Source organism: Kogia breviceps, chromosome 8, assembly GCF_026419965.1.
Source record: "Kogia breviceps isolate mKogBre1 chromosome 8, mKogBre1 haplotype 1, whole genome shotgun sequence".
Classification (NCBI taxonomy): Eukaryota; Metazoa; Chordata; class Mammalia; order Artiodactyla; family Physeteridae; genus Kogia; species Kogia breviceps.
This window is the reverse complement of record NC_081317.1, coordinates 41,220,492-41,508,849: the sequence shown is the minus strand read 5'-3', so window position 1 is coordinate 41,508,849 and position 288,358 is coordinate 41,220,492. Positions and strand designations below refer to the sequence as shown.

General features: G+C 41.2%; 5 protein-coding genes, 1 long non-coding RNA gene, 1 other non-coding gene and 1 pseudogene across 8 annotated transcripts; 1 reads left to right on the top strand and 7 right to left on the bottom strand.

The window, feature by feature from the left end:
- Nucleotides 1–10,689: 10,689 nt before the first annotated feature.
- On the bottom strand, nucleotides 10,690–12,376 carry CCL19 (C-C motif chemokine ligand 19). The gene is made up of 4 exons (XM_059070912.2): nucleotides 12,139–12,376; nucleotides 11,327–11,453; nucleotides 11,006–11,099; nucleotides 10,690–10,915 (listed from the first exon to the last, which is right to left on the bottom strand). The coding sequence occupies exons 1-4, from the start codon at nucleotides 12,374–12,376 to the stop codon at nucleotides 10,895–10,897; spliced, it is 480 nt and encodes a 159-aa protein (XP_058926895.2). The 3' UTR covers nucleotides 10,690–10,894.
- Nucleotides 12,377–28,407: 16,031 nt separating this feature from the next.
- On the bottom strand, nucleotides 28,408–29,612 carry CCL21 (C-C motif chemokine ligand 21). The gene is made up of 4 exons (XM_059072321.2): nucleotides 29,409–29,612; nucleotides 29,188–29,308; nucleotides 28,910–29,092; nucleotides 28,408–28,826 (listed from the first exon to the last, which is right to left on the bottom strand). Exons 1-4 carry the CDS (start codon nucleotides 29,473–29,475, stop codon nucleotides 28,802–28,804), a joined length of 396 nt encoding a protein of 131 aa, XP_058928304.1. The 5' UTR covers nucleotides 29,476–29,612; the 3' UTR covers nucleotides 28,408–28,801.
- A 3,498-nt stretch (nucleotides 29,613–33,110) lies between these two features.
- On the bottom strand, nucleotides 33,111–33,508 carry LOC131761465 (small ribosomal subunit protein eS12 pseudogene; annotated as a pseudogene).
- A 17,488-nt stretch (nucleotides 33,509–50,996) lies between these two features.
- Nucleotides 50,997–51,069, bottom strand: TRNAA-UGC (transfer RNA alanine (anticodon UGC)). Its single transcript has one exon. It is a non-coding gene; the product is annotated as a tRNA-Ala (tRNA).
- A 1,635-nt stretch (nucleotides 51,070–52,704) lies between these two features.
- LOC131760796 (protein SPATA31F1) lies at nucleotides 52,705–59,016 on the bottom strand. The gene is given in 7 exon segments (XM_059070911.2): nucleotides 52,705–53,868; nucleotides 53,870–54,159; nucleotides 54,162–54,425; nucleotides 54,428–56,613; nucleotides 57,640–57,700; nucleotides 58,249–58,294; nucleotides 58,873–59,016. Coding segments are annotated over 7 exon segments (4,155 nt in total).
- An 11,118-nt stretch (nucleotides 59,017–70,134) lies between these two features.
- On the bottom strand, nucleotides 70,135–95,560 carry LOC131760794 (zinc finger C2HC domain-containing protein 1A-like). Its single transcript, XM_067041063.1, is given in 2 exon segments — nucleotides 70,135–70,941; nucleotides 95,354–95,560. Coding segments are annotated over 2 exon segments (1,014 nt in total).
- A 140-nt stretch (nucleotides 95,561–95,700) lies between these two features.
- LOC131761473 (uncharacterized) lies at nucleotides 95,701–179,251 on the top strand. The gene is made up of 3 exons (XR_010841948.1): nucleotides 95,701–95,862; nucleotides 99,677–99,740; nucleotides 178,842–179,251. It is a non-coding gene; the product is annotated as an uncharacterized lncRNA (long non-coding RNA).
- On the bottom strand, nucleotides 121,016–206,546 carry RASEF (RAS and EF-hand domain containing). 2 transcript variants are annotated; one of them, XM_059072288.2, is made up of 17 exons: nucleotides 205,830–206,546; nucleotides 176,482–176,628; nucleotides 173,067–173,157; nucleotides 169,379–169,474; nucleotides 165,608–165,685; nucleotides 163,144–163,259; nucleotides 161,034–161,102; nucleotides 159,374–159,458; nucleotides 158,372–158,460; nucleotides 150,767–151,001; nucleotides 150,321–150,458; nucleotides 150,057–150,204; nucleotides 148,477–148,558; nucleotides 147,165–147,279; nucleotides 133,688–133,807; nucleotides 130,686–130,762; nucleotides 121,016–124,322 (listed from the first exon to the last, which is right to left on the bottom strand). In XM_059072288.2, exons 1-17 carry the CDS (start codon nucleotides 206,258–206,260, stop codon nucleotides 124,217–124,219), a joined length of 2,223 nt encoding a protein of 740 aa, XP_058928271.1. In that variant the 5' UTR covers nucleotides 206,261–206,546; the 3' UTR covers nucleotides 121,016–124,216. The 2 variants fall into 2 exon arrangements, with proteins under 2 accessions (XP_058928271.1, XP_066897383.1); XM_067041282.1 differs by lacking the exon at nucleotides 161,034–161,102.
- Between the last annotated feature and the right edge of the window lie 81,812 nt (nucleotides 206,547–288,358).

Sequence of the window (288,358 nt, the reverse complement as noted above, 5' to 3'; positions counted from 1 at the left end):
AGTTCAAAGCTTTTCATGAGCTTTGATGTTAGGAGAAAGAGGCCCTCTGTTTTGGATCACTCACTATACAAATGTGGACTTGAGGCTTCCAGTGGCCATATTTTCTGCTGCTAGAAGATCACCTGTCTATAACAGGAATGAGGCTCCACATAAAAAGAATTAGGGAGAAGTCAAGTTAAAAGATGGAGATAACATCATTTGAATGCCCGGGTCCAACCAGTGCTGAAGTAGACCAAATCTTAATCTAGTTATGTGATATGACAAATTTAACTTTTTGCTTAAGCTACTTTAAGTTGGGTTTTTGTCATTTGCAATAGAAAGAGCCCTAGATAATGATCATTGTATTATTATCCCCATTTGACAGATGAGGAAACTAAGATCCAGAAAGATTAATTTACCCAATGTTTCACCACTTATAAATGGCAGAACATTGGTACATATTTGGAGCAAAACTCTGATATACTACCCATATATGTCTGTCCATCTGTTGGTTCAATCCATCCATCTATCCATCCATCCCAGTTATTTATTTATCTGACCATCCTTCAACGCTAAGACACCAAAGGCAATAAGACTTGCCAACTCCAGTTTGAGGCTGGGTTTGGATCAGAGGTTAGCAAACTTTTTTGTTAAAGGTTCAGCTAATAAATAAGGTTTTGCAGGCCATACTGTCTCTGTAGTCACTCCTCAGCTTTGCTGTTGTAGCCCCAAAGCAGCCATAGACAATATGTAAATGAACAGGCATGGCTATATTCCAATAAAGTTTTATTTACAAAAACAGGCAGCAGGCTGGCTGGGCCATAGTTTGCCAATCACTGATCTGGATCAGTGGGGAAGACACATACGTTCTGTCATTGTTGGGAACATGAGTAGGGAATGGAAACGTATATTCCTTGCATTTGCTGTTACTAATGTAGTGGAAACAACAGGGTTTTTATATTCAAACTCTTGTATTTGAATCCGGTTTTAGAACCCTGGACAGTCGAGGGAATGGGATCTGTAAAATGGGAATAATATGTATCTTGTGAGGTAGTCCATGTGCCTTACTCACAGTGGGTGCATTCAGTGGTAGTTAGGTCCATCCCCTTTTCTCATTCATCACCTCCCATATATTACCAGCATCAGGAGGCCTCTCTCTTTTTAGGGTGTCCTGGGATGCAGTGAGGATCGTTCAATCTTCTGAGTTCAGGAGCCCAACTTCTAAGAATGCGCTTTCATACAAGTTATATAGATTAAGCTCTTGCAAACTCCAAATTTCTCTTGTTAGTAGCTCTACCCCAACTCTTGTCTGTACTGTTCCACAACTGTAACCACTCCAGTGCCCAGAAAAACAAAAGGCTCTCTAGTCAACAGGCCCCATTAGACTGAGAGGCAGTTTAGGTACCTTCTTTTATTAAGTCCACCATTCATGATATTACCCTGTTCCCCAGGTGGCTTTTTAACCTATTTCTTCCAAACAAATACTCTTCTCTAGGAGGAAAGATTATGTCCATGTGTGTCTTTGTGTCTGTGTGCCCATGACGGTTTGTGTGTAATTGTGTATGTGTGTCTATATGTCCCCTTGTGTCTGTACTGTGATTATATGCTTAAATGTCTGTGGTGTGTCCTTGGTAGATGTGAGTGATTGGCTGTGTGATTGATTATATACCTGTGTATGTGTGTGTGGGTATGGACGTATGTATGCGGGTAAGGGTGTCCCCACTTTTGTGTTTGTGTGTATATGTGTGTTCTGTTTAATCCATCCCATTGTGGCTCTCAACCTCACAAGGCCTGCAGGGGGCATCAAGTGCATAGGGAAAGGGGATGCGAGGCTCCTGGCCTGTGCTCCAACCTCATGGGGCCTGCAGAGGGCATCTAGTGTCTAGAGAAAAATGGGTTGTGTGGCTTGTGGAAGTGGGGCTCTGGTCTCAGGAGCCTGGGCTCTCTTATCCCAGAAAGGAGCTGGAAATGATCAAGAAGCCTGATGACTCAGCTTCTGAAAGTCCCTGATCCTAGGAGGGGGTCTGCTTCACCCCGCAAATCCTTCTCCAAACCCTCTGTCCATATCCGGAGGGTCCCAGCCCAGCCTGCAGGGCAGAGCTTGTCCCTTTAGTCTGAGTGTGGGTAGGATATTGTGCAACACTTCTGGAGGTGACTGGACATCAGGATGGGGGGAAGTCTTGAGCAACAGTACACCCTCCTTCTCTGCCTCCTGCCTTCAGCAGCTTGAAGGACTGCCTCCGCCACTGCCAGGATTTCCTGAACACCCCCTCTCCTTCATTTTCTGCAGTTTGGGCCACTCTGGACCGTAGGGTTTCTGGGCCTGGACTGAGCTTTCTCAGGAGACATGCAGGAAACAAGGGCCTCTGAAACCAAGCAGAAGGTGACCTGTGTCGCTGGTGATGAGCCTGGGGGGTAGGGGGGGAAGAGGGAAGGCAAGGGAGGCTACATGTAACAGGGAGCTGTGCAGAGCTTTGAGGATGGGTGAGGCAGGAGGTAGGACATTCCAGGTGGAATGAATAGCAAGCACAGAGGCTCAGGAGGGACAGGGCTTTGTGATTAATCCTGATGTGGGTGAGGCAGCGGAATGCAAGTGGTGTGAGAAGCTATGTATGTGGGGGTAATCCCTGGGGTACTTGGGGCACCTCCTGGTGATGCCATGCCCAGTGGTCAAAGTTCATGGAAGACCCCTGTAACCTTAATCAGGCAGGACCATCAGGGACCAGTATTCCCTGGGCATGAAGGTTTGGGTCCCTGAGCAGGCATAGAATGTCAACCAGCTGAAGTGCCAGTTGGAGGTAAAGGGAATGGATCATAGAGGAAGTGTGGCAAACAGAATTTAAGATTCCTCCCTTATGGTGTGCATGTCCTGTATAATCTCCTCACTTTGAGGGGATCCCCTTGGCCTCTTGGCCTGTGAATATGATGGGATATCGATGATGTGGTTAGGTTATGCTATATGGCAAAAATGAAGGGGCTTTGCAGATGTAATTAAGGACCCCAAATCAGTTGACTTTGAGTTAATCAAAAGGGAGATTACCCTGGCTGGGCCTGACCTAATCAGTTGAGCCCTTTAAAAAAGTGTCTAGGGCTAAGAAATAAAAAGCAGCAGCAGATGCTCTCATGTTGCCCTTGGAGAAGCAAACTGCCATGTTGTGAAGAGGGCCATGGAGCAGGGAGTTGCAGGCAGCTCTAGGAACTCAGGGCTTCAGTCCTGAGTTGGGTCCTGTTGACACTGTGTGTCAACACACAGTGAATTTGGAAGAGGACTCAGAGCCTGAGATGAGATGGCAGCTTGGCTGACACCTGAGATTAGCCTGGTGTGGCCCTGAGCAGAGGACCCAGTTAACCTGTACCCAGACTGTTGACCCACAGAAACTGTGAGATAATAAATTTGGATTGTTCGAAGCTTTAACAAAAAAGTTCAAAGCTGCTGAATTTGTGGTGATTTGTTACACAGCAATAGAAAACTAATATAAGAAAGAAGTAATAAATTCTAGTTAAGCTCCAGGATTAGTTTCAGAACTACTGACTACAGCTTTTATTCATATTTCCTTCCTGGCTCTGAAATGTCTCCATTTCTTCAACTGACTCCTCTTTTCTTTCATCCTCCTTTATTCCATTCTTGAATATAGGTTGTTGTGGAAATATTACTACTACTCACCAAGATTCTGGTTTGCTTCTCCTCCTGGCAGCTGCTCCCTTGAAGTTAGGCATGGAGGTATGACCCACTTTGGCCAATGAAATGTGTGCAGAAATGGCATGTGCCATTTGTGGATAGAAGCATTTAAGGAAGGGTTCCCCTTGCTGTCTTGCCTGGCTGGAGTCATCATGGAAACATGTGTTGAGATGAAAGAATATGCCAAGAGATCAAAGCAGCCTGGAATGTTGAGCCACTACATAGAGTACAGCTGTGCTAGAGATTGCCTAGACCCACAGCAGGCTTGGTATGTGTGCAGCATAGAATTTTGTTGTGTTTAGCCACTCAGATTTAGGTGTCATTTGTTATTGCAGCATCCCCCAACCTATCCTGACCAATCAGGTGTGCTGCTGGTGGTCACCAGGTGTTGTAGAATAGAGAGATGAGATTACAACAAAACTAGAGGAGGAATGGATGTCATTCTGAGTTCTTGGATTTAGATTTGCCTTTTGCTATGGGCTGAACTGTGTCCCCTAGAATTCATATGTTGAAGCCCTAACCCTCAGTGTGACTGTATCTAGAGATAGGGTATTTAGGAAGTAATTTAGGTTAAATGAGATCATAAGGGTAGTGCTCTAGTCTTATAGGACTGTGGCCTTCAAAGAAGAGGAAGAGAGAGAGAGATCTCTGCCATGTGAGGACCTAGTAAGAAGGTGGTCATCTACATGCCAGGAAGAGAGCTCTCAATAGAAACCTACCATGCTGGCACCCTGATGTTGAACTTCTAACCTCCAGAACTGTGAGAAAATAAATTTCTGTTATTTAAGCCACTCAGTCCACGGTATTTTATTACGGCAGCCCAAGCCAAGACAGGTGTGGTAATTGCTAAGTCTCTGAAGAGGCTCTTTTTGGGGAGCAGTGAATCTTTTTGGTTGTATAAACAAAAGTGATCTTATGTTAGGTGACACCCTTAAAATGTTAAGTCTAGGGTTTGGTAAGAAGGATGCATGTTGATGTTGGACAGCCGTAGGGTGGACTATCAAGGTATTTATCTCTTTTTTTCACTGCCCACAATCTTAACCCCTTTATGTGTTTGAGGAATTTCCTATTATATTAGTTTTACTTACCAGTAGATCTTGCCTTCAATTGTAGAATCCCCAAAGGATTACATTCAGCTCCCTGAATCCCAAGAAAATATCTATCTTGCTTAGTATTGTATCATCAGCACCCAGAACAGTGCCTGGCGTGAATAACTATTTCTGGGTTCCAGACAGTGATGTAGCATCACTTTAGACACAAGGGTTTGCCAGGGCTGGGACTCTATGTTATGGCAACCCAAAGACCACTGGGGACCCTATGTTAACAGATGCTCTGACACTTAGGGCTGCCATGCCAAGAGGTGCCATTTACATAGACTACATGGAAAATGGTGTTCCTGGAGTGGTGCATCGCTGCTGTCCTGCCTGACAGGCTTGGGTGTTCCTGACAGTGATAGGCTTTCCCAAGAGGAATGGTGGCCTGATAGTAATGGGGGGACCTTGACGTGAATGGGGCTCCTTTCAGCAGTGGGGACACCAATAGGTGTTGGGATGTCCTGCCAGGATTCCTGAATTGATGGAGAGCTTTACAGTGTTGGGTCCCTGGTAGGAAGGGGTGTCTTCCTCTTGGGGGAGGATCCTTGAAATGATGGTCTGACAGGTATGAGGTCGCAAGGTGATTGAGGTTTTGATGGTAATGAGTCCAGATGTCCAGTGAGTGTGATTCTGAGATCCAGAACTCTGGGTGGGGGATGGGTGGGGGGGTGGGTCCTGTTGTCTGATAGGGCAGTGTCGAAGCTGCTGGGGTTACACCCATCCTACTTCGGCCAGGTTGGAGCCCAGGGCAGCTCAGGTCTTATGCTTCCCCTCCGGAGCCATGGAAGACTCAAAGGCCCTAGGAATAGAAGTGGGCTGGGAGGTCTGACTCCCCCATCTACTCTGATCCTCAGAGGTTCTACCCCATGCTTGGCCCCTCAGGAGATGGAAGCAGCCCTCAGAAGCAGGTCTTTCAGGATATGATCCCACCCTTGCTGTCCCCAGAAGCTCTGCCCTGCAGGGGCCCCAGCCAGGCTGGCTCAGAGGCCCCCTGAGAGGCCCACTCCTTCCAGAAGTCCTGCCCACAGAACCCCTAGTCCTTCCCCTATCCCTACCCTCCAGATCCCAGACCTGCCCTCCGTTCTTCCTTTCCTTTCAACATTACCAGGTCCTGGTCTCTGCTATTCCCCTGGGAATGGAGGTAAGAAGGTGGGCATAGTTGTAGGCTGAGCCCCTTCTCCACTGCTCCACTCCCGGAAAAACTGAGGCCTGAGCAGACCTTGAGAACCTGTGCCCACTTCCTCCTGGAGGCTCTGGGGAAGCAGGCTCCCCTTCTGCTGGAGAGGCCGGCCCAGGAGGCCTCCAAGGGGCATATCTGTGTCTGAGCTCAAGCACTGGTGTCCTGCCTGAGACCTTCAGCTTCTTCTCTTGTTTTTTCCCAGCTCTTCCTAGGAAGCCAAGCCTTTCTACCCCATCTGGACATCCCAGCCCCCAGCCCTCAGCCTAAGTGCTACCCATCAGGCAGACAGACTGCAGTCTCAGCTTTGCCACTCACCAGTTGAGTGGACTTGGGAGATCACTCTACCTCTCTGTGCCTAAATTTCCTCATACATAGAATGGGACTAGTGCTTCCCACCTCATAGGGTTGTTTGAGGATGCAATGATAATGCACATAAAGGACTCGGCTTGGGGCCTGGCACATGCTCAGCACCTCAAAGGAACAGTTGTCCCTCTTCTCTGAGGGCTACTTCCTCAGACCTGCACCTGCTGTACTATTTCCCATTTTTATTTAGGAGGTGGATCAACTCAGAGAGGTGGTATGTGTGGTAGCTAAGAGTCAGATTCTGGAGCCCGTCTGCCCAGCCAGGACCCCCAGCTCTGCCACTTTACTGGCCATCCAGCCTGGGTAAGTTATTTAACCTCTGCACCTCAGTTTCCTCAGCTGTAACATAAGAATGATAATAGCACTTAAAGCAGTGCCCAGCACCTAGTAAGCACTAGTGGTGATATAGCTATTACTATAGAGCTAAGTCCTCCCACGTGGACAAAGTCTCAGGGGCCATCACGAAAGATCTCTGACCAGAAAAGTGCTTGTTTCTTCTGACAGAGGGCCTCTTGGAGGAAACTCCCCACTTGGGAGTCCTGCTCCCTTGTGAAGCTCTTATTCCCAAGGTTTTTCTGGCTGTTTCTGAGTTTCCCGGAGGCCAGAGAAGGGAGTATGTGGTGGAGACTTGCTGAGAAATTGAACATGAGATGATGAAAATCTGATCAAAACCGTATGGAGCTGTCTCTGACCAAACACTTAGCCATGTAACCGAGACAGCCCCTACCCCGACAACTGGATGTGCTCCAGGTGTGAGCGGTGGTGGGGTAATCTTGGGAAAGGGTCATGTTCAATTCCATTTTCTGTTACTCAAATGTACAAGGCCTACTTACTAGGCCTTGTTCTGTGCCAGGCCCTGGTCAGAGCAATGTTGGCAATGGCAGTTCCCTGGGAACTCTATCAGGGAGGCTTTTTTTGTGGGGGGCCGAGAGGCTTGTGTGATCTCAGTTCCCTGACCAGGGATTTAATTGGGGCCCCAGCAGTGGAAGCGCCAAGTCCTAACCACTGAACCATCAGGGAATTCCCCCGTGGACAGAAAGCTTTTTGTCCACCAGAGAGGTGGAGGTGGACAAAAAGGCTGGGAGCTCCCTAAGTAGGGATGTCAGGTCCCTTTAGGGAGATGTTGGCTGCTGGGACCACAGGACTTCAGGTAGGGAGGTGTCACTCAGCTGCCCGCCTTAAACCTGTAGCAAGTGCCGTGTGCCAGAGAGAGGAAGGTGTCTACTTAGAGGCAGGCAGCAAGGCCCCCATATCCTGGTTAGGGAGCTAGGAGTCCACCCACACCCCTCAGAGAGCGGGCAGCTTCATCATTGTCAGGTGGGCAGGCCCGTCAGAACTTGGAATAAATAAAGACTCAGCACTTGTCAGTGAATCATAGTGAAACAGGGCAGGTGTTGATTAGATGAAATCAGAGTGCTGAGAATGTTTAAGTGGATCAGGACAAGTCACAGATTGCTGGGCTAAGCCCTCCTGTGTCTGGCAGGGACATAAGGGAAAAAGACCTAGTGTCTGGGAGGGTTGGTGGCTGGGGGTGGGAAAAACAGGGAAGGAGAAAGCCGGGAGGAAAGGCACTGGCCAGAGAAGAGGTGGGGAGGGCTCAGGCTTCTCAGAAATTCTTCACCCTCCAGGCCTCCAGGGTCCAGCAGGGGGCTGTTCCAGCCACTTCACCAGCACCTGGATTATTTTCTTTCTTCCTGAACCTCGGCTTCCCCTTTATTCCCAGAGGGTGGTCCCTGGGGCCCCGGGAAGTGAAGACTTTCCTTTCTTTCTATTTTTAAAATAAATAAATAAATAAATTTATTTATTTATTTTTGGCTGCATTGGGTCTTCTTTGCTGCGCGCGGGCTTTCTCTAGTTGCAGCGAGTGGCGGCTACTCTGTTGCAGTGCAAGGGCTTCTCATTGCGGTGGCTTTTCTTTGTTGTGGAGCATGGGCTCTAGGTGTGCGGGCTTCAGTAGTTGTGGCACGTGGACTCAGTAGTTCTGGCTCGTGGGCTCTAGAGCACAGGCTCAGTAGTTGTGGCACACAGGGTTAGTTGCTCCGTGGCATGTGGGATCTTCCTGGACCAGGGCTCAAACCTGTGTCCCCTGCATTGGCAGGCGGATTCTTAACCACTGCGCCACCAGGGAAGTCTGAGTGGGGACCTTTCTGAGTGTGCATGACTTTGGGGAGACTGTGTGAATGCTGGGGAGGGTTAGCCTAAGACCCAAAGATTTAGGAATTAAGTCTTTGTTTGGAGGGACTCTTAAAAATGAAGCCCTCCATCCCCCACCTGACAGATGGGGGAAATAAGGTCTTGGAGGGGGCAGTGAGGAAGGGACTTCCCCAGAGTTGCACAGTCAGGGGCAGAAACAGGATTGGGGGATTGGGGACCAGGCAATGAGCTCATGACCTGTTCCTGCATCCCTGCCCCCCAACCTGTGGCAGTGTCAGGGAGGTGGTGTCCAGGTGCCTCTCTCCTGGTAGCACCTCCTCAGGGCTCCCACCCTCACCTTCTCTACTCCATCTGTGTGTTTCTGCAAGTATCCAGAGGGTGGGTTTGTGTCTGCCTCTGTGGCAGGCTGAACTTTGTTTGGTTTCACTGGGGACCCAGAAGGATTTGAGGGGATGTACCCCCCCTCACACTTGTGTTTGTCTTCTGCCTGCTGCGGTGCAGGGCACAGGTCCAAAGACTGTCCACAGCTGTGACATCTGGAACTCCATGGTTGGCTGACTTAATGGATGGATGAGTTGGTGGGGGGTGGGTGGATGGGTGGGTGGAGGTCTAATGGATGCAGAGACAGCTAGATGGATGGCTGCATGCATGCATGAATGGATAGGTAATTTCCCCCAGGTAGCAGAGCCAAATTTCCTGGCTATACCAGTTGTTCTTGCAAACTATCCCCATTCCACCCACTCCTGTGACTCCAAGACCTGATTTATCTGGGGTTCTAGACACCTTGTCCTAGGAGCAGAGGTGAGGAAGAAGCTGCCATGCTCTCAGCTCAGTGAGGAGGTGCTGGCACAACCCCTCACTGCTGCTTCCCTTCCAAGTTTGCCCAAGCCTGCCCAGGCCTGCTTTTGTTACCAGATAAGGTATATGGTGTAGTGGTGGCCCCTGTTCCCAGGTGATGATGCTCAGTCTGGTGTACTAGCTGTCATCCCAACCCCAGGGGCACAGACTTGCTGCTCCCAGCTGGACAGGCCCTTAGGGGACATAGTTGGGCAACCAGCCAGCTTTCCCAGAGGACTTCCCGAGCATGAGGAGTTCATTCCTCCCAGAGCAGTCTTGTGAGATGTCCCAAGAGTCGAGGGCTTTTGTCTCCCAGAGCTGAGACTCCTTCCCTGTGACTCCTCTGGTCTCAGTGTTGCCTTGGCTCTGGAGCCCATGTGGCTACGAGGTGGTGGGGGTCCCCCCATGCTGAATCTCCCCAGCTCCCTGGCTGTTCCTTTTTCCTTCCTCTCCCACTCTGACCTCTGGCTCCCAGGTCTGTCTGTCAGTATCTCTGAGAAGCATGGCGCCAGGATTGCCATGTGGACCCAGATGGGGCTGGACCTGGCCCAGAGTGACTGGGCGAGAGAAGAGGGCTGGCCTGGAGGTCAGATTCTATATGGACAGATGGGCCCTCACCTCTGGCTGCTGGCCCTTTTCTTACATATTTATCTGCTCTCAAGACAAATATTTATCGAGTGACTACCTTTTGCCAGCCGTGTACTTCCTACCAGGGAGACAGTGGAAACCAAAATAGACAAGATCCCTGTTCAGGAAGGCTGACAAACTAACAATTATAACTCAGCATCTTGAGAGCTGCAAGAGGAGAGGAGCAGAGGGCCCTGGGAGCTTGGGAGGGAGGGAGGCTGCCTAACCCAGCTTGGAGTCAGGGAAGGCTTCCTGGAGGAGGAGTCATCCAGACCCAGATGGGAAGCCAGGCAGGCAGAAGAGAGAGAAGTGTTCCAGACAGAGGGAATGGCTTGGGTGGATGGGTTCTTTCCCCCCAGGCAACAGAGTTGGGCCTCCTGGCCCTCCCCCAGACATGAGAGCTGGTTCCCAACAACTCCCTTCCCTGCCCCCAGTGACACCAGATCCCTGAGACACCTGGATGCTTGAGCACAGAGGCCTGAGAGAGTTTGGGTCATTCAGAGGACGGGCACAGGTTTAGTGTTGCTGAGCCGTGGAGTGTGATAGGGCTGTGAGGAGACATGAGGTGGGGCCCTGATCATGGGAGCTGATCCTGAGAACACAGCGTATTAGGTGGAGGTCGATGAGGACGTTGCTTGGGCTGCAGGGTGGAAACTAACCCGGCCATGCTACCTCACCCTTCCTATCACAGTCCTGGACAGACAGCAAACAGACAGCAGACAGATGGATTCGTGGGTACTAGCTGGGCTTTATTGGAAACACTGCAGTCTGGGCATGGAGAAGTTGTGCTTTCACCACACTCATCCACACTCACACTCACACCCACACCCACAGTCACACTCCTGCCCCGCCCCAGCTGGGTCAGGTCTGGTGCAGGGGAGCAGGAGGCCTGGTCCTCCCTTCTGGTCCTTGATGCCCCAGGGCTTCAGTGATTCACGTTCTTTCCCTCAGACACAGGGCTCCCTCTGGGGCTATCATGGGCTACCTGCTGTAGCGCTTTCCCTGGGGGAGGAAGGAGAGGCAAGGTCATGAGCTGGGGTCTTGGGCAGGGGCTTGGAGGGAGGAGGCGGGGCTGGGGAGGGCCAGGCTTGCCTTGGCTGAGCTCTTCTGCAGTCTCCTGATGATGCGGCCCACCCAGGGCTGGTCTGGGGGTGCACAGAGCTGGTGACCTCTCAGCGTGGTGAACCTGGAGACAGAGGTCAGAGGTCAGAGAAAATAGAGCCCTGGAACCCAGCTTCCTGGCAGGCCCTGGTGTGAGGGGCAGCGGCTGGGGACCACACCCAGGAACCTGTTTCAGGGGCTTCATTGCAGAGGTTGGGCTTGGCAAGGAGGAGAGAGATAAGAAGGTGGGGGTGGGTTTCCCCAGGGGCTGATGGGGGAGGTGAGGTTAGTCAGGCTTGTCCCGCAACTCACACGACGGCAGACACCCTGCAGCCATTGTTGATGAGCAGGTAGCGATAGGCTCGCACCAGGAATCCAGGGATGGGGCGCTGGGCCACAGACAGGCAGCAGTCTTCAGCGTCGTTGGCATCTCCCAGAGCTGGGGTAGGATTAGTGTCAGGACACAGGGACACTGAGCAGCGGAGGCCACAGCTCTCACTGGTATTAAGGATACCTGTCTGCGTGTGGTGGCAGCTAGACCTGATTGATATTCGCTAAATATATTGAGGCACTTCTAAGCAGTTGGGCAAACGACCGCTGTCCTGAGCCCCACAAATGCCTTCCTGCTGCCCTGACCACCCCAACCTCTCTCCCAAGTCCTTTCAACTTCCCCACACAAATGAAGAGTTCATGCTGGTTACAGTGTCAGTGGGGGGGAAGGATGTGGGGTAGGGAACGGGTTGGGGTGGATAACAGGAGGGTGGCATTAGCAGAACTTAGGAGTTGTTAAATTTTTTGACCCTTCTTAGACCAGTGTCTCCCATTCTCTCCACCTTAAGAAAATATATACTGTTCTCTCCTGCCTGGGAAACTGAGGCAGCAGGAAATAGAGCCTGAAGAGAGGGGGATAGTCATAGGCCCTGGATACACCAAGAAACAGATACACATCGGAATTCAGGGGCCCAGGTACACCGCCACTCACAGGCACACACACGGGGCACAACCCAGGTTCACTGAAACATGCAATCGTAACTCACAGAGTCCCTCACGTCCAGCGTCAAGCAGCCTGAGCCCTAGACACCCCTGTTACTTGCCCCCCACCCTAAGCCTCCCCTCAGCCTTACCAGGGGAGGTCCAGAGAATCAGCAGGCTGAGGGCTAGTAGTGCAGCTGCATGGGATGCCATGGAGGATGAGCGGAGACTGACTGCCAGCAAGCTGTGAGCGTGAGTGACTCTGGGCAGAGTCTGTGTGAAGCCAAGGGCTGGCTGGGAGTGGGTGAGAGTGCTGCGAAGTGCGGCGTGTGAAGGGGTCTGGGAACGTGAGAGTGGACGAAGTTGGAGGAAGCTGCCACTGCCACCCATTTATGGCCCGGAACTTTCACTTTCTCTGCTCAGAAATTCCCCTTCAAGTCCGTTCCGTGGATTCCCCTCTGCCCCCCTCTTTCTGACGGAAACTGACCCTGCCCTCCCTCGTTTCTTCTCTTCTGCTTTCCTTGGCTTCAGCTCTAAGAACCTAACCAGCCTGCAGTCTGGCCAAGAGAAGGGGACCTTGTGCTGTCAGCTCCAGAGAGAGAGTCTGCACTATCACCTCCCTGGTGGCATTTGTGTCATCAGTCACAGGGCTGGCCTCTAGAGGTGATGGTTAGGATGGAGGGGCCAGAGTGAGGAGCTGTGTGCCCTTCCCTAGGTTTATCCCTTATCCTCACTCTCTTCTCTGTGGTTCTTCTCTTTGGTGCTGGCTGTGATGAAGAAGACTCCCTGGTGCCCTCAGAACAACCGTGGACCCTGGGGTAGCCTCCTCAGGTCATTACAGTGCCTGCCCATCCATGGTCTGGGAACCAGTCTCTCCCTTGGGACAAGCAGAGTTGAGAAGGAATGTTCCTTGGAAGGAGGCCCACAACCTCTTCCCACATCTCAGGCCTCTGGGATTCAACCTTCTGACTCAGCAGCACTGTCCCTTTCTCGAGTTACCATTTTCATATGCCCAACACCTGGTCAACAGAACAGCTGGAGGGAGCCTGGCCTGGCATAACTCCCTTCATCTTTCCCTTCCTCTGGATCCTGGGAACCAAGAGGGGATTTCTAAGGAGAGGGGGCTGGCCAGCTCATATTCACACAAATCCCCAAATTTCAAGGAATAGACAGACGGGGGAGGGGACAAGTGATTTCCCATCCTTATGAGAAAAACTGGAGATAGATCAGAAGAGAAGTCCTCAGAAGAGAAATTAATATGTGGGCCACCCATTCACCCATCCCTACCCAAGCCCTAAACCCTCTTTTGGATGGGAGAGTGTTTCACTCATAAGTTTCTGACTTATTTTTCTTTCCATCCATTAATAATAATAGTAGTAATAGTACTTCTGATTGGTTTACTAGGTGCTAGACTTCATACCAAGGACTTGACCACTGTTACCTTGCTTAACTTTCCCCAAAAAACTAGGAAGTAGTTTTTCTAAAAAAAAAAAAATAAATAAATTTATTTATTTATTTTTGGCTGCATTGGGTCTTCGTTGCTGTGTGCAGGGTTCTCATTGTGGAGGCTTCTCTTGTTGCGGAGCATAGGTGCGTGGACTTCAGTACTTGTGGCTCACGGGCTCTAGAGCGCAGGTTCAGTAGTTGTGGCGCACGGGCTTAGTTGCTCCGTGGCACGTGGGATCTTCCCGGTCCAGGGCTCAAACCCTTGTCCCCTGCATTGGCAGGCAGATTCTTAACCACTGTGCCACCAGGGAAGCTCTAGGAAGTAGTTTTTATTATTATCATATTATTATCTCTTTTAACACATAAGGAATGAGGCTCAGAGCACAAGGTCACAAAGCAAATAAGTGTCTTGAACCCAGGCATCTTTAAGATTTACACTCTTTCCTACCATCCCACACTGCCTGTCTGACATTGATCACAGAACAGCACAGGGGAGTGAGGCTCTACACATAGCATACCTAGGTTGGGATTTAGATTACATTACTTGCTAGCTGTGTGACCATGTGCAAAGTATCTAGTTTCTGTGTCTTAGTGTCCTTATCTGTAAAAGAGGAATGGTAATACCTTTTAATTCTTAGGATTAAATGAGGTAATCTGAGAAAAACCCTTAGTTTAGAGGCTGGTACACAGTAAACACTCAATATTAACCATTATTCTATCTTTTATTCAGATGTCTGTCAATGCATCTATCTCTCCATCTTTCCATGGATCCTTTTCTTTATGGTGGTTCTGATTATTCTCTGTTGCCCCACCCCCGTCCATTCTCCACTCTTCTCTGCCCTGCTCTGTTCTCTAGAAGGGTGACCTCTACAGACAATATTACTCAGGATCCCTTATCCTTTAGCTTCTGTTTGGGCTTGGCCATGGGAGGCAGCAGCAGGAGATCAATGGTAGGAGAGAGAGGTTGGGGTATTAATTCTCCAAATCCTTCATCTTGCTATAGTTCAGACAGTGAATAATTTACTCTGTGGAGGTTGTTCTTAAAGAGTGGTCTTCGGGAGCTTCCCTGGTGGCGCAGTGGTTAAGAATCCGCCTGCCAGTGCAGGGGACACTGGTTTGAGCCCTGGTCCGGCAAGATCCCACATGCTGTGGAGCAACTAAGGCCGTGCGCCACAACTACTGAGCCCATGCTGTAGAGCCCATGAGCCACAACTACTGAGCCCACGTGCCACAACTACTGAAGCCCATGCACCTAGAGCCCGTGCTCCACAACAAAGAAAAGCCAACTCAATGAGAAGCCGACGTGCTTCAACGAAGAGTAGCCCCTGCACACTGCAACTAGAGAAAAGCCTGCACACAGAAACGAAGAGCCAATGCAGCCAAAAAAAAAAAAAAAAAAAAATTAATTAATTAAAAGAAAGAGTGGTCCTCGGACAGCAGCATCAACATCACCTGGGAGCTTGTTAGAAATGCAAATTCTCGGGTCCTACTCCAGACCTACTGGAGCAATCCATATTTTAATACACCCTTGATGACTCTGATACATGCTAAAGTTTGAGAACCACTGATCTACAGTTAGATTCTTTTGGGCTGCTTCCTCTCCGTGGGTTTAATCTCTGAGGCTCCCGAAACACTGTTCCTTCCTCTGGCCCCTTCAGGCCTTGGTATGGTAATGGTTTCCCACTATTGCTGAACCCTGAGTACCTCACTCTTCTGTGTTGGTTCCTTAATCTTGACCTCCACCTCTTTAATAGCCCCTTTATTAAAATCTTTCTGGTTAGACTTTTTTTGAGTGTACCATCTGTTTCCTGCCAGGATCCTAACTGATACAGTAAATGGTACCAGAAGACATCCCAGGAAATAGATTTCCAAAATGGGATCCTGGGATTGCATTGCTCATATATTTGCTGTGTGCACAAACCTCCTTGCACTGGGAAAGAGGACACGAGTAATCCAGAACATGAAGAAGCACCACCATCACTTAAGACTATCACTAAGTGAGGTGCAGTGTGGGATGCTGATGGAGGGAAAGACATTAGGAGATAAAATGCCTCAGGTTCTTAATTGCTATGGATGCAAATGGTGATTTCAAATGGTCATTACATATATTGTTGGGTGGGCTGCCTGTTTCTGATTGTGCTGGCACAATTACATAAGTAAAAGAAAAGTTTAAGAACAAGAAATTCTAATTCAAGTTATGGGTAGAGATTCAGACAACTTTTATGGAATTTTTTTTTAATTGAAGTACAGTTGATTTACAACGTTGTGTTAGTTTCTGATGTACGGCAAAGTGATTCAGTTACATATATATCTATATATCTATTCTTTTTCAGATTCTTTTCCATTATAGGTTATTACAAGGTATTGAATATAGTTCCCTGTGCTCTACAGTAGGCCCTTGTTGTTTATTTATTCTACACATAGTAGTGTGTATCTGTTAATCCCAAGCTCCTAATTTATCCCTCTCTTCCTAATTTATCCCCCTTCACTATGGAATTCTTAAGTCATCTTTAATTTATGTGATCCATGGCCACATGGCAGATATGGCTATGGATCAAGCCCCAAAACTGCTTGTATGTGTGGTAGAGTTGCAACACCAGGTAAATGCACAACCCCACCATGTTCCTAACACTAGAATAAGTGCACTCTTGGGAAGGAAAAGGACTCTGAGACTTGGAATGGGGACATTTAGGCAGAGATGAACAAAGCTGAGAATTTTGGACCTTTAAATTCCCTTACACCTTCCTTGCTGGCAGCAGAACACTCCTCCCCCTGCAAACCATGAATGATCCAGCCTTCCCATCCATTAAAAAATGTTTTTAATAACTCCCTGGCAAAAGGCATGCAGGGGTCCTCTTCAGGACCCACCCTCACCACCCTTCATAGGGTGCGAGTTTGATTCTAACAGAGCCTGGATGGGAATATACAAGATATGCTCCAAGAAAAATAGCATGTACACTGAAGGAGTTGCAAGAACTTGTCAACTGTATTGGGAGAATCTCGGTGACCAGTGAGGACAAATTTATTGATATGTATGCCCTTATCCAGGATTTGGGTATTACTGTATTAGCTGAGCACCTGGGAATGGTGTTAATAATCTGTTGAGCTGGTTACTGGAAGCCTGGACTCAACAGTGGCCTATGATCAATGAGGCTGAGGTGCTAGAACCTCACTGACATATTGTAGAACAGTCTTCCTCAGAATTTGAGGTGCATATGATTCACTGGGGGGGGGTGTCTTATTAAACTGCAGATTCTGATTAAGTAAGTCTGGGTGAAGTCCAAGATGTTGTGTTTCTAACAAACTTCTAAGTGATGCTGATGCTCCTGGTCCTCAGAATATACCTTGAGTAGCAAAACAGAGGAAAGAGTGCAAAAGTTACAGAGATGGGAATGTTGGAGGCCCCTCTTATGTGCAGCCACTAACTCTGAAGGGCCCAGGAAGATAATTCCTTCTCCAAGCCCATAAGAAAAGCACTGGTGATGGGAACACTAACTATGAAAAGCACTGTAGTGGTTTCTTTTTTATTTATCTACCTATCTATCTATTTATTTATTTATTTTTGGCTGTGTTGGGTCTTCGTTTCTGTGCGAGGGCTTTCTCTAGTTGTGGCGAGCGGGGACCACTCTTCATCGCGGTGCGCGGGCCTCTCACTGTCGTGGCCTCTCGTTGCGGTCTTTTTTTAAAAAAAATAAATTTATTTATTTTTTAAAATTTATTTTTGGCTGTGTTGGGTCTTTGTTGCTGCGTGCGGGCTTTCTCTAGTTGCGGCGAGCGGGGGCTGCTCTTTGTTGCGGTGCGGGAGCTTCTCATTGCGGTGGCTTCTCTTGCTGTGAAGCACGGGCTCTAGGCACGTGGGTTTCAGTAGTTGTGGCTCGCGGGCTCTAGAGCACAGGCTCAGTAGTTGTGGCGCATGGACTTAGTTGCTCTGCGGCATGTGGGACAGCAGCATCAGCATCGCCCTTGTGCCCTGCATTGGCAGGAGGATTCTTAACCACTGCGCCACCAGGGAAGCCCTGTAGTGGTTTCTTTAGTAGGCAGGAGATGAGGATGGGAGATGTTCTCTTGGGACTGGGCAATCTCATTTCAAGGAGAATAATGGAATCTTTGAGTGGTAGAGTCTAGATGCTCACCTTCTGAGCAATAAGATGAATGAAATTACTAAATAAGCTGCATGGATAAGTGGTAATCATTGTGCTTTGCCCATAAGGATCTGTGGTGGTAGCTAATTGATCATAGTTTTCCTAGGAATGAAACAGATGGACAACTTACTGACCCATATAAATGTAAAATGTCTAGGCCTGGTAGGGACAAACTTGATTCAAGTTGTATTGGGGATTTACAGTGTTTTACCCAGTTCCTCGACTTAAATCAGTTCCCCAGACCTGAAGCCCCTTGATTGGATGGTGTTTTTTTTTTTTTTTTTTTTTTTTTTGCGGTATGCGGGCCTCTCACTGTTGTGGCCTCTCTGGTTGCGGAGCACAGGCCCCAGACGCGCAGGCTCAGCGGCCATGGCTCACGGGCCCAGCCGCTCCGCGGCATGTGAGATCTTCCCAGACCGGGGCACGAACCTGCATCCCCTGCATCGGCAGGCGGACTCTCATCCACTGCGCCTCCAGGGAAGCCCTTGAGTCTTTTCACAGGTGGACTCTATAGATCTTTCTTCTAGTCAGTGGCTCTCAAAGTGTGGTCCCTGGACCAGCAGCATGAGCATCAGCCGGGAACTTGGCAGAAATGCAAATTATTGGGCTCTGCTTCAACTCCATTGAATCAGAAACTCTGGGAGTGGCCTAGCAATCTGTATTTTAACAAGCCTTTCTGGTGATTTTGATGTATGCTAAAATTGGAGAATCACTTCTCTAAGCCTCCCCTAGAGAGATCTGTAGCCGTTTGCCAGGGTGACTATGAATGGTGAACAGAAAATATTCAGATCTTTGGGGGATTATTAGATACTGTCTCATGTTAATACTAGTCTTGGGGACCCAAAACCCCACTGTGGTCCACTAGTCAGAGTAAGGGTTTATGGAGTTCAGGTGATAGAAGGATTTTGGTTCAGGTCCATCTCACAGTGAATCTGTAAGACCCATCCAGTGGTTATTTCTCTAGTTTCAGAATGTATAGTGGGAATAACTATACTTAGTAATTAGCAGGATCTCCACACTGGTTGCTTGACCATGGAGTGAGGAAAATTATGGTAGGAAGGGCCAAGTGGAAGTCCTTTGAACTGTGCCTGTCCCACCATGTTCCCCTCTACAATAGTAAACTTTAAGCAATGCTTTGTTGCTAGAGAATGTGCATAGAATAGAGCACCTTCAAAGACTTAAAGATGCTTCAGCCCTTGGTACAGCATATTACAGCTAATAATCTAGCACATGCCTTCTTTCTTTACCAGTCACTTAAAGACCATTGAAATCCATTCGTTTTCAACTATGACAGAAATATACCTTCACTGTTTTACCTCAGGGATATTATCAGCTTTCCTGCTCTGATTATCATAAGATAATCTGGATATCTCACAGAATATCAAAGTAGTCCTTTAAACTGATGACATTATGTTTACCGGCACACAAGAAATAGCAGTCGCCCTAATTGCCTCAGTAAGACCTATGTATGTCAGAGGGAGAGAAAGAAATATTCCAAAAATTCAGGACCCTGCAACATAGGTAAAATTTCTAGGCTATTAGAGGTAGGGAGAAGCTGAAAAACAGTGATCTGGGGAATGTTGCACATTTACCCTGAAGAGGCACAATGCTTAAAGAGCTGTTTGGATTTTAGAGGCAACATACATCATAGTTAGGTGTAGTACAGCAAAATATTTATTGGATATGGCATAAAGCTGACAGTTTTGAATGGGGCCCAGAGCAAGGAAGGGGTCTGCAGCAGGTCTAGGCTCTGGGGAAAGTTGCCTGGCTACTTGGGCCTTATGACTCATAAATCCAGGGAATTTCAGATTGTCTATGGCAGAGAAGGGTGTGACAGGAGCCCCAGAAGGAGCATTACAGGAAAGACCCTTAGGGTGTTGAGTAAGGACATAACTCTTCTGGTAACAATTATTTACTCCTTGAAAATCAGTCCTGATTTGCCACTGGGCCCTGGTTTAAAACTCAGACTAGAGATCACCCAGTGACAATGCAACCTAGGGTGTTATCTATAGCAAGTCATATAGTTGGATGTGCATGACCAGCGTTCCACTGTCAAAGGAACATTGTACATTTGAGACCAGGCCTTAGAAATTTCAGAAGTCATGAGTAAAAGCATGGGAGGTGACTCAGATTCCTACTTTTATTGTTTTCTGCTTCTTCTTTTGATCGTAATTATGCCTTCATGGAGAAGTTTTCTATAAACAGTTAACAGAGAGAGGAAGTGAATGGTCTTGATTTTCAGATGGGTCTCTAAGGTATGCTGGCATCAGTCAAAAGTAGACAGTTGCTTATATTCAGGGATGGCCCTGAAAGACAGTGGTGAAGGGAAGTCCTCTCAGTGGGCAGAATTTCAGGCAGTACATTTAATGTCCACTTTGTCCAGAAGGAGAGATGGCCTGAAGTTTGGAGCTATACAAATTCATGTGCAGTGGCTGCCCACAACAACCCTGCCCTCACCTCTGTAAATTGACCCTTCACTAAATTCTTTTCTATTAAGACTTTCGGGTCATACCATTTATTTCCCTCCAAGATCTTATATGATACAAGAGTACAGTGCAGAGCTGGCATAAAGATTTCAAATAAATTTCAATACTGTCTTCCTGGAAAGCCTGTTGGGAAAGATCCTGAGAATCAGCAGCAAAGGGTGAAATAATGAAATAATAATAACCAAGGGATTTACACAACATTCATTCAATAAACATTTATTGAGGACGTCTTATGTTCCAGACACTGTTCTTGGCACTGGGACACAGCAGTTAATGAAACAGAAAGACATTCCTGCTCTTGCGGAGTTTTTATTTCTTTTTTTAAAAAAATATTTAATTATTTAGGCTGAGCCGGGTCTTAGTTGCGGCACACGGGATCTTTGTTGCTGCATGCGGGATCTTTTAGTTGTGGCATGCGGGCTTCTTAATTGCGGCATTCAGACTTCTTAGTTGAGGCATGCACGCGGGATCTAATTCCCGGACCAGGAATCGAACCCAGACCCCCTACATTGGGAGTGTGGAGTCTACCCACTGGACCACCAGGGAAATCCCTGGAGTTTTTATTCTTATCAAGGAGACAGGCAATAAGCAAACAAGAAAAAAAATAGTATGTCAGATGGCAGTAAGTGCTATGAAAAAAAATAAAGAAGGCTAGAGGGATAGGGAGTATTGGGGAGGGTGGTCATGGAAGTCTTGTCTGATTACATTTGAGCAGAGAGCTGATCTGAAGAACGTGAGGGAGAGAGCCATGTGGAGATCTGGGGAAGATGCTTTAGACGAGAAAATAGCAAGTATGAAGGTCTTGAGGCAAAAGTGTATTTGAGGAATAGAAAGGAGGCCAATGTTACGAGAGGGAAGTAGCAAAGAGTAGAGTGGTAGGAGATACAATCAGATAACAACATGGGACAGATAGTGTAGGGCTTTGTAGGCCATTGCAGGGTTTATGTTCTACTCTGAATGAGTTGGGGGACCTTTGGAGGGTTTTGAACAGTGACATGATCTGGCATGTGTTAAAGTCTCCCTGTGGCTGTAGGATGGAAGATAGACCAAAGTGGTGCAAAAATGGAAGCCTGGAGACCAGCTTGGAGGCAATTGCAATAATCCAGGGAGGACATGAGGTTGCTGAGAGTTGGTGAGAAGTGGTCAGATTCTGGAAATATTTTGAATGTAGAGCCAGTGGGCTCTGCTGAGGGGTTCAGCATAGGATATGAGAGAAAGAAGAGAGAGAGACAGAGAAAATACTTCAATGTTTTTGGCTTGAGCAATGTGATTGTTGGAGTTATATTTACCAAGATGTGGACGACTGTAGAGGAGTGGGTTTGTGAGAAGGTCAGGAGCCTTGTTTTTTTAAAATTTTTATTGAAATATAGTTGATTTAGAATGCTGTGTTAGTCTCAGGTATACAGCAAAGTGATTCAGTTGTATATATACAGGGGACCGCTGGTCCCGCTGGTCCTTTTTAGATTCTGTTCCGTTACAGGTTAATACAAGATATTGAGTATAGTTCCCTGTGCTATACAAGTTCTCGTTAGTTATCTATTTTATATATAGTAGCATGTATATTTTAATCCCAAACTCTTAATTTATCTCTCCCTCCAGGAGCCTTGTTTTGACTTTTTAAGATGAAGCTGCATTTTGGACATACAAGTGGAGATGTTAAGTAGGTAGTTGGTAGTATGAGTCTAGAGTTCAGGGGAGAGATTCGAGCTGAAGATAAAAGTTTGGGAGCATATGGATGGTATTTAAAACCATAAGACAATGAGGTCATCAAGGAAGTGAGTGTAGATAGAAGGGGTCAAGTTCCAAGGCCTGAAGCTCCCTAACACTGACAGATCAGGGAGAAGAAGAGGAATCGGGGAAGGTGACAGCCGTTAGGTGTTCTGATGGTACCTTCTATTATCGCAAAAAGGGGGAGGGCATAGGCCCTATGGGTGGAAGTTTTAAGGCACCAACTCCCTAGCCATTGGTTTAAATGATCCAGTGGTGGGGTGGTGGAGACCAGGGAGGTGGGTTTGAAACAGTTTCTGACCACACCCATAGAGCCCTCAGTGTGCTACCTGCTTTACCTAGTTCACCCTCTTCTCAGCCTTGTGGCCTTCGTGGGGTTCCTGGTTCAGTGTGAGCTTTGGACAAATCTCCCAGCTCAGGGCAGTTCAGCTCATCTTGGCACCACACTCTCCCAAGGAGCCCGCTCAGCCTTCATGCTCCCTGGTCTGATCAAATCCATGCCCCAGGGGTCGGAGATCTTGGGTGGAGGGCACTTTAGCCATTGAGGCAGGTAAGGCAGCAGCGAGGCCGGGAAAGTCAACCAAGGCCATGGTAGGAGTGGGATTACCGGGGAGTAAACGATTGTGGAGAGCATCTCGATTAGATGCTTAATAAATGTTTGTTGAATGGATGAATGTGCGTATCAGGAGCTGTGTCCGTGGGGCTGAGCGTGACTGGTGTGCCCGTCACCCGCGTGTGTGTGTGTGTGTGTGTGTGTGTGTGTGTGTGTGTGTGTGTGAGAGAGAGAGAGAGAGAGAGAGAGAGAGAGAGAGAGAGAGAGAGAGAGAGAGAGAGCGCGCTGTGGCTCTGTGTCCACGTATGTGCCTGATGTGTCTCCCCTCCCAGGCCTGCAGAGGGCGCACCAGCCTGGGAAGGGAGGCTCTGGAGTGGGCGCCGCTCTGGCTGAGGGGTGGGTGGGCGCTGGCGGGTGGGGGGTGCTCTAGCAAGGGCGGGGTGCGGCCCCGACCCTGCGGGCTGCTCAGAGAGACTGAGAAGGGCGTTGGGCCCAAAGTCCGTGGGCCTGGCACGGCCTCTGGTGCTGTCCCCGCTCCAGGCCCCCGCTGGTCTCGAGGCCGAGGGTCCGGCCCCGGGTCCCAGCGCGCGGGTCCTGGCACACGGGCGGAACGTGCAGAGGGGAGACTCAGGCTGCGGGTAGGACCCGCAGCCCCAGGACCTGGGGTTGGCGTGGGCCTGGGAAGCCCCCGGGCGGCGATTACCCCGGGCCGAGCACAGCGACTGTCCCGCCACATCTCTGCCACGCGGGCCCCTGAATCCGTGGGTACTCGGCTGGCCAGGCTGGGACGCATGGGCGGCCGGAGGCCGGTGTTTTTCCGTGAGTATTTGTCTTCCCCACCCCAAGTATTCCCAACTTATCCTGAGGCCAGGGCGCCCAACGTGGAAGACAGGAAGCAATGTTTGTCTTAAAGGCTGAAGGAAGTTCACATTACCTCCAGGACTTGCTTCGCAGCATAAATAACCCGCACCCGATTGATTCCTTACGGTGCCAACTCTAAAAAAGGTTTCTTTCAACCTTAAGGTTGAAACCATAGGCTCTCAAGGTTTATTGAAAGCCTAACTGCTTGCCCGGCGCGATGCTCGGTGCCGGAGGATGAAGTGCTTTCACCTGGACAGGGGCGGAAAACGAGTTTGTCCTGCTCATCAGTGGACATAAGAAAATTTTAGACGCCTGGTCTAGCATGAGACACATTTGAGGACAAATAATAAAGGGGGAAAAAAATCCCAGAAAGATGAAGGAAATGAGAACACTAGTGTTCAACCCACAAGCCTGTTTGCCTTTGGAGGACCGAGGACCGCGACGACGATGCTGCCTCCTAGTGGCGGAGCCGGGCAATGAGGCCAAGTGGAGTTTAACATCCCGTCCCGCTGTGGGTATTCTGAACCGAAATTGACGCCGGCTGCTCAGGTAATCACAGGTGGAGTTCGGTTATTAACTTAATATTAGATTGAAATTTATTATTAGCACAATCCATGACTCTAAAGCAAAAGTCTTCAAGAACATGGCAGCAGGGTTTCCCCGGGGTGTTTTTGTTTGCCAGAAACTGGGAAATGGATTTCTTGAAGAAAATGACGTTTTCAGCTTCCTGACATAGCTAACACAATCTCTGTAGGGGGACTGCAGAATAGCCACCGCTAGAAGGATACCAAATATAGGCATTAGAAAAAGGCTTGGCAATTTCAGCATCCATAAAAGTGGTAATTCATTGGTCAAGATTGATGGCAAAGGAAAGAAACATTGATGATTTTTAGCAAAATAGCATCACTTTGTCCCCAGATACAAGGATAAATAACACCTGGACATGCAAAGAAAAAGAACTTCACAAAAGAGGTCAGTTGAAGGTGAAGACATCTTCACAGGTAAATGATTAAAGCTAGGAAACATTAATTTTGAGCTTTCATAAATAGCAAGTATAGACCCAGTCCCTCTGACCTTCCTGTGCCATAAAGCTGGGCAGAGGATGCCAAATATGTCAGTGGTGCTGTGCTGGTAGCCCCATAGTACCCCATTTTTGAAGATGTCAAAAGAAAGATCCTGTCATTGGTGATCATGTCCCTCTAATGACTGATGAGTAAAGAATGAAATAGTGGCTAGCAAAAGTGTGGCCCAGGTAACATGGAGGGAGAAGAGTGTTAAGAAATCTGGTTACTCAGTTTGGAATTAGTTTCCAGTTCATATGACTGAGGTTGTTAAGACATTTCTATTAGCTGTAATTCTGGGAGCTCTTACTAGCCCCATCCATCCTTTACATTTGTGTCAGAGGCCCTTAAAGGATTTACAAAGAAGGAGTGAGCCAGGGGAAGCAGAAGCCTTCAGACTTTGAGGCAACACTGACAAGAAGGAGCTGGCCCACCATTTTGTAAATGTGTGTGGGTATGTTATCATTTCATGGAAGAGATAGTGCTAAAATCATTTGAAAACATGGTATTAGTAATTTTCTGAATGGCACTGAGGGTGACATTGTTAGAAGATAGTAATTACTGTTAAAGGAAATTCCAGGGGTTACAATGAGTTTTCATGTTTGTGGGATGATGGTTTGGTAAATTTGGGGGATGACTGATTGTTGGAATTTTTTTCTTTTCACATTTCTAGTAAAAGCCATTAATTGTCTTACTGTTGAACACTGGCAGACTAGTATTCAGTAAAATATTTCTTTTTACTGTATGCATGAGCATCAGTTTGGAAGTCCTCCAACTTTATAATTCCATTTCATGTTTTGTACTTATTTTTACTGAAATATTTACTTATCTAAACAGCAATCTTCTGGAAAGTTACTTTTATCTCCCCTCCTGTTTGGGTCTTTGTGATCCGATGCCTTTACAAGTGTATACACACACCAGAAACATTTACTTTATTTATTTTATTTTTATTATTTTTTTGGCTGTGCTGGGTCTTTGTTGTGGAGCGCGGGCTTAGTTGCCCCACGGCATTTGGGATCTTAGTTCCCCCGCGGCATTTGGGATCTTAGTTCCCCGACCAGGGATCGAACCCACATCCCCTTCATTGGAAAGGGGATTCTTAACTACTGGACCACCAGGGAAGTCCTTAGAAACACTTACTTTAGTTTTAGTTGGGGCTCAAGAAGGAGTGAAAATAAATGCATGTGTTTAATTTGCCATCTTTACCCTGAACTCCTTGTCTTTGAATTCGGTGGTGTTGATATTTCCCCCTGTGGTTTGTGTTTTATGGTTTTATGTTTAAGAAGTTCTTTTTCTACCTCAGGGTTATAACCACCCTCACCTATATTGTCTTCTATAACGTATATTTTAAACATTAGGTCTTTAATCCTATGATGAAGTGTTTGAAAAATACTGAGGCTATGATAATGGGAAGGTAGAGGTATTTTAAAAAAAGGAAGAACAATTTGAATCTTTAAGAAAAACAAAAAGCTGAGTGACAAAAGGAAAGTAAGCACAGTACGCTACTTTGCTCTGCAGTGAACAACATTTACATGGTCATCATAATGTAAATTCTGATCATTGTCTAAATTTAGTGGTATAGCTATATTTAGAGGATAGGGTGACAGGAGAAGAGGGTTAGTAAGAGAGCTAAATCTCCACTTTTTATAATAGGAAGTCAATAGGTAACTTTAAAAAAATATTTATTCGGTTGCACTGGGTCTTAGTTGCAGCAGGTGGGCTCCTTAGTTGTGGCTCACCAGCTCTTTAGTTGTGGCATATGAACTCTTAGTTGCGGCATGCATGTGGGATCTAGTTCCCTAACCAGGGATCGAACTTGGGCCCCCTGCATTGGGAGCGTGGAGTCTTAACCATTGCACCACCAGGGAAGTCCCTCAGTTGATAACTTTAAAAATAGGTAAATGAAGAAACAGACGTATGAACAAAGTATTTAGACATGTGGCACTAAGTCCTAGAGGAAGTAGCTTAAGAGTTAAAAGTTGCAGGAAATGGTTGTTCAGAATAAGCCTTTTGGTATTTCTGATTTTTTTTAACCATGAGTATGTATTATTTGATTTTGTTGAATTATGGATCTTACAGAAAGAAGAGAGAACAGGACAGTATTGTCAAAGATGAAGGCAGAAAAGGAGAGTAGGGACTCATTCTCTGATAAGATAGGTATTATATTGCATGCTAATCAGGGCAGGGCTTGAGGCAAATACCAGCTATGCAGTGTGGCAGGATAATTTAGTGAAATACGAAGTTTTGTTTTGTTTTGCCTATGTTTTCCTCTTTTTCTCTTTTTGCTGATGATTTTCTTTTCTCTTTAGAGCAAGCGAGGGTTTTGGTAGGGCTGAGAGTAGTAGCATCCTGATATTAGAGTCCCTTCTGCCTTTGTAAAAGTCTAAAGCAAACCTGGGAAGAGGTTATACCTTGGAGGGACTGGGAAGAGGGAGGGTTTTGGAGAGAGTTCTTTAAGACTGTGGAGGGTATTGGTGTGTATGTCCAGCCAGTATAGGCAGTGGGCTTTAATCCTTGACTGGGGTGAAGCAAGCAAGCCACCTGAGTAGATGGCTCTGGAGAAATGTCTGGGGAAGCTAGGTCCAAGTCCGGAGGCTCTCACAGCTGAGCTCCTATGGCTCAAATGTGGCACAGAGCTAAGAGTTTGAGAGTCCAGGACCTGGGGAGTCATACCTGCTGGGAACACAGGGGCCACAGCATTCACTGGTGAGCTGATGTCCAATGATGGGATGGTGTAGAGGGCATGTAGGAAGCCTCTCCTGTGCCTTGCTGTTTCTTTGACCTTTGCACAGCCCTTGGCAGATGGGATCCCAAGAATGCCAGCGCTCCGGTGCAGGGGCTTGGAGTAGGTTCATTGAAAGAACATTTTCTTTTATTTTTTTGGCCATGCCATGCGGCTTGCAGGATTTTAGTTCCCTGACCAGGGATTGAACCCGGGCCCTGGCAGTGAAAGTGCCGAGTCTTAACCCCTGGACTGCCAGGGAACTCCTGAAAGAACATTTTAAAGTGCAGTAAATCTTGAACATCTGAGTTTGTAGACTAAGATCACACCTGCTGCATGATGATAGGTAGGGAGCAGCCCCTGTCTCCACTGGACTCAGAAGGAGCAGAAAGCAAATATTTTAACGACCATAATAAGCGGTAAGTGCTGTGACATGCTCAGGCCCCGGTGGAAGGAGAAGGTGGTGGCAGCCACCTCTAGTTCCTTGCCCCTCTCCCAGGATCTGTTTCCTTCTTTCCCACATGGCCTGGCCCCATGTAATGGTCCTCTCTCTCCTAGCCTAAGGGCAAAGCAGGGAATTGGAGGATCTCTGCTCTGGGGAGGAAGAGGTAGAGGAGAGACAGACTGGAGTCTTCTTGGAGAGGAGACTAATTTACATCTGAGTTCTGGGGTTCCAAATTCCTGCCATTGGAGACTTATTCCTTGGCCTCAAGAGGTTAAAGGGGCTAAAGTGCCCCAGGCCCCACCTAGGGGAGAAAGGAGAAAAGAGAAAAGGGAAGGGGAGGACGCTTTCCCAACTGGAAGGAAGCTGAGGGAGGAATAGAGAACTCAGGAATAAAGAGCACATAGCCCCATCAAACAATAAGGAGAGACCATAGACCTTGCTTCACTGGTCAGGGTAGAAGGGAGTCCTCTGGGGTCTTTGGGAGGAGATGGGGGCTCTCGAGGGCTCCCAGCGCTGGAACTCTGCGTAGGGTAGGTTTCAGTAGAACTTGTGTTCACCTGTGTTACAGGCAGGCCCAGGCTCCCGCCTCCCTCCAGTAGACCCCAAGGAAAGGGGAGGCAGTCCCCGGTGAAGCTGGGAGTGAAAGAACGCTGGGCGGAACCAGGGAAGGGATCTCTTCAGGGTCTCAGAGGCCTGTGGAGCTGTTGGGGACGTGTGCCTGGGATCCACTGTCTCTTCATTGGCAGGGATTTCTCAGAGGCCAGGGGCAGCCCAGGTCCCACCCTGCCTGTCAGCCTCCCTTTTACTGCCCACAGGTCTGGGCACCTGGGAAGCAAGGAAACTCTTGGGGTGGGTGAGGATATAGAATTTGCCAGCCTGAGCTCTTGGCCGGGACCCCAGAGTGTGTGACTCCACCCTGTGGTGGTGACAGTGGCTTCTCTGTGGACACGAACACATAGGAACAGATACTTGGGAAGAAGGTCAGAATGGCTGTTTATTCAGTTAGGTATAAATCATATTTACAAAGAAGAGGTGGGTGCAGTGTGGAGCATGGTCAGGTCCAGGGCCCTGGGTGACCCTTCCTCAGAGGGGACAGTCCTGCTGCCACCTCTCATATTTCCTGTGGGACTTTCTCTTCTCTGCCTCTCTAGGCCTGGCCTGATGTGGGCAGCTCAGCCGTGCAGGGTAGGGCGGGTATACAGAAGGGGTGGTTGAAGCTGGAGAAGGGGTGAGGCAAGGCCAGCATGGGGTGGCTGCTCTGGTCCCCCTGAGTCCTCCCTCTTTCCTAGCCCACTTCTTGTCGCTTGGGCTGGGGCTCCAAGCCCTGATGAGACTGATGGGGACCTCCTGGGCTCCGGGCTCGTCACTGGGCTATGGCCCTTTTGGGGTCTCAGTCCTGGGAGGGCAGAAGAGGGTTTTGAGGGGATGATCAAGGCTCCCCTTCACTTCCCACCCCCCCAGTCCCTTTAGCTTCCTTACCTCTTACAGCCTTTGGAGCCCTTTCCCTTCTTGCCAGACTTGGGGGCCCCCTTGTCCTTCTTACAGTCCTGGGTTGGTTTCCATGGAGCTGGTGGCTTGTCCAGACGCTGCATCAGCTGCTGCACCCAGGCCTTTTTAGGGTCTGCACATAGCTCTGGCTGAGAGCGTTTCCGAGGCGAGAACCTAGGGTTTGGGGGTTAGCAAGCCTGTCTTAGTCTTGCCCATCATGCCCTCCCACTCAGCTGCCAGCCTGCACCCACCCCCTTGTACCCACTTACAGGATAGCTGGGATGGGGCATCCCAGGCTTGGTTCCTGCTTCCGGTAGCTGCGGACAACGTGGGTGGGAATCTTCCTTAGGCTGTACTTGAGGCAACAGTCCTGTGCTCCTCCATCACTGCCTGCAGGTGGGGTTCACAGGGAGTGAGGGGCTGCTTGGAGGCTTCTACCCAGGCCTCTCCACCCCCTTGCCCCCATCCTAGGCAACTCCCTCCTTGATACCTTGGGTCTGGGGGGCGCAGAAGGCCAGGACTAGGACAAGGATGCTCAGAATGAGCGACTGAGCCATGGCCACGGTAGAGCTCAGGCGAAGTGGACAGCTCCAAACTGGGGGTCCGTGTGTGGGCTGGGACTGGTGTGCCGCCTATTTATGCAGGCAGACACTTTCACTTCCCCCATCCCCAGCTACTCTGTCCAGGCAAGTATAGGGATCTCCCTCCTTTTCCTTCCTGAAAGACAGATCCTGTCCTGGCAACCAGCCTCACTGGTATGCGGAAATGAAAACTTCACACAGCCATTCAGTCCCCCAAGCTGCCTGAGTCTACCTCCTCAATATTCGTTGAATCTGAGAGGCTCTCCTTCTTTTTAAAAAAAATTTAAATTTTTTTTTTTAATTTTAATTTTTTTTGGCTGTGCCAGGTGGCATGCGGGATCTTAGTTCCCTGACCAGGGATCGAACCTGTGCCCCCTGCAGTGGAAGCGTGGAGTCTTGTTAACCACTGGACCACCAGGGAAGTCCCTGAAAGGCCCTCCTATCCCCAGCCACTGTCTTGGTGCAGGCCTTACCACCTCTCCTCTGGAACACTGTGATGATTGCCTCCTTGTTTCACTCCAGGCTCCACACTCTCCTGTTCCTTCAAGCAGGCTGAGGACTGTTCCTAAAATACAAATCTGACTAATGAACTGTAAGAGTTCTTTGTACATTCTGGATAATAGACCCTTATCAAATATATGATTTGCAAATACTTCCTCCCATTCTGTGGGTTGTCTTTTCACTCTCTTTTAAAATTTTCATTGGAGGACAGTTGCTTTACAATGTTGTGTTATTTTCTACTGTACAGCAAAATGAATCAGCTATACATATACATATATTCCCCTTTTTTTGGATTTCCTTCCCATTTAGGTCACCACAGTGCATTAAGTAGAGTTCCCTGTGCTATACAGTACATTCTCATTAGTTGTCTATTTTGTACATAGAATCAATAGTGTATTTGTGTCAATCCCAATCTCCCAATTCCTCCCACCCACCTCCCTTTGCACCTTGGTATCCATACATTTGTTCTCTACATTTCTGTCTCTATTTCTGCTTTGCAAATAAGATGGTCTATACCATTTTTCTAGATTCCACATATATGTGTTAATATATGATATTTGTTTTTCTCTTTCTGACTTACTTCACTCTGTATGACACTCTCTGGGTCCATCCACGTCTCTACAAATGACCCAATTTTGTTCCTTTTTAGGGCTGAGTAATATTCCATTGTATATATGTACCACATCTTCTTTATTCATTCCTCTGTCGATGGACATTTAGGTTGCTTCCATATCCTGGCTATTGTAAATGGTGCAATGAACATTTGGGTGCATGTGTCTTTTTGAATTATGGTTTTCTCAGGGTATATGCCCAGTAGTGGGATTGCTGGGTCATATGGTAGTTCTATTTTTAGTTTTTTAAGGAACCTCCATACTGTTTTCCATAGTGGTGTATCAGTTTACATTCCCACCAACAGTACATGAGGATTCCCTTTCCTCCACACCCTCTCCAGCATTTATCATTTGTAGATTTTTTGTTGATGGCCATTCTGACTCGTGTGAGGTGATACCTCATTGTAGTTTTGATTTGCATTTCCCTAATAATTAGTGATGTTGAGCATCTTTTCGTGTGTTTGTTGGCCATGTGTATGCCTTCTTTGGAGAAATGTCTATTTAGGTCTTCTGCCCATTTTTGGATTGGGTTGCTTGTTTTTTTGATATTGAGCTGCATGAGCTGCTTGTATATTTTGGAGATTAATCCTTTGTTGGTTGCTTCATTTGCAAATATTTTCTCCCATTCTAAGGGTTGTCTTTTCGTCTTGTTTATGGTTCCCTTTGCTGTGCAAAAGCTTTTAAGTTTCATTAGATCCCATTTGTTTGTTTTTGTTTTTATTTTCATTACTCTGGGAGGTGGGTCTAAAAAGATCTTGCTGTGATTTATGTCCGAGTGTTCTGCCTATGTTTTCCTCTAAGAGTTTTTATAGTGTTTATATAGTGTCATTTAGGTCTTGAATCCATTTTGAGTTTATTTTTGTGTGTGGTGTTAGGGAGCGTTCTAATTTCATTTTTTTACATGTAGCTGTCCAATTTTCCCAGCACCACTTAATTGAAGAGTCTGTCTTTTCTACATTGTATATTTTTGCCTCCCTTGTCATAGACTAGGTGACAATAGGTGTGTGGGTTTATCTCTGGGCTTTCTATCCTGTTCCATTGATCTGTATTTCTGTTTTTGTGCCAGTACCATACTATCTTGATTACTATAGCTTTGTAGTATAGTCTGAAGTCAGGGAGCCTGATTCCTCCAGCTCTATCTTTTTACTCTCTTGATAGTGTCCTGTGATGCACAAAATTTTAAAATTCAGTTTATCTATTTTTCTTCAGTTGCCTGTGTTTTTAGTGTCATATTTAAGAAAACATTGCCAAATCCAAGGCCATGAAGATTTCCCCTTATGTTTTTTCCCCCAGCTTTACTGAGGTATAATTGACAAAATTGTATATATTTAAAATATACAACGTGATGATTTGATATATGTATACATTGTGAAATAATTACCACAATCAAGTTAATTAACACCTCCATCACTTCACATAGTTATACCTTTTCCTTTTTTTTTGTAGTGAGAATGCTTGAGATCTACTTTCTTAGCAAATTTCAAGTACACAATACAGTATTATTAACTACAATCACCGTGCTGTACGTTTGATCCTCAGAACGTAATCATTTTATAACTGAAAGTTTGTACCCTTTGATAGACATCTCCCCATTTTCCCCACCCCCAGCCCCTGGAAACCACCATTCTACTCTCTATTTCTATGTGTTTGGACCTTTTTTTTTAATTCCACATGTAAGTGATACCATACAGTAATTGTGTTTCTCTGATTTATTTCACTTAGCATAATGCCCTCCAGGTTCATCCATGTTGTCCCAAATGGCAGGGTTTCCTTCTTTTTCTTATGGCTGCATAATATTCTATTGTGTGTATATATATTTCTCACATCTTCTTTATCCATTCATCTATTATATTAACAGACACTTAGGCTGTTTCCATATCTTGGCTCTTGTGAATAATGAGGCAAGGAACAAGGGAGTATAGATATCACTTTGAGGTAGTGATTTCATTTCCTTTGGATATATGCCCAGAAGTGGGATTGCTGGATCATATGGTATTTCTTTTTTAATTTTTTTGAGGAACTTCCGTACTGTTTTCCATTATGGCTGTAACAATATACATTTTCAGCAATAATGCAAAAGTGTTCCCATTTTCTCCACACCTTTTCCAGCATTTCTTATCTCTTATCTTTTTGATAATAGCTATCCTAACAGGTGTGATGTGATATCTCTGTGGTTTTGATGTTCATTTCCCTGATGATTATTGACGTTGAACATCTTTTCATATACCCATTTGCTGTTTGTATGTCTTCTTTGGAAAACTATTCAGGTCATTTCCCCAGTTTTTAGTCAGATTTTTTGTTTGTTTTGCTATTGAGTTGTAGGAGTTCCTTATATATTTTAGGTATTAACCCCTTATCAGATATATGGTTTATAGATATTTTCTCCTATTTCCTGTGTCCCTAGGTTGCCTTTTCTTTTTGTTGATTATTTCTTTTGCTGTGTAGAAACTTGCTTATTTATTTATTTATTTATTTTAAAGAGCCAAGTCTTTAATTTGTTCATTTCTTGCATTAGAAGTACTTCTTGATGACATCCTTGACCTGAGAATCTTTGCCATAGTCCTTAACTACCACACAACTGCAACCAGCCACTTTACAGGGTTTTCCCTCTCTGTCAGTTTTACAGAGTCCTACCCACTCCCCTAGTTCCTCGCTTTCATCAACCTTAATTAGGTTGATTTGATGTTTAGCGTGGAGGGCCTCCACCAACTTGACTTACACAGGCTAATCACAGTTGGATACAGTCACTCAAAGATGGGCTTGGCACTGATCTAACACTTTGCAGCTTTGCAAATTCCATGTGCTAGGCCATTGTGGATGAGGGTGGTCTTCAGCACCTCTTGCAAAACAGTATTAACGTCCATTGCACCTCCAGCACCATTGCCTTCCTCGGCCATGGTGGTGGGTAATGGGTGGAACTGAATCTTGAATGTACCCCAACCTCCACCTGTGAGCTACTCAGCGGAGGCAGGGAAAGAGTATACAGAAGCTTTTTAGTTTGATGTACTCCTACTTGTTTATTTCTGCCTTTGTTGTCATATCCAAAAATATCATTGCCAAGACTGATGCCAAGGAGATTTTCTCCTGTGTTTTCTTCTAGGAGTTTTATGGTTTCAAGTCTTACATTTAAGTTTTTAATTTGAATTTTTGTGAGTGGTGTACAGTAGGGGTCCAGTATCATTCTCGTACACGTGGCTATCCATTTTTTTCAACACCATTTTTTTTCTTAATTTATTTAATTTATTTTCTTTTTGGCTGAGTTGGGTCTTCATTGCTGTGCATGGGCTTTGTCTAGTTGCAGTGAGTGGGGGCTACTCTTTGTTGTGGTGCACAGGCTTCTCCTTGCAGTGGCTTCTCTTGTTGCAGAGCATGGGCTCTAGGCACATGGGCTTCCGTAGGTGTGGCACACAGGCTCAGTAGTTGTGGCACATGGGCTTAGTTGCTCCACAGCATGTGGGATCTTCCTGGACAAGGGATCGAACCCCTGTCCCCTGCATCAGCAGGCAGATTCCTAACCACTGTGCCACTAGGGAAGCCCCAACACCATTTTTTGAAAAGACTATCCTTTCCGCATTTTGTGCTCTTGATCCCCTTTCAAAGATTGGCTGACCGTATATGCATGGGTTTATTTCTGGGCTCTGTAATCTATTCCACTGGTCTATGTGTCTGTTTTCATGTCAGTACCATACTGTTTTGATTACTATAGCTTAGTAATATAGTGAAACCAGGAAGCATGATGCCTCCAGCTTGGTTTTTCTTTTTCTTTTTAAAATAAATTAATTAATGTTTATTTATGGCTGCATTGGGTCTTTGTTGCTGTGTGTGGGCTTTCTCTGGTTGTGGTGAGTGAGGGCTACTCTGTGTTGTGGTGCACAGGCTTCTTATTGCAGTGGCTTCTCTTGTTGCAGAGCACGGGATGTAGGCGCGTGGGCTTCAGTAGTGTGGCACACGGGCTCAGTAGTTGTGGCATGCGAGCTCTAGAGCACAGGCTCAGTAGTTGTGGCACATGGGCTTGGTTGCTCCGTGGCATGTGGGATCTTCTGGGGCCAGGGCTCAAACCCATGTCCCCTGCATTGGCCGGTGGATTCTTAACCACTGCGCCAGCAGGGAAGCCCCTTGGTTTTTCTTTCTCAAAATTACTCTGGCTATTGGGGGTCTTTTGTGGTTTTACATGAATTTTAGGATTTTTTCTATTTCTGTGAAAAAATGCAATTGGAATGTTGATAGTGATTGCATTGAATTTGTAGATCACTTTGAGTAGTTATGGACATTTTAGCAATATTAATATGCCAATCCAAGAGCACAGGATATCCTTCCATTTATTTGTGTCTTCAATTTCTTTCATCAGTGTCTTACAGTTTTCAGTGTATAGGTCTTTCACCTCCTTTAAATTTATTCCTAAGGGACTTCCCTGGTGGTGCAGTGGTTGAGAGTCTGCCTGCCAATGCAGGGGACACAGGTTCGTGCCCCAGTCTGGGAATATCCCACATGCCATGGAGCGGCTAGGCCTGTGAGCCATGGCCGCTGAGCCTGCGTGTCCGGAGACTGTGCTCCACAATGGGAGAGGCCACAACAGTGAGAGGCCTGCATACCGCAAAAAAAAAAAAAAATTCCTAAGTATTTTATTGTTATTGATGCTGTTGTAAATGGGATTGTTTCTTAATTTTTTTCCAGATAGTTTGCTGTTAGTATATAGAAATGCAACTGGTTTTTGTATGTTGATTTTGTATTCTGCAAATTTACTGAATTTGTTTCTTAGTTCTAAGAGTTTTTTGGTGAAGTCTTTGGGATTTTATGTACATATATAAGTTTTCTTGCCTAATTGCTCTGGCTAAGACTTCTAGTCCTAAGTTGAATAGAAGTGGTGATAATAAACACTCATCTTTTGTTCTTAATCGTATGAGAAAAGCTTTCAGCTTTTCACATTTGAGTATGATGTTAGCTGAAGGCTTGTCATACATGGCTTTTATTATGTTGAAGTACGTTCCTTCTATACCCACTTTATTGAGAGTTTTTATCATAAATTGGTGTTAAAACTTGTCAAATGCTTTTTCTCCATCTATTGAGATGATCATATGATTTTTATTCTTCAGTTTGTTAATGTGATGTATCGCATTGATTGATTTGTGGATGTTGAACCATCCTCATATCCCTGGAATAAATCCACTTGATTGCCATGTATGACTCTTTTAATCTCCTGTTGACTTTGGTTTGCTAGTATCTTGTTGAGACTTTTTACATCTATGTTCATCAGGGATATTGACCTGTACTTTTACTTTCTTGTAGTGTCCTTGTCTGGCTTTGGTATCAGGGTAATGCTGCCCTCATAAAATGAGTTAGGGAATGTTTCCTCCCCTTCAATTTTTTGGAAGAGTTTGAGAAGGATTGATGCTAATTCTTCTTTAAATGTTTGGAAGAAAAAATATATTTGGTAGAATTCACTAGTGAAATCATCTGGTCCTGGGTTTTTCTTTGTTGGGATGTTTTCATTACTGATTCAATCTCCTTACTTTTTATAGATCTATTTAGATTTTCTATTTATTCTTGAGTAAGTTTTGATAATTTTTGTGTTTCTGAACTTTATCCATTTCATCTAGATTACTCAATTTGTTGATGTACAGTTGTTCATAGTATCCTCTAATAACACATTTCAAGTCTATGAAATTGTAGTAATGCCCCCAGTTTCATTTCTGATTTTACTAATTTGAATCTTCTTTCTTTTTCCTTAGTCAGTCTAATCTCAAGTGTGTCAGTTTTGTTGATCTTTTCAAAGAACCATCTTTTTGTTTTGTTGATTTTTCTCTTTTTTGTATTCTCTATCTCATTTGTCGCTGCTTTAATCTGTATTAGTTCCTTCTTTCTGCTATTTTTGGGTTTGGTTTTATTGACTTTTTCTAGTCTCTTAAAGTGTACAGTTAGGTTATTGGTTTGAAATCTTTTTGTTTATTTATCTATCTATCTATTTATTTATTTATTCATTTGGCTGCTTTGGGTCTTAGTTGTGGCACACAGGGTCTTTGCTGAGGCGTGCAGGATCTTTTTGTTGCAGCTTGGGCTTTTCATTGCAGTGCGCAGGCTTCTCTCTAGTTGTGGCGTGTGGGTTTTCTCTCTCTTGCTTGTGGTGTGCAGGCTCCAGGGCATGTGGGCTCTGTAGTTGTGGCACTCGGGGTCCAGAGCATGTGGGCTCTGTGGTTTGTGGCGCGCGGACTCTCTTGTTGAGGCTCACGAGCTCAGGCTTCTCTTTAGTTGTGACGTGTGGGTTTTCTGTCTCTGGCTTGTGGTGTACAGGCTCCAGGGCACGTGGGCTCTGTAGTTGTGGCACTCGGGGTCCAGAGCATGTGGGCTCTGTGGTTTGTGGCAGGTGGACTCTCTCGTTGAGGCTCACAAGCTCAGGCTTCTCTCTAGTTGTGGCGTGTGGGTTTTCTGTCTCTGGCTTGTGGTGTACAGGCTCCAGGGCATGTGGGCTCTGTAGTTGTGGCACTCAGGGTCCAGAGCATGTGGGCTCTGTGGTTTGTGGCAGGTGGACTCTCTCGTTGAGGTGCATGAGCTCAGTAGTTGTGGCGCATGGGCTTAGTTGACCTGTGGCATGTGGGATCTTAGTTCCCTGACCAGGGAATTGAACCCAAATCCCCTGCCTTGGAAGGTGGATTCTTTACCACTGGACCACCACGGAAGTACCTGAAATCTTCTTTTTAAATGTAGACATTTACAGCTATAAATTTTCCTTGTAGCACTGCTTCCACTGAATCTCAAAAGTTTCAGTATATTATGTTTTTGTTTTCATTTGTCTCAAAGTATTTTCTTTCTTTTTTAAAAAGATTTATTTATTTATTATTTATTTATTTATTTTATTTTTTTGCTGCATTGGGTCTTAGTTGTGGCATTCAGGATCTTAATTGTGGTGTGCAGGCTTCTCTCTAATTGTGGTGTGTGGGTTTTTCTCTCTCTAGTTGTGGCTCACAGGCTCCAGGGTGAGTGAGCACTGTAGTTGTGGTGCGCGGGCTCTAGTTGAGGTGCGCAAGCTCAGTAGCCCTGTGGCATGTGGGATCTTAGTTCCCTGACCAGGGATCAAACCTTTGTCCGCTGCATTTTAAGGTGGATTCTTTACCACTGGACCACCAGGGAAGTCCCTGAAATCTTTTTAAAATGTAGACATTTACAGCTATAAATTTTCCTGTTAGCACTGCTTTCACTGGATCTCAGGAGTTTTGGTATATTATGTTTTTGTTTTCATTTGTCTCATAGTATTTTCTAATTTGCCTTGTGATTTCTTCTTTGATGCATCGTTTGAGTGTGTTGTTCAATTTCCATATATTTGTGAATTTTTCACGTTTCCTTTTGTTCTGATACCTAGTTTTATTCTATTGTGATCAGAAAAGATACTCTGTATGATTTCAGTCTTAAAATTTTATTTAAACTTGTTTTGTGGCCTATCATATCGTCTATCCTAGAGAACGTTCCACATGAACTTCAGAAGAATACGTATTCTGTTGTTGGGCAGAGTGTTTTTGGTGTGTATATCTATTAGGTCTAATTCATTTATAGTGTTGCTCAAGTTCTCTATTTCCTTCTTGATCTTCTGTCTGGTTATTCTATCTATTATTATTATCATTTTTTCTTTTTGGTATGCAGGCCTCTTACTGTTGTGGCCTCTCCCATTGCAGAGCGCAGGCTCTGGACGTGCAGGCTCAGTGTCCATGGTTCATGGGCCCAGCTGCTCCGCAGCATGTGGGATCTTCCTGGACTGGGGCATGAACCCGTGTCCCCTTCATCGGCAGGCAGATTCTCAACCACTGTGCCACCGGGGAAGCCCCTCTATCCATTATTGAAAGTGAGATATTAAATTCTAAAACTATTATTGTAGAACTGTCAACTCTCCTCTTTGATTCTGTCAATTTTTGCTTTATATATTATGAGGCTTGGCTGTCAGTTGTTTATAATTGTTGTATCTTGCTGTATCAAACATTTTATCAATATATAATGTCCTTTTGGTCTCTTATAACCTTTTTTGACAAAAAGTGTATTTTGTCTGACAGTAATATAGCTACCACAGCTCTCTTTTGGTCACTGGTTGCATGGGATATTTTTTTCCATCCTTTTACTTTAAAGCTCTGTATTTGTATCTCAAGTTAGTCTCTTATAGATAGCATATAGATGGATCATGCTTTTTTAAAAAATCCATTCTGATAATCTCTGCCTTTTAATTAAAGAGTTGAACTCATTTACTTTATTTTTTCATGTTTTTTTTCTTCCAGTTTCACTGAGATATAATTGACATACAGCACTATAGAAGTTTAAGGTATACAGCATAATGACTTACATCATGAAATGATTACCACAAATAGTTTAGTAGATACCCATCATCTCATATAGATCCAAAATTAAAGAAATAGAAAAAATTTTTTTTCTTTGTGATGAGAACTCTTAGGATTTACTCTTAACAACTTTTATATACAAAATATAGTAGTGTTAATGCAGTTTTGTGATGTACAACATAGTTAATATAATTATAATTAATATAATTATGTTGTACATCACATCCCTAGTACTTATAACTGAAATTTTGTACTTTTTGAATACCCTCATCCAATCCCCCCTTCCCACACCCCCACCTCTGGTAATCACAAATCCAGTCTCTTTTTCTATGAGTTTGTTTCTGAATTACAACTGACTACAACACTATGTTAGTTCTTGGTGCAGGAACTATTTCTATACATTTCAAAATGATCACCACAATAAGTCTAGTTACCATCTGTCACCATACAAAATAATACATAATTATTGATTATATTGACACTGTACATTTCATACTCATGACTCATTTATTTAAATCACTTATAAGGAAGGATTTATTTCTGTCATTTAGCTATTTGTTTTCTGTATGTCTTATATGATTTTGTTCCTCATTTCCTCCATTACTGCCTTTCTTTGTATTCAGTTGATTTTTTTAGTGTACCATTTTGATTCCCTTCTTTTTCCTTTTCTGTATTTTTTAAGTTATTTTCTTAGTAGTTACCTTGGAGATTACAATTAGCATCTTAAACTTATAATAATCTAGTTTTTTTTTTTTTTGCGGTATGTGGGCCTCTCACTGTTGTGGCTTCTCCTGTTGTGGAGCACAGGCTCCGGACACGCAGGCTCAGCGGCCATGGCTCATGGGCCCAGCCACTCCATGGCATGTGGGATCTTCCCAGACCAGGGCATGAACCCATGTCCCCTGCATCGGCAGGCGGACTCTCAACCACTGCACCACCAGGGAAGCCCAAGTTTGAATAATACCAACTTTGTTCCAATAGTACAAACAAATATTACTCTGCTCCTATACATCTTAGTTCTACCTCCTTTATATTGTTATTGTCACAGATTACATCTTTATATATTGTGTACCCCTTAACATCAATTTATAATTATTATTTATGCCTTTTAATTCTCAGAAGAAAAAGAGAGGAGTTATAAACCAAAAATATAATATACTATCTTTTATATTTACCTATGTTGTTATCTTTGTCAGAGGTCTTTATTTTTTTTGTATTGCTTCAAGTTACCATTTATTGTCCCGTCCTTTCATCCTGAAGGATTCCCTTTAGAATTTCTCATAGGCAAGTCTACTGGTAATGAACTTCCTATACTTTTGTTTATCTGGAAATGTCTTAATTTTTCCTTAATTCTTGAAGGATGGTTTTTCCAGATACAGAATTCTTGTTTGATAGTTTTTTCTTTCAAGATTTTAAATATATCATCCCACTGCTTTCTGGCCTCCATAGTTTCAGAGAAGAAATCAACTGTTAATATTACTGAGAATACCTTGTATGTAGTAAGTCACTTCTCTCTTGCTGCTTTCAAAATTTCAAGATTATCTTTGGGTTTCAACAAATTGGCTATAATGTGTTTTGGTATGGATCTCTTTGAGTTTATTCTGCTTAGAATTTTTTGAACTTCTTGGATATGTATATTCATGCCTTCATCAGATTTGAGTATCAGCCATTATTTCTTCAAATACTTTTTTTCTGCTCTGTTCTCTCTCTCATGGGACTCTTGTGGTGAGGTATGTTAGATGATATCCCATAGGTCTCTCAGACTTTGTTCATTTTTCTTTATCTTTTTATCCTGCTTCTCAGACTCAATAACTTTAATTGCCTTATCTTCAGGTATGCTGATTCTTTCTTCTGCCTTCTCAAATTTGTTGTTGAACTCCCTCAGTGAATTTTTTCACTTTGGTTATTGTATTTTTGGCTCTAGAATTTAGTTGTTTGCGCATGGTTTCCTTCAGCTCTTTGAGCATATTTAAGACAGTTAATTTAAAGTCTTCACCTAATATGTCCAATGTGTGGGCTTCCTTAGGGATGGTTTTTGTCAACTTCTTTTTTTTCCTGTGAATGGGTCATACTTCCCTCTTTCTTTGTATGCTTTGTTAATTTTTTGTTGAGAACTATACATTCTGAGTATTAAAATGTGGTGTCTTCGGAAATCTGATTCTTCTGCTCCTTAGGGGTTTCAGATATTTACTTGTTAAGGGCTGTAGCTGTCCATTTTGACTTTTCCAAATAAGTTTTGACAAGTGTATTCTTTGTTGTGTGTGGTCTCTGAGGTTTCTGTTCTCCTACTTCTGTGGTCAGCCAATGACCTGATAAAGATTTCTCCCTCCCTCTCCCACAAAAGAGTTATGTCCCCTTAAATATTCTGATATATACCACTGTGAAAGCTACTGCAGCCCAGGAGGGCTAAAAACAAGGCAAGCGTCTGCACCTATCTCTCAGGGAACCCCCAGACCAACCAAAAGGTAAAACCCCCAATATTTGGAGGACAAGCTTCTCTGCCACCAGCCAGCCACTCCGGGAATGTGGGCTGCCGTCCCCACAGCATTGACTGGTAGATAGTTTATGCATGATGTTCTCTTATGAAAGATCAACATCCTCTGCCTTCATCAAGCACTCTCCTGATTGTTATGTGCCCAGTTAGGTTCCAGAACTCTGAAATAGGTGATTCCAATTGCTCTTTTCAGCTCAGCGGTTGCTTCGGTGGAGGGACTGACCCTAGAGCTTTCTAGTCTGACATTTTGCATGCTGTCATTCCTGTATTTAATTTCTAACATTTTAAATCTTTTATCCATTTGGAATTTTAAAAAAATTATTTATTTATTTATTTTTGGCTTCATTGGGTCTTTGTTGCTGCGCAGGCTTTCTTTAGTTACAGCGAGTGGGGGCTACTCTTTGTTGTAGTGCATGGGCTTCTCATTGTGGTGGCTTCTTTTGTTGTGGAGCATGTGCTCTAGGCACGCAGGCTTCAATAGTTGTGGCACGCGGGCTCAGTAGTTGTGGCTCATGGGCTTTAGAGCGCAGGCTCAGTAGTTGTGGCACACAGGCTTAGTTGCTCTGAGGCAAGTGGGATCTTCCTGGACCAGGGCTTGGACCTGTGTCCCCTGCATTGGCAGGCGGATTCTTAACCACTGTGCCACCAGGGAAGCCCTCCATTTGGAATTTATGCTGGGGTGTAGTGTGTGAGGATTATCACATCTTGACTTAGAATCTATATTTAAAACTAGTGTAGAACCTCAGAGTTGTGATCACCAGGTTAGGACTAGGAAATCTATCTCGTTCCCAGAGTGCTAAACCCAGCATGCCCCTCACCCCCAGGCTCATCCCAGCTTTATGGAAATGGGAGACCATAGAGAGATATAGAGAGGACAGATTGGGAGGGATGCAGTCAGGACAGCATGGGCCAGGTATAAGATAGTGATAGAAAGATTGTGCCCATAATAGGGGTGTTGCTGTTGGGGAAGGATGGGATGCAGAGGGGATGGGGATTGGAGATGGGGATATTGTTGGGATGGGGATGAGGATGTGGTATGGGTCTTCCCAAGGCCCACAGAACAGAGGGGCTGGAATCTGAGTGAATTAGAAGAGAGATAATTGAGATCTTGAGTCTGCGGTTTTACAATAGGCTGAGACCTTAAGCAGGGCAGGGAGTGCCCCAGTTGGCAAGAGGCTGGCATTCCTGGAACAGGACCAGGAAAAAACAAGGAGATAAGATTTCTTGCGTCTTTTACCTGGTCTTATGGCAAATCCTGGCATGAGAAAGCTTTTAATTCCCATCTCTAAAATCTCCCCTTCCACACCTGCCCTACCTTTTGTGGAAGTGGCTAAGTAAGTAGTGAACAGCCTATCTCTGAAGAGTTCCCAGAGAGGTGGGATAGCATGGGCTTCAGGGGACATGTATATGATTCCAGAGTCATATCGTATTAGATTGTTTACACTGTTTCCAAACTTGGCTGCACTTCAGAATCACTCAAGGAGCTTATTAAAAATACAGAATTAGAGGCAGCACCCCAGACCATCTTAAACAGAATCTCAGAATAGGGCCAAAGGATCTGTATTTTTACCAAGCTGTATATATTTATCTGTATTTTTACCAAGCTGTCCAGGTACTTCCAAGAATTTGGTAGGGTGGGGCTGGGAGAGCCACCTGGGCCTATTTGGCTCCCCATCCCAAATTCCAGATGGGCACAGAGCCAGTGGAAGGGAACAGAGGTGGTCTGGGGGAAGAGGAAGCTGGGATGATGTACCCCCGATCTTCCTGAGGGGAGGACTTTCTGCCCTGGCACAGCTTGTGGAAAAAGGGAGAACATGACAGGGAAGACATGGGGACTATGAAGTTTCCTCTTCTAAAATCTCAGGTTCCTTCTCTCTCCCAGGACTTATTGCCCCATTCCCCTTGTTTATGCCATCATGAGGGCCTCTTGTTTGTTAGATGGTGTCCACAGCCCCTTTAGGTCCCATCCTCAACTGCCTTTCCTCAATTTGGGAAGCTCTTCCTAGGATCTACCCTAAGTCCCTACCTCTGAACTTGAGCCTGTAGTGGTAGACTGGCCTCAGGGAAATGTTCCATACTGGAGGTATTGGGACCTCCTTACTTGCTCCTGAGGCTTAGAACCTAAGTTAGGGGCCCTAAAGGAAGGGAAGGAAAGAGTGGGGACTTTGCCGGAGGTAGATACCTGGCTGGACATAAAGTCAGGGCTAGAAATAGCTACTCTCAAAGCAGGAAGATGACAGAAAATCCCTGCCATACACTAGGGTGCAGGTGTCTGAGCCTATGGAGGTGGGGGCATGAGAGGGAGGCACCAAGAGAACCTGGAAGGAAGTTCAGCTTAGATGTAGATGCAGTCTCCAGGAAAGGACCTGAGATGGTGAGAGGAGTTGTTATCCTTATCCTTCTCTGGGGCCCCAGGTCTGTCATCTAGCCATTCCTCTGCCCTCGGTTGCTGCCTTGGGCTCGTCTCACCTCACAGTCCCACCCCACCTTAAGTTTGGTGTAGGGGTCTGGAGCTTGCAGCCCTGAACCAAGCCCCTTTCTTAGTCCTCAGGCCAGCCGGCATGTAGACGGTAAGGAAGGGGACGCAGAGACTCGGATAGCTACACATCTGACCTGTGAGTATCCACCTAAGTGTTCCAGTCTGTTGGGTGAAGGCTTTGCCTTGGTGTGAACTCTTGAGAGAGCCTAGGTAGTGTTTGACAGTCTCTGTGGTGGGCGAGGTACAGAGGAATGCTACACCGGAGGTCCTGGTGCCGAGGGTGAGAGGTGAGGGAGGTGCACGTGGCTCACTTCAGCTTTACCTCTGCTGATGAGCACAGAGTGAACACACCCTAACGCCAGATTGAGACCCTGGAGCCGGGGAGAGGAGGTGTGCTAATCCACCCCTACTCACCCCCAGTGTCGGCAGACCCACTACCTCTTTAGGACGGGCACCTGGGCCAGGCTCTGGGATAGAGGTTCCAGGTGCGGGTGTTGCAGGAGTCGGGAATTGCCCATATTGGGAAGAGGCCACATTCCCTTCAGCTCCAGGCCCTGGGCCCATTTGTTCCTGCCTGGTGGGGTTTTCAGGGCAACAGAAGCTCCCAGCTTGGCAGGCAGGAGCAGGAATTTCAGCTGAGAAGCTGTGCTAGAACAGGGCTTGGGGTGAGCTGGGCCCCTGTATGCTTGTATGTGTAACAAGGGTCAAAGGGCCTGGGTGCCTTGGTGCTCCTGGGTTCCCAGCTGAGCACTGAGCCCGCCAGGGACAAGCTGCCCTGATGACTGTGCAGCTGTTACTGAGGGAGCTACTGCTTCCTGGACTGCAGATGACCCATTACCTTCATAAGTGTGTGATATCTGTGTGCCCAGCGTAGTTGCAGACGTTACTCGATGTGTGGCTACCTCGGGACAGGGTTAGAATTAGGGCTATGCTTGGAACAGCACTGACATAGTGGTTACGAATTGGAGGTAGGTAGTGGTAAGCATGGGGCTGGAATCATGATGATGTTAAAGTAGGATTTGGAATTGTGTTTATGGTTCCTGTTGATAAGAGCTAGTGCATCTTGTAGATCTCACCAGTAGCTGGAGAATCTGCTTATCTACATGGTGAGAATTGAAAGATTCTATAAAAGTCTGCTTTCTTTTCCAGCGCTCTGAAGTGTGGGTGGAGTAGGGATGTCCTATCTGAGTTGATCTGGCACCATTTCCCTGTTAAAAAGGCAATGACAGGCCCAAAATGGAATCACTTGTGCTAAAAGGAAGACTTAATACCTGACCTTATTGCAGTTACAACCTTCTCCAAGAATGTAATCCAAACTGATCAGTGTGGAAATTTCTGGTCTGCACCAGTGAGGTAATCCTTTCCATCCCCCAAAGGAAGATGAGGTAACCTGGCACATAGATCTCCTTCATCCCCTATAGATAGATTACCTAACCCTGAAATAATCTTTTTTTGTTTTTGACTTCCTTGTCATACTCTTTTTTTTTTTTTTGGTACGCAGGCCTCTCGCCACTGTGGCCTCTCCCGTTGTGGAGCACAGGCTCTTTACACGCAGGCTCAGCGGCCATGGATCATGGGCCCAGCCGCTCCGTGGCATGTGGGATCCTCCCGGACCGGGACACGAACCCGTGTCCCCTGAATTGGCAGGTGGACTCTCAACAACTGTGCCACCCGGGAAGCCCCCTTGTCATACTCTTAAAAACCTCTCTTTTTCTATAGCCTTTTAGAGCTCCCCTCTACTTGCTAAACGGGATGCTGCCCAATTCATGAACTGTTCAATAAAGCTAACTCGATCTTAAAAAAAAAAAGAGCTAGTGCATCTTAGATTAGGTTTGTGTTAGTGTTGGAGTAGGGTACTGTTTGAGTTTAAAATTGGGATCAAAATGGGTCAAGGAGATAAATTTTGTGTTGGGGGTCAGTTTTAAGCTTCTAAGATAGTCTGGAGAGGGACTTAACCTTATGCATATTGTGTGATATTGATCTGGTTTAGACGAGAGGTTTTGGACATTTTCTGGCCTCTGCACTTGAGAGTTATAAATGGCTATATGATCCCTGAAGCTGCGATCGACTAGAGGGAAGTCGGCATCTAGCTACTGGGGATAGGGAACATCGCAGTTTTCTATCCCGAACTTACCTGGTCATGTAGACGTTTTTTGGGTAATACCCACCAGCATTACCTTTATGAGGTACAGTTATTCTGAGGGTCTCACTTGAAGGACTGGCTTTAGAGTTGTTTGTGAATGGGGTTGGAGTTGAGATTAGGGTTAGGGTTGAAAGGCACGGACTGCAGTTGAAGTTTGGGGTAGAGCGACACATGTGGTCATGCCCTGTATCAAGGGGTCCTTCCTGAGGAGTCAGGAGCTGGTTCTTCACAGTTTCCTGAGGGGGATTTTGACAGAGTAGGTCTGTCTGGTTTACTCTTCCTTTAGATTCTGTTTCTGCTGCATCAGAGAGACTGAGGATCAGGAGCCTGCAGTAAACTGGGGACGCTCCCGGGGGTACGGATGGGAGTGCAGGTGAAGGACGGGGCTGCTGAAGAGGGCAGGGGACTCATTTGCTGACCGTGGCGTTCCTTTAAAAGCACACAGCCTAGTTGTTGAGACCAGGGGTGTGGGCGTGGATCCAAGACTGTCCTTATTAAAGGACAGGCAATGGGACAGAAACTACAAACCAGAGTTTAGAGGTGGATAAACAGGCCTGGGCTGAGGTGGCCTAGAAGTTTTATCAGGGAGAAAGGCTGGGAAGGATGGATTGGGAATGCATTTGTGTTTGTGGGCCTGCAAGACGGGCTGTGTCTGTCTGCATGTGTGTGGTGCCAGAGTCTGCTGGGGCATGTCTGACTCAGGGTGTTCATGAGTCTATGTAGGTGTGTTTCCTGAACATGTCTCTGGGTACTGAGTTAGCTTCTGAGTGGCACTGTTGACTTTATGTCCTCCTGTGTATGTGTCTGTGTGGCTAGGTGTCTGTACACATGTGTCTTTGACTGTGTGTGAGACTCTGCTCTGGCCTCTCACTTTCCCCTGACCCTCTCCCCTGATGCGCCCCAGCTGCCAGCACTATTTACTGCAAGAGATTGGCTCCTTTTCCCTTCCCACCGTCTGGATTCCCATGTGTCCGGCTGCCTGCCCAGGGCCCTGCCCCTGAGGCCTCTGTGTGGGGCTTGACCTTGGGAATGATACGCTCTGGAAAGCCCCCAATGTGCTCTTTGCCTGGCTGTGGACCCAGAGAAGTTACAGTGGAGGAGGGGGCCAAGGCGGGAAAGGGGGGGCAGTTGGCAGCATGCACCCCTTCTTCTGGAAACAGAGATCTCCTTCAGGCCCCCTCTTTCCTCCCCATGCTCTCATCCAGGTCAAGTATTCAGGGTCCTGGCCTCACTGTCTCTGCGCATGGGAATGGACAGTCCTGTACAAGCCCCGTTAGGCATCTGGTCCCCTGCGTCCCCTCAGCACCTTACGTGCCTGCCTTGTGCTCATTCCGCATATCCCCACCCACACTCACAGCTGTCCTCCCTTATTTCCTGTCCCTGCCGTAGACACAGGAACCGCTCTTGTCCTTCATTCTACGACAGCCCAGGCCTGTGCCATGGAGCAGGTGGAGCAACAGGCTTTGGATGAATGGTGAAGAGCAGAGGCTCTCCCGTGAGAGGCTTTCACAGGTGCAGGAAGCAGCATCCCCTTGGGCTTTACTCCTGTGCCTATCCTGTGTTTGTTGCCCTCCCTGTGTGGGCTGCAGTGAGGAGGTACAGTAACAAAGCAGCCACTGTCCCTATTTGCTGGGACTTAGTGTTTAACAAGAGAAGTGATTTTGTGGAGAAGCCATTCTCCTGCACAGCAGGAACTCAGTTGCCTGAAACGCTCTCTGTAGAATTCTTTTTCTTTTTTTTTCTTTTTCTTTTTTTCTTTTTTTTTTTTTTTTGCGGTATGCGGGCCTCTCACTGCTGTGGCCTCTCCCGTTGCGGAGCATAGGCTCCAGACGCGCAGGCTCAGCGGCCAGAGCTCACGGGCCCAGCCGCTCCGTGGCATGTGGGATCCTCCCGGACCGGGGCACGAACCTGCGTCCCCTGCATCGGCAGGTGGACTCTCAACCACTGCGCCACCACGGAAGCCCTGTAGAATTCTTAAATTATCTCTACAGAGACCAAGAGAAGGGCTCCAGAAGGTCAGAGCCATTCGCCATGACCGTATGGTATCTCAGAGGGCAGAGGCGAACTCCAGAGTTCCCAGGCAAACATTGCTATATCCCTAGCATCTACCAGCAGTTCTGGAGTAGTGAATACCTGATTTTGTTCCCTGCCGTGAGAGTTTTCATTCTGATTTTACTTCTTGAGCCGAGGGGGAGCTGGAAGGTGGGGCTTGTGCTAGGGCTATAGGATGGGATGAGCAAGGCTTCATCCTTCTACCACATCCTGCATGAATCATAGGCTCTGACCCTGTCTTCTCTCAGCTCTTGATTTTGCTGAGAACTGAGAATCCTGAAGGTCTTGGTTCCAGCTCATCTCTCTGCCCCTAGCCCTTTGTTGCAAAACTTGGTCAGCAGCAAAAGCCAATGCTGGCACATGGCAGGTAGGATACATGGGAAGGACCCGCTCCACCTAAGCCAGGATGTGTGCACATTAACCTCAGCTTCCCACGTGACGCTGCTGTGACCCTTCTGAGTCAATTCCCTTCATTCCGGGCCTCCCTCTCCTCTCCTTGCTCTGTGGCTCTCTGCCCAGCTCCCACCAGGCACGGAGGATGTGCCTGCCACAAGACCTCCTATGATCTTTGGGGATGCTTTAGGAAAACACTGGAGGGTGTGGCTCAGCAGGCCTGGGCCTCGTGCCTCCTCACCTTGGGGGGCCACAGCAGGGCCTGAACTCCCATGTGTTAGGCACAGAATCACCCTTCAGAGGAGGGGCACAGTCATGGTTCTTTGCATCCTGGCTTTTCTGCATCCTGCTAGCGGGGCACATTGTGCTAAGTGCTGGGTCCTATCAGAGGAAGAGTCCTGCCCCACCTCCTGGTTTGATGGTATGTTGAGCCATCCTGGATTTCCTTAGGAATCAGTGAGGCAGGGGCATCCCACAGTCCCCCATACCATACCACGAGGAAGCTACAGCACTTCCTGCCCTTACTGCAGCTTTTGGCTCCTCTGTGGTAGGTCAGAAGGTGGAAGTGCAGACGTGTCACCTTCTGAGAGAAATGAGGTGTCCAAAACAGAGGTCCCTTCCATCCACTCAGGGCAGCCTCTTTGTCTTTCTGTTTCCCAGTTCTCTCCATCTACCCCCAGACATCCCTCGTCTCTGGATGGACACTAGGATGCCACATCTGACCTCTTTCTCAGTCTCAAGCCCCATCCTCTTCATGCTCTGTGTATCTAGAGCTTTTTCTGACATATCTTCACCTATATTGCAAGAACACCTGCTTCACACATGTGATCACCAACTTCAACTATTTTTTTTTTGCCCACCTGGGCTCACATGCTGCTACTGACTTCTTAGGCCCTAAAACAACCTCTTGCCATGGTAACTTCCAGCATTCCTCTTCATCTCTGGCTTTGGCTCTCTGTAGCAGCCCTCCCCCCCAGCCACGATCCTTCCCAGTTCCTCATTCACCCCTTTAAGTATTTGCCCTGTTTTCTTAATTGTAGGGAAACTGTTCTTTTCATGATACACCAAGTCCCTCCTCATTACTGATTACTGATTTTAGCCAAGGCCAACCCCTGAGCCTGGGGACTCCATCCTATTCTGTTACTTCTGCACCATGACATTGCTCTAGCAGTTCCCCCTTTCTCTCCTGTATGATCAGTTTATTCCTGTTGACTGGATCTTTTCCATCAACATCCAACAAGCTATATGTCCTACCTTTAAAAAGCCCTCTTGATGCTATCTCCTCATTTTTCTGCACCTCTGTGGAACAAAACTCCCTAAAGCAGTTGATTACACTTGCTATCACCAGTTGCTCTTACTCTCTGTCTTGGATCCACTCCAGTTATGCCTTTACCTCCATCTCTGACCTTAGTCTGTTCTTCTCAAGGCTATGAATGATCTCTGTGTTGTTAAATCTAATGATCAACTCTGAGTCCTCATCTTACTTGGCGGATTGGCAACTTTTCATGCAGTTGATCACTTTCTTCTTGAAACACCTTCCTCTCTTGGCTTCCAGTATGCCACACTCTCCTGGTTTTCCTCCTACCTCACTGGCTACTACTTCTCAGTCTCTGCTTATTGGTTTCCACTTTTTTCTCCAATTTCTTAATGTTGGGGTGTCCCAAAGCCTGGTCCTAGATCTGGTCTTCATTTGCAGTCATGGCCTTGGTGATCTTATCCAGTCTCATGGTTTTACATCTCCATTTATCTATCTATCTATCTATCTATCTACCTATCTATCTATCTATCTTATTCTTATTCTCCTAATTCTTCTCCCCCCCATTTTTCCCCTCCCCTTCCTCACCCCTTCCTCCATTTCTTCGTCATCATCATCATTATGTAATCTTTCTTTCTGTCTAATCATCTACAGCCAGGACCTTCCCTGAGGACCATCAAGCTTCTTTGTTGAGAAGAGACTGTTGGAAGTATGGTCTCAGGCAGAAGCTGGGAGATTAGTCATGATACTACTGCAGTAGTCATAGCAGCAGAGAGAGTGAGAAGTGGTCATGTTCTGAATTCATTTCATAAGGTAGAGACAACAGGATGGATTGGATGTGGATGGTTAGGAAAAAAATGTGAAGGATGACACCGATATTTTTGTTCAGAACAACTGGAAAAATAGAGTTGCTATTAACTGATGTTGTGAATACTGTGACTGGAGCATGTATGTGTAATTAGATGATGGTTGGAATAGGGAATCAGGAGTTCACTGTTCTACGGAGGTGAATTTTGGACATTCAAGTATTTATGTTGATTAGACAATTTGGGCAGGTGAGACTGTCTAGCACATCAAATCATGAACTCTATGGTGTAAGTCCTGTGTCTTTGTTGTGTTTACTGTAGTACCTTGCATATAGTAAGTAAGTAAATATTTTAATTGAATATAAGACACTTCTCAAGGTTTTTTTTTTTTTTAAGTTTTTTTCTTCCAGTTTTTTTGGGCCATGCCAAGCGGCTTGTGGGATCTTAGTTCCCTAACCAAGGATTGAACCTGTGCCCTCTGCAGTGCAAGTGCAGAGTCCTAACCACTGGACCGCCAGGGAATTCCCCTTTCTTCCAGTTTTGAGATATAATTGACGTTCGGCACTGTATAAGTTTAAGGTGTACAGCATAATCAAGGTTCTTTTTATTGTGACCCTTCTGGGGTCCTCATCAGCTGAGTACCTCAGTAATCCTGTGGCAGTATTCCCTATTCCATAGAACTCATCATCCGAATGTAATGATTTGTCTGCCTCCCCAGCCCCGACTTTGTATTCAAGTACTATTAAGGTATTATTATGCACCAGCTGCTATCCTAAGCCCTGGGGATATAACACACTATTGTATTACTCAGGCAAGAATGAGATACTTATGGATGAGAAACCTAACAAGCAGAGGCAGTAAGCACAGGAAAAAGGGGGCAAAATTGAGATATATCGAGATTAGAACACAGTGACTGACTTCATGTTTGGGCTGAGCAAAAACAAGGATTTATAGTTACACCAATCCCTGACATTGGGAAACAGATTTGTTGGGTGGAGGGTGAGTGTTCAGAAATGTTGAATTAATTTGCATTGCCTTTGGACGATAAGGCTCAACTCACTCCTTTACATCACACAATGGACAACAGATTAAAACTCAGTTTATTCCTCTCCATCCTCTAAAAGCACTTGGGTATCAGGTTGGCTTCCTGGCTCAACTTCTTTTGAGTACATAGCAAACAAGCCTTTCCTCTTATCATGGCTTCTTCAGGAACATGTCAGCTTCTTTTTTAAAAAATATTTATTTATTTTGGCTGTGCTGGATCTTAGTTGCAGCACACGGGATCTTCGTGGCAGCATGCGTGTTTCTTAGTTGTGGCATATGGACTTCTTAGTTGCGGCATGCAGACTCTTACTTGCAGCATGCGGGATCTACTTCCCCGACCAGGGATTGAACCTGGGCTACCTGCATTGGAAGCGCGGAATCTTACCCACTGGACAACCAGGGAAGTCCCAGGAACATGTCAGCTTCTATCTCAGGGACTCAGACCCCCATCTACATGGTCTTCCTCTCTGCTTCTGTCCCTGCCTACCCTTGGGTGTGGGGGACAAGCCCCTCTCCATGTCCTACTGTGATCTTCATTCCAGGTGTCATTCATTCCATGCAGCTGTTAGGCAGTGGAAGTGGGATATAGGCAAGAGAGCTACAGCAGCCTCCTAGGTGAGTTCTCCAGAAAGATCTAACCAATAACCAACAGGATGCAGAAAGGGGAGAGTCTACCATTTGCTTTTGACGTTAGTCATATTAGCTATATACTGTTGGTAAAAAAAAAAAGCACCTCCTCAAGGTTGGAAAACTGTCACTCCCCTCCAGATTGTGGGCATATATAGAAGTCATCAGTGAATTTTGCCTGTGGGATTCCTGGCCACTCCTTCTTGACAGTACTATCCTCATGTCCACATTGCTCCTCTGGGCCCAAGGACGCCATAATAGAAGTCAAGCCTGACCTTTACCTACCGTGTACCTTAGACAAAGGCCTTCCTTCTCTGCTCCAGTTCCTTTATCCACAGTCCAGTGAGGGGAGTTGTTGTGTGGAGTGCTACCCAGCTTAAGTGTGAGTTAAAACTCCTTCCCTAGATAAGAAGGACATTTACCTCCCTTATGCCTTCCCTGAACACACCACAGTAGAGAGAAGGAGCAGACAGACACCTCTCTGCTTAGAGATATAGAGTATATTTTGGGTGGCACTCTGCCCACCTGTACATTAATGAAAATGACAGTAGCAGTCCTATTCTAGGGATGCAGACATTGAGGAGACTACAGAGTCTTTCGAATGCGCTGGGTCTTCTTGAGCAGACCAATATTTCCATCCGAGGTGAGAGTGAGGGTGGGTCCCCTGGTTGGATGGCACAAGCCACTCGAGGACAGTGCCGAGGGCAGCGGCGGGGGATGCCCAGGACTGAGGCAGAGTGGAGTTGATGGGAGTGGGAGCGGTGCCGGAGCTTACTGTCTGGGGAGTGGGGACCATCCAAGAAGGCCAGGCCCACCTGCTTCTCAGTAGGCGGAAACCTGGCCTTTGGGTCCTCTCTTGTCTTCTCTGTCTTAGTTCACCCCTTGGAACTTATGGCTGGAGCCAGGCTCTTTGCTACATTTTCTTTTCTTGTGTTAGCCACTTTCTCACATGTGGAGGACATGGATTCCTCACGCCCTTTGCCTTTTGTTTTGGGTTTAATACAGTGTAGAAAAGATTTCATCTGATTTCTCAAGCCAGATTTTGGAAGGCTGGGCCTCTTGTGAGTATAGCCTGGCATCATCTGCCCCTGCAAAACCTGACCTTGTAAAGTTTGGCCCTGCAATGGCTCACCTGGAATGAGTTGGCCCAGGAAAGGCTGGCCCTGTGACGCCTGGGGCACCACAGGCTGGGCATTCTCAGGAGCCCTTGCTGGTTTGAGGATGACATTGAGCTTGGCTTGACTGTCTTGCAGGTCATTCTTCTCTGAGTCTTTCCGCCCAGGGACTCCAGGAGGTATCTCTGGGAATTTAAGCTGAGGGTGATGCTGGGGACTGTGCTGACAGGGAGCATCAGGGTGAAAGCGATGTCTCCGTCGCCAGGGGCTGCAGGGTGTCCTGTTCAGAAGCATCCCTTCTGGCCTCTGGGCTTCAGCGGAGTGGCTTTTTTCTCTTGTGGAGGGGACTGCAAACCTGGCATCCCCTTCTCCGTGGTCCCCTGCCACTTTGGGTTTGCCTGGCTCCTCTCTCTTTTCTGCCAGTGTGGGGTCTTGGGCTGAGTCCTTGCTCTTGTCAGGGCTTTGGGGCTCCTCTAGGCTGGGGTTGTTCACACCGGCCTCCAGCTGAACACAAAGCACCTGGGTCTCTGTCATTGTCCCCACTGGGTAGTGAGATCTTGGAGGCCCAGTGGACAGAATCATGGGGTACTGCCCTGGAACTGGGTTGCTTCTGTTTCTGATGCACTGCCTTTAACTCAGTGGCCAGTTGTTGTTTGAGGTGGAGCCATTCTGGATCCAGGGCACGTGGCATATCTGGTGGGATGGGGAGTTCCTGGAGCAATGTTCTTCCGTGGTTGTTTAGACTCCCAAGAGACTCCTGTGTCCATATGTTCTCTGGCATTGCTACAGTTTGTTCCCTGGACTCCCTTGCCTTTAGGGGAATTCCCAATTTATCTCTAGGATCTTCTTTCTCAGATGGAAATTTAGTTTGGCCAAGATGGGTTCCCCGAGTGAGTAGGGCTTTGCAGGCTCTGTCTGGCTTTCTAGAGGCACCATCTTGATTATTCCTTCCATCTGCACTTCAGCCTGGAACTCACCTGCAATGTCTGCACAAGTCTCGTTGGCATCTTGAAAGCCTGGCCCAGGACTTAGACTCTGCTCTTCAGGTAAGGTCATCTGAGTCAGAGGTTCTACTGGAAATTCAACAGGCCAGGCATCATCTCTGTTTTCATAGCTTGGGAAGTTATTGCTGGGGCCATGGCCCTGGAGAGAGCCACATAATAAAGAGCAGGCATCCCTGACAAGAAGGCCAGATACTTGTGCCGTAAAGTTGTCTCCAGTTTTTCAACGGCTCCCTCGGACAGGGCTTGGGGCAGCTTAGGATGTTCAGTGATAGCATCTGGTGAGGCTTGCTGCTGCTGGTCAAGGGCCGTTGGCATCCAGGGTGTAATTTTCTGTTGTTTGTCTGGATCATTTGCTGCCTGTAGTTCTAGGGGCTTGCTTTCTGGGGTTCAGGTAAAGGGAGCCACTTCCAGGCCCCCAGGAATTCTGCACTCCCAGGAGCCACATACATAGACAGGAACCTTGCCCTGGTGAATCTGCCCACATTTGGAGTCGATGTGGCTCTGCAATATTGCCTTGGCCTGGTCAAACAAGTGTGGCATAGGGACTGACACTGGGTCCTTGATGGCTGGGAATGGGTTGCCAACGCCAGTGCCCTCTAGAGCTGTAGGTCGGGGGACGTTCACATTGTCTAGGACTGTGCTGCTCCAGGAGAGAGTCTGCTCGTCAGCGGGGGACAGGAGCAAATGGATGGACTGCTGGATCTTCTGGGGCAGGCCCCAGCAATGGTGAATCAACTGTCTCTGGAGTTGGAATTCCAGCTTCCTCCTGGCATGCTCTGGGAAGAAGGGTAGTTCCCTTGTGAGGACTGAGATGGGCTGCCCTGGCCAGGAAGTTTTCACAGTCTCAGAAGACTGGGCTTTGTTGCAGGGCTTATCCTTCACGGGGCTCTGGGTGTGCTGATCTCTCTGGAAAACATCTGGCAAGCCCCACTGAAGCTGGAGCTGCCGCTGCAGCAGGTACCACTCCAAGGCTTCACACTCATCTAGGGTCAGAAACGGGATATTGATCTGAGCTTGTCGGTGCTCAGGTGGAGCAATCCGATTTGGGGAAGATGGAGAAGAGGGTGGAGCTGACTGGGGTGGAGTTTTAGGCATCAGAGGGAGGAAGGAGAGCTTCTTGAAGAGAAAAGGAGCCTTCAAGGGGGGCTTGGACATGCTCTCGTTCATGGAGAGGCCTTTAGAACCCAAGAAAGTGTCAACCCAGGACTCACTGTGCAGAGAAGGGAGGCCACAGAATAGCTGGCTATATTTCGGCTGCACATGGCCCACTGAGTCGTTAGCCTGTTGCCCAGGCATTAGATAAAGGCCCCTTAATTCTTTAAGGGCTGGAGAGAGCAAGGCTAGAGCCATATTGTCTGGGATTTGCTGGTAGTAGTGTCTTTGTTCTGGGTCAATAATGGACTATTTAGAAACCCAGAAGTCCTGGCTGGGCTGGCCGGCCATACATGAACCCCAGTTCTGGTATGAAACGGTCCCAAATTTCTCAATAGAGAACTGAGAAGTATCATTCTGGATGAAAGAAACTGGTTGGTTATGTACAGGGTGGTAAAATAATGGCGGATCTGGTATAAGCTGCCTCAGGGACTCTTCCACATGTCTGGGAAGCCCCCACCTCTGGAAGTGCATCAGTCCTTTTACATGTACCTCAAGAAGCCTCCAGACTTCAGTACTGAGGAATAACAGGTGGGCAGGGAGGACAGTGACCATATGTAAGGCCATAGCATATGTCAGGGTTGTGATTTCTCGGTTCAGGGTCAGCAGAGAGACCTGAGAATTCAAGGGCTGCTGGCCTTGGTTCCCACAGACAAGGTTGGGGTTGCTCTGCATCATCTCCTGCAGGTTCACTGAAACCTTAGGTTCCTCAAACCTTGAAGAAAACGTAGTCTCTGGGCCCCTGGGCACCTCTGGTACTTGAAATCCCTGCCTTAGCTTGAGGTGTTCAGCCCAGTAATCACGGATGCTAGCTGCACCAGTTGACTGGGCAGCTGACTGGGTTAAGGATTTCTCTGACACTGTGAGGGTTGCAGATGGAAGTGAAGGGTCTTTGGAGTGTGGGGAACGGTGCTCCAGACTCTGCTCAGAAGACACTTTAGACGTGGACAAAATCTCTAGGTAAGAGCAGCCCTGCGACGGCCTCCTTGAAGTGGGGGAGATCAGGGTGTTCTCACCCACCACCACCTGCTGAATCTCCAGAGCCATGGCATCGCAGGTTTGGCAGCAGGAATCTGCATACAGGAGCTGCCGCACGCTCCCCTCCTGAGGAAGCCAGCCCTGGCTGGGAGGGAAACATGGCAACTGTTTGTTACTGATGGAGTGACATCTGCCTCTTTGCAAGTGTGTGGCCTGGAGATTGTTCCTGCCCTCCCCTAGTCCTGTAAACCCTGAGGCCTGGATCTGCTGGGTGTTTACTCATGTACTTTTTTTTTTTTTTTCTTAGGGAAATGCCATTTGGCAAGTTATGGCGGGCTGGGCTGAGGGCCTGGGGCTTATTGGGCGAGGTCTCAGACAACAGCGGGGAGGGAGCACAGGGCCTTGAGAGACTGGGAGGTGGGTGAGTTCCCTGCTGACCTGTGTTGAGAAGCTGAACTAGAAGGAACCAGGTAGATGGGGGAGCCAATGGTTAGCTGATGGGGCAGCACCAGGAACATCACCAGGTAGAATCTGGAGTCATTCTCTTTTGGGGCTTAGGTCGCAGCCTGGTATTCAGTATTTCTAAACTGTAGAAAAGGAGATCCTTTTGGGAATTCTGTGTTCTGGGGATTAAAGGGTGTACACAACATCTCTTGAGAGTCCCTCCCCATTCTCTAGAGATCTAGAGAAGAAGGGTATAATATATGACAAGCTCCTGTCTGAGGGCTGTCCCAGGAACTGGCCCCCCTGGAGACAGAACCAGAGGAGGTAATGTCAGCAGGGTCCAGGGGGCTGCCCTTGAAAGGTTGTAGCTGTAAAGAGAATATGAAAATGATGACAATTAATCACTTAATTATCCATCCTCCTGACTGTAAAACTTGTCTTGTGGCTGAGTGCAAACCCATGCAGAGTCTTTTATGAACTATGCACTAGTGAAATTCTGAATTCCAGGGCCACTGTGAGCCTAGCACAGAGCAGAACTAGGAAACTCCTCTTTCCTGAAATATCTGATCCCCCTCTGCCCTGGCAACACTCTCAACCAGTGCTCCAGGCTCCACTGTCTGGCTCCCTCTCAGCCACTATCCTTCTCCCCAACCCTGCCCCAGGCCAAGCAGAGAAATGATCACAGACCAGGCTGGGAGTTGGGAGACTGCAAAGAGCAAGAGATCACCTTCTCATGAGAGAGGGCAGTTCCCACGGCTTCTCAGCTTCTTCCCGGGAAAGTCTCCTAGCTGAGAAACCAGGAGACAGTGTTACATGGAGCAGGAGTGGATCCAGGGACATCCTATAGGAAGCTGAAGGCCTTTGTATGAGAGGAGACCGCAAACTCCAACAGTTAGTGCTGTAAGGCACGTCTGTGTACCACTTAACCAGGTATGATGTGCTTTCCTGCACCTGCTCTCATTTGATCTTCACAACTACACTGTGAGTGAGGCAGGATCATCAGATGCTCATTTCATGGTAACAAGAGTGAAAGATGAAGTGACTTCCACAGGGAAGTGGAAACTAGTAAACATAAAACTAGTAAATGACACAATTAAGGACTTCTTCCCTGCTCCCTCACTCTTTATTCCTAGGGGTAAGGTAGAGAATTCTGGAACATTCCCAGACTCTGATTTCCCACCCAAAACAGTTCTCTGGCAGATTTTGTCAACTTGGAGAACTGAAGCCTTCAGTGGTTAGAGCACCTGGCTCCTGACACCAGGGGTCATCGAGGGACAGGGTTCACGGGAATCTCACCCACAGTGGAGGGGAGTCAGAGCAGAGACTGGGACTTTACCTCTTGATGCTGCATCTCTAGCCCTTTGTTTGACTTTTCGGTGACGCTTAAGGATCAAAGAGAATGTGAAGCTGGGACATGATTTTCTTTTTCATGTCTGAAGTGAAACAAAGGAAATATACATTTTCCAGTCCCTTTGCATATATCTGTCTGTATGTTATACACTCTCCTATATTGCCTTCCTGTACTCCACCTTTTCACCTGAATATTTCATTTTTCTATTTATTGTGTGCTTACTTCAGGGCTCTCCACATTCCATACCTCTTGCCCCCTTTCCCAGGACAATATTTTCAGGGGGTTTAGTGTGATACAGGAGGAATAATGGAACTGATTAAATGGTTAGTGGTTCTCAGCCAAGGACTTTTGCTTACTAAGTCCACCTATCAGAAAAATCTGCCATTTTGGGAGGTCAGAAGAGATCCAGTGAGGTAGATTCCATTTTACCTAGGACTCAACCCAAGCCAGATAGAGAGATTTCTTGATTTTTCAATTAGAATACACTGCAGGGATGGCCTGGCAAAGAATTATTTCTAGGCTCTGAGAAAGAGAATTACTATAAAGAGTAATTGAATGTATCTTATCTGAGGCTTGATTAGTTCAGCCATGGTCATAGTGTTTCCCTACCCGGCAGCAGCTCCTTTTAGGTTCCAGTGTTAATCCATGGTAACTCTTTTTCACTTGCCAGATAATTAGGATAATAATGAAGATGGAGCCATAGGTATATAAGGGATACCCCAAATCCCACAAAACAGAAGTCAGGCTCAGCATGGTCTAAACCTCATTAGCATGAGAAGACCAACCATCCCTATATGTAGGCATTCAGGGTCCTGGTGCCTAATGACTCCCAATGCTATGCCTTGTGGCCTCCGCCTCACAGATGACAGAACCAGGCCACCAGACTGCACCACAAAGCCCTCCTGTTTCACAAGGCAGTTGTGGTGTCAAAGACCTTTACCCGTCTAGGGAAGCTCACTGGTGACTCAGTCTGTAGATGAGGGTATCTGGTTGTCTGTAAGGACTGAAGGTGCCGCTCACAGGCAGTGTCTGTGCTCCCACTTTGTCTTCATTCTCCACACCCTCTACCAGCCTGACAGCTCGGCTCCTCCTCTGCAACAGTTGTCTGGTCACCCATCCCCCGAAAACTGAGGAAGAGTGGCTGGAACAGAGGAACCTCTATAAACTCCTCCACCTGTACTGGAAATATATGTGCGAAGCACACAGGAGTTTAGGGATGGCAGAGTCTGGTATGGCTTGGGAATGGAGAACTTTGATGTTACAGGCAGTGGGTGATGGGAAACCAGAGGTGCATGAAGGGGACCATAGCTGATGTGGTAGGGAAAGGCCAAGGTGGAAACATCTTTAAATTTAAATATGTGGCGGAAGGGAAGCCTCTATTCTGTGTGGTGGGAAGAGAATGTAAACACTGCCTTCAATGGAGGCCCGTGAATCTGGTTCACTTCTGGAGGACTATCCAAAGTTTTGTGTTCCAAAGCACCTCTACCCACGTGACAGCATTCCGCTTGCTCAGGAAGATCACTTCCTACAGAGATAAGTGGCCACTTCCAACTAAGGATCACATGTATCTACTCTGGATATATGCTGTTTACCTGAGGAGTTTTTTTTTTTTTTAACCTGGATTTTGCTAACTTTTAGGAATGACAGATGTTTTCCAACCAGCCCCAGGATCCATCACTCCTACACCTTGACTATTGATTTAGACATTATGTTACCTGCTTGGCTGTCTGTGGATATTGTGATATGACTCCAATATCTCAAAATTTCTGAATTTCCTTGAGAGTCTTTCCCTGGTAAAAGTGGTCTCCCAGCCAAAAAATGCTTGGCCTCAATACCTCTGAAGTTACTACTTGGTCCTTCCTCCAGCATCCAGTCCTCCACCCATCTGGCATGGTGAGCCATCAATCTGTGCTCAGTCCTAAGCTGGGCAGTGTCAAGGGTACAAAGATATTTTAGTCATGTTGCCTTCCTACTTTCAAGACACTTCACTATCTGGTTTCCAAAAGAAGACTAATCCACACAAAGTAAAAGCCAGCAATGTAGAACAAATGGAATCATTTATTCAATTGTGAGGCCCAGGTCACAAACATCCCATTCTTGAGGGGAAAAAGCATCGATGGATGGTCAGAGAAGGCTCCTGGGTAGAGTGACATTGGAGTTGAATGTTTAAGGGCAGGCTGTGGGTGAAAGGAGTGTGTGTAGGAGAGAAACTTACTAGCAGATGCATGGGCCATGGAGTTCATTTGGCAGTAAGAAATGCAATCTACCTCTAGCAGAGGTGCAGGTGGGTGGTCTGGATTGGATTGAGGGGAAAGGTTGGAGGAGCAGGGACGAGGTCTTTTGATGGAGGCATTTATTTTATTTCAATAACTAAAAGTAATTTTTTTTTTTTTTTTTTTGCCGTATGTGGGCCTCTCACTGTTGCGGCCTCTCCTGTTGCGGAGCACAGGCTCCAGACGCGCAGGCTCAGCGACCATGGCTCACGGGCCCAGCCACTTCGCAGCATGTGGGATCTTCCCGGACTGGGGCACGAACCCATATCCCCTGCATCGGCAGGCGGACTCTCAACCACTGTGCCACCAGGGAAGCCCAAGTAATTGTTTTTTTTTTTTTAAAGTAGGCACACATATGCATGGTACAAAATTCCAAAGGCAGAAGAAGGTATGTAGTGTGTCTCTTTCTTACCCTTGTCTGCCCTTTTCCTTCCCTGTATATCTTTCAGAATTGGTTTGGCATAGGAGGCATAAATAAAGTGATATATTTTTCTTCACAAATGGAAACATATTACAGACACTTCTTATTCTGTTTTATTTAATAATATGAATATATCTTGTGTATATAATTTTCTTTGGTGGCTGTACAGTCTTCTTTGATAGAGCTACAACACAATTTATCTTCAATGTCACATTCAGTTATTTAGTTATATGTAAATTTAGTTAATTACAGTTTTTTTGCTCTGAATAATAATGCTGACACGAACCTCATATATATGTCATTGTACACAAGTATGAATATATATGTAGGAGAAATTTCTAAGAGTTGAATTGATGGATAAAGAGGTTTAAGTATTTTAAATGTTGATATTGCCTAATTGCCCCACCAGTTGTATGGATTTGTACCCTCACCAAAACTGCCTAAGGGTGCCTCTCTTCCCATACACGTCACATTTTTTATCCTTGTCAACCTGAGAAGTGATAAATGTATCTTGTATATTTACAAATTTATTTTAAGTAGGCTAGGCACCTTTTGGTATGTTTATTTCCTTTTTTGTTAATTATCTGTTTCTATTTTTTGCCAATAGATTATTGATCTTTACTTATTGATTTACAACTACTTTTTAATATTATGAAAATTAGCTCTTTGAATATGCATTGCAAATATTTTTTTAATTGAAGTATAGTTGATTTACAGTGTGTCGTAGTTTCTGGTGTACAGCAAAGTGATTCAATTTTACATATATATTTTTTCAGATTCTTTTCTATTATAGTTTATTACAAGATATTGAATGTAGTTCCCTGTGCTATACAGTAGGACCTTGTTGTCTATCTGTTTTATATATAGTAGTTAGTATCTGCTAATCCCAAGCTCCTAGTTTATCCCTGCCTCCCTTTTCCCCTTTGGTAGCCACAAGTTTATTTTCTATGTCTGTGAGTCTGTTTCTGTTTTGTAAATAAGTTCATTTGTATCATTGTTTTTTTAGATTTCACATAAAAGTCAGGGGTCCCCACGCCCCAGGCTGCAGACTGCTGCTGGTCTGCAGCCTGTTAGGAAGCTGGCCGCACAGCAGGAGGTGAGCTGCAGGCCAGTGAGCGAGGCTTCACCTGTCACGCCCCATCACTCCCCATCGCTCGCATTACCGCCTGAACCCTCCCCCGCACCCCCACCACCGGGCCGTTGAAAAATTGTCTGCCACAAAACCCGTCCCTGGTGCCAAAAAGGTTGGGGGGCTGCTGATATAAGTGATATAATATGGTATTTATCATTCTCTGTCTGACATACTTCGTATGATAATGTCTAGGTCCAACCATGTTGCTGCAAATGGCATTATTTCACTCTTTTTTTATGGCTGAGTAATATTCCTGTGTGTGTGTGTGTGTGTGTGTGTGTGTGTGTGTGTGTGTGTATACCACATCTTTTTAAAAAAATTTAATTTTTTATACAGCAGGTTCTTATTAGTCATCAATTTTATACACATGAGTGTATACATGTCAATCCCAATCGCCCAATTCATCACACAACCACCACCACTGCCCGCAGCTTTCCCTGCTTGGTGTCCATACGTTTGTTCTCTACATCTGTGTCTCAATTTCTGCCGTGCAAACTGGTTCATCTGTACCATTTTTCTAGGTTCCACACATATGCGTTAATATACGATATTTGTTTTTCTCTTTCTGACTAACTTCACTCTGTATGACAGTCTCTAGATCCATCCACATCTCAACAAACGACCCAATTTCGTTCCTTTTTATGGCTGAGTAATATTCCATTGTGTATATGTACCACACCTTCTTTATCCATTCATCTGTCAGTGGGCATTTAGGTTGCTTCCATGTCCTAGCTACTGTAAATAGTGCTGCAATGAACATTGGGGTGCATGTATCTTTTTGAATTATGGTTTTCTCTAGGTATATGCCCAGTAGTGGGGTTGCTGGATCATATGGTAATTCTATTTTTAGTTTTTTAAGGGACCTCCATATTGTTCTCCATAGTGGCTGTATCAATTTACATTCCCACCAACAGTGCAAGAGGATTCCCTTTTCTCCACACCCTCTCCAGCATTTGTTGTTTGTAGATTTTCTGATGATGCCCATTCTAACTGGTGTGAGGTGATACATCATTGTAGTTTTGATTTGCATTTCTCTAATAGTTAGTGATCTTGAGCAGCTTTTCATGTGCTTCTTGGCCATCTGTATGTCTTCTTTGGAGAAATGTCTATTTAGGTCTTCTGCCCATTTTTGGATTGGGTTTTTGTTTTTTTAATATTGAGCTGCATGAGCTGTTTATATATTTTGGAGATTAATCCTTTGTCTGTTGATTCATTTGCAAATATTTTCTCCCATTTTGAGGGTTGTCTTTTCGTCTTGTTTATGGTTTCCTTTGCTGTGAAAAAGCTTTGAAGTTTCATTAGGTCCAATTTGTTTATTTTTGTTTTTATTTCCATTACTCTAGGAGGTGGATCAAAAAAGATCTTGCTGTGATTTATGTCAAAGAGTGTTCTTCTTATGTTTTCCTCTAAGAGTTTTATAGTGTCCAGTCTTACATTTAGGTCTGTAATCCATTTTGAGTTTATTTTTGTGTATGGTGTTAGGGAGTGTTCTAATTTCATTCTTTTACATGTAGCTGTCCAATTTTCCCAGCACCACTTATTGAAGAGGCTGTCTTTTCTCCATTGTATATCCTTGCCTCCTTTGTCATAGATTAGTTGACCAGAGGTGCGTGGGTTTATCTCTGGGCTTTCTATCTTGTTCCATTGATCTATATTTCTGTTTTTGTGCCAGTACCATATTGTCTTGATTACTGTAGCTTTATAGTATAGTCTGAGGTCAGATAGTCTGATTCCTCCAGCTCCATTTTTTTCCATCAAGACTGCTTTGGCTATTCAGGGTATTTTGTGTCTCCATACAAATTTTAAGATTTTTTGTTCTAGTTCTGTAAAAAATGCCATTGGTAATTTGATAGGGATTGCATTGAATCTGTAGATTGCTTTGGGTAGTTTAGTCATTTTCACAATACTGATTCTTCCAATCCAAGAACATGGTATATCTCTCCATCTGTTGGTATCATCTTTAATTTCTTTCATCAGTGTCTTATAGTTTTCTGCATACAGGTCTTTTGTCTCCCTAGGTAGGTTTATTCCTAGGTATTTTATTCGTTTTGTTGCAGTGGTAAATGGGAGTGTTTCCTTAATTTCCCTTTCAGATTTTTCATCATTAGTGTATAGGAATGCAAGAGATTTCTGTGCATTAATTTTGTATTCTGCAACTTTACCAAATTCACTGATTAGCTCTAGCTAATCAGTATCTAGCTAATCTGGTAGCATCTTTAGGATTCTCTATGTATAGTATCATGTCATCTGCAAACAGTGACAGTTTTACTTCTTCTTTTCCAGTTTGTATTCCTTTTATTTCTTTTTCTTCTCTGATTGCCATGGCTAGGACTTCCAAAACTATGTTGAATAATAGTGGTGAAAGTGGACATCCTTGTCTTGTTCCTGATCTTAGAGGAAATGCTTTCAGTTTTTCACCATTGACAATGATGTTTGCTGTGGGTTTGTCGTATATGGCCTTTATTATGTTGAAGTAGGTTCCCTCTATGCCCATTTTCTGGAGAGTTTTTTTTTTTTTTGTGTGTGTGTGTGATACGCGGGCCTCTCACTGTTGTGGCCTCTCCCGTTGCGGAGCACAGGCTCCGGACGCGCAGGCTCAGCGGCCACGGCTCACGGACCCAGCCGCTCCGCGGCACGTGGGATCTTCCCGGACCGGGGCGCGAACCCGTGTCCCCTGCATCGGCAGGCGGACTCTCAACCACTGCGCCACCAGGGAAGCCCTTCTGGAGAGTTTTTATCATAAATGGGTGTTGAATTCTGTCAAAAGATTTTCCTGCATCTGTTGAGATGATCATATGGTTTTTATTCTTCAATTTGTTAATATGGTGTATCACATTGATTGATTTGCATATATTGAAGAATCCTTGCATCCCTGGGATAAATCCCACTTGATCATGGTGTATGATCCTTTTAATGTGTTATTGGATTCTGTTTGCTAGTATTCTGTTGAGGATTTTTGCATCTATATTCATCAGTGATATTGGTCTGTAATTTTCTTTTTTTGTAGTATCTTTGTATGGTTTTGGTATCAGGGTGATGGTGGCCTCATAGAATGAGTTTTGGAGTGTTCCTTCCTCTGCAATTTTTTGGAAGAGTTTGAGAAGGATGGGTGTTAGCTCTTTTCTAAATGTTTGATAGAATTCACCTGTGAAGCCCATCTGGTCATGGACTTTTGTTTGTTGGAAGATTTTTAATCACAGTTTCAATTTAAATGCTTGTGATTGGTCTGTTCATGTTTTCTATTTCTTCCTGGTTCAGTATTGGAAGGTTATACCTTTCTAAGAATTTGTCCATTTCTTCCAGGTTGTCCATTTTACTGGCATAGAGTTGCTTATAGTAGTCTCTTAGGATCCTTTGTATTTCTGCAGTGTCTGTTGTAACTTCTCCTTTTTCACTTCTAATTTTATTGATTTGAGTCCTCTCCCTCTTTTTCTTGATGAGTCTGGCTAATGGTTTATCAATGTTGTTTACCTTTTCAAAGAACCAGCTTTTAGTTTTATTGTCTTTGCTATTGTTTTCTTTGTTTCTATTTTATTTATTTCTGCTCTGATCTTTATGATTTCTTTCCTTCTGCTAACTTTGGGTTTTTTTTGTTCTTCTTTCTCTAGTTCCTTCAGGTGTAAGTTTAGATTGTTTATTTGAGATTTTTCTAGTTTCTTGAGGTAGCCTTGTATAGCTATAAACTTCCCTCTTAGAACTGCTTTTGCTGCATCCCATAGGTTTTGGATCATTGTGTTTTCATTGTCATTTGTCTCTAAGTATTTTTTGATTTCCTCTTTGATTTCTTCAGTGATCTCTTGGTTATTTAGTAACGTATTGTTTAGCCTCCATATGTTTGTGTGTTTTACGTTTTTTTCCCTGTAATTGATTTCTAATCTCATAGCATTGTGGTCAGAAAAGATGCTTGATATGATTTCAATTTTCTTAAATTTACTGAGGCTTGATTTGTGACCCAAGATGTGATCTATCCTGGAGAATGTTCCATGCGCACTTGAGAAGAAAGTGTAATCTGCTGTTTTTGGATGGAATGTCCTATAAATATCAATTAAATCTATCTGGTCTATTGTGTCATTTAAAGCTTCTGTTTCCTTATTTATTTTCATTTTGGATGATCTGTCCATTGGCATAAGTGAGGTGTTCAAGTCCCCCACTATTATTGTGTTACTGTTGATTTCCTCTTTTATGGCTGTTAGCAGTTGCCTTATGTACTGAGGTGCTCCTATGTTGGTTGCATATATATTTATAATTGTTATATCTTCTTGGATTGATACCCTGATCATTATGTAGTGTCCTTCCTTGTCTCTTGTAACATTCTTTATTTTAAAGTCTATTTTATGTGATATGAGTATTGCTACTCCAGCTTTCTTTTGATTTCCATTTGCATGGACTATCTTTTTCCATCCCCTCACTTTCAGTCTGATTGTGTCCTTAGGTCTGAAGTGGGTCTCTTGTAGACAGTATATATATATATTGGTCTTGTTTTTGTATCCATTCAGTGAGCCTGTGTCTTTTGGTTGGAGCATTTAATCCGTTCACGTTTAAGCTAAGTATTGATATGTATGTTCCTATTACCATTTTTTAATTGTTTTGGGTTGTTTTTGTAGGTCCTTTTCTTCTCTTGTGTTTCCCACTTAGAGAAGTTCCTTTAGCATTTTTTGTAGAGCTAGCCTGGTGGTGCTGAGTTTCTTAGCTTTTGCTTGTCTGTAAAGCTTTTGATTTCTCCATCGAATCTGAATGAGATACTTTCCTGGTAGAGTAATCTTGGTTGTAGGTTCTTCCCTTTCATCACTTTAAGTATATCATGCCACTCCCTTCTGGTTTGTAGAGTTTCTGCTGAGAAATCAGCTGTTAACCTTATGGGAGTTCCCTTGTATGTTGTCATTTTTCCCTTGCTGCTTTTAATAATTTTTCTTCATCTTTGATGTTTGCCAGTTTGATTACTATGTGTCTTGGCATGTTTCTCCTTGGGTTTATCCTGTATGGGACTCTCTGTGCTTCCTGGACTTGGGTGGCTATTTCCTTTCCCATATTAGGGAAGTTTTCGACTATAATCTCTTCAAATATTTTCTCAGGTCATTTCTCTCTCTCTTCTCCTTCTGGGACCCCTATAATGTGAATGTTGTTGCATTTAATGTTGTCCCAGAGGTCTCTTAGATTGTCTTCATTTCTTTTCATTGTTTTTTCTTTATTCTGTTCCACAGCAGTGAATTCCACCATTCTGTCTTCCAGGTCACTTATCCATTCTTCTGCCTCAGTTATTCCTCAGTTGATTCCTTTTAGTGTATTTTTCATTTCAGTTATTGTATTGTTCATCTGTTTCTTTGTTCTTTAATTCTTCTAGGTGTTTATTCTTTAATTCTTCTAGGTCTTTGTTAAACATTTCTTGCATCTTCTCAATCTTTGCCTCCATTCTTTTTCCGAGGTCCTGGATCATCTTCATTCTCATTATTCTGAAGTCTTTTTCTGGAAGGTTGCCTATCTCCACTTCATTTAGTTGTTTTTCTGGGGTTTTATGTTGTTGCTTCATCTGGTACATAGCCCTCTGCCTTTTCATCTTGTCTATCTTTCTGTGAATGTGGTTTTTGTTCCACAGGCTGCAGGACTGTAGTTCTTCTTACTTCTGCTGCCTGCCGTCTGGTGAATGAGGCTATGTAGGAGGCCTGTGCAAGTTTCCTGATGGGAGGGACTGGTGGTGGGTAGAGCTGACTGTTGCTCTGGTGCGCGGAGCTCAGTAAAACTTTAATCCACTTGACTACTGATGGGTGGGGCTGGGCTACCTCCCTGTTAGTTGTTTGGCCTGAGGCAACCCAACACTGGAGCCTACCTGGGCTCTTTGGTGCGGCTAATGGCGGGCTCTGGGAGGGCTCACACCAAGGAGTATTTCCCAGAACTTCTACTGCCAGTGTCCTTGTCCCTGCAGTGAGCCGCAGCCATCCCCTGCCTCTGCAGGAGACCCTCCAACACTAGCAGGTAGGTCTGGTGCAGTCTCCCCTGGGGTCACTGCTCCTTCCCCTGGGTCCTGAAGTGCACACTACTTTGTGTGTGCCCTCGAAGAGTGGAGTCTCTGTTTCCCCCAGTTCTGTCAAAGTCCTGCAATCAAATCCCAGTAGGCTTCAAAGTCTGATTCTCTAGGAATTCCTCCTCCCGTTGCTGGACCCCCAGGTTGGGAAGCCTGACATAGGGCTCAGAACCTTCACTCCAGTGGGTGGACTTCTGTGGTATAAGTTTCCTCCAGTCTGTGAGTCACCCACCCAGCAGTTATGGGATTTGATTTTAGTGTGATTGCACCCCTCCTACTGTCTCATTGTGGCTTCTCCTTTGTCTTTGGATGTGGGTTATCTTTTTTGGTGAGTTCCAGTGTCTTCGTGTCGATGATTGTCCAGCAGCTAGTTGTGATTCTGGTGTTCTCGCAAGAGGGGTGAGAGCATGTCCTTCTACTCCGCCATCTTGGTACCAAAACTACCACATCTTCCTTATCCATTCATCTGTTGAAGGACATTTAGGTTGCTTCCATGTCTTGGCTATTGTAAACGGTACTGCTATGAACATTGGGGTGTATGCATCTTTTTGAATAAGAGATTTTCGGATATATGCCCAGGAGTGGGCTTGCTAGATCATATGGTATCTCTACTTTTAGTTTTTTAAGGAACCTCCATAATGTTCTCCATAGTGGCTGCACCAGTTTACATTCCCACCAACAGTGTGGAAGGGTTCCCTCTTACACACCCTCTCCAGCATTTATTATTTGTAGGCTTTTTGATGATGGCCAATTCTGACTGGTGTGAGATGATACCTTAGTGTAGTTTTGATTTGCATTTCTCTAACAATTAGCAATGTTGATCATGTGCCTGCTGGCCATCTGTATGTCCTCTTTGGAGAAATGTCTATTTAGGTCTTCTGCCCACTTTTTGATAGGTTGTTTGTTTTTTTGGTATTCAGCTGTATGGACTGTTTGTATATTTTGGAGATTAAGCCCTTGGCAGTCGCATCGTTAGCAAACATATTCTCCCAGTCTGTAGGTTGTCTTTTTGTTTTGTTTATGGTTTCCTTGCTGTGCAAAAGCTTATAAGTTTGATTAGGTCCCATTTGTTTATTTTTGCTTTTATTTCTTTTGCCTTGGGAGACTGACTTAAGAAAACATTGCTATATGTCAGAGAATGTTTTGCCTATGTTCTCTTCCAGAAGTTTTATGGTGTCATGTCTTATATTTAAGTCCTTAAGCCATTTCGAGTTTATTTTTGTGTATGGTGTGAGGGAGTGTTCTAACTGCATTGATTTACATGCTGCTGTCCAGCTTTCTCAATACCATTTGCTGAAGACACTATCTTTTCCCTATTGTATATTCTTGCCTCCTTTGCTGAAGATTAATTGACCGAAGGTGTGTGGGTTCACTTCTGGGCTCTCTGTTCTGTTCCATTGATCCAGATACGTTTTTGTGCCAATACCAAGCTGTTTTGATTACTCTAGCTTTGTAGTATTGTCTGAAGTCTGGGAGGGTTATGCCTCCAGATTTCTTCTTTTTGCTCAGGATTGCTTTGGCAGTTCTGGGTCTTTTGTGGTTCCATATAAATTTTAGGATTATTTGTTCTAGTTCTGTAAAAAATGTCATGGGTAACTTGATAGGGATCACATTAAATCTGTAGATTGCTTTGGGTAGTATGGCCACTTTAACAATATTAATTCTTCCAATCCAAGAGCATGGGCTATCTTTCCATTTCTTTGAATCATCTTCAGTTTCCTTTATCAATGTTTTATAGTTCTCAGCATATAAGTCTTTCACCTCCTTTGTCAAGTTTATTCCTAAGTATTTTATTTATTTATTTATTTATTTATTTTAGGTTGTCAGGTATTTACTATATACAGTATATGTACACACACATATATACACACACACATTACACAGCCAAAGGATTATGCTCCAAAAACTGTTGAAAAAAGTATTATGAATGATTTTAGCACAAAATCACTAAAGGAAGTGCTCTAGATGTCCAAGCAGCAACAGTCATAAAATTCTGGACTTACCTCTTTTTCTTTCTGGATTTTGTTCACAGAATCATTCTTCGAACGCCACATTCACAGCAGAACTTTGCCCATTCTACGGGGTATTTAGTCCCACACTCATGGCAGAATTTTGGTAAGTGTCCCACTGAATTTCCTTAAATGCCTTTAATGTTTCCACCATTAAGTGAAGAGACATAGTCTCCATCTGGCCTGGCCACGTAGCTCTCAGTATATGTTTTTCTTTTGCTTGCAAGCATACTTGAGGCAGGATTTCTAGCCAAACTAGGTGGTGTGGAATTTCGAGGTTTGATGTTAGCTCCTACATGAGGGACTGCTATCCCTTTATGGGAGGGAGACAAGGTCTGAAGTTTGTTTCCCAAAGAGCTGCTAACTGAAGACACTTTACCTGAAGGAACACCTACAACAGTTTTGCTAGTGCCACTTGGCTGTGGTAATCGTGAAGATCCTGATGAGGTGGCTCCAGGAGAATTGGACTTTTTAAGTGCAGGAGGCTTATACTGTGTCCGAGAAGTCGATTTTCCTTTGGTATCAGTAGAAAATTTGCCTTTATTACTAATACGTGCTGCCTGTTCTTTACAGAAATTTATATGTCTATCAGCTGCATTTTCATTAAATCTCCTCTGGCAATATGGACACTGAATATAATCAGGATCATAAGAAGGTGGAGGAGGGGGAGGAAGTTTGCCACCCTCTTTAAGGGCCTGACCAAGGCCTTTAGCTGCTCTTACGGTGGCTATGAACTCTTCGTGCTTTCTCCTCCAATTAGATGGCTTCTTTGGTGGTTCAGGCTTATTCAAGCTTCTCCATCCTTCCCTTAAATATTCATAAACCTAGGTTTAAGAGGTTTTACTGTTGGAATATCAGTTCCTTAAGCTCTTTGTCTGCTTGAATCAAAAGTCTTCCGTTTTTTAGTGGCCGTTTTCTGGCAAATAGGTCCATGTTTTTTTAATGCCACTGGAAAGAATGTTCTTCCACAAATCTTGCAAGGTAACAATTCTCCAACTTGGACACTTCCATTTTTGACATACTCCTACATATGTAACACTGTTCTAGGCACAAGGAGCTCCAGAGTAGTGTCTTTGGTCTCTAGGAAGTTAACATCTAGTACAGGAAGCCGAGATTCAGATGTCCCTCTTGCCAAGTCCCTGTTCGGGCGCCACTTGCCGCCAGCCGCAGCGGGTCCTCAAAGTGCAGCAACAATCGATGAGAGGGGGTAGGGAACTGAACGCACCAAGGTATGGGATCAGAAGGGCACAAGCAACTGATGGTTGCAAGGCCTATTTTATTTTTTTGATGCAATTTTATTTTATTTTTATTATTTATTTGGCAGCTTGTGGGATCTCAGTTCTCTGACCAGGGATTGAACCTGGGCCATGGCAGTGAAAGCCTGGAATCCCAACCACCAGGCCATCAGGGAACTCCCTGAGGCGATTTTAAAAAGGATTTTTAAAATTTTCCCTTTCTGATATTTCATTGTTAGCGTAAAGAAATGCAACAGATTTCTGTATGTTAATCTTGTATCCTGCTACCTTGCTGAATTTATTTATCAGTTCTGGTAGTTTTTGTGTGGAGTCTTTAGGGTTTCCTATATATAGCATCATCATTTTATTTTTTTATTTATTTTTATCGAGTATAGTTGCTTTCCAATATTGTGTTAGTTTATACTGTACAGCAAAGCGAGTCAACTATAGGTATACAAATATCCCCTCTTTTTTTGATTTCCTTCTCATTTAGGTCACCACAGAGCATCGAGTAGAGTTCCCTGTGCTGTACAGTAGGTTCTCATTAGTTATCTATATTATACATAGTATCAATAGTGTATCATCTGCATATTATGACAATTTTACCTCTTCCCTTCTAATTTGGATACCTTTTATTTTTTTTTTCTTATCTGACTGCTGTGACTAGGACTTCCAATACTATGTTGAACAAAAATAATGAGAATGGGCATCTTCGTCTTTTTCCAGATTTCAGTGGGAAGGCTTTCAGCTTTTCACTGTTGAGTATTGTGTTGGCTGTGGGTTTGTCATCAAAAGCTTTTATTATGTTGAGATATGTTCCCTCTATATCCACTTTGGTAAGAGTTTTTATCAGGAAGGGATGTTAAATTTTATTAAATGCTTTTTCTGCATTTATTGAGATGGTCATGTGGTTTTTTTCTTTTTTTCTGTTGATATGGTGTATCACATTGATTGATTTGTATGTTGAACCATCCTTGTGACCCTGGGATGAATCCAAGTTCATCATGGTGTATGATCCTTTTTAAGTGTTGTTGGATTTGGTTTGCTAATATTTTGTTGAGGATTTTTGCATCTATATTCATCAAAGATATTGGCCTGTAATTTTCTTTTTTGGTAGTGTCTTTGTTTGGCTTTCGTACCAGGGTGATGGTGGCTTCATAGAATGACTTTGGGAGTTCCCTCCTCTTCAGTCTTTTGGAAGAGTCTGAGAAGAACTGGTACAAGTTCTTGTAGAAACTTCATTTTCTACAAGAATGTAGAAAACTACATTTTCTTATGCCCCTCCCCAACATTTTATGATTTTGATGCTCTCTTTTATATCTTCATGCTGCTCATTATGATTATAATCAGTTTCACAAAAATTTTTTTTGATTAAAAAAACCTGTGTACTGGTTTATTTAAGTGATTTACTTTCTTTTTTAAAAATTAATTTTATTGGCATATAGTTGCTTTTCAATGTTGTGCTACTTTCAGGTGTACAGCATAGTGATTCAGCTATACATATACATATATTCATTATTTTTCAGATTCTTTCCCCATATAGGTTATTATGGAATATTAAGTAGAGTTCCCTGTGCTATACAGTTAGGTCCTTGTTGGTTATCTATTTTATATATAGTAATGTGTATATGTTAATCTCAAGTTCCTAACTAACAATCCCCCCCCCCACACAACGTTTCCCCTTTGGTAATCATAAGTTTGTTTTCAAAATCTGTGAGTCTGTTTCTGTTTTGGAAACAATTTATATCATTTTTAAAAAATGAGACTCCACGTATGAGTGAGATCGTATCATATTTGTCTTTCTCTGTCTTACTTCACTTAGTATGATAATCTCTAGGTCCACCCATGTTGCTGCAAATGGCATTATTTAGTTCTTTTTTATGGCTGAGTAGTATTCCACTGTATATATTACCACATCTTTTAAGTGATTTTTTTTTCCCATTGTGATTTTCTCTTTCTTATAGATTCTTGCTTCTTTTCTATTTAGAGAAGACCTTTCAATATTTCTTTTAGGATATGTTTAGTATTGCTGTATTCTTTTAGCTTTTGCTTGCCTGAAAAATTCTTTATCTCTCCTTCTATTCTAAATGATAATCTTGCTGGGTAGAGTACACTAGGTTGCAGATTTTTCTCTTTCAGGACATTGAATATATCTTGCTACTCCCTTCTGGCCTGAAATGTTTCTGTAGAGAAATCAGCTAATAGACTTATTGGGGTTCCCTTGTGATTAACACTTCGCTTTTCTCTTGCTGCCTTTAGAATCCTCTCTTTAACTTCTGACATTTTTATTATAATACATCTTGGTGTAGGTGTATTTGGGTTCATCTTGTCTGGGACCCTCTGTGTTTCCTGTACCTGGGTATCTGTTTCCTTCTTTAGATTTGGGAAGTTTTCAGCCATAATTTCTTCAAATATATTTTTGATCCATTTTTCTCTTCCTTCTCCTTCTGGGATCCCTATCATGTGTAGACTGGCTTGCTGTATATCATCTCTTAAGTCTTGTATATTGCTTTCATTTAAAAAATTGTCTTTCTATTTGCTGTTTTGATTGGGTGATTTCTATTAATCTGTCTTCCAGATCACTTATTCGTTCTTCTGCACTATTTAGTTTGCTATTTATTGCCTTTAGCTGGGTTTTCATCTCAGCAAGTGAGTTTTCTAATTTTGATTGGCTCATCTTTGTAGTTTCTAATTCCTTGTTACAGTCATCTGTATTTCTATCGATAGACTTTCTTAATTCCTTCAGTATTTTTATTACCTCCTTTTTGAACTTGGGGTCTAATAGACTGGAGAGGTCTGTTTCATTGTTCTTTCAGGGGAATTCTCTTGATCTTTTAATTGGGAGTGGTTTCTCTGCTTCTTCATTTTACTTATATTTCTCTGACTCTATGAATTTAGGAGAAACAGTTATCTACTGTGGTAAGGGCTGTTTTTATGTGGGAGCATCCCTGTGTAGCCTGCATGAGTCTAATGTTTTTGGTGTGAGGGCTATTTTTAGTATGGATGCCTTCCACAGCTTTCCTCAATGTGTGCTGGCTGTTGTCCCCTTGATGGGGGGTGTGATTGGTATTGTGGTGAACCACAGCCTGCACCAGATGTTGAATGGGGCCTCGTCTTTGCTCTGTGGTTGTCATATCCCTGTTGGGGGCAGGGTCTGCTCCCAAGCTGTGGGAGTAGGAGCCCCCAGATCTGGTTCTAAGCTGCAGTATGAGGTAGGTGGGACTGGAGCGCTCCCACTGGGAGAGGAGCCACTGAGTATTCCTCTGCAGGAGCTGTCCACTAGGAAGTGCACTCTGTGGTGTTGCCTGTCACTTGTTTTGTGTGCTCACAAAGTACACTGTTGTTGGCACTGTCCTTGGCCCCACCTTGAATGCTGGCAATCTGCCTGGATGTCCCTCAGGCGCTATGCTCACAAAGCTGCTGGTGCAGATCCGCTGACATCCAGCACCTCGGTCTCTTGTAGCTGTACACCTGCAACTGCCATGGGTGCTACAGGAATCAGCCCAGACCCCAGCCCTACCTCTGTGTGTGCAGGCCCACAAAGCCTGCCACTGCTAATGCTGGACCTTCTCCAGCTACAGGAGCACCAGTAATCTTCTTGAATGTTCTGCAGCCCCTGCACTTACAAAGCCACCAGCAGCGCAAATCTGCAAAAGTCACACAGCCACTGGGAATTGGCTCAGATTTCAGCCCCGATTCTGTGTGTGGGAAGCCTGCTGGTGCTTGTGTGCTCCCACAGCTCGTAGAGGTGGACTCTCGCCCACTGTGAACATGCAGAGAATGAGGCTACTAGGGCAGGGGCCCTGCCCCTCCCTTTGCATGCATGTTAACAATGCGACTTCTATGCAGGACCTGGGCTCCATCCTGTGCACATCCCTGGTTGTGGCCTGGACCACACTCCAGTCCCTTCACTTCTCTCCATGCAGCCAACTCCAGTCCTCTCCCCAGGTCTGTACGCAGAAGCCCAAGTTTCAGCACCCACTCCCCAATGCACACCAGCAGACATGTGTTTCGGGCTGAGGAGTGCAGCGAGGTGGCTGGGACTGTCTGTGCTGGTCTCTCTCTGTTCTGCCTGCCGCAAGCCAGCTGCTGCACTCTCCTCTGAGCCATTGAAGCTCCCTATCTGTCCTGGTTGATCTCCCAGCCAGTGAAGGGGGTTCCCAGAGTGAGGGAACCTTTCCCCTTTTACAGGTCCCTCCCAGGGGCACAGGTCTTGTACCAATTCCTTTTTTTCCTTTTGTCCTATTCGGTTATGTGGTGATCTTTCTTGCAGCTTTGGTTGTATGAGATCTGCCAACGTTCAGTAGGTATTCTGTGAGAATTGTTCCACGTGTAGATGTGTTTTTTTTTGTATTTGTGGGAGAAGGTGAGCTCCATGTCCTTCTATTCTGCCATCTTGATCTCTGCCCTCTGCAAATATTTTTTTGTTATTTGATGTTAATGATGATTTTTTTGCCATGCAGAAAATTTTGCATTTTATGTAGTCAAATTTATTAGCCTTAATATTTTGTCTTATGGCTTCTGTGTTTTAAGAAAACTTAGAAAGGTTTTGCTCTCTGAAGTTATAGAAGTTCTCCCCAATTGTTTAGGTACTCTTGGTTTTTTTGTTTTGTTTTGTTTTGTTTTTTGCGGTACGCGGGCCTCTCACTGTTGTGGACTCTCCCGTTCCGGAGCACAGGCTCCAGACGTGCAGGCTCAGCGTCCATGGCTCACGGGCTCAGCCGCTCGGCGGCATGTGGGATCTTCCTGGACCGGGGCATGAACCCATGTCCCCTGCATCGGCAGGAGGACTCTCAACCACTGCACCACCAGGGAAGCCCATCACAGTTTTATTTCTTTATGCTTACACCTTTGCTCCTTTTAGAATTTATTTTTGAGTAATGTTGCTAGTTGGTACTTGTATTAGTTACGAATTGCATTCAAGTACATGTAACAGATTTAATTATAAAGCAGTTTCTCAGGGGTTTTTGGATTCTGCTTAGGACAAAGGGAAGCTGGAAATAGCATTGCTTCCACTATTACAACAACAAAAAAATCACAAGACAATCTGCAAATTCATAACATTTTGGAATTTATCAGAGAGCTGATGTTCCAGGGCAATCTAATCTTAATCTTAGGAAAGACAGGTGCCTCCAAGGAGATATAGCACAGATGCACTTGCTTATTTGGGGCTAACTCCATCCCCGGACACCATCAAGCTAGTAAGAATTCAGCTATAAGTTTTAAGGAATCACTAAATGCCAAATATAGGCCAGTGTGAGAATACAGAAACTCTGGGAGCCACAAGTACAAGGGCAATTCACACTCATTTGCAGGCTCTTTTCCATGGACCTTACTATGTGTTCACAAGAAAGATTGGGGCAGCGTGAAAATCCTGAGAAAGTTTCCCTTGTGGTATACAGGCCTGTGGGAAAGGAAGGACAGCCACTGCAGGGAAAGGCATCAAGCCTTACCCAGATCCTTCTCCCCTATCTTCCCTATAGAACCAAAGCCTTAAGCCACTGAGCAAAGGGCAGTAAATCCTGTCATCGGGTAGCAAATCTTGTATTGGTGAAGACCAGCTACATCTGGAGAAAGGGGAAAAAAAACCCTACCCCTGTGGGACCCAGATCATTAGAGGTCTTCCAACAGAGTGTGGGGGTAGGATCATAAAGAAGGCCCTAACCGTAAGACCCGTGGGGTACAGTGCTTATCTAAAACTGATGCTGAGGGACTTCCCTCGTGGCGCAGTGGTTAAGAATCTGCCTGCCAATGCAGGGGACACAGGTTCAATCCCTGGTCCGGGAAGATCCCACATGCTGTGGAGCAACTAAGCCCATGTGCCACAACTACTGAGCCTGCTCTCTAGAGCCCGCGAGCCACAACTACTGAAGCCCGTATGCCTAGAGCCCATGCTCTTCAATGAGAGAAGCCACTGCAACAGTAAGCCCACGCACCACAACGAAGAGTAGCCCCCACTCACCGCAACTAGAGAAAGCCCGCACACAGCAATGAAGACTCAATGCAGCCATAAATAAATAAATAAATAACATAATTTTAAAAAAATGCCAAAACATGTGTCAAAACAAAAATCTACATATAACCAATTGGAATCAAACATAATAAACCAGTATTTAAAAAAAAATTAAACTGATGCTGAATCAGAAAAACAAAGAATGCCTCCCCTGCCCAGCCAAGGAGGCTTTTAAGTATTGAGTAACATGTAACAGCAGTCTACTGCTAAAATAGCATCAAGAGTATAGAGGGAGACATCTTTTGAGGAGCAGGCACTGTGGGAAGATGTAAAGCTGAGGGTGGGGTAGACATTGCCTGTGGACAACCAGCCTCAACCATAAATACAGGTAATGTTAGAGAAACTTGAAGCCTGTTATGCACTGACAGTATCCATAGCACAAACAAAACCCAAACATAAGTCAGCATCTCAGTAGCTTTATTCAATCTCTCACACTAAATCCTAGTAGAAGGAAAGGTGTGCCCATTTCCAGGCATACAAACTATTTACCTCAGTCTTTACTGCCTTGCAGTAGATGTCCAGCTTTCAACAAAGTATTATTATAAGGCATACAAAGAAGGAAGAGAAAAATCACACACTATTAAGAGACAAAGCAATTAACAGAATCAGATATGATACAGATATTGGAATTATCAGGTACGGAACTATGATTAATATGTTAAAGGATCTAGTAGAAAAAGTGGACAGACTTCATGATCAGATTGGTCAATTTCAGCAGAGATAAGAATGCTAGGAAAGAATCAAATGGAAATGCTAGAAATAGAAAAATCTGGTAACACAGATAAAGATTTCTTTTGTCTGGCTCATCAGTAATCTTGACACAGAGAAGGAAAGAATCAGTGAACCTGAAGATAATTCAATAGAATTATCCAAATTGAAACACAAAGAAAAAAGTGGAAAAAAAACACCCCAACAGAACAGAGTATCCAAGAGCTGTGGGACAATATCAAACAGTCTAACATATATGCAATTGGCATCCCAGGGGAGGGAGGGAGGGAGGAAAGTGGGCGGGGGAGAGAGAGAGAGAGAGAGAGAGAGAGAGGGAGAGAGGGAAAGGGAGAGAGGGAGGGAGGAAGAGGAGGAGAGGGAGGAAATGGGACAGAAGAAATATTTGAAGAAATAATGGCCAAGAATTTTCCAAAATTAATGACAGATATCAAACCACAAATCCAAGAAGATCAGAGACTACTAAGCAGGATAAACAACTAAAAACACAGCTAGACATATCATGTTTGAACTGCTGAGAACTAAAGACAAAGAGAAGGTCTTGAAGGCAGCTTGAGAAAAAAAGAAACATTACATAAAGCGGAACAAAGATACAAATGTAGCTGACTTCTCATAAAAAACTATGCAAGCCAGTAGACAGTGGAGTGACTCCTTCAAAGGGCTGGAAGGAAAAAAATGTCAACCTATAATTCTACATTAAGCAACAACAACAAAAATTTCAGATTAAAGAGAAATAAAGACTTTTTCAGACCAATAAGCTTTCTCTTCTTCATAAAACAGGAAATTGGCTGCCAACCAGTGATTCTCCCACTTCTTATCTAACAGAACCCCAATTTTTAAAAAATGTGAGGTAAAATTAATCATCTCAAAAATAAACCCTGTACTCATTAAGCATCAATACCCATTCAGTCGTCTCCCCAGCCCCTGTCAATCATTAATCTGCTTTCTATATCTATGTAATTTCTAATTCTGAGCATTTACTATAAATGGAGTCATATGATATGTGGCCTTTTGTGTCTGGCCACTTTCACTTAACATAGTGTTTTCAAGGTTTACTCATGTTGTAGAATGTATCAGTACTTCATTTTTATGGCTGAATAATATTCTATTTAATTGATACACTGCATTTTATTTATCCACTCATCAGCTGATAGACAGCTGGGTTGTTTCTGCCTTTTGGCTATTATGAGTAATGCTGCTATGAACATTCTTTATACAAGGTTTTGTTTTCAGTTATCTTGGGTATCTATGTAGGGATAGAATTGATGGGTCACATGGTAATTCTACGTTTAACTTTTTGATGAATCATCAAAGTGTTTTCAGCAGTGTCTGTACCATTTTACATTCCCACCAGCAATGTATGATGAATGCTGATTTTTACTCAGGGCTGCAATATGCCTAGTTCCTCAGGATGAATCATGATTGGTAAAAGCCAATTGAGGGATAGTATATTGTCAAAAATGACCATGTTAATATTTCCAGTGTGACATGCTTTTCCTGAAACTTGTCACTTGACCATCAAGAGATGGATTCTGTTTCCTTTCCCCTTGAAACTGGTTAGGCTTTTGTGATTCACTTGACAAACAAAAGATGGAGTAAGTAATGTGCGACTTCTGATGTTATGTCATAAAAGGCAATATGGCTTCTGCCAAGGTCTTTTTCTCAGAACATGTACACTTGAATTCCTGAGTAGCCATGTTGGAAGTCCAGAAGATTATGAGTAAGAAAGATTACATAGAAATAGAGTGAGATGCCCAAGGAGCCCCAGTTGTTCCAGCCCCAACTGATTATCTTCTCAACGCAGGTACCAGATGTGTAGATGAGTAAGGCTTCTGATGATTCCCACACCAGCACTGTCTGCAATTGTGGACAGATCCCAAACAAAACTGCCTAGCTGACCTCACCCAATCACCCAAACAATGAGAGGTAATAATAAAACACTGTAATTGTCTTTTAAGCCACTCACTTTGGGAGTGGTTTATTAATCAATAATATATGTCAAAACAATTGATCCCCTTTGCCAGATTCCCAGACGACTTTGCATCTAAGCATGGATATGTGGACCCAGTTCTGACTAATAAGACGAGGAAATATGCTGGGGGGCTTCTGGGAAAGAGTTCACTTTCTGATAAAAGAGACAAGATATGAGAGCATGCTTATAGCTTCCCAACCTATGACCTCTCACCTTCTGTCTTTGAATAAGAAGTTGGACTAATGCTTACATCTAGAGTAGCCATCTTGTGACCCTGATGTTTGATGGCATCAATAAATCCCTAAAGGAACTCTGGAACTTCCTGGGTTTGACTACATTTTCTGAGCCAGAGCACTTACATTCCTTCCAACTACTTTTCATGTGCATAATTCTGAGTTACATCTGTTTCCTAGTTTTATCTAAGATACAATTTTCAATTCTTATTTTCCTTGTTTTCAGGTGATTTTCTTTTTTCTTAAATTTTATTTATTTATTTGGCTACGTTGGGTCTTAGTTGTGGCATGCAGGATCTTTTGTTGCAGTGTGCAGTCTCTTCGTTGCGGCACTTGGGCTTCTCTCTAGTTGTGGCATGCAGGTTTTCTCCCTCTTGTTGTGGTGTGTGGACTCCAGGGCACGTGAGCTCTGTAGTTTTTGGCACACGGGCTCTCTCGTTGAGGCATGTGAGCTCAATAGTTGTGGTGTGCGGGCTTAGTTGCTCTGTGGCATGTTGGATCCTAGTTCCCTGACCAGGGATTGAACCCACGCCCCCTGCATTGGAAGGTGGATTCTTCAGCGCTGGACTACCAGGGAAGTCCCTGAGGTGATTTTCTAGAAGAAACCTATTTATTCATCATCTTGAAACTGATCAACCTTATTCATAACAAGAAAATGAAAATTAAAACAATGAGGACTTCCCTGGTGGTGCAGTGGTTAAGAATCTGCCTGCCAATGCAGGGGACACGGGTTTGAGCCCTGGTCTGGGAAGATCTCACATGCCGCGGAGCAACTATGCCCGTGTGCCACAACTACTGAGCCCGTGCTCTAGAGCCCGTGAGCCACAACTACTGAGTCCATGTGCTGCAACTACTGAAGCCCACGCGCATAGAGCCTGTGCTCTGCAACATGAGAAGCCATCGCAATAAGAAGCCTGTGCACCGCAACAAAGAGTAGCCCCTGCTCGCTGCAACTAGAGAAAGCCCGCACGCAGCAACAAAGACCCAACACAGCCAAAAATAAGTGAATAAAATAAATAAATAAATAAATAAAATAAATTTCTAAACAAAACAAAACAAAAAAACCCAATAAGATACCACCTTCATTTTTCAGATTGACAAAAATAAAAATGTTTGATTATAAAATATGTTTAGGAAAGGTGTGGAAGAGGCATTCTTACATGCTGCTGGTTGGAACATAAATAGGAACAAACTTTTGGAGTGCCATTTAGGAGTACCTGTGGAAATGTATAATGCTAATGCTCATAGCCTTTAACCAAGCATTTCCCTTTCTAGGAATTATTCTAGCTAATAGATAAACTCACAAAGACTTACGTGTAAGGGTGTTCATTGCATCATTATTTATAATAGTGAAAGAGTGGAAACAAGTTAAACATGAGGCTGGTTGAATAAATTATGATCTATCCACACAATGGAACTATACAGCCATTAAAAATGATGAGGTAGGTATATATGCTCTTGTACATAAGTGAAACAAGTGTATATAGTTTCCTCTCATTTTTATAAAGAAAGAAGTATGGGAAATATACAACATTATGTATTTATATAAATTATAATATTTATTAGTACATTTATATTACAAATAAAATATAAATAAATATAAATATGATGGGGTGGTTAAGGGCCATCTTGGAGGCTGGCTACAAGACAGGCAGATGAATTCTATCTCTATTCTCCATCTCTAACAGATTGTTATGAAGCACAGTGTTTCTGTTTTGCCTGCCCAGAGACGTCCTGGCATGGCTAAGTGACAGTTGGGCTGGTTCTAAAATGCACCACCTTATATTTGCTTTCCAGTCGTTCCTGCCTCATTTCCCTTTTCACTCACTCTCCTCAAAAGGAATTAGTACTTAAGTTTTCCCTGGGCTCTGTTTTCTAGAGAACTGGAGCTAATACAAAGTGTATAACTTAACTGTTTCATGATAAAATATTTAAAGGGGGGTGGGGGATAGAGAAAAGAAAGTGCTCTTAAGATATGCAAGGGCTCAGTGTGTTCCATCCATGTACTATCCTCCTGAGAAAACTCTTGAAAGTACTGAGAGAAGAGAAGTCATGGTATAAAAGAACTGCCAATGGGCAGTGGACCCATTTAAACAAGTTTCCTTTTCCATTTCATTCTTTTCTCTTCAAAATCACTATTGAAATGTCCAAGGAAGTATAAAAGTAGGAGAAAATTTATTTCAGTACAGGAAGGGCATTTATATTTTGTGAAATTTTAGCAAGATACAGTGCAAATGTGTCTAGACTGAAGGGAATATTAATCAGCTTTCAATTTCATGAATAGAGAAGAGAATCTCACCTGGAAAATAAGTAGATGAAAGTCCCCCCCAGAACTCTTCCACAAATCCAAGATCAGAATAACAGAGCTGGGAGGGAGAGTGGGCTATGGGATAGTAGGGAGAAAGAACAAAATGAACTTGGATGCTGCTCCATGGCCCAGTCCTGTAGCAGCTCTCACCATGGTCTCTCTTGGCATTTCCACAGAGAAAGATACCTCTAGGCAAATCAGGAACATTGCTGCAGGCTCCCCAACAAAGAGTTTTGCCTCAGCTAACTTCTGATTGCCACAACTATCACAGGGAAAAAATAACCACTAACTACATCAATGAATATGGTGGGCCCACACTTTTTTTGTGCCAGGTGAAAAATTATGCACTTTATTTACACAAATTTGCATTGAATACTTGCGTTTAAAAATCAGTCACACTTTAACATAACAATTACCTATAATAAAGGCATGCTTCATGAAAATGTAGTACAGTTTGAGTATCAAGCTGCTTGTTTTTGTAAATAACGTTTTATTGGAACACACTCATTTCCATTTGTTGAGTATTGTCTATGGCTGCTTTCTTGCTACAAGGGCAAAGTTGGATAGATGCAGCAGAGACCCACGAGTCTAAAATATTTACTATATGAAAAATGTGGCTTACAACAGCACTATAGGTAAAGGCAGCCTGTGAGAAACAGTTTCAGTAATGATATATTCTCTCACTTGTATTACACATCTTCTCTAAGCCCTTGGGCAGGTATATACCTTGTGCTCAAAGACTTTATATCTCTAGGTATAAATGCTGTATAAAAGGTTTTCCTTCATCAAAAATTACAAATCTTTTGGGACTTCCCTGGTGGTCCAGTCATTAAGACTCCACGCTCACAATGCAGGGTACACAGGTTTGATCCCTGGTCGGGTATCTAAGATCCCACATGTCCTGCAGCATGGCCAAATTAAAAAAAAATTTACAAATCTTTTGTAAATATTTTAATCCTAGCCTGACACATGGCATTGCAGTTCTACAAAATAGTGAGCTCTGTAAAGCACCTTTAGGTTAGCACCAGTTTTTATACTGAAGAAGAGACAATTTAATACAGAATGAGAAAGGTTGAATTTTGAGCACAGAAAGGGGTAAAAACCCCTCCAGAGTGTGCATTTTGGAGGATTATTTACAACCATATTATACCCTAATGTTCACATTGGCTTCTTGCTCTCACTTCTCCAGATAACTGCAGAAATGAGTATTTTAAGCTATTTAACAATTTCTATTCATCTGCATCTATCCCTTGGAAATATGAAGGCCACAAATACAGTAAGTCCCCTACATACGAACCTTCAAGTTGCGAACTTTCAAAGATGCGAATGTGCATTTGGCTCCTTGTTGGAACTGTGCCATCAAAGTCAGGCGTGAGTGGAATTGCAGTTTGCCCTCCATCTCCTATTGCTGACGATCCTTCAGCTCTACCATCTCCCACCTCCTCTCCCTCCTCCATCCAGTAGCTCTTCTTGCCTGTTCACTCAATGCCAGCCCCTGTATGCCAGATGTTGTACTGTACTACTGTACTTTTCAAGGTACTGTACTGTAAGATTAAAAATGTTTTCTTTATTTTTTGTGTTTGGTTGTTTTTTATGTGTTATTTGTGTGAAAAGTATTATAAACCTATTACAGTACAGTACTATATAGCCGATTGTGTTATTTGGGTACCTAGGCTAACTTTGTTGGACTTATGAACAAATTGGACTTAACAAACTCACTCTCAGAATGGAACTCATTCGTATGTAGGGGACTTACTGTAGGTTTTTTTTTTTTAAAACTTCAGTTTATTTATTTATTTATTTACTTACTTACTTACTGAGTGGCGAGGCATGTGGGATCTTAGTTCCTTGACCAGGGATCGAACCTGTGCCCTCTGCAGTAGAATATATATATAAATTATAATCCCCTGATAAGGGGTTAACATCCAAAATATATAAATAGCTCATACAACTCAATATCAAAACAAACAAACCTACTGATTAAAAAAATGGGCAGAAGACTGGAATAGACGTTTTTCCAAATAAGACATATGGATGGCCAACAGGCACATGAAAAGATGCTCAACATCACTAATCATCGAGAGAAATGCAAATCAAAACCATAGTGAGAGGGACTTCCCTGGTGGCGCAGTGGTTAAGAATCTGCCTGCCAATGCAGGGGACATGGGTTCAAGCCCTGGTCCCAGAAGATCCCACATGCCGCAGAGCAACTAAGCCCGTGCACCACAACTACCAAGCCTGCGCTCTAGAGCCCGCGAGCCACAACTACTGAGCCTGCATGCCACAACTACTGAAGCCTGTGTGCCTACAGCCTGTGCTTCACAAGAGAAGCCACCACAATGAGAAGCCTGCGCACCACAACAAAGAGTAGCCCCCGCTCCCCACAACTAGAGAAGGCCCATGTGCAGCAACAAAGACCCAATGCAGCCAAAAAACCAAAAACAAAACAAAAAAACTCCCATAGTGAGATATCACTTCACACCTGACAGAATGGCTATCACCAAAAAACCACAAATAATAGATGTTGGCAAGGATGTGGAGAAAAGGGAACTTTCATACACTGCTGGTGGGAATACAAATTGGTGCAGCTGCTGTGGAAAACAGTATGGAGGTTAGTCAAAAAACTAAAAATAGAACTACCATATGATACAGCAATTCCACTTCTGGGTATATATCCAAAGAAAACAAAAACACTAATTCAAAAATATACATGAACCCCAATGTTCATAGCAGCATTATTCACAATAGCCAAGATAGAGAAGCAACCTAAGTGTCTATCAACAGATGAATGCATAAAAAAGATGTGGGACCTATATATATATTATTCCATTATTATATATATATAATGGAATATTAGCCATAAAAAGGGATGAAATTTTGCCATTTGCAACAACATGGATGGACCTGGAGGGTATTATGCTTAGTGAAATAAGTCAGACTTATTTATAAGTTTAACTCATAACTAAGACTTACAACTTAGTGAAATAAGTTATATATGGAATCTAAAAAATAAAACAAATGAATGTATATAACAAAACAGAAACAGACTCACAGATATAGAGAACAAACAGGTGGTTACCAGTGGGGAGAGGGAAGCAGGGAGGGGCAAGATAGGGGTATGGGATTAAGAGATACAAACTACTATGTATAAAACAAATAATCTACAAGGATATATTGTACAGCACAGGGAATATAGCCAATATTTTATAATAATTTTAAATGGACTATATAAAAATTTTAAATCACTATGTTGTACACCTAAAATTAATATAATATTGTAAATCAACTATACCTCAAAAAAATAGGTGAATTCATACTTTGTACCATACACTTGGATAAACTTCAAATCAATGGAAAATTTAATTTTAAAAGATCATTCATAAAAAGTTCACACATGAAAATACTAGAAGACTACATGGAATAATTCTTTTAGAGCCTTGGAGAGAGAAAAGTGTAATTAAGACTATGAAACCATAAAATAAAGGATTAATTTATTCTACTATATAGAATAACTTCTGGGGCTTCCCTGGTGGCGCAGTGGTTGAGAGTCCGCCTGCCGATGCGGGGGACACGGGTTCGTGCCCCGGTCCGGGAAGATCCCACATGCCGCGGAGCGGCTGGGCCCGTGAGCCATGGCCACTGAGCCTGCGCGTCCGGAGCCTGTGCTCCGCAACGGGAGAGGCCACAACAGTGAGAGGCCTGCGTACCGCAAAAAAAAAAAAAAAAAAAATAGAATAACTTCTGAATGGCATAACACACAATAAACAAAGCCAAAAGACAAATTACAACTTGGAAAAAATTGCAAATCTTATTACAGACAAAGGCTAATCTCCTTTACACATAAAGAGTACCTACTAACCTAGTAGAAATAACAGCAAAGAACAGACAGTCCATAGAAAAAGAAATACCAATGACTTTTAAAACCATGAAAAGATGCTCAAACTTATCATAACACAAATGCAAATTAAAATCACATCACAAAATCCAGATTCATAAAATCCAAAAGTTTGACAGCACATGCTTTTGGCAAGTTGAAGAGAAACCAACATCTCTTACTTCTCTGGCGGGAGTACAAAATGTTACAGTACCTATGGAGAACAATTTTAGAAATATTATAAATTTCAAATACATTTTCCCTTTGACCCAACAAATACAACTCTGGGAAGTACTCTTACATTTAATTCCGTCTTGGCAACAGCTTTTCAGAGGACTCAGACTAGCACCTATCCTTTGTTTGGGAAAGCTGCAAAAAGTAAGAATATACATTCATATTTGCTTGTATTACATAAAAATATATTAGAACAGTATAGATGAAAATAAGTTAAGAGAAGCAATAGAAATGGGGTTGCGGGGAGAAAGCAAGACTTTTGGAACCATGTGAAGGCATTTTCTATGCAAAAAGTAAATTTAAAATACTCCTCTGGTAACTCTTAGCGAAAGATTTTTTTTTTTAAACTTTCTATCATGGAGTTATTATAGACTCATGGGAAACCGCAAACATAGTACAGAGGTCCCCTGTACTCTTCTCCAATTTCTCCCAATAGTTATGTTTTACGTAATTATGGTAACATATGAAAAGCAGTAAAATGACACTGATACAACGTGTGTGTGTGGTCCTAAGCACTTTATCACATATGTAAATTGGTGTAACCATCACTACTACTAGGAGAAAAATTTTGATTGTACATTATGGAGGGAAAGATGTTAGGAATTTAGGCCTCAAACTCATAATGACTTGCTTTAAAGAAAGCAAGTGCTACATCTCTCCAACATTAACGTTGGTTGAGGTTTAGTCAAATAGATCAATAATATGTCCTTGTCCTCACTCTCATTCTGAGATTGGCTGAGGCATGGTAGGCTTTGAGATAAAAAGCTATACTTTATCATGGAAATTCATCAAGATAATTACCATTAAATAACAACAGGTGCTAAATACCAAGAAAGCTCATTTCATAGCTGATCCTCAATTCTGAACATTAAATCAGCCTTAACTTACGAGATTTCAGCTCAAATTTCAACATTTATATAAGAGCCAGTTATAATGAATTAAGTTAAACTCTCTATGAGACTGATACCTAGGATCAGTCAACAACACAAAAAGGCCTTGCTAGTGGGAATGTAAACTGCAATGACTCCTTAGGAGAAAAATGTGGCTATGGATATCAAAGGCTTATAAATGTGCCAACTTCTTGACTCAATAATTCCACTTCTAGGAATTTATCTTAAGGAAATAACTAAGTGTATATAAAAACTTTATTACCTAGTATGATCATCAAAAGAAGTCATTAAAGGATACACTAGAATATATTCACTTAATGTGAAAGTAGGCAGTAAGGAAGAAAAGAACAAAAAAGATATGAAACATAGAGAAAACAAATTCAAAATGGCAGAAATAAATCTAACTGTATCAATAACAACATTAAATGTGAATGGACTGTGTAACAGTATCTTAAATGATAAGAAGGCTGACTCTGTGGCCCCTCTGTTTGATCTGGCTGCCCACTATACAACTTCAAACCTTGCCTCAAAATACAAACTTATAGTCCTGAGGGTGAGCTTTTCTGTTTCACTTTGACCTTTACTGACTTCATCCAAAAATCCTTCTCCTCAAATGGCCTGTCTGCAGACTTCCTGCCATCAGAATTCTAATAGGTCCCTGATTCAACTGGAACAAAACTTTGTTCTCTCACCTACCTGTCCCACTCTCTCAGTGTGTTTCTTTGTAGTGTATCTCAGGGGACATGCATATCCCATGCCCTAGCAGTGAGCCATCTAAAAACATTATCTATTTTTCAAGTACAAAAGAGGCCCCTGGGGAATCTGGAGTATGTTCAGGTTGACAAGAACTACATTCCAGGTGGTGACAAATATTAGCATCAACTCAGCTGGATGTGTATTAAAGACTCCTTGCGAAAAATACCCTAGGGAAACTGGAGTAAAGAGCAGATCTTTTAGAACACTTGGTATGTTCCAGATAAACACTTTTTTTTGATGTACCAAGAGGTATTAAGTCAAAGTATAATTTCTTAGTGGGGAAGTCATATCTTACTGAATTCTAAAAGGAAAAGACATGATGGAAACTTAAATGCATATTACTAAGTGAAAGAAGCCAATCTGAAAAGGCTACATATTGTATGATTCCAACTATATGACATTCTATAAAAGGCAAAACTGTGGAGACAGTAGAAAGATTAGTGGTTGTCAGGGGTTAGGGAGGAGGGAGCAATCAACAGGTGGAGCACAGAGCAGTTTTAGGGCAGTGAAAATACTCTGTGTGATACTATAATGGTGGATACATGTCATTATACATGTATATACATTTGCCCAAACCCATAGAATGTACAACACCAAGAGTGAATCCTTATGTAAACTATAGACTCTGGATGATGAGTTGATGTAGGTTCATGAGTTGTAACAAATGTACCCCTCTGGTGGGTAATGTTAATAATGTGTGAGGCTGGTGGGGGGGCCACAGGGGGTATATGGGAAATCTCTCTACCTTCCACTCAATTTTGTTGTGAACTTAAAATTGCTGTAAAAAAATAAAGTGTATTAAAACAACAACAACAACCCAACAGGCCACTAACATTCTGGATTCAGCATATTCTGAATCAGTTAAGAGGCCAGTTAGGTCAGAGAAAAGCAAAGGGGTGAGGTGTGGAATGTGAAGACAGGAGTTGAAGAGGGGGCCAGGACCTGTTTCTTTTGAAATTAAGGCGCTTGGCAGTACGAAGCATGAGTGGTTCTATTATTCTACTGGGTGTATCAAGCAGGGTCAAGAATCTCACCAGACTGTCTAAAATTAAAAGGGCCTTCCTCAAAGAAAATGCTTTAGGATGAAGAGATGGCCAGAATGCAATTCGCAATTGAAATAGGCACCTTTTACACTCTTCACTGGTCGGTAAGGGTTGGCTCCTTGTAGTAGACCTTTTAAGTACTAAAACAAGATATACATTTTAGTGCTGTAGTAGACTCTTCAGTACTACAAGATAAATACTTTAGTGCTGGGGAAGAACAATACACATAGTCCAAAGCAATAATATTGTATATGGCATTAGTATGCACTATCTTGATAAAATTTTCCTAAGCATTCTTTGAAAATGCATCTTTCACATAGTTGCTGTGAGAAATCTTTTTTTGTTTTTACAGATGCTGAGAGAGATGTTTTCTCTTTCTTTGGGGGCTGGTAAACTGGGATGACATAATCCTGAAACTGTCTGTAGCAATGTTCCTGCTGTCCCAGTTTGGCAAAACCCAAGCTCAGTAGGAGTGATGTTAAAGAAAAAAATTATTCCTGATACTTGTTAAGGAATGATAAGGCAGGCTTTATTCAGGGGTACTATCAGATAGGTTTGGGCATCACTACAATGGGATTTTGTAGTAGGGGAGAGAGATTGGGCTCAACTCCAAACATAACAAGGAAAAGTGGGAATTTATAGCTAAGGAGTAGGTTGGGGATAGATAAGGGATAGAAGATTACTAAGAGGAAACATAAGGTGTAAAGGGGGGTTCTGGCTAAACCAACTTAACAGGATTCTTGCTGAAGGCAGGCCAGGGAGATCAGACATCACTTGGGGGATGGTGGAAGATGAGGAACCTAATGAGATATTGAGGGTGGTCAGATATCAAGGATGGGAGATTCTGGTTAAACTGACTTAGCAGAATTCTTGCTAAAATTGGACAATGCAGGGATGAACATGGAAGCCCAAAAGTCTGGGCTTAGTTTAGAAGAGAGTTCAGTCGAGAAAAAGAGTTAAGGAGCGACTCTTTCTCTCTCTCTGTGAAGGGGGTCACAGAGAGAAAATCAGACCCAAGATTGGAGAGAAATTATATTTTTTGAGTACTTGAACTCAGCTCCATCCCTGGACTTCCCAACTTCCTGTTATATGAACCAATAAATGTATCTTCTTCCCTCAAATTTGTTTGAGTTGACTGTCATTTGCAAATCAGTTTATTAATCTGAAGAGGGAATTGATTTGATGAATAAGTTTGAGGTGATGGGAAGAAGATTTAAAGCAGTGAGTTAATGGCAAAATAAGAAAGTCTACATTTCCAAGCTAACACATGATGACATAAAATACACAAATTTCCCATATACCATCCCTACTATGTCCTCAAGTCTATAGGCTTAAACAGAGTTTATATAAAGGACAGAGAAATGTTTGTGAAATTAGGATTCCAGCATTGAACAAATTGGTAATCTTGGGCAACATAATGGCTGACACTTATTAAATATATTTTTTATTCCAGGCATTATGCTAAATGCTTTATATGCCTTATTTTAATTAATTCCTATTTCACAGGATGAGGAAACTGAGACTCAGAGGTAACTACCCCCAAGGACAGATATCTACTAATTACAGTTTTGGGATATGAACATAGATCTTTCTACTCCAGAACACATGCAATTAAAAAAAAAACAGATTTACTGAGACATAATTCACATATCATACCACACATACCAAATTCACCTATTTAAAGTATACAGTTCAATGCTTTTTGTATATTCACAGATATGTTTAACCATCACTACAGTTTTAGAGCATTTTTATCACCTCGGAAAAAAACTTCATACCTTTTAGCTATGTCCTCCCCACCCCTGCCCTAACCAAACACTAATCTACTTTCTGTCTCTATAGATTTCCCTATTCTGTACTTTGATATAAATGGAATCATATGGTATGTAATCTTTTGTGACTGGCTTCTTTCACTGAGCATTATGTTTTCAAGGTTCATCATAGCATGCATCAGTACTTCATTCTTTTTTATGACTGAAAAATACTCCATTGTATGGATACACCACACTTTGCTTACCCATTCATCTGACGAACATGTGGGTTGTTTCTGCCTTTTGGCTATTATGAATAATGCTGCTATAAATATTTGTGTACAAGTTTCTGTGTGGACATGTTTTCATTTCTCTTGGGAATATTCCTAAGAGTAGAATTGTTGGGTCATATGGTAACTCTATGTTTAATTATTTGAGGAAGTGCCAGACTGTTTTCCAAAGTGGCTGTACCATTCTACATTATCATCAGCAGTGTATGAGTCCCATTTTTCCAAATCCTTGTCAACACTTGTTATCTGACTTTTTGGTTTGAGCCATTCTATGAAGTGATAGCTCACTGTGGTTTTGATTTGCATTTCTCTGATGTCTAATGATGTTGAGCCTCTTTTCATGTACTTGTTGGCTATTTGTATATCTTTGAAGAAACATCTATTCAGATCCTTTGCCCATTTTAGAATTTGGTTGTCTTTTTGTTATTAAGTTGTAAGAGTTCTTTAAATACTCTAGATGCAAGTCCCTTATCAGATACATGATTTGCTAATAGTTTTCTCCCATTCCATGCATTGCATTTCACAATCTTTTAAAAAAATTTATTTATTTTTGGCTATGCTGGGTCTTCATTGCAGTGTGCGGGCTTAGTTGGTGGGCTTAGTTGAGGTATGTGAGATCTTAGTTCCCCAACTAGGGATGGAGCCTGGGCCCCTTGCATTGGGAGAGCAGAGTCTTAACCGCTGGACCACCAGGGAAGTCCCACATTTTCACAATATTGATAGTGTCCTTTGATGCACGGAAGTTTTAAATTTTGGTGAAATCCAATTTATCTTTCTTTTATTGTCTGTCCCTCTGGTGTCATATCTAAGAAATCATTGCCAAGTCAACGTCATGAAGATTTTCTCCTACGTATTCTTCTAGGAGTTTTATAGTTTTAGCTCCTATGTTTAGGTCTTTGTCCACTGAGTTAATTTTTGTACATGGTGTAAGGTAAGGGTTCAATTTCATTCTTTTGTATGTAGATATCCAGTTGTCCCAGCACCATTTATTGAAGAGACTGTTCTTCCTCATTGTCTTGGCACTCTTGTCAAAAATCAGTTGGCCATCAGTTGGCCATAGATAGTTTATTCCTGGACTCTTTTAATTCTATTTCATTGATGTATATGTCTCTCCTTGTACCAGTAACACACTGACTTAATTACTGTTGCTTTGTCATAAGTTTTGAAATTGGGAAAAGTGAGTCCTTCTACTTTATTCTTTTTTAGAATTGTTTTGGTTATTCAAGGTCCCTTGAAGTTCCATGTGTGTTTTATTTTTTTATTATTATTATTTTTTTTGCGGTACGTGGGCCTCTCACTGTTGTGGCCTCTGCCGTCACGGAGCACAGGCTCCAAACGCGCAGGCTCAGCGGCCATGGCTCATGAGCCCAGGCGCTCCATGGCATGTGGGATCTTCCCAGACCCGGGCACGAACCCGTGTCCCCTGCATCGGCAGGTGGACTCTCAACCACTGCACCACCAGGGAAGCCCCCATGTGTGTTTTAGAATCAGCTTGTCAATTTTTACAAAGAAGTCAGCTGAGATTCTGGTAGGTGTTGTGTTGAATCTGTAGATCAATCTAGGGAGTATTGCCATCTTGATAATGTTGTCTTCCAATACATGAACATGAGATTTAAAAAAAAATCTTTCTTTTCCTTAAATTTCTTTTTTAAAAAATAGAAGTATAGTTGATCTACAGTGCTGTTAGTTTTGGTATATAGCGAAGTGATTCATAAAAAAATCCTTACTTAGATCTTCTTTAATTTCTTTCAATAATTTTTCAGTTTTCAGAGTGTACATTTCACACTCCTTTTGTAAATTTATTCCTAAGTATCATTCTTCCTGATGCTATTAAGAATGGAAGTTTTAAAATATTTCATGTTCAGGTTATTCATTGCAAGTATATAAAAATACAACTGATTTTTGTATACTGAACTTGTAATCTGCAACCTTGCTGAACTCATTTATTAATTCTAGTCGTTTTAAGTGCATTTATTATGACTTTTCTATGTATAAGATCATGTGTTCTGTGAGTAGATATAGTTTTACTTTTTCCTTTCCAATCTGGATGCTTTTATTTCTTTTTCCTGCCTAATAGACCTGGCTAGAACCTCCAGTACAATGTGAATATAAGTAGTGAGAATGAACATTCTTTTCTTTTTCAAGATCTTAGGGGGGAAAGGATTCAGTCTTTTACCATTAAATGATGTTAGTGGTGATTTTTCGTAGATGCCCTTTATCAGGCTGGGGAAATTCCCTTTTATTCCTAGTTTTTTGAGTGTGTTTATCATGAAGGGTTGTTCCCTGGTTGCTCTTATGTCATGCTGGAAGACAGATGGATAATCCTGTGCCATGGGATTGCTCTTCATGATCAGCCAATGGCCTCTCACCTATTCTCCCCGCTGGTAGCAATGTGAGTAAGCTAGGGGTTCAGTCAACACTAAAAGATTATTCTAGGAATGTTGTGCTCATGGCCTAAAGAATTCAAGAAAAGACATGTTGGAGGTACATTGTTCTACATTTACATTATAAAATTCCAAAGGGTAAATTTAACAATATAGAAAACAAATTACCATTCAAACTTGACTATATACTCTGGGTAAGATTTGCATTTGTGCTCATCATTAATGAAACACTGTAGCAACCAATGAAAGAGTCTTTAGAAGCCTGTATTCACAGGTGGCAAGATGGATGATGTGGTGGCATAAGTAATGATGTAACTAGCATTAAATAAATGGTATTAGGAAACTAGAGAGGCAAGAAGACCTATATTGTTTCAAAACAAAAAGGTTCTGAAGTCATGACCTTGTGAGTAATAATACCATCATTACCTTTTTCTCATGTGTGAGATGTGAAATTAGCTAGGAATGATGCATCTGAAATAAAGACAAAAAGAGATGGTTCTTAGTACCAAGAATTTTATGTGCACTGATATGACAGCAAGCAAATATGTAAGTCCCACTTCTTTACCCATTACCCCAAATCTTCATTAATAAAACATACTTCACTTCATGGGGTCATGAATTTCATAATACATATTTTAATCAAATTGTTTACATAATCAGGGTCCTTGCAAAAACATTTACTTGGGATCCTGCATATTGTAAACATGGTCCTGCAGGCTGTACAGTAAAACCAACGGTTAGGAGTATGGGCTCTGGAGTCAGAATACCCAGATTCCACTTACTAGCTAGGTGACCTTGGACAGGTTGTTTAATCTCTCTGTGCCTCACTTTCTACATCTGTATAATGTAAACAATGAAAGTATGGTACTTCATGGTGATGTGAAGTTTAAATTATTTAATATGTACACTGTTTAGTGTGTGGCATTTCATTTAAAAGTGAGAGCAATATATAGCACTGTACTTACCTTATACTGTCTTCCCTACTGGTACGTTTCACGGTGTAAGGACAAAATGAGTTCCTCTTTATATTCCCCACACGATGAAGTGAATTGTATTTGTGACATAGAAATTGAATTCATCTGGAAACATGGGGTATATTAAAATGTAAATAAAATGTTTAAAAAATTTAAAAATAAATTTAAATAAAAAGAGCCTCAGCATATTGTTTGTATTTCTTTAGTTATTGCTTAATTAGTTGTTGGGGGGCTTCATGATTTTTAACTTTTTTTGTTACCCCCACTTTCTTCTGGATAGTCTGAAGGATAAGGGTGCTGCAGCAAAAAGTGGGCCACATCAGGGTACAGCTTTGCTGGTGGAGACAGAAGACCAATCATCTCAGAAAGCGGCGCACAGAAAAGAGCTGGGCCAGCCAAGCACTTTGTGAGGCTCATCTGGACCCTCCGCTGTGCGGTCCTACTAAAGTCTATGCCCTGATGCCGGGGTCGTGGGCCCGGAGGCCTGAGTGGGCAGCTGGCCTCGGTAGGAGAGGCTGGCTTCAGCTGAGGCCGCTGGGTGAGTCATTCTCACCTCCCCAGGCAGGAGCGGGCGGCCGGACGCTTCGCCCCGGCTCGGGCGGTACTGGTAGGTGTCGCAGCCCCCGAGGAGCCCCCTCCCGGGCCACCTCCTCCCGGCGGGCACTAACCCTGCCGCGGCGCTGGTGGGGAGAGCCCACTGGCACCCGGACCCACAGCTCTTCGGGCCGGGCCGCCGCTCAGCCGTCCTTTGGCGCCTCATTCCGCTTGCTGTCGCCCGCTGAAGCGCGAGAGAGGAGCGTGCCGGCTGAAGCGCGAGAGAAGAGCGTGGAGGAGCAGGGGGGCGGGGCGGGGCGCATACCTCCAGGCCCGCGGATGTCGTCTCGCGCGTGCGCACGCGCCATACCCGCGTGGGGCGCGGAGGGTGGGTGTGCCCTGGACGCGCAGGCTGACGCCGTCTCACCGTGCTGCTCCGCCCGCGCTGCTTGCTCCCAGCGCTTGGGTAAGCCGGGTAGGCCAGGGTCAGCCAGCCCCGGACCAGGGTCCAGCACCCTGGCCGTCACGGTAAGTGGGGGCGGGGTCGGTGGGGACATGGCAGGCACCGTGAGGGGCGGGTCTGCGGGCAGCGGACGACCCTCTGCGGACTCTGAGGTGTTTTATGGGAGCCGCCCCCGAGGGGGTCCCTGTGCAGATGAACCACGAGTGTCCCTGCCTCTACCCCTTGGGAGCGTCCCGGAAGCGGTGTGCGGAGCCGCCCCCATGGAAGACCCACGTGCGAATGGAGACTCTCAGGGCTCTCTCTGCATTTGCTGCCACGGGGAGTCCCTGTGTGCAGGACACCAGCCCCAGAGAGACCGGCTGTATACGTATGGGACGGCAAGGGTGGTCTCTGGTGTTGTCTCAGTGGAAGAGCGTTTGGGAACATGGGGAGCCTTGGTAGCCTGCACAGTGGGGATGGACCCCACAGAAGACCGCTGTATACAGCAGGACCTGAGACTGTTCCTCAGAACTGCCTGGAAGGAATCTCTAACTGGAAGGAACGGTTCAGGAGTAACTTCCCTTATGCCCAAAGGTCTTTGGCCTTGACCTCCTTGAGGGTTCAGTGTGCCTTAAGGTGTGATCTCTCCAACGTGGTCGAGAGGCAGGGGCCCTGTGGGACTGCGCCTTTTTCCATTCCTCCCCGAACCCCGTTAGAATGTGTATTCTCCGTGGTAGCCCAGTTGGCTTCAAGCTGGATTTTAGTGGAGGCAGGAACTTATGTAAGAGAACAAGGTGTAAGAGAGGAGAGGACCAGAGAGACCTCTGAAGCAAAGAAAGGAGATTTGAGGCCCTGGGCTTGACTCTCAGGAAGAAAACAGTAAAATCAGCTAGAATAACTGACTCTGGCAGGTCCTGTAAAGAAAGTACTTTGAAGGAAAGAAGAAAGGATACCTAGGATTATTGAGCACCAGTGTGCTAGGCACTATACTAGCTATGTTTAATCGTATAACTCTTAAAATAACGTGAAATTATCCCTTGAGGGATAATTAAATTAAGACTTAGATTAAGCAACTTGAAAAAGGTCATAAAGGTTGGAATCATGAAATCTGTTTTTCAGATTTTATTTGGGAAGAAATATTAGAGACAGAAGCAAGAGTATATGTTTGCCTAAATTTAAGAGCTAGAACTATAAAACTCTTAGAAGAAAGCAGGTGAAAATCTCCGTGACCTTGGATTTGGGAATGGTTTCTTAAGTATGATATCAAAAGCACAGACAACAAAAGAAAAAAATAGATAAATTGGACTTCATCAAAATTTAAATCTTTTGCGTTTCAAAGGGCACGATCATTTGATAGTGAGAAGACAACCCATGGAATGGGAGGAAATATTTGCAAATCATATAGCTGATAAGGGATTAATATCCAGTTAAAAAAAGAACTCCTACAACTCAACAACAGCAAAAAAATCAAGCCCATTTCAAAAATGGGGAAAGGACATGAATAGACATTTCTTCAAACAAGATATACAAATGGCCAACCAGCACATGAAAAGATGCTCAACATCATTAGTCATTAGGGAAATGCAAGTGAAAACCGCAATGAGATATTACTTCGCATCCACAGCAGGCTATTCTCAAAAAGAAAAAAAAAAAGGAAAATAACATGTTTGCGAGGATGTGGAAAAATTAGAATTCTGCTGCATTGCTGGTGGAAATGTAAAGTGGTGCAACTGCTGTGGAAAATGTTTCATGGTTCCTCAAAATGTTAAAAAGAACTTGCATATAACCTAGCAATTCTACTTTGGGGTAAATATCGAAAAGAAATGTGATGTGTTATGGAAACTGACTAAATTCCAAAATTTAGTAGCTTTCTCCTGTGATCAGAGAAATCCCTACTTCCCTTTTCAAAGGTTTCTTTTGCTTTATTACTGCCTGGGGTTTACCGCTCCCCATGTTCTAAAGATCACTGTTAGTTACATTTTTGAGCCTTTTGTAAATGTCTGCCAGTCCCATATCAAGAATCGAATGAAGGCACAAAAGGATAATTTACATTTAATATGCAGGATGAGATGGTTACAGCCTATTAGGAGGGCTGCAGGCTCTCCATAGCTACATGTCTTTATAGAATGAGCTGAGGGAGAGGAGTTCCCTAGATGCCTTCTCCTTCCCTATTTCTTCCCTAGCTCATACTGTGGAATTAGGGTGTGCCTTGCATACATGCAAATTCCATGCTGCCCATGTATGTCTTACTACCTTACAGATGCTTCTCTAACTCTCATGGTTACAGCAGTGTATTAGTTTTCTATTACTGTGTAACAAATTACCACAAATGTGGTTTAAAACAACCCACAATTTATTACCTCATAGTCTCTGTGGGTCAGTTGTCCAGCTTGGTCCCCTGCTTATGGTCTTACAAGTCTGCAGTCAAGGTGTTAGCTGGACTTTGTTCTCATCTGGAGGCTTGCCTGGGGAAGAGTCTTCCAAGCTCACTCTGGTTGTTGGCAGAATTCATTTCTTTGCAGTTGTGGGACTGAGAGCCCTAGCTTCTTGCTGGCTGTCAGCTGGAGGCCACTCTCAACATCTAAAGGCCACCACAGTTCCTAGAGGCCACCTGCAGTTCTTTGCCACGTGGGGTTTCCCAACATGGCCACTTCATCAAGCCAGAAAGTAGTCTCTAGAGTATGCTAGAAAACAGTCTTATATTATGTAATGTAATATAATCATATGTATGACATCCCATCACCTTTGCTGTGTGCTGTTGATTAGAATCAAATCACATGTCCACCCATACTCATGAGGATGGGATTACACAAAGCATGAATACCAGGAGGTGGGAATCATGAGGGGAAGCCACCTTAGAGACCGTCTCTGCAAACAAGGAAAGGTTTAGGTTGTTATCTGCTCTCATTTCTTCCATTTCATTCAGCCACATGGGCCTATTCTACTTCCTTGTTTCACTGCTATTTACCACCACCTGCCCCTGACCTTTGAAGTTTTTTCCAAACCCTTCTCAAGTTACCACAAATTTTTCAACATTCACCTTGTCCCTATGATAATGTCTTCTCTCTTTTCTTCCTTGATAAGGACAAAGAAAACCCCAGTTCCACCTATCAGCTAAAGAAGTAATGAATAAGCATAATTTGTAGGGTCTTCGTTAATTGACTTCTTTTTTAACCAGAGTGTCTCTCCTGGTACTTCTTCCAGCATTAGGGAAAGACATTTTTTGTTTTGTTTTGTTTTGTTTTCATGAACCATTTGTTTTTACCCATTGCTAATCACTGTTGAGAGGCAAACCATCATGGACCTTTAGTATTCCTGAATGTTTTTCTTACTGGGTATGCTAAGAATACAAGACCCTGATTGTTTTCCATGCCATTTCTCAGGATTGTATTTGCAACAATCAACCTTGACAGATAAGGCAACATCTCCCCCTGGACAAAGATCAGGCTTGTTTCTTACTATAAAATAAGCTGTGAATCACCGAACCTCAGTGCTGCACACATATGCCTTACTGCCTTATAGATGTTCCTCTCTTGTGACACAGCCCACTGTATGTGCAGGCATCTATCATAGATCCTGTGCCACCACCATGGCACTTGGTAGAAATGGGAAACTGACGCAAAAAACCATGCTAAAGCTCTTGCTATGGCTGTGCTATGAGTAATAAAATCCTTTATATCTGATCTAGGAGTCTTGTGTCTTCTGCTAGCATTCATTGAACAGTAACAGGATAGCTAGTTAACTTACAAATAGAGTAAAATCTCACACCCTGCACAGATCTTGACAGTCCTTATCACTTGTTTTTCTCGAAGTTAAAGCTGATTTTGTTAATTTCTCAAGCACCTCATGTGTGTATCTTGGAGCTTGCAGCCCTGAACTAAGCCCCTCTCTTGTCCTCAGGCCAGCCTGCATGTAGACTGTAAGGAAGGGGATGCAGAGACTCGGATAGCTACACATCTGACCTGTGAGTATCCACCTAAGTGTTCCAGTCTGTTGGGTGAAGGCTTTGGCTTGGTGTAAACTCTCCAGAGAGCCTAGGTAGTGTTTGACAGTCTCTGTGGTGGGCGAGGTACAGAGGAATGCTACACCGGAGGTCCTGGTGCCGAGGGTGAGAGGTGAGGGAGGTGCACGTGGCTCACTTCAGCTTTACCTCTGCTGATGAGCACAGAGTGAACACACCCTAACGCCAGATTGAGACCCTGGAGCCGGGGAGAGGAGGTGTGCTAATCCACCCCTACTCACCCCCAGTGTCGGCAGACCCACTACCTCTTTAGGACGGGCACCTGGGCCAGGCTCTGGGATAGAGGTTCCAGGTGCGGGTGTTGCAGGAGTCGGGAATTGCCCATATTGGGAAGAGGCCACATTCCCTTCAGCTCCAGGCCCTGGGCCCATTTGTTCCTGCCTGGTGGGGTTTTCAGGGCAACAGAAGCTCCCAGCTTGGCAGGCAGGAGCAGGAATTTCAGCTGAGAAGCTGGGCTAGAACAGGGCTTGGGGTGAGCTGGGCCCCTGTATGCTTGTATGTGTAACAAGGGTCAAAGGGCCTGGGTGCCTTGGTGCTCCTGGGTTCCCAGCTGAGCACTGAGCCCGCCAGGGACAAGCTGCCCTGATGACTGTGCAGCTGTTACTGAGGGAGCTACTGCTTCCTGGACTGCAGATGACCCATTACCTTCATAAGTGTGTGATATCTGTGTGCCCAGCGTAGTTGCAGACATTACTCGATGGGTGGCTACCTCGGGACAGGGTTAGAATTAGGGCTGTGCTTGGAACAGCACTGACATAGTGGTTACAGATTGGAGGTAGGTAGTGGTAAGCATGGGGCTGGAATCATGATGATGTTAAAGTAGGATTTGGAATTGTGTTTATGGTTCCTGTTGATAAGAGCTAGTGCATCTTGTAGATCTCACCAGTAGCTGGAGAATCTTCTTATCTACATGGTGAGAATTGAAAGATTCTATAAAAGTCTGCTTTCTTTTCCAGCACTCTGAAGTGTGGGTGGAGTAGGGATGTCCTATCTGAGTTGATCTGGCACCATTTCCCTGTTAAAAAGGCAATGACAGGCCCCAAATGGAATCACTTGTGCTAAAAGGAAGACTTAATACCTGACCTTATTGCAGTTACAACCTTCTCCAAGAATGTAATCCAAACTGATCAGTGTGGAAATTTCTGGTCTGCACCAGTGAGGTAATCCTTTCCATCCCCCAAAGGAAGATGAGGTAACCTGGCTCATAGATCTCCTTCATCCCCTATAGATAGATTACCTAACCCTGAAATAATCTTTTTTTGTTTTTGACTTCCTTGTCACACTTTTTTTTTTTTTTTTTTTTTTTGTGGTACGCGGGCCTCTTGCCGCTGTGGCCTCTCCCGTTGTGGAGCACAGGCTCCGGACATGCAGGCTCAGCGGCCATGGATCATGGGCCCAGCTGCTCCGTGGTATGTGGGATCCTCCCGGACCGGGACACGAACCCGTGTCCCCTGAATCGGCAGGTGGACTCTCAACAACTGTGCCACCCGGGAAGCCCCCTTGTCATACTCTTAAAAACCTCTCTTTTTCTATAGCCTTTTAGAGCTCCCCTCTACTTGCTAAACGGGATGCTGCCCAATTCATGAACTGTTCAATAAAGCTAACTCAATCTTTAAAAAAAAAAAAAAAGAGCTAGTGCATCTTAGATTAGGTTTGTGTTAGTGTTGGAGTAGGGTACTGTTTGAGTTTAAAATTGGGATCAAAATGGGTCAAGGAGATAAATTTTGTGTTGGGGGTCAGTTTTAAGCTTCTAAGATAGTCTGGAGAGGGACTTAACCTTATGCATATTGTGTGATATTGATCTGGTTTAGACGAGAGGTTTTGGACGTTTTCTGGCCTTCTGCACTTGAGAGTTATAAATGGCTATATGATCCCTGAAGCTGCGATCGACTAGAGGGAAGTCGGCATCTAGCTACTGGGGAGAGGGAACATCGCAGTTTTCTATCCCGAACTTACCTGGTCATGTAGACGTTTTTTGGGTAATACCCACCAGCATTACCTTTATGAGGTACAGTTATTCTGAGGGTCTCACTTGAAGGACTGGCTTTAGAGTTGTTTGTGAATGGGGTTGGAGTTGAGATTAGGGTTAGGGTTGAAAGGCACGGACTGCAGTTGAAGTTTGGGGTAGAGCAACACATGTAGTCATGCCCTGTATCAAGGGGTCCTTCCTGAGGAGTCAGGAGCTGGTTCTTCACAGTTTCCGGAGGGGGATTTTGACAGAGTAGGTCTGTCTGGTTTACTCTTCCTTTAGATTCTGTTTCTGCTGCATCAGAGAGACTGAGGATCAGGAGCCTGCAGTAAACTGGGGACGCTCCTGGGGGTAGGGATGGGAGTGCAGGTGAAGGACGGGGCTGCTGAAGAGGGCAGGGGACTCACTTGCTGACCGTGGCGTTCCTTTAAAAGCACACAGCCTAGTTGTTGAGACCAGGGGTGTGTGCGTGGATCCAAGAGTGTCCTTATTAAAGGACAGGCAATGGGACAGAAATTACAAACCAGAGTTTAGAGGTGGATAAACAGGCCTGGGCTGAGGTGGCCTAGAAGTTTTATCAGGGAGAAAGGCTGGGAAGGATGGATTGGGAATGCATTTGTGTTTGTGGGCCTGCAAGACGGGCTGTGTCTGTCTGCATGTGTGTGGTGCCAGAGTCTGCTGGGGCATGTCTGACTCAGGGTGTTCATGAGTCTATGTAGGTGTGTTTCCTGAACATGTCTCTGGGTACTGAGTTAGCTTCTGAGTGGCACTGTTGACTTTATGTCCTCCTGTGTATGTGTCTGTGTGGCTAGGTGTCTGTACACATGTGTCTTTGACTGTGTGTGAGACTCTGCTCTGGCCTCTCACTTTCCCCTGACCCTCTCCCCTGATGCGCCCCAGCTGCCAGCACTATTTACTGCAAGAGATTGGCTCCCTTTCCCTTCCCACCGTCTGGATTCCCATGTGTCCGGCTGCCTGCCCAGGGCCCTGCCCCTGAGGCCTCTGTGTGGGGCTTGACCTTGGGAATGATACACTCTGGAAAGCCCCCAATGTGCTCTTTGCCTGGCTGTGGACCCAGAGAAGTTACAGTGGAGGAGGGGGCCAAGGCGGGAAAGGGGGGGCAGTTGGCAGCATGCACCCCTTCTTCTGGAAACAGAGATCTCCTTCAGGCCCCCTCTTTCCTCCCCATGCTCTCATCCAGGTCAAGTGTTCAGGGTCCTGGCCTCACTGTCTCTGCACATGGGAATGGACAGTCCTGTACAAGCCCCGTTAGGCATCTGGTCCCCTGCGTCCCCTCAGCACCTTACGTGCCTGCCTTGTGCTCATTCCGCATATCCCCACCCACACTCACAGCTGTCCTCCCTTATTTCCTGTCCCTGCCGTAGACACAGGAACCGCTCTTGTCCTTCATTCTACGACAGCCCAGGCCTGTGCCATGGAGCAGGTGGAGCAACAGGCTTTGGATGAATGGTGAAGAGCAGAGGCTCACCTGTGAGAGGCTTTCACAGGTGCAGGAAGCAGCATCCCCTTGGGGTTTACTCCTGTGCCTATCCTGTGTTTGTTCCCCTCCCTGTGTGGGCTGCAGTGAGGAGGTACAGTAACAAAGCAGCCACTGTCCCTATTTGCTGGGACTTAGTGTTTAACAAGAGAAGTGGTTTTGTGGAGAAGCCATTCTCCTGCACAGCAGGAATTCAGTTGCCTGAAATGCTCTCTGTAGAATTCTTTTTTTTTTTTTTAACATCTTTATTGGAGTATAACTGTTTTACAATAGTGTGTTAGTTTCTCCTTTACAACAAAGTGAATCAGTTATACATATACATATGTTCCCATATCTCTTCCCTCTTGCGGCACCCTCCCTCTCACCCTCCCTATCCCACCCCTCTAGGTGATCACAAAGCACAGAGGTGAACTCCCTGTGCTATGCGGCAGCTTCCCTCTAGCTATCTAATTTACATTTGGTAGTGTGTATATGTCCCTGCCACTCTCTCACCTCGTCACAGCTTACCCTTCCCCCTCCCCATATCCTCAAGTCCATGCTCTAGTAGGTCTGTTTTATGCCCATCCTACCACTAATCTCTTCATGACATTTTTTTTTCTTAGATTCCATATATATGTGTTAGCATATGGTATTTGTTTTTCTCCTTCTGAGTTACTTCACTCTGTATGACAGACTCCAGGTCTATCTACCTCATTACAAATAACTCAGTTTCATTTCTTTTTATGGCTGAGTAATATTCCATTGTATATATGTGCCACATCTTCTTTATCCATTCATCTGTTGATGGACACTTAGGTTGCTTCCATGTCCTGGCTATTGTAAATAGAGCTGCAATGAACATTTTGGTACATGGCTCTTTTTGAATTATCGTTTTCTCAGGGTATATGCCTAGTAGTGGGGTTGTGGGGTCATATGATAGTTCTATTTGTAGTTTTTTAAGGAACCTCCATACTGTTCTCCATAGTGGCTGTATCAATTTACATTCCCACCAGCAGTGCAAGAGTGTTCCCTTTTCTCCATACCCTCTCCAACATTTATTGTTTCTAGAGTTTTTGATGATGGCTAATCTGACCGGTGTGAGTTGATATCTCATTGTAGTTTTGATTTTCATTTCTCTAATGATTAATGATGTTGAGCATTCTTTCATGTGTTTGTTGGCAATCTGTATATCTTCTTTGGAGAAATGTCTATTTAGTTCTTCTGCCGATTTTTGGATTGGGTTGTTTGTTTTTTTGTTATTGAGCTGCCTGAGTTGCTTATAAATTTTGGAGATTAATCCTTTGTCAGTTGCTTCATTTGCAAATATTTTCTCCCATTCTGAGGGTTGTCTTTTGGTCTTGTTTATGGTATCCTTTGCTGTGCAAAAGCTTTTAAGTTTCATTAGGTCCCATTTGTTTATTTTTGTTTTTATTTCCATTTCTCTAGGAGGTGGGTCAAAAAGGATCTAGCTGTGACTTATGTCATAGAGTGTTCTGCCTATGTTTTCCTCGAAGAGTTTGATAGTGTCTGGCCTTACATTAAGGTCTTTAACCCATTTTGAGTTTATATTTGTGTGTGTTGTTAGAGAGTGTTCTAATTTCATACTTTTACATGTACCTATCCAGTTTTCCCAGCACCCCTTATTGAAGAGGCTGTCTTTTCTCCACTGTATATCCTTCCCTCCTTTATCAAAGATAAGGTGACCATATGTGTGTGGGTTTATCTCTGGGCTTTCTATCCTGTTCCATTGATCTATATTTCTGTTTTTGTGCCAGTACCATACTGTCTTGATTACTGTGGCCTTGTAGTATAGTCTGAAGTCAGGGAGCCTGATTCCTCCAGCTCCATTTTTCGTTCTCAAGATTGCTTTGGCTATTCGGGGTCTTTTGTGTTTCCATACAAATTGTGAAATTTTTTGTTCTAGTTCTGTGAAAAATGCCAGTGGTAATATGATAGGGATTGCATTGAATCTGTAGATTGCTTTAGGTAATAGAGTCATTTTCACAATGTTGATTCTTCCAATCCAAGAACACGGTATATCTCTCCATCTATTTGTATCATCTTTAATTTCTTTCATCAGTGTCTTATAGTTTTCTGTATACAAGTCTTTTGTCTCCTTAGGTAGGTTTATTCCTAGATATTTTATTCTTTTTGTTGCAATGGTAAATGGGAGTGTTTTCTTAATTTCACTCTCAGATTTTTCATCATTAGTGTATAAGAATGCCAGAGATTTCTGTGCATTAATTTTGTATCCTGCTACTTTACCAAATTCATTGATTAGTTCTAGTAGTTTTCTGGTAGCATCCTTAGGATTCTCTGTGTATGGTATCATGTCATCTGCAAACAGTGACAGCTTTACTTCTTCTTTTCCTATTTGGATTCCTTTTATTTCGTTTTCTTCTCTGATTGCTGTGACTAGAACTTCCAAAACTAGGTTGAATAAGAGTGGTGAGAGTGGGCAACCTTGTCTTGTTCCTGATCTTAGTGGAAATGGTTTCAGTTTGTCACCATTGAGGACAATGCTGGCTGTGGGTTTGTCATATATGGCCTTTATTATGTTGAGGAAAGTTCCCTCTATGCCTACTTTCTGCAGGGTTTTTATCATAAATGGGTGTTGAATTTTGTCAAAAGCTTTCTCTGCATCTATTGAGATAATCATATGGTTTTTCTCCTTCAGTTTGTTGATATGGTGTATCACGTTGATTGATTTGCATATATTGAAGAATCCTTGCATTCCTGGAATAAACCCCACTTGATCATGGTGTATGATCCTTTTAATGTGCTGTTGGATTCTGTTTGCTAGTATTTTGTTGAGGGTTTTTGCATCTCTGTTCATCAGTGATATTGGCCTGTAGTTTTCTTTCTTTGTGACGTCTTTGTCTGGTTTTGGTATCAGGGTGATGGTGGCCTCATAGAATGAGTTTGGAAGTGTTCCTTCCTCTGCTATCTTTTGGAAGAGTTTGAGAAGGATAGGTGTTAGCTCTTCTCTAAATGTTTGATAGAATTCTTAAATGCTCTCTGCAGAGACCAAGAGAAGGGCTCCAGAAGGTCAGAGCCATTCGCCATGACAGTATGGTATCTCAGAGGGCAGAGGCGAACTCCCGAGTTCCCAGGCAAACATTGCTATATCCCTAGCATCTACCAGCAGTTCTGGAGTAGTGAATACCTGATTTTGTGCCCTGCCGTGAGAGTTTTCATTCTGATTTTACTTCTTGAGCCGAGGGGGAGCTGGAAGGTGGGGCTTGTGCTAGGGTTATAGGATGGGATGAGCAAGGCTTCATCCTTCTACCATATCCTGCATGAATCATAGGCTCTGACCCTGTCTTCTCTCAGCTCTTGATTTTGCTGAGAACTGAGAATCCTGAAGGTCTTGGTTCCAGCTCATCTCTCTGCCCCTAGCCCTTTGTTGCAAAACTTGGTCAGCAGCAAAAGCCAATGCTGGCACGTGGCAGGTAGGATACATGGGAAGGACCCGCTCCACCTAAGCCAGGATGTGTGCACATTAACCTCAGCTTCCCACGTGACGCTGCTGTGACCCTTCTGAGTCAATTCCCTTCATTCCGGGCCTCCTTCTCCTCTCCTTGCTCTGTGGCTCTCTGCCCAGCTCCCACCAGGCACGGAGGATGTGCCTGCCACAAGACCTCCTATGATCTTTGGGGATGCTTTAGGAAAACACTGGAGGGTGTGGCTCAGCAGGCCTGGGCCTCGTGCCTCCTCACCTTGGGGGGCCACAGCAGGGCCTGAACTCCCATGTGTTAGGCACAGAATCACCCTTCAGAGGAGGGACACAGTCATGGTTCTTCGCATCCTGGCTTTTCTGCATCCTGCTAGCGGGACACATTGTGCTAAGTGCTGGGTCCTATCAGAGGAAGAGTCCTGCCCCACCTCCTGGTTTGATGGTATGTTGAGCCATCCTGGATTTCCTTAGGAATCAGTGAGGCAGGGGCATCCCACAGTCCCCCATACCATACCACGAGGAAGCTACAGCACTTCCTGCCCTTACTGCAGCTTTTGGCTCCTCTGTGGTAGGTCAGAAGGTGGAAGTGCAGACGTGTCACCTTCTGAGAGAAATGAGGTGTCCAAAACAGAGGTCCCTTCCATCCACTCAGGGCAGCCTCTTTGTCTTTCTGTTCCCCAGTTCTCTCCTTCTACCCCCAGACATCCCCAGTCTCTGGATGGACACTAGGATGCCACATCTACACCGAGCCTCTATCCTCATGCCAAGGCTGCCTGCATCTAGAACCTCTCTGCAGTCTTTCTTGCTGCCTGACTTCCAAGAGCACCTTCTTCACACACATGATCAGCAACTCAGCCACCTTGGACACCCACTGCGTACACTGTAATAGTAATTTGCCCTGGTAACTTCCAGAATCCATCTTCATCTGTGGCTTTCAGCTTTGGTTCTTCATACCCCTCCATCCACCCCCAGCCATGGTCCCTTCCCAGTTCCTCACTTACCCTTTTGAGTCTTTGCCCACACTGTTGTACATGTGGGAGCAACCTTTCTTCTAATATTCAAAGTCTTAAACTCATTAATGCTTCATTCTCTCGGTTAACCACCAGCAAAGTTTCTGTGCTTTTTCCAGGGCCATCTCCTGTACTTGGACATTTGGTCTCATCCCCTCACCTGTAACCACCACAGGGCTCCAGCATTCTCCCTTTGCTCTCCTGCATCATCAGTTTATCACTCCTCAAGTGCATCATTTATGTCAACATCAAATAATTTACGTCTCTCACCTTCAAAGAAAACCCTCTCTGCGTCCCACTTCCTCTTACAGCTGTATCCTTGTTTTTCTGCACGTCTGTGGAACAAACCTCCTTGAATTGATTACACTTGCTATCACCACCTGCTCTTCTTTCATTCTCCCTTGAATCCACCCCAGTCATGCCTTCACCTCCATCACATGTGGGTCTGTTCTCGAAGCCATGAGTGATCTCTATGTTGCTAAATCTAGTGTTCAACTCTGGATCCTCATCTTACTTGGCCAATTCAGAAATTTTCATGCAGTTGATCACTTTCTCCTTGCCATATTTTCCCCTCTTGGCTTCCAGTATGTCACACTCTTCTGGATTTCCTCCTTCCTCCCTGCTACTGCTTCTCAGTCTCCTCTGCTTACTGGTTCCTCTTTTCCCTTCCATTTTCTTTTTTTTCTTTTTTTTTTTGGTTGCACCTCACGGCATGTGGGATCTTAGTTCCCCGACCAGGGATAGAACCTGTGCTCCCTGCAGTAGAAACGTGGAGTCTTAACCACTGGACCACCAGGGAAGTCTCTCCCTTTCAATTTCTTAATGTTGGAATGTCCCAGAGCCCAGTCCTTAGATCTCTCCTTCATTTATACTCATTCCTTTGGTGACCTTACCTGGTCTCTTGGTTTTATATATCTCTGTCTATCTATCTATCCATCCATCTGTCTATCATCTGTAGCCAGTACCCTCCATGAGCAGTATAAGGTTTCTATGTTGAGGATAGACATGGTCTATCCTCAACATAGACCACATTCTCATGGTCTCAGGAAGAAGCAGAGTGATAAGTTATGAAACTACTGCAGTAATCATAGTAGCAGAGGAGGCAAGAAGAGGTTGTATTCTGGATTCATTTTGAAGGTAGGGATGATAGGATTTACTGATGGATCAGAAGCAGACTGTTAGAAACAAAAGGATGACGCCAATATTTTTGAGATGAAAAACTTGCAAGAGAAAGGTGCCATTAACTGATGTGGGAAATACTGATTTGTGTATTTCTGTATACAAAATACTGATTTGTATACTCCAATGTGATTGGAGCAGGTTTGGTATGTGTGATTGGGTGGTGGTAGTGGTGGCACAGGGAATTAGTTCACTTTTGAGATAAACTTTGGACATCCAAGTGTATATTTTGATTAGACAATTTGAGCATATGAGACTTTCTACTATGTAAGATAATGATCTCCATGGAGGCAAGGCCTGTGTCTTGGTGACTGTTAATGTCTGGCATAGTTCCTGGCACATAGTAAGTAAGTATTTTAATTGTTAAATGTAAGATGCCTCTCAAGGTCATTTTCATTGTGACCCCTTTATGTGACCCTACAGTCCTCCTCATCAGTTGAGTACTTCCTCCTGTGGCAGGACCTCACATACCATAGCACTCATCACACTGATGTAGTAATTTATCTGCTCCCTCAGTCCAGACTTCGGATTGATTCAAGTACTATTAAGGTATTGCTGTACACTAGCCACTCTTCTAAGCCCTGGGGATATGAGACTCCATTGTAATTATTCAGGAAAGAAAGAGTGAGAAACTGAACTCTAAGCAGAGGCAGTAAAAAATAGAGGAAAAGGGGCAACTTGATACCAAAATTAGAACCCAGTGACTGACTCAGTGTATGGTCTGAGTAAATGTATAGTGACATCCATTCCCTGACATTAGAAAACGGTTTGGTGGGGTGGTGGATGTTTGGAAAATTTGAATTAATTTGCATTTGTCTTTGGAGAAAGATGGAGCTTCCCCTGGTTGTTGGCTGTACAACTGGAGCTCAGAGGGAAGGATAGTGCAGAGAAGTGGCTTTGGGAATCGCCAGCACATTAATAGTGAATGATGTTTTGGGTATGGATGTACAGTTATTCTCCCTTTCTCAGATGAAGAAACTGGGGCTCAGAAATGTTAAGTAACTTGTCAAATGTCAGAGTTAGGATTCTAACTCTGATGATTTTTTCCACATTCCATCCTTGTGACTTTGACCTTAAAATTTGCATCCTCTCCAAGGGTCACACATTTGGCCTGAAAATTGTAAAAACCACATGCTCACGGATTTTGTAATGTTTTGCTTGTGTTGTAGTTTTGCTGCCCTTTGTTCATGTTTATCATCTTTCTCTGAAATCATTCTCTGGCCACTTCAGCCAGAAGTTTCCTTCCAAAGGGAAAGGGGTGATCCGAATCTTTTACTTATACTTAACCTACATCGAGTGGGACAAGCACAGCCCTGAGCTATGCTGTTCTGCCATGGCCTTCTGAAGGCCTTCTGAAGGGTCTGGGGTTCCAGCCTTCCTTCCAGGGAGACAAGTTCCTGCTCCAACCCAGTTAACAGAAGAAGGTAGGACAGGGTCCGCTTATGCCTTCTCAGGAGGTCAAGAGAATATGAGTATGACTGCCACCATTAACAGATCCATTCTGCGGCCAGGCTGCCAGTGGTGGTGGATCACCCATGTGGTGGTGGTGCTGGGGGTGGGGGTGGGATGCAGGCTGACTGAACAGGAAGCAGGAAGGAGCTCTAGGAATGTCTCAGAATGACCTCCTAAAACAGTCTGTAGGAGGAACTTCATTCAGTCTGTGAGTGAGGGAGCGTGGAGATAACATGTAGTTTGGAGGGGCTTACATTTCTTAGTAGATGCTTACAAATCTCAGCTTGCCTCTCAGCCACCTCCCTCCCCAGCTTTCTCCATTTCAATCCAAGGGTTTTAGAGAATTTCACATATTTACATGAATGATAAACAGATATTTCTCTGAAATAGCCAATTATTGGACATCTTCAGAGAGAGGTGAAGGGGCCACAGACCCTCTTCAGTTCTGAGCCTTTTATCTGATTGTTAAAGACTTACGTGTGGCATTAAATTCTAGATTCCTGGCCACTTTCTGGTCTGGTTAATGGGACAGGACAGTTTCCAAAAGCCTTAAAGTTTTCTTTTGACAGTCAAGGTGAGTAGTTCTGGTGCTTTCTGAAATGCAGTGGGACATAATGAAGAAATGGGGAAGGATGACAGAAATGAAGGGCTGGAGCTGGCAAGCTTATATGATGCAGTCTTTGGCTGGGGAAAGGACAGGAGTCATCCTCTAAGGGGAAGGCACCAGGCAAATCCTGGGAGGGGATACAGCCGACTGGGTTTAGCACCATATAATATACATGAAATACATATAAATATACATATATAAAAAAAGTATATATAAAAGTATATATGAATATTCAGGGAGGCAAGGCTGGTGGAAAGGAGGAAAGTGGTGAAGGATCCCAGGTGTAGGTGGTGTAGAAATGAGACACAGCAGCAGGGCTGAGTACAGGCTGCTGGCAGGAACTCGACCAGCTCAGGTATTGTCCATAACATTTTATGGAAAAAACCTGAATGAACTTTTTGGCCAACCCAATATGTTTAGAAAACCCCTTGTGTTTGTGGTTCTTTCCCAGAAGCTTCAATGCTAAACTCACTGCTCTTTTATGGGCAAACAGATTGAAACTGAGATTTATTCAGCTTCTTCCTCCAAAAGTATTGGACCTTGAGCTGGCTTCCTGGCTCTAAGCTCCTTTGAGTGCAAAGCAGATTGGCTTTTCTCCCTTACATGCCCTGGTTAGGAACATCCCAGCTTCTGTCCCAGGTACTCAGACACCCATCTACATGGTCTTCCTCTCTCTTTCTCTCCCTGCCTACCCTTGGGGGTGGGGTCCAGCCCCTCACCATGCCCTACTGTGATCTTCATTCCAGGTATCATTCATTCTGTGTAGCTGTTAGGCAGTGGAAGTGGGATATAGGCAAGAGAGCTACAGCAGCCTCCTAGGTGAGTTGTCCAGAAAGATCTAACCAATAACCAACAGGGAGCAGAGAAGGGAGATTCTATCATTTGCTTTTGACATTTGATTGTGTTATCCTGCTTTCTCTGTTGTCCCCTTCTGTAACAGCTATTTTTGGATATTGGACTTCCTTCCTCTCCTGGTTTCTCTTTCTTTGCACTTTTCTTTCTGTAAGACTCCTCAAATCTGTCTTTCAAGCTCTATATTGTTTACTTTTTTGTAAACTTCTGCTGTCATGTTTTTAATTTCTAAGATCTTATTTTTGATTTATGAATGTTCCTTATTGATAGTATCTTGTTCTTGTTTCATGGCTGCAGTAGTTTTGTCTATCTCTCTAAATATATTAATGATAGATTTTTTTTCTCTGCATAAGCTCTGTTTCCCTAAGTTGATATTTCTCTGTTTTATTTGGTCTCCGTTTTCCATGTTAGAACCTTTCCACAAAAATCCAGTGATCCTTCAGGTGTTCAGGGGAGCTAACGTCCTGATTGAAAGCTCTGAGTGATGGGAGTGACTTGCCAACTTTGAACTTTACTGTAGGGTGATGGAGGCAGGGTGCATTTCTTAGAAAAGGTCTTTCCTCTTACCTGGTCAGTACTCCAGGGAAAAGTCTTTCAGTCTCTGGAAGATAAAAGCATCAGTGTCCTGAAAGCTGAGTGGGTAGTATTAGCTTTTAGCACTGAGCGCTTATTACATATTTTCATTTAACTCCCCTGCTTTTTGAACAGTACCAACACACTCCACTGTGCCTTATATAGCCCCCAATCTAGCATCCCTCTATTTTACTCCAGAAAATACACCTCCAGACTTTGGTCAGAGTAGTAGTGGCATAGCATGAGAGAACAATACTTAAGGATAAAACTGCTTCTCAAACTACTTTCACCCCACCTTCCCTTATACTCCCGTTCCAGAGGTATGTGCTTCTGCCTTTGGGAAATCTGCAGTGTAAACCTAGATTGCTCTCAGATTTCCCCCACTGGCTTAGAATTCAGCTTTCTTAGGTTGTTAACTTGGTTCCAAGTTTTCCATCTACTCTCCAGCTTCATTATTTTGTTCCTATTGTCTTCTGCCTTTGTGGCTCTGTATCTTTAAAAGAAAAACCCATTTGATTCTAGTTTCAGTGGAGTTTTAGAGAGGAGAAAAATGATATGCCATCTCACCCCAGAAAACATTCAATATTTTTGCTTCTTAACCCAATTATCCTCAATCTGTAACCTTTCTTACTTCCTCAGCCCACGTTAATGGCTACAAGAGGGATGATTAAATCAGACTCGTTTCAGAGCTGCAGTTATAAAGGCAGGAGGTGGATTACTACACATTCCTGCAAGGACCACATTTTATCCTTAAGCTTCAGCACACTTGATGGTCAAGAACAATTGGCCACATGCATTCTTTTTCTTGTGAGATTTGGGTTGCTAACATATAAAACAGCATCTATAATGTTAACATCATGCTCCCCTTGCTTGGAACCTGGAGGGGAGTGTATCACCCGTAAGTGGTAGTCAGGGATATAGGACAGAGCAGCGGGACCAAGCTCCCCTTCCCACAGTGAGCTTCAAGGCTGAAGCAGAACTGAACTGGATCAGGGAGAGGACTAAGTCCTCTCTCTAAGTCCACTAAGTCAAGCTTGGAGTTTTGATTACTATGTGGGAATTCTCTTCTGAATATACTATGCTTGCAGCTTCTCACCCAGGGCAGAGGTTCTTATTTAGGGCCATAGACCCATTGGGTCTATGGGTAAAAATCTGTATTTCTGCTTTGGATGGGAAAAAATTACGTGTTTATTTTTTACTAAACTCTTATTGGAATTTAGCATTTCATTTAATATAAAATGCTAGCAACAAACCCCAATAGGATTATTGGTATCTGTGACTGTGTCACCAATAGAAATCATAGATATTTATACTCTACGTTAGATTCTTTGTAGATGTCACAAAATACCATTTACCTTCATCATGATGTCAAAATTATGGTAAGTAATAGACCTACCATCGGATCTTGTAGTTTAATGTGCCAATAAAGCAGCACCGATACTGTCAGATATCACAAAATTTTATTTTATTATTATTATTTTTTAAACATCTTTATTGGAGTATAATTGCTTTACAATGGTGTGTTAGTTTACGCTTCACAACAAAGCAAATCAGCTATAGATATACATATGTTCCCATTCTCTTCTCTCTTGCATCTCCCTCCCTCCAACCCTCCCCATCCCACCCCTCTAGGCGGTCACAAACCACCTAGCTGATCTCCCTGTGCCATGCAGCTGCTTCCCACTAGCTATCCACCCTGCGTTTGACGGTGTATATATGTCCATGCCACTCTCTCACTTCGTCACAGCTTACCCTTCCCCCTCCCCATATCCTCAAGTCCATGCTCTAGTAGGTCTGTGTTTTATTCCCATCCTACCACTAATCTCTTCATGACATTTTTTTTTCTTAGATTCCATATATATGTGTTAGCATACGGTATTTGTTTTTCTCCTTCTGATTTACTTCACTCTGTATGACAGACTGCAGGTCTATCCACCTCATTACAAATAACTCAGTTTCATTTCTTTTTATGGCTGAGTAATATTCCATTGTATATATGTGCCACATCTTCTTTATCCATTCATCTGTTGATGGACACTTAGGTTGCTTCCATGTCCTGGCTATTGTAAATAGAGCTGCAATGAACATTTTGGTACATGACTCTTTTTGAATTATGGTTTTCTCAGGGTATATGCCCAATAGTGGGATTGCTGGGTCGTATGGTAGTTCTATTTGTAGTTTTTTAAGGAACCTCCATACTGTTCTCCATAGTGGCTGTATCAGTTTATATTCCCACCAGCAGTGCAAGAGTGTTCCCTTTTCTCCACACCCTCTCCAACATTTATTGTTTCTAGAGTTTTTGATGATGGCCATTCTGACTGGTGTGAGATGATATCTCATTGTAGTTTTGATTTGCATTTCTCTAATGATTAATGATGTTGAGCATTCTTTCATGTGTTTGTTGGCAATCTGTATATCTTCTTTGGAGAAATGTCTGTTCATTTCTTCTGCCCATTTTTGGATTGGGTTGTTTGTTTCTTTGTTATTGAGCTGCATGAGTTGCTTATAAATTTTGGAGATTAATGCTTTGTTAGTTGCTTCATTTGCAAATATTTTCTCCCATTCTGAGGGTTGTCTTGTTTATGGTTTCCTTTGCTGTGCAAATCTTTTAAGTTTCATTAGGTCCCATTTGTTTATTTTTGTTTTTATTTCCATTTCTCTAGGAGATGGGTCAAAAAGGATCTTGCTGTGATTTATGTCATAGAGTGTTCTGCCTATGTTTTCCTCTAAGAGTTTGATAGTGTCTGGCTTTACATGTAAGTCTTTAACCCATTTTGCGTTTATTTTTGTGTATGGTGTTAGGGAGTGTTCTAATTTCATACTTTTACATGTACCTGTCCAGTTTTCCCAGCACCCCTTATTGAAGAGGCTGTCTTTTCTCCACTGTATATTCTTGTCTCCTTTATCAAAGATAAGGTGACCATATGTGTGTGGGTTTATCTCTGGGCTTCCTTTTTTTTTTTTAACATCTTTATTGGGGTATAACTGTTTTACAATGGTGTGTTAGTTTCTGCTTTACAACAAAATGAATCAGTTATACATATACATATTTTCCCATATCTCTTCCCTCTTGCGTCTCCCTCCCTCCCACCCTCCCTATACCAACCCTCTAGGTGGTCACAAAGCACAGAGCTGATCTCCCTGTGCTATGCATCTGCTTCCCACTAGCTATCTATTTTACATTTGGTAGTGTATATATGTCCATGCCACTCTCTTACTTCGTCACAGCTTACCCTTCCCCCTCCCCATATCCTCAAGTCCATGCTCTAGTAGGTCTTTTTATTCCCGTCCTACCACTAATCTCTTCATGACATTTTTTTCCTTAGATTCCATATATATGTGTTAGCATACAGTATTTGTTTTTCTCCTGACTTACTTCACTCTGTATGACAGACTGCAGGTCTATCCACCTCATTACAAATAACTCAGTTTCATTTCTTTTTATGGCTGAGTAATATTCCATTGTATATATGTGCCACATCTTCTTTATCCATTCATCTGTTGATGGACACTTAGGTTGCTTCCATGTCCTGGCTATTGTAAATAGAGTTGCAGTGAACATTTTGGTACATGACTCTTTTTGAATTATGGTTTTCTCAGGGTATATGCCCAGTAGTGGGATTGCTGGGTCGTATGGTAGTTCTACTTGTAGTTTTTTAAGGAACCTCCATACTGTTCTCCATAGTGGCTGTATCAGTTTACATTCCCACCAGCAGTGCAAGAGTGTTCCCTTTTCTCCACACCCTCTCCAACATTTATTGTTTCTAGAGTTTTTGATGATGGCCAATCTGACCGGTGTGAGATATCTCATTGTTGTTTTGATTTGCATTTCTCTAATGATTAATGATGTTGAGCATTCTTTCATGTGTTTGTTGGCAATCTGTATATCTTTGGAGAAATGTCTGTTTAGTTCTTCTGCCCATTTTTGGGTTGGGTTGTTTGTTTTTTTGTTATTGAGCTGCATGAGTTGCTTATAAATTTTGGAGAGTAATCCTTTGTCAGTTGCTTCATTTCCAAATATTTTCTCCCAATCTGAGGGTTGTCTTTTTGTCTTGTTTATGGTTTCCTTTGCTGTGCAAAAGCTTTTAAGTTTCATTAGGTCCCATTTGTTTATTTTTGTTTTTATTTCCATTTCTCTAGGAGATGGGTCAAAAAGGATCTTGCTGTGATTTATGTCATAGAGTGTTCAGTGTTCTGCCTATGTTTTCCTCTAAGAGTTTGATAGTGTCTGGCTTTACATGTAAGTCTTTAACCCATTTTGCGTTTATTTTTGTGTATGGTGTTAGGGAGTGTTCTAATTTCATACTTTTACATGTACCTATCCAGTTTTCCCAGCACCCCTTATTGAAGAGGCTGTCTTTTCTCCACTGTATATTCTTGTCTCCTTTATCAAAGATAAGGTGACCATATGTGTGTGGGTTTATCTCTGGGCTTTCTTTTTTTTTTTAAACATCTTTATTGGGGTATAACTGTTTTACAATGGTGTGTTAGTTTCTGCTTTACAACAAAGTGAATCCGTTATACATATTTTCCCATATCTCTTCCCTCTTGCGTCTCCCTCCCTCCCACCCTCCCTATACCAACCCTCTAGGTGGTATAGTAGGGAGGATATGTTCTATCCTGTTCCATTGATCTATATTTCTGTTTTTGTGCCAGTACCATACTGTCTTGATTACTGTAGCTTTGTAGTATAGTCTGAAGTCAGGGAGCCTGATTCCTCCAGCTCCATTTTTCGTTCTCAAGATTGCTTTGGCTATTCGGGGTCTTTTGTGTTTCCATACAAATTATGATATTTTTTGTTCTAGTTCTGTGAAAAATGCCAGTGGTAGTTTGATAGGGATTGCATTGAATCTGTAGATTGCTTTGGGTAGTAGAGTCATTTTCACAATGTTGATTCTTCCAATCCAAGAACATGGTATGTCTCTCCATCTATTTGTATCGTCTTTAATTTCTTTCATCAGTGTCTTATAATTTTCTGCATATAGGTTTTTTGTCTCCTTAGGTAGGTTTATTCCTAGATATTTTATTCTTTTTGTTGCAATGGTAAATGGGAGTGTTTTCTTAATTTCACTCTCAGATTTTTCATCATTAATGTGTAGGAATGCAAGAGATTTCTGTACATTACTTTTGTATCCTGCTACTTTACCAAATTAATCGATTAGCTCTAGTAGTTTTCTGGTAGCATCCTTAGGATTCTCTATGTATAGTATCATGTTATCTGAAAACAGTGACAGCTTTACTTCTTCTTTTCCTATTTGGAGTCCTTTTATTTCTTTTTCTTCTCTGATTGCTGTGGCTAGAACTTCCAAAACTAGGTTGAATAAGAGTGGTAAGAGTGGGCAACCTTGTCTTGTTCCTGATCTTAGTGGAAATGGTTTCAATTTTTCACCATTGAGGACGATGTTGGCTGTGGGTTTGTCATATATGGCCTTTATTATGTTGAGGAAAGTTCCCTCTATGCCTACTTTCTGCAGGGTTTTTATCATAAATTGGTGTTGAATTTTGTCAAAAGCTTTCTCCGCATCTGTTGAGATGATCATATGGTTTTTATCCTTCAGTTTGTTGATATGGTGTATGATTTGCGTATATTGAAGAATCCTTGCATTCCTGGATTAAAACCCACTTGATCATGATGTATGATCCTTTTAATGTGCTACTGGATTCTGTTTGCTAGTATTTGTTTAACATCTTTATTGGAGTATAACTTTTGCTAGTATTTTAATTTTATTTTTAAAAAAATGTTTATTTCTTTGAACTTCTTTCTTTTTTCTTTTTTTTGGCCATGCCGTGCATCTTGTGGGATTTTAGTTCCCGGACCGGGGATTGAACCCAGGCCCTCAGCAGTGAGACTGCAGAGTCCTAACCACTGGACCACCAGGAAATTCCCCACAAAATTTTAAATATCTTGGGAACAGTCTTTCAGTATCATTGGTTTCCTTAATAATCCTATGTATTTCATTTTATTCATTTAAAAACATTATTCCAAGGGACTCCTCAGCTTCAGAGGAGTCTGTGACTTTAAAAGAACCTTGAGACCCTGATCTAGAGGAATCTTAAGTCATGAGGCTGCTGAAGTGTGCCCTGAGAGTGGGGAAAGGTTACCCCCATTCAGTAAAGTCTAAAGGGCTGCAGGAGACAGAAATCATCCAGCATGCCAGGCACACAAGTAACCTGGTCATCACATGCAGTCTCACCAAGTCTACAGTGGGCACTGGCTCAGACCCCAGGGTTGGGTAGAGCTGCTGGGAGGAAGCAGTCTCTGAAATGAGATGTGCAGGACAGACAGGAGTTGGGCAGGCAGATGACGAGAGCAGACAGAGTGGTGTTCCAGGCAGAAAGTGGAGCTGAGTAAAGGGCTGGAGGGGAGAGAGCAAGGCTTGATGGAGGGACAGTTTCCTGTGCCTGACTGGGGACTTTGGGGTGGAGAAAGAGGGGGAGGAGGCAGAATGTGGATCTTTTTTATTTGTTCACAAGTTTGTTGTCAGCCTCCACCAGAACGTAGTCTGCTTCAGATCTGTCTTACTCACTCTGCATCCCCTGGGTCTAGAATTGCACCCATGACACAGTCAGGCTCAATAAACATAACTGAATTAGCAAAGGAACAGTTAGGAGCTAGATCACAGAGGGCCTGAGAGGTCATGTTAAGAAATCTTTGGATATTATCTAAGAGTAAATATGTTTCTGAAATGATTGATCAAGAAGATAATATATTTGTGGCGAATTAAAGAGCATTAGTTTTACTCCTAAAAGCACACTGGAACTCATAAAACTTCCTCTGAAGAGATCTTTATCCAGCTCTTGAGTTCTACCCTGCTGCACAGCAATGGGAAGATGTGCCAGAAAGCTGGGATTGAGAAATTTTCAGAAAGCCAAAATCCTAAGGACAGTGAGGGACTCTATAAAAATGTATGTCAAATACCACGAAACATGGTTCCTGAGCTGCCAGCCTGAGAGGTCACGAGTTAAAGGGCCTTACAACTAAATTCCCACTCTATGGAAATTTAAGAAATATAAATTCACAAATAAACCTGATACGCAGAAGAAAATTTAAAACTGGGTAATTATTCTTAGAATTTTGCACTTGAAAATTTATCTTAACCTATAATTCAAGTTGAAGCATTTGTGCCTATTTTCCATTTTCAGCTATGAAAACATCTTAATGTCTAGATCTGGAAAGGAAAGATGTTATTTTTTATTTTAAGGCTTGCAAAACAATATGCTTTGTTGGAGATTCATTCCCATCCTGTGGACTTTTGGATATATACACTGGAAATCCTTGTCAACAGGCTATTGGTCATAGGATAAAGGTTAGTTTCCATTTAAAGAACCCCAATACCCACCACCATTTTTACTGTCATTTAGATTTGAAAGCCCAGTCAGAGCTCTGTTACATTCTTCGTCCCTTCAACTTCTTCATCCAGTCACCCCTTAATAAATGGAGAGCATACACTGATAAGGACTCCATTCACAACTTTCCATTCTGACTTTCAGGCCCTCATTTTTCTCTCAATGATTTTCTTCTCTTTTAATCTACTCTTTACAGAATATTCTATCCTATATGATACCCCAACTTTGTGCCTAATGAAATACCAAGAATATACGTGGGAGGTAAATGAACTTATGTCCAAGTGAATCCTCTACAATGCCCCATTCCCCCAAGTAATCTGGTAAATTTCGGGAGTTCTGTCACATATTGGTGGTAGTACCCAGGGTCCTGAGCAAGACCAGTGTGATCAGTGGTGCTTCAAAAGTTTTTCTTTTTTCATTGAGGGTGATCAAAGTGCCAGGTACTATTCTAAGCCCTTTCCATACATACACTCATTTAGTCCTCACAACCACTCCATGAGAAAGGTACTGTTGTCACTCCTATTTTACCAATGAAGCAGCTGGGGTACACAAAGATTAAACCCCTTATTCACAGTTACCGACTAGTAGGTACATGAGGCCAGGTTCAAACCCAGGCAGGCTGGCTGCAGAGCTCAGACCTGTGGCCACCAAAATATGTTGCCTCTTATTTATACTGTCCTTGTCTATTGCATATGTATGTCTCTGTGTATGTGTGTCTGCAGAAACTCTGCAAAGCCTGCCTTTAAACAGTTAATTCTTTGATTTCCCATTCAAGCACTGTGTATAGCAGAGGGGAGGCAGCAGCAGACAAGAGGGATAAAGCTCAGAGGATATGTCTAGTTAAACAAGTATGAGGGCAATAAGGATGCTGACCAGTTAGAAAGGGTGCTGTACTGGTTTGGGGTTGAGAAGGGAAACTTCCTGAAGGAAGTGATGTTTAAACTAAAGCAGAAGGATGAGCAGGAGTTAGCTAGGCAGGGTGGGGGGCCACGCAGGGGTGTCAGATGAGGGGCCTAACCCGAGGTCATGAGAACTGCCAGAGCACGTCCTCAAATTTTTCTACGAAAGCCTTACTGTTGCTGGCTGTCACACCTCAAGCTGGTCGACCTGTAGCCCTGTTGGCCGAGATGACATGATGTGCCACAGTACCACACACCATGTGTTCCTCCTTTTCTCTCCCAGCCAGCTGCCCAGGCCAGTGTTTTAGAGGCAGGGTTTCACGTAGGCACATTGTAGGACTAAAATTACTTCAGTGATGCCTGCAGCAAAGCTGAAGGAAACACCAGAAGGCCAAAGCAAGCATGCTTTATTAAATTTATGATGTAGAAAATATTTGTAGTTCCTTAGACATTTGCATTGCTATAAAAATTACACTTTATGGGATAATTATTAATGGTTTGAAGAGAAATAAACAGTATAAACGAAATATAGCCGATACCATGAAAATGTAAACCATGTAAATCAAGATCATAAAATAATTATTCAGTACTCAGAGGCCTTCTTAATATATACATATGAAATTTCTCATACATATATACAATAAAAGCCCACAAAAATCGTGACTCTGAAGCCGATCACTGTACAAATATGAAAATAAATATCTTTAAACTCAATTTTATCTTCAGCAAGAGGGTTGTACGGTTTGGCTTCATGCAAATCACATTTAGTATTAAATAATCAAATGTCACATATGTCATATAAAGCAGCAAGTGGAAAAAATAAATTATGAAAATGCATGAGGCTAAAAGTTAACAGTGAAAAATGTGTCCATAGCCAATGTTCTTTTCCGTGACAAAACTAAATTATTATCCAATGTGTCAGGATACATAAAAAAGAGTGTAATATAAGTGATTTTAAAAGCTCTCCAAGGAAAAATTGAGACAAGGTGAGTTACTTGCATAAAACTATGCAAGTGCAGCAAATTAAGTTCAAGTTAAAAACATTAGCTATTTATGTTCTTACCAAAAATATACTCTAAATTTTAGAACACCTTCACGAAATTAAATGTTAGTAATAATCTTGGTTTCCTAGCAAGGCAATTGAAAGAGCTATAAGTAGCTTTTCTGTAAACAAGATTGCTAACCGGAGCTATAAGTCTCTAATTTGGATTTTGTTGCAAAAATATCTATTCAGGTTCAGTTAGTTAAAGATGATTGCTTTGTTTATCACAGGCACCTATGTAATCTAATCAATTTGGATGCGCTGGCTGTACAACCCAGAAGCAAAGACCAAGATAATACTTCTGTATCAAAGGTATACTATTATTTACAGATTGTAAGACAAATATAGACACTTTGTGGGAAAATAAATACAGACAACACAATAACATGTATACTAACACAGTTTTGTGCAATTGCACCAAACACCTAAACTTGAGTACCATATATCAACACATAGGTGTAAGGTCTATTCTAACCTAGGCTCCATAGATGCCACCTAGGCAAACAGCAGTGGCAAGACTTTCATCGCACCATGGCACAAAAATAACCATCTCTCCCTGGTTCAGTTTGACAATTCCCCACCAGCAAGGCATTCTTTTTGGTAAAAAATGTAAACTTTTTTTTTCTCCTGGGACCAAAATACAGAAAACAGGAATCCATGGTAGAGTTGTTGAGGACAATCAACTTTCCAGTAAAAAAAAAAAAAAAAAAGCAAACAAACCAACTAGAGCTCATCAGTAGAGAGAAGGCACGCTTTGAAAAGCTAAATGGACGTTGTGGCTATTTATAATCTCTGTGTGCTAACAGACTGGCCAATTTTCGTTAAAAAAAAAAAAGCTTGGAGAATTTAAGGTCTGATCATAAAAATCATAAATAGAATTGTTTTAATTCTACAAGAGGGATGTTTTTAGCTTATGTATTACAATAAATAAGAGCTATTATTTAAGTTTTTTCAGCAGGCTACTTGGGACCTGGACCTATGAACAAAGGTAAGTTCAAGACTCTAGTTGGGAATAACTTAGCTGGTTCAGGCCACTGAAAACCAAAACCAAAAACCAAAGAGCATGCCTTGCTGACCCACCCTGGGGTCAGGTATTGACTCCTTTGGCTTTTGGAGACATTTCAGTGGGGAAGTCTGGGAGGCAGTACAGCTTCTAGGAGGACAAAACCTATCAGGCTGTTGGTGAGGATGAGTCCCTAGTCACCCGAGACAAAGGACTCTTGAGTTACCTGTACCCTAACCACAATTCCTCTTCAAAAGAGGTGATTTTCCAAAACTACACATAACATTTCTTTCACTGTTCATTATTTAAGGAGGAGAATGCAGGCAACCAGGGAGTTAGGGGATTTGCGTTATTCTGGAGATTATGCTCTTAAACTATGGGTAAACCATGGGGAGGTTTAAGCATGTATATTTTCATTCAGCAAAATGTTAAATCAATACTAGTGTATTTTTTGCATGAGATATAATTCACATACCATAAAATTCACCATTTAAAGTATACAGTTTAGTGGGGTTTAGTATATTCACCAAGTTGTGCAACATTACCATAATATAATTCCAGAACATTCTCATCGTCCCACAAAGAAACCATAGACCAATAGTAGTCACTCTCAATTCCTCCCTTTTACCACAGCCCCTGGCAGTCTCTTGCTGGTGTTTTTTTTTTAAGTGAAGTGTGACAGCTTTCCTGGGCATTGTGTTTTCAGTTGCATGTAGCTTTATATTTTTTCATTAGAATTTTTAACAGTGAATTCAGACCATTGACTTTATAAGTATTCTGAGATTATAAAATACCCTCTTTTATATACAAACTATTTTTGTCCCCCAAATGTTTTCTTTCTTTATACATAAAAAATAGATTTTTCTGTCTCCACTGGAGCTCAAAACATTACCATTTTTTCTCAAATTCTGTTCTTGTCCAAGAAGTGAGAAAAGTTAATACCCCAATATTTAAAAAGTACAGATGAGCAGAGTCCTTATTAACTGTGGGCCATCATGCTCTCCTTCTCACTTCTTAAAGAGCTACAGAGCTGAGAGGGCCGAGGCCTGAAAGGCCAAGCTGCTTGTTTACAGATGAGGAAATGGATCTAATGTGGGTTGGCGACATGTCTCAGACTACAAGGCTAGTTTACAGCAAAGCTAGGATGGTAACCCCCTTTTATTAGTTTTTTAGTATTGAATATTGGAAATAAATGTCATAGGTTATTTATCACATGAACCTAATTACATCAGTGAATTTCTTCTATAACTTTGATCTGAGCATGTGTTTTTTTTTTTTTTTTACCACTTTAAAAACATTTACACATTATCTGTTAAGACTTTGTAAGGATAAGACAGGTATATTTAACCAGGGGGCCCAAATCACTCATTGAAACATAGCAAAAAAGAGCCGAGGTTCTGGAGGGACCTGAGAGCACAGTTCAGATTTCCCACACTGTAACTCTACATATGACAGTGCCTGTAGGATATACCACTCCATGTAGGAAGCAAATAAGTCACGTACATTCAGTACTCTGGGAATGAAGGCTTCATGGGCCAAGGATCTTTTGGATTTAACCATTGCAACAATTCTTCATCTGGGTTGACTTTTTGGAACTGGTCCCACTCAGATTGGTAATGGATTTGCTGTCATCCTCATCAGTTCTTTTTTTCACTTCCCTGGAGGGAGAGAGAGACAGACAGACAGAGAGAGAAAGGAGATTACCGAGGTATAAAACTGAACCATAAGCAACTCTGTAGAAATAAAACAGCACTGCTGAGCACTTGCTGTGTGCCATCCAGACAGTGTTCTAAGTGCTTTGTAGGTGTCGACCTATTTAATCCTCACAACAACTATATGATTTTGTTGTGCCCCATTTTATATGTGAGGAAACAAAGGCAAAAAAAAAATTAAGAAATTTCCCTTAGGTTACACAACTGGAGAAGTGGCAGATCTGGGATTCCAGCCACGCAGGTGGGCTCCAGTGCTCACATTCTGAGTACCAGGCCACACACTCATGCACGCACACACACACACACACGCCCAGGTGCCTATACACATGTGCACACACTCACATGCACACACACAGACTACTCTTGCTCTCTCCTGTGGTTTTGCATGGCTTATAATCTGCACACGTACAACAGGTCACTCCTTAGGACTCTGGAACCTGGATCCCACCCCCAGCTAATGCTTAACATTAACAAAAGCAATGATGACTTTATAACCATTCTGTAATTATACATGATCGTGGAGGTAACAACAGATGGTTAAAATCCAGAAAAAATGTCTTCCTTTTGCCTCTTCCTAAATTTCTTTTAGAAATAACTGCTAGAGGCAACACTGGACCAAAGATGTCCATGATCTTATGAAAGCCCCCTAGGGAAGTCTCCTATCCCTGGGGATACTTGTGAAATACACACATCCTGAAGTCCCACCTTAGACAAGCTGAATGGCAAACTCTGTGGGTAAGCAGAGTGTGACAGTTTGTCCCCAAGACAACCCCAAAGAGTTCTGCCTCCGCTGTCAGTGTCTGGTGCTCCCCATTAAGTGGTGAAGCGTGTGCCACTCCCCCGTGGTCAGCACCGGCTCTGTGACTGCTCAGACCAATAGAATGGCGAGGAAATGGTGTGCTAAAACTTCCAAGCCAGGCATTAATAAGGCCTGACCATTCTGAGCTGCCATTTACGAAGCCCAGTGTTCCTCACTGGAGAGACGGCAGCGGAGAGGTCCTGGGGGCTGAGATGCCACAGGGCGGAGCACCCTGGCTGCAGACATCAGACTGAGCCACAGCCGTGTCCATGACCTCAAATGCATGAGACGCCCAAGGGAGAGCAGTCACGGACCCTCCAGTGAGATCCAGTCACTTCTGGTAATTTCAAAAAATAGAAAGTGGTGTTGTTCTAGGCGACTACATTTTGGGTGGCTTGTTACAGAGCAGTAGATCCTGGGAATTGGCATATTCCCGGCACAGCAACGCTGTTCAATAGAAATAGAATTTAATTCACATATGTAATTTAAAATTTTTTAGCAGCCACAGTAAAAAATGTAAAGAGAAATAGGTGAAATTAATTTTATTAACATATATTATCTAACTCAGTATTACAAAAATATCATTTTAGCATGTTACCAATAAAAGTATTAATGAGGTATTTTACAATTTTTATACTGTCTTCAAAACCCAGTATTTATTTAATACATCCAGCACATCTCAGCTTGGATTAGCCACACTTCAGGTGGCTAGTGGCTACTACACTGGTCAGCACAGCCCCAGAAGGAGCTGATATGTGCTAACCTTTGAAAACCACTGCATTGTGAGTAGGAAACAAAAGGGAAACTGGTTCTTGCTGGAGACCAGTTAATAAATGCTATGTTACATGTTTTCACATAGCCCTTATTTAATACACACAACACACACACATGCTGACAGGTAACAGGTGAGCATTGCTGTCTTCCCTTCACAGATGAGGAAACAAACACTCAGGAAAAGAAAGAGGATACATAGTTCAACCCCATAACACCCTACAAGACTTGGTTCAGACTTCTGACCTCCAGAACTATATTTTTATTGCTTAAAGCACTAAGCTAGTAGGAATTTGTTACAGTGACAATAGAAAACTAATACAACTTCCAAATGCAAAATCTTGACCATTTGGTCTTTCAACAAATGTCCGATTTATGCCAAACTCTGGGATCCTCAACTAGTGAGTTTTTTTTTTTTTTAATTGTACATTAAAAAAAAAAAATTTGGCTGTGCCGGGTCTTAGTTGTGGCACATGGGATCTTCCTTGCGGCGTAGGGGATCTTTAGTTTCAGCATGCGGGATGTTTTTAGTTGCAGCATGCAGGATCTTTAGGTGTGGCATGTGGGATCTAGTTCCCTGACCAGGGATTGAACCTGGGCCCCCTGCATTGGGAGTATGGAGTATCAACCACTGGACTACCAGGGAAGTCCCTCTCAACTAGTGAGCTTTGAGAGAGAGCCAGATGTCTTCTAAATAAATCGTTACCAGGTCCCCGAGAGCTGCTAACACACAAGCACAGTGGAGCCGACCTCTTGGTGGGATAGGAATTCACTTTCATTTAATGAGGAAGAGAGATTCCAGGTGCAGGGAACAGCATGTATAGAGGCAAAGAGGCATAAAAGAACTTGGCTATGACCGGAAGCAAAGTTTGCTGTGTCTACAGATTATCATTCATTTGGGAAGCAAGATAAGAGATGCAAATAGAAAGGTAGGTGAACTGGGCTCTGGGGGACCATTAGCCACTTGCCAAGGAGGCTGGACTCTATGCTCTAGGTAGGGCACCAGTGTGGGGTGCAAGCAAGAAGGTCTTAATTGGATTTTTATTTACAGAGGTTACCCTGATTACAGGGTGGAGGATGAACTGATGTTGGAGAAACTCTGAGGCTGAAACTTAGGTCCCTCCTGCACTAAACGGGGTAGGAAATTCTGAAGCCTGAAGCAGAATGGGGGTGGGCGGAGGGATTGAAGGAAGATTGCAGAGAGGTCACTGAATCAGTAGGGCCCCAGAACCCACTAGAGGCAGATGATGAAGAAAGAGGAAGGAGTCAAGACTGACTCTAGGTTACTCTTTTTGAATTATAATGTTAGTAGTTTCCTGAGAATGGGAGTATAGAATAAGGAACAATTTTAAAGAAAAATGAACACATTAGGGTTTAGATATGTTGGGTCAGTCATGCCTATGGAATTTTCATTTGTTGGTGGGTGAGAATTTAGTTGTGGAATTTTAAAAAAAGATGGGAGTGGGCTTCCCTGGTGCCGCAGTGGTTGAGAGTCTGCCTGCTGTTGCAGGGGACATGGGTTCGTGCACCAGTCCAGGAAGATCCCACATGCCGTGGAGTGGCTGGTCCCGTGAGCCATGGCCGCTGAGCCTGTGCGTCCAGAGCCTGTGCTCTGGGGCGGGAGAGGCCACAACAGTGAGAGGCCCGCGTACCGGGAAAAAAAAAAAAAAAAAAAAGATGGGAATTAAAAATACAGAAATTAGAAGTCACCTCCTAGACATAGTTCTAGAAACCATGGGGGTGGAAGACATTAGGCAGAGAGAGAGAGAGGAAGAGAGTGCAGAATAGAATCCTGAGATTACCAACATTTAAAAGGCAAGCCAGAGAGATTCAGAGTAGTGAAAAGTCCCAATTTTGCCATTTAGTAGCTGTGTCACTTTGAGCAAGCCGATGAAGCATTCTAATTCTCAATTTTCTTATCTGTACAATGGGTTTAGTAAACATAGCATCTTCACAAGACAACTCACATCTCTCCTTTCTGGAAAGTCTAAAAGGCCTCTCTCTGTTAAGTTACATATCATATGGCTGCCTGGTCATGTATTTTGTTTTCTTTTTTTTTCTCTAATGTTAAATTGCACAGCTTATCTTACATGCCCTGATACCTCTACAGGGCTTTCATGCTGAGCAGAAATGATAATAATGCAGACATTACTGAACATTGAAAGCAATTACTAAGGGAGAAAAAAATAGGTATCCATATTGTTCACCTGGCCTTCAGTTTCTTTAATCTACCAAAGATGCAGGCACCTCCCACTTTAAGGAAATCAGGAAGATATAATTTCAAACATCTAAAACAGGTTTAAGCCTGGGAAAATTAAATTACCTCACCCCAAACTGCCATATGCTTAACAACTGCATTAAAAACAATAATTAATTAATTAATTTTTGGCTGTGTTGGGTCTTCGTTTCTGTGCGAGGGCTTTCTCTAGTTGTGGCAAGCGGGGGCCACTTCATCGCAGTGCGCGGGCCTCTCACTATCGCGGCCTCTCTTGTCGTGGAGCACAGGCTCCAGACGCGCAGGGTCAGTAGTTGTGGCTCATAGGCCTAATTGCTCTGCGGCATGTGGGATCCTCCCCGACCGGGGCACGAACCCGTGTCCCCTGCATTAGCAGGCAGACTCTCAACCACTGCGCCACCAGGGAAGCCCAACAACTGCATTTAAAATGACTCAATCTTATGGACAGATTTATCCCCAATGGGCTTAGCAGTGGTGCTGAACTGATACATCAGCCTGAGCTTTTTGTGTTTTTCTCAAATTTTAGGCCATTGACCAGTTTAATGCCTGTTGTACTTGAATCTATTGAAAAACATTTAAAGCCTGTGGCTCTAGTGATGGCAGATTTACTTACCAGTGGACAATGCTTGGAATGAATGTCTATCAGCCCTACAGGGAAACTGCATTTCTAGGAGAAACTTTTCCTGGGATAGAGAGGTTTTTCCAAGAAAAAGCAGAGGAGTTCAGGTTGTTAACCAAACATTTATGGCCTTCCTTCAAAAATGAATACTGTTTCAGACAGTGCAAACCCATAAACTGTTCTAGTTCAAGTTTTATGACGTGACATGGTATGAAGGGGAGTTACTATTATACATAACATTCTGAAAGCTGTAAAACTTTTTAAAGTGGTAATTCTGCTTGTGGAAACAGTACCATTTTAAGTCTTGGGTACTTTGACAAGCAATCTGATGACACAGTATAAAGCAAATTAAAGTCTTTACTTTGGTTTATTTATAATTTTCCTATTTAACACATTGTTAACGTAACTAACCTAGACGCCTCAAACCAGCCCATAATGCAATAGCAACAATTTAAAAAGCTCCTTGATAAGTGATTCACAAGAAGTGACCTTGTTATCAGAATGCTCCTGCACACAGGTGTTTTAAGTAAAGAAGCTACACTGTAAACAGGGAGGCTGCTGGGCTGACCCAACATGCCAGCAGGAGCACCAGGGGAAAAGGCTGTCGGCTCTCCTATCTTTATGATATAATAAAGAGGATCGATTCTGCACTCTGGGTGTGACCGGGTCAATTTGGAGTCATTTAACTGTAACATGACCCCACAAGACAATTCCGTGTTAAACAGTGATTATGTTATTCAGTAGAGTCCAGGCTATTATATATGGAATCATAGACTGTCAGAACTAGAAGCGGCCTTAGGGATCATTTTCTTTAGCCCTGTCCCTCAATGTACAGATTAGAGATGCCTAAAGGAAGACAGGGACTTGGTCAAGACTCCACAGCTGTTCGGGGTAGATTTAAGATTGGACTTTGAGCCTCCTGACACTACAGTCCTCCAACGTGCTGGGCAGAAGCCAGCAGCCATGCAGAGGGCCTGGCCTGCAGCATCCTTTCGTGCTCAGCCCAGGCAGCAATTCAGCACTCCCTGCCTGAAGCTAAGGTAGCACGGAGCCCCTTACTGTACTAAAGTTAAGATTCTTATAAAATCAGAATCTCACAAATCTCACAAATCTCTACATGCCTAAAATTATGTTTTTGCTTTGTCAGCAATTAAGGATCATTGGCTGGGTTTTGTTAATGTGCATTTTTACATTTTTTCTTTCTTTTTTTTGGGGGGGGTATTGAATCCCTTTAGATCAGCAAAGAATCATCTTTTCATCTGTGGCAGAAAACTAGGGAGAAGAAGTATGTCCATCAGAAAACATTATTATTTCCTAAGAATACTGCAAGGATTAAAATACAGTTAAAACCAAGTTCCTCAATGATGTAATTTTCATTCTAATCGACATCCCCAAATGTTATTTATTATTAACACCATTGCCTTAGCTTAATAATTACCTGGGTAATAATGTAAACAAAGTGCTTCCAACTGGCATGATACACAATTTGTTTTGTTGAGTTCTTTTTCCTTTACCTTGGAAAATGTCATAATATAATAGATAGTTATAGTCATAATAGTCTCTTGTGTTTAAAATCTGGTTCCTGGAAGTGATTCACACATGTCAACTATTAGCTTTGTGGGGACATTGTGCAGAAATGTCAACGACACCTCAGATGCACCTGCTTTGTTTGGCAGTAGAGGTATTTTGCCAATGTTCACAAGTGAACAAGCAGCATACCAGTTTTTTAATAAAAACTATGTTTGTTTCTCCAACCACTACTGAAAGACAAGACAGTGTTTTCCCATGTAGATTCACATTATGGTCAAGAAATTTGACACATACAACGGCTAAGTGAAAATTCAATCCTACATCCAGTTTTCCAAATATAAGGCAAAACTTTACCGAGTAAGGTGGAGAACAGCTTCCACTATATTCGAACCATCTTTGGCGCTTGTTTCACAAAATAATGCCCCATAGGTCTGTAAAAAACATATATATATATATATATATAAACACCAGTAAATGAAGGCTTTGATTAGGTTTCCTGGAATGTTTGCTTTTAAAACCAATAAAATAAAAATATTGCCCTGTTGAGTATGCTAAAACTAATAGTTAAGAAATTGACAAAAAAAAAGTTAAAAAAAAAAAAAAGAAATTGGATTGAGTTTCAAGACTTAAAAAAAAAACCAGGTTTGAGCCTAGTTATTCCAGGAACAGTTCCTAGTCAGAGGATTTTTATTTTGCATCAAAAAAAAAAATCCCACAATACAAAATTTCATGGTTTAAGTCTCTTATATTCAAGTGTCACACATACTACCAAATGTTCTCTATCAAATAATTAGAGGGAGAGAGAAATGATAGCTTAAGGTAACCACTTAGGAATTAAATGTCCATCAAAAATATGTCTCCTTGGGCTTCCCTGGTGGCGCAGTGGTTGAGAGTCCGCCTGCCAATGCAGGGGACACGGGTTCGTGCCCTGATCCGGGAAGATCCCACATGCCGCGGAGCGGCTGGGCCCATGAGCCATGGCCGCTGGGCCTGCGTGTCTGGAGACTGTGCTCCACAATGGGAGAGGCCACAACAGTGAGAGGCCCATGTACCGCAAAAAAAAAAAAAAAAAAAAAAAAAAAAAGTCTCCTTTTGGCTGGCAGCTAGCACACATCCCGCCCCCCCTTCACCCTATCATCTTTTCCTATCAAGATTCAGCAGCCTCTGTGTTGCTAAAACCAATAGACATTTTCTAGTCTATTATTTAACCTCCCAGTGGTTATACATACAATCACTGATCATATCACTCTCCTGCTTCAGACCTTTTGATGCTTCCCATCCCTCTCAAGCAATGTTGAAATGCTTACCTGGCCGACAAGGCCTAGCTTGTATGTGGCCCCAGCCAACCTCCCAGTTTTACCTGCCACCACTCTCCCTCACTCACAGTGCTCAAGTTACCCTGGCCGTCCCTCTATTTCCCCAACACTCCAAATTCCCTCCCACCTCAGGACCTTTTCACCTGCTGTTACCACTACCTAGGTTATCCCATATGCCTAGTAACCCCTTTCCCCAGGCTGACTTTTACCTACCTTCTAGATTTTTAGGTAATCCTCCCTTGAAGTTAAGATTAAGTGTTTTCTAACTCTGAAAAGTTGGTATTAGGTCTTCCTACTGTAAAACCTCTTGATGCATGTATTTTTCCAGCAAAGCACTTGCCGCAGTTGTAAATGATGAGGTTATTTTTGTGTGTCTTTGTCTAACAGCTGGAGACAGTTTCCTTTAGGAAAGGAGAATTATGTGTGCTGTGGGGCTGGGTGTGGGCGACACAGTCCTGTGTGGGATACGGGCAGGATGCGATGGGTGCTCTGGAGCAGGGAGAGAAGGAAGAACCAAACAATGGGGAAAGACTACCATGAAACCTTTACCAATGAGCCCCCAAATCCATAGAAAATCTAAAAAATACCCCAAATGAATGTATTTCTAGTAGAAATGGGTTATGTTGCTGCTGAATTTCATAGCCAGGATGTTATAGGGTGAAATAGAGATGGCCTTTGAGGATGCAGGAGGGTGGAGGACATGAGATGCACAATAAATAAGCAAACCTTGGGAAATCTGAGAAATTGTGGGGGAGGGAATAAAATTGGCATGTGGCCAGGAATTATGAGCTCTCTAGGGGAATATGTGGATTACATGGGTTTAACATCTCTCTCCCCCAGACAGTAAACTATGTGAGTACAAGGATGGTTTCCTTTGTTCTCTACCCTTTGCTCAGCTCACAATGTAGTGCTTTTTCACATGGTGGATACAATTAAATATGTGTTGAATGGATCTCTTCTGTATTTCACTGCCTAGTTTTTTTTTTTTGCGGTATGCGGGCCTCTTACTCTTGTGGCCTCTCCCTTTGCGGAGCACAGGCTCCAGACGCACAGGCTCTGGATGCGCAGGCTCAGCGGCCATGGCTCATGGGCAGAGCCGCTCTGCGGTATGTGGGATCTTCCCTGACCGGGGCACAAACCCGTGTCCCCTGCATCGGCAGGCGGACTCTCAACCACTGCACCACCAGGAAAGCCCTCACTGCCTAGTTTTGATGTTTATCATATTTGGCTCACAGTTCTAAAATTTAAAACAAGAAACAATTCCAACTTAGAATAGTGAAATTGAAACTTCTTTTTAAAGTTCACATGTATATGTTACAGAGCAGTCCTTTCATGCTGATGACAGACAACAGTGATAGCAATGTCAGATCGGACTGTTATGATAAAAACTTCACATTTGACCTAAGGAGCATCTGGTTCCTTGTTTGGGTAAGACAAGTCATAAGAGGGCCACATAGCATTCTGACACAATGATAATAATGAGAGAATAAACACTGCCCACAATAATAATCTGGACAGATATGAGGTCCATCCTTTGTACAAATGCATAGCCAAAAATAATTTTATACTGTTCCAACTGACACAAATCTTAGAGAAAAGAATGAATCTTCCAATTCTCTTCACCCCTTTACCCAGGTGACACACTGCACCATCTACTGCCCCTTGGCACAGTGACCCTCTGGAACCAAACCCATCTTTTCAAAACAGGACACCCATTCTACTTCCTTTACCTAGGTTCCAGGACTAGAGAAGGATTCCAGGAACTGGGGAAGAGTGGGGAGGAAGACAGGATAATTTTGCATCCCCTTTGTCATTGGTACTCAGTGGGGGAAAATGATCATGTGATTGTTTTACCTCCACAAGGGATTTAACTCTTGGTGTAATTATTTACATGCATGGGATGGATGGGGGGCACTGGAGTTCTGCCTGCATACGGACAGAAGACTTATCAAACAGAGTGGAGTTTGTCAAACAGCCTCTTCAGCAAATATAGACAGAATTGAAAGATCCCTCCCAATTTGGACACACTCTTACTCTTACCATGGCCAGTTTTTCTCCAAAGTACCCTGGGACACATTTTTGTCCTTCCGCTTCAGCAGCATCACGAAGATCAGCCTTGTTTCCTACCAACATGATAGGAATGCTATTATGGGCTGCGTCCTACCATGAAGAAAAGAAATTGTGCATACATGAAACATTGGACAAGTTATGAGGTTGATGACGACAACAGCTACCATTTCTGAATGCCCCTTATATGCCACATGATGTACAGACAATATCTTTAAACCTCAAAATATCTCTAAAAGGAGCCAAACCTTTTCCCATTTCCAGATCAGAACACTGAAATTCAGAGACGTTAAATAAGACGTTGTTAAGGGCCAGGGGTGGTCCAAACTGACTCCATCACCCTTGCCACTATACAAACTAATACAGAACTCAAGAGGCGGGACCCCAGAATTACATTTGGCTGTAGTGCCCAAATAATTTTCTATAATTTTCACTCCAAAGAGTGGTGATTACAAGTCAACTTCATGATCCCACGTACGAAACACACAAATATTCCCTCAGCTATAATGGGACAAAAATGGAGTCTGAGAGTTCCACACTCGCTGCTATCTGGCTTACAACAAAAGCAAAATAAGAAGGCCCTAAATGTCAACATTTTTCTTGTGAAGAGTCAAGGAGCAATCATTCAAAGTAACAGATTCTCAGGATAATGCTCCCAAATCAGCATATGCATACTGTTGCACTGTCTGTCCCGGCATTCATAGAGGAGCTGGCTGGCAGAATGTAAGATGTGAGAGGCAGAGTTAAGTTTGAGACTCTGTCCTTCCCACCACCTGGCCACTCCAGCTGCATGAAATCAGGCAATCTCTTCCTGTTTCTGCCTCCATTTCCCTATCTGTAAAATGAAGGGGTCAGTAAGGACACATGCCCCTGAGCAGGATATGATGAGAACAGAAGACAACCTGACTAGAAAAACAGGTTTATAGCTCCTAAACAAGCGAAGCAGCAGCCCTCACTGAGAAATGACTCTTTGTGGTGCCTAAAAACATCCAGGTGCTCATCCACTTTGGTATCACACCTGATACAGCATCAAGAAATGAGCCTCAAAAACAATGAAATTATGCCACTTCACTGCCTTTTGGACTCGCTTCTGATGATGAGTCATTATTGTATTGTGGTTCCTCTGTACACAGTGAGTGATTTTTCTCTTGCTGCTTTCAACATGTTTTCTTTGTTTTGGCTTTTAGCAATTCAACCATGATGTGTCTAGGTGTGGATTCTTTTTGTTTTTTTTTAACATCTTTATTGGAGTATAATTGCTTTACAATATTGTGTTAGTTTCTGCTGTATAACAAAGTCAACAAATAATTATAGAGTCAGCAAAACCATCCTTTAAAAATGAAGACAAAAGAAAGATGTTTCCAAATAGACAAAATCTGAGAGAATTTGTTGCTAGCAGACCTACCTTTTAAGAAATAATAAAGGAAATCCTTCAGGTGGACAGGAAATGACACAGATGGTAACTTGAATCCACAAGAAGAAATGAAGTGCCCCCAAAATGTTAAATATATGGGCAAGTTAAAAAGAGTACATAAAAAAAAAAAAACCAATGAAATTATATTCGACTTCCTTTCTCTTCAAACCACTTTCATCCAACCGAACGCATCAGAGTGAAGTAAAAGCGAAGGGGAGGAGGAAATGAAAGGCCCTCCTCAAAACTAGATGCCCTACCCATTAATGTGTTAAGTAATTGCATTTGGTGGGGTACTGCTCGGTATTCAAGGGGGCGTCATATGGAAGCCATTAATCAAATATTCACTTAGGTAACCCAAGAATCTGATTATCTAAATGACTTAAAGTCATACAGATGAATGCTGCCACCTCCTTCAAGTCTTGACTCAAATATCACCTTCTGGTGTGACTAACCTGACTACACTACCTGTAGCGCACTGCCTCACCATAAGGTCCTTTACCCTGGCCTCGTTTTGCTCCCATATCTAGCACTTCCTATCATTCTATTTATTTTATTTATTTATGTCTGTGGCATGTTGTGTCTTCCCCACTAGAGTACAAGCTCCATAGGGTAGGGGTCTTCATTTTATTAATGGATATACTACAAGCACTAGCACAGTACAAAGCAGGGATGCCCAAAATATTTTTGAAAGTGTAAAAGTCGGAAAGACATCTCACGTCTCAAGTGTCTCCATTAAACTTTTACCCAAAATATTCAATCAATAAATTATTCATGCCAGGTAAATGGACATAATTTCATTTATAAGCTTTTGTAACCCAGTGGTTTTCTTTTTTTTAATGTTTTTAAAAAACAATTTTATTTTTTATACAGCAGGTTCTTATTACTTATCTATTTTATACATATTAGTGTATATATGCCAATCCCAATCTCCCAATTCAACACTCTCCACCCCCCTGCTTTCCCCCTTTCATGTCCATAAGTTTGTTCTCTACATCTGTGTCTCTGTTTCGGCCTTGCAAACTGGTTCATCTGTACCATTTGTCTAGATTCCATGTATATGCGTTAATATACGATATTTGTTTTTCTCTTTCTGACTTACTTCACTCCGTATGACAGTTCCTAGGTCCATCCACGTCTCTACAAATGACCCAATTTCGTTCCTTTTTATGGTTCAGTAATATTCCATTGTATATATGTACCATATCTTCTTTACCCATTCGTCTGTTGATGGGCATTTAGGTTGCTTCCATGAGCTAGCTGGCTACTGTAAATAGTGCTGCAATGAACATTGGGGTGCATGTGTCTTTTTAAATTATGGTTTTTGCTGGGTATATGTCCAGTAGTGTGAATGCTGGGTCACATGGTAATTCTGTTTTTAGTTTTTTAAGGAATCGCCATACTGTTTTCCATAGTGGCTGTATCAATTTACATTCCCACCAACAGTGCAAGAGGGGGCTCCCTTTTCTCCACACCCTCGCCAGCATTTGTTGTTTGTAGATTTTCTGATGACGCCCATGCTAACTGGTGTGAGGTGATACCTCATTGTAGTTTTGATTTGCATTTCTCTAATAGTGATGTTGAGCAGCTTTTCACATGCCTCTTGGCTATCTGTATGTCTTCTTTGGAGAAATGCCTATTTAGGTCTTCTGCCCATTTTTTGATTGGGTTGTTTGTGTTTCTAATATTGAGCTGCATCTGAAATTGAAACTGATTAAAAATCTTCCAACAAATAAAAGCCCAGGACCAGATGGTTTCACAGGCGAATTCTATCAAACATTTAGAGAAGAGCTAACACCTATCCTTCCTCAAACTCTTCCAAAATATAGCAGAGGGAGGATCACTCCCAAACTCATTCTACGAGGCCACCATCACCCTGATACCAAAACCAGACAAAGATGTCACAAAGAAAGAAAACTATAGGCCAATATCACTGATGAACATAGATGCAAAAATCCTCAACAAAATACTAGCAAACAGAATCCAACAGCACATTAAAAGGATCATACACCATGATCAAGTGGGGTTTATCCCAGGAATGCAAGCATTCCTCAATATACACAAATCAATCAATGTGATACACCATATTAACAAACTGAAGGAGAAAAACCATATGATCATCTATATATGCAGAGAAAGCTTTTGACAAAATTCAACACCCATTTATGATAAAAACCCTGCAGAAAGTAGGCATAGAGGGAACTTGCCTCAACACAATAAAGGCCATATATGACAAACCCACAGCAAACATCATTGTCAATGGTGAAAAACTGAAAGCATTTCCTCTAAGATCAGGAACAAGACAAGGTTGCCCACTCTCACCACTCTTATTCAACATAGTTTTGGAAGTTTTAGCCACAGCAATCAGAGAAGAAAAAGAAATAAAAGGAATCTAAATTGGAAAAGAAGTAAAGCTGTCACTGTTTGCAGATGACATGATAGTATACAAAGAGAATCCTAAGAATGCTACAAGAAAACTACTAGAGCTAATCAATGAATTTGGTAAAGTAGCAAAATACAAAATTAATGCACAGAAATCTCTTGCATTCCTATACACTAATGATGAAAAATCTGAAAGAGACATTAAGGAAACACTCCCATTTACCATTGCAACAAAAAGAATAAAATACCTAGGAATAAACCTACCTAGGGAGACAAAAGACCTGTATGCAGAAAACTATAAGACACTAATGAAAGAAATTAAAGATGATACAAATAGATGGAGAGACATACCATGTTCTTGGATTGGAAGAATCAACATTGTGAAAATGACTCTACTACCCAAAGCAATCTACAGATTCAATGCAATCCCTATCAAACTACCACTGGCATTTTTCACAGAACTAGAACAAAAAGTATCATAATTTGTATGGAAACACAAAAGACCCCGAATAGCCAAAGCAATCTTGAGAACGAAAAATGGAGCTGGAGGAATCAGGCACCCTGACTTCAGAACTACAGTAATCAGGAGAGTATGGTACTGGCACAAACATAGAAATATACATCAATGGAACAGGATAGAAAGCCCAGAGATAAACCCATGCACATATGGTCACCTTATCTTTGATAAAGGAGACAAGAATATATAGTAGAGAAAAGACAGCCTCTTCAATAAGTGGTGCTGAGAAAACTGGACAGCTACATGTAAAAGAATGAAATTAGGATACTCCCTAACACCATACACAAAAATAAACTCAAAATGGATTGAAGACCTAAATGTAAGGCCAGACACTATCAAACTCTTAAAGGAAAACATAGGCAGAACACTCTATGACATAAGTCACAGCAAGATCCTTTTTGACCCACCTCCTAGAGAAATGGAAATAAAAACAAAAATAAACAAATGGGACCTAATGAAACTTAAAAGCTTTTGCACAGCAAAGGAAACCATAAACAAGACGAAAAGACAACCCTCAGAATGGGAGAAAATATTTGCAAATGAAGCAACCGACAAAGGATTAATCTCCAAAATTTACAAGCAGCTCATGCGGCTCAATATCAACAAAACAAACAACCCAATCCAAAAATGGGCAGAAGACCTAAATAGACATTTCTCCAAAGAAGATATACAGATTGCCAACAAACGCATGAAAGAATGCTCAACATCATTAATCATTAGAGAAATGCAAATCAAAACTACAATGAGATATCATCTCACACTGGTCAGAATGGTCATCATCAAAAAATCTACAAACAATAAATGCTGGAGAGGGTGTGGAGAAAAGGGAACCCTCTTGCACTGTTGGTGGGAATGTAAATTGATACAGCCACTATGGGGAACAGTATGGAGGTTCCTTAAAAAGCTAAAAATAGAACTACCATATGACCTAGCAATCCCACTACTGGGCATGTACTCTGACAAAACCATAATTCAAAAAGAGTCATGTTAGGGCTTCCATGGTGGCGTAGTGGTTGAGAGTCCGCCTGCCGATGCAGGGGACACGGGTTCGTGCCCCGGTCTGGGAAGATCCCACATGCCGCAGAGCAGCTAGGCCCGTGAGCCGTGGCCACTGAGCCTCCGTGTCTGGAGCCTGTGCTGTGCAACGGGTGAGGCCACAACAGTGAGAAGCCCGCGTACCGCAAAAAAACAGAAAAAAAAGAGTCATGTACGAAAATGTTCATTGCAGCTCTATTTACAATAGCCAGGACATGGAAGCAACCTAAGTGTCCATTAACAGATGAATGGATAAAGAAGATGTGGCACATATATACAATGGAATATTACTCAGCCATAAAAAGAAACGAAATTGAGTTATTTGTAGTGACGTGGATGGACCTAGAGTCTGTCATACAGAGCAAAGTAAATCAGAAAGAGAAAAACAAATACCGTATGCTAACACATGTATATGGAATCTAAGAAAAAAATGGTCATGAAGAACCTCGGGGCAAGATGGGAATAAAGACACAGACCTACTAGAGAATGGACTTGAGGATATGGGGAGGGGGAAGGGTATCTGGGACAAAGTGAGAGAGTGGCATGGACATATAAACACTACCAAACGTAAAACAGATAGCTAGTGGGAAGCAGCCGCATAGCACAGGGAGATCAGCTCTGTGCTTTGTGACCACCTAGTGGGGTCGGATAGGGAGGGTGGGAGGGAGGGAGACACAAGAGGGAAGAGATATGGGAACATATGTATATGTATACCTGATTCACTTTGTTATAAAGCAGAAACTAACACACCATTGTAAAGCAATTATACTCCAATAAAGATGCTAAAAAAAAAAGTCATACCTTTTAATTGTCAGTTAAAAAAAATATTGAGCTGCATGAGCTGTTTATATATTTTGGAGATTAACCCTTTGTCCATTGATTCATTTGCAAATATTTTCTCCCATTCTGAGGGTTGTCTTTTCTCCTTGTTTGTAGTTTGCTTTGCTGTGCAAAAGCTTTGAAGTTTCATCAGGTCCCATTTGTTTATTTTTGTTTTTATTTCCATTACTGTAGGAGGTGAGTCAAAAAAGATCTTGCTGTGATTTATCTCAGAGTGTTCTTTCTGTGTTTTCCTCTTAAGAGTTTTTTAGTGTCTGGTCTTACCTGTAGGTCTTTAATCTATTTTGAGTTTATTTTTGTGTATGGTGTTAGGGAGTGTTCTAATTTCATACTTTTACAGGTAGCTGTCCAGTTTTCCCAGCACCACTTATTGAAGAGACTCTCTTTTCTCCGTTGTATATATCTTTGCCTCCTTTGTCATAGATTAGTTGACCATAGGTGAGTGAGTTTATCTCTGGGCTTTCTATCCTCTTCCATTGAACTATATTTCTGTTTCTGTGCCAGTACCATATTGTCTTGATTACTACAGCTTTGTAGTATAGTCTGAAGTCAGGAAGTCTGATTCCTCCAGCTCCATTTTTTTCCCTCAAAACTGCTTTGGCTATTTAGGGTCTTTGGTGTCTCCATAATTTTAAGATATTTTGTTCTAGTCCTGTAAAAAGTGCCATTGCTCATTTGATAGGGATTGCACTGAATCTGTAGATTGCTTTGGGTAGTATAGTCATTTTCACAATGTTGATTCTTCCCATCCAAGAACATGGTATATCTCTCCATCTGTTTGTGTCATCTTTGATTTCTTTCATCAGTGTCTTATAGTTTTCTGAGTACAGGTCTTTTACCTCCTTAGGTAGGTTTATTCCTAGCTGTTTTATTCTTTTTGTTGTGATGGTGAATGGGATTGTTTCCTTAATTTCTCCTTCTGATCTTTCGTTGTTAGTGCATTGATTTTGTATCCTGCAACTTTACCAAATTCATTGATTAGCTCTAGTAGTTTTCTGTTGGCGTCTTTAGGATTATCTATGTACAGTGTCATGTCATCTGCAAACAGTGACAGTTTTACTTCTTCTTTTCCAATTTGTATTCCTTTTATTTCCTTTTCTTCTCTGATTGCTGTGGCTAGGACTTCCAAAACTATGTTGAATAATAGTGGTGAGAGTGAACATCCTTTCTTGATCCTGATCTTAGAGGAAATGCTTTCAGTTTTTCACCATTGAGAATGATGTTTGCTGTGAGTTTGTCATATATGGCCTTTATTATGTTGAGGTATTACCTTGAGGTATGCCCACTTTCTGGAAAGTTTTTGTCATCAATGAGTGTTGAATTTTCTCAAAAGCTTTTTCTGCATGTATTGAGATGATCATATGGTTTTTATTCTTCAAACTGTTAATATGGTGTATCACACTGATTGATTTGCTATATTGAAGGATCCTTGCATCCCTGGGGTAAATCCCACTTGATTATGGTATATGATCTTTTAAATTTGTTGTTGGATTCTGTTTGCTAGTATTTTGTTGAGGATCTTTGCATCTATATTCATCAGTGATGTCAGTCTGTAATTTTCTTTTTCTGTAGTATCTTTGTCTGGTTTTGGTATCGGTGATGGTGGCCTCAATAGAATGAGTTTGGGACTGTTCCTTCCTCTGCAATATTTTGGAAGAGTTTGAAAAGGATGCGTGTTAGCTCTTCTCTAAATGTTTGCTAGAATTCACCTGTGAAGCCATCTGGTCCTGAACTTTTGTTTGTTAGAAGATTTTTAATCACAGTTTCAATTTCATTACTTGTGATTGGTCTGTCCCTATTTTCTATTTCTTCCTGGTTCAGTCTTGGAAGGTATACCTTTCTAAGAATTTGTCCATGTCTTCCAGGTTTTCCATTTTATTGGCATAGGGTTGCTTATAGTAGTCTCTTATTTTGCTTTGTAGTTCTGCAGTGTCCATTGTAACTTCTCCTTTTTCATTTCTAATTTTATTGCTTTGAGTCCTCTCCCTCTCTTTCTTGATAAGTCTGATTAAAGGTTTATCAATTTTGTTTATCTTCTCAAAGAACCAGCTTTTGGTTTTATTGATCTTTGCTATTGTTTTGTTTCTATTTCATTTATTTCTGCTCTGATCCTTATGATTTCTTTCCTGCTACTAACCTTGTGTTTTGTTTGTTCTTCTTTCTCTAGTTCCTTTAGGTGTAAGGTTAGATTGTTTGAGATTTTTCTTGTTTCTTGAGGTAGGCTTGTATAGCTATAAACTTCCCTCTTAGAACTGCTTTTGCTGCATCCCATAGGTTTTGGATTGTCGTGTTTTCATTGTTATTTGTCTCCAGGTATTTTTTGATTTCCTCTTTGATGTCTTCCGCGATCTCTTGGTTATTTAGTAACATATTGTTTAGCCTCCATGTGTTTGTGTTTTTTCCTTTTTTTCCCTTTAATTTAATTCTAATCTCATAGCATTGTGGTTGGAAAAGATGTTTGATATGATTTAGATTTTCTTAAATTAACTGAGGCTTGATCTGTGACCCAAGCTGTGATCTCTCCTGGAGAGTGTTCCATATGCACTTGAGAAGACAGTGTAATCTGCTGTTTTCAGATGGAATGTCCCATAAATATTAAGTCTATCTGATCTATCGTGTCATTTAAAAAATATTTATTTATTTATTTTTAGCTGTGCTGGGTCTTCGTTTCTGTGTGAGGGCTTTCCCTAGTTGCGGCGAGTGGGGGCCACTCTTCATCGCCGTGCGTGGGTCTCTCACTGTCGTGGCCTCCCTTGTTGCGGAGCAGAGGCTCCAGACGTGCAGGCTCAGGTGTTGTGGCTCATGGGCCTAGTTGCTCCGCGGCATGTGGGATCTTCTCGGACTAGGGCTCGAACCCATGTCCCCTGCATTGGCAGGCGGATTCTTAACCACTGCGCCACCAGGGAAGCCCTCTATTGTGTCATTTAAAGCTTGTATTTCCTTATTAATTTTCTGTCTGGATGATCTGTCCATAGGTGTAAGTAAGGTGTTAAAGTCCCCCACTATTACTGTTACTGTCGATTTCCTCTTTTATAGCTGTTAGCATTTGCCTTATGTATTGAGGTGCTCCTATGTTGGGTGCATATATATTTATAATTGTTATATCTTCTTCTCAGATTGATCCCTTGATCATTATGTAGTGTCCTTCCTTGTCTCTTGTAACATTCTTTATTTTAAAGTCTATTTTATGTGATATAAGTATTGCTACTCCAGCTTTTGTTGATTTCCATTTGCATGGAATATCTTTTTCCATCCCCTCACTTTCAGTCTGTATGTTTCTCTACGTCTGAAGTGGGTCTTTTGTAAACAGCATATATATGGGTGTTGTTTTTCTATCCATTCAGCAAGCCTGTGTCTTTTGGTTGGAGTATTTAATCCATTCACATTTAAGGTAATTATCAATATGTATGTTCCTATTACCATTTTCTTAACTGTTTTGAGTTTGTTTTTGTAGGTCCTTTTCTTCCCTTGTGTTTCCTGCTTAGAGAAGTTCCTTTAGCATTTGTTGTAGAGCTGGTTTGGTAGTGCTGAATCCTCTTAGCTTTTGCTTGTCTGTAAAGCTTCTGATTTCTCCATTGAATCTGAATGAGATCCTTGCCATGTAGCTTAATCTTGGTTGTAGGTTCTTCCCTTTCATCACTTTAAATATATTGTGCCACTGCCTTCTGGCTTGTAGAGTTTCTGCTGAGAAATCAGCTGTTAAGCTTATGGGAGTTCCCTTGTATGTTATTTGTCGTTTTTCCCTTGTTGCTTTCAATAATTTTTCTTTGCCTTTAATTTTTGTCAATTTGATTACTGTGTGTCTCAGTGTGTTTCTCCTTGGGTTTATCCTTCCTGGGCCTGTCTGCGCTTCCTGGACTCTGGTGGCTATTTCCTTTCCCATGTTAGGGAAGTTTTCAACTATAATCTCTTCAGATAATTTCTCAGGTCCTTCCCCTCTCTCTCCTCCTTCTGGGACCCCTATAATGCGAACGTTGGTGTGTTTAATGTTGTCCCAGAGGTGTCTTAGGCTGTCTCCATTTCTTTTCATTCTTTTTTCTTTATTCTGTTCCGCAGCAGTGAATTCCACCATTCTGTCTTCCAGGTCACTTATCCATTCTTCTGACTCAGTTATTCTGCTATTGATTCCTTCTAATGTATTTTTCATTTCAGTTATTGTATTGTTCATCTCTGTTTCTTTGTTCTTTAATTCTTCTAGGTGTTTATTCTTTAATTCTTCTAGGTCTTTGTTAAACTTTTCTTGCATCTTCTCAATCTTTGCCTCCATTCTTTTTCTGAGGTCCCGGATCACCTTCACTATCATTATTCTGAATTCTTTTTCTGGAAGGTTGCCTATCTCCACTTCATTTAGTTGTTTTTCTGGTGTTTTATCTTGTTGCTTCATCTGGTACATAGCCCTCTGCCTTTTCATTTTGTCCATCTTTCTGTGAATGTGGTTTTCATTCCACAGGCTACAGGACTGTAGTTCTTCTTGCTTCTGCTGCCTGCTGTCTGGTGGATGAGGCCATCTAAGAGGCTGTGCAAGTTTCCTGATGGCAGGGACTGGTGGTGGGTAGAGCTGGGAGTTGCTCTGGAGGGCAGAGCTTAGTAAAACTTTAATCTGCTTGTCTGCTGATGAGTGGGGCTGGGTTCCCTCCCTGTTGGTTGTTTGGCCTGAGGCAACCCAGCACTGGAGCCTAGAGGCTCTTTGGTGGGGCTAATGGCAGACTCTGGGAGGGTTCACACCAAGGAGTATTTCCCAGAACTTCTACTGCCAGTGTCCTTGTCCCTGCAGTGAGCCGCAGCCATCCCCCGCCTCTGCAGGAGACCCTCCAACACTAGCAGGTAGGTCTGGTTCAGTCTCCTATGAGGTCACTGCTCCTTCCCCCTGGTCCTGATGCGCACACTACTTTGTGTGTGCCATCCAAGAGTGGAGTCTCTGTTTCCTCCAGTCCTGTCGAAGCCCTGCAATCAAATCCTGCTAGCCTCAAAGTCTGATTCTCTGGGAATTCCTCCTCTCATTGCCGAATCTCCAGGTTGGGAAGCCTGACGTGGGGCTGAGAACCTTCACTCCAGTGGGTGGACTTCTGTGGTATAAGTGTTCTCCAGTTTGTGAGTCATCCACCCAGTGGTTATGGGATTTGATTTTATTGTGATTGCACCCCTCCTACCATCTTGTTGCAACTTCTCCTTTGTCTTTGGATGTGGGATATCTTTTTTGGTGAGTTCCAGTATCTTCCTTTGCTTCCAGTGCTCTCACAAGAGGGAGTAAGTGCACGTCCTTCTACTCCACCATCTTGAACCAGTCAACCCAGTGGTTTTCAGTTGAAGTGTATTAGTAATTCAGAGCGTTCATTCACCACTGACAATCGATCCTCTTGCCTATCCCAACAACCTCACAGTTAGTTTCGACCTATATTATAGTGGCCATATAAACTGCCCCCATGGAATTTCCACACATTAGAAAGGGTGAGCCATGGTGAAGGTTCACTGTGATAAGTGAAAGTCAAATGCCCAATGGTATCTAATTTTTTCTCCAATAAAAAATTCAAGAATTCATCTTGAATACAGTTTTCTTCCTTTTTAGACCCTATGAAAGGTAACATGAATAGCTAAGAAGGTCACTTACCACATGTAGGTGCTTAATCATTTAGCAAATTATGGCAGTAGGGCCCCTGGCACAGGCCACATATGGTCAATAAGGGCTATTTCAACCCTATGGATGACTCTGCCTTTTGTGTCTCCTTTTCTTAAGTATAATCCAAAGTCTTAAAATGAAGACCAAGTCCAACAGTTTCAACAATAAAAGGTTTTGCTATAGATCTTAAATATCTGTGGGTATGAGTTAGTTGGGATCATTTGTTCTTCTCTGAACTCACCAGCCTATCCCACGGAGGTTCATCTGTTCCCTTGAGTAGATCCCTCTCCTCTATGCACTAACTACCTCGGAGATTCTTTCTTGACATCAAAGGATTTTTTCTTAACCTGCTGCTCACTCTGGAGCTTAATCAAAGGAGCAACCGGTGTTGAATCAGGAAGTCCAATTCCTCTTCCACTCCTAACCTCTAAATAACTAAAAGCCTGTGTCATACACTTTCTCTGCCTCGGGTTTCTCATAAAAAGTCAGAATAACATTACATTTCTTCCTTTCTCAGATATGTTACAGAGATGAATATAACATGTGGAAAACTTTGTGAAATAAAAATACTACATAAATGTCAACACACTTTCGATGTATTTATAATAATTTGAAGTCATGATATTTCAGTTGAACAAAATGCTTATTTATATTTATCATCTAGTCTTATTGCCAATTTCAATCAGTCATTTCTTACATCACTTCTTTAGTTAGAAAGAGAACGTTCATTCTGGTGTTTCATAGGGTATGAAATAGGCCCAACTCAAGAAACTAGAGGCTAACCTGGGATCAGACAGCAATGTTCTCTGTTCAGCCACCTCTGCACTTAATGCCTGTTAAAAATCATAGACGTATGTGAAAAATTGTATTAGCCACTAGATTTGTTTTGTTTTGTTTTCCCAATAGTATACTGAACCATGGCTTGAACTGTAGTTTTATGGTGATTAATAACTGTTGGTAGCACACTACGTGTGGGCAAAATCATTTCCTACTTTAAAAAATTATTTACCATGAAACAAAGGATATGAAAGTGGCTCAGATGAAAGACACCATCTCATTTGACCAAAAGAAAGCACAGATAGTTACCACACATTTAAAATACCAGTTGGTATTTCAGTAGTACCTTGGGGGTGTGTAAAGACCCAAATCACCACCAGAGTAAGGTTGAGAACACAATTCCTATAGAACTTGGGCCTGGCACAAGCTCACACCCAGCTGATGTTTCACCTATATTTCTAGCACATGTGGAAGCCGCTATTACACCTCTAGTCACACTACACACCCAGTCCCATCACCCCCTTGTTTGTGAGAGCTGCTTCTCCTTTTTGAGTTGCCTGAATTTTCACTTGCTGCTAATCAGGTTCTGATTATATCTATAAGAAAACCCAGGGGTTTCCCCCACTTCCCCACCCCAGAAGCTCACTTTAGTAGTGTCCTTAGCTCTGTGGGAACTTGCCCAGCTACTGAGGAGGAGATCAGTACTGCCAAGTGCCATTGGGAACCCCGCTTCTCACATCCAGTTCTTCCTGAGAGCCTGGATCAGTGGCTTGTAATTGAGTTCGTTTTGACAAAGAAGAGAAACAGCATTTCCCAAGACAGCCTGTAGCTCTCCCGTGTAATTTTCTGGTTCTCTGTTTTGAATTCTTACCTCAATCATATCTACCCATTCTCGTACATTAAGAAAGCTTTTCTCACACGTAACATCATACAGCAGCAAAACACCATCTGCTCTTCTGAAATAAGACTTGGCAATACTTCTGAATCTGGAAAAGAGAATAGCACATAATGGTTCTAATCAGTCAGTTTGGTGCTGCCTCATTCTTCATCTCCTTTGTGCTCACTTTTTTCCCCTCATCTTTTAAAACAAGTCCCAATTGAGAAGAATTTAATGGCAACCTATTACTGTGAAATAGTCATCCCTGAGGCCTAGAATGACCTGGTGAAAGGTAACAGGATAAGAATCTGGGCTAGTGATTTAGAAAAGCCAATCATTTTCTCTACCAAATAATCCCAAGAAAGTCTACAAACCCCAGAGCATAGCCAGGACAAGGCTGAGATAATTCCTAAAAATTTCAGCCTCAGCAACACACTACCAGAACCCAGCTGTGGGACACAGAGAAGGATGGAAGGAGAGGCACATCAGAGAAAAATTATTTTTTGGCTGGTGGGTAGGGAGTATTGTGGGTGGGTGGTAGAAGAACTAACCATGTGGAACACCACAGGGCACACGCACAGGGTGTCGGGGGCTCACCAGGGGAAGAGCACACCTCACCCTATCTGTCCTAAACCGAGTGCAGTATTTTACAGGATCTTAAATAGCTATGTTAACCACACATATTTTTCAAATGCTGCTAGAAAATCTGAGCTCCATGTGGGCAGTTGTCTGTGTCCACCTATTCACCGTTGAATCTGAACACCCTGAATGGTGCCTGGTTACAGAGGTTGGCAGGTACCTCCATACTTGTTTGCTGCACAACTGGATACAGTCTGTTCCCTAAGAGTTAGATAAGATTAAAACCTATGCTTGATGCTCTGGCCATCAGCAGTGAAAGAAAGACAGGGTACTGTCTGTGGCCAGATGCGAGCCTGCTATTTATCAATGGTCTGTGTCCCTGCCCTGGAACCGGGGAACTGACAGGTCCTCCTCTCCATCTTCTGTGGTGCCCCAGCTATGCAGCTCCTCACACTGTTGCCACGTTCAGGAATGCCGCCTCACCGAAATTTTCTCCTTAGGATAGGGCATTCTCTTTCTCAGTGGCTCACCAATTCAAAGGAAGCTTAAAGATCCTCTTCACACGACTGATGGATCAGTGAAGGAGGAAAGGATGTGGAAAAAAACAAGCATTCTTGAAATTCTAATGTGCTCTATCAGAATTATATGAGTACAAAAACCACCAAGTATCCTACAAGGCTTGTCTGTGCAACTCAACAGAATCCAAAGCATTATGGAAAGCACTTGCCTCTCCTGGCCAGCGGTATCCCAGAGTTGCAGTACTGTTCGCTCTCCATCTACAATGAGAGTTTTCATTTGAAAATCAACTCCTGAAAAGGAATATAAGAGAACATGGAGAACACGACGTAAATAATTCCATTGGTTTTTACTTTCAAGCCCTCTTTAGGATGAGACAAAAGCCAATAAACCAAAGTTTGGCAAGACAGAGAGGAATGAACCTGGCCTTCAAGGACAGTGACCTTCACAAACTAATTAGAAGTCAGACCATACATGTGCGTGCAGATGCTTATTGCAGGTTGGCTGACTTGGGGAAGGATTTGTTTTATGTGTCCACATAATTAGATGGACTCAGTTACATCTGTGTGTATGCATGCACATAAATGTGCCTATGTATATCTATATATATATACAGGTATATACATGTGTATGTATATAAGTACATGTATATGATGTGTATATATGCCAGGCTTCCTAGGAACCGAACCAAATATTGTAGGCTTTTTTTTTGCGGTACGCGGGCCTCTCACTGTTGTGGCCTCTCCCGTTGCGGAGCACAGGCTCCGGACGCGCAGGGTCAGCGGCCATGGCTCACGGGCCCAGCCGCTCCGCGGCATGTGGGATCTTTCCGGACCGGGGCACGAACCCGTGTCCCCTGCATCGGCAGGCGGACTCTCAACCACTGCACCACTAGGGAAGCCCTGTAGGCTTTTTATGAATCAAATTAAAGTGAACCTTCAGCTTTGTTATCTTGAAGGGTGTAACAGAGAACCATAAATTTAGAAAGACATCCATTGTGAAGAAGGTAATCTGTTCTGTTTCTGGTTATCAAAATAAGAACTCTTTAGATAAGGAAGAAAAGTAAATGATAATTTGCATATCTTCCTTCAATTCCTTTTACTGATTACTATGCAAATTTGGGAAATGAGGACACTATTTTTTCCTTGTTCTGAGAGGTATTACTCATGTATTCTGTTGTGAAGGAGGGGAGGGAACATACACTCGGCTATGATATTGACCTTAACGACAAACTGGCTATTGGTAAGCTCACTTTATCAACATCAAATGACACCTGATCAGAAAGTTTTTCCCTGGGAACCCTGTGTAAAAGTGTACCTCTCCCAAACCTCATTTTTTAAAATGTGTTTTTCATCCATTTCCCTCACTGTGGACTGGGATTTTGTCGACTTTGTTTATTGTGTATCTGTAGTGCCTACAACAGTATGTGGCTCACAGTAGGACTCAGGATATGCTTGCTGAATAAATGAATCTGTCATCTCTGGCTCTAAACTTTGTCTGGTTGATCTCACTGGGTAAGCAGATACCTCAGTCCTTTGCTAGTCTTCCTCTCCCAAATTTAGGCCTTAGCCAAAACAGAGGGCTATTCTATAGAGAAGGACACGTGTGTGTTCAAGTGCATGTGCACACACACACACACACACCTCTTCCTATATACATATTTATTATACAGAGAGAGAGAAAGAGACAGAGAAAGAGAGAGATCTGTGTGTCTGTAGATAATCCCTAAAGAAAATAGAATCAACCTAAAGAAGGTCATTTTCCCATTATTCACTGAAAAAGAAACTGTACCCAGGGTGGCACTTGTGTTTCCTCGAAATTCATTCTTGCAAAGTCTCATGAGCAAACTTGACTTTCCTACTGCAGCATCCCCAGCCAGCACAATCTTGTAAGCCTTCTGTGAGCTGGAAGATTTATGGTTATCACCCACCATGTCTGTCTAGGGGAAGGAAGCCACAGTGAGTGACAAAGATAGTGCCAGCTTTCTTCCTAGTAAGTTATATGGCATGAAGATGAACAGTGTTCATGAATAAAAGTGTCTCTGAAACCACCTACCTGTGGTGCAAGTGCTGAGATGGGCTTTCTCAAGGAGCTAATGACACTGCCTTCACTAGCAGACTCCTGCGGCTTCCAGTCCAGGATAGAAGCCACGCCTTCTGAGCCATATGTCTCTTCATCCCTTATATCAGGAACCTGTTTTTGTTTTTGTTTTTTAAAGTCAGCCGTTAAAAACCAAAGTCTTTCATTACACATATACATCATGAAATAAAAAGAAGAAAAATATGCTGCTGAATCAACAGTCAATGCTATTATGGAACAGAGTGGCTGCAAAAGGAAATCTGTGAGAGTTTTCCCTAACTTGATAGGGAGAAACATTCTCCCACCTATGTTTCACATGTATAACCTTTAAAACAATGCCCACACAGATAAAGGTCAAACGGGGTGAGATACATATTTCTATGGAAGATCAGGCCTAGGAGAGAAATGACTTTGGGGCTTACGTCTGTGTCTGAAGCATCACCCCCAAAGCTCTCCTGCGTGCCATGTGACCTCTGGAATGCCCTCTGGTGCTTGTACTCCACCTCCGAGTCATACTCATTGGAATCTCTCAGAGTAGACAAGCCGCTGTCGAAGCAGCTCTCAGGCAGGCTGTCAATGTCACAATTTATCCTCTGCATGGGATCACAGAGGGCCAGAGAGTCACAGTCCTCATCCATGTAGGAAGAGCGGGATGACCTGGTGACAAAGGAGAGGCTTGCTGTACCTGAGGGCTGGCGATGCTCAAGATGACACAGCAATGGAATCAGACAGCAACAGAATCAAGAAGACTGATATTCTCATTCTTGCCAAGAGCTGCAGTGTATTCCATGATTAAGCAACAGGGGAAATAAAATGCTCAGAGCAATAGTTCATTCTATGCAACAATCAATTAAGATAAAGACATTTAAATCAAACATTTAATAAAGGAAGCTATTTTTTAAAAAAATCACCTTCTTTATTTCCTGATACAAAAAGAATTAGAATGCCCAGGATGTAAATGCAATCTCAAGTTGTTTTAAGAAAAATGTACACAGAACATGTGAACCTTTTTATTCTAATGTGGTCAGACCATATTTTGAACAGCATGTCCATTTCTGAATAATACCTCTATTATGACCTGAGACTTTAAACCCTCCAGTCTGAGAAATGTTTCAGTGCACTCGGCTTAAGTTGTAATGGTTTATCTCCTCAAATATTTGAAGAGCTGACACAGGACGACTATATTCTCTCAGGGCCAACTGATAAACTTTTCTGGGAATCACATCTCTAATCAACATGGTGAAAAATGACAGGCAATCAGAAATGTGTGGCCCTGGAACGGTTTGGCATACGAGATGAATTTTCTGCCACTAAGTGTGGACATGTCTGGAAAGACTCCTATGGGAGAGGTTTCATAGGGAGATGCCCCATACAAAGGCTAGAACTCCTGACTTCTATGGATCTTTCCACTTGGGAAACTCCAACATTTTATAAATGTTAATTACCTCATTTACTTTTGTTTTTCCATTTGATTCCCATAAGTATCTAAGTTTATACTGAAATAAAACAAGGGTTACAACTTACTTAGTTTCTACTACACATTGGGCATCATCCTAGCCACTTGGCCTACATGTTGTCATCAGAAAGAGGAAATGGGCAGGGTATATAGGTCTCCAGATATGAGAAATAATAAGAGATGAATGTTCTTAGAAAAGAGAAGGTAATCTTAATATAAATACAAATATAAGCCATATAAATCTGAGAAGTCAAAAATATTTTGGTGCCATTATCAAATGTTTAAAATTAACTAAAAACGTAATTTAATCACCTAACTCTCTCTAAATATGTTGCTCAATTATAAAGTCTCCTGGGACAGGAATTTCATACTACATCTCAAACTACCTAGCTGGCTGTGTGTGAATTTTTGTGTACATTTTTTTGTTTGTCTCATCATTTATAAAACTCTCCTCTGACACTGATTTTAGGTCAACCTGTAAGGAACCTAAAGAAACCATTCTCATTATAATATAGTACAAATTCAGCTCCATGTCATGATTAGTCAGAACTTTATTTTTTTAACCTATTCATATTTTTGATAAGGAATGAAGGAGAAAAAAATCCTGATTGAAAAATCACCTCCATGAAAATACAGAATCTAAATAAAAAATATTGGTATAGATGAGACTTTCTCAAACTCAACTATATACATACCCTTTTTTTTTTTTTTTTTTTTGTGGTACGCGGGCCTCTCATTGCTGTGGCCTCTCCCATCGCAGAGCACAGGCTCCGGATGCACAGGCTCAGCGGGCATGGCTCATGGGCCCAGCCACTCCGTGGCATGTGGGATCTTCCCGGACCGGGTCATGAACCCGTGTCCCCTGCATCGGCAGGCGGATTCTCAACCACTGCGCCACGAGGGAAGCCCAATCCTTTTAAAAGTAAACTATTCTTATCTGCCTGAGAATATTTTCATTACAATTAAATATGTAAAAATACAAAACAAGTTATATTTTTGTTAGAGTTCTTAGAAAAAACTCAAAACTAAAACAAATATACAACTTAAAATCCAATAAGGCCACAAAAGCAATAAAATTAAATTTACAAGATGCTTTTAATTAAATTTTAATTGAAGTATAGTTGATGTACACTATTATATAAATTATAGGTATACAGTATAGGTATTCACAATTTTTAAAGGTTATACTCCATTTACAGTTATTATAAAATATTGGTTATATTCCCCACATTGTACAATATATCCTTGTAGCTTATTTTATACCTAATAGTTTGTACCTCTTACTGCCCTACCCCTATATTGCCCCTTCCTCCCCTCCCCACTAGTAACTACTAGTTTGTTCTCTGTATCTGTGAGTCTGCTTCTTTTTTTTGGTTATATTCACTAGTTTGTTGTATTTTTAAGAGTCCACATATAAGAGATATCATACAGTATTTGTCTTTCTCTGTCTCACTTATTTCATATAGCATAACATCCTCCAAGTCCATCCATGTTGCTGCAAATGGCAAAATTTCATTATTTTTTATGTCTGAGTTGTATTTCATTGTTTATATATACTACCTCTTCTTTATCCATTCATCTGTTGATGGACACTTAGGTTACTTCCATATCTTGGCTATTGTAATGCTGCTGTGAACACTGGGCTGCATGCATCTTTTAGAATTAGTGTTTTTGTTTTTTTCAGATATATATCCAGAAGTGGAATTGCTGGGTCATATGGTAGTTCCATTTTTAGTTGTTTGAGAAACCTCCATACTATTTTCCATAGTGGCTGCACCAATTTACATTCCCACTAACAGTGTATGAGGGTTCCCTTTTTTCCACATACTCGCCAACATTTGTTATTTGTGTTCTTTTTGATGAGATCATCTTTTTGATGATAGCACCTGAAAGGTGTAAAGTGACATCTTACTGTGGTTTTGATTGGCATTTCCCTGATGATTAGTGATGTTGAGCATCTTCTCAAGTGCCTGTTGGATATCAGCAACCTCTTTATAGAGAAATGTCTATTCAGTTCTTCTGCCCATTTTTAAATTTGGCTGTTTGTTTTTTTGATGTTGGGTTATATAATCTGTTTATATATGTTGGATATTAACTCCTTGTTGGTCATACATTTCCAAATATTTTCTGCCATTCAGTGGGTTGTCTTTTTGATCTGTTGATAATTTCCTTTGCTGTGCAAAAGCTCATAAATTTAACTAGGTCCCATTTGTTAATTTTTGCTTTTATTTCCTTTGTTTTAGGAGATGGATGCAAAAAATATTCCTATGATTTATATTAAAGAGTGTTCTGCCTACATTTTCCTCTATGTGTTTTATGGTATCTGATCTTACACTTAGGTCTTTAATCCATTTTGAGTTTATTTTTGCATATAGTGTTATTAGAGAATGTTCTAATTTCATTCTTCTACATGTAGCTGTCTAGCTTTCCCAGGACTGGCTACTGAAGAGACTGTCTTTTCTCCATTGTATATTCTTGCCTCCTTGTAATAGATTTATTGACCATAAGTGTGTGGGTTTATTTCTGGACTCTCTATCCTGTTCCAATGATCTGTGTGTCTGTTTTTGTCAGCACCACACTGTTTTGATGACTGTAGCTTTGTAACATAGTCTAAAGTCAGGGAGCATGATTCCGCCAGCTCTGTTCTTCTTTCTCAACATGATTTTGGCTATTCAGGGTCCTTTGTGTTTTCATACAAATTTTAAAATTATTTGTTCTAGAAAAATGCCTTTGGTATTTTGTTAGTATTACATTGTTAGTGATTGCATTGACTCTGTAGATTGCCTTGGGCAGTATGGTCATTTTAACAATATTGATTCTTCCAGTCCAAGAACACAGTATATCTTTCCATATGTTTGTGTCATCTTCAGTTTCTTACTTCAGTGTCTTAGTTTTCCAAGAACAGGTCTTTTACCTCCTTAGGTAGGTTTATTCCTAGGTATTTTATTCTTTTTGATGAGGTGGTAAATGGGACTGTTTCCTTAATTTCTCTTTCTGGTAGTTCACTGTTAGTGTATAAAAATGCAACAGACTTCTGTATATTAATCCTGTATCCTGCAACTTTACCAGATTCATTGATGAGCTCTAGTAGTATTCTGGTGGCATCTTTAGGATTTTCTATGTATAGTATCATGCCATCTGCAAATAGTGACAGTTTCATTTCTTCCTTTCCAATTTGGATTCTTTCTGTTTCTTTCTCTTCTCTGATTGCTGTGGCTAGGACTTCCAAAACTATGCTGAATAAAGGTGGCAAGAGTGGGCATCCTTGTCTCGTTCCTGATCTTAGAGGAAATGCTTTCAGTTTTTCACCTTTGAGTAAATGATGTTAGCTGTGTGTTTGTCATATATGGCCTTTATTATGTTGAGGTATGTTCCCTCTATGCCCACTTTCTGGAGAGTTTTTAAAATCATAAGTAGATATTGAATTTTGTCAAAAGCTTTTTCTGCATCTACTGAGATGATCATGTGGTTTTTATTCTTCAGTTTGTTAATGTGGTGCATCACATTGATTTTGAAAAATCCTTGCATCCCTGGGATAAATCCCACTTGATCATGATGTATGATCCTTTTAATGTATTGTTGGATTTGGTTTGCTAATATTTTGTTGAGGATTTTTGCATCTATATTCATAAGTGATACATAGTTTTTTTTTTTTTGTGGTACGCGGGCCTCTCACTGTTGTGGCCTCTCCCGTTGCGGAGCACAGGCTCTGGACACGCAGGCTCAGCGGCCATGGCTCACGGGCCCAGCCGCTCTGCGGTATGTGGGATCTTCCCAGACCGGGGCACGAACCCGTGTCCCCTGCATCGGCAGGCGGACTCTCAACCACTGCACCACCAGGGAAGCCCGATACATAGGTTTTTTAAGGAACCTATGGAGGTTCCTTAAAAAACTAAAAATAGAATTACCATATGATCCAGCAATCCTACTACTGGGCATATACCCAGAGAAAAGCATAATTCAAAAAGACACATGCACCCCAATGTTCATTGCAGCACTATTTACAACAGCCAGGTCATGGAGGCAACCTAAATGCCCATCGACAGACAAATGGATAAAGAAGTTGTGGTACATATATACAGTGGAATATTACTCAGCCATAAAAAGGAACGAAATTGAGTCATTTGTTGAGATGTGGATGGATCTAGAGACTGTCATACAGAGTGAAGTAAGTCAGAAAGAGAAAAACAAATATCGTATATTAATGCATGTATGTGGAACCTAGAAAAATGGTACAGATGAACCGGTTTGCAGGGCAGAGTTGAGGCACAGATGTAGAGAACAAACGTATGGACACCATGGGGGGAAAACCACGGTGGGGTGGGGATGGTGGTGTGCTGAATTGGGCGATTGGGATTGACATGTATACACTGATGTGTATAAAACTGATGACTAGTAAGAACCTGCAGTATAAACAAACAAACAAACAAACAACTAATACTAAACTTTCTTTGGGTTCTTTATATGGAAATATGTTAATATAAATGTTTCAGATATTACATGAAATTTCTAAAAATCTTATATGTTCTGGTATAATGTTATAAGTCATAATTCTAGTTATTACTTTAAAATGTATATCTCAGAAATAACTAAATTTCCTTGTCAATTGCATTATTATGAACTTTCATCAAATCTTTAACCATGGTCATTTTAAAGTCTTTTGTCATTTACAGACAGTTCTGGGTGTACTATGATGCTTTTGCAAAAATGTTCCTATAAAAGGGTTTCATCTTCAAGGAATTCATGAAAAAGACTGACAAGTACAGGTTTCTAGTAACTGACTATACTGCTGAACTGAATGAAGAAGCATTTTCAGAACGCTAACGGAAAACTGATGAATTCATAAAAGTGCCAACAAAAGATCAAGATGAAAAAAAAATTACATGGGACTGAGTGAACTGATGAGGATGATTATAATTTTTGTGACTTTCTGTTTGAGTAAAAAAAAAATCCCACAAGGACTCAGAGGCAAAAAATATACAAGTCAATTTTCATTGCAAAGTAAAGAAGCTGTTACAGTGGAGGATTACTGGACTGAATGTCAATATTATGACATAGTATGAGAGTGCTTCGTGTTTGGTAATTGCAATCATTGTTGCTTTTGTTGTGGTCATCCATTTACAATGCTTGGTGTCAGTTTATCTCTTGTAAAAATAAAATACAGGGCTTCCCTGGTGGCGCAGTGGTTGAGAATCCGCCTGCCGATGCAGGGGACACGGGTTCGTGCCCCGGTCTGGGAAGATCCCACATGCCGCGGAGCGGCTGGGCCTGTGAGCCATGGCCGCTGAGCCTGAGCGTCCGGAGCCTGTGCTCCACAACGGGAGAGGCCACAACAGTGAGGCCCACATACCACAAAAAAAAAAAAAAAAAAAAAAAAAAAATAGTGTGTATGTGGAAAAAAAAAGAAAAAAGAAAAATGTTCTGGAGGTGGGTGGTGGTGACGGTTGCAAAACAATGTGAATGTACTTAATGCCACTGAACTGTACACTTAAATATAGTGAAGATGGTAAGTTTTACGTTATGTGTATTTTATCACTATTTTTAAAAATAAAGAATAATACCTTTTTAAACTCAAAAAAAGTAACATCTATTTCTCAAAAACAGAGAAGCCAGTTGCCTACAAATAGATAAACCATTCAAATTTTTTATTAAACAAATCAGTGAATAATAAAAACCTCTGATATTTGGATAGAATTTTATTAAAAGTGATTACCAGTAAGCCTTGGAAACAGACCTTCCTGAAAGGGGATATGGCCATTTTGCTAATGCCAAGATACTAAGTACATTATTCTTTAGACCAAAAGTCCTCAAATGAAAAGGGAAGGAACATAAATTATGAAAGTGGCATCAGAAATGGAGAGCCAGAGACCTGCAGTTTATGCACTCACGTCTACCATCAAACTTTGACATACTCCAAGTTAGCCTTTTAAGTAGCAACACTGGACATGTATATGTATACACATGTGTACACAAATGTAATCTTTCAGTTTTTATTGCTAGATCTCAAGTTATAACAGGGCTAATATTTCACTTCATTTGATTAAAAATAGAGCTAAATCCTCACTTCTGGGAAGCCTCTGTGACTCCTTAAATACATTAGCACATAAACATCTACTTGCCACATTTCTGTTTGTTTTGAAAGTTTGCCTTTCCTTGAACATAGCTTGCATAATATTATACTGAGCTATTAAACATTTACAGATTGTGCCAAGAGTCTCAACATCATATACTGCGTATATCACCACATCACACATGGTAGTTCCACTGGCTTCCCTGAAACACCTCTTACTGAGGGCACTTCTAAGAAACAAGACTTAATAGGCATGAGGTAAGGGTAAGCATACATAAAACCAAGTCATGATAACATCTTAAAGAAATCACTTTACTCTCTCTAAAACATTTTACTTTAATCTTTACATGTTTCATGTTTCAGAAATTTAAAGTAAGATAGTAGAAAACAGATATTAGCGCCCCAAATATATTCTGTTATTCTAATTCACCTGTAAGGAAATGTACTTTCCTTTTAACTCTGTTCCAGAATTTAACAAAAAGTAAGTGGGTGTTAACATACCTGTCATAGCCCAGAGGTTGAGGAGAATGAGCATTAAATTTAGGACTGCTTCTGGAAATTGTATTCCCTGGTGATATATTATTTATGCGCTATAATACATAAAATACATACGTAATATTTTGTTATTCCATGTAAAAATTTTATGTACATTTTAAAAAACTGTAGCACACTAGTTTACTAATGTAATTAAAAGTTTGGTATCCTACATGAGAAAACGAAAGCACAGAAATCGAGGGAAAAACTTCAACAACTGCCCATAGTACTGTCTCCTCATCGTGTCTTAAGTCCAAATCCTACCATATAAGCCATAAAGGGGAATCCTGGTTCCCCAGATTTGCCAGGGCCCTGCAATACCGACTGTGGATTTATCTCTTCTCAAACCATCATTTGGCTTAGTGACTGACTCATCCATACCCAAAGCTGTGGCACTGGAATCCCAACCTTGAAGCTGACCCCCAAAAGTGGGGGAAGAGGCTTTCTGGCACATATAGTCTAGGGAAAGGTCCTCAAAATTCCAAATGGGCCTTAGCTTGTTTCTGTAGGAGGGATTAAAGCCCAAGGCCTCCATTCTGATGATCTCACTACCAGAAAGAACAAACCAATGGGTCTAAATAAACTCCTCCGCCAGAAGCACCCTCTCTCTCCTCTCAACTGGGCAATATATATTTTAACCTCCATGAGACATCTCACTTTTTCTTCTATTATTGCTATCTGTGCGCATCTTAACTCCCTACTATACTATAAACTCTTCCAGGACCCAAGTCACACCTTATACATCTTTCTCTGGTTTTCTGGAACATTGAACAAAGAGTTGGCTAACATCTAGACATTTATTTATGCAAAGGAGTGGCATATTTTTTAAGTTGGGAAAATGTTGTCTCCTTTTATTATATGAAATAGTTTCTCATTATTATAAGTTCTCTTCTAAGAAAATACATGATTTTTATCAAAACACTCTACCACGAGAAAGAATGAAATGCATTATAAAATTCTATCACATACCAAGGATCTGTTGAACTTGCTGTAACTGTTTTCAAGGGCACTCCTTAGGCCATCGTTACTGTCATGCAGTTTCCTGTTAGCTGTTCTACAAAGTAAATAAATAGATAAGGAAAGTATTAGTGGGGGTGAAAGTCACCACTTCTTTTCAGGCTGTGATATTCAGAACTTGGCATTACCACCGCTTGTATCTTTCTACCACTTCCCTTCAAACCTCATAAACTGAGATCATAATTCATTATTAGAAGTGCAACATAACAATGTGTCACCTCTCTTTAGAGGTCTCAAGGCATTTTAGGAGTGAGTCAGTTATGCTGTGGAACCTACTGCTCCTTCAGGTAGCTCCATTGTTTGGATAGGTTTGGTGCAGGTCTCTGTTCCCTAAAGGCCTGAAGCCAGCCGGCCCCACCTACTCTCTTTCCCCCCTGCACGGATGTGCTGTGTTATGTCACACTTCTTTCTCCTGGCTACTCCTGCATCCTTCTTGTGGCATGGTGCTGTACCTCCAGGCACTGTTTTATACCAGTTAAAGGCTCCAATGTTGACTCAGGGTTCAAACCCCAACTCAGGCACTTACTTTCTATATGCCTTACAGCAGCCATTTAAGCTATCAGAGACTAAGCAATCTCTTCTATCAAATGAAGTCTCTGCCGTGGAGACTGGCTACTATCTCCCTGCTTCAGGCTTATTCATCCTTCAGAAGTCAGACGCTTCCTGGACCTTCCAGGTTAGGAGGATGCCCTTACGAGACACTCGGCTCCCCTTGGCCCCTGCCCCTCCTTTGGCATCTAACATCTGTAAGTATTGATCAGGTTCTATCCTCTAACCCTAGACTAGCCCCATAAAGAGACAGGCCTTTTTCTCCTACTTGCTACTGTATCCTCAGCTCCTGGCATACCTGAACCATAAAAGGTGCTGAGTGAAAACCTGCTGAATGAATGAATAAATGAATTAACAGGATTCTTGTAATATATCAACTCCATCATTGCCACAGGTGAGATGTAATAAGCATTCATAATGATGCTTATCTCAAATCTGTCAAATCTGACCTGACATCATTTGGGGGAACTAAAACCAGAAGAAAATACTGCCTAGGTGAAAAAGAGAGAAAGGGGCAGTGGAAAAGGGGGAGATTTTGTGGGGAAGGTCTCAGAGGATGGAATTCCTAAAACTTAGTTGCAAACTTGACAGAGCAGGTGTAATATTTCCAAGAGGTTAAAAAAAAATAAAAGAAAAATATACTGCTAACCAGACACAATAAATTGCCAAAGAATGATCGTGTATGCCTAGTGATGTGACATGCACTATGTGAGACGCCTGAAACCTCTCAGTGTGCTGAGCTGCAGAGACAGCTGATGAGGTCAGGGCCATTGTCCTTTACGGTAAAATAAAGGTATCATAAAGGCGTGCCGGACATATCACCTGACTTGCGAGGACTTTTAGAGAATTATACTCTAGTCCCTGGATTTGAATAGTTTATGTAGGATTAGAAGCATCAGAAAGACAAGCTGACATGCTGAACACACCGTGTGGAGAAGGGACACGCGTGGAGCCGCGAACCCAGCCTTTGATATATGGCAACTCGTGTTACATGTGGCACCTGTTTTACTAACAAAATATAAGTTAAATGTAAATGTGATGAGGACTTTATATGAGAACTTACTGGAGTATTTCAATTTGCCTCTCAAGACTATTTCGATCTTCTGTGTACTCTCGGATTATTTCCAGATCCCTGTAAAATTATATTTTATGTTTGAATGCGGATTAGATGTTCAGTCCTGCCTTACCGATACCTACCCTCCCAGACCTCTTTCCGCCTTTTCCGAAGGCCTGTGTCCTTGACCATGGTCTTCTATCTCTCTGTGCTGCTGCCCGGTTCCTCTGAGACATCAGCAGCCTCCTCTCCTCCTGCGACCCACAAGCACACCCACGCCTCTGCTTCCTCTCGCAAGGCTCTGCTCTCCCATCCCCCTCCCCGCACCCACCAGCTCCTCCACCCCAGCCCACTGATCTGGCTCTGTTCTTCACTGGGACTGAATCCCCTGATGTTCTGCTAAGTCCCCTCTCCCCACCTACTCACATTACCAGTCCCTTCAGCCCAATCCACTCTCTCACCTCTGACTCTTCTCTGCTCGTTCCAAGCCGAATGCAACTTCAGCCCCAGCTGTATTCTCCTTTCTTGTGATTCCTTCTTGTCTCTGTGCTCCCAGTCCTGCTTGCCCTCCCTTCCTTACCCTAAGCCACAGAGGAATCCACAGTACCAGGCTTTTTCTGTTCACTGTAAACTCATGCTCAGCGATTCCTCTGTTGCTTTATTATGAAGAAGCCCTGGTCCACTCAGAACATCAGCCACTTACCTCCAGCCCCTACCTCACACCTGCCCCATTTCTAAGCAGATAAAACCCCATCACTAGCTTCCAAAAACCCTCAGGCTGTCAAATTTTGTCTGTAATAAGCTGTCCATTTGCTCTCTTGATAAGGCTAAAAGTTTCCCAATTGTCTGTAGGAATTTAAGTTCCTTAGCCAAAAATTCTGGGGCCTTACATTATACCCTTAAACTAGCTTTTAAACTTGTTAATCTTTTTTTAAACGTTTGCCTTTCCATTCCAAATATCTTTTTCTGTCCACCAGGCTGACCGCTGTTCCCCAAACCAGTCTTACCCTTCCCCATGTCCTTGCCCCTGCTTTGGGTTCTGCCTCACCTGGAACATCTCTGAGACTCTTCTCCCTTCTGTGAAATGGGGATAAGGAAAGTCCCTATCTCATAGGAAACCATGAATGCGTTAACGCTAGTGAAGTACTAAAGACAGTGCCGGGCAATTGTCAGTGTGACCTGTGTTGCTTGCTGACAAACTCATCTCAAGTGTCTCTTCTTTAATAAAGTCTCCACCTTTCTGAACTAAAGGAACACTCTGTCTACCATCTCATGGCAATGAACCCAACCTGTGACATTGCAGTGGTATTGTTTCTGACATTGCTGAGTTCTTATGCTGTTTAACTCTGTAACCCTTTTAACTTTTAATTTTTCCCAACTAAATTTGAAGTTCTCAAAGAGCAGAGGCCACGTCTTTTCTTTTTTTATATATTCCATACTCATAACGCCTTATCTAGCTCAGGGACCTGTATATAGTAAGCACTTAATAAATGTTTCACTGCTTTCCATTACAGGACCTTAATTCTGATTAAAGTCTGCAAACCAAGAAACAAAACACAAGGTGTTTTTCTCAAGTGTACATGTACTAGGGGATACACACATATACTAATGCATATAGATGCATTTTATATTTAAATATCTCTATATAAATATACATGTGTATATTCCTTATATATAATTACATGCCTCTGCGGGTACATGTGTGTTAGGTCATATGTTATTAACACCATACTGCAAAACTAAAGCACAGCAAAATAAAATGACTTGCCTAAGATATCTCATTTTCCATTTTTTTATGTTGTAGGGCCAGGATTCCTACCTTCAAAGCACTTCAGTTAGCGCTGCTTCTTGACACTTTAGGAATATTCTTCTGCTGCCAGTTAATTCAAACATTACTAAGCCCTGCACTTTCCTGAGCAGCCAATAATTTAAAAAATTAAAACCACGAAAATCACTAGGAAATCTGACACTAAAAGTAAAATCTTTAGAAAGCAAAGAACATATTAGTAAAGTTAATAAATAACCCTTTATTACTACATAGCTGAGCTTCATTCACAATGGATGGTTACCTAAATAAACATTCCACTCAAACTGAAAAGTAAAATGTGAAGTTTCATACCTTTCAGAATTCAGACTCTGATCAGCATAATCACTTTTCAAAGAATCTAATTCACTCTGAAGAAAGGCTATGTTTGTCTGTGCTTCTAAAAGATCTTTCTTAACTTTCTGATTTTCCTAGAGGAAAGGCACAGTGCAGGACATTAGACTCAGAGTTTCTTCTACCCGGGTGAAGTGAAGTCAAGTGTAGTATAACCTTCCCACACATCACTCTCACCCCTCCAAAAGTCTTCAAATATTGGTGTTCAAAGAACTAATTATCAATTCAAGGTAATTTGAAATTTTCATAAAGTATTAAAGAAAGTGTCAAAAATTAAATCCTCAAAGCTCTTTTTTATTTTTTATTTATTTTATTTTATTTTATTTTTTTGTGGTACGCGGGCCTCTCACTGTTGTGGCCTCTCCCATTGTGGAGCACAGGCTCTGGACGCGCAGGCTCAGCGGCCATGGCTCACGGGCCCAGCCGCTCCGCGGCATGTGGGATCTTCCCAGACCGGGGCACGAACCCGTGTCCCCTACATCAGCAGGTGGATTCTCAACCACTGCACCACCAGGGAAGCCCTCAAAGTTCTTTTTTTAAAAAATACTTGACATTTGATGTGAAACTACAACAGTCAAAAATTTATCATGATGTACTTTAACATGTTATTGGCAAATTAATGGAGACCAAACATTTAAACATCTGTTTTACTTAATGAGAGCTGTGGAACTACTGATAGATATTCTGTGGAATTAACAATACCTGTTACCAGGTAGACTGGCTACTTTTCACAATAAATCCTATCACCTAACATTTTTAATTTTACACTTGAAAATGAGCCAGTGTGGTTAGGAAATTTCTATATTTTTCTTAAAAACAAAAAGAAAAGAGAAAGAAGAAAAAAAATCATTGGAGGCTTCCAGTTCAATATGGTGGACTGGGCACATGAATTTGTCTTCTTTCCCTTTTGAGACCCCATTAACATGAAATACCAAAGGAAATAAACCAATAAAAATTAAAAGAATGGAAGAGGGGCCCATCAGCAGTCAAGTGATTTAAACATATTGCTGGAAAAAGGAAACTGGATGGCAATGTGCTGACAAAGGGAAGAGAGTAGGGGAAAAGGAGGTCCAGAAGATGTGTGTTGAAGGTTCTGCTGTAGAACAAAGAAGAGACAACTGGTCAGGCAGAACCCCAGAGAGTGAGAAGGGGGGCTGGAAATAGAGATTAAAACTGTACATTAAGACATGCTGCCTCTCAAGCCTTTACCTGCTCTTACCCTAGGAAAGAAGAGCAGATAAGCCGGAGTTGATTCCAAAGGCAACAAGACAGGGCTCGTCTTTTTAAAAATAACTGAATGATTCCCAAAAGGAAAGCTAAGGCTTCTCTCTGAACATCCAGGCCCCATGCATCTGGTAATTGGGGTCCTATGTCTGACAGCCAGCTTCACACACAGAGCTCTGAGGAAGGCCATCTTTCAGAGGAGAGGCCTTGAGCTAAACAGATATTTGCCTAGCTGTACAGGAATCTTACCACAGCTACCTAAAATGATCAGAAATTCCAAGATGACATCTGGGTAGCAAGTTTAAGAAGCAGCCAGTCCAATAAGAATTGAAATTTCCTGGACTCCAACATTAATATTTTCAAGGAGAAAAAAACAAATTCCATGTACTGGAAAGAATAAATAAGAAGTTGCAAGGTATCGGTAATATCATGAAGATGGCAGGTTCTTTTTACAAGAAACCAAAAACTTCCACCAGAGAATCCAAGAGAAGTAAGCAACTCTACGAGAACATTGTGATCCAAGCACAAAACCAACTAAGAGGTAGAAAAATCTGAAACTGGTAATGCATAAAGGGAATTTATCTGACCACAAAGCTGGGGGGCCTTCTCTTTTGAGTGGCACAAGGATGATGACTGGAGAGAAAGAACTGCAATTCTAGCTCACTTCTTGGCTCTGCAGGGAGAATATTTAGAGTCACGATAAAGGAAATGTTCATTACTGGTTTTCAACTTTTAGAGTCAACCTGAAAACAAAATAAAGAAAATGACGATAATATAACAGATGCAGATGTTGTCAGTTTGGGCAACAGAAATAGTAAAGATATGGTCAGCAGAAGATGGAAAAGGGACAGACAGAAAAGTTGGAGGAAGGGCAGGGCAATAATACCTCATCTTACAAAGCCAGGAAACAGATAAAAGTTTGTGTTATAAGAATGCAGGGGTTAACTATTTAAAATTTAAAGGCCATGCCATTATTGCTTTGGATTTAAAAAAAAGCATTTACAACAGGTATCACTGAGGGAAAAAGCCTGCATAAATATAATACCTTTAGTCAGAGGTATTTCAAAGACTTTCTCTAACTGTAGTATTAATTTCTCTTTAAGCTTTTATTCCTGGAACATTGAAATCACAGCATGATTTTATTTAGGAAACAGTAGTCTAACAGGAAATATATTACTGTAAGTGAAAAGTTAATTCTTACCATTGATAAATCATAAATTTGTTTTTTTAATGCAGCCACATCTTCCTTTTGACTTATGTGTTTTGATTGTTCTTCTAGCTGAAAAAGCAAATAAAAGTTGGGCGTTTACAAACTCACTTTGAATTGATTTGGTTAAGTTTAGGAATATATGTGCATATAGATATGGGAATTCTAGATGTCTCCAATTTTCAACATTTATACAACCTTATAAATCATTAAACTACATATAATCCAGAAGGATTTGAAAATTTGCTTTAAATAATTTAAACATTTAAAAAAGGGGTTTTCTTATTTCATGAATTTTCTTTTTTTTTTGCCAAGGTACATTTTTTTTTTCTTTTTTTTAAATTGAAATATAGTTGATTTACAGTGTGTTAGTTTCAGGTGTAAAGTACATATTATACATATGTACTTATGTACAATTACACACATATATATATTCTTTTTTTACATTCTCTTCCATTATAAGTCATTATAAGATACTGAGTACAGTTTCCTGTGCTATACAGTAGGTCTGTGTTATCTATTTTATATATAGTAGTGTGTATATTTTTCTTTGAAACAACTGAAAAGCCATTTTGGGGAAACCATTCAACTATCAAGTAACTCAGTCCTCCCTTTTTCAGTTATGTTGCGTATGAGTCTGGACCTTTATATTCTCTTAAACTTTATCTGCATTTAACACTTTCTATTCTGTATCATAATTACTTATGAGTGTTTTAACTCTCTTACTAGAGTCCAAGATTTTTAAGAGCAGAATTGGTGTCAAAAATCAACTATGTTTTCTTCATGGTGATGTCAAAAATGCTTATTTAATGATTTAAGTCAATAAAATTTAAGTATGATATGAAGTTAGAGACACACACACAAAATTATATAAATACACAAATGAGCTTTACTTCCTGGTTGATAGTACTGAGTATTGCCAGACTAAATTGGCTCAGAAGCACACCTAACATGGACAACAAAAATGTCTTTCTTACACATAGCTTACATCCCTTGGGAAATGTGGGGATTTGGAGGTGTCCATTAATAGAATATGCATGCATTGATCAAAATGAATGCGATATTTCATCAAAATCTAAGTACATTGATGATAGACTTTCTTCATCTTGCCAGATGGCATCAGTGGAAGGTTTTCAAGTGGCTGAAGCTGAAAGAGCCACTGATTTTAAGATCATGCCAATTTCAGAGAAAAAAAATTGTGGGGAAAAAAATGAGTTTCTCAGAACCACTGGCATAAGGTAATGGCTGGCGATTATACTAAATCTGTAAACTTCTGTATATTCCTTTACAGCTTTTAACATGTTCTCCCATAAATCATCTCTTACTCTCTTGCAGAACAACCCTATCAGGCAGGCAGGAAGTCTGGTATAAGTGAGAAAGCACCAACTATGTAAAGACAGAAAGACAACCCATTGCTTATTAGCTGAGTGACTTTGTGCAAGTTATTTAACCTGGAACTCAGTGTTCTCATCTGTAAAAGTGGGAAATTTGAACTTTCCTCAGAGAAAGTTTAAGAATTCGATTTTTTTTAATTATGAAGAAGAGCTCAATAAGCTACAAAGTCAATATAATGTCAGTCACTATGGTTAGTCAGGACAGTTTATTATTAATCCCATCTTACAGATGAGAAGCTAACGATCAGAGTGATGAAGCCAGACTTCCCTGGTGATGCAGTGGTTAAGAGTCTGCCTGCCAAGGCAGGGGATACGGGTTCGATCCCTGCTCCGGGAGGATCCCACATGCCGCGGAGCAACCAAGCCCGAGAGTCACAACTACCGAGCCTGCGCTCTAGAGCCCGTGAGCCACAACTACTGAGCCCACGTGCCACAACTACTGAAGCCCGTGCACCTAGAGCCCATGTTCTGCAACGAGAAGCCACCGCAGTGAGAAGCCTGTGCACCACAATGAACAGCCCCCACTCGCCACAACTAGAGAAAGCCCCCCGCGTGCAGCAACAAAGACCCAATGCAGCCAAAAATAAATAAATAAATGAATAAATAAATAATTTTTTTTAAAAAAAAAAGAACGATGAAGCCAACTGTCCCAGGTGTTACAGAAGAAATTGGCACAGTCTTCTTTAAATTAAAAAAAAATTTTTTATTTTTGGCTGCGTTGGGTCTTTGTTGCTATGCACAGGCTTTCTCTCTAGTTGTGGCGAGTAGGAGTTACTCTTCGTTGCGGTGTGCGGGCTTCTCATTGCGGTGGCTTCTTTTGTTGTGGAGCACAGGCTCTAGGTGCGTGGGCTTCAGTAGTTGTGGCACGTGGGCTCAGTAGTTGTGGCTCGCTGGCTCTAGAGCACAGGCTCAGTAGTTGTGGCGCATGGGTTTAGTTGCTAGCTCCACGGCATGCGGGATCTTCCTGGACCAGGGCTCAAACCCGTGTCCCCTGCATTGTCAGGTGGATTCTTAACCACTGCACCACCAGGGAGGTCCGAAAGTGGCACAGTCTTGATAAGGACTCGGGTCTCATCACTCTTGACTCTTACTGTTCAGTGCCTATTCGGTCTTCATCACATGCTATATGAAAAAACAACTCTGTGTCTCCTCTTGCAAACATTCTCTTAGTTTAAAGATTTGGATGACACGGAAATAATTGAGGACAGTGACTAGGAGAATCTGTGACGCTGGCATTAAGCAAAGGATTGGTCCATTCAAATTCTGTAATACAAGAATAGTATTATGGTCTAATGACCTTTGGAAATCAGATATAAGGTTGACATTGATAATACTTTTCCAAGGATACTGGGAAGAATTCTTAATAATTCCAGAGGTTTAAATTGCAGTAACCCACAAATGCAGTTAATTGTCACTTAATCTCATTCAGTATAAACACTGGAAGGAGCATTAAAGGTTATCATATGAACAACCAGAGAAGCAAAGTGATGTGCCTAAATTCACAATGCCACTTTCAAGGACGATTATTTTTTAAGTACCCATTTTCATTTTAGCTAAGGTATTTCCATTAGTTATGGAGACCATCCACATGCAGGAAGTGAATCCAGTATTATGCTGGAGCCAATGTGTACCAGCAGGCGAAAACCTACTTATTTTAAGCATTTCTTCCCAAACTCTGCATTCAGTGATGTCAACTTGGTAGCTTGAAATCGGTAATGGTGGGAATATTTATACCATGAAGATCGGCAAATGCTACAAATGCCTCCTCCCTTCCTCCCCTCTCCAGAGCCTGTTGTTAAACGTCTACCAGCATACCACTGAGTGAAATGGACCCTAATCATTAGAAACCAAATAAAGCAGAGGCCAAAACCAATCACACCTCTGCTTTCATGTCAACAGGTTCTCTCCCATTTCTTGCTGAGCAGCGGTCCTCTAGATCTGGAACCTTCCACAGAGAAGAGAAATATTCATTTCATTTAATAAATATTCACTGAATACATATACCTTGCAGTAAGCTGAGTGTAGGGCTACAGGACCAGGAAAGACAGTGTCCCTGCTGTCATGAGCAGACAGTCCACTGGACACATGGGACTTGAGGGCACTTGGTAAAGACCAAGGAAAGAAAACTGAGGTTTGATGGACAACTGTTCAAGGGACCAGAAATATTTATTAGATCTATGCAGAAGATAGGCTGCCCTAAGAAATAGAAATTACAGGCCTTTAAAAAAATTCTGGCCAAGGAGTCCAATTTGATTCTGAAATCTGATCTATCCACTGCTTCCACATGATTCCGCATGTTTTTAGTTGCTAAAAATGTAGACGCATTGAGATACTGAAAGTATCCCTCAAAGTCCAGCTGCCACATACCTACCTTTTTGAGTTTCTTTATTGTCACCTGTAGATCTCCCACTTCTGTTTCATACTGACGCCTGAGGTCACTGAGGGCTTCTTCAGCTTTGCGTTTTTCCTGAAAGAAAAGAAAAAAGATTTTGTTGATTTAAATAGGTTCTTCAAAATCCTGTAGGTGAGAAACATTTTGTGTCAAACTAAGGCTGACCCCAAGTCTCCTACACAGAGATGGTGAGAAGGTAAAGCAGAAGTAACCAAACTTTAGATGCCCAGCACTTCCGGAATGGAAACTCACAAGACTGAAAGAACTGAGGAATCCCACAACCTACATACACACGTAACCTGGGGTGACACCTCTAAGACCACTACTCAACTGTGATAGAGGGCTGCAGCACATCAATTAACTAGCCAATTAAATACTGCTGTGTTTAATTAAAAGCTATGGCACAATCAAGGGCCCCTGTGCTTGCCTGAATCCTATCATGTCATCAGGACTCAGGAAGGCCTGTTGGGTTTACTGTTTTTCCAAGAGCTTACACCTTATCTAAATTCAAACCACATCACCTGCAAATTTCTATGCAAAGTGCTGCCCCATAGGCTTGTACTTCTCATGTTTGTCACCCCTGGTGCAGAGAATGGCAAAAGGACGCTCCAGGAGGTCAGGGGCTGCAGCTCCCATAAGCCCAAATATCTTTCAGTTTCCTTTCTCTCTTAACACATTATGGAATTTAATATCCTATGTTCTGTATTCAAATAAAGTTTTAAGTTTATAACCAGTGGAGTTGAGTGTAATAAGACCTAAATAAACGGAGAATATGTCAGGTTTGTGGATTATTCATTATTAATAAGATGCCAAATCTCCCCCAGTTGATCTATAGATGCAATGAAGTCCAGTCAAACCCCCAGCAGGTTTTGGGTTTTTGTTTTTCGAAAATGACAAGCTGATTCTATGGAAATTGAGGACCTAAAATGGCCAATACAACTTTGAAAAAGAACAAAGTTGAAGAACTAATACTAGACTCATTATGGAACTAATTCAAGACATTATAAAGCAATAATCATCAAGACAATGTAATACCAGCATAAAGATAGACAAATCAATCAATGGAACAGAATGGAGAGCCCAGAAATAAACCCAACACAAATACAGAAAACTGATTTTGGACAAAGTGCAAAGGCAATTCAGCAGAAAACAGCTAGTATTTTCAACAAACGGGCTGGAACAATTAGATATGCATATGCAAAAATATGAACTTTGATCCATACCTTACAAAATAGATCCTAAATGTGAAATCTAAAACAATGAAACTTATAGAAAAAACACAGGAGAAAATCTTTGCAACCTTGGGTTATGCAAAGATTTCTTAAATATCAAAAACATATCCATGAAAGAAAAAACTGATGCATTGGACTTCATAAAAATAAAAAATTTCTAGTCTTCAAAACACTGTTAGGAGAATGAAAAGATAAGTCACAGCCTGGGAGGAAATATTTATAGATCAGAATATATAAAGGACTCCCAAAACTCGATAATAAGAAAACAAACAACCTAGTTTTAAAAGTGAGCAAAAGATTTTAATAGGCGCTTCACCAAAGAAGACGTAAAATGGTTGCCTGACAATGAGGGGCAAAGAAGGATGGCATGACACAGGGGCATGGAAACCAACAGTATGTGAACGTACCTTTATCTTGATTGTGGTGATGGTTTCTCAGTATATACACATATCCAATCTTATCATATTCTACACTTTGAGTAGGTGCAGTTTATTGCATGCCAATTATACCTCAATAAAGCTGTTACAATATATTTTTAAAACCCTAACTGAAACAATGGGATAAACACATATGTGCAAGAGGAGTTAAGGTCAGGAAGAGGTGAACGTGGCTAGAGGACTAGGGGAGGGCACTGGGGAGAAGGGGAGACTTTCTCTGATCTTTGCAAAGTTTAGGAAAGTGGAGAGGAGTTATCAAGGCAAAAAAAACCCCAGCTGGAGTGAAAGCAGAGCAATGAACCAGGCCAGAGCTGCGGGGTGAAGAACTGGGTGTGGGGAGCCAAGGTAAGCCACGCTTAGTGGAGGTGAGTTAGGGAAAATCTTCAGTCAGCGTGGACGTGTTATTCCAGAGACACTAGGAGACTGGGGCAGACTGGCAAATAGGTGTCATCCCAGGGCCAAAGCTGCTCCATTGGCAGCAGTGTGCTGAGGTCTCAGAGACCACATCTATGCAGTGACTCACCATCCACTTATGCCATCGCTGTGGAACAGAGAAAGATGCCATGTATTCACCATTCCTGTACCAGAGCCAAGGAAAATGAGGAAGATGGTACGATTAACAACACATGAAGTGATAAGGGGTAGGGCCATGGTCAGGTATCCATCACCAACAACCAGTCTGGGAGTGCTTAGCTGGAAGAGGCGGAGATTTGATGACAGAATAACACATATGCTTGATAAGTGTGTGATGAATGAATGAATGCACAGATTAAATGGATGGAGAGGGAAAAAGGCAGAAAAAAATAGGATGTTACTGTTTCTAGACTAGAAGAAATAAAGCACTAACAAAAGAATGGGATAATCATTGTAATAAAGCTGGACTGTGGACTCTGAGCTATTCACTCTGCGAACATGACTTCCAAACAGTTATTAAATGTGTTATTAAGAGATAAGACCACCAAGAGACCCGAAGGCAAACATGTGGTAAAGCAATTTAAGGTGAAGAATCTGAAAGGACACAAGGTATGCAGAGCACCGGAAAAGACCAGAACAGCAATGGCCACGGTGCCCCTACCAAACCTCAGGCACTGCGCTAGGCACGCATACAGATCACCAGGCTCGACCCTCCTTAAAGCAGGTAGGTGGCATTATCCCATCTAAAGTTGGAACAACAAAGGCTCAGAGGTTATGTTATTTTTCCAGTGCCACTTAACTGAGACGGGGCAGAGCCAGGAGGCAAACTAAGGTCTATTGGATGCCAACACCCAGGCCCTTCTCACTCAATTTTCTGCCTCTCAGAGTTAATGGGGAAAATGAATAGAAAAAAAGGGAATGTTCAACCTGATGTTAGCTACTCAAAGAAATATGTCTATTTTCTGTTTTCAGTAAACATCAATCACCCAAATATATTTCATAAGGGAAAAAGATAATTATTTCTCCTATGGAAATCACTGAAGGTAGAACCCAACTTTCAACTATGAGAGTTCCTATATTGATGAGTAAAAGTATACCCCATTGTAAAACAACATCAAAATTTGCAGAGAGCCTTTTAACTTCATTGTAATCTAGATTTAAAGTAGTGGTGGACGTGGGCAGCAAGACAGTGGTACTAAGGGTGGAGCCACCATTCTTTACGAAGGCGGGCTCTGCCTTCTCCTTCAGGCCTCAGCTCTCCTGTCCCCTCTTCAAAGAGGCCCCTGACCTCCCAACCCGAAGCAGCCTGTCTATCACACATGCCATTTCTTTACTGTGTTTGTTGCCATCTGAAATTAGCCACTTTGATTACTTACTTACTGTCTCTCTCTCTCTCTCTCTCTCTCCCTCTCTTCTTACTCTACCCCCCACCCCCACCCGACAAAAACCACCAGCACTAACAATGCCCTTGTTGACAGCGCCTCTGGCAGTCTGGACTTGCTGCACCCAGAGGATGCCCGGTGCCCTGTCCATAAAAGGTGCTCTGAGGATTCGTTGCATGAAGGGGCCATCCCACAAACTCACGTCTTTCCGCGTCTTGTGTTCTGCAGCCTGAATCCTCTGATCCATTTCCTCTTCCAATTCACTCAACTGCATGGCTGCCTTGTCCTGGGCTCTGAAATTTAAGAGGATGCACACCTTTTCATTATACTCTTGGCCTTGTAACATGAATAGAAAACTCTGACCTCATCTATTTCAAGCTCTCTATTTTACAGATGAGGAGAAACATACCATTTAAAATAATATTCCCTGTTTCTTCCACATAATAAAATGATGTTGGCAATTCAATCAGTTGTGTGTAAAGGGACATTAAAACTAGATATTAAATAAATGGAACAGAGTAGATTAAATGGTATTAAACTAGATTGTAGCAAAGAACAGATAAAGATACCAAACTGCTGGGAGGCTCTCAATAAATTCTGAAAACGTTTTTTGCTGCGATGACTGAGCTACAATCCCAGACAAGAAAAGAACTCCATGGGAAAGAGATGGTTAGATACAATTTTGAAATTTTATCATATGAAACACACAATGCTAAATGCTATAGTTAGAAGGGAAAAAAAAGAAGAGATCTCAAAAATTATTTCTGATTGGTTCCCTAAAGTTCTAGAATGTAGACATAGTTGCCCTTTAGAAAACTCCTGTTTCTTTTATTAATACAATCAATAAATCATATTTCTGTGGAGGCAGAGAATACTGATCTGCCAAAAAGCTAGAAATGAGAAAATTTTGTTGAGAAGATACCCAGATAGTTTTATTTAGCAGTTGTCTAGTATGGAGACACCTGTCACTTTACAATGATTGAAGCTTCAGATTAAGCCCTAAAAAATTTATTTTTTGTTCTCTCTCAGCTCTGTGTCCAATTATCTAAATTTTCACATGCATATGTCTTGCCTACTCAACTAGATTGTAAGTGACTTGAAAGCAGCCACCATGAGATTTAGAGTCAATTTACCTGGCCCAATGACATGGTGTTAATAAAAGTAGAAACAGGACCTCAGTAGAAGACCTCTGTCTTCCAGTCTGATAGCTTCTGCTATACCATCCTACCTGCTTTCAGCTTATTTACTCCCTCCCAGCACAATTTGTTCATGCATTAATTTAATTCCTACATGAGCTTCCAAACAAGCATTGATGGGTGGAGGAAAGACCCGGAAGTAAAATTCTGAGTGACTTATCATTATTTTCTGCTCCTGTTAACTTCCTCTTCACCTTACAGCCTTCCCAAGGTTATATGAACCAAGTTTGGACAGTCAGCTAGTTCTAGTTTGTTTACAAACACTTGATATTTGAAATCTAGGCCTTATGTATCTCCACAGCAACTTTTGGGGTTTTCTGGTCAACTCTGGGACTGGGAATAGCTAAGCCACACATCCATTTCTCCCTTTGTTATGACTCTTTTTATCCAGCCATTCCTTCTAGACATCCAGTTCCAAACATCTGGGCATCTGGGACTTCTCCCGAATGTGTTCCTTCTGCCTTTTTCACTTCTGAACAACACTTCTTTCTTTCTTTCTTTCTTATTTTTGGATGAGGGGGAGTAAATCAGGGTAGTCTATAATGCCACACTGTTTGCCCCAGCAATTCCCAATTCCCAGTAAAGCGTCTACCATGTTGGGAATGTCCACTTTAACCTTAGTCCAGGGCTTCTACCAGGACACTGGGAACCCCTTCTTCAGGTGCAAGTGCTGAGCGAAAAGACTGAGGCCCTCCCCTAACCAAAAACAGAGGTGGGGACCGCATGGTCCTTAGTTAAGGATGTAAGGGAATATTTACAGTGGTCACTTAAACACCTCGGCAAGGTCTCTGCCAGCTCAGAGAGCGGCCTTTAGGAGGTCTTGGGCTTAGGACAGAGCCCGACTTCGGATCCCACCCACAGAGCACAGAAGCCAGGAGGAGAGAAGCACTATCAGCTCCACATCACGTGATGCACTCTGTCCACAGCAGAGAGCGGCCCGGCTGGGAATGAGAGCAAAGAGAAGAGAATGCCATTCTTTTTTCCCTTATGGGTTTACACAGGACTATACTTAGAGGTTATGTGTGAATGTGTGTGCGTGCGTGTGTGTCCCACGTATCTTTGTGTGGGTTTGTGTATACGCACCTGTGTGTGTACAGGGGAGTTAGTGTGCTTTCACAGATATTCACAGGACTCTTTAAAAACTCAATATGTGTGTCTGCTAGTCACCCCTCAAAGGAGGCCAAATCTGGGGCTCTGATCCACACCCCAGAATGCTCTACAGAAATTGATGATCTGAGGGCCGCCCTATGATCCCACTGAAAGCCTCCAGCAGGCAAACTTGAGGGAAAAGATTGGAGTCAGTAACTGAAAATGTTCACTTAAAAACCCTCTGTGAATAGTTCAACTCTTGTATGATTCTAGGACTATAAAAACAGTCCTATTTAGCATCAGTGTTTTAAAACATTTTCTCTTCTATATTTTAATTACTTCACAGGGTCAGCTAGATAGTTTTATCATCATGTGGAGGGAAAGAATAAAGAGAGAGGAACGGCCTTCACCTCCCCCAATGCAAATGGGGGGCATCCTATGAAAGGGGCCGTTTACAAGTTCTGGGCAGAGACCAGTGCGGTGCGCAGCACACTGGGAGCTGCTGGTGGCAGAGCACGTGGAGGTGAGAAGCATCTGTGGGGCAGAACACCCAGGAATTGTAACAAACAAAATGCCCTCTCTCCCAATATATGCCAAAGAAGTGTGGTCTTCCAGGGAACAAAGAGGCTGATGTTTGGCTTGCAACACATATAAATTCATTTTTGGCACTGGGTTGCTGTTAAAACCAATAAGATATCCTATGTAAGCCAGCTGTGGCTTATATAAACTGTATGAGAGTAAGGGTTCAACAGTTTTTAGGCTTTCAGGTCAAGCTGGTGAGGAGGGTTAGAGAGAGGGAAAGAAACACTGCTGAGTACCCACCATGTGGTAGGCCCAGTGCCAAGTGCTTCACCCAAGCCTCACTATGAGGTCTCCACACCCCGAAGATGTGAATATTTACAGCCTCATTTTGCAGGTGCAGAAGCTGAGACTCAGGGAGATTAAGTAACCTGCCCAAAGTCACTCTTCTGTCAGTGACAAGGCCAGGCTTCAAATGGAGTCTGCCTGCCTCTCTGGATGAACAGTATCCTGTATGTTTCAAGTGGCTGGATATAAGATAACGAATCTCTTTGAACTGTTCTATATGGAATCACAGGCCTTGAAGGGTTTATATGATAGGATCATGGGGACCTGCTGATGGATTGCTGGCTGACCCTACAAAGTACTGTCTGACTCAGCTTCCCTCATGCTGGCTTAGTTTAGCAAGCTCCAGATTCCTCAGGTTCGGGTCATTCCCCCATACCATATGATGCAGTTCCGTCTTTGTGCCACTTGGTCAGAGAGCCAGTTAAAGGACCCCTTCTGCCACTTAGACGGGAAAGACTACAATACCTCTTCACTGCAATGGCCAGGTTTTCCATTTCTGTGCTTTGAAGTTTGATCTCACGGATAAAGTTCTTTATAACATGTTCATATGGCTGAATTAGTCTTGGCTCCACGAGGTTGATGTTGTGATACAAGGTACTAACTTGCTCTTTTCTGCCAAAAAAATGAAAGATTAAATAAAACCGAGTAAAAAAAGTCAAAATTTCAGAATATTTTTTTTACGAAAGAGACACTTAAGAACCAAGGAAGAAAAATGTAACAACAGAATGACCAGAATGGAGGAAAGACAGCCGTCAGAGATGCTATTGCACTATTCTTCATATTATTATTATATTTTTAACAGTGGAACAGCAACTTCATTTTTCCCCAGCTTTATTGAGATATGACTGACAAATAAAAACTGTACATATTTAGGTTGTACAACGTGATTTTTTAAGGTGTACAAATGTGATGATTTAATATTAGAAGACGGAGGCCACTGAGGGCAGTGGACATGCACAAGGAAGGATTGATAGGGAAGGATTTTTTTTGTCACTGCTGGGTTTTTTTTCTTTCATAGAAAGTTAAATAGATTTACAGAAAAAAAGTTAGGTAGCAAATTAATTACTTAATAATATGTTCCACCAATCCCTATAAGACATACTTCAGACTTTATGATCATAAAAGTACATATACCTATTGTTTTATAGTCAGTTAAAAATTATTTCATATATATGATATTTATATGTGAGAATCCTCATACTTGTTATTATTAACATTTGTAAAAGACAAATATTTCAGAGTCATTTCAAAAGAAAACCTGGTAGGACTGGGCAGCTGTTCTGCTAGGGGATAAAGGAGTGAGTCAGTGAGGCTGGTGGTGTCCTTGACTCAAGTTTGGGAGCTGATGTTCTGAGTGATACAGAGATAAGGCCATGTGAAGACACAGTCAGACCGCCATTGACAAGCCAGGAAGAGAGGTGGCTCTCACCTCCAACCCTGCCAATACCTTGATCTCAAACTTCCAGTTTCCAGAATTGTGAGAAAATAAATCTCTGTTGTTTAAGCCACCCAGTCTGATATTTGTTATCACAAATACCTAGGCAACCATAGCAGTGAACATTTCCAAGGTCACATAGTGACTGAGTGGCAGAATTTGGATTCAAACTCAGTCTGATAGTGCAGATCACACAGTCAACCATTACATTATATTGCTTCCCAGTGGTGTTAAACATCTGAACTTTGGCAGAAGAAATGGGATTCAAAATCATTACACAGAACTATGAAACACTTCAAAAGGTAAGGTATATATTAACCCAAAGCTTATTTAGGCATGGCCCTGAGGTGTGTCCACATAGCTATAAACTCTCCCAGCTTTTCTCTTAAAAATAAACTGCTCGATGTGTGCAGAGGCCAATTATGATTGAAAAGAACTGCTCAACTGAAATATTATTAATAAACCTGCAGGAATAAGTCACTTTATTTGGTGATATGAGACACAGAGAGTTGCCATCATCCTTCCTGTCAGAGCTGAGTACAAATATTGGCTACAGTAGTGAGCCATATTTATTAAAGAGCAGCAAAAATTGTGACCACCTAGAGGGGTGGGATAGGGAGGGTGGGAGAGAGGGTGATGCAAGAGGGAAGAGATATGGGAAAAAAATTTAAAAAAAGAAAAAAAAAAAAAAGAGCAGCAAAAAAAAAAAAAATCTCTACTCTTACATTGTCCCATGTAATTTCAATGTACAACAGGATCATTAACTTCCTTGCCTTTTGTCATTTACTGACCATCAGCGGTATACAAAGCATAAAAACTTTCTTGTTAATAGGGACCTGCCTGTCAAGGATTGCCATTAAGATACTGTCATCAAGAGTCCTTGTTTCTTGGCTAACTGCATAGCAATAAAATGTTCAGAAGTAGATGTCTCCGAAAATTCCCTGAATTTCTGAAAATTTCTAAAATAAGAAAGGAACATAATGACTGTAAATTCTCTTGAGTCCTTTGCTGGTCCTGGTATTACACAGAATTTCAGGAATAGTTTACAGTGAAGTGTACAAATAGATTAATTATAGAAAATGTCTGCCACTAGCAGGAAATAAGTTACATGGTTAACTGTTGTGTCAGAGACTAGCTGGATACTCATCTACGCTGCTCCTTTTTATAGGACACACGGGGGAGAACTGACTCCTCAGAACCCTGGGCAGGTAGGTTGGAGCCATGTGACTAGTTGTGGCCAATGGAATGGGAGCAGAAATGATGTGTTTGCCACTTCCATGTTTGGCCCCTAAAATCCTTTGTAAGATCCTCAGCTCTTATGCATTCTCATTATCCCTCTCTCATATTTCTCTCTCTCTCTCTCTCTCTCTTTCTCCCCCTCTCCCCCCAGCCCTCTCCTTCTCTGCCTCCCTCCCCATTTCCTCATCCTCATGGCTGAAGTGAAAAACTCCAATATGGCGTAACCATGTGGTGAAATATGTTTGGATCACCACACGGAGGGAAACTGCTCGGGAAGGATGCCTGACCACATCAATCTTCCCAATATGAGAGAAAGAAATGTTTGTATTTTGTAGAGCCTAAGGCTTGGAAGTTTTTTGTAAAACTCAACCTGAGCTTTAAAAGTTGGCATCATACTTTCCTAATTTGTTTTTTTAATCATCACTTTTCAGATTAAATTACTTTCTCACCTCCTCCCTTGATAGCTTCATATTAAATAAATAATAAAACTTCTATGACCAGGGTGAGTCTTTACTGCCACCATCCATTCTCTTTCAAGGGAATAAAAGACTCTTCTGAAGCATTCATACAGTGAAGCAGACATTTATTAAGCACCTAGCATATGCAGTCCCAGCAGTGATCTCAGCTTTTAAATGTACTATTCACTTAATCCTGACAACAGCCTTATGAAGAAGTTATCACTAGTATCCTATTTACCACAGAGGAAACTGAGGTCAAGAGAGGTAAGTAGCATTCTGGTATCAGAGCTAGGATTCCAATTCAGTCCATCTGGCTCCAGAGGAACTAGCTCTTCATACCAAAAGTAAGTGTTAATCTGCTTTTCAGGGGTCCCAAGTGCATGTCTCCATTTTAAAAACTTTGATGCACCAAGATTTTTTGAAAATTATTTTAGAGGATAGGTATTATTGCCACAAGCACCATCTACATTACAAAGGGACTCCTTTAATGAATGAAGGCACAACTAAGATTAAGATGAGATAATCTGATCAATTCTTATTTACCTAAAGCTATTTGGGGAAAGCACTACTGGTACACAGTGAGGCACACTCCCTTCTCCCCCTCCTTTTGTCTGCTTGGTTCATTCAGTCCTTATCTGTGAAACTAGAGAACCATCTGGATTATGCCTAGAGACTGCAGTGCAGTGCACTTGGCGGATTTTCACACCTGATGCAAAAAAAACAAAACAAAACCAAAAAATACTTTATCTTAACAAGATAATATGTGGTCCCTCTACGTAAGATTTAAATGCTGTGCCCTGTACAGGCAGCTAAACGCCTATGGATTCCTCAGCTCAACAGACTGCCTGGCATTACTTGGTACCAAGACAGTCTTTTTGTTCTGCTCCCGAGACTACAGGAGTCACCAGTCTCTCCCAGTGTCCTTGCTCCTGACATCAAAGGTTAAACAAGCAGAGCACACGATGCTGCACACAAAGCTCTGTGTTCTCCTGACCCTCACCCAGGGTGGTGCCTCTGGGTGCTGAAAAGGGTGCCTGGTAGTGACAAGACTTAAGTCCAGGGCCTCATATAAGACAACTATGCTTGGATTCACAAATAACATGCAAACCTGTTTACAGGTGTATTAGACAAATACTAGGTAAAGATTAAGGGTCAGGTCATGCATGTTAGTCAGCCAAGATGAAAAACAGTCTCTGCTTCTGTTCAGAGAGAGCCACTCATGCTAAAAATAATCTAATTTATATCTTAAGGAAAGAGATCAAATGAAACGAGAAAGACACACCCTGGATTACCAATTGGTTTTAGATGTTTAAGATCTGAGCCTTTTCATCATTTTGTTCAATAAATTATAAGACTATTTGTATGAAAGACAGTGATAATGGCAAACTGCTGATGAAAAATTCACAATTTAAAATTTTAAAATGATCCCTGGGAAATAAGCATTGTAAATTGCGAATATTCCCACTGAAGCTGAGAGATAAATTATCTGAATTTAGGAGGAAAAAAATAGGTATAATTAAGATTGGTAAAAATTTTAAGTGTCACACACTTCCACAGGATTTACATTTTACTTAGAAGAGCACATATTTATCTATGTTTATGTATTTGTAATGTAGTAAGGCCAGTATTTAGAATGCCTGGACACCTCTGGTCTCAGGACACCCCTGGGAAATAGTCAAGTGCAGACAACATCATTCCAGGCTAAAGAACATGGTGAACCAGTAAGGTTGGTAGGAAAATTGGCCCTTAGATTCAAAGTCTTGCTGCTTTAAGCACTGAAATAGAGAGCTAACCAATTTATTCAAACTGTAAGTCACATAGATCTAAAACCCTAAATGGTTCTCTGTGGACAAAAGCAAACAGCATTCAATGTCTACATCATCCTACACTAGGGATGGCTGGAAGAAAACTGACACTATGACCCTAACATCTGAGCACGGGAAATTAAATATCCAGGCAATCCAAAGGGCACTATGTTAGATCCTGGAAATAAAATGCTAAGAAACATACTGAGTACCTTCCCTCATTAGGCTCACCATGAAGATTAAGTACAAGATGCTCTGATAGCATAGAGCAGGTGAACATGACCAAGCCTTGCAGTATGATGAGCTGAAAGATGAGCAGATGTCAACTAGGCAGAAGTGGGGTGGGGGTGGCCTGTTCCAGGAACCAATAACCATAGGTTGAGGGGTTTGAGGGCAGGGGAGGGGCCAGCAGCAGTTCCTGTAAATGGAAGAAGCTGGTGAGGCTGAAGAGCTTAGAGTGGGGGAGGGACCAGCAGCATCAGATTGGGGGAGAAGTTAGCAAGAGCCAGATGACTGCACAGAGCCTGAAAGCACCGTAAAGACATGGGAGAGGGGCATTTATTCTGAGAAGGTGGTAAGGCGCTGGAAGGTTTAAAGGAAGAGACAACATGATCAAGTGTACATCTTAACCATTCTCAACTTCTCAGAGTTTTGGCTGAAGCAGAGAATTAAGCAAAGGATTTTGAAACAGGTTTGCAGATAGGAAGGTAAATCTAAGTCTACTGGAATTTAATCCAGAAATGTGGGACTTCAGGAGTTTTTACTAGCTTCTACTTTCCTTTATTATAGAATGTGTAAAATTATAGACAACTAAAATCTTATCATATAGACAGATCAACGAAACAGAACAAAGAGCCCAGAAATAGACCTACGTAAATACAGTCAGCTGAACTTTGACAAAGGAGCAAGGACAACACACTGAAGCAAAGACAGTCTTTCAACAAGTGGTGCTGGTACAACTGGACATCCACATGCAAAATAATGAACCTAGACACAGATCTTACACCCTTAATAAAAACTAACTCAAAGTGGATCACAGATCTGAATGTAAAATGCAAAGTTATCATACTCCTAGAAGATAAGCCTAGGAGAAAACCTAGATGGCCTCAGATAGGGCGATGCCGTATTAGATACAACACCAAAGGCATGATCCATGAAAGACATAATCGATAACCCAGTCTTCATTAAAATTAAAAACTGCTCTGCAAAAGACAATGTCAAGAGAATGAGAGGATAAGCCATAGACTGGGAGAAAATATTTGCAAAAGAAACATCTGATAAAGGTCTGTTATCCAAAATATAAAAAGAACTCTTAAAACTTAACAATAAGAGAAACAACCTGATTACAAAGTTGGTCAAAGACCTTAAATGACACCTCACCAAAGAAGATATACAGATGGCAAGTAAGCATAAAAAAGATACTCTATAAAAATTAATTTAAAAAGCAACTATACTCCAATAAAAATTAATGAAAAAAGATACTCTATATCATATGTCTCATCAGGGAAATACAAATTAAAAACAACAAACTATCACTACACACCTATTACAATGGCGAAAATCCAGATCACTGACAACACTAAATGCTACTGAGGATGTGGAGCAACAGGAACCCTCATTCATTGCTACTGGGCATGCAAAATAGCACAGCCACTTTGAAGACAGTTTGGCAAATTTTAATAAAACTAAGCATTCTTTTACCATATGATCCAGAAATTGTGTTCCTTGCTATTTGCCCAAAGGAGATGAAAACTTATGTCCACACAGATGTTTATAGCAGATCTATTCGTAATTGCCAAAACTTGGAAGCAACCAAGATGTCCCTTAGTAGGTGAATGGATTTTAATAAACTGTGGTACATCCAGACAATGGAATGTTATTCAGCATCCAGACAATGGAGTATTCTTCAGCACTAGAAAGAAATATACTATCAAGCTATGAAAAGGCATGGAGGAACTTTAAATGCATATTACTAAGAAAAAGAAGCCAATCTGAAAAGACTACATACTTTATGATTCCAACTGCATGACATTCTGGAAAAGGAAACACTTGGAGACAGTAAAAATATCATTGGTTGCCGGTGGTTGGAGGGGAGGGATGAATAGGCGGAGCACAGAGGATTTTTAAGGCAGTGAAATACTTCGTATGATACTATAATGATGGCTACATATCATTGTACGTTTGTCCAAATCCACAGAATGTACAACAGCAAGAGTGAACCCTAAGGTAAAGTAAGGAATTGGGGTGATACTGATGTGAAAATGTAGGTTCATCAATTGTAACAAATGTACCACTCTGGTGGGAGTTGTTGACAATGAGGAGGCTGTGCATGTGTGGGAGCAGGGGGTGTAGAGGAAATCTCTGTACCTTCCTCTTAATTTTGCTGTGAGCTTAAAACTGCTCTAAAAAAATAAAGTCTTTTAAAAATCTGATAGTTTATTTCTCTTTGGGAATAAGGATAATGAGTATATTCCTATTCGGGTGACACCAACTGATCTTTTTGGCTGCCCTGAACAAACCATACTGTCATTTAGTCAGTTGAGGGGGAAAGGCTTAGCCTCTTTCCCCCTTACAAGTTAAGTGAAAATGAATGATTTCAAAGTGTACTCTTTATTACATAGTACACACACTTTCAGAATAAACCTCAACTGACTGGAAAATAATTTCCAGCAGCCAAAATCCAGCTGTGCTGTTAGAACAGGGGAGCGTCAGTTCTCTTTTGGAGGTTCAAGTCTTGCTTTCCAGACAGGACGTACCTCTGCCCACTAACAGCCTCACACTGGCCGCCTGTTTCTCACAACAGGTTTTGCTCTTCATTAACTCAGTTACAGAATGGTGATCTGGCTCTCCCTTCTAGAGAAAACAAACAATGGTTTATTCCACCTGGTCCCACTACCCCACAGACTGGAAAAACAACCAATCCAGTGGCCTGGGCTTTTCTCAGCTGTTTTGCTGCTGCTGAGTCAGAGGATGATCTAGTTCAGGTAATCAACCACTGTTGCCTACTCCAGGACCCCCAGCCCGAATACATCTCTTGCGGGTAAAATTCCTCCTGGATTCACGTCACCCTGAAAAAATATTTCACTTGCCTAAGTACTTATTTGGAAAACATTTCCAAAAAGGTTTTAAAATGGAAACTTCCTGGACGGTGAGCATGTTAACTAGATTTATGCAAAGTCTAGAAACATTTCAAATTGCTTCCTATTTAAAATCACTGAAATTTAGTTACTGGGAGTTTGCCAATGGAGGGAGGAAGACAGAGCCAGCAAGAGGCACCGTGCTGAAGATTTCAGGACGGCAAACTCGAAACAGCTGAGGGCTCCTGAAGTCAGGAAGGAGGAGCGCACGGGGTAAGTGTAATGGACTGGCTAAATTCTCATGCTTCCTCAGCACATCCTGGCCTTGTGACCCATGGCGAAATAACCTCTTGAGCTCCAGTTTCCTCAGTTATAAAGTGGGTATAGTACTTGAACCTAACACGAAATGTGAGGATTAACCCAACTGGAGCACAGACAACAGTGCAAGGCATGCTGTAGGTAACTGATAAACATTAGACATTGTCATGCTTCCTACCGTAGGTGCTTATCTCCTGTCTGCTTCGATGTTGTGTATTGGAAAAGGCCTGAAAGGAAGAAAGCCCTGTGGTGTGGAAGCCCCCTGGACTGAAATGTTGTCTTATGGGGCTAGGCAGGGGAAACTGAAAAGTGAGAGTTGGGTCACGCTCGAGGTCAGTCTGCAAAGCTTATATAGTCCAGGGGTCAGTAAACCTTTTCTTTAAAGCATCAGATATAAAATATTTACCATCTCTGTTGCAACTACTTAACTCTGCCACTGTAGCACAAAAGCAGCCATAGACAACAATCAGCGAATGAGCTTGGTTGTGCTCCAATAAAACTATTTACACAAACACGCAGAGGGCCAACTGGGCCTTACTTTGATCCCTGTTATAGTCTGTTAGCATAAGGCCCTGAGCACAGGAATGGGGATGGGGCAATGCAGACCTAACCCTTCTGTACCCAGCAACAAAGGCCTTTGCTCTCACCCTGTCCCTAGGTCCATATCAAATTTTTTCATTTATGGACATCATATTATCAATGTGCTTATATATGTAGACAGTGGGCAGGCAGATGTGGGAATATGTGTCTTTATTTCGGAGTTCTTACCTTATAATGCACATTCACTCTCCCAATATTTCTATCAATTTACCTTGAGTCAAGTTAAATGTAGGCATAATCTAGTAATGTTAGTGCAACTATCCGTATTATCGTTATTTTTCACTGAAAATTTCTATTTTGGCAGGAAAGATAGGGGTTGGGGAGAAAATAAAGAGTGCCATATCAGTTTCTATGCCAAATTTTCCCTTTAGACGACATCTATCACCTTCCCAGGTTTGCCAGGAACAATTCCAATTTAAGCCTGTTGTCCTTTAGCATTTATCCAGAATTCCCCTTTTTCTGTAATCAAAAAGTTGCATTAACAGGTAGTAACTGTTATTAAACTGTGTACTAACTATACATTAAAGGTTTTCTTAAGCATTAAAGTTATTAACAGCTGCATTAAAATAAGCCACGGTGAGTTAGTGGATGTGCGCTTTTTACCATCAGCGTTCACCTGGTAGCGTGAGACATTTGTGCAGTGAAAAGACTTCTCACTAATGTGCTGCTAAATCAGAAGACGATCAGTGATAAACCCATCTCTCCTTTCCCGACTCTCTCTAGACACAATGTAACTAAGACTTTCCTTTCAAGAGCAGGAAAACAGGAATACTCACTGATAAAACAAATTAAGCTTGGACAAGAGAAGCTGGAGACAGATAACTCCTATGGGTCTCGATGGTGATGGAGAAAGATGGAGGGGTCTGACCTGCGGGCCACCTGGAAAACCAGCCAGTTGTGCGGCTACCCGCAGACAGATGCAGTGCTGCCGGGCAGCCGTTTGGCCACATCAATGGGAAATTAGGAAATTACAGGCACAGTGTACAGGAAATAGGTACTGAAAACACAAGTTGGAGAGTCCTGCCACAGAGCAATAGAAAGTAACTAGAATGTTTTAGCTACTGTGATTTAACCATTTTTAGTGTGGTTTAAATGTATAACCAGTTATTTTACTGGATGATAATGCTTTTACATTCTGCAGTAAATCCTTTTAGCAGCAATGACCCCACAAGACAAACAAAGATGCATGCTTAATAAAAAGTTCAGTACCAAATTTCCTTTCCTCAAGAACGATGGTGATAACAATGTAACTTGCTTGAAATATTTAACTGTCACAGCCAAGAGGAGCCTCAGGAGACACGACAACTAAGTATAAGGTGGTGTCCTGGATGGAATGATGGAACCAAAAAAAGGATATTAGGGAAAAACTGAGGAAATCTGAATAAAGTATGGAATTTAATTACTAATAATGTATCAATATCATTTCATTAATTTTAACAAATTACTACACCAACGCAAGATGTTAAAAATGAGGGAAAGTGGGTGCAGGTTATATAGGAACTCTCTGTACTACCTTCACAATTTTTCTGTAAACCTGAAAACATTCTTTAAAAATAGGCTTATTAAAAAAAAGTTTGTCAGCATTTATCCTCCACTATAGTGAATCAGAGTGATATCATTAACCACATGAACCAGAAGACACAAATCTCCTAAAGAAGCATCAGCATCTACAACTTTTAAATTTATATTCTGTACCAAAATAAAATGAAGTTGAAAAGACCTAAAATTTTGAAAAATCTAAGTATGGGAAAACATTCAAAAGAGTCATAAATGGAGACAACTTATTTTACAAGTCTTGTCTTATAAAAGCTAAGAAACTTGTCAAAGTATTTGTCAAAGAAAGTACTCTGAAGGGAGGCAAAAACAGAACTTGTGACAATCAAGGGCTGAAATATTTACAAAAGTCGATATTCATACATGTCAGTACCAAAAAAAAAAAAAATTGAGAATATCCTGTTTAGTAGAATCTGCTCTAAGCTTATCACAGAATTTGCTCTTGAAGTGCTCTTCAGCCCTTGTACACAGAATAATTTTCTTAATTAAAAACATGACCCAAAGAGAAGTCAACTGCTGATTGACTCAACAATTTCAAATTTAATAATCATAAAATGTAACTCTAAAGAAGATTACAAGCAATTTTATGGAGGAAAAAAAGCATAATAAGACCACCTTGGAAAAAATATATATTCTTCAGAAAAGTATTAGAGATAGACATGAATAAGCAACAGATTAAAATACTTAAGTATTTTCTAAAACTACTCTGCTTTGCAATTTTTAAATGTTCACATATTTATTAGAAGATTTTCTTTGCACTAATGTACCTAAAAATTTTTATATATTTTAGAAATAACTTTACTTTTTATTTATTAAAAAATTTTATATAGAACTGTTTTATAAGACCACATATATAATAAAAGCAAATTTCAGACAAAATAATATTTCAATAATATTAGACAATTTTTAGTATATTAGTTCTCATGTTATTCATAGGAAAATTCTGGTTTGGAGAACCAATTTTACAGCCACTCTACTTTCCTATCTCATTTCCTTCAAACGTCCCATCTTCTAAACACTCTTAGGTGCTCACTGTCCTCAAATATTTTGCACACTGCCCAACACACAATATATAAATTTTCAAAAAAGGAGACAAATATTTTATCTTGGTTGATTCAAATTATCCCATTCCTTAACTTTTTAAAAAAAATTTTTGAGACTGAAAAGAGTTGGGAAACAGTTTTATCTCTCCCTAGTCAAAGAATATTTTAATCTTACTCTCTGATCAAAACCAAAACTTTCTGTAACTCCTATCTAGAAATCAAACTCTGCACATCAGTCAAGGCTCTCTTAAAAGTTGCCTCTTCCATGAAGCCTGCTCTGAATGATTCAACCACAAGAAATCCTTCCCATGCCACATTTCACCGGAAGCTCTATGTACTGAGTTTTTTGTGGATGTTTTATCTTCCCAGTTACACTATCAGTCTCCACATCCCTTGCAGCACCCAGAGATCTGACCAGCAACAGATCCTGCATTAATGAATGAATGAGGCCAGAGCCTAGGGAAGGCGGACACAGTGCGGGGTGGAGTGGAGAAGGTGGAGCTTTGTACTGGATATGAGGCAGGCTAAGGATTCTGCCTCACGGAGGGTAAAGAAGACAGTGGTGAGGAAGGAGCAGATGAGCCTTGCTGGGCACAGGGTCAGGAAGGAGACAAACTGGTATATCTGACTGCCAAGCTGAAAAGGGTCAATTCCCTTCACAACACAGTGAGAAAGGAGAGATTCTAGAAGCACACCAGGTTGCATCTAAAATCTACATGCAAGGGCATACACTCCTCTTCAACCTGCTGGCTGCCTTTTGCCTTGATTTAATTTTCCCCTTTCTCCTTTCACACTGTTTCCAACAGGGAAGCAGCCAATATTTGCTATATAACATACACTAAGAAAGCTGAAGAGAGTCAAAAATCGTCAACTGGAGAAAATGTCCTGTGGGGATTTCTAACTAATATTTCTGATACACAGAGACCCCTTCATTTTCTTCCACTTCAGATTTGTGTGTTTGTGGGTTGAGGATGCTGAAATCAGAACTCCATCCAAGCTAAATGGCTAAAACAATACGGTGAATCCTAAATATATTTCAATAATAAATTAGGATGAATTTTAAACAAAATAATGTTTAAGTTTATACATATTATTATATATGTGAGTTCTAAAAACAAATTAAATCACATGATTTTATGAAGATCAACATGGACTTATTAAAATATTGCATTACATAGATAACCCATCACCAGCTTCTACAGAAGATAAGGATTTGCTTGTCTTTCTAAAATCTCCCAGACTTCTTACTATATATCACAGAAACATGAGTACCAGCAAAGAACTCATTTTCTCTCCTAAAATTAGCATATTCTGGGATATAAGTGAATTCTATCTGTTCACTCAGCAGTAAACATTTTTTAAAATTTAACTTCTTTATTGGAGTATAATTGTTTTACAATGTTGTGTTAGTTTCTACTGTATAACAAAGTGAATCAAATATACATATACATATATCCCCATATCTCCTCTCTTTTGTTTCTCCCTCCCACCCTCCCTATCCCACCCCTCTAGGTGGTCACAAAGCACCGAGCTGATCTCCCTGTGCTCTGTGGCTGCTTCCCACTAGCTATCTATTTTACATTTGGTAGTGTATATATGTCAATGCTACTCTCTCACTTCGTCCCAGCTTACACTTCCCCCTCCCCATGTCCTCAAGTCCATTCTCTACATCTGCATCTTTATTCCTGTCCTGCCCCTAGGTTCATCAGAACCCTTTTTTTTAAGATTCCATATATGTGTTAGCATATGGTATTTGTTTTTCTCTTTCTGACTTACTTCACTCTGTATGACAGACTCTAGGTCCACCCACCTCACTACAAATAACTCAATTTCGTTTCTTTTTATGGCTGAGTAATATTCCACTGTATACGTGTGCCACATCTTCTTTATCCATTCATCTGTTGATGGACATTTAGGTTGCTTCCATGTCCTGGCTATTGTAAACAGTGCTGCAGTGAACACTGTGGTACATAACTCTTTTTGAATTATGGTTTTCTCAGGGTATATGCTCAGTAGTGGGATTGCTGGGTCATAAAGTAGTTCTATTTTTAGTTTTTTAAGTAAACTTACTTCTTGAATTCGTATTTAATATATATTGAATAACTGCTACTAACTATTGAATGACTGGCATTTAACTCTAAATTATGATTGATATCATGAAAGGATAACTGTTAGGTGCATAAGCTACAGTCACATTGTCTTCAACAGTTAAATCTCGACCTTATGCTTGAGTATACATGATACTGGCAAGGAAATCTGCTGGAGATTGTACACAACCTGCTCTGGTCTTAAAAGTCTTTCTGAAAGGTTATAAGAGTTAGCCCCGATAATCATGTAGTTAAATGAGAATTTCTTTTCTATGACATCTTCAAACTATCTTAAAACTATCTGTATACATGTAGTGTTTGTTTAGTTACTGTACAAAAATATCACAGAAAAAATTTTAATCTACTTTTAAGAATCATTGACTTTTACCTACCTACCTTGCTACCTAACCATTGACTTTTACCTACCTACCTTGCTACCTAACCATCAAAAACCAATAATGGTTTTCCAGTCTCTCTTTTTATGCAGAGATGGATGAAAAAATATCAAAATAATGCAAAATTAGTTGTAGAGATTTTCTTACAAATTTTCTTGAACACACTTCCCCTCTAAAATAAAATGTTGTTGACATCTTTAATTTTGACATTTCAACAGTTAAAACCCTTTGAGAGGTTCTTGGTCTCATTCAACGATGCCCAGGGTATATTTTCCACAAGATAGAAGTTTCCTGAGATACACTCCACTGCTCATCAACTTTGCACTTCATTGCTTCCCTAGCAACCTGCAGGGAAGTTTAATTACTTTTTCATTTGATTTTCTGAAAAACCAAAGGGTGGTTTTCTGGAATGTGATTTTAAAAAGGTAGCCACAAAAAGCTATTAAAATCTGACTTTTCCACATTATACCAGGATCAGCTGCCCTGAAAACTAGTCCACTTCTGTGCTCCCAGAGCCAGAGTCCACTGGAAGAGCAACCAACCTGCAAACACTGTCTTCTGAAGGAATCTGACCTCAACCCCTCTGGAGAGCCAGGAAAAGAGAAACTGGTCTTCTCTCGAGTCATCATCTTAATTCACTGGTTCATCAGATAATGAAAAAGCAATTCCAGTCAACTGTGCATTTACATTTATTTCAGTTTACATTTTTCATCTGAAACCTTTATTTTGCCCTTGTTTCCAGTTCTGCTTCCCTGAGGTATGACCTGCCCTCTCTCACCTGTGTGCATAACATCCCTTCTGGAGTGTACAATTGGCCTAAAAGCTACTAAACAAAATGGAAATAAAAGCTGAATGGTTGCTTTAAATACAAGTGGTACTAAAGATGGAGCTGTAACAGGTTATTACAATAATCGGCCTGAGTGGACAAGGAGAACCTCACAAAGCAGCAGTATCTGTTTACCTCCATGTACAGTTTTTGTAGCATTTCCCTGAGACTCAAAGAAAAGAGCATTAAAAATAATTTCAATAACGAACTATTGATCTGGGGCCCAAGACCCAGGTGCAAGACTTGACAGACTTCTGTGGATTCATCTCAGCATAATACCATGCCTACTCTTGGCTAGGTGCGTACTTCTCACATGTATTCATAATAATATAAATCCATGTTTTGTGCTTACTTTTTTTTTATTGGAGTATAATTGCTTTACAATGTTGTGTTAGTTTTTGCTGTACAATGAAGTGAATCAGCTATGTGTATACCTATATCCCCTCCCTCTTGGACCTCTTCTGCATGGAATAATTTCTACAAAGACTATTAGAACTACAGTGTCTACCTTGGGGAACTTTCAAAATGAACGAAATATAAATAAAATATAAATAAAAATATAAATATAAATAAAATATAAATAAAATATAAATAAAAATGGAAAAGGAATAAACCTGCCAAAAAAATTAATTTCAAAATGATGGCAGCACTCCAGACCTTTGAAGCTCAGGCATCTGGCCCTGAGAAGAATACAAAAGCAGACAAAGTCAGGAGAGTACGAAGAGCAACCTGTGAGCCCCCTCCTTGGCACAGGAATAACATGCATTCAAAGGGGTTCTGAACACAGTTCTAATACATCTGATCATCTGAAGATGCTTTCTGCGTCTTCAGTAAACGAAGGTACTCAGGAAGGAAGGAAGAAGTGACAATAGTAAACTGTCACCTGGCAGCCTGACAGCAAGAACAGAAAATGCACACAGGAACTAAAAAAGCCAAACTGAACTACCATCCCCACAAATCCTGGGGATATGCTACACCACAGCCCAGGATGAAACTCAGCTTTATAATGATGACCCTGAGTTAGCAAGGAAAGCTGAAGTTATTTTGAAAACAATTATTAAAAGCAAGGCACTGCGTTAAGTCCACATGCTTACCAAAAGATGGACTGCCCATCGTGGCATGCTATGTAATAGCCACAAAGTAGAAATGACCCAAATGGCCATGAAAAGTAAAATGGATAAATTGTGATATCTTCACACAATGAATACAGTAGAGAAAAGGACAGATCTACAACTACAGGCTCACAAGCATAATGGTGAGTGCAAGAAGCTAAACCTATGTAGTAAGGAAAAAAACACCCAAGAAATCATGCCTGGGGGTCAGGGAGGGGCTATGGTGATTGGAAGGGAGCACCGGGGCTTCTAGGTGCATGCTGTTTCTAGATCTGGACGCCGAATATGAGAGTGTTCCATCTGTGAAGAGTCAGCAAGCTGTATACCAAGCTCCTTGCACACTTCTGTAGGTGTATTTGTCCCTGAAGAACACGTTCACAAAATATTATACAACATATTCGAGGAAGTATATATTTTTTATCTTCATGGGAAATTCAATCATGAACACTTCACAATTTGGATGTCATTTCAGAGGCAACCCAAGGCAAAATTTGAAGCACGTGATGTTTATCTTTTCTACCTCAGTTTTACATTCTCTTTCTGGGGCTTTTCTACCTTTTGAATAGCAGCTCCCAACCAAACGTGGCTGCATTCCACACCCTCCATTCTCATTTCCTCAGCAGAGTTGAAGACATGCACGAGGGATCCTGTTAAAACGCAGATGCTTCAGTAGGTCTGTGGTGGGGCCTACAGTCTGCATTGATGGGAGAGCTCCCGGGTGTGGCCAGTGTTGCTGGTCTGAGGCCCTGAGCTACAGAGCCTGAGAAAAGACATGATTTAAAACCAGGGTCTGCTGAGCTCCTGGGAGCTGAATAATGCCTGTCCTGGGAAACTGAGCCTGGAACTCACGGCTTCCTTATGGCTGAGTTTTAGGGCCTGTATCTGGTGGAACATTTTGGGTTTCCCTGTGCTTCTCAGTTTGCATCCCTGTTAGCTCTACCAACTCAGGGACAAAAACTAGCAGTTGGGGACAGTAAAGTAAGAACCTGTTCCTACTCTAGGGATTTTTGTACAATTTCTCATTAAAACTTCACCTTTGGACTTCTTAGCATAGCGCTTTTCCCACAGCATTTGCAGAAGGGAGGGAGGGAGGGAGAGACGGAGAGGAGGTAAAGGAAGAAAGGAAGTGAGCAAGCAAGCAGTTAGACTGCATGGGGAAGTGCAGCAATGTAAAGTGCTGGTGACTTGCCAGATGGCTGAGGCTGCTTAAATCCAAGATGTCTCTTCCATGAGGGACTCAGTGTGGAGTTATGGATATTTTGAGGATGAGTGAGGTTGTAGGGTTAGAATGGAGGGGTGGACACCAGGGTGAAGAAGCCCTCTTCTCCCAGGCGGCATCTCAGAGCCATGAACACAGGGAGGGTAAGCCTCTTCTTGGCAGATAGAAAAATATTAATAACTTTAAACCACCCCTGAAATTTGATATGTGGTTTTGAAGTGTTTAGGCATTTGGAAGGGGTACAAGGGGAATATAATATAGGTATAGGGATTTTTCCAGATTCAAATAAATATTTGAAAAATTTCTGGTGCATCTTTTTATAAGCTGGAAGCAACAAAAAATGCTCTCTGATCTCATCAGAGCCAATTCACATAACATAGGGAATCTCAAAAACAGAGTATCTGGAAAACTTTTTTTAGTAGCTGCGATGGTTAATGTCATGTGTCAGCTTGGCTAGGCTGCAGTGCTCAAATATTTGGTCATATGTGTCTGGATGTTGCTGTGAAGGTCTTTTGTACATGAGATTAACATTTCAATCAGTTAGACTTTGAGTAAAACAGATTACCCTCCAGAACATGGGCAGGCCTCATCCAGTGAGTTGAAGATCTTTAAATGAAGACTGAGCACCCCTAAGGAAGAGGAAATTCTACCAGCCCACTGCCCTGGGGCTCAAACTGCTATATCAGCATTTCCCTGGGTCTCCAGCCTGCTGGCCCACCCTGCAGGTTACAGACTTGCCAGCCTCCACAATCGTGTGAGCCTGTACCTTAAAATAAATCCACACCCCCTCACCTACACACACACACACACACACACACACACACACACACACACACACACACACACTCACATCTTATTGGCTCTGTTTCTCTAACTAACTAACACAGTGGCTTATATCATTGTACTTTTCCTGGGGTTAATCACATAAACAAATGTACCAGCTTCACCATGAATATATATGCTAGCACTGCTTAAAACAGTTGAATAAGATTATTCAGCTTACTTGGTCGAATAAATTGAATTCAATAAGAACTGAATTCTTATTCAGTTGCTAAATAAGAACTTTAATTTAAAATATTATTCAACAGAATAGGTCACTTTTTAATGGCCCAAATGCTCACCTACAACATAACATTATAATTCTCACCAGGGTTCATTATGATTGTAACAGCCTATCCAGCAGATCTGTGGACTTTTGTGGACAGATATTTATTAGCCTGAAGACAGCTTATTCACTGTCATCTTTTAGGAGAGAGGCAATGCACTATCCCCCTTTTTTTTTTTGCGGTACGCGGGCCTCTCACTGTTGTGGCTTTTCCCGTTGCAGAGCACAGGCTACAGACGCGCAGGCCCAGCGGCCATGGCTCATGGGCCTAGCCGCTAGGTGGCATGTGGGATCTTCCTGGACCGGGGCACGAACCCACGTCCCCTGCATTGGCAGGCGGACTCTCAACCACCACTCCACCAGGGAAGCCCCCACTATCCCTTTTTGACCAATATAAAACCTCCAGACCTGTATACACAGAATCAATCTAACCCTCATTTCTGGCTTTGTGCCTTGCTTTAGCCTCCCATGCATTTTCACTCAAGACTAGGACTGCTCGGACACAGTGCAGGTTCCTATAGCAACAATTAGCTCATCCCTTAGGTCAATAGGTGAATGACGCAGAAGTGGAAGTTGCATTTCCCAGCATGTCGATGCTCTGAGCCCAAGTAACAGTCACATTGCTTGCACCCAAGTAAGCCCATTACCACAGCTGAAGGCAGCTGGCTGCAGGTGAACACAATCTGGACACAATGCCCATTCCCAGGGGGCTTCCTCCCAGCACAGACGGTACACATGCGCTGTTTGTCCTTGTTCCTGTAACCCAGCAGCCACAACCCATGTACCTCCATCCACCAAGTTACCTTCACCTTAAAAAACAAAGTGCAAAATCCTATACTTGCATTAAAACATTTACAGTTTTTCTGTATGGGTAACCTGGACTGTCGTATGTTTCTATTAAGCATCTAATGTGACATTTTTTATTGTGCTAATATCTTATTCAGATTGTTACTGGTTTTTTGAGTATGCTGGTTGCAAAGCTATACAGATATGAAGAGATCAGCCCCATCCCTACTTCTTTTTTTCCAAATGTCCTTTGTGTGTTTGCAGAACATTAGGTTTGTCTGGAATACGTATGCTGTGTTAGAGTAGAAGTGCATGCACTGTAATTCATTTGCTGACATCTCCAGGGTAACCATCTCTGCCAGACTGAAGTACATGCTACGCCAACAGATCCCCAAGGAGGAAAAGAAAACATATTTGCATCACAAACACGAACACTAGTTTATGGCATGTCCATTAGAAAACACGACATATGAATGTCCTAAAAACATGGATTTTCTAAGCAAATGTTGGTTGACTCATCAGGAATTCGTCCACCTCAGCCAGAGCAGACTGTAACTGTTCTACAGGAGCAAGGATTACGAGGTGACCGGGTCACGCCAGGGGATGCACTGTGCAACCCCCACGCCTAAGGAGACGGGCAACAAGCCAGCGCCTGCTGCCTCAACCTCCCACGGCCCCTCCACCTCTGGACCAGGCAGCCACAAGAGGCTCACAGCAGGTGAAACATCCACCGCTGCACCCAGATTTCAGAATGAATAACTCATCTGCACTTGTTTGTTTTCCATCCAGACATTAAAAAAAAAAAAACCACTCTAGGTCAGAGATACCATTATAACAAAATGGTCACTTGAGCATGCTCCATAATTGTAATGATCGCGAGGGGGTATCATGGCTGAACATGCCCATAAAATGCCCCCCAAAAATTGAAATCGAAGAAAGCAGTTACCCTCAGCGTGTGTGTGGTGGGAGGGAGCTCTCAGAATGTGTCATTATTTCGAGTGTTTCTGCTTGGTCACCTGAAAACGACAGGTGTGAGTACATTTAAGGGGCAAACCTTGACGGAGCCTGTATTTGGGACTGATCCAAAAGATATGAGACACAGAGCTTTTGTAGCTTTCCCAATTTCTTATCTCTGTAAAAAAGAAATTTTGTATTCCATATGTTTGCTTTTCTTGTGGTTAAGAAGCATATAACATGAAATCTCTATTCTTAACAAACTCTTAAGTGTATGGTATTATTGCCTACATGCACCTTATTGTGCAGATCTCTAGAGCTTTTTCATGTTGAACGACTGAAGCTCTATAACCCACTGAACTGCAACTCTTCATTTCCCAATCCCCGAGCTCCTGGCAACCATCATTCAACTTTCTAAGAGTTGACTACTTTAGATACCTCATACAAGTGGAATTATACATTATTTGTCCATCTGTGACTGGCTTATTTCACTTAGCATAATGTCCTCAGGTCCATCTGTGTTGTCACATACTACAGAAATTCCTTCTTTTTGTATAGTTGAGTAATATTCCATTGTATGTATATACCACATTTTCTTTATTTATTCATCTATCAATGGACACTTGAGCTGTTTCCACCTCTTGGCTATTGTGACTAGTGCTGCAATGATCACAGGAGTGCAGATATCTCTTCCAGATCCTGATTTCACTTTTTTGGATATACATGCAGAAGTGGGATTGCTGGATCTATGATAATTCTATTTTTAATTTTTTGAGGAGCCTCCATACCATTTTCCATAGTGGCTGCACCAATTTACATTCCCACCAACAATGTACAAGGGTCCCAATTTCTCCACTTTCTAACTAGCACTTGTTACTTTCTGTGTTTTTGATAACAGCCATCCTAACAGGTATGAGGCAATATTCCATTATGGTTTTGATCTGCATTTCTCTGATGATTAGTGATGAGCATCTTTGCATCCCAATAAAAATTTTTTTGACTGAAGGACAAAATATTCCAATAATGAAAGGAAATACCACTGTGGTACCAGAAAATATAACCTCTCAACACTAAATTCCCTTATTTTTATTTCATTCCTTTTTTTTTTTTAACATATCTTAAAACTATGACAAATACTTCCAGCTTCAAATGAAGAGAAAGAAAGACATCAGGGTAAAAGGTGTCCTGGACATCTCAATGCTTTTAGAGCTCAGCCCTCCTCCTCCAAGGACACACCATCAGGGCAGCAAACCTGGAGGCAGAAAATACCGTACAGCAACATCTGAACAAGGTAACTGAGGAAACTACAAGAACACCCAAGAGCAAAAAAAGAGAGTAAAGACAGACTATCTTTGGGTCAAAATACTATCCCACAAACTTGGAAGGGGAAGAAGTAGCATGATTAAAATTCTAAGTTAGGGTACCACGGAACCACATGTTCACATCAACACGAATCTTCAAAGCAAGATCACGCCTGACACTTGAATTTACTAGTGCACATTCTCAAGTAGGAAACGGGTTGCAAACTGGAAAAAGTATCTTTCCCGCCTCTGTGCTTTGTCCTTCATGGAATATGCAAAACTGGAGATTCCTACTTAAAATCTGGATTTTTCACCATCCTTTATAAGTTGGTGTCGCTGGCAACACTGGGCCGATGTCCTGCATGGCAGCATTTGTCCGTACCCCACCAGCATATGAAGCAGAGGCTGCTACTGGGCCCCAACTCCACTCCACCAGGTCTATGTTACCTGCCTGGCCCCGGAGGCTTCAGAGTTTGTGAGTCCCCCTCCATTATATCAGTCACAGCCCACAGGGTGGTAAGAGGAGGGAACATGGAGATAATTTGACAGGGCCTAGAGTCTCTCTTGCTGGAACTGTGACACCACCACACAAGATAAATGGAGAAAACTGCTCTACTGAAGAGAGGAAGAAACTCCCTGAATTTAGTTTGTCCACTTGATTTTTCTTTTTTAATTAATACCTTTATTATTATTTTTTAAACATCTTTGAGTATAATTGCTTTACATTGTTGTGTTAGTTTCTGCTGTATAACAAAGTGAATCAGCTATATGTATACTTATATCCCCATATCCCCTTCCTCTTGCGTCTCCCTCCAACCCTCCCTATCTCACCCCTCTAGGTGGTCACAAAGCACTGAGCTGATATCCCTGTGCTATGCGCCTGCTTCCCACTAGGTATCTGTTTTACATTTGGTAGTGTATATATGTCTGTGCCACTCTCTCACTTCATCCCAGCTTACCCTCCCCACCCCTGTGTCCTTAAGTCCATTCCCTATGTCTGCATCTTTATCCCTGTCCTGCCCCTAGGTTCATCAGAATCATTTTTTTTCTTTTTTAGATTCCATATATATGTGTTAGCATATGGTATTTGTTTTTCTTTCTGATTTATTTCACTCTGTATGATAGACTCTAGGCCCATCCACCTCACTACAAATAACTCAATTTCATTTCTTTTTATGGCTGAGTAATATTTCATTGTACATATGGGCCACATCTTCTTTATCCAGTCATCTGTCGATTTGGTCGGCTTGATTTGTGACCCCCAGTGAGAACTGGACCCAGACCACCCACCTTGTGATTCTTCCCGTTCATTATGCTCGCTGGTGCTATCACCTCTGGAGAGAGAGAAATTGTCTAAGAAACTTTTGATTTTTGACTGGACATCATTTTAAAGCACCCCATTCCTGGTGCAGTCCCAGGCACACATGGATTTAAAAAAAGTTTTTTAAATGAAGGAGTGAATGAATGACATAGGAAAAAGGCAAGAAGAGTTTCCTCTGTGGGCAAATAACAAAAATGATCCTTAAGACTGGGAACAATTTAAGATGAACTTTTTCCATAATATTATGCCCTCGATTTAAATGATGGACGAGATCGATAAGCAATGAAAAATAGAGAAACTAATGTTTTCAATCTTATACAGTTCTTGAGGATTTCAAGTCCTTTTAGAACAGTATTTCTCACACTTGATAAACATGTAGACCTTATTAAAGAAAATATCTCCTATGGATTCCAGAGTTGATGTAAATATTGTTTATATCATGTCATTTAACTATAAACAAACAGAAACCAGATATAAACTCCTAATACTTATAGCTCCCAAACATTTATGTGACCAACACGCATTTGCAAAATCAGTGGAATGAGAATTAGCAACATTCATTTAAACTGACAAGGGATGCACTTCTACTGAAACTACACCCCCACAGCCAACATCAGTATGGTCCTGGCAGCTTGTGTGCTGCGCTTTCCAGCCACACTTAGAGGATCAAAACCCCACTCTCTGATCACTTTTCCACTGAGGACACAGACAACCCAACACTCTGTGTTGTTGGTCACTTTCAATTTACGTGGACACATCATTTGCACCAAGTCCACTGTTGTGCCTTCCTCATCAGCCCATGACAAGGAATGGATGCCACACAATCTTAAACACAGAGGCAGATTTTGAAACAGGGTAGCCAAATCTGTCATGTAAGAGTCATCCAGGTGATTCCAAATGTGCTCAAATTAATTTGTTTTATATTATCATATAATGATAACATAAAATGAAAACATAAATGTTTAGTATTCTAAGATTGCCAAGCATACGCATAAAGACCCAAAGGGCCCCCAATTTGAGAAGTACTCTTGACATGAAATGTCCATAGTCTGGAGATGTACCCTGAGGTATTTTTCTGCATTTATTATACTGCATCTCAGGTCCTTCAGATGTCAGAAACTCCTAGGTATTTTAAGACGTGAGACAATGAGCTCCTTGAAGGTCAGGTCTACGAAGGAGTCTCTCTAGTGCCTGGGACACTGGCACGTACATGAATACCGAGGGAATTACAGAAAGAATAAAAGAAACATGTCTGAGCTACTGCATCTATATGTCTTGTTTTTATAAGACATATAGACTAAGGCCTTAAGGGTTAAAATTCACTTTTCTCTTTTTATAATTACTCTGACAAAAGCAATTATAATTTGGAAGACCCCAAATATTTACCAGTTGAAGCAGTGAAACTGTTTTTTTTTTTTTGAGGAATTAATATCAAAGAAATCATACCTGTCATTCCATCATTACAGCTTTCCTCTGGGAAACAGTGTTTACTTTCCATTTTACAACCTGATATGAGACTAACAGTCAGATAGGAGCAGCCCAATACCCACGATAAATACTCTCTTCCCATTTCTTCCCTCCAACAATATACTGCAGTCAGGTGCAACTAAGCTTTAACAAGCTACACATGAAGCAAGAAAGTATACTGTATATCCTCTTAGAAGAAAAAAGCAGACATTTGAGTCACCTTGGCATCCTAACCTCCCCCATCATCAAAGGCTCTCTTCTCTGCCATCAGCCTCTAAGCTTCCATTCAAGGCAGATTAGCCCGATTCAGCTACTTCCATTTTACAAATGAAATAAAATCATGTAACCTGGGAAGAAATCAAGAAACAGGTTTTACAAGCTCAAAGTGACAGTGTATTTGAACAGTGATTCTGGAGAGAAGTAAATGAAAACTTCAGGCTAAAAGACAACCTAGAGGGTTTCCCTGGCGGCGCAGTGGTTGAGAGTCTGCCTGCCGATGCAGGGGACACGGGTTCGTGCCCCGGTCCGGGAAGATCCCACATGCCGTGGAGCAGCTGGGCCCGTGAGCCATGGCCGCTGAGCCTGCACGTCTGGAGCCTGTGCTCCGCAATGGGAGAGGCCACAACAGTGAGAGGCCCGCATACCGCAAAAAAAAAAAAAAAAAAAAAAAAAAAATACAACCTAGAGAAGAGTCTGTGGTCCTTGGAGGGTAGTCTTCCAATGACACCCCATCTTAAGCCTTTTTCTTTTTACCCACACCACAAGGGCTGAGTAAACAATCTCTCACCAAAACCTGCCAGCAGAGCTCTGAACAATCAGTGAGATCTGAGGGTCAGAGCAGGCCACTGTCTGTATGGCCCAAACTGGCAGTCCTCTAAGGATGGGAGGCCAGAATACCTTTCTGGGGCCAGGAGGCCAAAAAGAAATTACTACCTCGAGATGAAATTCAAATATCAGAACCAGAAGGGGCCACCACCAGCGAGCAGAGCTCATAAAAAATAAGCCATACAGAGACTCCTGCTGGGCCCAGGAGCAAGGTTCGGATGGTTCAAGGAAGAGCTGTGCTTTAAATGGACAGGTTTCTTCCACTCAGCAGTAGCGTAATGACACATAATTGTGATAGAGGATATACTGAAGAGGAAAAACAAACAGCAACAGACCAGAAACAGTTAGAAAATAAACATATATATAATCTATATATAGAGATAGAGACATATAAAGATATACATATATATATATATATATATATATATATATATATATCCCCAGTTCTGAATGCAGAAGAAGCAGGAAATCTCTGGAAAGCTTGTGGCTAGCACACTGATAGACCTCAAAGCCAGTGCCAAAGGTAAGCATCACACACAGTCAAAAAAACATCTTTGAACCTCTTCCAGGACTGAAGTCCAACCCACTATGGTGCCTCAAGGCTGGAACCAATCTTTATCTCCTTGGATGAGCAGCAGATATTACTGGCAATATGGGTGAAAAAAATATACTTATCTTCAAACATTAAAAACACAGTCCAAAGCACCCAGATGCTCACATGTGGAAGATACTCAAGAGCTGAGATCAAACAGAGGAGAGCTGATTTAACTCTTGCATCCCAAGCTCTCAGGGCTATACCCTCACTGAGTGGGAAGAGAGGGGAAACTGAGGCACTATCTAATCAATCAGTGTCTCTCTGTCTGCTTGTCTTCTGCCCCCTCTCACCCTGTCCCCCCTCACTCCGTGTCTCCAGCCCTCTCTGTGTTTACCTCTCTCTTTGCGTCCATCCCTCCTCTCCCTTTCCCATCCTGCCAAGCACATCATGAAGGTGAAGCAGGCTTATGAAGCAACTGCACTATTGCAAAAGAAGACGATCAGAGGCAAAAGCCCTAAAGTGGACCCCAAGAAAGGGAAATGTACAGGAGTCCCTGACCATGAAACTATGCCTCTGCCGACTTGTAGCTTCATGTTTTTTAAAACGTCCTAGTTAAGTGGGATTGGTGTCACCTGTTGCTTTTCCTCTCCATTTAAGTCATCACCTTCATAGTTACATGGACGTGCCGAAGTAAACCTTTTTGACAATCCATATAACAGTTCACACGTGGGCAGTTTTGGTTCTTCTCAATTAAACTTCTTGTTTCTAAGTTATTCAACAGAAGACTCTTCTTCAACGTTGTGTGTGTAGAAAGGGCCCACACCATGTGAAACAGCTTGACCACAGAGGTCTGATTTTGGTGCCTGAACAAACCCCACCCCAGCCCTGTCTGGCAGGTCACCAACCACACTAACCCCCTGTTACAGCAGAGGCACCCACCCACCCTGGGTCTAATCTGGCTATTGTGGCAAAACTGGTGCCCATTCACAAGTCCATTGTGGTTCTGGTGCCAGCTGGACCCTCACGTTTCTGTTTGTGAAAATGTGGGGTTCTAAGTTAAAGTGAATCAGTCCACAAATGACACCAAAAATTGCTACAGATGGAATCGAGAACACTCTGAAAAGCTTCGGCTCTGACTAGAGGAGAGAGGTGATTTCCAGTCACGACCCCGCCTCAGTCGAATGCTCAATGCACACACACACAGACACACACATCCTATATCCTCTCCTTGCCAATCTCGAGGAGACACCAGCTCTCACCAGAATGTGAAAATATAGGGAGGGAACCAACAAAAGCAATGAAGAGAATGCATGCAGCATGAAATAACTGCATCCTCAGTATATGAAGCAGGGAACCAAAGAACGTTCAGCAAATATTTATTGAGTACATTTATTGAGTACCTACTGGATACAAACCTCCCTTTCACCAAGATAATGCCCCTGACACCAGAAACTGGCTTCACTAGGTAATTACAACTCTGCTCTCTGTTTCTCCCCAGACATTCTCTTCCCACCTCATGGATTTTTCTTGGCCTGATACAATCCTCCTTCCGGAATTCTCTTACGTAACTACACTGCCTTGCCCATTCTGGTTTCACATGCTGGCTGACCTAGTTCCAGCTTACTGGAACTAGTGGTAACGGCCCATCCTAACCCTCTGGACCAGTTGCACCTGCCCAGCTCAGGTTAACAATGTCACATGGCGGGACACTCCCCTCCCCAACCTTTAAGGAAAGGAGTCCCTCAGTTTCTCAGAAAAGACCAGCTTGAGAATTTAACACACCACCCAGACACCATTTTTATTCTTTCACAGTGCAATATTATTTTCTCTCTAATGTCACAATTATCGATGACTGAGGACTTTAACCCAAATTTGTTTAATATTTTGATCTAAGAGTTTGAATGATCTTTGAAATGGAAATCACTACCACGTTTTGCCTTTGCAGGAACCAAACATTCCTATATCTTATATCTGTTCTGCTTAAACTGTACACAAATACCCCCCTAGGATAGGCACGGGACAGGGTGCCACCTGGGGGAAGATGGAGTGCCAGGTGGGAAACTAAGGCACCAGATGAAATGGCACACCTTCCCAGAGAGACAATTTCCCCCCTGGAAGAATATATAATATTTTATGTGAAACCAAGCCCCAGTATATTATAAAGTGAACATGACTTCTTTTTTTTAAGGTAAAATCTCAAGAATTCAAAGAAAGTTCCTGCTTGCAGGCAGTCTGTTGGGTTATGTCCACAATACATGGAGTTTCCTGCAAATAACTCTCCTGCCTTTACATGTTCTCTGAGGAAATTTTTGAGAAAGATTTCACCCACACTATGTACTTCTTGAGGGCATGAACCACATCTCCTCCTTCTCTTTGTCTCCAAGTACCTAGGACAGTACCTAAGACAGTGGCACAAAACAGGCACTCAACAATGTTTGCAGAATTAATTTGGCTGAAATAATGGCAATGACATTGTCAATAACGAAAGATTTTTATCACATTTGAATGGAAGGAAGGGAAGATGAACAGCTGTATGAGGAAGTAGAATAGAAGCAACCCAATTTACCAAAACAGCTAATGGCTGCCATAGTAACAATCAGGTGAAGCAATTCAGTTTAGTTCTTTCCCACTTGAACGAGTACAGGAAGGCAAATATTGTACTTGTTAATCTCGCAGAAGACGGGGGTGGGGCTTAGGACACAAGTCTACCAGGTGACACTGGTGCCATTATATTTAATAACATCTCAAGAGTCGGAAAGGCATCATGATAATAATAATGTCACCAATAATATTAAGACCTGGTTGTATGTTGATCCTAAGAAGGTCATTTTCATCATTTAAAGGTTAAGTGTCAAATATTGGCTGCTGAGACTTAGCAACTCTGAAAAGTAGTTCAGTGTGTGTATGGTGTGTGTGTGTGTGTGTGTGTGTGTATAAAATATGGTGTGGTCTTACCTTTTTTTATTCTTAATATTATTACCTTTTTAAACTAGCTGGACCCAAACCAAGTTACAGATGAAAGATGATTCAAAGAATATGGCTTATAGTAAAGTTTAAATTTTTCTACTTCCCTGGTGGAGACACTGCATTTTCACTCATTTGTAAATAACAGAAAAGATGGGTATCACGCCCACTTTCTCTACACAACCTCTCTTATACTGCAGTGAGCAACCTTCCATGCCCAGTATTCCCGAACTTTCCAAACAGGAGGGAGAAGCTGGGCGAAGGAGGAAATGAGGACTCCCAGCCCTGCAGGTCTAAGTGGTGAATGGGTGAGCCAGGCCACTGCTGCCTTCCAGGGCTATTTCCTTTTCTGAGTCTTATGTCTCAGATATGTGAACTGCCAACCGAAATGTTCAGATCTTCCTAATAATGACAACCAGAGATGCATAAAAGTTCAAAGAAAATCCAGAGAGCAGAAACACATTTTATAGTATTAAGATGTCTGTAGCGCCTGAGGAAGAAGTGAAAATAGCTCAAGACATACCATGACTCTAGGCAGAGATAGATGCAAAATAATCTCAATAAAACCTGAATATCTTTCCCACCATGCCCTGAACCTGCAGGCATCCCCTTTCCCCCTGAGAATTAAGTAACTTGATACTATGTTATTTCTGTCGCAGACACAAAAGTAGAGAGTTTACTGTATGATTTTATTCTGTGGTATAAAAAGTGAGAGTTTTAAAATTCACGACATCTGGGATCAAATGCTGCTCTTTTAGTAACTGGGCAAGTCCCTTAACGTCTTTAGGTCTAAATTTCTCCATTAATCACAGATAAGAACGTCCACCCCCATGGTTATTCTGAATATTAAACGAATTAACCTGTAAAATGCCTAGCACATAGTAGGCATCGGTGAATCTTTGTGTGCAGCAATATAAATGCGCAACAATGTCTTGTTTTCTACGTAGCAGCAGGAAAACAACAAACAAAAACTACCATAGAGAATGGCAAATTGGCTAGCGGCCCGGGTCACCGAGCGTTGCTGCTCCGGGTGCAGCCTGGAGGCCAGGAGTAGGAGGTGATGTAATCAAGTCTCTGAGGTTCGGGGAGCGCTCCTAAACCAGCGTTCCGGAAGAATCCCCGGGCGCTGTGGATTTCACTCTGGCTTGTGAAACTGAGAAATGAGCAAGTGAAAGTTTCTCCCCGAACTGTAACTCGGAACGCATTTCTTTTCCTTAACTCTAGGGCATCCCGTCTTGGAAGAGTTAAAAGTGCGTCGGTGAATGGAGTAAAGTTTTATATATATATACACAGAGAGAGAGAGAAAGAGAGAGAGAGAGAGATGGCGGCGTCCGAGGGAGGACAGAAACACCACCACCACCTTCCGCTCTGCAAACCACACACGCACCTGGGGATGAACTTGACCTCGTCCCCGAGTCGCGCCTGGAAGTCCTGCCAAGCCTGGCCCTGGCTCGCCGAGTCCCAGTGGGCGGCCAGTGCCGCCGCCGCGTCCTCGTCGCCCTCGTCCTCCTGGTCGTCCCCGGGGTCGGACCCCACCAGGGCTGCAGTGAACGCGGACTCCCGCGGTCCCCGGCCCCAGCGCCGTCTCCCGCGGTGGGCCCCGCGGAAGCCGCGCGCGAACTCCTGGAAGGTGATGGCGCCGTCGCGGTCGGCGTCGAGACGCTGGAACACGGCCTCGGCGTCGGCCGGCCGCACGCGCAGCTCCGCGCACAGCGCGCTGAACTCCTCGCGCTCCAGGCGCCCCGAGCGGTTCGCGTCGCAGGCGGCGAAGACGGAGCGCAGCCGGGCCAGCTCCTCCAGGTCCCCGTCCGGCTCCATCCCGCCTGTCGGGGGCGACCGAGAGAGCTCTGGGGAGCGCGGCCCGCTCGGGCAGCAGTGACGGCGGCGAGTCCGAGGCCACCTGCTGCCTCCGGGAGCTGCGGCGAGTTCGGCGAGTCAAGCAGGTTAGTCCACTGGCGGGAACGTCGGGGCGGGGCGAATCGCCTGGGTGGATCCGGACGGCGCGTTCCGACGTGGCTCCGCGCGCGGACCCTGGCCGGGCTCAGCCCCAGAGCGGTGCGAGCGTTCCCCTGGCCCCGCGCACCGCGCAGCAGCGCCCGTCGCGGCCTCACGCACTTGCCCAGCGAGGCTCGGCTCCGCCCAACCTGGGAGGAGGAGCGCCCCGCTCCAGTTCCCACGCCTTCTAGAGTCAGGCTGTGCTTTCCGTGCTGGCCTCTGGAACCTGTGTTTGGGGCTCCCGGAGTTGGGGAGCCCGGCCGGAACTGGGGGTGAGGCAGAAGGGTTAGCAGGCCCTTCGGCATAAACAGTGTTTGCTCGGGTAAATCGAGAGCTGGTATGAGAAGCTAACTCACTGGATAGAGAGGGGAAAGGAAGGTAGGAGTAGGATTCCAAATTGGTTAATGTTATGTGTATTTTATTACTTTCTGATGCCGGAAAATTGGTAAACTTCCGTGTATACAAGTTTTCTTACAAACCAAAGTATGAGATTTACCAGAAGGCCTCATTCTCTGATTTTACTGGCTTTCTTTAATTCATATCCCTCCAACGTTAAGGTCCAACTAGTTAACGCACAGTAGGAATCACATAGATCTTCCAGATGCTCAAATCCAAATAATTTTGCTCAGTCCTTGTCTCCTCAACCTAAGAGAAAATTAATAACCAAAATTCTTGGCAGGCAGCAATATTTAAACAAGGACTGGGCTTCCCTGGTGGCGCAGTGGTTGAGAGTCCGCCTGCAGATGCAGGGGACGCGGGTTCGTGCCCCGGTCCGGGATGAGCCTGCGTGCGTCCGGAGCCTGTGCTCCGCAACGGGAGAGGCTGCAGCGGTGAGAGGCCCGCGTACCGCAATAAATAAATAAATAAATAAATAAATAAACAAGGACTGAGGTAGCTTTTCTTTTTCTTTAAACAAATCTTATGAAATTATGCAGATGTATGTTACCCTTTGATCTTAAACATTTATTTCAACAATGCTATTGTTTCTTTAATATTGGCTGCTTCATGGGTATAAGATCTTAAAAATTCATCCATTTTTATCCTTTGAAAAAAATCTTGTCTTATTTCCAAGAGACCCTCACTCTGTCATATGATTTATGTATATGTTCCCTTTGGTAATTCTCATAGCCTGTGAAAGTGCATTTGGGTTATTTTTACTTTATTCACATCAATTTCTGCCACTTTTTAGATTTTCTTTTATTTATTTCCATTTCTTTTAGTTATGACTCTGTATTTCACTTATTCTCATTTTGGATTCTCTTTATTGCTTACTACTTTGTTTTCGATATAATAAAAATAGAGGATTTGACTGACAGTTCCTCAAGCTTGTGTTCTTAAACAGAAAGCTAAGTGCTAAACATCTGAGGAACTGTTTCTTCTTGTATAGTACAATAAATAAAGTCAACACTCACAGCATCTGTCAAGCTGTAAATACCACTGATAATTGCCATCTGTAAATTTAACTGGTAAATTATGAGAGGCGTTCCATTAGAAGCCCTGGACTTAGCAATCTAATCACTAAGTGAATACAGTACTATACAAGTAGATAGCTAATACATTGAAATGAATTTTATTATCAGTGCAATATAAATTGTTACTGATTTTTGAGTTTATGTGCTTTCCTGTTTATTCTAAAGGTTGATTTTTTCCATTTAAAGAAGAAATGGGGCTTCCCTCGTGGCGCAGTGGTTAAGAATCCACCTGCCAATGCTGGGGACACGGGTTCAAGCCCTGGTCCTGGAAGATCCCACATGCCACGGAGCAACAAAGCCCGTGGGCCACAACTACTGAGCCTGCGCTCTAGAGCCCGTGAGCCACGGCTACTGAAGCCCGCGTGCGTAGAGCCTGTGCTCGGCAACAAGAGAACCACCACAATGAGAAGCCTGCGCACCTCAATGAAGACCCAATGCAGCCAAAAATAAAATAAATAAATTTATTTTTAAAAAAGAAGAAATGGCTAGCTTGGTAATGCCTTTAAAACTTTACAAATCTACTTATTAAACTGAATCTCTGAAATATTATTATCATTATTCTGTTAGCAATTAATAAATAGCTGTATTTTTCAGAATAGATGAGTTAATAATATTTTTAACTGCTTAGGCAGAAGTGCTTTCTTTGAAGACTGCTCATGTAACTTCCTTCATTAACTCACTCTGACCTTTGCACTCAATTGTAAATTCTTATATTCTTTCACTTGCTTTGTCCTTTCTGTAAGCCCCTTCATTGAAGAGTCGTCAAGAAACATGGATTATTCCAAATGTCTTGTGTACACATCTCATTTCCACAGATGTGAATCTGCTCCAGACCTACTGTAACAGTTATCTATCACTACATAACAACACAACAAACACCTAGTGATTTAAAACATCAACCATTTTATTTGTTCATAATTTCATTGCCATCAACTTGGGCAGGGCTCCAGTAGGTGGTTTTTCTGCTGGCCTGCCTAGGATCATGTAATCATGATAGCTTTATTGTGGCTGCATATTCTTAAGTGTCTAACTCATGTCTGAATTTGGTGCTGACTGATAGCTGGATATGTCTTTAGGAGGCTAGCACTGGCTTTGTCATATGGTAGCAGTGTCTCATGAGCATAAGTCCCAATGCACGAATGCTTTTCTAGCCTCAGCTTGTGTCATGTTTGTTGGTATTCCATTGATCAAAGCAAGTCATATGGCCAAGCCCTAAGGCAATGGGGGAAGGGATTATACAAGGTCATGGATACAGGGAGATGTACTTTATCGGGGGCCCTTACTATAACAATATACCATACCTAGCCTCTAATACATTCTCTTGGGCTCCTGTCCTTAACGATCTCCTGTTCATTCTACAACCACAGCTGGACAGTCCTTCTTAAACATCAATTATTCTGTCATTCTGGAACTCAGTCATTCTGAATCAGTGGTAATTTTGTTCCCCAGGAAACATTTGGCAATATCTGGAGACATTTTTGGTTGTCACAATTCGAAAAGGGGGAGATGCTAGTAGTATCTAGTAGGTAGGTGCCAGGGATGCTACTAAACATCCTATGATGCACAGGCCCAGCCACCTATAACAAAAAATTATCTGGTCAAAAATGTCAATAGTCCTGAGATTGAGAAATCCTGCACCCTAGTTCATCAACCCCCAGAGGATCAAGGGTAAACTCTTCATCTGGGCATCCAAAATCCTCTACAGTCTGGTCCCATCTTATATATCCAAACATCTCTCCCTTTAATCTCCATCAGGGCTCCTACTGTGCCCCAGATATGCCACACTTGATTACATGATCAACTTAATAGCTTCTCATTGTCATGACCACAAACATCTTTTAGCTTTTTTCTCCTCAGCCTAATCAAACCATTTCCCAGCCTCAGGTGAAGAGTTGGATCCTGCTTTTCCTATCAAAGTTTCAATTTCATGTGGCCTGTCACAAGGACAGTGCTGAGCATGTATTATGTCAGCTCAGGCCATAGGAATGTTTTTTTCTTTTCTTTTTTAGTCTTTTTCATGGTTTTATTTTTTATGTTAAAACTCTGATTCATCTAGAATTTATTTTGGGTCAGGTGTGAGTTGTAGATTCAACTTTATTTTCTTCTGGCTTTCTAACGAGTTGTCTCAACACCGTTTATTCAAGAATCTCTTCTCCATGGATTTAAATACCACCTTTAGCATATACTAAATTCCTGTACGTATTGGAGCTTATTTCTGGACTTTCTAGTCTGTTTTATTGAGGAATCATTCACATCCTGAGCTTATAAAAAGATTCCTAAAGGAGTCCTATTGAGTTGCCTTTTGTATTTTTAAGTGTTTCAAGTACCTCACAAGGTACTAAGGAGTGCTTTTGAATATTTCCAGCAATATACTCAGGGGAAGGCCAAGGTTATACAATCTGTCTCTAATTTTTTGAAGAATTAAGAGGAAGGAGAGGAGAAGAAAGAAATAGGAGGCATTTCTTTTCTGTTTTGGCATCCAGAAACAGCTACTGAGGAATTGGAGACAACAGAGCAGCCTTTGAGAGCCAGTGAATTGGTAGGTAAGGAGAGCTTGCTTGTAGTTATCAGCATGACTTTTTAGAAAGATCAGCTTGCTTTGTGGCTGCTCAAGGATTTTAAAAATCAGAGATAATCTTGTTAGAGCATGTTTCTCAAAAGAGTGAAAAGATACTACTGTGATCAAATACATTTCTAAACCACAAATACATTTGGAAAAGAATCCTACTGTATCCCTTCTTGGATGAGATAAAGAAAGCTGTTTATGCTTGTTTAATCTAATATTTCCTAAATGTATTTGACTATGGAAGCTTTTAGTTTGGGGTTTTTTGTTTTTGTTTCAGTTTCTGTGGGCTTTCCACAGAGTTTGTGCTCTTGAGAACATACTTTGGGAAATCTTGTGATAGACAATGACTAGGATGATGAGTCATGAGCAATTATCCTTTGCCGCTACATCATAAATTGATCCAACTTTCTATAGCTGGGAATGAGCACCACCCCTTAACCTCTTCTTCACCCAGTAAATGGGAGAGGCTTTTAACAGAAGCCTATTGTAATCTACCCTATAGGAGTCCCTACAGGTACAAGAGCCTTCCTCAGAGCCTTACTTAACACTGAAGTTACTCTGACCCAGAAAGATCTGATAAGCCTGTTAAGATGGAACTAGATATCCAAGTAATGGTATACCACTGAGGAACCAATTAGTAGGTTCAGGAACTCTCTCAAACAAACACAGCCCTGCAAGAGCTTGTGTCTTAGTTTTCTCATGAGTATCTACTCAAGGCTTACTATTCCTAAGGAAGTTATAGGAAAATTTTGAATATTTTACAAAGAAGAATATGTCAGCCAATTTACATCATAGTGATTTACTTACTCTTTATGTAAATACGGGAAAAGAATAACATCCACAAACACAGAAAGTACAAATAGGAACATTTTATCATATTCACATCAGATATATATATATATATATATATATATATATATATATATATATTTAGAAAATAAAGAATTATGGACCCATAATTTGATTGGGTCCATAATTCTTTGGTTGCCTAACGTTTCTGTAATCAATAGATAGCATTGTTATATGTATGTATGTGCTGGCAGTCAGACTTTGGTAAATCTTGCACTGTAAAAAATTAAGTATCTCTATAATGCTCCAAACAGTATCAAACACCATTTTACAGACCAGAGCAGTTGGCCTCCAGTACTAGAACTGAGTGAGAAGTGTTGAATTTCAAACTTCTGATCCCACTATGTGATGACCAAACAAAGCTCATATGTCATTTCCCCACATTGGTAAACCATGTATCTTATATATCTTGCGCCTCTCAGTTGAGACAAAAGTTTGCATTTCATATTATACATGCAGGAAATAGAGAGAAATTGAGTCCAGTGCAAATATATCCATCTCAACTTTTGGACAGTAGAACAAGGCCAACTGTGGTAAGCAGAATTCTTCAGTAGCCCCCATATTCCCACTTCTTGGTGTACATGCTCTGAATAATCCCCACCTTTTCAAAGTGACCAAGCCTTGTGAATTGGATGGGAGAATCATTCCTGTGATTACATTATGTTAGGTAAGACTCTGAGCAGCCTGGAGTGACAATTCTCCTGCCGGTCTTGAAGAAGTCGTAGCTGCCATATTGTGAGAGAGCCCTATGGCTAGGACCTGAGGGGTTAGATTTACTGTGATTGTGTCTTTTCTAGAGTTTCATGTAAATAGAATCATACAGCATGTACTCTAACATGCATGGCTTCTTTTGCTCAGCATAATAATTTTTAGATTAATTTATATTGTTGTATATCTCAGTAATTCATTCCTTTCTAGTAATGAATAGGAGTATATTATATATACATATGCCACAGTGTGTTTATCCATCACTTTGTTGATTGGCTTTTGGGGTATGTCCAGACTTCGGCTATTGTGAATAATGCTGCTATAACTATTCTTGTACAAGTCTGTGTGAAGGAACACGTGTCCATTTCTCTTGGGTAAATTCCTAGTAGTGAGGATGTTGGATCACATGGTAGGTATATGTTTAGCTCTACAAGCAATTGACTAAGTGCTTTTCAAGGTGATTGGTTTTACATTCCTATCAGCAATGTAAGAGAGTTCTAGTTACTTAGTTGCTCCATATTCTTGCCAACCCTTGGTAGTATCAGTCTTTTTAATTTTAGCAATTCTAATGGATATGTACTCATATCCCATTGTGCTTTTAATTTTCATTTCTCAGATGACTAATGATGTTGTGCAACTTTTCATATGCGTATCAGCCATTGTTGTATCTTCTTTAAGGAAATGTCTATTCAAGTCATGTGCCCATTATTTATTGGGTTGCCATCTAATTAAGTTGTAAGCATTCATCTATTCTGCAAACAAGTCCTCTGTCATGTATATATACTTTGAAATTTTACTCCCATTCTCTCCTTTGCTTCTTCAGTTTCTTAATGGTGTCTTTTGAAGAGCCGATGGTTTTAGTTTTGATGAAATCCAACTTATCAGTGTTTTATTTTATGGTTTATACTTTTGTGACCACCTAAAAAATCTTCATCTACCCAGAGTTGCAAAGATATTCTTTATGTGTTTTAGAAATATAGATTTACCATTTACTGTTGTATCTATAATCCATTTTGAGTGAATTTTGTGTATTGGGTGAGTTAAAAGTTGAAGTTAATTTTGTTCTATGTGGATAGCCAGTTCTTCTAGCACTACTTAAAAAAAAACCTGTCCTCTCCCATAGAATGGCCTTTGTCAGAAATCAAATGACCATATACGTGTGGGTCTATTTCTGGACTCTCTATTCTGTCCTGTTGATTTGTATATCTATCCTTTTACCAACACCATATGGTCTTGATTACATTGCTTTAATAAGTCTCAAAATCAAGTACTGTAGTATAATTTTGTTATACTCCCAACTTTGTTACTCTTTTTCAAAACTGTTTTGGATATTCCTGGTCCTAGGTATTTCCATATAAATTTTAGGATCAGTTCTTCAACTTATACAAAAATATATCCTGGCACTATGATTGTGTTGAATCTTATAGATCAATTTTGGCAGAATTGTTATCTTAATATTAAGTCTACCTATCAGTGAACATGATAGATCTCTTGTTTATTTGCTGCCAACATATGAAAATTCAATTGGTTTTGGTATTATGATGAACTTATATCCCGAAACCTTGCTAAACTCACTTGTTAGGTCTAGTGACTGTTTGGTGTAATTCTTAGGATTTTCTCATACACAGTCATGTCGTCTGTGGGGAAAAAAAGCATAGTTTTACTTCTTCATCTCTAATCTGTATGTCTTTTATTTCTTTTTCTTGCTTTATTGCACTGGTTTGGACTTCTAGTACAATATACAATTACAGTGATAAGAACAGATTGCCTGCTTTGTTCCTAATCACAGAGGGAAATCATTCAGTCTTTCACCATTAATTGTGATGCTAACTATAGGTTTTTTTGTAGAAGCCTTTTATTTGGTTTAGGAAGTTCTCTTCTATTCCTACATTGCTGAGAATATTTATCATGGGTGGATTTTGCATTTTGTTAGATTCTTCCAGCATTTATTTAGATGATCATGGATTTTTTCCCCCTCCCTTATTCTGTTAATGTGGTAAATTATATTGGTGAATTTTCAAATTTTAATCCAATTCTCACTTTCCATGTAGTCTCAGGGCTTCTTCACATGGTCTCTCCCTCAAGATAGTTGGGCTTCTTAAATGGTGCCTCAGGACTCCAAGAACGAGTCTTCAAAGAGTCTTGGGCCAAAGCTACAAGACTTCTTACAACCTAGCCTCAGAAGTCCCAGACTGTTAGTTCAGCCACTTTCTACTGGTCAAGCTCGTCACCAAGGCAACCCAGCTCAAGGGGAGAGTAAACAGTCACCACCTCTCAACAAGATGGGTAGTAGTAAAGAATTTGTCACCATCTTTAATTTACCATAGCTTCCTTGCTTTTGAATTTGGCTTCATATCACACCTTTCTTGTTGTATTTTTTTTCTACATCGCTGTATATTTGAAGTGGGATGGGATATTTGTCACTTCAGCTCAGTCTACCATATTGACCAGATATCCTCCCCCTCTGCTTTAGACCTCAGCTTAGATATCATTTCCTTGACCTTCCAAAAAGAGATTAGGCCTCCCTTTTAAGTGTCTCCATAGGAGCCCATTTCTATCCCCATACCTGCTGCACATGTGCCCTGCCTCCAGCTATACTGTCTCCCAAACTTTAAGCACTCGTGTTAAGACTCCATACTTCCTCTATGCTGTTCCCTCTGCCCAGGATCCTTTCCCTATTTTGCTACCAAGCAATCATATTTAATCCTTTAAACATCCTTCATGAGGTAGGTTTCCAAATTTTAGAGACAAGAAAACTAAATCTCAGATTGAGTGATATGACTAAAATCACACAGCTAGTAGAACTAGGATTCAAACTCGGATCACCTTATTCAAGTTTGTTGCATTTTTCCATCCATGGTGCATGTATCAAATGCTGTCTTGCTCTGCCCACCCCCTCAAATCCCCTGTGCATTTCCATCCAACAGCTGGCCCCTGTGTCACTTGTTGGAGAACTGCCTTCAGGCTCCTAGAGTTTGCTTTGTCTGTGTGTCCAGAGAGTCATAGGTACCAGGTAATTTGTATCTCCTCTGGAAGCAGACCTTGAACACTGAATGGTGTTCAAGTTCTCTTGACCTCTATGTAGAACAACTCTGAGTTGACCCGCATGATCTTCAGAAATGGGACTGAGACAGTCCCCCTCTGGGTGACATTACGTGAGGTCAGTGTTGCACTGTAGCTTATCCTCCTTCCCTTCCCAGTTCTGCCTTCCCTGCTCCCCTAACCTTCCGCATCCACATGAATCCTCATCTCAGTGTCTGGGTAGCCCAGCCAAAGGCATTGCACAACTACCTCCTTGGCATGAAATATTCTCTACAGAGACTCAAGTCTAAGGGTGTGGCATTGTCTGTAGTTTGTGAAAGGACCCTGTGGAGTACATGAGCTACCTAGAAGCCACTGCAATGTCCTGACACATGTCCTGCAGAAATCAACATATCTGACACTGCTGTGGTACATATAAAACCAGGGTGTATACAATTAAATATCTATGAGTTATAAAAGAGAGAATATTCCTTCCAGAGTTATCCAACTTATTCTTCTCTCATAATACATTGAGTGACTGAAGGAAAGTAGACTGCAGTGTACAAATTAGTAAAACTTTTACTTGGGTAAAAGTTTAAATGCATTACAAACAATACAAGCAAGCAAGAAAATACAAATATTTAAAAATTTGCACTTTTTAACTTTATCATTATTTAGGGCGGTGGAGGGGGCAGAGATGTTTGGCATACAAGAATGCATTATTTTTGTATGAGATGCCAAAATTTCATGTGCAATTACCCCTTGATTATCTATCTCCATCTAGGTTAAAAAGTAATGTATATGTTATTTTAATTGGGAAAAGTTCTGGGCATATTTAACTATGTGTATTTTCAAAGTCTTTGTTGCTAGAAATTCTGTTTTCCTGAAAAACGTTAGCAGGTAAGGGCAGACATATCTTGAAATACTTTGACTCTTCCATAAGCTTCTTTCATTTTACACAGGTGAGAAGTGATGGTACAGCTGTAAAGATGGAGAATCTTCAATCCAAAAAAAAAGAAAAGGCCACAGATTATGTGGAGTGGATACAGTTGAGCCTAGATTCTAAGCATGATACATGCATGAAAAGTCTTTAAAGTGACCTTGATGTGTACTTCATGTTTTTCAAAGGAGAGAGATACCATCAAACTTGAGAATAATAGATATATTTTTAAAAATCTGTCACATAAATAAGGCAGTAGTGTGAATGTCTGAAGTTAAAAGACCAGCTGTGTTCCAAAGGAAAGGGTGTTAAGCTCTGCTGTGAGAGAGACTCACTGTCATAAATAAAGTTTTATTGGAACACAGCCATGCCCATTCACTTTCACACTACAAGAGCACAACTGAGTAGTTGCAACAGACACATATGATTTTCAAAGCCTAAAATATTAAAAAATATATATTTATTTACTTATTTAGGCTGCATTGGGTCTTAGTTGCGGCATTCAGACTTCTTAGTTGTGGCAAGCATCCAGGATCTAGTTCGCCAACCAGGGATCGAACCCAGGGCCCCTACATTGGGAGCATGAAGTCTTACCCACTGGATCACCAGGGAAGTCCCTCAAAGCCTAAAATATTTATTCTCTGGCACTTTACAGAAAAAGTTTGCTAACCCTGCTCTATATGAAGAAGTGAAGGAAGGTAATGCATTGGCAAAGTATCTCCTTATTTTCAAACCATTCTTCTACCCTGAAGGTAGCTTCAATGACTCTAAAAATTCTTCAAACCCAATAAAAACATACAATAAAATATTAAGATACAATAAAATCTTACAGGGGAAGAAGTAAAGTCAGCACAAGGGAAAGGTGATAGGATGAAGGAAGAATGAAGAAATTATATTAATGGTAACTTATTTAACATTTTTTAAAATAAGAAAACACTGACCAACCACAATTTTGCTGTTGTTAATTTTTTTGGTTCCTCAGTAATTTAGAAGAATCCTATGATAAATCCTGCTTAGAACGTATTAATTTTGCCTTTAATGACAAATTGCCAAGTCTTCTTTTAGAAGGCAAGAAGGACCATGGTTTCATGATGTTTTCTATCTTACTTCCTTGACAGCGATTTCAATTTACATTTAGTGTTAAACTGCAGTACTCAGTTTGACCTCAATTCCATGTCTGCTCTTTCTCTAGCTGGTTTCTGATCAAAAAAATTTTTAGTATAATTTTGAATTGCTCAGCTGTATATGTGTGTGTGTGTGTGTGTGTGTGTGTGTGTGTGTGTAGCTATAAAGAGTCCCAAAGCATTTTTGAACGTAGGCAGGATTTATAAATTATAAGTAATTATAAACAACTATTAGGCAGCTATGTTCATTTTAGTGTTGGTAATATTGGAATGATAATTATGTCAACATTTCCTTGTTGTCAATTTACTAATTATTTTAGAACTGTTTAGGATACACTCCACTTTTTCCCAAACTTGTATTCTAACAATAGGCAGATCATGTTCTAGGACCATAATGGATTTTTTCCTAGGGAAGCCTATGAATTTCATCTCAAGTACTCAAAAATTACATTTATGGTGCATCCGGCCCAGTGTGGGCTCTCCAGCCATGGCCACCCCTGCACCCTGCTGCCTCTGGAGCCTGCTGGCACAGTGCTCCCCCTCCCGCCCCCTGATGCCCCTGGTCCTGCGCCCTTCCTTCATGGCTGCAGCAGTGCAGCCCTTGTAGCTTGGCGCCCCCCCCCCCATAGGAGGGAGAGTTGGGACCTGGTGGCAAGGTGTGGCTGGAAGGCTGCTGGAGAAAGTGAAGCCTGGTGGAGCTGGACATGGTGAGGCTAGGCAGGAAGAACTCTTGTTGCTCCTGCTAAGTCTGCATGGACATCAACCTCCAAATCCAGGAGGCTCTGGTGCAGCCTGGTCAGCAGTGCCAGGGTGAAACACAGTGGCTCTTTGCCTGCTCACTTTGCGCTATGGTTTCTGCCTAAACTGGAACTTATGCTGTACACAGCTTTGTGTGGATTTGTCTGAAAACCTAAGGCTGGGAGTCAGGCCTGAGGTCCTGTGGTGAGAGTGCTGAGTCCAAACCACTGGACTAACAGAGAACCTCAGACCCCAGGGAATATTAATTGGAGTGAGGTCTCCCAGAGGTCCTCATCTCAGCACCAAGACCCATCTCTACCCAACCGCCTGCAAACTCCAGTGCTGGACACTTCAGGTCAAACAACCAGTAAGACAGGAACATAGTCCCACCCATCAAAAAAAATGAGATGACAAAAAAATATGTTACAGATGACGGAGCAAGGTAAAAACCTACAAGACCAAATACATGAAGAGGAAATAGACAACCTACCTGAAAAAGAATTCAGAGTAATGATAGTAAAGATGATCCAAAATCTTGGAAATAGAATGGAGGCACGGACTGAGAAAATACCAGAAATGTTTAACAAAGACCTAGAAGAACTAAAGAACAAACAAACAGAGATGAATAACACAATAACTGAAATGAAAAATACACTAGAAGGAATCAGTAGCAGAATAACTGAGGCAGAAGAACGAATCAGTGAGCTGGAAGTTACAATAGTGGAAATAACTGTCAAGGAGCAGACTAAAGAAAAAAAGAATGAAAAGAATTGAGGACAGTCTCAGAGACTTCTGGGACAACACTAAACACACCAACATTTGAATTATAGGGGGTCCCAGAAGAAGAAGAGAAAGAAAGGGTCTGAGAAAATATTTGAAGAGATTATAGTCGAAAACTTCCCTAACATGGGAAAGGAAATAACCACCCAAGTCCAGGAAGCACAGACATTCCCAGGCAGGATAAACCCAAGGAGAAACACACCCAGACACACATTAATCAAACTAACAAAAATTAAATTCAAAGAAAAATTATTAAAAGTGGCAAGGGAAAAGCAACAAATAACATACAAGGGAATCCCCATAAGGTTAGCAGCTGATCTTTCAGCAGAAACTCTACAGGCCAGAAGGGAGTGACAGAACATACTTAAAGTGATGAAAGGGAAAAGCCTATAACCAAGATTACTCTACCCAACAAGGATATCATTCAGATTCGACGGAGAAATCAAAGAGCTTTACAGACAAGCAAAAGCTAAGAGAATTCAGCACCACCAAACCAGCTTTAAAACAAATGCTAAAGGAACTTCTCTAGGTGGGAAACACAAAAGAAGAAAAAGACCCACAAAAACAAACCCAAAACAATTAAGAAAATGGTAATAGGAACATACATATTGATACTTACCTTTAATGTAAATGATTGAAATGCTCCAATGAAAAGACAGAGACTGGCTGAGAGGATACAAAAACAAGACCCGTATATATGCTGTCTACAAGAGACTCACTTTAGACCTAGGGACACATACAGACTGAAACTGAGGGGATGGAAAAAGATATTCCATGCAAATGGAAATCAAAAGAAAGCTGGAGTAGCAATACTCATATCAGATAAACTAGACTTTAAAATAAAGACTGTTACAAGAGATAAGGAAGGACACTACATAATGATCAAGGGATTAATCCCAGAAGAAGATATAATAATTATAAATATTTATGCACACAACATAGGAGCACCTCAATACATAAGGCAAATGCTAACAGTCATAAAAGGGGAAATCGAGAGTAACACAATAATAGTGGGGGACAACACCCCACTTAAACCAGTGGACACATCATCCAGACAGAAAATAAATAATGAAACACAAGCTTTAAATGACACAATAGACCAGATAGATTTAATTGATATTTATAGGACATTCCATCCAAAAGTGGCAGAATACACTTTCTTCTCAAGTGCACACAGAACATTATCCAGGATAGGTCACATCTTGAGTCATAAATCAAATCTCGGAAAATTTAGGAAAATTGAAATCATATCAAGCATCTTTTCCAACCACAAAGCTATGAGATTAGAAATCAATTACAGGAAAAAAAACCTGTAAAAAACACAAACACATGGAGGCTAAACAGTGCATTGCTGAATAACCATAGATCACTGAAGAAATCAAAGAGGAAATAAAAAAATACATAGAAACAAATGACAATGAAAACACAACAACCCAAAACCTATGGGATGCAGCAAAAGCAGTTCTAAGAGGGAAGTTTATAGCAATTCAATCTCACCTCAAGAAACAAGAAAAATCTCATATAAACAATCTAACCTTACACCTAAAACAACTAGAGAAAGAAAAAGAAGAACAAAATCCCCCTGAAGTTAATAGAAGGAAAGAAATCATAAAGATCAGAGCAGAAATAAATGAAATAGAAATGAAGAAAACAATAGCAAAGATCAATAAAACTAAAAGTTGGTTCTTTGAGAAGGTAAACAAAATTGATAACCTTTAGCTAGACTCATTAAGAAAAAAAGGGAGACGACTCAAATCAATAAAATTAGAAATGAAAAAAGAGAAGTTACAAAGGACAACATAGAAATACAAAGGATCATAAAAGACTACTACAAACAACTATATGCCAATAAAATAGACAACCTGGAAGAAATGGACAAATTCTTGGAAAGGTACAACTTTCCAAGACTGACCCAGGAAGAATTAGAAAATATAAACAGATCAATCACAAGTAATGAATTTGAAATTGTAATTATAAATCTTCCAACAAACAGAAGTCCAGGACCAGATGGCTTCAGAGGCAAATTCTATCAAACATTTAGAGAAGAGCTAACATTTATCCTTCTCAAACTCTTCCAAAAAATTTCAGAGGAAGGAACACTCCAAAACTTGTTTTATGAGGTCACCATCATGCTGATACCAAAACCAGACAAAGGTATTACAGAAAAGAAAATTACAGACCAATATCACTGATGAAAATAGATGCAAAAATCCTCAACAAAATACTAGCAAACAGAATCCAACAACACATTAAAAGGATCATACACCATGATCAAGTGGCATTTATCCTAGGGATGCAAGAATTCTTCAATATATGCAGATCAATCAAGGTGATACAAATTAATGAATATTAACAAATTAAAGAATAAAAACCATATGATCAACTCAATAGATGCAGAAAAAACTTTTGACAAAAGTCAGCACCCATTTATGATAAAAACTCTCCAGAAAATGGGCATAGAGGGAATCTACCTCAACATAATAAAGGCCATATATGACAAACCCACAACAAACATCATTCTCAGTGGTGAAAGCTGAAAGCATTTCTCTAAGATCAGGAACAAGACAAGGATATCCACTCTTGCCACGATTATTCAACATAGTTTTGGAAGTCTTAGCCATGGCAATCAGAGAAGAAAAAGATATAAATGGAATACAAATTGGAAAAGAAGAAGTAAAACTGTCAGTGTTTGCAGATGTCATGATACTATACATAGAAAATCCTAAAGATGCCACCAAAAAACTACTAGAGCTAATCAGTGAATCTGGTAAAGTTGCAGGATACAAAATTAATGCACAGAAATCTCTTGCATTCCTATACACTAACAACAAATGATCAGAAAGAGAAATTAAGGGAACAATCCCATTTACCATTGCAACAAAAATAATAAAATACCCAGGAATAAACCTACATAAGGAGACAAAAGACCTGTACTCAGAAAACTATAAAACACTGATGAAAAAAAATCAAAGATGACATAAACAGATAGAGAGATATACCATGTTCTTGGATTGAAAGAATCAGTATTGTGAAAATGACTATACTACCCAAAGCAATCTACAGATTCAATGCAATTCCTATCAAATTACCAATGGCATTCTTCACAGAATTAGAACAAGAGTTTACAATTTGTATGGAAACACAAAAGACCTTGAATAGCCAAAGCAATCTTGAGAAAGAAAAATGGAGTTGGAAGAATCAGGCTCCCTGACTTCAGACTATACTACAAAGCTACAATAATCAAGATAGTATGATATTGGCACAAAAACAGAAATATAGATCAATGGTACATGATACATAGCCCAGAGATAAACCCACACACCTATGGCCACCTAATCTATGACAAAGGAGGCAAGAACATACAATGGAGAAAAGATAGTCTCTTCAATAAGTGGTACTAGGAAAACTGGACAGGTACATGTAAAAGAATGAAATTAGAACACTACCTAACACCATACACAAAAATAAACTCAAAATGGATTAAAGACCTAAATGTAAGACCGGACACTACAAAACTCTTAGAGGAAAAACACTCTTTGACATAAATCACAGAAAGATCTTTTTTGGCCCCCTCCTAGAGTAATGAGAATAAAAACAAAAATAAACAAATGGGACCTAATTAAAGTTAAAAGCTTTTGCATATCAAAGGAAACCATAAACAAGATGAAAAGACAACCCTCAGAATGGGAGAAATTATTTGCAAACGAAGCAACAGACAAAGGATTAATCTCCAGAATATACAAGCAGCTCATGCAGCCCAGTATAAAAAAAAAACCCAATCAATAAATGGGCAGAAGACTTAAATATACATTTCTCCAAAGAAGAAATACACATGGCCAAGAGGCACATGAAAATATGCCCAACATCACTAATTATTAGAGAAATGTAAATCAAAACTACAATGAGGTATCACCTCACACTGGTCAGAATGGCCATCACCAAAAATCTACAAACAATAAATGCTGGAGAGGGTGTGGAGAAAGGGAACCCTCTCGCACTGCTGGTGGGAATGTAAACTGATACAACCCCTAGAGAAAACGGTATGGAGATTCCTTAAAAAACTAAAAACAGAACTACCATATGACCCAGCAATCCCACTACTGGGCATATACCCTGAGAAAACCATAATTCAAAAAGAGACATGCACCACAATGTTCACTGCAGCACTATTTACAATAGCCAGGACATGGAAGCAACCTAAATGTCCAGTGACAGATGAATGGATAAAGAAGATGTGGCAAATATATACAATGGAATATTACTCAGCCACAAAAAGAAATGAAATTGAGTTATTTGTAGTGAGGTGGATGGATCTAGAGTCTGTCATACAGACTGAAGTAAGTCAGAAATAGAAAAACAAGTACTGTATGCTAACACATATATATGGAATCTAAAAAAAAAAAAGGTTCTGATGAACCTAGTGGCAGGACAGGAATAAAGACACAGAAATAGAGAATGGACTTGAGGACACAGGGATGGGGGTAGGGGAAGCTTGGATGAAGTGAGAGAGTGGCATGGACATATATACACTACCAAATGTAAAATAGATAGCTAGTGGGAAGCAGCCGCATAGCACGGGGAGATCAGCTCGGCACTTTGTGACCACCTAGAGGGGTGAGATAGGAAGGGTAGGATGGAGGCTTAAGAGGGAGGGGATATGGGGATATAAGTGTACGTATAGCTGATTCACTTTGTTATACATCAGAAACTAACACAACATTGTAAAGCACTTATACTCCAATAAAGATGTTAAAAAAAAAGACACATGTACCCCAATGTTCATTGTAGCACTATTTATAATAGTCAGGACCTGGAAACAACCTAAGTGTCTATTGACTGTTGAATGGATAAAGAGGATATGGTACATATATGCAGTGGAATATTACTCAGCCATAAAAAGGAATCAAACTGGGTCATTTGTAGAGATGTGGATGGACCTAGAGTCTGTCATACAGAGTGAAGTAAGCCAGAAAAACAAATATCGTATATTAACGCATGTGGAATCTAGAAAAATGGTACAAATGACCTAGTTCCAGGGCAGGAATAGAGATGTAGACAGAGAGAACAGAAGACAGGTGGACACAAAGGAGGGAAGGGGAGGGTGGATGAATTGGAAAAAAAAAAAAAAAACAGAACAGTAATCTGATGAGTGCAGGGACTAGTTTAACTTAACAGCCAACTATTTGATTCTATAGTTATTAAAAAATCAGTATAAGCTTTAAAAATTACTCTTAGCTCTAGGGAATGCAGTGTGTGCATTGTTAGATCAGAGATACATTTATACTCATCCAAAATAATGGAGAAATGTGCATGTCTGTGTGGCTTGAAAGTGGTTCCCAATTCTGTAAAATGCCCTTTTTAAGACCATAAAATGATTAAAGCTCCTATTCCCTTAAGTACAAAATGAGACAAACTAGGTCAGTCAGAAAGAGATCTATAAAATTCTAAAGCCATTCCTATTCTTCTGGAAAGCAATATATAATTTAGAATTCAAAGGATGAGATATTCATATAAGGCTCTTTGACCAAGAGCCAAGAGCCTCAGCTTAGCAATGAACTAGGATGCTCATTTTTTACTAATGTAGCAATTGGAAACACAGAATCAGGATTTCTAATGTTATTATTATATGTATTCCTTAATTTGCAAGTCTTTAATGTTATAGAAGATGAGTGAATAAAATGAAAAGTTAGCTTTAAGAAATAAAAAAGTAAGAGGTCACATTTGTACCATACAATGAGATAGAATTCTTACCCACCAACACATTTGTTGAGAATGCCACGCCTTTAGAGATGATTTTTAAAAACAATGTAGATTTCATTATGTCTTTTAAGCTCTCAATTCATGTCTTCCAGTAATAAACAAATTATTAGTTAATTTTTATAAGATATTTACAATTGGCAAAAGGAATTTCCACAGACTATTCCAATATTTTGTTTGTTTTGAAACCTAAAAAGTTCCAGGGCCCCATATAGAAGTATTTGTATTCCCCATCTGTTCTATGGATTCCCCCATTTCATGAAAGATTATTACAAAAATCTTAAATTTCATTCAAAGAGCTCAAACTTCATTAGGACTAATAAAATCATTCTTGAAATATGGAACACTTGAAATGGTAACCTCAACTCTGGAAATTTCTGAAATGTTTTTATTTCCTTAGCTTGTATAATTCTAGTAAATGATGTTCCAAGGACAGAGGCCAAAATAACTGAAAGGTATTTCATTTAAGTTTTTCCAAATATTTTTTTCTGAACTTTTTAAATTAATTCTGAAGTACAAAGGAACTAATATAGTTTCTGCTATTTGAGAGGTCATGAAAACCTTGCAGGAGAAGAGAATCTCGGGAATAACTAGTGTGATAGTTCTGCCACTTTTCAAAGATAAGGATGGATTTTTCTTCTTCCTGACAGGTGAATAAGGAAGACAGTGGAGAGGAGAGAGAGAAGGCAGAAGAATGGAGAGAGGCTGGAGCCGGCGAGGTGCAGGCTACTGGGGAGCCAGTGGAAGGGCTTGTGAAAGTGTTGTCAGCCCTTCCTAGGGTTCCCTGACACATTTTTACTGGAGTTTGTTTTGCTCACGTATAAACTAGCAGAGGCTGACTTAATACTGACCGTGTGAGAGGGAGCAGGAACCCAAGAGGCAAGAGAAGACAGGAGGGAACACAAGGGCGTAAGCCCCACGCCAGAATTTGTCAAAATTGTGGGCATGGAATTCTGACAACCTTAAGCAAATGTTTACCTAGATCTTGGGAGTCAAAGAGCCTCTTCCAGAACTGGGGGTCTCTGTAAAACTAAATCACTAGTTCTCAAAGGACGGTTCCCAGACAAGCAGCCTTAGCATCATCACCTGGGAAATTGTTAGAACTTCACCCCTGATGTATGAATCGGCAACTCCAGGGGTGGTGCTCACCAAGCCAACAAGTCTTCCAGGTGATCCTGATGCACATGCAATCTGAAAACCATTGACCTGGAAAAGTGGTTCACAGCTTGGCCGCATATTAGTTTCACCTGTGACATGATGATTTAAAAAAAACTGAGGCCAGAGAATCATTCTCAGTGATTCCACCAATATAAACAAATCATACTTCTAAGAAACAGATTCTTGAAAATAAGTCTATCGACAGAAACATCAAAAATCTCTATTAAGAAACATTTTTAAATTGGTCTTCTGGATGGATTTCCTAAAAATAATAATTCTGACTTAACAAAATCCATGTTCAATATTATATGTATGCCTTCCAAAAGCATTAATTCTTCTGTCCATTTCAAACTCTTCTGTTAGGCTACTTACTAGGTTTCAGTACAAAAGCTGGAGGACTGTAGGAAGACAGGTGAGAGGGGAGAATAGCAACAAAGTGAAGGAGTAGGCCTGCAGCAAACATGTTTCCACTTCCCCAGAACTGTTGTGTAAACGGGGCAGTCATCAATCTCGGAAGAGCATAAACAGAAACATAAGATAGTCCCATAGAGATATGGCCATGCCAACATTAAAAGCAAAGTAAGTTTCAAATTTAAATCCGAAGTATTATCATCTTTGCTCCCCAGAAGACAGACCCAGACAGTATATGTGGTCTGTGCACACTATCAAAGATAACCCAGGTTAGAGATTTTGAACATTTCACATAGCATACCATGGAAGGTGCTTCTTAACATTAACAGCGGCAAGGAAAAGCTTCCACAGACTTTCTCTAAAATAATTCTCCAAGTTCCCATAATGGTGAAAGCACATGTATCTAGTAAGAAATCTATGCCTTTCAATGTTAAGACACATTATACATACACAAAGCTCTCATTTCTGTCATCTTTAAAATGCAAATTTTCTCTAATTTCAAATTAATAACATACAGTTACTTAAATTTCATGGTAATAACCATAAATACTGAAATTCAGGGATCTCACTGGGTTCCAGTGAGTGATTAAACTGATGCTACTGAAGAAATAAGTTTTCCGTGTACTAATAATGAAAACTCAAGATTCTTCATAATGGGTTTACTCAAGCTGAGTAATACTAATACATTTTTTCTTTCTTTTCAAAAAATCCTTTTTAAGGTCATGAAGAACCTAGGGGCAAGATGGGAATAAAGATGCAGACCTACTAGAGAATGGACTTGAGGACACGGGGAGGGGGAAGGGTAAGTTGGGACAAAGTGAGAGAGTGTAGTGTATATATGGACATATATATACTACCAAATGTAAAATAGATAGCTAGAGGGAAGCAGTCGCATAGCACAGGGAGATCAGCTCGGTGCTTTGTGACCAGCTAGAAGGGTGGGATAGGGAGGGTGGGAGGGAGGGAGATGCAACAGGGAAGAGATATGGGGATATATGTATATGTATAACTGATTCATTTTGTTATAAAGCAGAAACTAACACACCATTGTAAAGCAATTATACTCCAATAAAAATGTTAAAAAAATCCTTTTTAAAAGAAGAAGTAACCACCTTTCCTTAAAGCAGTAGCATGAGCTTTTATGTCCAATGAATAATACTTATTATTTGGAGTAAAGAAAAACTTAATATTATTATAAAAAAATAATAATGCTTAACATGGACTACTGTCTTTGTGCCAGGACCCTAAATCTTTTCCTGTGTTAACTCACTTAATCCCTATAACAATCCTAAGGTAGCTGCAATTATCTTCATCATCATGTTACTGATGAGGAAACTAAAGCACAGTGAGATTTAAGTGCCTTACCCAAGGTTACATGGCTAATAAAAGAGCTGGGGTTTGGACCAGGGAACTGGACACCAGAGTCCACACTCTAAACCAATCCTGTCTCTCCAATGAATCAAATGATTCATATTACTTGCACAAGAATGAAATGAGTCTTTTCCTAAACATTTTACTTAGAAATCATGTTGCTTCACACAAAAAGTAATCTGCCTCTCATTCCCGATAGTCTGTTAGTAAATGAATAGACCATGACTCTGTTTTTGTATGATTGTTCTTATTCATTTCTGGGCCAAACCTAGATGTTAAAATAAAAGCCTCATGATTGCTCCACGGATACAGATACAGATTTCTACTGAGTGTTTTCATGAGCACAAGACTGGTGTTTGAAGTTTTCTTCTAGGAAAATACATTCGCTGATGTGAGAAATGCAATGTCAGGACAGGTCTTATAATACTATAACATGTTTCTCTCGAATTATTCAACCACCATTAGAAGTCCCCATCACTGTTACTTTTAGAATAGAACATTCTTTTCTCTCATCATTGAGTGAATCCTGCTAAAATTAGCCAGGCTCTGCTCAAGATGTACCACTGCTCTAAGAGTTATAGTAAAACAATGACACAACAGCGTGTCCGAGTACCTGTCATATATTTACCTACTCGATCATCTCTCTATAAATTAAACTACTGAAGTACTGGCTTGGGTGCAGTAAACAATGCAATGTAACTGGTTTTGAATTCACATTTGAATCAAATGTTTGTAGTAAATGTTTTATTTAAGACATGGGAGTAAAATATAAATGGAAGATACTGAGGAAGGCTGAAGCAGATAATCCTCTAAGAGAGTACCAGGACAGCCAACAACAACAACAACAACAAAAATAGGGATGTTGCCATAGTTACCAGGAAACAGCCTATAATCTCAATCTCAGAAGGAAATTGAAAATGCAGCAAGGGACTTCCCTGATGTCACAGTGGTTAAGAATCCGCCTGCCAATGCAGGGGACACGGGTTCGAGCCCTGGTCCAGGAAGATCCCACATGCCGCGGTGCAACTAAGCCCACGCGCCACAACTACTGAAGCCCGCGCGCCTAGAGCCCGTGCTCCGCAACAAGAGAAGCTACCGAAATGAGAAGCCCACGCACCGCAACGAAGAGTAGCCCCTGCTCGCCGCAACTAGAGAAAGCCTGCACGCAGTATCGAAGACCCAATGCAGCCAAAAATAAATAAAAGTAATTAAATAAGTTAAGAAAAAAGGGAAAATGCAGCAAAATAAGCTCTTAAGTCAGGGGTCATTCTTTCCTCTGTGCTTTAATTAGTGTGATCTTGACCTTTGGAAACAAGCCAGAATGAAAAAAAAAGTGTCTTCAGTTCTGCCTGTTGGCAACCTTCTATCTTTCTGAAGCTCCCTCTGGAGACTCTGTTGCATATCAGTGTAATTAGAGACACAGCCTCCTTCTGAAATGAAGATGATCTCCTAATTAGGGAATTGACCTGACCTGTCTATCATTCATGGAAGCCCAGCACCATCGGTAACACAGGAAAACTATGGTTCTAACTGAATCACCCTTTTGTCAGTTCTGCATTCATCCAAGGGAGTTACTTTTATCTCATAGACAAAATCAGTAGTAAAAATCTAACAGTGACTTATCATTAGCCCCAGAATACCCCATATTCACTTTTTTCTTTATTATATTTTAGTAAGTTTATATGTATAGCAAGCTGATCAAAGGGACCATAACCACAATCTTTACCCAGATATTCACAGATGAAAGACAAAAAGAAAGGCAGAGGGAGAGAGAGAGAGAGGGAGAATTTCCATCTGTAAACATCTTAAACATAAATAACAAATTGGGCCTCAATTAAAATGAGGCTTCAAGGCTATAATGGAGTAAATTTATTATGTCTTCCTTTCTATTTACTTTGTTCAATTTTTCTCATATAAAAGTTTGTAGAACTCAGAAGTTTACTCGGTCTACCAACTGCTGCATAAATAATAGAGATCGTGGATGGAAGTATAACTAGAAAGAGGGGTGACATTTGTGAAGTAGCAAAGGGGGAGCAGCATATCAGTTTTATAAACCCAACAGAATTTCGTGAGCCCGGTGATCTGCAAGTATAGTGCTATGTATCTGCAGTAAATACATCTATGGTAAATGAGTGAAAAATACCTGAGTAGTTTGATTTCATGTCTCTTCAGTATGGCTTGGTTTTTTTTCCATTCAGATCCATTCCTGGACCATGCATCTAATAAACACACAGTTCCACAGGAAGTAACTAAGTACAATCACTTTCTTTCTTTTAGAACGTCAGTGGGTCTCAACTTAAACATCTCCTTAGAGCAGATGAGTTCCATAAAGAACTTTGTGTGTGACTCTCCTGAATTGATGAATGATTGTCTTACACATTATCTTTATTTAGAGATTTTCAAGTTTAAGAACTTTATGTTTTTATCACTGTGACATTTAAAGGCATGTATATTTTGTACATAATCATATATTCTACCTTAAAATATATTCAGTATATCAAGAAAACCCAAGAGAATTAACTGAAAAACTTTTCATAAAATGATATACTTGGACAAACACCCACTAAATACTTTAAAGACCAAGCATTAATACCTGAACATTTTTAAAGAATATGTACAAATCTATGAAATAAGATGTATGTTTGAATAGTAAAAGGGGCAAAAAATCCATACATACACACACACAAAATAAAAAATAAATCAAGAAATGCAAAATGCCATTAAGAATATTGAAAAAAATTAATGTCAAGAATCATCAGCAAAAAAAAAATTAAAATAAGACACCCTCTACATAATGTTGGCTAAATATTTAGGAGAGCACTGGAGTTTCCAAAGGTGTGGCAAAATAGGCACTTCCATAAATTACTACTGGAAGAATAAAGTATACAGCCTTTCTGAGGGCAATTTAGCAATATTCATTTGAAATCCTTTAAACTGTTCATTTTCTAACTTTTGAACTAGTAATTCTGCTTCTAGGGCTTTATACAAATTAAATTTAAAAGATGTAAATATTTATGTGCAAGGATTTTTTTACTGTTGTATTTTTCATGAGTGAAATTAGAAGCAATCTGTATGTTCTATATGTTCAACAATAGGATAATATTTAAATAAATTATCTCAAATTTCTATAATGGAATAGCAAGCAAGCATCAAAATAATGTTTTTGAAAAAATGATGAATAATAAGAACATGGTATAAGTTTAGATGGAAAAGAGACAGATAAAAAACTATATTTACAGGATGATCCATATTTAAGTGTACTGTAATAATTCCATATCTTAATTTCATTATAATAACCTAAAAATGTTTTATTTGATAATGAAGATCCTAAATCAGTGGTCGACACACTTTTTCTTAAAGGGCCAGATTGTAAATAGTTTAGGCTTTGCAGGATTTAGTTTGTATTTGATCACAGGCTAAGAGGAAAAATCAAAGGTATAATAGAGGTTTTTATATACCATTTAAATTATAACAATTTAAAGCTAAAACCATTTTTAGCTTGTAGATCATGACCACCTAGAGGGGTGGGATAGGGAGGGTGGGAGGGAGACGCAATAGGGAGGAGACATGGGGATATATGTATATGTATAGCTGATTCACTTTGTTATACAGCAGAAACACACCATTGTAAAGCAATTATACTCCAATAAAGATGTTAAAAAAAAAAACAACAGGCAGCTGACTACAATTTTCCAATCCCTGTCTTACATTAACTAACTTGGTAAGTTCTCAAGTTGCTTTCTGGTTTAAAATGTCCTATTCAGTAGGTGGGAATACCTGTCCTAGGCACCTTGCAGGTGTGATATATATTATATCACAATGTGGAAGAATTTGCTCTCACCTGGAGTCCCTTTTCCTTTTTTCTGCCTACCTAAATCCTACCAGTCCTTCAAGGACTGAGGTTAAAGCCACTCCTAAAGCTGTTTTCTCTGTTTTCTTCAAAGGATGTGCATGCCATTTAGATTTCCACATGTGTATGTGTGACATTTTTTTCTCAAATTAGATGATAAGTACCTTGAGCGAAGAACTTGTCTTGGACATTGTTTTCTATCCCTCACTATAAATAGCTCATCATAATTATTTTGTATTATATATTTAACATATATCAATTAAATTAAATAACAGGTACTGTACTGTTGCATCTATTCTAGAATACTCAGCTTTGTGATTCCACAAAGACTTAACAACAAAGCAGTCTTTTATATGAAATATTTAAAAGATATATACCAATAACAACAAATAGGTACAAGAACGTCATTTAACTTTCCAGGAAAGTAAATTGCTTCCAGTAAACCACAGCTACCACCATGCCCTCCCACTTCACTGCAAACTAAAAATAGTAATAGTAATAATACCTAGAAGCTGGGGAGTCCATTGACTTCTTATAATCATAGGGAGTTGATTGTCTATATATTCAGTTATTCTAAACTATTATCATTTACAGATATAAAATCTCAATTTTCATGAGATAAAATCATTTAAGCATCATTAAAAAGAAGCTGCAAAACTTCAAACAGTAATTAATAATGTGCATGTGACCCTGCATACATTCCAAACCAATACCTCCTCTATGTTTCTTATTTCATTACTAGACATTATTAGACAGATAGAAAGAGAAAGAGCTGCCCTAGATGGAAGCCAACAATCTTTTGTCATCTAATCCTAGATATGAGATACTGTCACTTCTGCTGTATTCTGCTGGTCACACAGAGCAAGGCTAGTACTTTGTTGGAAGGGACTACACAGGGTATGAATAACAGGTGCTGGGGACTATTGGGGGGGCTATTTTGGAAGCTGGCAACCATAGAGAGTAACTGCGATAGAATATCAGTCACTTAAAGCAAGTATTTTGTTACATCCCTTGATTTTCCTGGGGCCAGGAACCCAATAAGAAAGAAGTAGGCATATCTGACTATCAAAGATTGGGTATTGCAATAGAAGCCAGATTACAGGGAGCAGTAGCAGGAACACTGAAGACAAAAATCAAAAAATCACTCTGTTATGAACTGAATTGTCCCTGCAAAATTCATACGTTGAAGCCCTAACTCCCAATGAGATGGTATTTGGAAATGGGGTGTCTGGGTGGTAAATAGTATTAAGTGAGGTCACGAAGGTGAGGCCATCATGATAGGATTAGTGCCCCTATTAAAAGAGACACCAGAGCGTTGGAGTCCCCTCTCTCTCTCTCTTCCCCCTCCTCCCCCCACGCCCCTTTTGAAACTACAGCACAAAGGCTGTGATCTGCAAGTCAGGAAGAGAGCTCTCACCAGAATACAACAATGTCGACACCCTGATCTTGAACTTCCCAGCTTCTAAAGCCGCGAGAAATATATTTTATTGTTTTCTGGTACCCACTCTATGGTATTTTGTTATAGCAGCCTGAGCAGACTCTTCGCACCCTAAGTTATAAGGTCAGGAAGCAGTGGTTCTGGGTATACCATTTCTTGGCTTTCTAGAGGTGAGAGGGATTTTGAAATAAAACAAAAAGAGGTATATGTCTAGAAACTCCAAGAGATGGTAAAATGTCCATCAATAGAGGAATGACTCGAAACCATGTCCCCTGAACTGGCAGGCAGATTCTTAACCACTGCGCCACCAGGGAAGCCCTACTGAACAGTTTTAATGTAGACATAGTTGTTTTTTTGCGGTACGCAGGCCTCTCACTGTTGTGGTCTCTCCCGTTGCGGAGCACAGGCTCCGGACGCACAGGCTCAGTGGCCATGGCTCACGGGCCCAGCCGCTCCGTGGCATGTGGGATCTTCCTGGACCGGGGCATGAACCTGTATCCCCTGCATCGGCAGGCGGACTCTCAACCACTACGTCACCAGGGAAGCCCTAAATACACATATTTATAAATTTTTATTATTCTGTTATTGATTATTTACTTTTATTCTATCTGGCCAAAGGACATAATTTGTATGATTCAATCTTTTTATATTTATTAACTTGTCTTATGACTTAACATAAGGTTTATCCTGGAGAATGTTCCATATCCAGTTAAGAATGTTATTCTACTATTGTTAGGTGGAGTGTTTTGTATATATCAGATGCATAAATATATCTGTTAGGTCTAGTTAGTTAACTAGAGTGTTCTCTCTCTACATATTGATCTGCTTGGTCTAGTTGGTGTTCAAGTCTTCTACTATTTTGCTAATCTTCTCTCTAGTTGTTCTATCCATCATGGAAAGTGGGATACTGAAGTCTCTATTTCTCCCATCAATGCTGCCAAGTTCAACTTTTGGGCCTCTGTTGTTAGTGTGTATATGTTTTGAATTGCTGTACCTTCTTGATGGATTTACTCTTTTGTCATTATAAAATGTCTTTGTCTCTAATAATTTTATCTTAAGGGCTATATTGTCTATATTTAATTACTAAAAATGTAGGATTTATGTCTATCATTTTGCCATTTGTTTTCTCTGTCCATGTGTTTTTTGTTCTTTTGTCCCTTCATCACTGCCTTCTTTCATGCTAAATAGATATTTCCTAATCTACCATTTCATTCCCTTGTAATTTATTTTCTACTTTTTTCTTGCATTATTTTCAAAATGGTTGCTCTGGGAATTGCAATTAACACATGAATTTATAATAAAAATCTAGTTTGAATCAATACCAACTTAATATCAATAGCATACAAAAATTTTGATATCATATAACTCTGTTCACCCTGATCTTTTATACTGTTGTTGTCACAATTGTAAGTTTATAGATTCTGAGCCCATCACATGGATTAATAATTACTGCCTTATGCAGATTTCTTTTAAATCAGATAGAAAAAAAAGGTGTTACAAACACAAAATATGTGTATACTGTCTTTTATATTTACCTAGTAGTAAATATTTACTTTACTACCAGTGCTCTTTCTTTCTGTTGATTCACATTACTATTTATTGTCTTCTCCTTTAGCTCAAAGAACCCTTTTATTATTTCTTGTAGAGTAGGTGTGCTGGCAACGAACTCTCTCAGGTTTTGTTTATCCGAGGATGTTCTAATTTCTCCTTCATTTTTGAAGGATAGTTTTGATGGATTTAGAATTTTTGGGTTGAGTTTTTTGTGTGTCAGTACTTTGACTATGTCCTCTTATTGACTCCAGGCCTTCAGAGTTTCTGGTGCAAAATCAACTTTTAATCTTAATGAACATCATTTATAAGTGATGAAATGTCTCTCTCTTGTTGGTTTCAAGCTTCTCTCTTTGTGCTAGTCTTTCAAGAGTTGAATTATGATTTATCTAGATATGGATCTGTTTGAGTTTATGCTACCTGGAATTCATTGTGTTTCTTGGATGTGTAGATTAATGTTTTTCATCACATTTTGGAAGTTGTGGGACATTATTTCTTCAAATATTCTTTCTGCCCCTTTCTCCTTTCCTTCTGGAACTCCCATTATGTGTATGTTGATCTTCTTTAAGATTCCCCTCAGGTCTCTGAGGCTCTGTTCATTTTCCCTCATTCTTTTTAAATTGTCTTCCTCAGACTAGATAATCTCAGTTAACTTGTCTTCAATTTCATTGATCCTTTCTTCTGCCTGCTCAAATATGCTGTTAAGCCCTTCTAGTTAATTCGGCATTTCAATTATTGTACTTTTCCACTCCATACTTTCTATTTGGTTTCTTTTTATAATTCCCTTTATTGGTATTTTCTAATTGATATGGATATTTCCTATTGATATAGACATTGTCATCAGATTTTCCCTTACTTCTTTAGAAACGGTTTCCTTTAGGTCTTTGAATACAATTAAAATAGCTGATTTAAAGTCTTTGTCTAGGAAGCCCAATGGCTGAGATTCCTCCAGGACAGTTTTTATTAGTTGATTTAATTCCCTTTGTATGGGCTTTACTTTTTCATTTATTTACATGTCATGTAATTTTGGTTAACAACTGGACATTTAAAATAATATAATATGGAAACTCTGAAAATTAAATTCTCCTCCTCCCCAGAGTCTGTTGTTGCTCTTTATACTTATTGGTGTTTGTTGTTTAGTGACTTCTCCGAACTAATTCTTTAAATTCTGTATTCTTTATCATACGCAGCTGTGAAGTCTCTGCTCAGTTAGTTTAGTGGTTAGCCAATGACTGGACAGAATGTTTCCTAAATGTCTGGAACCATTACATTCTCCAAGGGACTCCCTGTGCCTTCTACATTCAGCCAGGTAGTTTCCAACTCTGCCTTAGCTTTCACTTCATATTTTCACAGAGCCTCAAGGTCAGCCAGTGGTGAGTATTACGGGCCTTCTCAGGTATTTCCTGAGTATGCACATAGCTTTACACATATACATCTCATTCCTCAGCTTTTCCTTTTGACCTTTTTGGTTAGTGTCTTATTTGTGTCAGCTGTTCTCAACTGCCTCAAGCAGCTGTGCTGTTAAAATATTTACCAAATGTTCCGTGAGGAGAAGTTTTTAGCACCCAAGTTTGAATGAGACAAAATAAAGACAAACTTTTTGATTGAGGTCTTCCAGGGAACCACTAGACAGGTGAAATAATGACAATTCTTTGGGAATGAGGTCCTGTCTGCTTCTTCTAGTACCAGGAATGTGGACTGTTATTTTTAAGGTGATGATTGAGCTGGGGAGGGGGAATTGGACCTGAGTAAGTTAAAACACTACAAAGCTCACTGTTGCTACAGAGATTCAGCTGTTTTGTTTGTATAAATGTGTCCAGGGTTGCTTCAAGTCAGAGTTCTGAAAAAGTTGATTCTGACAATTTTTGCCAGTTTTTTCATTGCCTTGATGGAGGGGCACATTTTTGAAGGTTTTTAATCTGCAATTTTCACTGATGCATCTTGGAAAACTTCAGTTATGACAATCTTCAAATGTGGCACAAACTATTTCCCTCCAAATGCCAGATAATAAGATGTTCTAGCATAAGATGGCATTTTGAAAGCATATCTACAGGTTGATAGCTCCATGAATGTTAACTGATGTTTTACCCCAAAAAAAGGTCTCATAATCAAGTAAGTTGTATAACATTAGGTTGAACAATGTTTAGCAAATGTCCTCATTGTGGAATGTCTCACTGATTTTGATATGCAAGTCATCTATCATAAATCTCTATGAAGAAGATAATGTGCTACATGTTTTTGAATTTACTTAAAAATAAACTATTTTTCCCACAGGTGCTTTGTGGGACTAATGTTCTAAAGATGAATTGAAACACACTGAGATGTCATTCCTGTTCTCTAAGATTCTATAGTCTAGATTTTTACCACATAATATCAAAGGCATTAGCCACATGTGCCTCTTGATCACTTGAAATGTGGCTGGTCTGAATTAAAATGTGCTGTAAGTTTAAGATACACACTGAATTTTGAAGACTTAGAATAAAAAAAATTTTAATTGATTACATGCTGATATGATACATTGAATATATTAACTTTAAATAAAATATATTAACTTTAAATAAAATGATTTTTGCCTATTTCATTTTACATTTCTAATGCAGCTACTAGAAAATAAAAAATTATACATGTGGATTGGTTTCTAAATCTGTTGGAAAGCACTGTCTAGACCCTTCCTGGAAATATTTTGTCATTATCTGAAACAAGTTTACAAACCCTTATCTTGTTTATCACGCTAGAAAGTTACAGGTTTATTTTAGCTCTTAAAGTTGGGTATGGACAGTATAAAAGAGACATAGAGAGTTATTATATTTCCTTAATACTGAGATTTCTTTTTAAAGAATACTGATAATTAGCAAACGTGACCAAAACATAATGAAAGTATTTAAAAAGGAGAATCTGGCTAGTGGTTACCTCCCATCTGGGGCTGGCACTTCTAAACATTAAATGGGTCAATTATACCTGATTATACATTGCTGTTTGAACAAGGGTTCTGGCTAATAAACATTACTTACAAGAATGACATGCACCCTGACAATGATACTTACAATTGCTTGTTTCTTACATTGTACATTTGACTTTACTTAACATTTTAGCGGAGGTAGCCCCATGCCCAAGCATAAATGAGAATCTCTCTCAGATGGGTAAATGTAGGGCCCTTTGAAATGACTCAAGCCTCCATCCGTCTATTAGTTCCAATACCCTGGGGAAGGGAGATTATGATTTGAGAGTTTAGAAAGAAATGCTGACTTGGGGGGAAAGGAAGATGACGGTTCAGGAACCATGATTTGACAGGTGTCAGAACCAGCTGTAATCAGTCAACCAATACCCTGCGAGGTAGCTGTGTAAGCGAAATGAAGGAACTAAATACCACTTGGTACAATCTTGAGATCCCAGTCTTGGGGCATGCTGCATCAAATTGAGGTATTGAGACTACTCTTCCTCAAAGAACCCAGTTGGCTTCAATGGAGATCTAGTTCCCTAAGTATCACTGCATCAGGGGGACCTGGAATCTACTGAACCATGAAGGATGACTTTCAGCATCTCCCTTTGTGGCAGCAGGAAGCAAGGGCAGTAGTGGACTCATGAGCTTCTAGTCTCCTCACTTGGGTGAAGCTGGATAGACCCACCCTCCTCTTGTGACTGTGTAAGCCTCCAGGGTCCCAGTATAATTTAGCAAAGGGACAGACCAAAGAGGAAGAAAACAGATTTCCTATAAATGAAATAGGAATTGCTTAAATGAGCAATTAATTAGAAAAGTAAATAATTATTACCATATTATAATTCTAAGTTTGTGTAGTAGTTCATACCAGATTATATACAATATATCATTGGTATATATCCCTCTTGGCAAACAACTTTCCCCTCAGTTGATTGGATAAATCTCCATTCATATTTTCATTTAGCATCTATAGAGATTCCTTTTGGCCCATCATATCATAATCTACAGTACAGACTCATAGGTGCCCTTAAAATGATAAGATGAAATGGATAAACTCATGATTCAAGTTCTTAAACTGGATTAAAAAGGATAATCTGCAAAATTCCTACCTTCTTTTGCTTATCCCTGTAGAGTTTAGGTCCAGATACTTGAGCTGGTGGCAGCTTCTTGCCAATGCATGGATTCCTGCCTTGGTTATCTTTTGGCATCCACTCACATCAAGATACCTGTAGAGTTTAATTTAAAAGGATTTAGTCGGGGCTTTTCACAAATTGGCACACTCCATTACCCTTCTCCTAGCTAGCAGGACAAGAGTTGGTGTGCTTTTATCTGGAGAAACATTAGCTTCATATTTAACTAACTAGCTGAGAGGAGAGGCCATTTCAATGGAATTTGCTGCTATAAAGAAGACACATATGCTTCAAATCACATTGTGCATTGCCCCAAGTCTCAGTTTCCTAAATAGAGAAAGGGCTCTGTCTTCTGTGCTCCCCACATCTACTTGGTTAAGTACCATGAGCTCTAAGCATTTAAACAAGTTTAGCCTTATCTAGATTTTCACAGAATGTTCTGATCATGAGAGTTATTTTAAAAAGGTGTAGGGTTTCCCTGGTGGCGCAGTGGTTTAGAGTCCCAGCCCTGCTGTTACACAGTTGTGTGAGCTTGGGAAAGTCACAGCATCTCTCTGGTTCTTGATAACATCCTCATTATTTAAAAAAGTCTTTGGATTAGGGGATATTTAAGGTTTTCTTCAGCTCAAAAATTCCAAGTCTACAATTTATTTAGACTTTACATGGCAAGTTATTGATACCTTCTGACTTTTAGATGCCTCAACTATAGAATGGGCAGTGACCTTTTTTTTTTAATGGCCACAAAATTTTTTGATATTCTTCCCATTGAGAGTTGAGATCTATGAGCCCTCCCCTATCAAACTGGGCACACTTGTTACTACTTCAATCAATACAGTTGAGAGGAAATGAAACTACAGGAATTCTGAAGCTAGTTCATACAGCATGATGCAGTTTCCTTCTTGCTTCCTGGGACACTCATGCTGGAGACCTGAGCTGCCACGTAAGGAGTTTTACTATCCTGAGACCTCCATGTTGTGAGGAAGCCCAAACCATAAGGAAAGGTCATGTGTAGGTTCTTCAGTTGATACTATCAGCCGAGTCCTGAGTTCAAGTCACCCCTGTCCAGATGCCCATGTGAGTGAAGGAACCACCAGATGATTCCAGACCCAGCCTTTGAGTCTTCCCAGCTGAGGCCCCAGATATGGAGGAACAGAGACAAGCTGTCCCTCCTATGCACTGTCCAAATTCACAAACTGCAGAATCTGTCTAATGAAATGGTTACTTCACACCACTGAATTCCAGGATGGTTTTCATATGCAGCAGCAGCCAATAAAACAGAGGCTAATAACACTAGATTGTATAAAGATACAAAGTTTTCCCCATTGTCTTCGCAGCTCTATAATTTGGGATTAAGAGCTCTGTAATTTTGGGGCAAAGTACAATGAAACGGGAATTCACTAAGCAACTAGTGCTGTGGCTCAGACCCATTAGAACACCACCTTTCATGCTACGTCTTTCTCTGGTGAATGCTCGTGGGTAAATGGGCTTCTGTCATGCAGTGCATTTCCTCTGAGACCACGCTGCCTTTCCTTACCTCTTCACATTGTCCCAGCTCTTGCTTATTTTTGATGGTGAAAGAAAGAAGTGGTAGAATGTTTTATTGATATTTTGGCCCATTAGGAATTCAGAATGGTCACAGTTCTGTTGTTGAAATCATATCCTAAATTGGTCCTTCCAAAAAATCTTTGGTCAAACAAATTCTCACACATCCCCAAATCATGCACCCATTCCTTTCTGTTTGATTCTATTCCAGTCAGTGATGATGGGTTTGGTCACCCCCCAAAATGATGCTGGCTGCTCTGCCAAAGACACAAAAATGTATCAGGCAGAATCCGGCTTCTAATTCATTCCTCCGTTGACACGAGTGTATTGGTTATTCCAGTGGTTTAAATAAAGAAAAGTCAAAAGACCAGAGCCACAGGCCTAAAGAGTTATGTAACTACTTTCCTGGTATCTGGTTAGGATCCCACAGAGGAGAAGTACCTGAGGGTTCGTAGATGGGTGCTGATTTCCACCAAGCTCAGGTCGGTTACCTGAGAGCAGGAGCTGAGGACCAGACCGTCCAGTTTAGGACACTGTGACAATAAGATGGACGATTTGGGCTTCCCTGGTGGCGCAGTGGTTGAGAGTCCGCCTGCTGATGCAGGGGACACGGGTTCACGCCCTGGTCCAGGAAGATCCCACATGCCGCGGAGCCGCTAGGCCCATGAGCCATGGCCGCTGAGCCAGTGCTCCGCAACGGGAGAGGCCACAACAGTGAGAGGCCACAACAGTGAGAGGCCCGCGTACCACAAAAAAAAAAAAAAAAAGATGGATGATCTGATCCCTCACCTACAGGAGGAAGCAAATAGAATTTGTTTTCAAGCACAGGTCTCTCTGGACAGAGAAGATGGGGCAATGAATCAAGAGTGTTAGAAATTTAAATGTTCATTTTTTTCCAGCTGTGTTATAATCATCATCATCATCATATTAGTAGTTTTCATTTGAGGACTGCCTAAGGTGTGTCTGATTCTGAGCTAGGCATTTTATATGCATTAGCTCTAAACATAGAGCTAGTCTAACATCTATTTTGTAGGACAAAATAGATGTTAATATCCTACAAAATAGATGTTAATATCCCCATTTTACAAATAAGGAAATTGTGGGTATGGGAATTAAATGTCTTGTTGAGGCTGTCCCTATGTACAAAGCGAAGGTAACAGTCAAATCTAGAGGTGAGGGTTCCAAATCCCATACCTTTTCCAAAGCATTTTCAGTTGAGAAGTAAACTGGTAAGAGTTAGTCATCTGATGCAAGCACCCAGGTTCTTTATTAATAAAATCTGCAAGTAAGAGAGACCTTGATAAACGAATGATGTAAAATGGAATTAGCTGTAAGATTCTAAAATGAATGAAAAGTTTAGGCCTCATAGGTTGAGGTTTAAATTATTATTAGAATGAAACAAGTTATGAAACACTAAGAAATTGATATGCTATAAAGAATCAAAATGTACCAAACTGGAACCTAATAAATGTAGGAAAATCAAATCTAATCTATGGTTAACCCCAAGATTTTATATGAGTTTTCTGCATATTTTAACCACTGCTAATTTAGTTTTTATTTTTGACCATCAAGTCAATGACTATATAGTATTCTATTAACAGAAAGATTTTATTTATCTCCCTAATATCATCATTATATAAAAAAATCATTAATAAGCACTAAATTTTAATTAGGATGGTGTCAGGCATTGAACACAGACCCAAGTATTTCCTCTATCATTTATAATAGAGCAGGATCTTGGAAACCCTATTTCTTTATATACATGTGCACGTACACACCCACAAAGAAGGGAAAATCAAGTCCTCTATATCCTTCACCCATCCTTATATCTCCATCTCTGTCATTACATTTTCTGTATCTATGTTCCATCATCTATCCATCTATGTATATATTATAATTAGCTGTAATATTTATTCCCTTTACCCATTATAGTCTGATTTAAGTGCACATATATACTTATACTGTCTATATAAGGGAGTACAAAAGCCCATTTTTCAAACCTTGACTCCATCTAGACCACAAAGGCTACATTCTCAGGAGCAAAGAAAGCATGCCCTTCTTCCACGGTGACTCTCTTAAGAACTTATTGCAAAGCTTCACATTCAGGGAATATCATAAAGGGTCTTTGACTTTCCAGGACATGAAAAGATGGAAAATCATAGGAGAGACCCTGTCCAGGATACCATGTTATACTAGGTTATTTTTTCACTCAGGTGATCCACACTTTAAGGAAATTGCATGTGAAGAAAATGTCAAACTTCTTCAGAGTGTGAACAGACACTTTTCCAAAGAAGATATACAGATGGCTAACAGACATATGAAAGATGCTCAGTACCATTAATGATCAGGGAAGTGCAAATCAAACCACAAAGAGATATCACCTCACATCTGTCAGAATGGCTAATATCAAAAAGACAACAAATAACAAGTACTGGTGAGAATGTAGAGAGAAGGGAACCCTTATGCACTGTTGGTGGGAATGTAAATTGGTGCAGCAACTATGGAAAACAGTATGGAGATTCCTCAAAAAATTAAAAATAGAACTACCATATGATCCAGCAATCTCACTCCTGAATATTTATCCAAAGAAACTGAAACACTAATTAGAAAAGATATGCACCCTTATGTTCACTGCAGCATTATTTAAAGTAGTAAGATATGGAACAACCTAAGTCCCTTCAATAGATGGGGTGGATAAAAAAAGATGTGTATATATATATATATATATATATATATATATATATATATATATACACACTAGAATATTATCCAGCTATAAAAAAGAATGAAATCTTGCCATTTGTGACAACATGGATGGACCTAGAGGGTATTATGCTAAGTGAAATAAGTTAAAGACAAATACTATATGATTTCACTTATATGTGGAATCTAAGAAACAAAGCAAATGAACAATATAACAAAACGGTAAAGAGTTATAGGTACAGAGTACGAACAGGAGGTTGCCAGAGGGGAGAGAGTGGGAGGAGGAGAGAAACAGCTGAGGGAAATTAAGAGATACAAACTCCTAGTTGCAAAATAAATGAATCACAGGTATGAAATGCACAGTGTGCGGAATATAGTCAATAATTGTTTTTTTAAAAAGTAAAACTTACACAGTAGGCAAATTGGGAAGTAGTTATTCATTTAACAGATAATTCCAGGCAAATTTCCTAAATCTAACAACCTCTTACTATGCATTCAAAATGAGAATTGATTCACACAATTTCAGTTGACACATAATTTACTGTGATACAGCCTTCATAGCCTGGTTTTAACCCAATCATTAAGTTAACAAAAATTTACAGAGCACTGGCCACATACCAGGAACTGTGCTTTGCTTCATGATCAACACTTAGAGCCCCAGAGACCTTTTGGGGCTGGGCTTCAAATCTGTGCACTTGCATGTCTGTTTTAGTGCCAGAATCTACAGAATCCCCATTTGAATATATAAATCAGAGAGTGCTTATCCGTTACTGTGCTTAGATTAATAACTAAGGAAACTCAAATATGATAGTAATACAGCATTTATTAAATTAGACTCAAATAATTTAAGCAATAGGCTCTGCCCTTGTATGGCATCCATCATCTTATTTAGGATATCGAGTAATCCAACATGGTACATATAATGCAAATTTAGGAGTTCTTCATGGATTAGAAGTGAATGCCTAGAAACTGAGCAAGATTAAGCTACTGCTGTTGTGTGAGTTTGCTGTTCTGAGTGAAAAGAGACTAAGAATGAAAGCTTATTTCTTCCCCAAATTTTGAGTTTGTGAAAGACTTCCCCAAACATACCTAAATACATCGTCAAGCAAGCTAAGAGCAGACTGTCAACTTCTAAAGAAGAATTCCTTTCAAAGGCATGACATTTTGATTAAAAAGAAGAAATGTAGTATTGTTCTTCTCATTAATTCATTCAGTTTAAGGCAAGAACACTTCAGAGCCCAAGATGAACCTAGTAAAAGAGAAAACGGAGAACATAAAAATTGTAATTCAACTGCTGATGTCAGAACATCTTTTCACTGGCTCCTAATCAACCAGTGACAAAAAGCATGATAACAATCTGTTCTCAGCAGAATTACTATCCACTCCAAATTCAAAGAATTGCAATCAACATTTAATTTGTGAAAATCAGCCTGTCTCATTTTCACATCACCTTCTGGCTAATCATATCTGAGGGAGAAGACAGACTCCCTTCTTCTTCCACATAGAAGCCAAGTGAATACAGTGGGGGGAAACCAGCAAACCTGGGTCCTGTACCATTCCTCTTTCAAATCCCAGAACCTCAATGACTCTACCTGTAAATTGGGGACAATGCTACTTCTCACAAAGGGAAGATGGGAAGCTGAGGAAATAATGTGTGTAATAAGTGCCTTATGTGGTTCCTGGAACTTGGAAGGGGCTCAATAAATAATAGCTGTTATCATTATCTCTTATTTGTTTAATAGTTTTATTGAATTATTGTAAATATTAGTTCAGTTAGAAAACTGGCAAAACATTCAGTTAATAGGTCAACTTTTAGATCTATTGCCTACCTATTCCATAACCAAATAGCAATGTTTCCTCAGGAAAACAGTTTCAAATATTTCTTCTCTTGAGTAGAAGAAATGGTGCAGTGTCCAAACCCTTTCTATCACACAGGTACTCTGGGATTCTTTCCCCGCTAAAGTGCACATTTCAGAACACTACTTCATGATGAGGTGGGAAAGACATGGAAGCATTATTGTTTTTATGTTCTGAAAACTTAGGAACATGGAAACCAATGAAAAAGTCAGTCTGAGTCCAAGAAGTCTCACCATTTTGAGGCCAGCAACATTAAGCGCAGTTACTTCTCATTAAGTTCTCTAGGCTCCTGACCAGGCAGGCCTCAGAAACCTTGGGGACTCTCCCAATATTCAGGGCCCGAAGGTGTGGACACTGCAGGGCCAGGGAGCCGACACTCCTGGCGGTAAGAGCAAGGCAGCCAAATACTTCTGTTTTGTGGAGACTAAGGAAGGAAAAAAAACCAGTGAAGTATCATACTGTGTTCCCTGATCCATGTACTTGAGCAGATCTCTGAAGTCACCTGAGTGACATTTTAAATTTTTTATGGTGGAAAGTCTGCATTTTAATACTATACTTGAGCTGTGAACAAATAGTGCTAATAACATGAAATGACTTAGGAAATTTAATCAATGGATGAACAAAATTCACTAAGCACGGTACCTTCAGCAAATCCAAGCCATGTTGATTTTCCTTATTCATGGTAGTTATGTTCTGTGAAGCTGCTGCAAACAGTGGATTAGCAAATACTCAGTCATTGCTCTTAAGGAAATACAGGGTTAGATTCCTGTGAGCATCTGGTCATAACATTTTTGTCAACTGATTAATACATAACCTTGTTTTATGTGTGTTTTTGTTTAAAGACACTTTACGTAATATATATTATTGATTCACTAACACTGAACCCATGGCCAACAGGACTATAACGCATGCCCAAACAAAGCTAATTTGACACATATTTTCTTACAAGGCACATCACAGCCCTCTTGCCCTCAGGAATACTTGACAGCACTTTAGTAGTATGTTTGGAGGCCATTTTAAATAGCAAGATCACTAATAAAGAGCACAAAAATGTGAAAAACACGGCACTAAATGGACCATGAAAAGGATACTTCCTTATAGTAGGAGAGCTGAAACAAGAGGGCAGAACCTCACCCTATTGGATCCCAGCTGAGAACAGGCACCTTGGGCAACTCAAATTTGTCACCTCTCTGCAAATGTCCATAAATGACCAGGAAAGCACCACAGTACTGATTTTGGGGTTACAAATAAATTTTAGCAAGTTGGCATATTTTCAAATACGGAATCCATGAATAATAAGGATCTACAATATCAACACACTAAAATCAGCAATAGTATATATGGTCAAAGGCAGATTACAGTAGAAGCAGCACTACATTAGATCATGCTAGTAACACCTAAATTACAGGATAGCCTATAGGTTTATCAAAAATATTTTCACATTTCTTATAAATTGATAGTACAAAAAATATGAAACCACCTGTCACCCTCAAATTACAGAACATATAAAACCTGTCTGATTGTTTTAAAGCATAAAGGCTTGCAGGTATTTGTGTCTCTATCCTAGCAGCTGGTGCTATTGGTGTATTTTTCACATGTATTTGTATGACTTGAGTTACTACCGTGACCTAGAAAATTTCAGGTCATAGTAAGAGCACAGGCAAGATAGTAAGTAATAACATTGTCTACTTGGTATAAGACTGCAAGCCCATGAGTTGCTTCTGAAGGAATCAGGAAACTCCCACCAGCCCCTCTTTTTGTATGCTTTTCAGTTGAATGATTACCTAAGGTAGCAGCTCTCCAAATGTGGTTCCTGAACCAGCAGTAACTTGTTAGAAATACAGATGCCTGGAGCCCACCCTAGCACTTCTGAAGGTAGGGCCCAGTGATCCTTTAACAGCCCCCCAGGTGACTCTCATGCCTCTTTAGTTTGAGAATCACTGACCTCAGGAATCTCCCTAATCATGCCCAGGTTGCTTTATTAGTTGACACAGGCACATGGGTCCTGAGTCCATGATTACATCTTGGAAAACTGAATTCACTACTGAATGATGAAGCTTTAATCATATATTTCCCAGAACCAGTACAAAATAATAAAATACCTCCTTAAACTGACAGCATACTTTTAGGACATTATTTCAAAATCAATTCATATTAAAATGAATTAGTTATTGCTAAGTATTTTAACACATGAACTATTAATTTATTGCCCCATCCATCTAGATAGGTTAAGGAGGTTTGTTTTTTTTTTTTTTTAGTCAATAGGAGAGTGAGCCTTCAGGTGTAGGATGTGTGTATGTTGTGTGTTTGTGGGTGTTTGTGACTACATTTGTGTGTATGTAAGTAAAAATCATAAAGAAAAACCTAGCATATTATAGAGTTTAAGTATTATACTGAAATATGACATAAACCATTATAAGAACATTTTTTCATAAGGAAGTAACTAATTTCTTGATTATTTAAATACATATTTGTTATATTGATTGTGCTACAGGCCAGTAACTGATAGTCCACCAGAACTTGTTATAGTGAAATAGGGTCTATATTGAATAGAAGTCAAATTTTACCAAAAGTTATCAACGTAGTAAAAGAATGTGTACTTTAGTATCAAAAGGCCTTTACCTTTTTGCAGCCTATGTTCTTAGGAGCAGTCCTTTACCTCTCTGAAGCTCAGTTTCCTCATATTTAAAATGAGGATGTTGGATTTATAAGGATCTTTGGTGTCTGATCTAAAATTCTACTCAAGATGGAAACTGAGCTGGAAATGCCAGAGTTAGCTTGAGAACTAGAGTCTCATAGAAGACGAAACACTTGAGGTAGAGTCAGGTACTGAAAACCTCAGATATAACCATTCACTGTTGACTATTGCAAGACTGGATGGGATATGCAGGAATGGTGGCCTAAGGGAAGAACTACTGGGGAGGTATCAGCATCAGGGTGTGAGGGAACACTGCCTTCCTACAGTCCTAGGGGAATGTACTCATACCTGAGATGATATTCATACCTAAGAAAAAATATAATTCCCCCTGGAATTCAGCCCACCTTGGGAAGCCAGCAAGATAACTGAATAATTGCCTATTGCCATTCAATTATGATGCCTTTCACGTGCTGTTGACCTCATTGTCATCCCTTTCTGCTATTCTTTTAGAGTTTGATCTCCACCCCAATTACCCGACCTAGGACTGTCACCTGTTCCAACTAAGCTTGTCAGATCTTCCAGTAGTAAGCCTTGATATTAAGTCCCAGAGTGTTTACTCAGCCTTTACCATCTTGTTTTAAAATGTGGGTTTTATTATTATCCAGATATGGCAAGGCCAACAGATCAGGAGATGATTGCCACTGAAAACAAAGTTTGTTACATTCACAGCTCCCAAGAGGAGGGGTCATGCCACACCACACTGGCACCAGGGTCACGAAGGCAAAGGAGTGTGGGGAAAATGTGGGCAAGAGCTTTTATTGTGGTTTCCACTGGAAGAAATGGGTGAGACAGAGTAAGCAGGTTTAGGATGGGCTGGATTGAATAATTTTGGTGGGCTCTAGGGCACAGGGGCTGTCCCTGGTTGGGTACCTGGCCCTGGGGTGGTTAGGATTTGCAGATAGTGGCCTGGAGTATAAGAGCTAGGTAAAGGAGATGGTTGGGGAACATGGGCATTGGATTGGTTGGTTTGCATATGCAAGTCACACTTGCAAGTGAGTCCTTTACTCAATTGGAGCCCTCGGAAGGGCAGTCTCTCCAGGGTCAGCAAAGCCCCAGATGTCAAAACATCAGAATAAAAAGACATGCTCGGTATACATCTCTGATGGCCACTTCCCTCTGGCTATGCTCACTCTTTAGTTGGTCCACAGGTATCATAAGACCAAAAGAAGGGAGCCTCTGCCCAGAGCAGTTGAAGTCAAATATCCAAGGAATAGACTTTTACTTGGTATGGTCATATCTGCTAGAGTATAAAACTGACTTAAATATTTATGAGACCCAGGATTGAAACCCATTGTCACTATTTAGTAGCCCCTGATAATGTTATTTAACCACTCAAAACCTCTTTTTAAAAATCTTCTAAATAGTGGTGATAACACCTGTCAAATTTTTGTGATAACCTAATGGTATAAGGCATTCTAGAACTATAAAGCACTATGTAAGTTTTAGCATTTACAGTTATTCTAACAGCATAAAAATAGATTGACAGAGGTGAATACTAAAGTGTTTATGGGTGAAATGATATATGGGGGATTTGCTTTAAATTATTCCAGCAAACAAACAAAAAGGGGGAGAAGATTGATGACATAAGATTGAAAAAATATTGGTAATTATTGAAAGCGGGTGATACACATGGGAATTCATTTACAGTTCTTTTGTGTATTCTTTTGTGCATAAATATTTTCATAATAAAAATGTTTAAAGGTAAGCTGAGAGACATAAAGAAAAGGAGTATTAGACATTAGTAATCATTGGAGGATTGCTATTATTTTTTTTTTTATTTTTATTTTTATTTTTGCAGTACGCGGGCCTCTCACTGTTGTGGCCTTTCCCGTTGCGGAGCACAGGCTCCGGACGCGCAGGCTCAGCGGCCACGGCTCACGGGCCCAGCCGCTCTGCGGCATGTGGGATCTTCCCAGACCGGGGCACGAACCTGCGTCCCCTGCATCGGCAGGCGGACTCTCAACCACTGCGCCACCAGGGAAGCCCAGGATTGCTATTATGTTAAAGCCTAAAATCGACTGTACAACATTTGTTTTTGCTATCAAGAATCAAAAGCCCACCCTCTTTCCATAGACTCTTGGAATGCTAAGATTACTTAATCTTTTTTTTAATGGTTCCAAATATCTCCAAGCTAAAATAGACTTAGGTCAATCTAATTCTTGTTATAAGCCATTTGTTTTAAGCAATGGAAGTCCTAATGGTAAAACTATAATCAATATGTTTTGACTGTTTTATGATGAGAGGTCCTATCCACTTAGAGTTTCCCTAATCAAAGGCCCTTTACTCTCAAGAGAGCTTCACTGAATAGTGATGGAGGTTGCTTAATTAGTGAGGTTAAAACATCATTCAGAAACAAGGGTAAGATGACATTTCTCTACCGAACTGATGAAACAATCCTTCAAACACATCACTTAGAAATCTTGGTGCGAAAATTCCTATAAAACTTATCAACAGAAGGAAAAGGAAATATATTGATTTTAATGGTATCAATGGATTTTTCTTTAGGCACATTCTAAGTATTAAATTTATGTAAGTATTTCCTTAAAGTTTTCATAAAGTGACCAACTTTTTGCTTGAGAAAACTCTTTCCCCAAATTCATCATTCTTGTTTAAAGAAATAAGAATCCTTTAAAAAACAAACTGTGAACCATAACTCCATAACTATAAAACAATCAACAGAGGAAATTTTAAAAGAAGCAATTCTGAGTCTTTTTTTCATACCGTCTGTAAAGCCTCTGAAAGAGACTGCAAGAAATATTGAGTTAGTTTGTGCGATAAAAGGAGATGAACAATATTAAAGATCCTTTAATCAAAATGCTGTTTAAAGACACTTTACTTAATATACAGCAACAGAGCACTTGATAATCAGTGTGTCTGCTAAAGGAAAGGATAGAGGATACATCTACACAAATATACTTGGTGGTATCATTCCATTAAAACTACAAAGAATTATTTCCTTTTTCTTCCCGTAAAAAGAACATCTCAATGACAAATTCTGAAAAATTTTTTGCTTCATATGACCAAAGAAATCTGCATTTCTCAAATGATTAATCTCTTGGTATATGGCATCAACTTTCAAACCCCTTATTTAATTTTGTGTACTTCAATATACTTACAATGATATTAAAATATTGTTAGCTCTCTAAAAACATTTATCTGCCCAAACTACTATCAGGACATCCAGAAAGTTTAAAATAAAACACATCACATTCTTTAAGACTTGCCCACTACCAAGGTTAGTTTGCCTTGGACAAAAGACCTCTTTATATCCTTCCTATACTTTCAAACTTCACTTGAGGGCCAAGTGTAAACTATTGTTCAGCTAAGAGGATGAAATGAAAGCCTCACACTTATTGAACGCCTATCTTGTTCCAAGTAAATGGATATTATAACTTTCATTGTTAACAGGGAGGAGAATGGGGTTTAGGAGCTGTTACGTAGCTCACTCAAGCTTGAGCATCTGCAAGACATTAAGTTTCAACACTCCATGCTATTTCTACCTCCTTTGCTACTTCCAAGGCCAAACCAGCCAACTGTTCACAATATCTGCCACTTCCACCTAATCTCGAAAAGTCAACAAAGCTAAATGGGAGAATATAGACTCCTGCACTGAGGAACACTATGTTAAAAGTGGAAAAATAAAGAATAGAGGGAAGCCATCATCAAGTCTAGAGAATGAAGCATGAAAAATGAAGCATGAAGAACCACCTGCTAAAATTAGTTTCAACTTCACCCATTCAGGATCACTGAAAACTGACAAAGGGTACACCTTGCCTCTCACTCCCCAAGCTTATATTTCACATCTTAAACTCCCTCAATGTGTTTTTTGTTTCCACTTGATAAACCAATTGATCTTACAAAAATTATTAACCCACAATAAAATTGTCCTAGAGTTGGCACAAGACTTCGCCTTCCAATGCAGGGGGTGTGGGTTTGATCCCTGGTCGGGGAGGTAAGATCCCACATGCCCCATGGCTAAAAAAACCAAAACATAAAACAGAAGCAATTTTGTAACAAATTCTATAAAGACTTTAAAAATGGTCCACATCAAAACAACTGAAAAAAATTCTCCTAGTTTTAATTGTGAAGAAACCATAAAAGAAAACTTTGTGTGTGGGGGTTTTTTTTGTTTTTTTTTTTTGTGTTTTTGGTTTTTTTTTTTTTGCGGTACGCGGGCCTCTCACTGTTGTGGCCTCTCCCGTTGCGAAGCACAGGCTCCGGACGCGCAGGCTCAGGGCCCAGCCGCTCCACGGCATGTGGGATCTTCCCGGACTGGAGCACGAACCCGCGTCCCCTGCATGGGCAGGCGGACTCTCAACCATTGCGCCACCAGGGAAGCCCAAAACTTTGTTTTTATAAAAGTAAAATGCATGGCATTATATGGGATTACGTGCTTGACTGAAAGTACCTTAAAATTGTTCTAAAATCTGTAAACACTATGGAACTGTATGGCTGCATTATTATATCAATAGATCCCAGCCAACTTATGACAAGTAAGTCAGATGTAGGATATAAAAGCTGAAACCAATCATAACCAGGAATTTTGATTATAAGGCTATAATAACATATATAATACTATTATAAGGAATAACAGTAAGGGTTTTACAGCATCCCATGCTGGCTGTAGGACTGCAGCCTAGAAGAACACCACTGAAGGCCAAGTGACTGCAGAAACTGCAGTTTCTTAGACCAACATCATCTAGGAGAAGTCATCTGGACATGACTTCTCTTAGAAGACCATTGCCTATTGGCCCCTCTTTTCAAAGAGATTAACTGAAAACCCACCTTGCATTTTCACCAGGAATACCCAGAGAATGCATCTCTGGCCATCCATTCTCTCCTCCACCCTCATCCCTTCTGCTTGGTACTTCTGGGCCCGGGACTCAGCCCAGCCCTGCCCTACCCCGTCTAAACCCTTGAGCTGAGCTCTATGGAAATACTGCTCCAAACACTAAATCCTCTATGAATGTATATGTTCTTTGCTTAGTCCCTCTGCCTAGCCTTAAGGGAGACCCACCGCTGCAAATATTTTCCCACACCCCTCATAAGTGAAGACAGTTCATTCTCTCACTGTCATGTAGCTCAAAATCAGGACAGAGATTTTTTTGTCCTCTGTGCTCCCCATCATCACTTGCCAACAATTATCACCTCCCTTCACATCATGCATGACAGCCTCTCCCCTTCCTCTTAGTTGTCATTTACCACCCTTGCTGTCACACATCAACTTCCCTTGTCCTTCATTCACCACCATTCATGAAAGACTTAGTACACAATCACAGTATTCTTCTTCACCCTAAGTCCTGCCAATATCCTGGGTGACTTCAGTAGCCCAGTCAATGACCCCTCTAACACCTTGACCTTGGGTTCTTGACCTTATAACTTATGATCTTCTCCTCTGTACCCCGTTAGCCACCTACTCCAATAGGACGACCTTGGAGCCTGTCATACCCTGAAATTACTAACTGGGGCATCCCTCATTTAGACCCCAACTTCTTTTCCTCCTATCTTATAACTACTTTTCTAATTACTCCCACCGTGACCATTCTTCCACCTCATCAGGACCTCCAAATACCTCTCTTGCTTTCACTCCTACCACCAGTCATCTAATTTCTTCATTTTATTCATGTTTTTTACCCAAGGCCCAGATGTCCCATATTTATTTACATATGAAATGTGTTTAGTACAGTTATGATGGATGTAGTGCATAACTCCTGACAGCAGCAAGACCTTCTGGGGAATCAGTGTTGACTGCAGTATATCATGCAAGTATCTATATATACATAAAAGACTCACTTTATTCTCTTATTGCTTAAATCCCATGATCTACCATTTCACTGATAATCTAGCCAGTATCCCCAAATCCTATCTCACTTGTCTGTCATACTCAGAATCCACATAAATTGTTACCCACATTCTCTAGCCTTGCACTGGAACAAGGCACACGATATACTGACACTTAAAACAACTGATTAGCAACCTATTAACATTTGTCTGGCCAACACACTACACTCTCTGGAATGGCTTTCAGACCCATGTCATTCTTCTCTAGACATGTCCTTATAGCTCCAGCTTCCCTTTTCTTCATAGCCAATGATCTTACCTCCTACCTCATGCTCAACACTCCACTACCATGTCCTTTCATGTATTTTTTCATCTTTCTCCACTCCTCCTTCATTTCTCTTCCTTTCAAAAGCCAGTTACACTTTGTCCCACCTTATCCTTCCCCCTCCCCATGTCCTCAAGTCCATTCTCTAGTAGGTCTGCGTCTTTATTCCCATCCTCCCCCTAGGTTCTTCATGACCATTTTTTTTTTAAGATTCCATATATATGTGTTAGCATACGGTATATTTTTTTCTTTTTCTGACTTTCTTCACTCTGTATGACAGACTCTAGATCCATCCATCTCACTACAAATAATTCAATTTTGTTTCTTTTTAAGGCTGAGTAAGAGTGGCATGGACATAAATACACTACCAAATGTAAAACCGATAGCTAGTGGGAAGCAGCCGCATAGCACAGGGAGATCAACTACGTGCTTTGTGACCACCTAGAGGGGTGGGATAGGGAGGGTGGGAGGGAGGGAGACGCAAGGGGGAAGAGATATGGGGATATATGTAAATGCATAGCTGATTCACTTTGTTATAACACAGAAACTAACACACCACTGTAAAGCAATTATACTCCAATAAAGATGTTAAAAAAAAAAAGCCAGTTATACATCTTTGGATCCCATCAACTCCAGCCTTTTCCAGAACCATATGCTGGCACCTATACATATTCCATCTTATATATCCAATTATTCTGTCTTAACTGGATCCTTCTCACCAGAATTTGAACATGTTCAAGTCTCATCGATGTGGAACTTCCCTGGTGGTGCAATGGTTAAGAACCCACCTGCCAATGCAGGGGACACGGGTTCAACACCTGGTCTGGGAAGATCCCATATGCCGCGGAGCAACTAAGCCTGTGTGCCACAACTATTGAGCCTGCACTCTAGAGCCCGTGAGCCACAACTACCAAGCCTGCATGCCACAACTACTGAAGACTGTGCGCCTAGAGCCCATGCTCTGCAACAAGAGAAGCCACTGCAATGAGAAGCCTGCACACCGCAACGAAGAGTAGCCCCCGCTCGCCGCAACTAGAGAAAGCCCACGCGCAGCAATGAAGACCCAACACAGCCAAAAATAAATAAATAAATTTATATATTAAAAGTCTCATTGATGCAAAAAGCGAAAGCCTCCTTTGACCTCATGTTCCTATCCAGTGATCACTTTATCTTTCTTTCCTGCCCTTCTAGACAAAAATTTCTATTTCCTATCTCCATTTTCTTATTTTTCATTCATTTATCATTTTATGCCAAGGTGGTTGTTTTACTCTGTCATTCCCCCAGAACAATTCTTATAAAGGTCACTAATGATTGTTAGTAGCTAAATCCAACAAACATGCTAAAATTTCCATTTTATGTATACTTTAAGCAGCACTGGACACGGTTAACCACTGCCTGTTTCTTAAGTTTTTTTTTAATTTCTTAAAAACACCCACATTCTTCTGGTTTTCCTCATATCACTTCGGCTATTCCTTCTCATTCTTTTTTGCAGACTCGGCTTCCTCTCTTTCATCACTGACTACTGAGGCTTGTCAAGGTTAAAGGCAAGAGCCTCTTCTCCCCTCATACTATAATCTCTCTGTGGATGTCAACCATGGCCATAGCTTCTCCAGCTTCCATCTCCAGGCAGATCCTGCTCTGAGCTCCAGAGTCTTATATCCTTATACATACTCAACATCTCCACTTATATATCCCAAAGCACTTCAAACTCAGTATAGCCAAGAACATACTCAAATGTTTCCTCCCCAAATAACATTCACTTCCAAGTTTTCTCTATTTGTTCATAGAAGCATTATTTGCAATAAGCCAAAATTGGAAAACCTAAATGTCCATCAATAATAGACCTGATAAATACAAAAACTGTGATGTATTAATGCAATGGCATACTATATATTAATTAAAATGAATGCACCATAACCATACGCTTTAACATCAGTACATCTCAAAAAAAATATTAAACAAAAGGATCAAATCACAAAATAATATGTACAGAATGATTCCAGTTACAAAAATTTTTAAAGAGGCAAAATGAAGCTGTTTTTAAGGCTGCATGCATATATGGTAACACTATAAGTAAAAACAGGACAATCATTCTCATAAATGCCAGGCAATTGATGGTCTCTATTACCGAGGCAGGGTGATGTGCACAGAGGATTTATATGCAATGGATGATATTCTATTTCTTAAGATAGTTGGTAGATAGATGAGTGATGTCCGATTAGTCTTTTTACTTTACAGTTATCTTTTAAGTTGTCTGTATGTTACAAATGTCATTCAATATGCAGGGAATTTTTCAAATACAATTTTTTAAAGACAGAACTAAGAAAGACTTTGTGCTGGATATATTATTTATATAAACATCTGAAAACAGGGCTTTGGAATTATAGAGAGGGGGAGGAAGGCTATCATAGGCAAAAGTGCTGTACAACCTGCTACTACTAGCAGGGGATTGTTATAAAATGTGGGATGAGTAATCATAATCATTGTGTAAATGAGGTTTCTAAATAAGTAATATGTGTGTGTGTTTGGGCTCAGTGAAGAGGTAACCCATGCATGAACATGAGCTGGTTGTGAACAATAGCTCCTGGAGATGACTGTGGGCAACCTGAAGCAAGAGATGAACATCGACAAAATCACGTTTTTGTAAAAAGATCTGCCTATTGCAGGAGGGTCATGTTGCAATGAAGTAATATCGACTTAAAACAGTAGTGGAGGATGTAATGGATGTGGGTCCATTTGAAGATCATAAGCCCTAAAAATGTGTTAACAATCTAAAAGCAAATGTTATGCCAATATTTACTTCATAAAAGTAGAGGTGGATGTGGCATATATATACAATGGAATATTACTCAGCCATAAAAAGAAATGAAACTGAGTTATTTGTAATGAGGTGGATAGACCTGGAGTCTGTCATACAGAGTGAAGTAAGTCAGAAGGAGAAAAACAAATACCGTATGCTAACACATATATATGGAATCTAAGAAAAAAAATGTCATGAAGAGATTAGTGGTAGGACAGGAATAAAACACAGACCTACTAGAGCATGGACTTGAGGATATGGGGAGGGGGAAGGGTAAGCTGTGACAAAGTGAGAGAGTGGCAGGGACATATACACACTACCAAATGTAAATTAGATAGCTAGTGGGAAGCTGCCGCATAGCACAGGGAGATCACCTCTGTGCTTTGTGACCACCTAGAGGGGTGGGATAGGGAGGGTGGGAGAGAGGGTGACGCAAGAGGGAAGAGATATGGGAACACATGTATATGTATAACTGATTCACTTTGTTGTAAAGGAAAAACTAACACACTATTGTAAAACAGTTATACTCCAGTAAAGATGTTAAAAAAAAAAAAGTAGAGGTGGTTACAATGGAATACTACTCAGCCATAAAAAAGAATGAAATAATGCCATTTGCAGCAACATGGATGGACCTAGAAATTATCACATTAACTGAAGTAAGTCAGAAAGAGAAAGACAAATACCATATGATATTACTTATATGTGGAATCTAAAATATGGCACAAATGAACTGATTCATGAAACATGAACAGACTCACAGACATAGAAAACAAACTTATGGTTACCAAAGGGAAAAGGGGTTGGGGGAGGGATAAATTAGGAGTTTGGGATTAGCAGATACAAGCTACTATATACAAAACAGATAAACAACCTACTGTATAACACAGGGAACTGTCTTCAATATCCTGTAAACCATAATGGAAAAGAATATGAAAAAGAATACATATATATTTGTATAACTGAATCACTTTGCTGTACAGCAGAAACTAACACAACACTGTAAATCAACTATACTTCAATGAAAAAAAAGTAGATCATATGGTAATTCTATTTTTAGTTTTTTGAGGAACACGGAGAGGGGTGGGATGAATTGGGAGATTGGGATTGACATGTGTACACTAATATGTATAAAACAGATAACTAATGAGAACCTGCTCTATAACATAGGGAACTCCACTTCACTGTACAGGAAACTAACACAACACTGTAAAACAATTATACCCCAATTTTAAAAAAAAGTAGAGGTGGTTAGGTAACATCATGAGAAATAACTAGTTAGCTATTATGATACAGAGAGTGCAGGCCTTTCTTGAGGAAAATATCCACAATAAACCCAATAGAGGAAGACGAAGAGTGTTCAGACCTTGAAAGTTTAGACATAAGGATGGTGGAAAATATATGTTGCTCCAGCAGGAACCAAAATTCTTAAGTTTCCATGGCTGCAAAAGACTCAGGCCCAGAAGCAATCCAGAGCTGGATAATAATCTGGATAGATATCCAGAGCTATCCTCATTTATCTAATTTGGTATCTTCTGTTCCTCACGTACTATTTCAGTTTCTCAGCAACTTCTATCCATTTTCATTCATAAATATCTCATTTTTCTCTGAGTTTGCACTGTCACCGCCCTTGAATACCATCGTCTCTGGTCTAAACCACATCAGTAATGATTACTAGATGAGAGTCCTGCTACCTAGAGCATGTTTTACAAGCTAGCAACATCAGGGCTCTGCAGGATGATTCTCAGGCCACATCCCAGACCAACTGAATCATAATCTGCATTTTAGCAAACCCCCCAGGGGATTTGTATGCACATAAAAGTCTGAGAAGCACTGGATTAAAGGACATTAGAAACTTCCTCATGATTCTATGGGCCAATGATAGTACAAAACCAACTGGTTTTAAATTTATACTACTGATCTGTGGGTAAAGAAAAACAAGAGCGCTCACTCATTAAACTCATGAAAGGTTCAGACCTTTACTTTCTCCAATGAGAAAGAGTACTCAGAGCTCATGCTTCAATTTGTTGATGTTATTTGGAACTAGGAGTTCCTGAATTGCAATATCTGTGTTTGTGGTTTCACTTCAAGTGGTGGGAAGGTGGAAACAGGAATTCTGCATCTTCCTGTGGCCACTAGTCTGGCACTACAAACACCAAAAGGACGAAGAAATTCTTGCTAACAACAATATTATAAATCAACCAGGATATCTATATTAAAGTCTGTGTGCTCAAAAACAGAGATGAATCTCAAAACATTATATTGAGTGAAAGAAGCCAAGCACACACAATAAACTGCACACTGCTCCACAGTCTCATTTAAATGAAGTTCAAGAAAAGGTAAAACTAAGCTATGATGATAAAAGAGTGGTTACTTCTGGGGGACGGTGAAGATTATGACTAAAGAGGAACATGAGGGATCCTCTGGAGTGATGGAAATAGTCTGTATCTTGATGTGGGTGGTGGTTACATGGGTGTAAACATATGCAAAAATTCACTGAGTTGGCTTAAGATTTGTTCATTTTACTCCATGTAAATTATACTTCGATAAGAAAGAAAAACAAAATAAAAAAATAAAATTCACATGTTAAATATGATTTATATAAAAGGGAAAACTTGGATGTACTTCACACAGTAGTTTGAAAGTTTGTTTTGTCTTACCAAATCATAGCCTAAACCAGAGGTGGGAGAACTATGGCCCCTGGGCCATCTTGTTTTTGAAAATAAAGTTGCATTGGAATACAGCCACACTCACTTATTTATGGAGACTGTATGTTCTTCAAAGCTGAAAATATTTATTATCTCTTGCTTTTCAGAAAAAATTCACCAATCCCTGACCTAGACTAACAGTTCATAACTATTTTAGGGATTCATGACTGTCTTGAAGAATCCAGTGAAAGCTATGGATTATCTCAACAAAACACACAGCTTCTTACATATAAAATGTTATTTATAGTTTCAGGAAGTTCACAGATTCTCTGAAGCAGCCATGAACTCCAACTTAAGACTTCCTGTTTGAGGTTTTCATCACAAATTACTAAACCACTCTGCTGAGAACAGTCCACAGGTTGGCTCTCTTTTCTTTGAATCACAAATGATTGAACTTCCATTTCACATTCTTGTTTGCTCCTTGGAACTAATCATGGTAATACCCAATAACAAAGTGGCCCAGGTCACAGTACTGGGTACTTATCAATCTATTTTGTTCTCCCTCTAGGTGACAGTCTATATATTACTTAGCCTTGAGAAGTCTTTCTGAAAATGTATATAGCTTGGTACCAAGGGAGACCGAGAACACCAGAAGTGATTAACTGGCAGTCCCTAGCCTTAATTCTAGAAAAAAAGCACAAAGCAACATCTACAGACAGAAGAGTAAGCAGTGTCACATTCACATCTGAAGAATATTGGCACGTTTATTCAATAGACCAAAAATATAGAGGAAGTATATAGACCAAAAATACAGAGGAAGTAAAACTTGTGGATCAAACAATGAAGTGTATGTGGATACTGTGAGCTCTTTGACAGCAGGGCCATGTTTATGCATCTATTTAGTCCCTGCAGCACCTTGTACACTGTAGGAACCTAATAAGCAATTAAAAATGGATAAATTAAACCAATTTATAAAAACAAAGTTGTTTTATAAATGGTTTAGGCTTCCTGGGAGCAACGTGATAGTTTGATTTATTTTGTGTTACAGAAAAAGACAATTATGAGCGGGGAACACTCCCTATGTTTCTCTAATTCTAATTTGTTATTAATGTGCTGATACAACATATATCAAAGGTCTAGTTGGTGGGAGGCTGGCCAACTTACTAGCACCATTTATTGTTCTGAAAGAAAGCACTCACAGAAGTCATTTGATGAGGACATGGCATGTTTTGCCTAATTCCAGAATAATAAAAAAAGGTCTTCACATAAAATAAAGATTCTGGAGCCGGCATGATCTCTGATCTAATGCTAGTTTTAAATTTTTCATTACTGCCTTCCTCGCTGCTGTACGAACTGTGGGTGGCATTTCACGAAAGCTGATTAATGCTGGGATTTCAAATTGCTGAAAATTGAAGGAATGTGCCCCATGCTGACAATTTGTTAATAAAAAATTATCATTTCCATCACAATACAAGCTTTAGCGCATCTACTTTTCTTCCCAGATGCAATGTTATATATTCTCCTTTCAATGAGATTGACTGCTTGTACTGTAACAATAAAAACGTTTTACGGGTTCATCAAGAGGCTAAATCTCTCTAATTCCAATGAATCAGCTTCCAAAGTGGAGGGAACATGTTCTGTCCACATTCGCTACTTTTTGTATCAAGCTGATCAGAATCCACAGATCTGTAGAGACATTGAACTCATGTTTATCAAAAAATCATTTTATTAGTGATATTTTTAAAGAAAATGAAATGTTTGTATTCCTTTCTAGTAGTTAGCATTCTTAAGGCCTCGGAGCAATTGGCACACATCAGCCTATGAAAAGTGGACATCTCAGTGTGGACAGAGGACGAACAACCATATTTAGAGAACAACCATATTTAGGAGCCAGAATGGACTCAAAGAACACAAAGCAGACACTAGGCCCTGTGGCTCCTAAACCAGAGGGGACATGGGTCAAACTCTCCTAGTGGTTCTCATCAACCCTCCCCGCTTGACTTGAGGTCAACGGGCACTTCCCTCCCCCATAAGAATATACCAATGACTCATTCCCTGCAAAATTCCTCCCCCAACTCTTCAACCTTCACTACCCACACAGTGAGGGTAGGTGTTTGCCATCCTGCAAAACTAATATTATACTCCCTTAGCATGTCCTATATGGGTGGCCTAGCATCTTGATTTGGAATGAAGACAGAGGTACTTGTCTCAAATCTTATATTTTAAGGGCACCGCAGAAGATGAGATCTAAAGCCTAGGGTGTGTACAAAGAGGGAAGTCAGAAGAGAAATATGCCCACAGAGTCAGGATCTTAAATATCTCCACTTTCAGTGAAAAAATAAATTATGCTTGCCCCAAAAGGAGACATCACAGAAACTGCCCAACTCCCCTGAGTATTTATGACAATCATAAGCTGGCTCTCACAGTGCTTTGTGGCCTAAATTTATACCTCATGTTTGGTCTGAAAAGCCCTAAGTCCAGAATTTCTTTTAAAGTGATTCTGGGTTAGTAGTATTCCAGGAACCAAGAAGAAGAAAAAGCAAATCCTTACTGGAGAAATGTATGTTCACCCAATCCTCTAGTGGTTCCAGGGGAATTTGAAACATGAGCTGACATTAAAAAGAATCGTAAACCACATAAGGAAACAAGGCACCATGAGCAAGAATTACCAGAAACAAGTAGCAAAGTCAGACATGAAAATCCTGCAGATATTGGAGTTTTGGGGTACAGAATATAAAATAAGAATGCATAATATCACTAAAGAAATAATAGTATTGAAAGTATGAGCAAATAACAAGAAACCATCAAAACTGTTTAGGCAGATTTGAAAAAAAAAGTAAACTTCTAAGAATGAAAATGTAATAATTAAACTTTTAAAAAATTGATGGGTTAAATTGCAAATCGCATGCAATGGAAGAAATAATGAACCAGAAAAAGATCTGAAGGCAATACACAGAATGCAAATGTTTATAAATGCTGACAGTGCTTCCAAAATAACTTAAAGTTTTACAAAAAGTTTAATAAAAAAATTTCAAGAGAACTTTTGAAGGAAATTGAGAAAACAATTCTAAATATTGCCTAGAAAATCAAACAGGGATGAATGGAGAGTAAAATGTTTACAAATGAAGTTAGGAGCTTCTCCTTTTGTATTTCAGAATATTTAATAAAAATATAATAGAAAAATGGGTTATTAGCACAAGAATTGACAGACAATGTAATAGAATTAAATATTTTCTGATGAGGAGGAAAATTTTCCATAGGGTAAAGAAAGTATTTCAAACCAATAGGGTACTATTTAGAAACATTTCTAAAACTATTTAGCAGGTAGCAGTAGAAAATTGGCTCAACTCACAGAACTTATGCCAAATCCTCACCTTACCCCAGTGACAAAAATAAGAGTGAGAAGAGACTTTCTGGGTTGTATGTATAACATTGAATCTCTTTTCCCCAATAGCCAATGAAATGAACAAGAAAAACATGAAAAAAGTGAAAACATCTAAAACTCTTCAAGAGCAACCAAAAAAGACAAGGATCATTGAATGCAATACATTTCAAAAACTTTTTAAAGAAAAGAAACAGATTCTGGATCAGAGAAGGATTAGTATAACTTAGTTCCTACCCCACCCACTCACCTAGAATTTATGCTGTCAATAAAATGCTGAGAATTCTCAGCAATCCTCCAAATATGAAGAAAAATAAAATAATGAGCATATAAATCATAAGTAGATGACTTTTTCCTTGAAAAGATAAGGAAAAGGAAGACTGAAAAAATTTAAATATTAATAGCAGATAATTTGGGGTGTTAAGAATACATATAGTTATATTGATGTACATTTTTAGTTTCCAAAGAATATCCAGAATAATATATTCCAAAATAATAAATACTTAAGTGTGAAAAGAATACAAACATATTCCATAGGAGAGCAGAAGCAAAGAAAAAACAATAACTATGATAAACAACTGTTCTAATAAATGTCCAACTTTGTTATCAAAGAGCAGCAAAGCAAAATGATAATATATAACTCCAATATATCAAATAAGCAGATTTTTTAAATTTAAAATTATAATAGTGCTCCATGCAAGCAAAATGAGGTTAGATTACATGTTCACATTCTGTTGGAATGCATATTGTCACCTCTTTCTAGAAAGCTATTTTGCAGTATTTGTATTCTTGCCCTTTGATCCAGTAATTCCACCTCTAAGATTCTATCCTAAAATTTTTATCATACTACACATAATAACAAACATTTAGTAATTATCCAAATATCTGTTAGTGAAGTTGTACATTCATTTTATGCCAACTATTAAAAACTATACTTTCAAAGGATATTTAATGAATTGAAAATACTCTCTCCATGTATTTAATGAAAATAAATACTACAAAACTATCCTTGTGATTACGTTTTTGTTTAAAAATTTTTTTTCCACGTATAGAATAAAGACTGAAAGGAAGTACAGAAGATATAAACAGTGCTCATCACTGAGTATTAAAATTAAGGACAATTTTTATTTCCTTCCTTTTTTTTTTTAAAGATTTTTAAAATTTATTTTTGGCTGCATAGGGACTGAGTTGTGGCACGCAGGATCTTTCGTTGCAGCTTGCGGGCTCTTTTGTTGTGGTGTGTGGGCTTCTCTCTAGTTGTGGTGTGCAGGTTTTTCTCTTCTCTAGCTGTGTCATGCAGGCTCCAGGGTGCGTGGGCTCTGCAGTTGTGGCACGTGAGTTCCAGAGCGTGTGGGCTCTGTAGTTTGAGGCCCGTGGGCTCTAGTTGAGGTGCGTGAGCTCAGTAGTTGTGGCATGCGGGCTTAACTGCCCCGTGGCATGTGGGATCTTACTTCCCAGACCAGGGATCAAACCTGTGTCCCCTGCATTGTAAGGTGGATTCTTTACCACTGGACCACCAGGGAAGTCCCTATTTTCTTCTTTATCTAATTCTGTATATTCTAAATTTTAAAAAAACATTGTTTTTATGTTTTTAAAAGTAAGCATTGTATGTAAAAATTCCTATGGATTTAAGAGTCAGTTTTCAACAATATATAAGAAGTAAAATAAAATATGGATATAATAATCCAATATCTAGATAGAAAAGAACCGTGCTTCTTAAAAGTAATGAATGAAATTTTTTTGCTACAAAAACTGTAAATTGATACAGCCACTATGGAGAACAGTATGGAGGTTCCTTAAAAAACTACAAATAGAACTACCATATGACCCCGCAATCCCACTACTAGGCGTATACCCTGAGAAAACCATAATTCAAAAAGAGTCATGTACCAAAATGTTTATTGAAGCTCTATTTACGATAGCCAGGACATGGAAGCAACCTAAGTGTCCATCAACAGATGAATGGATAAAGAAGATGTGGCACATATATACAATGGAATATTACTCAGCCATAAAAAGAAATGAAACTGAGTTATTTGTAATGAGGTGGATAGACCTGGAGTCTGTCATACAGAGTGAAGTAAGTCAGAAGGAGAAAAACAAATACTGTATGCTAACACATATATATGGACTCTAAGAAAAAAAAAATATCATGAAGAGATTAGTGGTAGGACGGGAATAAAACACAGACCTACTAGAGCATGGACTTGAGGATATGGGGAGGGGGAAGGGCAAGCTGTGACGATGTGAGAGAGTGGCAGGGACATATACACACTACCAAATGTAAATTAGATAGCTAGTGGGAAGCTGCCGCTTAGCACAGGGAGTTCACCTCTGTGCTTTGTGACCACCTAGAGGGGTGGGATAGGGAGGGTGGGAGGGAGGGTGACGCAAGAGGGAAGAGATATGGGAACATATGTATATGTATAACTGATTCACTTTGTTGTAAAGGAGAAACGAACACACTATTGTAAAACAGTTATACTCAAATAAAGATGTTTAAAAAAAAAGAAAAGAAAAAATCTACAAACAATAAATACTGGAGAGGGAAAAAAAAAACACTATGCCTTCAATAGGACTTGAATAGGAAATTACAATTGAAGAAATGCCAATAGCAAACGTAAGGATAAAGATAAAACCAAGTAATCAAAGACAAGAGTAATAAAGCAATCTTGCAAGAGTGCAACTTCCTTTTTTCCCCTCTCAAATCAGTGAAGTTCACTTTGTCCCTGCCCCTCAAGTCCTCACCCCCACCCCAAAGAACAGTGACTGGCAATGGTATGATGAAGGCATTCTCTTCCACTGTTGATGGAGTATAAGTTAGTTCAATCCTCGAGAACATTTGGAAATGTAAGTCAAGATTTTTAAGGTTTTTTTTCATGTGATTACACCCAGGAATCCCACTTTGGAGAATCTAGCCTAAATAGTCATTGAATGGGAGATGGGAATCTCCATGCAAAAAAAAATGTATCATTGGGGCAGCTTTTACTTTAAAATATTAGAAACATCCTAACCATTCAAAACTTAAGAGATGTCTAATACATTTTTTTTCAAATGTTCAAATAATGCTAATGGTAAGTTTTCAATAATGCAGGAAAATATTTGCTAAAATGCTAAAGACCAAAAAAAAGGTACAACTATTTTTTTTAAAAAGCCTATGCATTAGAAACAATTGGAAGCAAATATATCCAAATGGTAATAGTTTTAACAAAGAAACAAGAAAAGTACCCTGGAACTTTTCTGAAGCAAAGCATTGGTATTAATATTCCAAAGTGAGTGATGGTGAGATTTGAAACTGGCAACAGGGACCATTTTGGAATTCCCTGCCAAGACTTTCTCGTTTTATCTTTCCATTTAATGTTGACTATGTCAAAATTTTTCAAGGACTAGGATTCAAAAGACTTGAGATAATTCAGAGAAACCACAAGCTGCTGCTGATTTATGTAAGAAATGTTGGCCTTCTTAATTTATTTGTATACTTTGCCAATGAGAATTCAATTTGATGAGGTTTTTATTGGACAGTTCCAGCCTTTTTTTTTTTTTTTTTTTTTTTGCGGTACGCGGGTATCTCACTGCTGTGGCCTCTCCCGTTGCAGAGCACAGGCTCCGGACGCGCAGGCCCAGCGGCCATGGCTCACGCGCCCAGCCGCTCCACGGCATGTGGGATCCTCCTGCACCGGGGCACGCAACTCAAAGTTGCGCCGCAGCATGTGGGATGTTCCTGGACCAGGGCTTGAACCCGTGTCCCCTATATTGGCAGGCAGATTCTTAACCACTGCGCCACCAGGGAAGCCCCGAGATTCTGCAACAACTTTAATGTGAAATGAAAATAAATAGATTTCTATTGGTGACCAAGTCAGGTATTGGTAATACATGATCAGCTACCTAGAGTCATGGTCAGATGCTAAATTACTGTAGGATAGAAATGAAAATAAACATGATTTTTTTTTTCCATCCAAGTTCAAAAACCCCTTCAATTCTATCCGGGGCCCCAGGTTAAGAGCCCCCTAGTTGAGACTTTATCTATCCTTCTGTTAGAGCAAGCTGGGAAAGGAAAAGCAGGGGCAGGGGGAGAAAAAGTCTCGGAGAGAGAATAATGAGATTGGGAGACTGAGTGCCAGAGTAGAACAATTCTAGCAATGTGAATAAAAGTGTAGTGAATGTGCTCGCAGTAAGAGTGGAGAAAGAAAAGGCAGGAACAAAAGTGAAATGAGAGATTGGAACAAAAAAGAAAGCTTCATTTTCGAGGCACCACTGGTGAGGGTTAGTTACAGCGTGTCCTGATCTGGGGGTGTGACCACTTTTACAGGTGATCCTTTGTCTGCGAGCAGCCCTGAAACAGGATACTAACAGCAAGGATGTGGGAAACCTGGCAAGTCTACCGAGATACATACCACAAAGCCTGCGGGAGCCACTGACTCAAAGAAACAAATTTAGGGATGATTTCCCTAATTTTTTGTACATTTCATCCAGAACCAAACCTGGTTGTGGTGGACAGTATTTCCCATATTTCTTAGATGAGTTGCTATTTGCTCCTATTCATTGATCTGAAACTCAAGGAATAGCACCAAAAAAAAAGAGTGCCTACTGCTACAAAGGGGATTTTTTTGCAAAAACTAATAGAATTATACCCAACGCTTCTACTTCTATGCTCTGTAATTTATATAAAGACAAAATAATTTCATTATGAAGCATCTTAGTAATTCTGAAACTCTTTAAAAATAATGACAGCTTCAATATAATAGTTTTTATTCCATATTATTTTATTCTTTTAAACCCATACCCTAGTAATTTGTTAATCACAATTTCAGCAAAATCAATGGGTTTTATCCCTACATAGGCCAGTTACCTTTAGATAAAAACAAAAAGAAAAACCGAGTTATCGTTTATGTCACAGACTACATACTCTTAACTCTTGTCAGATGACTTTCAAATAGTGCCTTTGGGGCCAAGATGTTTCTGGATAAAATCAATAAAAATTCATCAATAGTGTGGGAATGAATTTTAAGTACCTTGACTTAAAGTCAATTAAGATAACAGCTATTGCTTTAAGTTCAAATATTTGCTATCATTCTAGAGGATTTATTCCTAAAAGAGGTGCCCTTTTCTCATTTAAGCCTACAATTCACACGAGTGAGATATTAAATGGAAGCTTGTTCATTATTTTCAGAATGTGTGGCTCTTCCTTAGATCAGGCTTAGCCTGAAAGTAAGCATGTACGAAGAACATCCGGGATGGGAAAAAATATCTATGAGGCAGGGTAGCCTGCCTCATAGTTTTGAAAGACACATCACCAAGCTCTCCATTTCTGAGGGGTTAGTTTCAGTGTGATGAACTAGCGTTCATCTAATCCCCCAGCTTTCAAATGTTCAAAATCTACTACACATGTTTTGGGAGTAACCTCTGGCCAGGTGACACTGTCCTCAAGCTAGCTCTTTTGGGTAAATTATTGCCTATCAATCCAACAAGGCCCTTCCTTTTCTCTAACAATGCATCTCATAATCTTTCTCCCCAATTTGTATGCAAAATTCAACTCATTTTCTCTGTGCTCTTGGCATTGATGCAATGCCATACACAGTATTTCAAATATTTAAGTACTTTTCCACTCCTAACAATGCATGTCTTAATTTGGGTTGCCCCAGGAATAGACCCTGGGACAAAAATTTGAGTGTTAGGAGGTTCAGGAAACACCGGTAGCTTATTGGTAATGTCTTTAGAAACTTGGCTATACTGCCAGGAAGCCATTCAGTTTGTTAAGGATCCATCTTACTTGCAGAATATTTTCCAGGGCAATTATGAATTATAGTAGATCACTTCTGAACCTACTCCAGTCCAGATATATAAGTACCAAGAGATTCCACACAACCTGGTTCAGTCACTGGCCCTGATGAAGAAGGTTAGAGTATTAACTCTTTCTGAGTCATAAAATCTAAACACCTAAGTGGGTATACCCACTTGGATTTTAAATAATGGTACCTTTTAGTATAGTTATGCCAAATAATCTCTTTGTGAATTGCACATCTGGATATCTCCAGAATTTGTGAAGACAGATCTTTTTTGACCGGTCTGTCTTTCTACTTAGAAGCAGCTCTGGTGATATTTGCCTAAAGCAAAATTCACAAAGTATTTCATGGTGAGTAGATATACAGAAAAAAAGGGTTCTATATTTTCCAAAGAGAGTAGCAATAGTATCTCCCGTCTATAGGCTCTTATGGAATTTTGCCACTTTCTCAACAAGATGTGGAATTGAATTCCCCTGCTCTTGTGGTCTTGTGACTCACTTGTAAGTAACAGAATGCAGTGAAAGTAATGCTGCATAAATTCCAAGGTTATATCATAGAAGTCACTGTGGCTTTCACCTTGTGAGTTGAAATACTTTCACTGGAACTCTGAGCTTCCATGGAACAGTCCTACTGCCCTGAGGCAACCATGCTGCGAGGAAGCCCAGTATAGCCTACATGGAGAAACCACAGGAGAAGCCCTAATGTGACACGAAGAGAGATGCCCAGCCAGTCCCCAGCTAATCCTACCTGCTGTCCTAGCAACAACCATCACCTGACTGGACTACATGAAAGATTCCAAGCCACACCCAGGTGAATCCTTCGAAAAATCCTGACCCATAGAAACTGTGAAAAATAATGAATGATTATTGTTTTAAGCCTCTAAGTTTGGGGCAGTTTGTTTCACAAGTTTCCATAACAAAAATTGGCCAAAACTGGGCTAAACCAAACTCTATAGGTTTTTGTTTTCCCCTGCAGGATTTCTCAGAGCCTTCCTATGCTAATGAGCATGTACAACTTCCAAGACTGGTATTTGTATGCAGTATTTTCCAATTCACTTCTCCAGGAAACCATTTTTATAACTACTCTCAAGGGATGATTTGGGGAAATGCTGGGATAAAATGACGCTCTCTTCCCATTGGTCGGTTTCTCTCTTCCTCAGTGATCTGAACTATAGAAAATGAAGATTTTACTTCAGTGATAATAAGCTGAAAAACAAACAGTTATTGGCCAGCCCAGAAAGAGTCACCACTTGGTAACTCCTGCGTGTGACGTAAACTCATTCCAGCAGTATCAGAGAGCAAACAGCATAAACTCTGAATGTCACTCATTATTTGCTGTGCCAATAATAGCTCCAGGATGTGCTGTTCTTCCAATGGTTTTGACAAACATTTCGATGCACTAAATTTTCATAACCATCTGGCTCTTATATCTTACTTTCAAACTGAAAAGCTCTAAGAAGTTGGCTAAAAAGAGAAATACAGAGATTTTTTTCCCCTAATCTCTTTGACAGGAATGAAGGATCTATGCAGAAAATTCCAAATTCCACTCCGATGTCATACTAATTTCCTTCTTGGCTTTAAAATAGAGTACTTCTGTATAGAAACTCTGAAAGGTCAGGAATGAGGATTAAATTGTTAGTGACTGGGAAAATTTTTACCTACTTTGTAAGTATTAAAAAATTAGAGAGACAATATTGAAAGAGTTAGAAATATTTCATATTTTTAATCAAATATTTGAAATTGGAATTAAGGTGAAGGGATCAAACCTCAGTAAATATATAACGGGTGTATCACCCATAGTTTGATATAAGAATAGGAGTGAGGGGTTACTCTTCTGATTCCCCATTAGTCACTATATGACTACATCATATGATCTAATCCATGTCTCAGTTTCTCCATGAGTAAACTTCCACTCAGTTTTCTAGCTCCTTTACCTAAGGAACTCTAAATATAGTCAATGTCAGAGCTGGGACTAAGGTGAAGCCAATGAGGCACTCCCCTTGAGCACATCATTTAAGAGAGTACCAAAATCTCAGTTATCAAGATATATAATATTTAGTACAATATTTTAAAAAATCAAAATTAATGCAAACAAAATCTATGATGAACAAAATGTCAAAACTTTCAACAAAATCAGGATCAGTATTACTTATTTTTCCTTTTGCCTCTGGTTCCAATATACCTCAGCATAGCACTGTTAATGAGCCTTAAAAGTCACATAAATTGAGTTCCACCAATTTATCACACATCATTGTGACAGACAAGAAATAGATGCTTACGTTGTTTTAGGTTCCCCCATGCTACTAAGAAACATTCTTTTACATACAGGTTATATTATTTATTTAAGCAAATCACTTCAGGACTCTGAATGAGTCAAAATTCTGATGGCCAACTTCAACAGATATAGTTACTGACATGGATATGGGTATAGAGATAGACATATATAGATAGATAGTTGTATAGACGTAGCAACATATCCCAAATGTTCTGAAATGGATTTTTTTCCACTCACAGGTTTTCCCATCCCTCTTTTCCCCTTCCCTATTCTCAGTCACCTGATCAGCAGAGGTGGTTTTACTGTACTTTCACAGGTACATGTAACAGAGAACACTCAGGATAGGAACTCAATAACTCACATAGAGAAATCCTGTGAGGAACATTTAGTCCACACCTCTTTGCAATATGTCTATCGTTTTGGACAAACTGACTAGGAGCAGATTCTTTCCTCCAACAAAAAATTTGTTCCTTTTTGATCACAATAGCTTTTATATATAGCATAAGGGGGTCTTTGCTCAGTTTAAAGACAAAACTGGTACCCAAATGGATTAAAAGCCCATCGCAACAGGCCTGTGGTCCACAGATTGGGGCTCACTGATTTTTAAAAAATCACTTTTTTCCTAATTATTAAAATAATATATGCCCTTTATAGAAGAATAATTAAATGAAAGAAGAACATAAAAGCCAACTGCAATGGGATTGTAAAATGATGTAGCTGCTTTGGAAAAGAGTCTAGCAGTTCCCCAGAAAGTAAAATATAGAGTTCTCATACGACTCAGCAATTAAACTCCCAGGTACATAGCCAAGAGAACTGAAAACAAACATACATCCACACAAAAACTTGTAAGTGCGTGCTCATAGCAACATTGTCCATAGTAGACAAAAAGTGGAAACGATCCAAATGGCCATCAATTAATTGATGAATGGATATACAAAATGTGGTATTATCAATTAACAAAGGAATTATTCATCCATAAAAAAAGAATGAAATACTGATCCATGCTACAGCATGGATGAACTTTAAAAACATTATGCTAAGTGAAAGAAACCACTCTGCTGTACACCTGAAACTAACACAACATTGTAAATCAACTATACCAATTTTTTTTAAAAAAGAAAGAAGGCAGACACACTTTTTAGGCATTTCCAGATAACTGCCTTGTAATCCTTAGCCACAACATAACCCGTAAACTGAAACTATCAGTCATGAAGAAGATTCTCTAAAGAAAATATTAGAATAAGGAAGTAATTATGCTGGACAAGAGGTCTAGAAAATAGTGGATGGCAAGCAGGCAGGGCGATCAAAGCAGTCTTACGCTGAAAATTAACTCTGACTTAAGTTTGACACCATGAAAATGCCCAAACTGCCAAACAAAAGACTACAATAGAATATATTTTGAGGAGACTTCTATAACATATTATCCAAATCAATAGGGCATTTATTTTATTGACTGTTAAATCTTCCAAATCAATAAGGGTATTTTTTTTTTTTTTTTTTTTTTTTGTGGTACGTGGGCCTCTCACTGTTGTGGCCTCTCCCTTTGCGGAGCACAGGCTCCGGACGCGCAGGCTCAGAGGCCATGGCTCACGGGCCCAGCCGCTCCGTGGCATGTGGGATCTTCCCAGACCGGGGCACGAACCTGTGTCCCCTGCATCGGCAGGCGGACTCTCAACCACTGCGCCACCAGGGAAGCCCTAAGGGTATTTATTTTTATTGACTGTTGAAACATCCACAACTCAGTTCTTCTAGAGCAGAGCCACCCTGCTGCTTCTTTTCCTGTAGCTCCAAACACACCCTTGGCTATTTTCTTAGGAAAATTGCATTCTTTTCAGAAATACTTTTGTGGAGCTATGGAATCTGTCGCTCCTGTATCTACAGCCTCAAAGGGCTGTCTGAATTTTTACGTCACCTGTTATACAACGAACTCAAACTCTTAGAAGCTTTTAATAAATAAATAAATAAATAAAAACATGATTGGTATCATGAAAATGATAAATCTTATCTGTGGCTGCCACCTCCTTCCTCTAACAATCTCCTCCCAGATAAAAAAAAAAAGGCCATGAGTCGTTGAATGTGAAATGGCACACAATTATTGACAGAGTAATCATTTGGTGACAGCCTCCGCTTTGGGGGCAGGGGTCACAGAACACTAGGCCCTCGGTGAATCTGGAAATGGAGATGTTGCAGAATTTTCCCTGTTTGTGTCTTCCTGAATGGTAATCCAAACCTGAGCTGGCTCCAAATCATGCTAGCTCTTCCAGCACCTTACTGCTCTTAATAGCAGCAGCCATGTAACCAGAGAGCTTGTGAGAATTGCAGAGTCTGTATTTAAACAGCATCCCCAGGGGATTTGTGCACACGTTAAAGTTTCAGAAGCACTGTGTATTAAAATTTCAGATTCGCTGCTCTAGTACACACCCCTCCAAGATATTTCTTTGTACTTACAGTAGAGCAGAAATTGTATTTTTTAGGGACTTAAGTTAAAAATATTAAGGGTCATAGAAAAAAAAATTCTCTCTGAATATGAAAACATTTCATTAGTTTAGCCAATATTTGGAAATTTTTAGTATATAGTATCAGGTTGCTAATTTCCCCCTTTGATCAATGTGGTAGGAAAATACAATAGCAGTAGAAACTAAATCAATGATATCAAGGATATTTTTTTAATCATTGGGAGGAATTAGTCCTAACTGTAACGTAGATGGGTCATACTGAGAAATGATGGCCAGTGAGGTCATATAAGGGTCTCTGAAAGACAGCAATACAAACATAAAAATTAACTATTACATTAAAGACCTAGTTCCTGAGGGGAATCTTCCTCCCTAAAGGAATTCTTCTCTGAGGATTTTTCAGTGCTTCATTGCTAGATTCACTTTGGAGTCTTATAACACCCAGTAATTGAACTTGGTCATGAGCTCAAGGGTCAATCAATATTGTACCCTGTGGTGTCAAGGCATGAGTAGGTGGGGGGCAGAAAGAGGAAGCAATCCACTTTGGAGACTGGATTACCCATGGTCTACTTCCAACAAAGCAAGAGCTACATGCTAATTCTAAGTTTTCAGTAATAAATACACTAGCTCATAGTTAGAAAACCAGGTAATAGGAAGAAAAGTAGTCATGCCTCCCTCAATAAAGTAATGTTGAACAGGATAAATGTCTTCTAGACATTAAAAACTTAAATGCTAAGGAGGTGTGCATCTGCTTGGCCTCTAGCTTTTTTCCTGAAAAAGAATTCTGATGGTACATGGTAGATGGTAAGAGAATCCAAACAGAATATGGGTCCTATCAGCAGGCAAATATTAGACCAGGATCTATCTTCTTTATTCAAATTGAGTAATTAGGAAAATTATATAACATGCAGCATTTGAAAATCAAAGAATATTCTTGCTCCAAAAATACAGAGAGGGCTTCCCTGGTGGCGCAGTGGTTGGGAGTCCGCCTGCCGGTGCAGGGGATACGGGTTCGTGCCCCGGTCCGGGAGGATCCCGCATGCCGCGGAGCGGCTGGGCCGGTGGGCCATGGCCGCTGGGCCTGCGCGTCTGGAGCCTGTGCTCCGCGACGGGAGAGGCCACAGCAGTGAGAGGCCCGCATACCACAAAAAAAAAAAAAAAAAATTACAGAGAAAAATTATTAATACTATGAAGTCAGATAAAAATTTTAAAAGCACATCTAGTTTCAAAAACACAGAAGGAAAGTAATTTCATAAAATTAAGAAAAAAAACCCAATAAAAACAGAACTGAGATACCAGGTTGATATAAAAAGGTAGATAGCAAGGAAACAATATAAATGTAAATAAATCTAATATTGCGATAGCTAATTATCGCCCATCTTGAAGGCAGTACAGAGCAGAGGAAACAGTTGAAGACGGTAAGATAAAAAGAGATAGCGATAAATTACAAAGTTCCAATCAGCTGGCCATTGATATCATTGAAGAAAAAAACATATAAAAGTGAGCCTTCTGGCTAACAGCTGAATGAGGAGGTCAACAAATCCTTTTCCCCAAAACAACTGTGAACAACAATCTGTGAAACATCTGTGCTTTAAAAACAGCTGAACTTGAAGTAGGAACAGTGGGAGTCTGAAGCATTCTTGCCTGGAGCCCTTCCAGCTCAGCAGCCACAGGGATTCTGCCAGGGCAGAGGACAGGCTGAGTTTCGGTGGAAGGGAGTTCACTCCACTTGGAGTGATCGCAACATCCACGTCCAATGGCATTGTTGGTGGAAGTGATGACCTCAGTGATGAGTGAATAAGGAGGGCCAATACCTGCCCAAGGTTGAGGTCATGAGTGGGGCAAGTATAGTCCTGGCCCAGGCTTTGCTAGGGCTGGGGGGTTGGGGGGAGCAGGGATTAACTGCAAATGAGGACAAAGGGACTTTTGGGGATGATGAAAATGTTCTGAAACCAAAAATCATTAAACCGTTTACCACTTAGCATGTGTAAATTTTATATGAAATTGATACATCAATAAAAGTTTTTTGAAACTATAGGCAAAAAGGAAAACTTGCTAGGGTTTTAAAAAAAAAAGCCTACATTTACAACTCTAATGAGCTCACCATGCCCTTGGCAAAAGTTATTGTTGCTCAGTCTTCAACTTGTCTTGGCAACAGTTTTATTTTCATGCCAAAAATTGTATAAGAACCCTGATCTTACCCATGCAGAAAAAGAAAGCCACACAAACAGATCACCTGCAAAGGAAGAAGGATCACGCTGAACCCAAGCTTCCCCTGTGCAAAAGTCAATGTCATAAAAATAAAAGGAAGAAATTTTCATAGAATTTTAATAGGACAAATTGAGCTCTCAGAATTATATGCCAAACTAAGATGTAGCTCTTGTCAAGGCAACAGCAATATAATCAAGTGTGCCCATTTGATGTACAAAAGAGTTAGTTTACAGTTACAGTTGAGTCCTCTGAATAGCATGCTATATGCATTTCAGGTGGAGTTTAATTTGTAAACAATATTTTCCCCCCAGTACTTCACAGAAACACATCTATTGCAAATCTGAAGCCTCAAGTTCAATTGTCTTCAGTGATAGTCAAGTAACACAAGTGAAGGGAGAAGGCCAGGTGTATTTCCTCTGTATGCCAGAGTCATCATTTTGGAGTTTAGTGCTGCTCTTGATAGTTAGCTTCTGCATCAGGGAGTGGTGAGGACTGTGGCAAACTGGAGAAGGTTCCAGAAGATTGACACTGTCCAACAATGAGAAACTGAAACTATGTTGCTCAGTCTTTTAATTTTTCAAAAGAAATCATACTATACTATCTAGATTTTATATTAAAAAATCTTCAGTTTACTCATCGGAAAATAAAGTTTGTCCAGATTAAATGGCTTTCACGCTGTTTTACGCCACAGAAGCCTTCCTTCAAATTAAATTCTCCATAGAACACAAAATGTGAGCTATAACTAGATTACCTTTCAAAGAACTCTGTTTCTATGAGATCCTAAATAAGAGATGGCTGAGTAATGAATGGTCTGTTATCTAGCTGGTCAGCATATTTAACTTATGCCAATCTAATTCATTAGGTTAGCTCAATTTAATATGTATTAAGTGATTATTATGGACCGGACACTGTGCCTTTATGGATGCATGATCACACCATTGACAGCAATACGTACTTATTTCAAGGCAGGGAAAGCAGAACACACAAAGCATGTAGAAAACCCTGCTTATAGAGGAGGAGGGGGAAGATGTCAGCCAAGGGGACTTTTCCACTGTGCCTTAAAGGATGGGTTAAGTTTTTCCAAGCAGAAATAGGACAATGGGTGTCTGGAACAGCCTGAAGAAACACACATAGGTGTGAAAGTACACCGTACCTTCAGGGAAAATGAGACAGCTGGTACACAAGAGGAGACAGCTGGTACACAAGAGGAAACAACACCCAGAAATTAAGCATTAACCTGTTCACTGGTGAGTAACTGAGTTACACTAATCAATCATTTTCTTACAGTATTTGCATGGAGGAAGAGAGAAAACAGGCCTCAGAGCCGTAAGGATGTAAATCCTATCTTATATGAATGAAACATGTGTTCAGTTATACATTTTAAGTTAGAATCATAAGCATCATCTGTTATTTTAACAAGCCAATTCCTCTTAAATGTTATAAATAATTATAGCACAAATATGTACAGATTTTTACACAAAATATCATGGGCTTGATTCTCATCAACATTTCTAGTCTTAATTTCTAGATTAAAATCTATTAACTCATAAAGAAAACAATTTAAATCGTCCCAAACAATTTTGAGGCTACTCTTCCAAGCAATCTTTGGGGCCGCATCCTCAGTTTGCTAAAAATCCCTAACAACTGGAATGACCAGCTGAAATGCAGGCAGTTCAAAAATTCGTGTGCATAAAGTAGGTGAGAAAGAGCTCTATTTATATCTTTAACAAGGACTATAAAATTTATAGAAGGAGATAATCAAACATTACACATCTCTGGGGTTGAGTCATACCATAGTGTAATTTTCAAGTCAGATTTGAGCCTATCACTGCCATCCAGGGTTACTATACCACTTGAGAGAATTCTGGGTTACCTTCATGCTTAACAGATTATAGTTGACCCTTGAACCACACAGGTTAGAACTGCATGGGTCCACTTAGAGGAAAATTTCTTCCTCCCCAACAACATACGTGTGTGGGTGTGTGTATGCACGCGTGTGTGTTTCCCATAATATTCTGGGAGGAAATACCTATAAATCTGGCTTAGAACATTTTGCAATCCATTCTTTCCACCTCAGAAAGAAGAAAAACTATGTAACAAAAAAGCACATTCCACATTGTTTTCACAGTTGCAGGAGCCTGATATTTTTCTCTAAATGAAAAGTGCTTTAGGTGTGCTGTCTTGGTGACCCAAATACTATGCACAGTGTTGCTTTTAAGGACATGATTTTCTGAAGACATGAACAACTCTTGGTAAATTTCCAAATAAAACAAGCACACTCATTCTTCAATAAATCTGTAGTTGCATTTCTGAGAAATTTAGTGCATATTAAAACTGTGCAAAAATTACTTTGAGTAAAAAAAAAAAATTACTTTGAGTGTATACATAAAACAGTGTTACATTCTATGCTCAGAAAATTATAAAGTGTTTTTTCACCTGCACAGCTGTCCAATCAGTAATTAAAATATCGGGCTTCCCTGGTGGCGCAGTGGTTGAGAGTCTGCCTGCCGATGTAGGGGACACGGGTTCGTGACCCTGTCCGGGAAGATCCCACGTGCTGCGGAGCGGCTGGGCCCGTGAGCCATGGCCTCTGAGCCTGCGCGTCCGAAGCCTGTGCTCCGCAACGGGAGAGGCCACAACAGTGAGAGGCCCACGTGCTGCAAAAAAGAAAAAAAAAAAGAAATTAAAATATCATGTAGAATATATGTTATGAGTTGAAGTATGATTCCCGGAATTTCATATTTTGAAGTGCTATCCCCAGTGCCTCAGAATGTGACCTTATTTGGGGATAGGTTCATTACAGATGTAATTAGTTAGGTTTAGATGAGGTCAAAATGGAGTAGGGTGAGCCCCTAACCCAATATCATTGGTTTCCTTATAAAAAGGGGGAAATCTGGACATAGACACACAGGGAGAATGCCATGTGAAGATGAAGAAAGAGATTGGGGTGATGCTTTACAACCCAAGGAACACCAAAGATGGTTAGCAAACGACCAGAACTTCAAAGAGAGGCCTGGAACAGATTCTCCCTCACAGCCTCATAAGGAACCAACCCTGCTGACACCTTGATCTCAGACTTTTAGCCTCCAGAACTGTGAAACAATAAATTTCTGTGGATTAAGCCACTCGGATTACAGTCCTTTGTTAAGACAGCCCTAAGGAAATTAATACAACGTGGCTGAGAGTGAAACCTCTCAAAGGATATCTTTTTATACCGTGTTCATTTTTTAAGGCAAGTGAATGTAGTGGCTCATCCACTATATTAAATTTTTTATATAACTCCATGCAAAAGAGATACTGTTTTATGGGGAGTGAGGGAGGAAAGTAGGTAGAAAGCCATTAGAATCCAATCCATACAATTCCCTGCAGGGCGAAAATTATTCTACAAGTGGGCCAGTGCTGATACCTGAAGAACAGCCCCACAGTGCTGGAAAAGTCGTTTCAGGCCCTGTTCTATCACAGCCCCCATTGGCGTGGCGGCAGCGGTGCAGAGTGAGAGAGCGGGGCTGGCGGCAAGCCAGAGCCACAAGCCAGTCGCCCTCTAGGACAGAGCAGTCTGCGATCTGGACCTGCTTCCCTGGGGGAGTTAAAAAATAATAATAAATAAAACCGGGGAACTTAAAGCCTTCCTCTTCAACAACACCTTCAGGAAAGGTCTGTTCCAGGGTGTTCCCTGGTGTGCCACAAAGGTTCCCGAGCACCAACATGTGCCAGGAACTCAGGCAACGGCGAAGGTGGAACCACACAGATATGGTGCCAGCCCTGGGGCCACTCAGAGGATTAGGGGTGTCAGGGTTCTGTACCCAATTGCAATGTGTTTGGGAAGGGTTCCCAAACCACCAAGCAATTCTCCAACACCAGCTGGGTGTCCTACAATTCAACTCTGGAGACAGCGTCAGATCCCACAGGTTAAGGGCTCAGCCTCACAAGGCTGCGCCCCCCACTTCAAATGATAACTGCAAGCCCAGGGGGTTACCTGTGCCTCTGATGGGCTGGCTATAAATCAGAGGTTCCCATGACCCCCTCTTTGGGTTCAATTAATTTTCTAGAGTGGCTCACAAAACTCAGAAAACGAGTTTACTCACTAGATTACCAGTTTATTACAAAGAATATCAACGGATACGAATCAACAGCCAGATGAAGTGATACATAGGGTCAAGTCCTGAACAAAGGCGCTCTGTACTCAGGCGGTTTGAGGCCCAGCAGGTGGCACTTGGGAGAGTTCTGGTTCCCCAACCTGCAAGCTCTCTGAGAAAACCTTTTAGATTTTTATGAAGGCTTCATTACATGGGATGATTTATTTTTTTTTAAGTTTTATCGGAGTATAGTTGGTTTACAATGTTGTGTTAGTTTCAGGTGTACAGCAAAGTGTACATGGGCATGATTGATTAAATCATTGGCTATTGGTGATTGATTCAGACTCCAGCCCTTCTTTCCTTTCTGGAGGGCAGTTGGAAGTCCCAAGTTCCATGGTTGGTTCCCCTGGCAACCAGCCCCTATCCATAGATGCTCTCCACAAGTCACTCATTAACATAAACCAGTTGTGATGTAAAAGTTATGCATAACAAGACACCTGTTCCACCTTTATGGTTCTGAAGCATTTTCAGGAACTGAAGACAAGAGACCAAACATTATAACAGAAGATGCTCCCATTGCTCTTATCGCTCAGGAAATTCCAAGGGTTTGGGGAGCCAGGAACCATGGATGAAAACCGAAAATATATAAAAAATATATTTTTTCCATCTGAATGACCAAATATATATTTCTCATAAATCACAATATCACAGGAGAGTTAGAGAAGGGTTCCCCAGGAAGAGACATTTACACTCAGATGTGAAGGAGGGTGGGAATTCACATGGTAAAGGGAGAGGGTGGCAGGTGGGAGAGGCTCTGAGGGCAGAGGAGCTTGGCACAGAGGAAATGAATAAAGGCTGGTGTGACTAGCATTTAGGCAGTGAGGAGGAGAGACCCAGATGAGGCAGCAAGACAGGCAGGGGTCACACTGTGTGTGGCCTTGCAGGGCACAATGTGGGTTGAACCCAGTGGTATTAAGCAAGGATCAGACTTGAATTTTAAAAAAAGATCACTGTGGCTACCTCGTGGAAGTGAGGTAAATCATTTTTAACAATCCCCCTCCTCTGTAGGGCAAAATTATTTTCTATAACAATTATTATTTTCTGGACTTGTTCAGCTTTAGGGCAATCGCTTTGAAAAAGTTCTTCCATTTTAAAGACATTATTTAAAGGTAGTAAATAACTTCATGTATGAACAAAAAAGTACATGTACCAAAGTTTTGCTGTTTTACATGTTAAACATATGAAGTCTCCATGAGGTCGCATAGAATAATAAAATTGAAGTAACTCAAGTTCTGTTTCCTTATCTTTATAATCGCCGTGCTATTGTTTATTTTAGATCTACTGGTTAAGTGTTTGAATGTGTAGTTACATAAGGATTGGAGACATGAACTAGAACTAATCCACAACCTGTGATCCTGAACCATCATGAACTGAACTTTCAAACCAATGCAGGTTGGTTTGAAGTACCTGCTATGTTGAGGAGCTCACTGTATAACTGGGAGCTCTCTGAGTTAATTTCCTTTTTTTTTTCCAGTTTTACACAGACAATATTAATTTTTGCATATATATAAGACTTCAAAATTTGGGGTTTTGAAGTTTCATCTTTTAGAACCAATATATCTATATCAATCTCTCCCCACCCCCATCTATCTGCTCAAAATTGAAGTCTCTAGACCAACACACTATACTATATAATAAATTGCATATGATAAAATAGTTAACACAATAAAATAATAAGCATGTAATATAAGCCACATTTGTAATTTAAAATTATTTTTTAAAAATATATTATAATTTTATTAGTCAATTATGCCTCAATGAAGCTGAAAAACAAAGAAGACATATAACTTTATGGCTTTGCACTTCTTGGTATTTATGTGGTTTTGTATCACTCAGGAAATTCCAAGGGTTTTGGGAGCCAGGAACCATGGATGAAAACCAAAAATATATAAAAAATATATATATATGTATACTCCAACTATATTGGGGTATAGTTGTTTTACAATGTTGTGTTAGTTTCTACTGTACAGTGAAATGAAGTAGAGTTCCCTGTGCTATACAGCAGGTCCTTATTAGTTATCTATTTTATACATATTAGTGTATATATGTCAATCCCAATCTCCCAATTCATCCCAACCCCTCCAATTTCCATTTTAATTTTAGTATTAAAATGACTAATTTAAAAAAAAAAAAGACTAATTTAAGGCTTGTATATTCATTATTAAAATTCAGCAGCAGCTACAGCAATTGCATAGAATTAAAACCATCAAAAGATTTTTTTCAAGGATTAGTACTTTATTGCCAAAATTATTTAGCATTTCCAGTGCATGGTGATAATAAAAAAAAAACCTGATTCTTTACAGTCAGTGCATCCCCTTACTGACTGTACGTGGGCAGATCTTTCCTTCCACCCGGCCCTTGGGACACTGCTGGTGTGGAGAATGTGCTGAAGGAGAGCCAGGGATTTGGAGGAGGGCCCTGGGAGGGAAGCCCATGGAGAGAAAACAGAGGCGTAACTAGGGAAAGTGGATTTGAGAGAAATGTAGGTGTTAGGTGTTAGGACTTGGTGACTAGGTGGATATGCAGGTGGGGGTAGGAAGAAGAGTGTGCTAGCTCCCAGTATGCCAGATGGTGCACCCAGCGGGATGGTGGACTCATTGCTATGTAGAGGGGGACTGATGCCACAAGAATGGATGTAATTGCCTGCGGAGAGGGCTTTGTATAATAGTTCTCAACCTTGATGAACTCTCACATTTAGAAGAGGATCCGTTGGCAAGTATTATTTCCAGTTTGCAACTGGAAAACCAAGGCACTGACTGGTTCCATCACTTTTCCAAAAGCAAGTTCGGAGAAGAGCCAGGGTTAATTTTTGGCTCATCATGTGCAGTAACTCAGCCAAACTGCATTTTAGGAACATCCTTTGGAGGTGCTGAAAAGAAACACAGGGCTTGTCACTCTGCCATGCCACAGAAGAACTGCCTACAGATGTCGTCAGTCTCTGGGACAGCTGGAATTTAGACCTAAAGGGTAGGTGGTGTGAAGGGAGCAATGCAGACTCTCTTTTCTCTAGAAACAGATTAAAAAAATTTTTAAACATGGTTTCAGGAAGGCTGCCAGAGATGTAGAAGAAAGCCAGGAGAGTATCACTAAAATCAAGACAAGAGAGAGGCCACTGGTGCTGTGTTTATGGCTCCCTCCCCAGGCAGGTGGATTTTCTCCCCAGTTAGACCATGACCTCCTTGAGAATAGGACTGGATTTTCTAATATCCCCAGTGCCTAGACACAGGGTCTCACATGTGGTAGGGGCTCAATAATTGCAAAATGATGGGAAATCAGATGGATCAGAAGGAACACTAGGCTAGGAATCAATTTCCTGGCTCTAGACCCAGCACTAGGAAAAACTAAATGCACAACCTCAACCAAATAATGTAACTCATCTGAGATTGGCCCAAAAGGTTCCTTTCAGCTCTAAAATTCTACAGAAAGGATGAACAGTTCCAGAATAATTAACATTTTGCTCTCCATTCATCAGAATGAATCACAGGTTCAAAAACCAGAGCTGGAAGGGGCCTTACACACCATCTCTCTTCTTTACACCTCTTGTTCTAAGGGAGTCCAGTTTGAAAACAAGCCTATACTTCAGTAAAGGTGAGTCAGGATTCGAACCCACATCTTCTCCCTCCCAGGCCACTGTTCACGCTATAGGTTCATTGTCTTTCTTCATGTGTAGAACTAAATTGAAAATGTTTTATAGGGGTTTTTCCCCCCAAATATTCTCTCTTTTAAAGTGTCATTATGGTTCATTCCTGGGAATTCCACTTTCATGTTCTAGCAAACTAAAAATTATCAGTGAAGGCCACTTGATTCTCTGAATATGTATGTACACACACACAAAAGAAACTGTAACTAAAGCCTAACTCAGAAACCCTGCTTATTTATTTCCCATCAATCTTTCCAACCACTTCCCCTGACATACCCTTGACATTCCCTTACTATTCCCCACCCCTCTCTCACTCTACTTCAGACCTACTGCTCTCCCCATGGCAAAGCATTTATTAAATGATCTCTACCTCATTAAAGACATTTCCTATTTATTTGAATATGTTATTGTGTGTAAGAAATTTATTGTTCCCTGCTCATTCGAGGGAACCCACTAATTAATTTAAAATTTCCAAGGCACTACAAAATTGTCCCCATCTCTATGCTGTCAAAACCTCAGAGAGGGTCTACACCCATTGCAAGTTACCAGGGCCCCCTCTGCTTTGTTTCTCTGTCATGGGGACCCTGAGCTGCCTTCTATAGTTCCCCTGGCGTGACGGAGGCCTTTCTCCTCCAACCTAGTAATTCAGCTGTTTGTCAAAAACTCTTGAATTCTACCCCATGCCACTGTGTTCTCATACCAGACCCACTGTATGAGACTGTTTGATTTTTCTTCTTTTGATATTCTCTTCTAGTCCTCAGTAGGAGTGTCCTTAAGAAGGGACATAAAAAGATAAAATTTTCAAAGCAGCACCACATAGTGAAGGCTGCATGGCACGTTTCCAGGCAGGTGTGGTAGGCCCAGGTGTATCACCCAGTGCCATTGAATGCCATCTCAGTGAGGCTGGGGTGTTACCCTGGCACCTGCTGAGTGCCCAGCTGTTGTCAGATAATCTTTCTACTGCCCCTTAGGGAAGCTGAGTGGAATAGTGGAAAGCGCATGGGATATAGAGTCTGAATGCCTGGAGTAAAGTCCTGGCTCTGCTATTTATTGCTGTGTGACCTTTCAAAAGTCACTTAACCTCTCTAGGCGTCAACAACTATGGACCCTGGATGGCTTGATAGGTAAAGAGCAGAGTAAGACAGCAGACCCACATTCTTGTCTACATTCTGCCATTTACCATCTCTCAGTCAATATGGCCTGAGCTGGCTTAGCTATAAAACAAGGACAATAATATCTGCCCTGTTTGCATAGTGTTGCTGTTATAAGGAAAGAAGAGATGGGATGTGGAAAGTCCCATGAACAACAAATTGATTTGAGCAAATTAAATTGATTTGAGTGACAGCCTCCTTGACTTATCCATTTGCCTATAAGATTCTCTTATGTGGAATCTAAAATATGACACAAATGAACTTACCTACGAAACAGAAACAGACTCACAGACATAAAGAACAGACTTGTGGTTGCCAAGGGGGAGGGAGATGGGGGAGGGATGGACTGGGAGTTTGGGATTAGCAGATGCAAGCTATTATAACAATATATAGAATGGATAAACAACAAGGTCCTACTGTATAGCACACAGAACTATATTCAATATCCTGTGATACATGCCACGGAGTGGCTGGGCCCGTGGGCCATGGCTGCTGGGCCTGCGCGTCCAGAGCCTGTGCTCTGCAGCGGGAGAGGCCACAGTGGTGAGAGGCCCGCGTACCACAAAAAAAAAAAAAAAAAAAAAAAAAAAAAAAAAAAAAAAAAAAAAATCCTGTGATAAACCATAATGTAAAAGAATATATATATATATATATATATATATATATATATATAACTGAATCAGTCTGCTATATGGCAGAAATTAACATAACATTGTAAATCAACTATACTTCGATTTTAAAAAAGAGAAAAAATGATCTCATTTAAAAGTTGAAACTTATCTAGAACCCTTTTTCCCCAGCACTGAAAGTACCATCCATAGTCATATTTTCAGTCATGTAATTTCATAAGGACCAGGAACTCCAGAACACTGGCTCTCCCTCTGCTTTACAGTCACAGTGAGAAAACTCGCAGCTGGGCAGAGAGCTGATCTCCTCCCTTTCCCTGCCTTGACATTTTGTTTTCATTCTCTGGGTACGCATGATTACCTTCAAAACACTAAAAATTCATGAACTTTTAAAGCACAGAAAGTTTGGAGTTAACTCCCTTTGGGTTTTTTTTATATAAGTTGGTCATCTCTCTTTCTTCCCTTGCTTGCAAATCTCTCTCCACACCAGCATACTTCTTTCCCTCTACTTGCTTTTAAAATAAGAATGCTTACACTCAAGAGAATTAATAATGTGTTCTCAAATAGACGAAATCACAAACATTCTATTGTAGGTTCTCAACCACCTATGGAAATAATGGGGAAAGGTGTTTTTATCCCTATTTTAGAATTTAAAAAAGAAAAAAACAAGGCCCAGAAAGACTGGGTTACTTGCCTGAAAGCCACATTGCTACGTGTCCAAGCCTGGCCCTATACGCCAGCCTGCTGACTCAGTCAACGTGCTAACCACTACCCCTTGTGGGTTCCATAGGAAAAACAAGAGGCACAGCCAAGAGGGAACACTTATGCCATCTATTATAAACAGACAGCCTGAATCCAGAGGTAAACCAGAAAGGAAATAAAGAAAAACGTCATTGGCTCCAAGAACAATGGGCAGCATTTTAGGGTCATTCAACCTTTCAGAGTCATGTTAAGAGCCATTAATACTGTGTAAGGCCCTTAAAATTCCTGGATGCTTCTGTGATCCTCTTCTTACATCTGTGGCCCTGGGTTCCATACCTTTCCTTCAGACTTCAAAGACATGGGACTTCTTCTAGTAAAAAATACAAAAAAGTGTCTCCATTTTCTAGTACTTGGATGCAGTAGGAAGGTAAATATTTAAAATTACCAGTGAGAATATTCTGGAACAAATAAAACATAATTTTCTCCACTTTTTACCTTCGCCTCAACAGACACACAGACATAGCCAGCTCGATGCTTAGATTTATCAGTCAGTTTCCAGCGAGGTTTGGTTTCTGAAATTCCAGGATAGAAGTTTGATGCAGCGAAAAGAACGCCAGCTTCACAGTCCACTGACTTGTTTCCATCCCAGGATCTGCCGCTTAATATTTATGTGGCCCTGGGATGCACTGACCCTTCAGGAAACATGTGAATATCTTTTGAAAAGTTTTAACATGTAGCAGGTATAACAAACTTAGGGCCTGTGGGCCATATCTGGTCCACAGACATAATTTCCTTGGTTCACAGAATTGTGAAAAGTGTTTTATACATTCCTTTAGAAGAAGCCTGCCTTCTCCTGTTTGGCACACCCTTCATTCCTCCCTCTGCTTTTATACTGACCTGCATCAGGGGTTTGTGTTCTTTGCCCAGGCCTATAGGTATATTTGAGTTCAACCTCTTCTTCAGCAACCCTGCAAGGGTATGAAGGCTCCAAGCAGATAGCAAGCACTCAGTGAATATTCTGGCTCTCTGAAATTCAAGTACTCTTTGCAATCTGATAAGTGACATTCTGCAATTGTTTCAATTTTCAGTCTCTGTTGTTGGTTCCTCATCTTCGCCCCCTTCCCCATGATGGAGTATGCCCAGCTCTTAGTCCTTGGGCCTCTCCTCTTCCCTGATTACACTTATTCCCATAGGTGACCCCATCCAATATATGGCTCTAAATATGATGTACATATTGATGATTCCCAAACGCATAGATTCCCAAATGTGTTCCAGAACAGTTGCCTCCCAGGAACTCCAGGATCTTTTATCTAACTGCCTACAAGACTACCTCTGCTTGACTATCTAATACTGGAGTAATCATGCATCCATTTCTCCAGAACCTTCTTGGTTTGCATAGGACAATCTTGGATTGTGGTTATGGTCCCAGCAGCATCACATTTGATCTAGCATGTGCCCTGGATTTTTCATTTTTAATGAAGTACTATCAAAATCATTTTAATTACAATAAGCCAGGACGGGTTTGCAAGATCTCCACTTTGTACTTCCAGCTCCTCCTGCCATGGTCTTGTCTAGTAATGTGGAAGATGCATACGCAATAAACAGAGTTTTCACTTTAAAACGTGTAATTCTTCTCTTTCTTCCAAACCCTTTCCAGATGAAATATAACTAGTGTTTCCCTTTCAACATGCAGGATACTTGCTTGTTAAAAAAAAAAAGTGTTGTATAGAGGAGATGGCTAACTCCTGGTATAGGGTAGTGGTAGGAAAAGTACTGGAAGCTGTTGCTGCAGCTGGCCACTTGGTGTACCAGCCAGTTTTGCCATGAACACCACCATGGCTTGCAAGATGCACGAAGATACAAGCAGCTAGTCAGTGAGTGAAGTCAGTAGGAAACACGGGAAACATAAGTCAGGTGAACATGAAAAATATGCAGTAAATAGAGACTGAGCACAGGTTTATGAGTAAATTAGTCTTAGATTAGTAGATCTTGTTACAGAGGTCTTGTCATTTACTGCAGGGTATAAATCTACAACTACTTATTTATTTTGTTTGATAATATAGTTTTTATTTTTGCAATAAATCTTCAGCAGCAGTGAGCTAAAAAAGTAATAAAAGTGCATGTTTAATGAAAAATTAAGCACTGAATTTACCTGCCTAAAAAAAAGATAAAGTGTAACTTACACAAAATGTTGACACTTAGCATCCACCATGGGGCTGTAGTAATATCAGTGACTATATGAAAACCAGATACAAATCTACTAAAGAAGCTTCAGCACTTAATTCAAAGTTGCCTTGATAGTGATTGCAAGAAAGCGATGCCCAGAGATGATTCAGCAAGTGCAACTACAACAGGTACATTTAAATGTAATTTCATATCGATTAAATAACTGCTCTTCAAAATTAAGTTAGTTCATTTTTGATTCCAAGTTTTCTTGTTCATGTAAGAAAACTGAAGTGATAAGTTAATGATGCCAGTTTTATCTCAATATGATCATATACCAAAAGTAGACAATTATTTAAAGTAATTTCAATAAGGCTTAGATTTTTTAATCTAACTAATTGGATCAAAATAAAGCTTCTGGTTGCCAACAAACACAAGAAAGAATGCTCAACATCATTAATCATTAGAGAAATGCAAATCAAAACTACAATGGGATATCATCTCACACCAGGCAGAATGGCCATCATCAAGAAATCTATAAACAACAAATGCTGGAGAGGGTGTGGAGAAAAGGGAACCCTCTTGCACTGCTGGTGGGAATGTAAATTGATACAGCCACTATGGAGAACAGTATGGAGGTTCCTTAAAAAACTACAAATAGAACTACCATACGACCCAGCAATTCCACTACTGGGCATATACACTGAGAAACCATAATTCAAAATTCGTCATGTACCACAATGTTCATTGCAGCTCTATTTACAATAGCCAGGACATGGAAGCAATCTAAGTGTCCACTGACAGATGAATGGATAAAGAAGATGTGGCACATATATACAATGGAATATTACTCAGCCATAAAAAGAAATGAAATTGAGTTATTTGTTGTGAGGTGGATGGACCTAGAGTCTATCATACTGAGAGAAGTAAGTCAAAAAGAGAAAAACAAATACCGTATGCTAACACATATATATGGAATCTAAAAAAAAAAAAATGTCATGAAGAACCTAGGGGCAAGACGGGAATAAAGACACAGACCTACTAGAGAATGGACTTGAGGATACAGGGAGGGGGAAGGGTAAGCTGGGACAAAGTGAGAGTGGCATGGACATATATACACCACCAAACGTAAAATAGATAGCTAGTGGGAAGCAGCTACACAGCACAGGGAGGTCAGCTTGGTGCTTTGTGACCACCTAGAGTGGTGGGATAGGGAGGGAAGGGGGGAGGGAGACGCAAGAGGGAAGAGA

Bases quoted from the DNA above. Each gene is read 5' to 3' on its own strand.
- CCL19 (XM_059070912.2), bottom strand. From the start codon at position 12,376: ATGGGTGGCAGTGGCAGCTTCCTCCAACTTCGTCCACTCTCACGTTCC. The intron at 11,454-12,138 runs GTAAGGCTGAGG...ATCCTACCCCAG, and splicing joins GATTCTCTGGACCTCCCCTG to CTCTGGGAGATGCCAACGAC. The intron at 11,100-11,326 runs GTGAGTTGCGGG...CTCTGTCTCCAG, and splicing joins TGCAGGGTGTCTGCCGTCGT to GTTCACCACGCTGAGAGGTC.
- CCL21 (XM_059072321.2), bottom strand. From the start codon at position 29,475: ATGGCTCAGTCGCTCATTCTGAGCATCCTTGTCCTAGTCCTGGCCTTC. The intron at 29,093-29,187 runs GTAAGTGGGTAC...CCCAAACCCTAG, and splicing joins TGCCCCATCCCAGCTATCCT to GTTCTCGCCTCGGAAACGCT. The intron at 28,827-28,909 runs GTAAGGAAGCTA...CTGCCCTCCCAG, and splicing joins GGCTCCAAAGGCTGTAAGAG to GACTGAGACCCCAAAAGGGC.
- RASEF (XM_059072288.2), bottom strand. From the start codon at position 206,260: ATGGAGCCGGACGGGGACCTGGAGGAGCTGGCCCGGCTGCGCTCCGTC. The intron at 159,459-161,033 runs GTAAGTTCTCAT...TTTACTTTGTAG, and splicing joins AGGCAAATTGAAATACTCCA to AACAGCTAACAGGAAACTGC. The intron at 150,205-150,320 runs GTAGGTGGTTTC...TCCTTCCCCTAG, and splicing joins TCTCAGCACTTGCACCACAG to ACAGACATGGTGGGTGATAA.